The sequence below is a fragment of the Heteronotia binoei genome, chromosome 2, assembly GCF_032191835.1.
Source record: "Heteronotia binoei isolate CCM8104 ecotype False Entrance Well chromosome 2, APGP_CSIRO_Hbin_v1, whole genome shotgun sequence".
Classification (NCBI taxonomy): domain Eukaryota; kingdom Metazoa; phylum Chordata; class Lepidosauria; order Squamata; family Gekkonidae; genus Heteronotia; species Heteronotia binoei.
The window spans coordinates 82,517,738-82,806,095 of record NC_083224.1 but is presented as its reverse complement, the minus strand read 5'-3'; the positions used below and the strand labels follow the sequence as shown (position 1 = coordinate 82,806,095).

At 42.4% G+C, this 288,358-nt stretch overlaps 4 protein-coding genes across 6 annotated transcripts; all 4 read left to right on the top strand.

Moving 5' to 3' along the window:
- Positions 1 to 8,409: 8,409 nt before the first annotated feature.
- ZNF76 (zinc finger protein 76) lies at positions 8,410 to 40,233 on the top strand. Of its 3 annotated transcripts, XM_060231447.1 has the most exons (13): positions 8,410 to 8,479; positions 12,931 to 13,065; positions 13,587 to 13,677; positions 16,137 to 16,226; positions 18,179 to 18,256; positions 18,981 to 19,183; positions 28,753 to 28,869; positions 30,528 to 30,603; positions 33,235 to 33,360; positions 35,207 to 35,386; positions 35,700 to 35,930; positions 36,079 to 36,200; positions 39,586 to 40,233. In XM_060231447.1, exons 2-13 carry the CDS (start codon positions 12,997 to 12,999, stop codon positions 39,688 to 39,690), a joined length of 1,488 nt encoding a protein of 495 aa, XP_060087430.1. In that variant the 5' UTR covers positions 8,410 to 8,479; positions 12,931 to 12,996; the 3' UTR covers positions 39,691 to 40,233. The 3 variants fall into 3 exon arrangements, with proteins under 3 accessions (XP_060087430.1, XP_060087431.1, XP_060087432.1); XM_060231448.1 differs by lacking the exon at positions 8,410 to 8,479 and having other exon boundaries at positions 12,928 to 13,065; positions 16,149 to 16,226; XM_060231449.1 differs by lacking the exons at positions 8,410 to 8,479; positions 16,137 to 16,226 and having other exon boundaries at positions 12,928 to 13,065.
- A 15,406-nt stretch (positions 40,234 to 55,639) lies between these two features.
- On the top strand, positions 55,640 to 147,894 carry DEF6 (DEF6 guanine nucleotide exchange factor). Its single transcript, XM_060231445.1, has 11 exons — positions 55,640 to 55,801; positions 104,282 to 104,422; positions 115,550 to 115,735; positions 128,155 to 128,382; positions 129,805 to 129,951; positions 134,034 to 134,142; positions 135,507 to 135,805; positions 138,218 to 138,384; positions 140,381 to 140,579; positions 145,671 to 145,761; positions 147,196 to 147,894. Exons 1-11 carry the CDS (start codon positions 55,706 to 55,708, stop codon positions 147,402 to 147,404), a joined length of 1,872 nt encoding a protein of 623 aa, XP_060087428.1. The 5' UTR covers positions 55,640 to 55,705; the 3' UTR covers positions 147,405 to 147,894.
- A 7,387-nt stretch (positions 147,895 to 155,281) lies between these two features.
- PPARD (peroxisome proliferator activated receptor delta) lies at positions 155,282 to 244,541 on the top strand. The gene is made up of 7 exons (XM_060231444.1): positions 155,282 to 155,402; positions 202,586 to 202,825; positions 208,813 to 208,964; positions 223,298 to 223,436; positions 238,479 to 238,681; positions 241,022 to 241,472; positions 242,820 to 244,541. The coding sequence occupies exons 2-7, from the start codon at positions 202,690 to 202,692 to the stop codon at positions 243,065 to 243,067; spliced, it is 1,329 nt and encodes a 442-aa protein (XP_060087427.1). The 5' UTR covers positions 155,282 to 155,402; positions 202,586 to 202,689; the 3' UTR covers positions 243,068 to 244,541.
- A 25,584-nt stretch (positions 244,542 to 270,125) lies between these two features.
- LOC132566424 (E3 ubiquitin-protein ligase makorin-2-like) lies at positions 270,126 to 287,103 on the top strand. Its single transcript, XM_060231443.1, has 8 exons — positions 270,126 to 270,415; positions 277,870 to 277,989; positions 279,544 to 279,866; positions 281,201 to 281,301; positions 282,568 to 282,767; positions 285,360 to 285,470; positions 285,637 to 285,781; positions 286,198 to 287,103. Exons 1-8 carry the CDS (start codon positions 270,339 to 270,341, stop codon positions 286,339 to 286,341), a joined length of 1,221 nt encoding a protein of 406 aa, XP_060087426.1. The 5' UTR covers positions 270,126 to 270,338; the 3' UTR covers positions 286,342 to 287,103.
- The last annotated feature ends 1,255 nt before the right edge of the window (positions 287,104 to 288,358 follow it).

The following is a 288,358-nucleotide window of genomic DNA, read 5'->3' as shown; positions in this document are numbered from 1 at the left end:
ATGCTAATTAGCCTGCAGCAGCTTCCTCTTTTCTATTTGTATGAGAGGGTGGCAGTTGCTGAAAGAAGCAGGCAGACTCAGCTACTTGATTCCAAGTCAAAACAATTTTGCAACTCAGAAACTGGTCTTGGTTCTGACCCAGTTCTGGTTTGGTTCTGATCAAGTCCAATATGCTGGGCCCATAACCTGTTGGGAAGAGTACTGGTTCTGGTAGTCCTTTAGTTAACATAGTGCACAAAGCTTTAATGCAGCAGTGCTTGTATTAGACCTGACCACATACTTGCAAAGTTACAGAGTAACACAGAGCCACTTTTCAAGTTGAAACAACGTAACATCTACTTTATTCTAGGAATACATGTGTCACGGGCTGGGGCCAGGCCAGGCGAAGTCCAGGGGCAGTCCAAGGTCTGCAGCTGGGTAGCAAGGAGGGTCCAAAGCGCCAAAACCGAATCACAGTCCAGGTATCGTAGGTCAGAGGTTCAGAAGCCGAAGTCAGGGGGTCCAGAAGTCAATGCCAGAGTCAGGGGGTCCAGAAGCCGAAGTGGATGCTAGAATGTCAGTTAAGTGACTAGTTGCTTCCACAAAGCCTTCTCTCAAAGCCCACAGCTATATAGCCCTCTGCTGTCTGTTGCCCATTTGGGCTAATTGCTGACTCAGAGGGCAGCCAGGATCCTGCTGAGACTCAAGCACCCTCACTCCTAGAAGGGCCAGAATCCTTTCAAAACTCAGGGCTCAGGGAGCGTCTTGCTCGTGAGCGTGCCGCCCTCCGATCCCTGAGGTCCTGATGAAGGCGGTCACGCACACGAGCCACCCGAGAGGGCGAGGCAGGGGGGCTTGGATCTTCTCCAGCAGGAGGCAGGGGCACTGGTGCAGGTGGCAGGGGCACAGTTTCTTCTGCAGGCTCGGCTTCTTCTGCAGGGCCCCCAGCACCCATGACAACATGTTTGTTCGATAGTTCCTATGCGATCTAGCTAAGATATCTGAATGAGAGTGGATGCTGAGAAAGGCATTCTGAACCCTCGTATTGTGAGCATGGAAGAGAAAGTGAGAAGATGGAAGGCAGCTGCTTTTCCCTAAGGAGTATTCCATCTGCACCTCAAAGGGAGTCTGTGACAGTAGAAAGTAAACAGGAAGATGCTTAGTGTTTGCCTAACTACCTGCTACTCTATAGTCACTTGCTTCTGGAGTGCTGAGGCACAGGGACATTGCACCAGGCACTTCCAACAAGAACCACAAAGGGAAGAAAGCACATGTAAAGCACAGGTACAGGCATTTGTTGATTTTGCCCGTTTGCAGGTCCCACGAATAAGAGGGGCCAAGGCAGTGAAGGGCTTTGTATGTGTTAGCCAATACTTTAAAATGAGCCCGGTAACAGATAGACAGCCAATGCAGTGTCTGAAGAATGGGAGTAATATGCAAAGGTGCCTGACCATTCAGCTAATTTTATGTGCATGTGTAAAAATCAAGGTGATTGCCAACCATCAGGAGGGCCTGGAGATCTACCAGAATTGCAATGGGTGTCCAGATGACAGAGTAGTTCCCTTGGAGAAAATGGCAACTTTGGAGGGTGGACTCTATACCCTGCAGAAGTCCTTCCTCTCTCAGGCTCCATCCCCCAAATTTTCAAGCATTTCCCAACCTGTAGTTGGCAACCCTAGTGGTGCCCTTGTCCTTCCCACCTGGAAGAATCATGAGAAGAGTTTCATGAACTAGCAGATGTTTTTTTTAATAATAATAATAAGTTTGATTTATATCCCGCCCTCCCCGCCGAAGCAGGCTCAGGGCGGCTAACAGGACATGGTATATACCATGATCAGTTATACAATTCATGGTTTTCTACAACCTACTAGAGGGTTCAAGTTAGCCTGCTTGTCTCCATGATGCATTCATTGAACAAAGCAGATGACACAGACATACAAACAAGGAAGAATTTTGTTTTACCATCCCATCCTTCAAAGATCTCTGCATCCTCTTCCCTCCTTTTCCCAAAGCTTCCAATTGCCCCATCTGAAGAAAACTGGAAGCAGCCAGGCATTCTGTCTGGATTTCACTCCCATGAATTTGGCTTCTCTTGCTTCTAACTGGTATTACTACCTCCATGAGGGAGGGTGGGAAGCAGTTTAGCATCATGCTAAAGGGAATGCTCAGACTTTCACTTCAGTTTCCTTTTAGCTGCTTTAGGAAGCCATGCATGCCTTACAAAACAGAATAAAAATATGATTATTTTTCTGTGTCCCAGAAAACCAATAGCTGTTGGTTTAATAACAAATGGGATATATTTGGCTACTTAATTATTTGTTATCATATTCCTCTACAGTTACAAAACTGGAATTGATGGAGCATGTGTCCTGTAAGCATCACTGCGCTTTCCTCCATTGGCTGCAAACGTAGCTGGAACCAGTTGCTGCAGAGATTACATTACTCACTAGTGCTTTCAACTGCAGCAAGATCAAAATGATCATCTATGGTTTTGTCAGGTGCACAGTTAGTAGACAAAGTCAAACAGAGGTAGATTTGGAGGTGGGGAGAGGAAGAGAACCTAGTTTTCTAAGAAGTGCATTCTCCTGTGTGCAAGTTCAGAAAGTGCTGCTTTGTTTTCTCAATCAAGAGCATAGTCTTCAGAAACATCTCTCTCTGTCTAGGTCTCCTTGCCAGTTCAAGCTTGGTTTTTGATAAATCTGGTCTCCTTGGATAATGTGAGAATGAGTGTTTCTGCTTTTCTTCAGGGCTGGCTGGCTGGGGAAATGTGGGGGCCAAGGTGGCTTCCTGGCCCCGCTGGACGGATGCTTTCCAAGCCCCTCAGGGAAGATCAGTGTGGGGGGGTACTGTAGAGGGAGCAACCACCAGAGGCAGAAACCTGGAAAACACTACTCTTTCTGCTCCTGCTGCTTATATACAGAAATGTACACACATGTCGCCCCCTCCAACACACATATATGAAAAAGTTTTCTTAATATGTGTGTTGGGGGGGCAACATGTGTTGCAACTTCCCCTTTTCTGCATTAATACTGTTTTCTGGTTCTTATAGAACAAGAATTCTCTCTTTGGAAATAGTTCCACTTCTAAACTGATTATATTTTGGGTGTGGGGTGACGGAACTGCTTGCAAAATAACTCAGCACTATTTTACCAAAATACAATAATCTAACATTAAGAGCATCTTACATTCTATTTTTTGTGTTTATATAAGTTTTGCTGAGCCAACAAACATTATTTGGTAGCTGCCTGGAATGTAAAGTCAAATCCAAATGTGCCACTGAACCTCCCCACTTTGTGACCTGCCCGCAAGGGCAGGAGGCACCTTTGACCTCCAATCTAGCAGCAGGCAGCTACAGCAGAGGAATGTACCACCCTTTTAGGATTTTGCAAACCAAAAGAAGGCAGAATGTAGATTTGATAAATAAGCAACAAATGAATAAATTCTCACTCTTTGGAAATAGTTCCACTTCTAAACTGATTGTATTTTGGGTGTGGGGTGGTGGAACAGCTTGCAAAATAACTTAGCACTATTTTACAGGGAAGTAAAGCAATGCCTTGAAAACTCATGGAGTAACTTTGGCAAGTGCTGTAGAACAGCAGGCCTCTCTGCCTGCAGCGTCCCTAGTGTTGGAACGACTTGAGTGGTGTGGAGAATTAAGCACCATGGTATGATTCAGTGTAGCCTCCAAATGTCAGTTTGCTTTGACGGGGACACATTCTTTTCCCAAGGGATCCCAAGTTTGGTGTGTATTAAAGGAAGTCCCTGGTGATGGTTTGTGGTCTCGAATTGAACAGTGTCTAGTATACCATTCAGGGGAAGTATTAGTTGTTCCATGTTCAGGATGGCATTGAAGCTTCCAAATAAAGTAGGCTTTCCCTTGCCTTACTGGTTATTATTCCCAAAGTGCCTGTTACCTTACTGGTTGCTGCTGGTTCTTAATAGTTGCCCTGAGGCCAAGCTTAAAGCTGTCTTCTTGGATTGGCAGAGCAGTTGCCTGAGAGCTAGCCAGAGTCAAGGCAGTGTTGCACCTAGATTTGCATTGAGCAAAGTATGTTAGTGGCAGAAGATGGAGGATCTTATTTTCTTCATGAAATCCTTCTCTTTATTTCCATTCATGAGTCTAGGTAAAAGGATATTAATAGACTTCTGAAGCCCTGGCTAAACTGGGAGAAATATCCATGCATTAGATGTTGCCAGAGTGGTTTTTCTGAAAACCTGACAGCCTTTCTCATTGAAAGCAGAACATTCCTGGCCACTTGTTTTCCAGGGTTTAAGGAAAGAGCTGCTTGCCTGTGCATGACTAGGTATAGTTTGTATTCCACAAAAATCAACTGTAAATTCACACATCATGTGAATGCCCATGAACTAAACCATGGATTCTTTGTTCTGTGGCACAGCAATGGTGAAAACACATGGATCCAAGATGCAAACCCTCTTGCACTTTCATGATTTCTTCATTGAACATTCCAATATAGACCACAAAATCACACATGATATCAACATTAATGGAGTACATCATCCCCCCTCCCCCCCAAAATGTGCTATCATGGTGAGCCAGGGCTTTTTTTGAGCAGAAAAACACAGGAACGCAGTTTTGGCTGGCTTGGCATCGGGGTGTGTGGCCTAATATGCCAACGAGTTTCTACTGGGCTTTTTGTACAAAGCAAGCCCTGGTGCCAGCACATGGCATGAAACATAGATGCCTACTAATTTTATGTACAGTTCCTGAAAAATATCACTGTCTAATCACAGATCATATTCATTTCCCCAGATTTTAACCATTTTTTAAAATCCAGAACATTATGGTACCACCATGGCACAGAAATTTGCAGGAAAATTGTTGGTCCTCACAATTTCTACCTAGAATATTCCAAAATATGGTGCAAAATGAGAAGTCCATATAACAATAATAAGGATCCAAGTATTTGATGCAGTGTTTGCACCATGCAAAAGCCACAAAGACTAGGATGTATGTTTTTTCTTATTTGTTCTGTGATTTCCTAATGAGTTTTGGATCAGCTCACATAGAATTCCTGAGGATTCATTAAGATCTGGTGTTTTGGATCTATGTTTCTGAGCCTTGTTTGCAGGGGTTATTTCATTGAAAAAGAGGTGCTGGAGCTCATTAGCACAACTCATTTGCATATGCCACACACCCCTGACATCACCGGAAGGTGTACCAAATTATATCAGCTCAGCATCTACCTTAAAATGCTTCTTGAATTAAAATTGCCATAATAAAACCTTACTTCCATCAGACTCTTTAAATTACTTTCTCCTATGTGGCCTCAGTGGCATAATGATTTCCATCTGTCTGCTTTATATGTTTTGTTTATTTTCCCATTTTTTGTTAGTAAAAATATTAGAAAGGTTATCAAATCTTAGAGTTCAGCAAAATTTTCACATGGGGTTGAACAATGGAGCCCAGAAGCAAGTATTGGGGGGGGGGGGGGCGGTGTAGAAAGAGCACAATAAAATCTAGAGGTTCTGGAGTTATGCTTCTGTGAGCTCCTGCCCAAAATGAGGTCTGCTTGGTTGCACCATGAAAAGATGGACCCATGCTTTTTGTGGTGCAATAGGTCATCATTGATGTGTGATATGTGATTTATTGGTGACCCAACATACAACTTGTGAGGATCCATAATTTTGGATCCATGTTTTTTGTGCTGTGGTGGCACCATGAAGCAATGGATTTGTGGTGCAGCCTGTGGCCATGGGCATGTGATTGGATGGCGTGACCAAATGTAAATATTCTGAGGATCCATGAGGATCTGTGCTTTGGATCCATCTTTTTGTGCCATGGCCATTCCACAAAGCAATGGATATGTGGTTTTTATCATGCAATCTGTGCTCATGAACATGATGTGTGATTGGATAGTGAGTTTTGGGCAACCCAGTGTAAAAATCCTGAGTATCCATGAGTTTCAGTGCTTTGGAATGACAATTTTGCCCCATAGCAGCACCATTAAGCAGTGGATCTGTGATTTTTCCGGTGTAATGTTTGTCTATGGCAAATATTCAAAGCAAAAATCATGCGGATTCATGATTTGGAACTATGCTTTTATACCACAAAATAGCAGCTACATGATATCTATATATCTAATTCCCAACTGTGACCCCATGTGCAGATACTTATTTCTGCAGATAAGGGAACACATGGATGGTAAAGAAATTTTTCTGCAGTTGGGGCACTCTCCAGGGCTGCAGAAAAATGCAAAAAGTTAAAAAATACACTGGGGGTTAAATTTCCTCAAATTAACAAAATGAGCGATCTGCGCATGCTCAGAAAAGCTGGCACATGTACAGTTGAACTGGTGACAGAGGTGGCTGCTGCAGATGGGAACTCCAGACCAGTTGCCATTGTGGAGGGTGCCAGGAGCAGCTACAGGGAGCCGATTCCTGCCAGGCTACCACGCTCTGGGAGCCAGTCCAAGCCTAGCTGCATGGCAGAAGACTCCAGGAGAGCTTCTAGGGCCAACCATGGAGGTGGATGATGCCAGGAGCCAGTCTGGGCTTGGGGTGGTTCCCAAATACTGATGGTGGGGCCTGGAGTTGTGATAAGGGGGAAGAGATGGCTCTCTTCCCCCCCCCCCCCCACACACACAAGTTTTGCAGGCTTCCCACAGGCACCACTGCTGGTAGGGAAAAAGAAGGGAGGGAGATTGGTTCAGTGGGGTGAAAGAGAAAGAACTGGGATTGTCTGAGGGAGGGGGAGAGAAAGAGAAAGAAGGGGGGATTGGCTTAGGGGGAAGAAAAACAGAAACAAGAGGGGACTGTCTGAGAGAAACAGAAATAAGGGGTGTTGTCTGAGAGGGGAGAGAAAGATAAAGAATAGGGGATTGAATGTTGGGTGAAAGAAATAGGAGCGAAAGAGAGGGGCAGACTGAGAAGGCTTGGCGGAAAGAAGACAGAGAAGGGCTGTGAGAATTCTGCTGAGAGGGGTGAGACATTCAATGAGTGAGTGGAGAAAGTGAGTAAGAAAGGGTTGCTAGCGAAGGGGTTGGGATGAAAGTTCACATAGAATGAGTGCTACATAAGGAGTGGGTGCAGAAGGACAGAGGGAACTTTGACAGAGAAGGGAGAGAGGGAAGCAAAGGTGGGGAAATTGTTTTCCCCACAAGTTTCTTGCAGGTCTCCCCTTGTTTATTATTATCAGATGGCAGAATTACACACAGGAAGTATATAATATAAAGCAGGCATCCATGTTGATATAATAGGTTGTATGCAGGTTGAACAATCCCACTAAATACTACAATCTAAACTTTCAATCCATTCATTTGCAGCTAGGGAGTGATCAGAGAGCTCTATCTGTCTATCATATATCCCTGGAAAGCACGATGCTCACATTCCTGTGACAGATGGAAAAACAGTTTGGCAGGGTACACTACAATTGCATTTTGGTCCATGTAAGCAACAGATCTTTGCATCTGTCAAAGCCTGTTTGTTTTCTATTAGCTGTCTTCCATGCTTTACATGACAACTAAAATCCTGTGGGCCTCTCACTGGTGTTTCAGGTTATGGATAATGGGTGGAACTAATTGCATCCATGTTTGCGACCATTCATTCCTTAGATCTTATTGCTGGGAGTCAAGAGGGCCTTAGTCTGGACAGGCCTGTGTCAGCCATGTCTTTGCGAAAGGGCAGCTCTCCATTTTCGATGATCTTTCTATCTTCACAATAAAATGATCTTGTCTTCAGAGATGCAACGAAGCAGTGTAGCACATCATAGGTAGCCAATAGGTTGAATTGGGTTTAACACATCCAGTGATGGTTGTCATGATACCTGTGGTGTTGACTATAGACTAAGTCGTAATTTACAATATGAAGGTAGTTTTACTTTGTTTCAATGCAAAAAATTATATGAATTCATGAGGATCCATGTTTTGAATCATTCCTGCGCCATAGTGTTAGATCCATGTTTTTAAAGGTTCAGTCTGCGGTCTTGATATGTAATTTGATATTGTATTTGGGGGACTTCGGTGGGAAAAAAACCTAGAGGATCCATGAAGATCCAGCTTTTACTTTTCCCTTAGCAATGCCATTCCTGCATATTAACTGATTCTGGGTTCTCAAACTGTCAGGAGACAGGCGGTCACATAAATATTTTAAAAACATAAATCTGTCCGTATAGCTTCTAAACCATAATGTCTCTCCAATGTGCCCAGAAGAGGGAGCTCACCGGTTTTGCTCGTCTTTGTGTGAAGTAGGGGTGAGAGCCGGCGGCAATTTCATCCCACCTGTAAAGTTTAAACGGAAGACCCCGCAAGCCCTTCGCTGGGCTCCCTGCGCATGTCAAAAATGAAGGGCATGCGTGCAAAGAACGACCTGAGTTTTCCTGTTCCGGGATTCTGAGAGCAACTTCATGGAGCCCCGGAATCTGAATGGAAATTGGCGAGCAGCCAAGGAACCTGGATAAGAAGCTTGTTATGCAGAGGGGAGGGGGAAGCTGTGGGTGAGGCCCGGTGCATGGCGGTCAGGCGGCGGACTTGGTCCTCCACAGGTCTGTGCCCAGGTGGCGGTGGGTGAGGGGGAGCGGCGTTGCTTGGTTTGTGAGGGTCAGCATCTTCTCTGGGATCCGCTGCGGTCGACGTTGTTTTTGCTACTTTGGTGGAAAAAGAGACTTCTCCAAGGGAGCGCTTATTTCTTTTTTTTATTTCCCAAGTGCTTTCCCTATTGTGTATGTTCTCCCACTTCCTTCCTCGCATCTCATATCTCTCTCTTACAATTAGGATTGCTGCTCTTTTTGCTACTGCGAGAGCTCCTGTGTCACAGCTAACAGGGAGAAACTCCAGATTGTTTCGGATGGTGGTGACGAGGAGCTGCACTGTACCTGTTGAATTTCTGTCTGGCATGCAGTTGTTTAAAGCATAGGAACTATGCTAGTTGGAAAAGATGGCTGGCAACCAGCGTTGCTAACTCTCACCCCACCCCCGCCCGCGCTGGGTCAGGGCTCCTAAAAGCAAAGAACCAGCAGTTTAATGTTTTTCCCATCAGTGCACTGGTATGCCGGGGGAAAGTTCACCTTTTGCCTATTGTGTAGCTGTAAGTACAGCAGTTGTGCCAGGAAGTTAAAAGTTCCTAAAGAAGTTTTAATGGAAAGCTACCTGGTTCTTTTCTTTGCTGAGCTCCTACAAATGGCCTCCACCTAGTTTTTGTCTTCATCGCCTCACCCAAACAGAGCCTCCAGTATCTGGAATTTGCTATAAATTCTACCTCATCATCCTTTATTCTAGATTGATTTTTGTACCTTCAGTCACTACCATCACTACATACCATTCATTTTGCATTGTATCTACCAGTGAATCAGAGTTTGTCCTCAGGCACATCAGGTGTCCTCAGTGCTGTCACTTCACTCTTTCTTCATTAAAGCTTTTCTCATAAATTAAAACTTCGATTGTGTTTCAGATAAATTCCTGATCTTTAAAAAAAGAAACCTAAAATGGAATTATACTAGTATGAGGTTTATTCTGTTCACCATGGTAGATAATGTAGAGTGCTGGTCTGTGTATACTTAGAGCAAATTACTGAAAGTGATCCTGTTTCCCATTCCTTATTATCCAAAGAAGCCCCATGTTCTACAATATAAGGAAAACTGCAGAAGATGCAAGCCAGTCACATTCCTTACATTCACTCCTGCAATGGTATATTTTTCTAACAGCTGGCCTAGCTTGTCTTCCTAATGAACATCCTGGTTTTGTGCCCATGCATATAGAAATGCCCAGGTTCTGTCTGTGGCATCTGCTGTTAATCCAATCCCCATTACCAGGGATAAGGAATTTTTTTTTATCATTAAGATTTTCTTTGGCTCTAGGAATCAACTCCAAAATTTAGAGGCCAGATATTTTTCAGCCTTCAGTGTCTCAAAAGCTACACTACTAACTTCTCCCCAATTTTTTATAATTCTGTTATTGCTTTTAAAATCTCACTGGTGCTAGTATAGAAAGCAAATGACAATAAAATGAATTCATCCACCATTTGTGTTTTCCCTGAGAATGTGAGATGCTATAATAAAATAATTGCTGGAAATCCTTGTGTTAAGTGCTGTTAACTCACTTCTAACTTATGTCAAGGAAATTCTAGGTGCCACAATAAAATTTCTAGGTGCCATGGTGACCTGGCACCTGGGGCTTTTTGAGCCCTGGCCAAGATATCAGAGAACAGTTGATCAGACTGCTCTGAGCAAGACAGAACAATTGTCCAATGCCATGGAAGACACTTTTTATGTGAGATTGCCAGTCCGGTCTATTTTTAATTAAAGGGAGCATTTATACATTTGAAGAGTATAGTGTTTCTTAGTTCTAAATCTTTAAAATGATGATGAATACCTGCCATTTTCTTCATTATCTGTTGGAGATTCACATATATACAAATAGTTTTCTTGTTATGATATATAATTAAAATTACATGGGAGACAGTTGCTGGTGTTTTGAAATGATGCTCAACTGCTTAGATAGCTATTGGTATATCAAGCAAGTTCTTTGATATTTTTTTAACTATCAAAAAACCCTCCAATTTTATTATTATTATTATCATTTTTGCTGTCAAGTCACAGCTGACTTACAGTAACCTTGTAGGGGTTTCAAGGCAAGGGATGTTCAGAGGTGGTTTTCCATTGCTTGCCTCCACATCATTACCCTTATATTTCTTGGTAGTCTCCCTTGCAAATACTGACCAGGGTCAACCCTTATTAGCTTCCAAGTTCTGATGAGATTGGGCAAGCCTGGGCTATCCAATATCCCTTGCTTTGCCAGGCTTGCTCAATCACACAGGAGCTTCAGTGTAAAACCTCTATTTTTTCCATTGGCTGACCAGCACATGAAGCAACTTTAAGTACAAAAACTCACAATGTTCAGCCATTTCATGTTTTTCCCTGCATCTTAGGCTCAAAGCATTGACCATGAGATTTCTGTAATGAATGTCAGTAAATCAAAAATAGGTTTTCAATTTATAGACACACACCTGAACAGCATACTCAAGATTGCTACAGCACAGACATTATCTCCAGATTTTGCTGCAATAATTCAGTGCAAGAGGGGTCAGTTATCAGAAACTGTTAAACAAAATATTGCAAGTGTTTTAATCTTTTAAGCATATTTTAAGTTTTTAAAAAAACATTTAATTGTATTTGTGTTCTTTATAAACTTTATATCTCTGCTACCTGCCATTACATGTTATGACACACATAGCCTGCCCAACAAAGTCATTTTTATGTCAGATCTGGCCCTCATTAACAACTAAGTTCAACACCCCTGCTCTAATTCCTTTGAGTTTTGCTATTTTATTAAATTTTTCTGATTGTTCTCTCAAGTTTCACTCTTGAAGATCTCCAAGATGGTTATGTGGTTTATAGGTTTATCAAGGAATTCCTTTAACTTTGTATGTTTATTTGTATCCATTTTGTAATGGCTAGGTAAATTGGCTTCTAATCAATGCAAATCAAGTTGCAATCTGAAGGTAGTGTTGCCTCACCATTTTAGTTAAACTAATTTTATTTTATTTTGATATTTATACCCCAGCCTTCTCCCCAGTGAAGGCTCACAGCAGCTTACAACATAATTTCCCGCTCCTCCATTTTATTCTCACAACTGTGAGGTAGGTAAGGCTGAGTGCATCGGTGCATTCACACTACATTAAATAGTGTTTTATATCCAGATTTTTACTGTGTAAGGATAGTAAAAGTCCGGATGTAAAATGCATTATTTAATGTAGTGTGAATTCACCACATGATTGGCCTGAGGTTTACCCATTTTTTTTAAAAAAAGGAAAGCCCAAGTGGCCTTGAACACACTGTAGGCAAAAACAGGACTCTTGCATTCCCTCCCAAACAGTTATTTTGCAGACAAACCACACAAGGAAGGGGAATTATTTCACTGATTTCGCTGCTATTGGCAAAATAACATCCTCCCTCAGTGCAGTTTTTATGTGAAAAAACAGCTGGAGGGGAGTAGGAGCCCTTGCAGGACCATTCTGAGCCCATTTGGCTTCTCCCTTTTTGAAAAAAGCAGCTTCCTGGAGCTGCTGTGTGGCAACAGATGTAAAGAGTTCTCCTGTCCAGGCTAACGATTTATTCATTATTATTTAAAGGACATCTATGACACGGAGCATGGGAAAATGAGTATAAACAAGTGAAGAAAGGTAATGTGTAGCTGACCCCACAACAAGGATTTGAACCCAGGTTGAGTAACTAGCTCTCAGGAGAACAAAATTAGCAAATCAGATCAATGACAGATTCTGGGCAGGAGCAGCTGTTGAGGAAAAAAGGTGTGACTTTGGGGAGGGGGGGAATAATGCTGCTGGTAGCAGAGCCTTGTGCTGCTGCAAAAAGGCAGAAGTCTCTTTGCAATAGCGCTGTTTATATACCAGGCAGCATATCTTCTTGCTGATGAAATGTGTACCAGCCTGACTTCTTGCTTGGTTCATACCTTGTCCCCACCCCCCCACCCCAGAAAATTCCATCTCACACAGAACAGAAAATTAACTCTGGTGGTTGCCCACAACTTGCAAATGCAGCTATGTGACTTAACCAAAGTTAATTCCTCCCCCTTCCCCAGTAGAAACCAGAATTCTAAGTCTGGATGAATCCTGGTTTTAGATTCCTGGCCTGAGGGCAAAGGGGCTAATTCCAGTTAAGCTGTATCTGTATGTCAGAGGTAACCAGGGTTACAGTTAAAGCAAGGTTTCTTCATCATGCTCCATGTGAGAAGGGAGGAGAGAGGTATGAAATGTGTATTCAAGCCTGGAAACAAACTGGGTTTGTGTACATTCAAGTTTAATGTTGGCTTGCGGTGATACCTGAATATTGTCTTAATAGTTGTTAACTGGAACCCTTTGATAACTTAAACCAACCAGAAAACAAAATTTGAGCTTTAGTCATGACTCCATCTTGCATTGCAGAAGTAACTTCTTGTCTCAACAGAACAGTCACAGCATATGGACTGTTTTTCTTTTCAGGTAAAATGAAGCACAGAGTAGTTTTGGGATCACCTGCTGATCCATTCTTGTTCCCTACTTTTTGAAATGCTGATCTCCAATGTGAAACTTATGTTCTTACCAGAAAAGAATGGAAACTCTCAGCGATCAAATACGGTAAGTTATTCTAGCTGGAGTAGTCAAAGAATCATAGCTGGCTGGATCCTTAATTGGGGAGATTAGGCGTAGTTAAATAAAAGGCACTTTTGCAGAGTACACATCACTTGCTTTTTTTTTAACTATTCCAAAAGCTAGCAAATGTGACTATGGCTGTAATCCTAAGAATGCTTTCCTGGGAGTAAGCTCCACTGAATTCCAAATACACCTTATTATTGTGTGTGTGGAGGGAGGTATTTGTGAATTTCCTGCATTGTGCACGGGGTTGGACTAGATGACCCTGGAGATTCCTTCCAACTCTATGATTCTAAGTGGAACTTCATGGGGTTGCTGGGAGTCAATCACAACCCTTAGATCTATCTTCCATGAATGGTTCTGATTCTTTCCAATAAATTCTAGTTGGCCTACTTCCTGTTTTATATTCATGGTAAGAAGTGGGAAGGAGATAAATATAAACTGGTATATGTATTTTAGTTTTATAACAGAAAAGGAAAGCCTTTTGTGCTGAATTCATGTCTGAGGAGCAACATCAGAGCAAAATGGAGAATTTGGGACTGCAGACAATGACTCTTTCTGATGGGACAACAGCTTATGTTCAGCAAGATGCTCATGGTAAGTCACTTTCAGGCTGTGGTGCCTCTTAAACATTAAGGTGATTGAATCAAATTAGAGATCATATATATAATACTCAATGCATTGCATATATATGATGGGAACATAGCCAAAGTATATTATTGGGCTAATTTATTCTAGAGAAATTATTCATTTATTAGGCTTAAAGTCTTCCTTGGTTAAAAAGAGACAAAGAAAACTGACACACAGCAATAATTGGTTTGAGAGAACTGGGGAACTTGGAAAGGGTTTATCTGTTGGTTAGAGATAAGTAGTAAAAATAACAAGTTTCATTTCACACAATTGTTCATGCTTTTATCTATTTGGAGCCCTTCACTACTAGTCATTTTGTGCTGGTAGTTTATATGTTAGATTCTTGCTGGCCCACTATATTTCTGAGTTAATGGCTGATCAGCCTGGTAATTCAGGCCCCTTAAGCAGGAGGCCTTTGTTTCTACAGGCTTCTATCATCAGAGTGATAGAAATTCATGCTCACTTAGAAAGCTGCCACAGCTGATGTGAATCCTATGGAAATAGCATTTCATGAGCTTCCAAATTAGATAGCAGAGCCTGATAGTTTTATTTCCCACGCTGTATATTTGAGGGTAAGGCTTGATTTAGGTAGTTATCTAGACAGTAGCATGCCTTGCATGGGAAAGGAGCAGGGATGTACTACATTAATGACTCAGAGTGTGGCATAGGTACTCTGCATGGAGGGCTATACATATGGCCAAACAGCTTATGCTGTTATCTGCCCTTCCCCCCCACCCCCATCAAGGGAGAGATACTGTCTGAATCATTTATTATTTATTTATTTATTACGTTAAGCTTATAACCCGCCCTCTCTGCAAGCGGACTCAGGGTGGCTCACAACATCACATCACTTCCATTAAAAACCAATAAAACAAAATTCACTTCCATTAAAAACCAATAAAACAAAATTCAATGAATCAGTCTTTTACATTCACTGCTTTGCATCTCAAATGATCATGTCATGTCGTATTTGGGGTGAGTGATGGAGGAGGAGAACATATCTGCTTATAAACTGTTTAAGGACTCTGTCCAGGTCAGTGCAAACTATGTGGGGGCTCTCCTAGTTCATTACATTTCTGTTAGTAGCAGCTGGTTGGGGAGGGGGATTGGGTCAAAATCGTAGTACTGGGGCTGGGTTTTCTTAACTTTTCCCCCTGCATCATCATCTTTGATGTAAATGCCACTTTTGCAAGCAGCTATTTCCCCCTTATTGTGGAAGTGGAGGCATAATTATTTACATTGGGAGACGTGTGTGGAGAAATGGTTAATAAACACTTTCACAGTGGTACATAATCACACTTGCAGCTATTGTTAGTAGAAATGTAACAGGCCACTTGATTTACCTTCAGTGTTTGTATTGGGCCTCAGTTTTGCCTTTCCATTTGATGTTGTACCAGCAAGTAGCAAAATTCAGCATAAAACCGTACAGCATTGCTCAGCAGTCAATTGTGAAAAACAGAAACACAGTTCCACCAGTCTTCCATATGACAAAGCTCCTGTAAACCACATCTTTCTTATTGTCTTTTAAAATCTGTGTGATTGTTTGAGGTATTGCTAAAATACTGGATTGTGTGCTGGGGGAAACAACAAAAGGCAAAAGTGATCCATGAGTTTTGTTTAATCACTAGATTATTTTTGAATCACCAGCATGGTGCAACTGCAAGCATATGTTGATAGGCAGTAGTTTCACAACAAACAAAATTCAATGAGTAAATAACTTGTGGAATTCTGTGTCCCAGGTATAGTGATGGCCACTAGTTTAGGTAGTTGGTTTTAAAGGTGGATTAGATCAGTTAATATGTCCATCAGCCATTATGACTTATTTAAGCTGATGGTTGGTGAAAGTGATCCATGTTGGATCAGGATCAGGCCAGTGGCCCATCCAGTCCAACACTCTGTCACACAGTGGCCAAAACCTAGGTGCCATCAGTAGGTCCACCAGCAGGGCCAGACATCCAGAAGCCCTCCCACTGTTGCCCCCCCAAGCTCCAAGAATACAGAGCATCACTGTCCCAGATATAGTGTTCCATCCATACCTTGTGTCTAATAGCCACTGATGGACCTCTGCTCTGTATGTTATCCCCTCTTGAAGCTGTCTGTGTTTGTAGCCATCACCACTTCCTGTGGCAGTGATTTCCTTTTTGGGTGAAGCAGTACTTCCTCCTTTCCTTTCTCCCATGCATAATTTTGTAAACCTATGTCATGTCACTCCTCAACTGTCATTTCTCCAGGCTAAAGAACCTTCACCTCTTTAACCTTTCTTCATAGGGAAAGTGTTCCATCAATCATTTTAATTGCCCTTTTCTGCACTTTTCCTAATGCTGTAATATTTCTTTTGAAGTATGGTGACCAGAACTGTACACAGTATTCCAAATGAGGCTGTACTTTGGAAGGCTTTTCAATATTGTATTTAGTTCCTTTTTCAGCTTTTTCAGAAGAAAAGTTAATTGAAGGACAAGTGATTGAACTTGAGGATGGATCTACAGCTTTTATCCAGCAAGTAAATTTGCCAAGAGGTAAATTAGGAGGAGAAATTTCTGCAGGGGTAGATGGGGAAGTTTAAATGCCATAGGAATGAACCAAGCTGAGCAGCCCCAGTGGGGGTGTAAACCAGCAGTGCAGGGGCTGCTCAGATAAGACTTCTGTCAACAGTGCTAACAGTAACCATCAGCTCATCCATTGCCTTTGGTGGTGATGCCACATGATATCTCATGTGCCATTAATCTGAACGTACAATCTGTAGCCCAATTTGAAGTAGTTGTTGATGACAACAAAATGACAAAGCTTGGTAAGGAAGGTTTGTGATATTATCAGGGGTAATACATCTGATGAAGTGAGCTCTGACTCATGGAATCTTAAACTGGAATAAATTAACAAGGCTGCCTCTTTGGAATTATCTACATTCCCTTCAACTTTTACTGAAAGCTGTATATCTATAACAGTACGCACCAAGAGACTGTAGTGGCATGGCAAAGTTTCTAGTTGTAAACTATTACAGTTTAGTCTGATAAATTAGTCTGGGCATGTTTAGCTTGGAGAGGAGGCAGCTGAGAGGTGATATGATCACCATCTTCAAGTACTTGAAGGGCTGTCATAAAGAGGATGGTGCAGAATTGTTTTATGTGGCCCCAGAAGGTAAGACCAGAACCAACGGGTTGAAATTAAAAGAGTTTCCAGCTCAACATTAGGAAGAACTTCCTGGCAATTAGAGCAATTCCTCAGTGAAACAGGCTTCCTCCGGAGGTGGTGGGCTCTCCTCCTTTGGAGGTTTTTAAACAGAGCCTGGATGGCCATCTGACAGCAATGCAGATCCAGTATTTGTAAGGGGGAGGTATTTGTGAATGTTCTGCATGGTGCAGGGGGTTGGACTAGTTAACCCTGGATGTCCCTTCCAACTCTGTGATTCTAAATTCCATAGCCCAACTTCAGTTACCTAAATACCTGATCTGATGACCATTTTCTAGTCTTTGCAAATTGAGGTGGTAGTATTCTGAACTGCATTACTTCTAACTGCAGGTGGCTTGTAATATATGTTATAAATGTCATCCTTCCCAATGTAAAGTCTTCCTTTCATGTAGTAAATTAAGATATTAAGGATATGCCGGATCAGTTATGTAGAGTTCTCTTTAACATGGCAAAGCATTCAAATATTTGACCTTATCATCAGTCAAAAGTTGCACAGTTTAGAATTCTAACGTTTTATTCTGCCAAATGGAAACAAAATAGTTTTAGTGGGAAATTGTATTTAACAAAATATAGTGATTCTAAAAAATGAATAAATTATCTTTCATTGAGCTGACATGGTCACCGACTCTTTAAGGATTACAAAGTGAGGGCAGGGATGAGTAGGGATGAGCACCAACTGTCTCACAAATTGAACTTTGTTACATATTTTGGCCATGAACTTCAACAAATTTTAAGGCAGTTTGTGGTGGTTTGTGAAGAGCAATAAGAAGGGGTTTAAATGGCTGTGAGACATTTAAATCCCTGCTTCCTTCTTTTCAGAAAAAACAGCTGAACAGTGGGGAGCAGAAAGCTGGGATGTAAATCGTTCCAAACCATTTAAACTCCTGCTTTCTTCTCCCCACCACTTAGCTGTTTGGTCTAATTGGCTCTGAGCCATTTAACTCCCTGCTTTCTGCTTGCAGCAGCTTTTGGTAAGGAGCAGAAAGCAGGGGATAAAATGGCTTGGAGCCACTTAAACCCCTGATTTCTGCTCCCCATGAAAAGCAGCAGGGAGCAGAAAGCAGGGGTCACAAACTAATATGAGCCAATGTATTGGTTCATGGTTCAACCATGAATCAAACTGTAAAAATGCAGTTCATGCCCATCCCTAGGTATGATAAGTCAGCTGAAAGTTGTTGTCTTGTTCACTATCCACTGCATAACCAAATGAACATATTGACTAGGCATTGGCACTGGGGTTAATTTTGTTTATTGTGTTTATGTGTTCTGATTTGCCCTGTAGAGTCTATCACATTTGAAGATGGTCAACCAGTTGCATTGGAAGATGGCACCATGGCTTTTATACACCATCCATCCAAAGGTAGCTGTCAGTCTCCCCCCTCCCCTCTTCCTTTGAACAATTTGCATTAGGTGAAGTAATACAGAGGCTGGCCTCTAAGAAATGTGATCAAAGAGATGCGATCATAGCAATGTGTATGTGTGTGTTGGGGGGGGGGGGGTGTTCCGCCCTGGCACATTACATCTGCTTACCTAGATGCTTATTTACATTATTTTACATGATCCAAGCATCACATTTCTCATGCAGGATTCCATTTGTGCGAAAATATTAACTGATTTCATTATATCTGTGGTTGGTGTTTAGGTATTTAGCTTATCCTAGCTTTAACAGTGGTCTGCAGGCCTACGAAGGGGGTTGACATACGTGTCACCTCTGGGCTCTGTTCTGACTGCTGTCACCTGACTGGTGGGGGCTGATACCTCAGTCCTGGTTGTTGTACTGTGTCTTCAGGGATGGGGAAGCTGAGGCTCTGTTTTAGCTGCTCATTACTATCAGTGCATGAGCTTTCTACCTTGCTGCCTCTGTATATATAGAGAGGGAATGATGTGCTTCATGATGAAATCTATAGCTGTAAATTAGAAATGAGGGTCCAGTAGTATACAGAGGTTGAATTTTGAACCGCAGTTAAGATTCTGCATTGATGCTCATAACTCTTCATCTCTTACCAGCGCTTAAATGGTCAAGAGGTAGGTAAGTAGCAGTTAGAGCTGACATGTGCTACTACAGTGTTTGTGGTCCCCTCCAGAGGGTTATGACCCCAACACCCTGGAAGCAATCCAGCTGGAAGATGGCTCCACAGCCTTTGTACACCGTCCTATTTCCTTGCCCACAAGTAGCACCATTCTTACAGTGCAAGCAGATGTGCAGCTGGATGGATTGGCTGTGGAGGAGAAAAATGCTGCCTTTGATCTAGATACCATTACTGTCCTCAAGGAGTATGCCACTCAGGTAAGGCTTCACTGCTTCTTCCTTGTCTTCTGGCTCCTGAGAACAGTCTTACCTCTAAATCAGTGTGGTATAGTGGTTAGAGTGTCAGACTAGAATGTGGGCAACCCAGGTTCCACAATATAAGGTGTAGACAGAGTGCTGTTTGTTGTCACCACAAGTTGAAGTAGGACCACCTTTACCAGTGTAACTTTACTCAGGCAAAGTCTTAACTGGTCTGCAGCTGCATACTGCATCATGCATGTGGCAAATGGCAGTTTGCAAAAGGATGCCAGGTTTGTTGTTTGCAACCTGCATAGAAGTCTTTATTTAGGTTAATTGTCCACTGAACCTATAAAAAGTCTGTGTTTGCAGAGATATGTGGAAGAAACAATGACTAGCACTTGCCATTTTCAGACCCATATTTCCTGCAGTGTGCTTTCACAGGTTTATGCTTCACAATGATACATTTCCAGTTCCGTAGCTCTTGAAAATAGGTAAAGTGGCATAGTATAGCCTGATCTTAGAAGCTAAGCAGAGTCAGTACTTGGAAAGGAGACCACCAATTAAGACTCTGCAGAGGAAGGCAATGGCAAACAACATCTGCTTCTCACTTGCCTTGGAAGCCCCTTGCTGGGGCTGCCATGAGTTGGGTGGGGCTTGATGGCACTTTACAACACACACAACTCTTAAGAAATTTGAGTTGTTTGTCATGAATTAAATTTGGGATTATATAAACAAAGAGAATCCTTGTTTGCATTGTTTATAATCTTCTGTAGCCAGAAATTTGGAGAGACCATTAAATATTTTAGCATTGTGTACTATGCATAATTCAATTAGTCTAAGATTCGCCTTATTGGTTAAAATATCTTTAGAACAACGGGGCAAACATAATTGTAGTGGGAGGGATTCAGCTGCTTCAGAGCCAAAATGAGAGATCTATTTCTGATTATTACTGCCTATCCGAGCATTAAAATCACCAAAAATCATAATCTGAGCAGTATGGAATTTCCTAGACAAAGACATCACATATTCAGAAAATTTCTCCCAGACAGCAACAAACTCCAACTCTCCATTAGAAGGGACTAGATAAACATTAATCATAATTAGAGTCAGTGCTGGAGAGGACAGCAATAAAGCCTGGGCAAATGGCGGGCAAGGATCCGAGAGGACCACCTTAAATGGTAAATTGGATTTCACCAAAGCAGCCAGGCCTGCTTTACTGCGACCTTTAAGGGTTTTTAAAAAGTTTTATTGGTTTAAACTACTACAGGACAGCAGCATTGCAGATTATACATAAAAGAAACGGAAAAGCAAGAAAAGGGAACATACAGAATGGGAAAAAACAGAAACCAGTACAAATATATCAATTATAACTCCACCTCTTGATATAATACTCTAATGTTTCTACCTACAAGTATAAAAATCTCTGTTAGGTATTACCTTCCTTTCTTCTTTTACCAGGACAAAAAAAAAGAATATTTCTTTTAGTAAACTAGTAAAGCATTGTACAACTAAACAGTTCTTAAACACAAATCAAACTGTTTCATCCTCCAATTTTACTAACTTAACTTGCAGCTATGACAAGCACAAATCAGATTATTAATTTAACCAAAAGCCTGATCAAAAAGGCACATGAATATTTTTTTTCTTTATTCATAAGAAATTGCATAACATATCTCAAATATAATCAAATACTTTATCAAACTCTAACTAAAACATTTCTCCTACAACCATGTTAAATCAAATCTACCAAACTGATCTCTCTAAATGGGCAGATTGTCAATATTTACCTATTCGCCAGGAAAAAAAGAAAGAAAAAGAGAACCAAACATAAAAAAGACGCAAATTCCAAAATCCTTCTTCCCCAGAATTAAAAACTTTTAAGTTCCTTTAGTTTCTACATCCAAGTTATATCCAAGGCAGCCCATTTGACCACAACTTGTCTTCTAACGGCATCATACATTTCTTAATCAAAGTTCCTTATTCAGCCGTTCACCAAAACGGAAGAAAAGATCCAAAATCCTTTTTACGGATTGTTTTCCAGCACCAGATTAGACAATTGAAGTGCAGTTTGCCTCTTCTTGACATGGCCCGCCTCCTCAACCACCAGAAAAAAAGTTCTTCACCATATCCCCTTCTCCAGTTGATCTTGTTGACAGTCAGCATCCAGTGAAGATTTAAAACTGCATCAGACGGGGCCATTTTCTTTTCTCTTCGTTTGTTTCGCATAACCACCGTTTCCCCTTGTTTTCACTGCCACTGATTCACTCTTTGTAATACAAGGCTCCTGTAGATTTGCCCTTTCGTTAGCTGTTAAATCCTCTTCACTGAAATAGTTACCTGTAAACATGAAGTAATCTTTACGATGCTGCTTAAGTGAAATAAAATCCTCCTTTAAAGATCTGAAAATTGCACTGATATCTTTTCCATGTGCCATTTCAGTAAATGATACCATTTTAAAACTAAACTTGTGCATAAGTTCAGTCTCTCAAATCAGGTTGTTTTTCACTTTGTAAGCCGCCCTGAGCCTGCCTCGGCGGGGAGGGCGGGGTATAAATAAAATTTTATTATTATATTATTATTACTTCTCTCTTGTAAATTCTTGTTCTACAGCAACTTTAACAGAACTTATTAAGAGACATTCTTTCAGTTACAGACAGATAAAGGAGACAGAGCTTTCTGTATTTCCCTTTTATAGTCAGATCATTTTGCAGATTCTTGATAATCTTTGTGCTATATGTCCAATTAAAGTCCGGGTCAGTTTTGTTGTTTATATTCAAGCCAGTTTGAGTAATTAAGACTGCTCATCATGTTGCAGGACCTTTTGAAGTAATCCATGAGCTAGTCTGTTGATGGAATATTAAGTGGCCCATCGAGGGGTAAAGTTGAAGAAGAAAAAACACCTACTTGTTAGGCAGAACTGTTGCTTTTGATGTGGAGAAATGTTGCTTTAAAGAGCGTACTGTAGAAAGAGAAAGCTGAAGCGTTCAGGAGTCTTTCTTTCTCTGCTGATTTCAGCGTTCAAAGCCGTGGAGCTTCGGGAAGCACGACAGGTCTTGGGGGTCATTGCCTTTGGCCCCCTCGACCTACCCGTGGAACTCCCATGCCGAAGAGAAGGCTCAACAAGCCCCCACTTTGGGGGTATCACTTGTGTGATACCCCTCCAACAACCAGAATCAGAATTGCTGCGGAGAGCATCCGCAAGCAACTCTGAAGCCAAGATGACGGATTCCGGAAGTCTTTACTGCGACTTTTAGAGTGAGTTCTATAAGCAGGGAGATTAAAAACTTTTAAATCTGTCAGTCTAAAACTCTCTTCCACCCATGTTTCCTGAAGGAAGACACAGTCAAAGGATTTCAAAAAGTCCAAAAAATCTGAGTCATTCACTTTACTCTTCCACCCAGCTATGTTCCAGGAGACAATATGGATATTCCTTGTGGCTTCCCTAGCTGGTAATCGATCGATATTGGATATCCTTTCTAGCACCCTGGCATCATCAATGAAAATACAGCCATTATGTTGGGGCGCCCTTAAGCCAGTTAGAGAGACTTCCATAGTCAGATCGATTAAGTCAGCCGATGGAGGACAAGGAAACAGGGGATTGCCTGCAGAATCCAGGTTGTTTGAAGGAACTGATTTCCCCAGGTCTGAAGACCTTTGCAGCTGCCGCTTAGTACATTCAAGTATAACGAGGATTGCCTGTTGTTCTCCCAAATGACTGCAGAAGGTCATCTTCTGTTGAAACAATGAGGGGACTATGCATCACATCCATAGAGGGCTGCACTGATGACTCATTATCCAACTCAAGGTTTGATTGGGACTGACCAGAGCATGCTCTGGATTCCTTAAAACACATCAAAACCTGATGTTTTGCCACTGAAGTTGATGCCTTCTTCAAAAGATGAGGATTACTTCGTGTACTGTCCCTTGAGGACAGGTTAGGCAGCAGAGCATTAGTTTGAGAGTTAATAAATGAGTGCATAGGGAAAACCCCCTTCGACCACAAGTAATTCTTTCACCTCAGAATTAGAGAAGGAATGTTGGGGGACTGAAAGGTAAGCACAATCTTCTGCATTTGAGACCAATCGTTAAGTGATTCAATGGTAATCAAGTCAATTTTGTGATAGTTCAGATGAAAAAGTTCACAGAGATGAGATTTAACTAAAAGTTTACTTCTCCAGCATGGGGTCTTCATGCCATAGGAACAAACTGTGATGCATACCTTATTGGGCTGTAGAACCAATTGTTGCACATTCCTTTCATGGCCCACACTGACTTTAGATTCCATATTGGAGCCCCGGGGATCCACATCCTGTGTTGCAGACGGACACTGCTTTAAAGGGGCTAAAGCTCCAATAGAGGTATCATCCAGCTGGACTAAGTGAACTTTATCCATTGACACTGATAGTCGCTTTATTTCCAAAAAAAGGTCAAGAATTTGATCTTCTATTCCCTTTAACTTTTTAAAGCTACATTCCACTGTGCTTGCAATCAGGGTAATTGGGGAGAGCTTGTCAGAAGACATGGATCTTTCTTCATTATCACAGCATATTTGTGACTCATGCTGTCTCTGCTGCGCCTTTAAAGCCCCCACCCAAGACTGGAGTTTGTTTATTTATTTATTACTTTAAAATTCTATCCCGCCCTCTCTGCAAGCGGACTCAGGGCGGCTGACAACATTCATTTTTACAGATTAAAAACCAATAAAAAATAGCTACAGTTAAAAATTATTTAAAAACATTTCATTTCATGGTGCTGTATCACTACAATATAATATAAGAGGTGATCATATGGTACTCTATAATGATGTAGGGTGGCAGCTCTCTCCCGGTTAGATCGCAAGGGTCTGTTGAAACAGTTCGGTCTTACAGGCCCTGCGGAAAGTAGAGAGATCCCACAGGGCTCTTATGGCCTCCGGGAGAGCATTCTACAATTCTGGTGCTGCCACCGAGAAGGTCCTAGCTCGCGTCAGCCGCAACCTAGCCTCCTTTGGTCCAGGTTGAGAGAGAGTTGAGAGTCTACGACATCTTCGTAGTCAGACTCATTAGTCAGTTCCTCCTTTTCTGTTGGCTCTAACTTGTCTTCTAGAGGGGAGAAGCGATTTGTTGTTTTAATAGCAAATGACGGCAGAGCAGATTTGGACTTCTTGTTTAAGGTAAAAAAGTCCTCTATCCTAAACTATTTGCAAACTGGCAAAGAAGCAGATTCCTCCTCCACTTGTCTTGGCCGCTTGCCCGAAGCCATTAGGAGGGTTCTGTTGGATGGCAATTGGCACTGTTCTGATAAAAAAATATAAATAAAATAAATACCAGACAACTAAGGTCTTAAAACTTACAGATAAAAGCCACGACATCTGCTAAGAATATCTTAAAATGTCTTTAAAAGCCAAATTTGTCAGAGCCAACATAAGAACATAAAAGAAGCCATGTTAGATCAGGCCAATGGCCCATCCATTCCAACACTCTGTGTCACACAGTGGCAAAAAAATTTATACACACACACACATTATGGCTAATAGCCACTGATGGACCTCTGCTCCATATTTTTATCTAAACCCCTCTTGAAGGTGGCTATGCTTGTGGCCGCCACCACCTCCTGTAGCAGTGAATACCACATATTAATCACCCTTTGGGTGAAGAAGTACTTCCTTTTATCCGTTTTAACCTGTCTGCTCAGCAATTTCATCGAATGCCCACAAGTTCTTGTATTGTGAGAACGGGAGAAAAGTACTTCTTTCTCTACTTTCTCCATCCCATGCATTATCTTGTAAACCTCTATCATGTCACCCCACAGTCGACATTTCTCCAAGCTAAAGAGTCCCAGTGTTTCAGCCTTTCTTCATAGGGAAAGTGTTCCCGCGCTTTAATCATTCTAGTTGCCCTTTTCTGGACTTTCTCCAATGCTATAATATCCTTTTAGAGGTGCAGCGACCAGAACTGCACACAGTACTCCAAATGAGACCGCACAGTACTCCAAATGAGTCGGCAACGCTGTAGCCGACTGCACTCCACCATGCTGCAACTGATTTTACTTTTTTTTCCACACGGGGTTGCAGTGTGATAGACTTTTGTTTGGGTTCACCCAACTTTCTGTCATCTATTGATAACATTTACATTGATTCGTGCACGGAAAGTGACCACTTGCCCCTAATTCTATCTTTAAGATTGGATGAGGAGGTTAATATGGTATCATCTTCCCAATCTGTGAAGGCCTCTGAGAATGTTCTAAAAAAAAAATCAAGTGGTCCCCGGCCCTAGAAAGGGAGTTTTCTTCCCTCTTTGGCTCTGAAGCACTATGCAGATTAAGGGATTCAATCATAAATGCCAATTCAGATGATACAATCCTTTCAGGATTCTCATTATTAATTGATTACTGTAGTGCTAAAGCTAAACCTGTGATTTTGTCTAGGTCCAGTTTCTCTAGCTGGTTCGATACAGACTGTTTAGCTTGGAAACAAGAACTGAGAGCACTATTTAAAGAATCCTGTCGCTCCAAATTAAGGCCTATATTGCTTGTAAGACAGCCTACCTGGAGCTTATTATATCCAAAAAGAAAGTTTTCTTTCAGAATAAATGGGACCAACTTTACCACTCAATAAAATCTAATGATAATAAGGCTTTCTGGAGAATCATTTCGGGTAATCAAAAAAACAATTCTGTTACTGACCCAACTATTTCTGCACAAACATGGGTTGATTACTTCTCTAACATTTTTGCTTCTCCTTGTGTATCTCCTCCCATCTTAGTAAACCCCATAGTTACTGATATGTCGGTCTGGCCTCCAGTAACTCTAGAGAAAACCAGTGATTTATTGAAGGATTTAAAAGCGGGTAAAGCACCAGGCCCCGATGGCCTTCCCGCTGAGGTATTCACAAAATTTGCCGACTGGTGGCTTTTGCCCCTTGCAAAATTGTTCTCTTTCATTGATCTGCATGGTTCCATCCCAGACTCTTGGCTTGATTCTATAATTATCCCATTTTACAAAAAGGAGGTGTTGGAGTTACCAGAAAATTTCCACCCCATTAGTTTATTATCTATAGTGGGCAAATTGTATGCCAAACATTTAGAACTCCAATTAACTGACTGGATGTGCCTAGATAACGTCATAGGTCTTGAACAGATTGTCCAAAGGCAAATCTGCTATGGACCATTGCTGTACTCTGGCCTTCCTTGCTGAAAAATATATGCATACCGAGACAAAAAAATTATATGCTGCCTTCATTGACCTGAAGGGCACATTTGATTCAATAGATAGAGCCCAAGTATGGATTAAGCTAGGAGACCCTCGTTTGCTATTTCTCTTGAGGAAACTTCATTCCAATACTTTTTGCCAAGTGAAATTTTCTTCAAGTGGTGACCTGACTAGTAGAATCCCAGTGTTAAAGGGGGTTAAACAAGGTTGCGTGCTGGCCCCGCATCTTTTAAATCTATTTTTAACTGACCTGGCACAATTTTTGAACCCTGTTAATGGTCATCCGCCTAAACTAACAGGCCAAGCGGTCCCCTTATTACTTTATGCTGATGATACTACCATCCTCTCTTGCACAAGTGTGGGCCTGGAAAGGTATTTGAATGCCTTCTATGACTACTGTAATTGTAATTCACTCTCTATCAATTATGCCAAATCTAAAGTATTTAAAAAGTTTTCAGATTGCTGGCGCCCACAGAGATGGTTTATTGGCAACTCAACAACTGAGCAAACAAAAATTTTTAAATACTTGGGGATCACTTTTAATCACAAGTTAAGCTGGGTTTCACATCATAACAACACCATCAACTTTACTAAATGTTCAGTTGCTCAAATTAAACAATTTTTCTTTGCAAGGGGCAACCAGTTAGTTTCAGAAGCAATTAAAGTGTTCAAAGCTAAAATGCTTGCCCAGATTCTCTATGGTATCCCTATATGGATCTCAACATTTACCAGGAAAGTGGAGGGCATTCAAGCCTCATTCTTTATCATAACCTCTGTAAAGATTTATTTTGCAAGCTTTCTTTCTCTCCAGATTTGTCTATTCTGCCACCCTGTTGTTATTTATTGAACGATACTGAGTGGGAGGTTAGTGAGACTGTGGCAAATTTTTTGGCTGACATCCTTAAATTTAAGTCTGACCATGTATGAATGCATCTGTAATCTCGGTTTCATTTTGATTTTATCTCCAGTGTTTAAATTTTATATTCTGTGTATTTTTATTCACAACTGTTATGCCATTAAAGGTTTGGTGTGGTATGATAATCTTCTGTAATTTTTATTTGCTAACATCTCAGCTTCTTAATTATCTGAATATTCTATCTCATCCTCATAGTATTTTTTTATTTTGTTGAAATTTTTATCTTTTCAACAGCGTGCAGCGGTAGGCCACTGTTATTCCCATTTTACTGATCAGTAGTTTGAGATCAGAATTTGCACTGAGCAGATATTGAACTTAGTTCCCTACTGATATCCTTTCCACTAGCTTACGTTGTTTAATGTGTTTACTTTTTTATGGCCTTTTGCTGTTTGTAGACTTTGGCTTTGGATAACCTGAGGCATGCTAATGCATTCTTAAAGTAAGTTGATTGGATTGTTAATTGTCAGCCTGCTGAGGAGAGGCCATGCCTCACTAGTAGGGAGTCTACACGGCATGCGAAAGATCCCAGGTTCAATCACCAGCAATGTTCCCTCTAAGCTGAGATAGTGTGAGCTAGCTCACGGATTTTTAGCCTCCAACTCACATGTTTTTGTCTTAACTCTGGAAAAATGGACACAGAGCAAACTAATGTATGCAGTAGCTCACAACTTTATTACCTGTTGCTTGTGAAATAGAATTTTTGCTCACAAGATTCTACAGCTTAGAGGGAGTGTTGATCTCCAGGAGCTCCAGTTGAAAGGATCTGGTAGTAGGTGATGTGAAAGATTTCTGCATTAGACCCTGAAGAGCCTCTGCCAATCTGAGTAGAGAAAGCTGATTTTGATGGCCCAGTTCAGTATAAGGCAGCTTCATATGCGTCTCTGTGTTGATGAGGTTGAAACTTGTAAGATTTCAGTAGCTTGTCAAAGATGAGTTGCATTATGTATGACTGAAATGAAATTCCATGTGTTAGACTGTTACATAGCAGTCCGTTAAAGAACACTTCAAAAAAAGTTTACCCAGAGGAACTCAGTGTGTCTTCAAAGTGAAATACCAAAATTCTTAGCTGAAGTGGACAAATGCAGTCAATTCATCTTGAGTTTTTTTGCTGAATAAGTTACTTTTAGGTAGAAATACAACTGTTTTCCTAGGACTGTTCAGGAGACTGATGCATAAATAGATGTTCATGAACCCAAGAGGCTCCCACCAACTAATAACGGCCTTAGGCAAGTCATTGTGCCACGTTTCCCATCAGGGACTTACATCACATGGTGGTTATGAAAATGAGCCAGGCAAATATAGTAAAGCAATAGGCACATTATACATGGACAATCCCAGCCTCCTGACTTCAGTTCTTTGTTAGCAGTATCACTTCCTTGCTGGTGGTATAGGTTGTGGGTTATCAGGCAATTTATTTTTCGTGAAAGGTTTTCTGAATTTTGCAGGATTCCTTCAAGTTTAATTTCCTTGTGCTACTTAACAGGGCTTCCAGGAGAAAGAAGTGCAAACCAATGGGAAGGGACCACTGGTTGTCAGCAGAGGCTATCGTTGTGGTCACAAAGGTTGTGGCCGCCTCTATAGTACAGCTCACCATTTGAGGGTATGTTCTCGTGACTCCCAACAGTTTGTTTCAGGCTCCTAATATTGCCATTCAGAAGGCTGAAGGCTCATGAATGCTACAGAAAAGAGTTGCCCTTTCACAGAAGTGCTAGGATTTTTCTCACCTCAGAGAAAAGGCAGCTTGGGAAGAAGAATAATTGTATTTATACCTTGCCCTTCACTTGGAGTCTCAGAGCAGCTTACAATCTCCTTCTCTTCCTCCCCCCACAACAGACACCCTGTGAGGTAGTGGGGCTGAGAGAGAGCTCTGAGAGAACTGTGATTGACCCAAGGTCACCCAGCATGGCTGCATGTGGAGGACTTGGGAATCAAACCTGGTTCTCCAGATTAGAGTCCTCTGCTCTTAACCACTACACCAAACTTGGTCTCTGAACCTTACACAGAGCTATAGAAGTATAGAGGGTTCCCTGAAGTTACCACTGTTTTCTTAAGTGGTGTGTGTTAGAAAGAAGATAGAGGCATTCAAACTGAGCAGCAAGGTTAATTTATTTACTTAATTTATAGACCACTTTGCTTGTTTAAGGCACATTACAAAATATAAAAAAGAATGTAATCAGATGGCATAATGTAATAATATAGCATGATTTTTAAATTATCATACTAAGTTGAACTTTGCATTATTTAAAACTTTTTGAACTTTTTCAGCATATTGAAGAAAAACCGGATTGCACATTTCTCTGTAGTCATTAGAAATTGATTGTACATCCTGCAAAGATTTGGCAACTGGCTTAATTAAAACATATGAGGCAGAATGAAATAGCCAAACAAAACTGGCTTAGAGCAAAGCAAAATATTTTAAAATCTGAAATGATATCTGTAAGCTACAGCCTCCCACCAACTCTTTTTTCACCGTATACATAAATCCTCATGTATCTGTGGCAGCTTATTTTATCTCTTTGTGATGGCTTTAAGTGATTGTAAACCATTTGGAGACCGACTTTTGATTGCAAAGTAGGGTATAAATATCATTATTGTCTTCTCTGAGTTCATAGTAATACAGAGGAGCTCAGTGAGGGCTATCTTTAATAAATATACTAAAGAATAAAGCTTAGGATGGAACTTCATGTGACAGAGAACATATGTCTGCAACTCCATATAGCAGTCCTGTATTGGGTTACCCCCTCTTCCCTGGTAGTGTTTAGTTTCATTTTCCCATATCATGTTGTCATAATAATTTGCATTTTCCTACACATAGCAGTGATAACCATGATGATGAGTAGAAGCAAGAAAATGCTCATCAGAATGGTGTCAGAAGATGGGATACATTAAACTAAATGTTTCACTGTATATGGAAATGAGTCAGCAACTGTCAAAACCATAGCCCTTTTGTCATTTGTAATATGTAGTTCTGCTCTTAGACAGTGAAGGTATACATCAGATATATAAAAATAAGTCATGCTGAAGTACAGTGCACCTCTTAAGTCTTGTTCTGTACAAACCTTAAAGGCACATGGTCTTGTTAGATAGTAATGCACCTCAGCAAGTTGAAATAATAGAACCAAAGAACACCTTATTGAGCTGAGACAGTGAAGATGTGGGAGATTTTGGTTTTTAACATCTCCCCTCTCCATTGGATTCCAAAATGGAGCTGCCTCTGTCTGGTTATCTGAGTTTTCGCTTCATCTTTGTTCCTTATAGGTTCATGAGCGAGTTCATACAGGTATTCGGCCATACAGATGTGACTTCTCCAGCTGTGGGAAAGCTTTTGCTACAGGTAACTTTTACAGGTTGTTTGATGTGACAGTGTAACACATTAAGAAAGAGGAAAGGATTGAATCCACAGGTGGCTTTCTGCCAGCAGGAGGAAAGGATTTTTGGCAGTTTTCTCCCTCTGATTACAGACCACACTGTTCACAAGGGTTCTATTTCCAAACAGCAGCATTTAGGGTTACTTAGTGGGCTACTGCAGGAGGGTCAAAGTGCACATGCCCTTTCTATTGGCAGAAATGAGTGATAACTTAGATATGAAGGCTTGGGATGAGGGGAAGGAAAAGTTGGAGGGGAAACACTTCTTTTTCTCCAAATACTGTTTTTCAATTTTTCCAGTGGAAATTTTTGGGAACACTGAAAAAAACCTCTAAAGAAATATTTTCTCATTTAGAAAGAGTAAAGCCTTGTCTGACAAAGCATTTACAGCATGAGAAGAGTCTCGGAGCTTTCTCAGTTTTCCCAGTGGAAAAGTTGGAAAGTTTGGGGAACCACAGGAAGAAAGACTTATATTTTCAAGATTTTTGTTTAAATGTAAGTAATTTTGGCAACAATTTATGTGGTATAATGTGCTTAATGGTAATATATTATTAAAGAATTCAGTATTTTCAGTGTTAAGCAGTTTAGATTAATATCCAGATACACAGATAGTCCTACCTACTGTGACTCTGAGTTTCTGACCAAACAGTATGCTTTATTTTCTTTACTACATAATTTGTTTTTCTATCTTCCACTTCTATTTTTTCTGCCTCTCAGATGGCAAAAATTAATGATACATGTAGCAAAGGATGCAAGTCTGCAACTCACTCTCTGGTATGGTGTATACTTGGAAGTTTCCATATAGAAAATGAAGATATTTATACTTTTAAATTCCATAAACATGACAAATAGTACATTTAAAGTATAAATGATCTGTTTTGTCTTGCTAAATCAGAAAAAGTTTAGTTTAGCTAGGAAAATAAGCATTGCATATATTTACATTTTCCCCCAAATTTCTGTTTCTCCCCCCCCCCCTTAAATATTATTATTACATATAATTTATTTTACATTTAATTTACAGGTCTCAATGAGCTAAACAAGGTTACATGTTCTGTAATATAGTGAGATTTAGGTGGGTAGCTGTGTTGGTCTGAAGCAGCAGAACAAAGTTTGAGTCCAGGGGCACCTTTAAATAGATTTGAATGTGTTTCTCTGGTCTGGGGATGGGAGATAACACAGCCAATCACCCCACTTCAAAAAGATGCTTCCATATAGTTGCCTCCATGCTTAACAGGGTAACAAGAGTCTCAGTTAATTATTCTCAGTATTCCACAATTAAGAATAATCTGCTCATCACTGTCCAATTTTGACATATTTATTTCCTTCACGATGTTCCCCCCCAGAATTGAACCCAAATAAATGGTAACCATATAAACTAAGCTTGTTATTCCTGTTTGATCCTTGAATTTGTTAAATATCTTCATTAAGCTGTATGCTAATTTATTGCTCATCCTCTACCTAAATGTATGAACTAGTAATTCCCATTTCATTGTATCTGAAGAAGTGTGTGCACGTGCACACAAAATAAAACTTTGTTGATCTTAAAGGTACCACTGGAATTAGACTTTCTTCTGTAATATAGTAAGGTAGGCAAAGGTCTATAAATTAATGAGTATATTATCATGAATCAATGAGATAAGCAGACTATAAAATAATAATAATAATAAATTTTTATTTATACCCCGCCCTCCCTGCCGAAGCAGGCTCATGGTCATAATTACTTAACAATTACTTTTATCTTTCAATCATTAATTCTTTAAGCTAAATTAGTGGATACAGTCTTGTCGGGACATACCAGGCTCACTACTTCCTGCTCACTCAGCACCTCTAAAATATTTTGCATGCAGCATTCCATTAAAAATTTCAAACCCTGTAAGAAGCTTGCATAGTAAATTATATTAACATCAAAATGTTTCTTATCCCCCAAACAAAAAAGGGTTTCCAGTTCTCGAAAAATAGGCCAAATAAATAAATAAATGGTAACCATATAAACTAAGCTTATTATTCCTGTTTGATCCTTGAATCTGTTAAACATCTTCATTAAGCTGTATGCTAATTTATTGCTCACCCTCTACCTAAATGCCCTTCATTTCTTAGCTTAACCTATTTGGTTACTTTAGATAACTTGGTTATTTCCCAAACAGTATTTATCCAAGATATAATAATAAAAGTCTCCAATTTGGGGGGAGGGTCTTTTTTCTTTTGGCTTCAGACTTTTTGGAAAGTTTACATCCTTAGCTATGCTTCCAGAAAATTATCTTTGGATTCAACTCCTTTTATGGAATTACACAGACATGAAATTATTTAACTTGGAAATAACTGATGGTTATTTAACTTAGAAAGACGATAAAATATGTAGTCTTAGAGATGGGGCTTCAGGTGACCTAAGCATCCCAAGCTTTCTGGTTTGCAGGAAATCTTATAATAATCAGTGTGCTGCATTCTATCATTAAAAAGATAAAGGTAGTCCCCTGTGCAAGCACCAGTAATTTCCAACTCTAAGGTGACATCGCATCACAATGTTTTAATGGCAGACTTTATACATTATACAACTGTAAAGTGATATGGTTCTGAGTTCATGTGCCCTTTTCTCTTGCAGGATATAGCCTGAAGAACCATTTGAGAATCCATACAGGTGAAAAGCCGTACAAATGCCCAGAGGATGTTTGCAACAAAGCCTTCAAGACTTCTGGGGACCTGCAAAAACATATCAGAACACACACAGGTGTGTCCTCCAGGGCTGATTGCTTTAGTTCAGGGCTAGCCAGAAACTGCAATGGTAAAAAACAACAACATAGTAAAATACTACACAAAAGGCAATGGGATGGAGAAAGTAGAGAAAGAAGTACTTTTCTCCCTTTCTCACAATACAAGAACTCATGGGTATTCAACGAAATTGCTGAGCAGTCAGATTAAAACGGATAAAAGGAAGTACTTCTTCACCCAAAGGGTGATTGACATGTGGAATTCACTGCCACACGAGGTGGTGGCGGCTACAAGCATAGCCAGCTTTAAGAGGGGATTGGATAAAAATACGGAGCAGAGGTCCATCAGTGGCTATTAGCCACGGTGTATATTTATGTGTGTGTGTGTGCTTGTATATATACACACACACACACATATATTGGCCACTGTGTGACACAGAGTGTTGGACTGGATGGGGGCCATTGGCCTGATCCAACATGGCTTCTCTTATGTTCTTAACCATACAATTTTTCAGCTTTTGAATCATATAATTATTATTTAGAATAAATTGTGCAAATGTATATAAAAGTAATTTAATACAGTATTTGTGTTTTTATATGGTTTGACAGAAACATGTTTGCTTCAGATCAAAGGAGGCGGGGTGGTCAGGGAACAGGCAGTTAGAAGTAATGTGGATGGGCTTCTGTTGGTACAGAAGTCTTTGCTGTGTTCTGCCCAAAGCCATAAGTTGTTGAGCAACACTCACTTTAAAAACAAACAAAAAGCTTCCTCTGTAACCAGGAGGGTTAGAGAGTTGGCTTTGTTTTTTCAAAGAAAATATGTGGCAAAGTTGCTGGTAGTTGGTGATGTGTGGTATCTGAAGGGATGAATGCAATCATAATATTGTTGTTATCGTCTGTACAGGTATCATAGACAATTTCAGTCATGTGGTCAATGAAAGTTAATAAGGGTTTTCAGATATTGTTACAGTCTATTTGTTAGTCATTATTTCACCTTACATTTTTTGACATAATGAGAAAATTGCCAATCTCTAATATCAGTCAAAACGGAGACTTTCAGCTTCATGAGCCAGATGTCTACTTCTATATACCGGGGGGGGGGGGGGGAATTAACAACTACAGTGTAACCAAAACAAAGAATGCCAAAGCACACTCTGAAAGCTACTCCACACAGGTTCAGACTGAGATTGTACTGATGGAAGAGTCTACCAATCCCTGTGAGGAAGGTGTAGGTTTTTGGATGAGGTCTGCTGATAACTTTTTAAAAAAATATGACCCTGATGGATGAATACTTTCTGACCCTTCCTTTAAAATATTGAAGCTGAGGATTTTGTAAATCCTATCAGAATTGAAAATGGGGTAATGTTCAGGTTGAAATCATCTGATAAAAATATTAGTCTTCTAAACTGCCATGCTAACATTAGGTTCATTTATATAATGCTGTTGTATTTTATCTTCATTGGCCTTGTGAAATTATGTAGTTGCTGTAATAGAGATGGAAAGCAATTGCCTAATAATTAATAATTGTGTGACAGTGTGTGTAGTATAGCCAGGAGATCCTAAGATTGTCAGGCAAGCAGTTATGCACCACTAGGTGGCAAGCTAGACTCGTTTATTTAAGGCAAGAGATGTTTTAGAGGTGGTTTGCCATTACCTGCCTCTGCATATTCCTTGGTATTCTGGTATTCATTGGAGGTTGGCCATTCAGATACTAGCCAGGGACAACCCTGCTTAGCTTCTGAGTTCTGACAAGGTCTTATGGCATTCATACACCTTTTGTCACTCTGGTTAGTGAAAACTGTCCTGAACTTTCAATACACTTATTAGCTATTTAAGGGTGACTTCTGTCTGTTTCCTGCTTTGAAGGTGAGCGTCCCTTCAGCTGTCCTTTTGAAGGCTGTGGCCGCTCTTTCACCACCTCCAACATACGCAAGGTCCACATCAGGACACACACTGGTGAGAGGCCATATATGTGTCCAGAGCCCAACTGTGGGAGAGGGTTCACTAGTGCCACCAACTACAAAAACCACATGAGGATCCATACAGGTAAATATGGGCAAGCAGACACCTACTTTTCTTGAACACTAGCTTCTGACTGTCATATACTTCATTGATTGCTCTTGGCTGGTCACCTTTGTAGACAGCTTGTAGCCAGGTTTTCTGAATCAGTTTGGAAGTGAAGTGTGCTGGGCTTGCTCAATTGAAGCAGCCTTAGGAAGAGTGAAGATGGAACAAAGTTGGATAGATGAAATTGTAGTGTAACTGTTGAAGAACTAGAAATTTCTTTCCTTGACTTCTTACTCTTAGTTTAAGCTGTGAAGCAAGCCTCTTGTTCTGCATGCATCTTGTTCCGTCGCAGGAGAGAAGCCATATGCGTGCATGGTTCCGAGCTGCGGAAAACGCTTCACAGAATATTCTAGCCTCTACAAGCATCATGTGGTTCACACACATTGCAAGCCATACACTTGCAGTACTTGTGGCAAAACCTACCGGCAGACCTCTACACTGGCCATGCACAAGCGCACCACTCATGGGGAACTGGAAGCTACAGAGGAGAGTGAGCAGGCCCTCTATGAGCAACAGATGAAAGGTGAGCCGACAGTAAACTCAAGCATGAAGAGAAGCCTCACAGTCAGGTGTCTGCAGATTCCCAACTCTTTCAGCACTGCCTCATCCTTCTGTTCTCCATTTTGCTTGTCTGGCTTACCTTACTGAATCTCTTTTTCTTGTTTACCCAGATACTGCTCTTATGAATCCACTGAAATTTCAGCATGTTACTCTTGTGAAGGTAAAAACTGAAAAGGATGAAGATAGCAAGCCTGTAGCAGTGGAGACTGTGTCTCAAGATGGAACAGAGCAGGTATAAAGAACTACTACGGGGTCTTCAGAGCTTGGGAAACAATCTAGAGAGGTGGCAATTGGGAGGGGAGGCTGTTGTTACTCAGAGCAATTCTAATAAAATGACTTTAATTGTAATATTTACTCTAAAGGCATCGTAGCCTTTAAACTGCACCACTCATCATTTTGTAATGATGCTGGCACAGCAACTCCTAAATATTGGGGCACTGGCACAAATCAAAGTATCAGGATCTGTGGCATTTGAAGCTTGAATGTGCAGGCTTTTGCACCACTTTTCTATGAACGAGATGTTCACTGAAAGGTTCAGACATTTTATAATCCCTTCTGATTGTATCAGTTTGGTTACGCAAGTGAGTGTTGCCGTTGCTGGAGTGTGCAGCATCAAGAGCTGTTACTGGGACCAGAACCTGGGATTGTGCTCTCCCTCTCCCCTGCCCTGCATCTGGTTCACTCGTGCATGTATACCAAAGATTGCATGATGATAAGTAGCTGAATTTGAAGACGTTTATGGTGATGTGAAGAAGTTTGAAGGGTCTTTGCATATGCATGTACATTCAAGTGAAGAACATACCTGTGTGAACCAGCAAGTACTGCTGTCACATTACTTTATTCCCCATGCTCAAAACTGAAACAACACCTGGCATTAATCTTATACTCCATGCTCAAAACTTTAGCACATGACCTGGCATTAATCTTTTAATTATAGCTCATTAATGATGGGCTTGCATTTAAGAAGGGAGTAAGAAATGACTTGCCCTGTTTGTCTATTGCCTGCTCTTCTCAGGTCAGTCTGTCCTACAAAGACTTACAGGCATTTGGCAGTGGTATCACCATGATAACAGAAGCTGGCACTATGAGGCTGAGATACATCCAGTATAGGTTGCTTTAAAACATCTCTGTGGAATGTATTCTGGGGAAGCGCCCTTTTCAGTATAGCTAATTACAGTGCTGCGATATTTTCAGATGCCTTTCAGTTCTCCCCTTGGCCACACCCTGGCTTTAAATACCTGCAACAGGAGAGAAAGAAATCTCAGACTAGATGTTCTAGGTTAGAAGACTTCCCTCAGTTTTTATGATATTACTTTTATTGTATTATTTTAGAACTGTGCAGTCTGCCTTGAGTCTCAGCAAAAAGGTGGACTATAAACAAAGTTAAATAAATATTCTTTTAAGACTTCCCAATTTGAAGTACTGCTTGATCACTGAGTAAGAAGCAGCCTCTTTGCTGGTAAATGAGTCATAGAACCAGTGCACATCTGCACTGAAGTTGCTGGATTGTGACTTGGGAAGCCACCAAGAAGTGAGACCAAAGATAACCTCACAACATTATTGTGAGAATAAGGGGGGAAGAATTACGTTCACATCCCATGATCCTCGAAGAAACAATGTGATAAAGATGGATGGATACAAATATAAGAAGAGCCCTGCTGATCAAACCAGTGACCTATATAGTTACCATAAGTCTCCTGTTTCACACAGTGGCCAACCAGCTGCCTTAAGCCATTGTTCCTAGTAAGCATAACTGGAGTAATGTTGTTTTGATGCTATTTCTAGCTATTGATTTTCCGTAAGTGCACCTTCTTTTGGCTATCTATTTTTTCCTACCAGAAAATTGTTTCATTTCTACATCACTTTAGTAGACTGTCTTTACTTTCTCCTTGAGTTACTAATACTACTACTACTTCTTCCTCTTCTTGTCAGTAACCATTGCCCCCTAAAAAAAAAAAGTGTGTTCACGACCAGGGGTCGTTTTGTAGAAAAATAGGTGGTGGGGCTCATCCAGGGATTGTTATGCAGCTGCACATACTATTCAATAGACAAGGAGGTGGAACTCTCAGAAAGGTTGAGGAGCTGTGCTCCTGTGAACTCCCACTGAATCTGAGGCCTGTTCACGACCAAGCCAATGATTGCTAACTTTGCATCTAAAGTCTGGTTTAAAACAGTTTTTCCTGGAAAATGATATGATGTGTTTTCTCTCTACCAGAATTCAAATGGTTCAGATTTTACCACGCTTAAAAATCTTTCAGCTTGTTCACACACCATCAACAGGTTTTCCTTAAGCATAAGCCGAATGTTTGACATTTAGTATATTAAGTATGAAAGGAGGTATTCCAGGAGGGCTGCAGAGTACTCCAGTACTTACCCACTTTGCACATAACCCTAGCACTGTTATCTGTTTTAAAATTGCTGTTATACAGCCAATAAAACCTGCTTGCAAACTGACACCAGTTGAGGCAAATGGAACCAAGGTGAAGCAAGGGCTTTCAGTGATGTTAGCACATAGCCAGATCTTGTTGGCATTTTTGGCAGGGGCAAAAGGGAAAGTTTTAAAAGAGATAACTACATTTTGTGACAGTGAGTTCCATAAGTTGATTTGTGTCCGAAGCAGTACTTCTTTGTCTGTCCTTAATCTATTCCACATCAGCTTTGTTGGGTGCCCTCCCTTGATTTCTAGCATTGTGTGAGGGAATTTTTTTTTGTCCAGTTCTCCATACCAGTCATATTTTCATAATCCACTGTTGTGTCTTCTTAGTTGTTTTCCTGTAAACTGAGATGTCTCAAACTCCCTAGTCTTTCCTTGTAAGAAAGATGCAACACCTCCCCCAGCACACCCCAGGGTTTAGTTGAGCTCTAGATGTCAGAGGAGAATATTATGGCAATATCCTAGAGCTCACCAGTGTTTTAATTACTTGAATGTTTTAATGTTTTTATTGTCACTGCTTTATGGATCCTGATTGGGTGGCATAAAAATGTTTTAAATACTTGCCTCCATCCCCACCTAGTATAATCAACAGAAAGGGATCACAGTTGATAAGACAGGCAATGAAAGAAACAATTACTGTGATGTGCTGGCTAACAATGTTTAATAAAACCATTTAAAAACCTTAAGTGTTATTGAGTGGTAAGTTTTTTACAACTATATATAAAATTAAGAATTATCTATTTCCATTCAGTTTTGTGGTATGTCTTGCTATTGTTACCTTGGTTTATTCCAGTATGAGAAAACTTGAGGTAGAAGATGTTGCAGAAGAGCATTAACATTGGGTTGTTACAAGAGGCTGGTAACCCTGGAAGAAATATAGGAAGGATTACTCCTGAGGATGTCCGTTGATGAAATGAGCCTATATCCAGGTGCTCATAGGAACTTTCTTGTAATATTGGAATGTGTGAATGGACCTCTGTTATAACATTATGTGATTGGATATTTCTAGTAAAGTATTAAAAAATATTTTAAATGGTTTTTTTAAATGTTTTTATTAAACATTGTTAGCCAGCATATCACAGTATTTGTGTCCATCCCCATCTAGGCTGTTAGTCTTTCCCAAAGCTGCCAAATTTTAGCTTCTCTGCAAGTGTGTGGGAGTGATGTCCTGTTTCTCTTTCAGCTGGAAGAACAGCCAAGTTTGGAAGATGCCATCAGTATGGCAGCTACTGCAACTCAGCAGGAGTCCACCATGCTTATGACAGCCATGTTGAACAATGGATGCTGAGATCTCATTTGAAGCATGAGAGAATAGCTCTGTGCAGGGACGATAGCAGCAATATAGATATTTGGAGGCTACAACACTTCTGTTTTGGAATCCAGATGTTGGGTTACTCCATCAGCACCTGGACAGGGCCCTTGATAATTGCTGAAGTCTGTCTATCCAGTGTGTGCAGTAGACAGCAAGAACCAGGTGATGAAACAGCATGGACTGTTGAAGAGACCTTGTTTTTCAGTTGGCCTCCTCTCACTGCAATAACATACAATAAAACATGGTGTCACAGGGCTGACCTCTCCTCCCATCAGGTTGCATGTGGCAGTTCCAAGATCCTGGGGGATGGCTGAATCTTAGTATGATGGCTGCATTTTACTCATCTCCCCTCATCAAGATTGCTTCCCAGCAATAGTGGTTCAGATGGAATGATCCCTCATGGACAAAGGAATATCTTAAAAAATAATGGCTTTTATAACATGTTGTTTGATTCCTCCACTCTCTGGCACAGATGGTAGAATACTCCAAGGTGTATTTAATAAAGGTTTGAGCTTGGAATATGTTTTCTGTTTCTGGCATCTTGGTTGGGAAACCATTGTGACCTGTGTTGACTTCTGTTGTAATGTTCCTCAGCAAGAAGTTGTGCAACTGTATACAGTCAGGCATAATCCAGCATCCTTACTGATATTACCATGCTGGAGTTTGTGATTCTTTTGGGGCCCTATTGGAATTGAAGCGCCTTTGCTAGCTTAGGTTGGTTTCCCACCTGTTCTCTTTCCTTGGGGAACCACAACTTGGCCGCAATAATCACGCTTCAGTGACATCCCAGTTAGACTACTATAACATGCTGTACCTTGGGTTGCCTTTGAAGATTATCCAAAGACTATCATTTGTTCAGAATGCAACTGTCCAGAGGCAGACAGTTTTGCACATACAAAACCAATATTACATTTGTGGGGTCTTAGTACCTCAAATTCTTCCTGCTCCTATGTAGGGAAATTAGTTTGGTGGGCAAAATGACTAACTTCAGCAGGACCAAAAACCTATGTATACAGAAGGCAGTCTTCTCCAAATTTCCCTTAAAGGATGAGGAGATTGTTGGTAAACTAGAAGTATATTTTATTAAGAAAATTCACTCAAGCACACAAAACAATACATTCATCAATCATATAGCTCCTAAGAAAATAGAGATGATATACAGATAGGCAGGGGTTGTTTTGAAGAAAAATAGGTGGTGGAGCTCATCCAGGGATTGTTATGCAGCTGCACATACTATTCAATGGACAAGGAGGTGGAACTCTCAGAAGGAGGAGGAGGGACTCTCAGAAAGGTTCAGGAGCTGTGTTCCTGTAGCTCCCACTGAATCTGAGGCCTGCAGATAGGGGTAACACAAGGGTGAAACGCACACAAGGGTGAAACACAAGGGTGAAACGGTGATACTTTACCTTCTCATAGTCTTCAGGCAAAATGTCCAATAGCGATGAAAAAGGGAAAAGGGGAGCAAGACATGGCCAGCATATCTTACTATAAAAACCCTAAACTAACCAGGTTTGGGGGGTTAATCTAAGCAGCAAGGTAGGGGTACTGTCAGATGCACACCTGGGAGACCATGTGTCAGACCTTTTAAGGATGACCATATACCCTCAGGAGGTGAGGTCAGATGAGCTGTGATACTGGGGTCAGGTGGGCTGTGACCTCAGAAAAGGGGAGGCTCCATGGTGATGTTTGGAAAGGATTAAGGGTTGATGAACTTAACATATCTAAATAATGCTATCTAGAGGGATGCTTTGGGGCCGAATTGTTATCTATGGTGACACCCAGAACTACACAAAGGTGGCAGGTTCCACGTTGATCACAGCTCCGGATGATCCATTCAACTAGTCTAGCACAGTCTTTCTCTTGTCTGGTTTCTGATGGCTGGCCGGATTAGTTCCGAGATAACACAGATAGTCCATTCAGTGCACCTTAGTCACACCCAGCATATGTGGTGCTCTCATTTTGATTCCATGGCTTTGAAGAAGCCCAAAGACAATGCCAGAGAATGATGGCTTCCATTGAGGCGAATGGCATTAAAGCGGGGCTTTTGGGTAGCTCATGGTTGCGGCTGAGTCTTGTCGTTTCATCACACAAGGGAAGCTGCGTGGCTGCAATAGCGGCTTCGAGTCCTTGCTTTCAGGGTGTGCTTTGTTGTTGGGTGCTTCTGAGGTGGCACAGCCTTGGCCTATGAGTTTGGACCTTCTTGTAGACCTACCAGGGAACGACTATTGCTGAGGTATGGAGTCTATTGCCAACTTACAGAGTCTGACACTGAGGTTGCACTTAGCAATGTCCAGAAAAGATGGTTTTAGGGGGCTTAGTCCTACAGATACACTCAATATGATAGTCATCAATATACTAGGGTGGCAGAAATCTATACAAGCAATGGGCATAACATATTTGACATGATAGGACATGCAGATAAAATGCAGAAAAATGTTATGTCACCAGTAGGGGGGAAATAGAGTACAGCAGGAGGAGAGAAGCCAGCAGGGTTATCCAAGACAGCCTAACTTTGACATTGCCATGAGAAGTCCTAGCCTGGCAATCGATTTTTCTCTGTTTTGCAGGGACAGGGATCTGTTTCCCCAAATACAGCAGTGACAAGAACCAATTCAGCTACTCTGCAGTTAAAGGAGAGTTTGTGGCTGTGGGAGCAAGCTTTTGAATTCTCCAGAACTCTTAATGAGTGGGAATATAAGGGGGCAAAAAGATGCTTCAGTTTTTAAAACAATTTATAATAATGTAATATATTGTGATAACGTGTCATCATTTGTCATTAAATGTTAATACATATATAACATTTTCTCCACCCCACCCCCCTCCTTTGTGACCCCCAGCAGTGCATGCCCCCTTAGCAAATGTCTCCATATTACTATTTAATCTAATTTGTTATAAGGTAATAAATTCTATCTATTAAAGAATCTTTCTCCAAAAACCCAGAGGTTATAATTATAATCCATCTTCATGATATTTCTTCTTAGTCATTGGGAAAAAAAGAAAAAGTTATAACCCAATAATCGTATTTTTTAAACTGTAATCCATATATCGTTTTATTAAAAATTAACCATTGTCAAAGATCACCAAATGTCCTTTAACGTTCCATTGTTTTTCAATGTATTTTTGAAACTTTCCCCAGTCATTTTTAAACTTCTCTAAATCTTGTTCTTTTAAGATTCTTGTAAGTTTGTCCATTTCACTTCAATGCATAACTTTCATAGTCCATTCGCATACTTCTGGTATTTTGTCTTGTTTCCACATTTGCGCATATAATGTCTATGTAGCTGAAAGCATGTACCAAATTATTGTTCTATCTTGCTTTCAAAATTTTTCCATTTGTAATCCCAACAGGAAAATATCTGGTGCCTTCTTAATATTATATCCCAAGACATTTGAAATCTCCTGCTGAATCATTTGCCAGAATTGTTTCGCCTTTTCACATGTCCACCACATATGATAATAAGAACATAAGAGAAGCCATGTTAGATCAGGCCAATGGCCCATCCACTCCAACACTCTGTGTCACACAGTGGCCCAAAAAAATTATATATATACACACACACATAAACACACTGTGGCTAATAGCCACTGATGGACCTCTGCTCCATATTTTTATCTAACCCCCTCTTGAAGGTGGCTATGCTTGTGGCCGCCATCACCTCCTGTGGCAGTGAATTCCACATGTTAATCACCCTTTGGGTGAAGAAGTACTTCCTTTTATCTGTTTTAACCTGTCTGCTCAGCAATTTCATTGAATGCCCACGAGTTCTTGTATTGTGAGAAAGGGAGAAAAGTACTTCTTTCTCTGCTTTCTCCATCCCATGCATTATCTTGTAAACCTCTATCATGTCACCCCACAGTTGACGTTTCTCCAAGCTAAAGAGTCCCAAGCGTTTCAACCTTTCTTCATAGGGAAAGTGTTCCAGCCCTTTAATCATTCTAATTGCCCTTTTCTGGACTTTCTCCAATGCTATAATATCCTTTTTGAGGTGCGGCGACCAGAACTGCACACAGTACTCCAAATGAGACCGCACCATCGATTTATACAGGGGGATTATGATACTGGCTGATTTGTTTTCAGTTCCCTTCCTAATAATTCGCAGCATGGCGTTGGCCTTTTTTATTGCAAACGCACACTGTCTTGACATTTTCAGTGAGTTATCTACCACGACCCCAAGATCTCTCTCTTGGTCAGTCTCTGCCAGTTCACACCCCATCAACTTGTATTTGTAGCTGGGATTCTTGGCCCCAATGTGCATTACTTTGCACTTAGCCACATTGAACCGCATCTGCCACATTGACGCCCACTCACCCAGCCTCAACAGATCCCTTTGGAGTTCCTCACAATCCTCTCTGTTTCTCACCACCCTGAACAATTTAGTGTCATCCGCAAATTTGGCCACTTCACTGCTCACTCCCAACTCTAAATCATTTATGAACAAGTTAAAGAGCATGGGACCCAGTACCGAGCCCTGCGGTACCCCACTGCTTACCGTCCTCCACTGCGAAGACTGCCCATTTATACTCACTCTCTGCTTCCTATTACTCAGCCAGTTTTTGATCCACAAGAGAACCTGTCCTTTTACTCCATGACTCTCAAGCTTTCTAAGGAGTCTTTGATGAGGAACTTTATCAAAAGCTTTCTGGAAGTCAAGGTAAACAACATCTATCGGGTCTCCTTTGTCCACATGTTTGTTCACCCCCTCAAAGAAATGTAACAGGTTAGTGAGGCAAGATCTTCCCTTACAGAATCCATGCTCATCAATGTGCCTACTCATTCTGTCCTTGATAGAAAGATCCTTCATGAAATTTACATTTTCAACATCTATCCGACAACTGATTATTCATTTTTGCCAATTTCTTAGGTGTCATGTACCAATATAGCATTTTAAAACAATTTTCTTTAATGTTATAACATGTAGAAATTTTCATAGAGTTCTTCCATAAATATTCCCATGACTCCATCTGTATTTCCTTATTTATATTTATCACCCATTTTATCATTTGTGACTTGACTACTTCATCTTCCGTAGACAATTTCAATAATAGTTTATATGTCCTTGAGATCAGCTTTTCATTTTCTCCAAACAGCATTTTCTCCAGTTGTGTTTGTTCTTGTCTTATTCCATAGTTCTTAATGTCTTGTTCAAGCAAGCTCTTTATTTGTTGCAGTTGAAACCAATTATATTTATATTGTATTTCTTCAGCTGTTTTTAATTCCACCTTTTTTTCCTTGGATCTTTAAAAATTGTTTATATGTTAACCACTTCTCTTCTTTAATATCTGAATACAATTTTATTACTTCTGTTGGTATGATCCAAAGTGGTTTCCTCTCATCACCATATCTTTTATATTTTGACCAAGTATTTAACAGATTGCTTCTGATATAGTGATGTGAGAATAAACCATCTATCTGGACCAGGTGCTTTTCCTAATTTAATTGAGTTGATCGCCTCCTCTATTTCTCCCCTCTCAATTGGCTTATTCAACAAATTCTCCATATTTTTTGTTAATGAGTTAACCTTAATTTTCTGTAGGTATTCATCAATTCTTTTTCTATCTACACTTTGGCTTTAAATAGCTTGGCATAATATTTGTAAAATTCCCTTTTAATGCCTTCATGGTCAACAATGTCTTTTTCACCAGATACAATTTTGTTAATTACTTTATTCTCCCTTCTTTTTTTCATTTGCCATGAAGATATTTTCCAGGCTTATTCGCACCTTCAAAAGATTTCTGCTGTAGTCTCTTTAAATGCCATTCCAATTCTTTATTCAGCAAATGGCTCAGTTGGCTTTGTAATATTGTAATTTCTCTTATGATCTTCTTTTTCCCAGGTCGTTTTTTCAGCTCTTTCTCTTTTTTTACCAATTTCTTTCTGAATGTCTATCATTTGTTTATTTTTGGCTCTTTTGTCTTTGTTGTTCAATGTAATCAAAATGCCTCTCATTACTGCTTTGTATGCATCTCACACTATTCAAAACTGGGTATCTTCTTTTTCATTTATTTGGAAGAAACATTTAGTTTCCTTTTCCAGAGACACCACTATTTCCTGTTTCTGTAGCAAATCCTCATTTATCTGCCACCTTAGAGTCTTTTCCCCTGATTTTGCAGAACACAATACTGGATTGTGATCTGCTCTTATTTTAGGAAGTATCTCTATTTTCTTCGTTAAAAGTCCAAGATCTTTTGTGGTCCAAATCATATCAATTCTCAAAAAAGTGTTGTGACTTGCCGAAAAGTAAGTATAATCACGTTCTTTGGGGTTTAATTCCCTCCATATAGCCACTAAACTCTCTTGTTCTACCAATTCAAAGAATGATTTGGGTAGTTTCCCGTCGTTATTTTTTCCCCCAGTTCTGTCCAAAGTATTTTTCACTGTTCCATTAAAGTCTCCCATTATCATAATTTGATCATACACCACTTGGTCTAATTGTTGCATTATATCTTTTTAAAAAGTCTTTTGCTCCATTTGGAGCATATACTCCCAGCAACAAAGTTCTTTTATAATTCAGTGTCACTTCTACCGCAATATATCTGCCATCATCATCTTTAAAAATTAATTTTGGATCTAGTTCTTGTTTGATATAGAAAACTACCCCCCTTTTTTCTCTTTAGCCAATGAAAAAAATTCCACACCCAGTTGTTTATTCCATAAAAATTTATAATCCGTTTGTTTGATGCGTACTTCTTGTAGACAGATTATGTTACATTTTTGTTTCCCAATCCAGTGAAAAGTTGCCCTTTTTTTGTGGTGAATTAAGTCCATTTATATTCCAAGATATTAATTTGTAATCCATAATGGTTTTTATTCTTTATCTGATTTCCCAAAGTCTTTATACTCACTCAGAAAGCTTGTCATTTACCATCTCCATCTTTTGAATTCAAAACTCAAACCCTCTAGAAGTTCCCATCTGTATCTTATTTCTTTTTCTCTCAGTTTTTCTGTCAACCTTTTGTAAAGTCTCCTGTCACTGATGACTTTCCTTGGCAGTTCTTTCATAATTCTTTCTTTACTGCCATCCACCTCCAGTGGGCGCTTGAATTGTTTACTAAGAATCCTTCCCACCATGTTTCTTGTCACCAATCTTACCACCACATCTCTTGGTAACTTATTTTTTTTTGGCATATTCCGAATTTACCCTGTAAATATAATCATAATAATGATAAGTTCCTTCTGGGTCTTCTCCTAAGAAATTAGCAATAATTTCAATTATATATGACCTTAAATCAGTAGTGATAGATTTAGGCACACCTCTTAACCGTATTTGGTTCTCCATTAATTTACAATCAGCTAATAATGCTTTTTCCTGAATTTTTTGCATAGTGGAATCTGCATGATCCATTTTTGTATCTAGGTCTTTCACCTTTTCTTCTACCTTCTGCACTTTCTGTAGAGCTGCTTGTGAGTCTTTTCTGAGATCTTCAATGTCTTTTTTAATTTCTTCTGCACTGGTCTCAATATCTTTTTTTAGTTCTATTTTTAGTTCTCTTTTTGTTTCTCTAATTATCTTTGCCAGTCTGGCTTCCGTAGCATCTATTGCTTCTTGCCATCCTCCTTTATCAGTCTTATCAGTTTTAAATTTAGCTATTTTCTCCTCTTCAAGTGACCCAGCCCTCATTTGTATCTGCTTTGCTGCTAATCTTTGCTCTGACATCACTGTTTGTCTATTGCTTTAAATAGGTTCAAAAATTGACCTCTCACATTCAAATTTTAAGTACACAGTCCTGTAGATTAGATCATGCCCTGTTGCATAAGCCCAAAATCACCGTTCTCTGATGTCCCTAAGTCAAGATATTAATTTTTTTAAAAAAAATTGTACAAAAATGGCCGCCGTGATTTTCCTGTCTGTTTAAAAATTTTTTCCTTCTTTCTCCAAAACAACACCAAAGTTAATTCTAAGTATATAGTCCAATACATTTTACCCTTTAATGATGATATCTGCCGGCTCTGCTATTTTTCAATGTCCAGATTTCTTTTATTGACTTTTAAAATTTTGACCTTCTTTTAATGGCGTCTGATACTTCTCTGTGGTTTTGAGCCCTAGAGATGGCTGGAAGACTTGTTATTATTCCCTTCTCATAATGGCGCCGTCCTTTACCTTCCTTCCTTTCTTGACACGAAGTCTCATTTTCTATGGTTGTGAAGTCTCACGTTGTTTCAATTATGACATTTCCTGTGTTATAATCTCCAGCTCAGCCAATCTTCAGGGAGGAGCTTTCTTTTCCAGCCACAATATCTATTTTTCCTCTTTTAAACTTGTTTCTCACAATTTTAAAGTCCCAATTTCAGCCCCTCCTTTACACTCCTAGATATCCTGTTGCTTTTCTGGCTCCAGACCTTTGCTTTTAGTTTTAATTAGTCTCTTATTTGCCCCGGAGTGATAGATATAAATCTTTTACCTTCAATTCATTTATCCTTCTTGGCACTGCTCTCTTAGTTCTCAGTTGTTAATCAGTCTCATAGAAGCTTTGTATCTTGGTGGATTTAAGCCAATTTAATGGCCTCAGAGATCCTCTGTAGACGAGGGGCAAAAAGATGCTTCAGATCAAGATGCCTTGGCTTGCTTTAGTGGGGTTTTAAAATTGGTATGTATTGATTATTGATTTGAGTTATAGTGTTGATTTGTGTTGTTTGCTTGGTTTTGTTTATTGCAGCATGCCACCTTGAGCGAGTCTGGAGAGACAACATACAGATTAGTTAATCTGTATCGGTAATCTGTAATCAGACCGGAAAACCTACAACAACCAATGGTTAATAATGATTTCAGTGCCCCATGTCTGCATCCTGTAAATAATAGGATGTGGAGAAGGGCCATTTGCATCGTGGCCTGAAGTGTCTTTTTTCTTCATATCTTCCCTTTTTGGTTTTTAAATTTCAGACTAAAGAGGAGCAGCTGATGGAACAAACAAGACCCCAGGGTTTTCTGCCAGGAGAGAGAAGGAGGAATAGAAGTGGTGCAGCCTCATCACCCAATTTTCCAAACTAGTGGCCTGTATGAACCTCATGATGGCACCTGGGTTTTGGCCACTGGGTGACACACAGGGGCGTAGACTTTTCAATTTCTGAGGGGGGTGGGGCTGGGACCCAGCCAGAGGCATTTGATCCAGAGACATCATAGGGAGGAGCCAGTAACATCGCAGGGAGGAGCCTCCATTATCACTACCTATGAATTTATGGAGAAGCTCCCTCCCCATAAATTTAGGGTGCACCCCCCAACAATGCCCATGGACCAGGCCAAACCCAAGAAAAGGTGGGAGTTGGCCAGTGGTTATAGTAGTATCTCAGAGGTCTCTTGCTGTGTCCTGTTTTTGAAATTCACTTTTACAATAGTCACTTTAAGATCTGCAAATATACATATCGTGCATAGGACAAACCAATGGTCACAAATTTGACAGTAAAAGGCAATACAAAAAAACTTTAGGGGGGCATTTTATAAGTTTCCCTGGATGTTCACTTACAGGTGTCTTGTTTTTGCCTCACTAATAAAGTATGATTGTACTGAAATTGACAAAACTATGGCATCACAGATGCCTTTGTTTGATAAATTCATGGGTCTCTGACGCAGGGCAGAATACAAAACAGTTTCTGGGCACTCAATTTCTGAGCAATGTACAAAGTTCAGAGTTAGTGGCAATGTTCTCACTTCAAACTCATATCCTACAGAGTGCGTTATTTTGAGGCAATTCAGAAAAGTTCCCATGGCCCCATACCACCTAGGATTTTATATACCTTGCCCTCTTAGAACACTGCTTAGAAATTCCACCTTAAAAACAGATATTCAGAACAAATCATTAATGGAAATCACATCATTCAATGTATTGGAAATGACTGCATTCCTGTGCATGGTAAATTTCTGCTCTTTAGGTTCAACTTGCAAAACACATTTGGCTTCAACAAATGATCTTCAGACAGCTAAAATACTTTAACTTTTAATTAACAATGCAAACTATTTCTTTAGAAATTACTTTTAGAGATTACAGTACATTGAAATATTCTCCCAATCCCCTGTTACCCCTTCTGCTCCCACAAGCATCCTCTCCTGCCATATCCCACCTCCCCACCCCAGTAGTTGCCATGTGCTGCATGATTTGTGTCAAACCTTAAAGATTGCTTCATTCGTTACAAGTTGCTGGTTATTACCTTTAAAGCCCTATATGGCCCTGTCTACTTGAGGGACCGTCTCTCCCCGCATGAACCCCAGAGAGCGCTGAGGTCAGCTGGAAAGAACCAGCTGAATATCCCTGGGCCAAGGGAGGCCAGATTGAAGTCCACCCGGGATCAGGCCTTCTCTGTAGCGGCCCCCCTACTGTGGAACCAACTCCCGGAGGAGATACGGGCCCTGCGATGCTTAGATCAATTCCGCAGGGCCTGTAAGACCCACCTCTTTAAAACAGCCTTCACATAAAACCGAGCCAAGAAAGTCTTGTTGGATATGTTCTATGTTTTATGTTTTAATCACTGGATTTTATGAAAGATCTTGATTATAGCACCATAATCTTAAGTCTAATGTAATTTTAAAAATTTTAAGGATGATTTTATAACTGAAATGTATATGAATTTATAATTGATTGCACATGGTTTTATTGTATACTGTATGTACATGTTGTGAGCCGCCCTGAGCCTGCTTGCGGGGAGGGCGGGATACAAATAAAAAGTTATTATTATTATTATTATCTAAGCACAACACATCTGTTAAGGTACAGCTATTCAGAAACCCCTGTACTTAACTGACACTGAATGTGTTTTTTCTAATAGATGCTCTTTGAATGAACTCATTTGCTACAATATTAAGATCAATTTCCTGAGAAATATGTTTATGTCCATGAAGAAGAGCCAAGTGATTGAGCTTATCCTGTCTCATGCTTCACCATAGAAAACTTTATTCTACAAAGGCATGAGAATGATCTTTCTGAGGTGCAGGAAGAAAAAGGTATAGTAAGGCCTATTCAAAAAAGCTTTTCCCAGATACAGTCTTCCTGGGAGGGGAGAGAAGGGGAATGTTTATTTATTTATGCATTGTCTGTAATCTGTAGCTCAATTAGCATTTGTAAGAAGGTGAAAAACACACACCTCTGACTCCTTGGCAGCACAGAGGGGAGCGCTCTGCCACTTCACATGCCTTTGAAGAAGATAATTTCAAAGGAGTAGTGGGGGGGCGCTTAACCCCCAATGAAAAAAACCCATAGTTTATACCTATGGTGACACACAGTGTTGGACTAGACAGGCTATTGCCTGATCCAACATGGCTTTTCTTATGTTTTCTTATATTCTTACATTCTCCAATTGTATTATTTTACTTTGAAAGCTATAGAATTAGTTTACAATCAACATACCCTGCTCAAATACTGTAGTTTCCTTGGAGCTGTGTTTACAGATTTGACTTGTGTGCCACTAGCTCTTTCTGCTGGGTACTATCAAATGAAATTACACCACCTACCCAGATTAATTTTGTTCTCTAACTGTTCCAATAGCAAGAATTTACTCACTCCCTTTTGTTTTTACATTTTGCTCTGGGGACATTTGCCAGAATCACTCCGTTGGACAGCCAGCTGTGGTATAGTGGCTAAAGAGCAGTGGACTCTAATCTGGAGAACCAGGTTTGATTCTCTACTCCTCCCATGCAGCTGGTTGGGTAGCCTTTGGGCAGTCACAGTTCTCTCAACCCCACCTACCTCACAGGATGTGGGGAGACTAAGGGAGGGTGATTGTAAGACTCCTTTAGGTAGTGAAGGGCAGTGTATAAAGCCAACTCTTCTTGACTGTTTAAACTTTAGCCACTTAACTAAAAGCTGAATATGTATAATAAATATTGAGGAAATATTTTATCTGCTTGTATGCCAGTGCTAACAGATTCTTTAAGGAAAGACCCTGAAGCTAGGCAGTATGTGTAGTGGTTAGAGTGCTGGACTAGGATCTGTAAGATCTAGATGTGAATCCCCACTGTACCATGGAAGCTTGCTGCTTGACCTAATGCCAGTCAGATATACTCAGCCTGGCCTACCTCACAGAATAAAATGGAGTAGAGAAAAATGATGTAAATTTCTTTGGTTCCTTGCTGAGGGAAAGGACAGGTTTTTACAGCCATGAAAACGTTGTGATGTGACGTCATCCTATGGAAGGAAGTCAAATCAATAAAAAGGCAGTGTGAAGATGGGTGCAATGGTAATTGATAGGTTTTCCACCTTCTTTCCTAATACATCCTTTCCCTAAACATTGTTCTTTAGTCCACTGGACAGTTTCTGTTTATGTCTCCAGAGCCATGACTCTCAGAGGGAAAAATGACAACTAGAAAGGTTTAAACTGTTCCCTGGCTCTTCTCCACCTCCCCGTGGTTGCCTTGCTTCCTTTGCTCGGAGGAACGGAAATGACACAGGACTTCCTGTTGTGGTCACAGTTAGGTTACTACTGTTGGATTGGCCCTGCTTGCTTCTGTTCCTTTAATGGCCATCTGATATGTAGGAGTGGCAGGTCGTCAACCTGGGAAACTCTTTCCCCCTTTAAAGTTTTTCATGTGATTGCTAAAGAATAGAATGAGAAGCAGTTCAAGGCTGCCACTGCAAAGTGACAGCCAAAGTGTAGGGATGCCCCTCTCTTTGCCAGAGGGAGATTTGAGGCAGAGGGCAGTTTTATCAACACTTCGCATGCCTGAGGCTGATGAATAGCCAATGGCACCTTATACACCATGGTGATGTGCAGAATTTGATCTGCTAAAGGTTTTCCTAGCATGCAGATAAATGCAATGTGGAAAGCTTCAGATGCTAAATTGTTTAGATTTTTTTCTGCTAGTAAAAGACATTGGAGTGGGACCAATGGGGCCTGGTAAACTTAAGCTGTAATCATTTGTAGATGAGAAACAAATATCTTTGGAAGACACTGTTACATTAAGTATCATGTGTTATTATTCCCTTAATACAGCAGCTGCAAACAAAGCATGAGCCAAAATATTTGAGTTAATGTTTTTTTATAGTGTGTGTGTTGTGTATTTGGTTCAAGTTATAATTTTTTAAAAGTTCTATGAACTAATATTTAACAATAACTAGGGAAAATAAACTTCTTTATGAGGGTATCCCCATAATAATTAATAAGTGATTTTTCCTTAGCTAGGTTAGTTTCTCAATTGCACAGCCTTCTGAAAACATCTATAACTTTCCTAGATGTCAGTAAAAAGCACCACTCTGGGCCCCCATCACTGGAAGTTTTTTCTGCACTGAGTTTGCTTTTATTCTTTTAAAAAATCTATCTGCATTATCTAATATATCATGATATACAAAATTTATTTCTGCTTTAAGTAGGCTCAGTGTAGGTCACAACATTCTTAAAACATACAAAATTTAAAACAAAATGCAATAGTAAAACAGTTATAAACAATTTATACCCAATAGTAAATGATATTTCCTAAAGTCAGTGGCATGTATGGCTGCAAGCTTTAATTAGTGTATAATCACACTCAGGCTGCAATCTTATCAGAATTAGAAATGCCTAAACCCATTCATTTTCAGCAGTGGCGCAGAGTGGTAAGCTGCAGTACTGCAGGCCAAGTTCTACTTGCGACCTGAGTTCGATTCTGACAGAAGCTGGGTTCAGGTAACCAGCTCAAGATTGACTCAGGCTTCCATCCTTCTGAGGTTGGTAAAATGAGTACTCAGCTTGCTGGGGGTAAACTGTAGATGACTGGGGAAGGTGATGGCAAACCACCCCATAAAAAGTCTGCCATGAAAACGTTGTGATGTGACGTCATCCTATGGGCCAGTAAGGACTCAGTGCTTGCACCAGGGATTACCTTTACCTTTTTACAAAAAAAGAGTCAATTGCACCTTTAAGACCAACTTAGCTTTATTCGGAATGAGCATGTTTACTCAGAAATAAAATTCATTTTATTATATTTTAATTAAAATTCTGTATATAGTGTTTTGTCTAAAGCCCTGAGTTATGCAGACACACCTGTTGTTTCTATTAATACATACAAGGTTATGCATGCCTAAATGCTGAAAATGAATGGTAAAGGTAAAAAGGTAAATAGATCCAAATAGGCAGCCGTGTTGGACTGAAGTAGTGGAACAAAATAGGAGTCAAGTGCACCTTTAAGACCAACTTAGTTTTATTTAGAACGTAAGCTTTTGTGTGCTCTAAGCACACTTCATCAGATGAGGAATCTGGCACAGTGAGTAGAGCCACACATAGCTGGTAGGCAGTGGCTCAGAATGCAAAATGGTACAGATTTAAGATCTTAAATCTGTACCATTTTGCATTCTGAGCCACTGCCTACCAGCTATGTGTGGTTCTGCTCACTGTGCCGGATTCCTCATCTGATGAAGTGTGCTTACAGCACACGAAAGCTTAGGCTCTGAATAAAACTAAGTTGGTCTTAAAGGTGCAATTCACTCCTATTTTGTTCTACTACTTCGGGCCAACACAGCTGCCTACTTGGATTATTTACCTTTACCATTCATTTTCAGCATTTAGGCATGCATAATCTTGTATGTATTAATAGAAACAACAGGTGTGTCTGTATAACTCAGGCCTTTAGACAAAACACTATATACAGAATTTTAATTAAAATATAATAAAATGAATTTTATTTGAGTAAACATGCTCAGGGTAATCAGCCTGGCTTCAAATGCAGCATCAGATTTGCTACCACAATAAGAATGTAAACTGGGATTTTTGAAGGGCTGCATAGATGAGCTGGTTGCCTGCACCACATTTTTGTGGAGGTGAATTTTAAAAGGTTGGTTTTCCTTTCAGCTTGTAACTGTAGATAACAGTTTGTCTTGCATTTAACCCGAGTATGTTTTTTCCCTTGTAATGTGCAACTGAAATTAACATACTTCACTGGAAACCAGTGTCAAATGTGCATATTTCATGATAGTGAGTCTCGAGCATCTTCCTTTCTGTAGACTGATTAAAAATAAATTTTTGGATTGAAACTGATTTAAAATGTTAGTGTATTCATTGACCAATAGTTGTTTATGACAAAAATCAATGTCAGAAGGAATACAATTAAAATTATATTAAACTTCAGTAAAAGTCAATGTGTGTGTGTGTGTGTGTGTGTGTTTTAGGTTTGTAGGTTTAAATTTATTGGATTTATATTCTGCCCTCCCCGCCGAAGCAGGCTCAGTAAAATTTTTAGTAAAATTAGTGTTCCCCAAAATATCTCTCTCCTTTGCTAACATAACCTTTGATTCAATTGGTGTTGGGCTTAATATAAATTGTTTAGGTTTTGAAGTGTAGTCACTTGTGTTTTTTTTCTCATGGTCCTTCAAGGTACTCAATAGGGCCAGATTAAGACATGCTGAAGCCCTAAATGAAGTCAAGTTTAAGTAATATTAAGTAACATTTAGCAATGTTATAGAGGCCCCTCAGACCTGTAGCCACAGGGGGGTCTGTGGGAGCACTGCCCCCTGACATCCAGGCTGGCCCCCTTACTTACATTTTTTTTTTTTTTGCATGAGTGGCAGCTGAAGCAGGGAGAGCTGAGCAGGGCACAGTGCACTGAAGCAGCAAAAGCAGCAGGCAGAGAGGAGGGAAGCAGCAGAAGCCATATGGAATGGGCTGGGGGAGAGGGAAATGGAAGGAACCCCTCTGCTTGCATGCAAGGTGCAGTCCTTTCTTGACTCCAAAGTTTTAGGGCTCACTTGGCCACTTTCAGAGCCTCCAACTTTTGCCCATACCCTAGAAAGGTTCTGAGAAGTGGCAAGCCCCGCAGTGGATGAGAAAAGGTGCCCCCTGACTTTTAAAATCCTGGCTACAGCCCTGAGGCCCCTCCTGATCTGAGGTCCACCTAACTAGTTCACTTTGCTAGTGAGTAACTTCCATTTTTAAAACGGAACCGCGGAGCTGCTCAGCGTTGGGCCGAGAGGTGGCGCAGTGACTCCGGGGCGCTCTCCGTCTCCCCCGGCTGCTGCAAAGGCGAGCCACAACGAGTTGCTTGAGCTGGAGGATCCTCCCAGCACCGCGAGCAGACCTTGTCATCGGTGCCCTCGAATCATGGAGCTGAGAGCCGAGCTTTTGAAATCCATCTGGTACGCCTTCACGGCCCTGGACGCGGAGAAAAGCGGCAAAGTGTCCAAATCTCAGCTAAAAGTAAGTAAGGAGGGTGGGAAGAGGAGGCTGGAGGCAAAAGGGGGGCAGCGACAGTTCTGATGACTCTTCCTTTATGCCCAGAAATCGCGGGTGCAAAGTTTGCAGGCAAAAAATCTCACAGCAAGTTGGAGCAGTTGCAGTGATGGTAGACTGGTTTCCTCTCATGTATTGGCTAAAAGGATGCAAAGCCCGAAAGACCTATCCCCCCCCCCCTCTCGTGTAGAAGCAACACTTTGGAATTAAGTCTTCTGATACTTTGATGTTTCTGCCCCTACTGTTCATTGCATAAACACCTAGGGGGTTGGGGGAAGTGACTAGACACGAGCTCTCTTTCCTGTTGTATTTCCTCTCCCCTTCCAAAGGGGCAGCAATTTATAAGTATACTGGTTGCAAATCTGTTAGTGTTTTGCCCAAACTAATTCATATTGGTTTTAGAAGCTGCCTTTCCGGACATTTGGTTGGGGGAATATTTTGTTTCTTTCCACCTCCCTTCCTTCCCCCCTGATCTGTTCTTTGGGTCTGAAAGATCTGGTGTTGATAAGACTTGAAATAAACCGTCTTACATTGTTCCTTTTAAAATATTAACAAAGGTTGTGAATGGAAGTACAGTTGAGATCCTGGTGTGATCATAGTGGGTGGTAAAAGATGAGATGCAAATGTGTGCTAGGAAAGCAAGGCAGAAATGCTTGGCATTGATGTGAGCAAATGATGTGACAGGTTATAAAATCCACATGGGCACATGTATGAAAGTCACAGATGTGAAGGTTGTGCTCCTTCATGACTTTTGTAGAAGGCAGCAGGTGAACTGAATAAAAGGTGGTTGTAACCCTCTGGACCACCATCCACTGCTTTTGAATGATGTCAGATGAATGCAAAGGCAGCTGTCCTGCTTGGAGAACTCCCACGCTACTGCAGCAGGTCTTGGATTTTGTAAAATGTTCTTGCTAAATTTTACACCCTAATGACGTTATGCAAATATCCTGTTTTATAACTTCTTTGGAAATCTTCCCTGGCCTTGCATTAACGTTTGAGGATGTGTTGCATATGAGCAAAAATTAAAATAGTTAATTTGGATGCAAACTTGATTTTGTACTCCAGAATGTCTGCAGTCATCTCTTGAGTATGACATGTTGTCCCTGGACTCCAGGGCTGGGGAAATAAAAGATCAGGCCTGAGAACAGAATTTTTAAACTTGTGTTTAGCAGTCCTAGGCTGCACTTGGCATAACTCTTGAATAATTAACTTTAAACAGGCAATATGAAAAAAATATTGTTCTGAGGGCCAAAGTCTGTTTATTTCTGCAGGCTGGCCTTGCAGAGACATAGCAGGGAGAGAAGGGAAAAGAGGAAAACAAACAACATTGAGCTATCCTAGCAATTACATCATTGTTTCTTTGTGGAATCTTGCTGACAGCAAACATAGCAAAAGTTTCATGTGCTTGTGTTAGCAACTTCTACTTCTTGGTCTCAGAGACTGTTAATCATATCTGAAAGCAGGGGTGCCATTTTAGTACAAGTGGGTAAAGTTTTCTTGCCAGTTTCATAGATCTATTCTTACTTTCTTAATCCAGGAAATAATAAAAATCTACATGCCATGAATGACTATTTAAACCCATCCAGTCCATCTGTGAAGATCCTTTTCTCAAGTCCTTCTCTCTGTGCTCACTTCTGCAGAGGTGTGTGGTAAGGGACAGGGCTTTTTCACTGTTGGCACCTTGCCTTTGGAATACCTTCTCTTCGAGGCTCTCCTGGCACCTATCTTACTTTCCTTCCTCACTAGGCCAGAACATCTCTTTTTACCCAGACTTTTAAAGTTGTATCTTTCTTAGTTCTTCTTTAGTCTTCCTCTAATCTAGCCTGAGGACTATTCTATGAATATGGGTTTTAGGTGGCTCAGGGTTTTTTTAATGCTGTTTGTAACGGCTTGTTTGATTTGTTGTTTTAGTTATGAGCAGCCTTGGGCAGGTCTCTCTGGAAGGTGGCATATACGGTAAATGTTCTGGATGTATAAATAAATTAGGAATAAAATGACATCTGACAGCTGTAAGGCAACAGTATAGCCCCATATTTATTAAGCCACAGGGCCTTAATTGCCGCTGGTGCTATTAGTACCTCTAATTGTAGAGTAGCTGTTTTCAGCAGTGGAAGGAAAGAATTGTCACATGATGGTGAATGAGAAAAAACCCCCACTTCCTTAACCACTAATCCTTTTTTCGAGATTGCTAGCTTTTGCTGATAAACATCCAGCCCATTTTACAGATGAGCAAAAGTGATGAGAGGGCTTGCCCAGTTGGATTTATTTTCACCATGCATCTGCAGCCCTGGCTGCGGGGAGGGGAAATAACAGTTCTAAGCATTTTCTCACGTCTGTACATGTATGTAGTGCCCCTGTGGTGGGTTTGTTCTGAATTATGGTTGTAAAGCTGCAGTGTGTCTTCCAGATAAGCTTCCTGTGGGTATGCAGAAATGCGTTGTTCTGGTGTCGGCAGGCAGACTTGTCTTCCTGTTGGCTGTGCACAGCTCTTGCCTCTCTGGAAATTTCTGGTGTTAGGTTTTAAGATCTGGTTTTAAGATCAGTGCTAACAGTCTAATTGTTTACCCTCTTGGCTGAAGAGCTTAGAAGTCAAGGGATGGAGACATCTTGTATATCCTGCAAAGTGAATGTGATTTGGGAGGTCAGAATCGAAACCTCTTTTTCACATGGGTTCCTATAAAACTGTTTACATTGATGGTGTAAATGAATGGGTTGTGCTGCTACAGTTAAAACAGCACCCTTTACTTGACCATTGCTGGATAACATGGAACTGATTGCCACAATATGTGATTATGGCTAGAAGTTTAGGCAACTTTTTGTTATTGTTGTTTTACTTTGCCTTAAAGATGCCTTAAAGATGGCTCACATAGGATAACAAAGGCTGTTGGCCACATCAGCTGTAATGTAACTTTCGTGTTAAGCAGCAGTGTATGTCACAGGACAAGACAGAGGAGTAATAGTTATGTGCACTGCTTGTGAGCTTTGCAGAAATATCTGACTGGCTGCTGCTGGAGGCCAGTTTCTGGACTAAGGAATCCTTGATCTGATCCAAACAACATTTTTTCACATTCTTATGGCTAATGTGACAGGGGTGGTAGTGGTGATCCCTAGGGCAGTCTTGTGAATAAAGCCAACTGAAGGATTCTTGCCTTTATCAGTGCATTCTGGTTAGGTAGTAAGCCTATCTCAAGCACTTCTTAGCTGGACTTCATTGTCAAAGCTCAGCCCAAGAACATGTTTGTGTGTTTAAGGGCCATCAAGTCACTTCTGACTTATGGCTACCCAATGAATTAACATCCTCCACAACATTCTACCATTAGCAGCCTTGCTCAGACCTTGCAAACTGAGGGTTCCTTTATTGAGTCAGTCGATCTTATGCTGAGTCTTCCTCTTTTTTTGCTACCTTCAGCTTTTCCTAGCATTAGTTTCTTTTCCAGTAAGACTTGTCTTCTCATAATTCAACCAAAGTATGATAGCCTCAGTTTAGTCATTTTAGTTTCTAGGGAGAATTCAGGGTGTTTTCATCTGGAACCCACCTGGTTTGCCTTTTTGACGGTCGATGGTATCCTTAAAACTCTCATCCAACACCACATTTCAAATGAATTAACCTTCTTCCTATCAACTTTCAAGAACATAGGATATAATGGAATATAATGGCCTCTGTGTGTGTAAAGAATGCCTTGCCCTACATCACAGCCAGATAAAAAGTTGGTGAGCAGAGTTTCCATATCGAAGCACCTGGCTTCCAGGCAGGCTAGAGTTCCAGGTTTTAATTTTACAAATGATGGCTTGTTAAGCCTGAGCTTCACCCCCTTCATTGCAGATTCAAAGCATTTGAAACTGAGATTTGAACTATATGTTTAAACAGATGGAGCACCTTCATCTGTGTTTTCCAGTACTCTTAAGTAAGGGGAATTTTTATAGGTGTGGAGTCCCCCCCCCCCTTCTCTGGTCCCTCCTTATACTTTGCATGTTGCATCAAGACACTGCTCTTAAGATTCCTGTTTTCTCTCAAATCCAGCAGTTTTTACAAGTTGTAGGTGGAAGGCTCCTGGTATAACCCTCATAATGCCATTTGTCTTCAAAACTTGTCTGTAAAGTCTTTGGCACATCTCCCTTAGGCCTCATCTTGTACCGAAAGTAGGCCTAAGTTCAGGTTACTGAAATTCATGCATATTCTTCCCTCAGTCTCTCCATCCACCTGCTTCCCTGTGCCTATATGCCAAATATCAGACTGTAAGGTCCTTGGGGTAGGGACTTGTCATCTTGTGTGCTGTAAAGTGCCATGCATGTTGATGCTGTTGCATAAGTGGAGTACTAACCTGTCAGTGATAATAAGAAGTATTTGAACTAACAGCAAAAGTATGGTAGAAGAGCTCAGTATGGAATAGGGCTTTCAACTCTCTTGAACTGTTTGCATTTAGATGCAGATTTGTGTCTAGTTCCCTGCAATCCTAAGCATATCTATTCAGAAGTAAATTTCATTGAGCTGACTGGGATTTACTTCTCTAGTAAGTACATTTAGGATTGCAGCATCAAGCAACAATTGCCTGTCAAGTTTCTTGCCCTTGCGAATATGCTGTACTGCAAAGCAAAGTATGTAGAGAAAAGAATGGTCTACGACGGGGTGGCCAAACTTGCTTAATGTAAGAGCCACATAAAATAAATGTCAGATGTTTAAGAGCTGCAAGACATGAGTGTCAAATGTTTGAGGGAAGGAAGGAAATAAATAGAGGTAGAAAGAAAGCAATTTTAACTTTACATGCATTTTCCAAGCTGCCGGCTTGCTTGATTTGGAGAAGTGATTTAAAGAGACAAGTGCCTTCTCCAAACCAACTAACAGGGCAGTGGGACTTCGAGAGCCACACAATATGTGTGAAAGAGCCAACCTGTGGCTCCTTAGCTGAAGTTTGGCTACCCCTAGTCTAAGAACTCATAGACTCTAGCCAGTAGTGTGACACATTGGGAGTTAGCAAGGAATCACAGAGAGGATAAAGAATTGGAAAATTCTCTGTACTGTAAATGTAATAGCATAAGACTATTGAAGTCCGAGGCTAGATGAGGAACTAACGTCCTGCTCACCTAGTCTTGAACCTATTATAGCACAATTGGCTATACTCTTGTTGCTGAGATTGTAGATGGTAATTTATCCCCAAAATCTGTTAATGTGATACATGAAAAAGTGATACATGTTTTTTTTTTTTTTTTATCTCCCTTGCCTATGCTGGATGAGGCACATCCATTATTCTGTTTTCACACCCCATTCCATTGATTTTTTAAGGGTTTTTTTAGGGGCTCCATAGCTTAAGAGGCCTTTGGTGTGTGCAATTAATGTGGGTGTTGGGAAGCTCTTTTTCTTCAGTACTAATTAAGACTCTTGTTTTTACCATTGAACTTGTAGATTTTTGACATTTTAAAAGTAGTAAATTCTAATCCTCTCCTTCCAGGGTACTAAATGCTCTTAGGGACTCAAGCAGGCCTGTTTCCCTGCATCTCTATCCTTCTGTTTGTTTGTTTGTTTTTCTTAGCTGATCATAGCTGGTCTCAACATTCCATGCTGCCTGTCAGGCAATAAGGATGAACTGGTTTCATCAGGATGGACATGTGTGTCTTTTTAAAATTAACACATTAAGATTTTCTGACTATCTAGGAAGTACCGTGAATATGCAGAAACTCTTGTCTTTGGGTGGCCTCATTCTGCTGTCCTACACAGTTAATATTTCACTATTCAATATTTTAAAAACTCTTGAAGCTTGAGCAGATCTGTTTCCCCATCTTCATCTGTCTTGCCTCTCCTTGCCTCTCCTCTGAGTTATTCTATACCTTCTTAGTACATTATCTTAAATTTTTTGTTTTTGCGGTTGACATTAAATATAGAAGAATAGATGCTTTTGAGCTGTGGTACTGGAGAAGAATCTTGAGAGTCTCTTGGATTGCAAGAAGATCAAATCAGTCAGTCCTAAGGGAAATCAACCCTGACTGTTCCCTGGAAAGTCAGATGCTGAAGCTCAAATACTTTGGCCACCAAATGAGAAGGGAGCACTCACTGGAGAAGATCTTGATGTTGGGAAAGACAAAAGGCAAAAGAAGGAGACGGCAAAAGATGAGATGGCTGGACAGCATTCCTGATGTAACTTACACAAATTTCAGCAGACTTTGGAGGATGGTAGAAGACAGGAGGGTCTGGTGTAACTTTGTCCATGGGGTCGCAAAGAGTCAGACTCGACTTTAATCATTCTGGTTGCCCTTTTCTGGACTTTTTCCAATGCTATAATACCCTTTTTGAGGTGCGACCAGAATTGTACACAGTATTCCAAATGAGACCGCACCATCGATTTATACAGGGGCATTATGATACTGGCTGATAAGTTTTCAATTCCTTTCCTAATAATTCCCAGCATGGCATTGGCCTTTTTTATTGCAATCGCACACCGTCTTGACATTTTCAGTGACTTATCTACCACGACCCCAAGATCTCTTCTCTTGGTCAGTCTCTGCCAGTTCGCACCCCATCAACTTGTATTTGTAGCTGGGATTTTTGGCCCCAGTGTGCATTACTTTGCACTTGGCCACATTGAACCTCATCTGCCACGTTGATGCCCACTCACCCAGCCTCAACAGATCCCTTTGGAGTGCCTCACAATCATCTCTGGTTTTCACCACCCTGAACAATTTAGTGTCATCTGCAGACTTGGCCACGTCACTGCTTACTTCCAACTCCAAATCATTTATGAACAAGTTAAAGAGCATGGGACCCAGTACCAAGCCCTGAAAGTCCCACTGGCGTGCATATCAGAAGTAATAAACATCCCATCAAGAAATGATGTAAATCTTTTCATCCAGGTCTTCAAGGATCGTTGGTTTCACAAGCAACTGACCCATCACTGTAAACATTCGTGAAAGCCCTGCGGTACCTCACTGCTTACTGTCCTCCACTGCGAAGACTGCCCATTTATACTCACTCTCTGCTTCCTATTAATTAGCCAGTTTTTGATCCACAAGAGGACTTGTCCTTTTACTCCATGACTCTCGAGCTTACTAAGGAGCCTTTGATAAGGAACTTTATCAAAAGCTTTCTGGAAAGCAAGGTAAACAACATCTATTGGGTCTCCTTTGTCCACATGTTTGTTCACCCCCTCAAAAAAATGTAACAGGTTAGCGAGGCAAGATCTTCCCTTACAGAACCCATGCTGAGTCTTCCTCAATAACTCGTGTTCTTCAACATGCCTACTCATTCTGTCCTTAATAATGGTTTCTACCAACTTTCCTGGTATTGAAGTCAGACTGAGTGGCCTGTAATTTCCCGGATCTCCTCTGGAACCCTTTTTAAAGATGGGGGTGACATTTGCTACCTTCCAGTCCTCAGGAACGGAGGCAGATTTCAATGAAAGATTACGTATTTTTTCAGAAGATCCACAAGTTCAACTTTGAGTTCTTTCAGAACTCTTGGATGTATGCCATCCAGACCTGGTGACTTATTAGTTTTTAATTCGTCTATCAGTTGTAGAACCTCCTCTTTTGTCACCTCAATCTGACTCAGGTCTTTCAATACCACTTCCAAAATTAGTGGTTCTGGAGCAGACAAACACTTTTCGTCTTCCACAGTAAAGACAGAGGCAAAAAATGCATTCAGCTTCTTAGCCATTTCCTTATCTTCCTTCAGTAATCCTTTTACCCCTTGATCATCCAAGGGCCCCATTGCCTCCCTGGCTGGTTTCCTGCTTCTAATATACTTGAAGAAATTTTTATTGTTGATCTTTATGTTTTTTGCAATATGCTCTTCATAGTCCCTTTTTGCCTGCCTGATCACAGTGTTGCATTTGATTTGCCACAGCCTGTGTTCCCTTTTATTAATCTCACTTGGACTAGCTTTCCACCGCTTAAAGGAGTCCTTCTTACTTTTTACAGCTTCCATTACTTTGTTTGTTAACCATGCAGGCCTTTTGTTTGTGCTTTTCCTAACTTGTGGTATATATTTTATCTGAGATTCTTCTCTAGCACCACAGCTCAAAAGCATTTATTCTTCTGCGCTCGGCCTTCCTTATGGTCCAAGTCTCACAGGCATACGATACTATTGGAGATACCATAGCTTTGACTACAAGGACTTTTGTTGGCAGGGTGATGTCTCTACTTTTTATTAGACTGCCTAGGTTTGCAATAGCTGTCCTCCCAAGGAGCAAACGTCTTTTAATTTTATGGCTACAGTCACCATCTGCAGTGATCTTGGATCCCAGAAATGGGAAATCTGTCACTTCTTCCATGTCTTCCCCTTTTATTTGCCAAGGTGTGATGGGGCCAGATGCCATGATCTTAATTTTTTTTTATGTTGAGCTTCAAGCCCACTTTTGTGCTCTCCTCTTTCACCCTCAACAAGAGGTTCTTTAGGTCCTCTTCACTTTCTGCCATTAAAGTGGTGTCATCTGCATATCTGAGGTTGTTGATGTTTTTCCCGGCCATCTTAATTCCGGCTTGTGTTTCATCCAGGCCAGCATTCCGCATGATGTACTTTGCATATAAATTAAATAAGCAGGGTGATAATATACATCCTTGTCGAACTCCTTTTCCTTTTCTAAACCAATCAGTTGTTCCATATCCCATTCTGACAGTTGCTTCTTGACCCTTATACAGGTTTCTCAGGAGTCATGTGAGGTGGTCTGGTACTCCCATCTCTTTAAGGATTTGCCACAGTTTGTTGTGATCCACACAATCGAAGGCTTTAGTGTAGTCAATGAAGCAGAAATAGATGTTTTTCTGATACTCCCGTGCTTTCTCCATAATCCAGCGAATGTTGGCCATTTGATCTCTAGTTTACCTCTCCGAAACCCAGCTTGAACTTCTGGTAGTTCCCGATCTACATACTGCTGAAGCTTAGCTTGTGGGATCTTTAACATGACCTTGCTGGCATGTGAAATGAGTGCAATGGTGCGATAGTTTGAACATTCCTTGGCATTACTCTTCTTTGGGATTCGAATATAAACTGACCGTTTCCAATCATTCGGCCACTGTTGCGTTTTCCAAATTTTCTCACATAATGTGTGCAGCATATTAACAGCATCATCTTTTAGGACTTTGAATAGCTCAACTGGGATACCATCATCTCTGCTCGCTTTGTTGTTAGTAATGCTTTCTAAGGCCCATTTGACTTCACACTCCAGGATGTCTGGCTCAGGGTCAGCGATTTCACCGTCATCATTGTCAAGGACATGGGGATCTTTCTTGTATAATTCTTCTGTGTATTCTTGCCACCTCTTCCTAATCTCTTCTACTTCTGTTAGGTCCCTAACGTTTTTGTCCTTTATCATGGCCATCTTTGCATGAAACATTCCCTTGATTTCTCCAATTTTCTTTAAGAGATCTCTTGTCCTTCCCATTCTATTATTTTCCGCGATTGTTTTGCATTGTTCCTTCAGGAAGGCCTCCTTATCTCTCCTTGCTGTTCTCTGGAAATCTGCATTCAGTTGGGTGAATTTTTCCTTTTCACCTTTGCGTTTCGCTTTCCTTCTTTCCTCAGCTATTTGTAAACCCTCATGAGACAGCCACTTTGCTTTCTTGCATTTCTTTTTCTTTGGGATGGTGCTGATTGCTGCCTTCTGTACCATGTCACGAACCTCTGTCCATAGTTCTTCAGGCACTCTGTCTATCAACTCTAGTTCCTTAAACCTATTCTTCACCTCCATTGTATATTCATAAGGAATGTGATCAAGGTCAAACCTGAATGGCCTAATGACTTCCTAGTTTTCTTCAGTTTAAGCCTGAATTTTGCAATGAGTAGCTCATGATCTGAGCCGCAGTCAGCTGCAGGTCTTGTTTTTGCTGACTGTAAGGAACTTCTCCATCTTTGACTGCAGAGCATATAATCAGTCTGATTTCTGTGTTGCCCATCAGGTGATGTTCATGTGTTGAATCGCCTTTTAGGTTGTTGGAAGAGGGTGTTTGCTATGACCAGCTTGTTCTCTTGACAAAACTCTGTTAGCCTTTGCCTGGCTTCATTTTGTTCTCCAAGGCCAAACTTGTCAGTTTTTCTGGTTACCTTTTGACTTCCTACTTTGGCATTCCAGTCTCCTATGATGAGGAGGACATCTTTTTTTGGTGTTAATTCTAGAAGGTGTTGTAGATCTTCATAGAACTGGTCCACTTCAGCCTCTTCTGAGTAAGTGGTTGGGGCATAGACTTGGATTTCTGTGATATTGAATGGTTTGCCTTGGATATGGATTGAGATAATTCTGTCATTTTTGAGATTGTATCCCATTATTGCCTTCTTCATTCTCTTGTTAACTATAAAGGCCACACCATTTCTTCTACGGGACTCTTGCCCACAGTAATAGATGTAGTGATCCTCTGAGTTAAATTCGCCCATTTTAGTTCACTGATTCCCAAGATGTCGATATTCAGTCTTGCCATCTCTTTTGACCACATCCAGCTTACCTTTATTCATTCCATGTTCCAATGCAGTATTGTTCTTTGCAGCATTGAACTTTCCTTTCACCATCAGACACATCCACAGCTGAGCGTCCTTTCGGCTTTGGCCCAGCGGCTTCACTCTTTCTGTGGCTACTTGTACTTGCCCTCTGCTCTTTCCCGGTAGCATATTGGGCACCTTCTGACCTGAGGGGCTCATCTTCCAGTGCGGTATCTTTTAGCCTTTTGCTACTGTCCATGGGGTTTTCTTGGCAAGGATACTAGAGTGGGTTGCCATTTCCTTCTCCAATGGAACCCATTTTGTCTGAGTTCTCAGCTGTGGCCATCTTGGGTGGCCCTGCATGGCATAGCCCACAGCTTCACTGAACTGCGCAAGCCCTCTTGCCACATCAAGGCAGCAATCCATGAGAGTGGTCATTAGCTGTATACAAATGCTAGGGAAGATGATTTCACTGATTAGTGTCCCCTCTGACTATGCTAGCTTTGAATGATTCTAGGATTGCAACCTACACAGGTTAACCTTTGTAAAGAGTTTGTTGATGTTACTGCAAATCATGCAAGGTGGCTTCTGAATCCTGTCAGACAAATCTAAAAGCCCTCTGGCATCTTCCCCACAAAGTTTTAAGATTTCATTTTGGAACATTTTGCATCTCTCAGCAGTGCTCCTTATTATCATTTCTTTATTTATCATGATAAACTGGGAAATATTTTGTTACAATTCATGTAGTGAATCCTATAAAAAATCTAGCTGGGGAAATATTTTGTGGAACTTGCTTTGTTATGATGTGCAAGTGCCTGCGCACACACACACAATGTTTTATATTTTTATCGAAGGAGAAAGTTGCGGGTGGCGGTTTGCATTGCTTCAACTAAACAGTCTTAAGCAATTTCTCCACAGAATTCTCTCAAGTCTGCTTCCTTTTAAGAGAAAATGAAGACAGCATGAGGTGGCACAGTTGGGTTATGATTCACAGACTGTTCCAAATATGTGTTGAATATAATATTAGTATTGTCCCTCTATTAAACTAAGATCAAGTCTAGTTGCTGATGCAAGGAGAAGGGCTCTTGACACTTGATCCTCTGAGCCACCATTTCATAGGATTGGGCCATGACTGCAGTAAACATACAGAACCCAATTGAGGTGATGGAGCTAAGGTTCATCATTGTGGTACCTGTGCTGTCTTATATGGGTTCCGCACATGCACTGGCAGGCCATGGAAAGTTTTAGAAAGCTCCTAGTACATGGAGGGTGCACCTTTTCCCAACCCCTAACACCATTTCCTTACCCTTTTTGATGTGAGAAGGAGGGAAGAAGAGTACACTTCCTTCTGGTATCTCTTTGTCACCACTGAGAGAGGTTGTCTTTGACAAAGCTCCATTATCCCGCTAAGAGAAAAGTTAACAAACATTTTTCTTGCACTGTTTTTTTTTTTGTTTTCCCCTCAGCATGAGCCCCGTGGCGCAGAGTGTTAAAGCTGCAGTACTGCAGTCCTAAGCTCTGCTCACAACCTGAGTTCGATCCCTGGCAGAAGCTGGGTTTTCAGGTAGCAAGTTCGAGGTTGACTCAGCCTTCCATCCTTCTGAGGTCGGTAAAATGAGTACATTGTGAAAGCAGCATCACCCCAGAGTCGGAAACGACTGGTACTTGCACAGGGGACCTTTCCTTTTCCATCATGCTTCTTCCTCTAATGAGGGAGCCCTTATTTTCAATTTTTTTTAAAAATTACAATGCAAGCAAGTTGACAAATACACTTGGAAAACTGCCAGAAGAGGAGAACAACTCAGCTTTGAGCCTTTATAATATGTCCCATAAAGCCCTTTTAAAAAATTCATGCGTATATGGCCAAAATCACCCACTCTGATGACCACCTGCTGTGCTTTTTTGCCTCAGAGAGGAGTGTGACTTTTGAGGTCTTCTGTCTGCAAACAGTTTGCATCAAAGGTGAGTCATGACAAGGCTTCTTGCCTTAAGGTAGCCTTGTGGGGAAAGGGCCTCTCTGACTTGGTTTCTGAAGGCCACATCAATCCTCATCCTTCAGACTCCCAGAAAAGATGAGCCCACTTGCTCTCTGTTTTGGTGGCTCTGAGATTGGAATCATCAGTTTCAAACCTGACTTCGATTCTGACCAAGACAACAGTTCTTCCTCCATCAAGACCTACCCAAATCCATCACATCCCCAGCTCTAAGAGCCCTAATTGGATTAATCAGCCCTTGAACTGTGATATAAATGGTGCCGCTTTCTACAACACTTTTTCCTATGAATTGCTGTCTGTTTTTGGCATGTTCCATGCCTGACTGTGAGCTTTTTCAACCTGAGCCTATGATTGCAGTTCCAGATCCCTTGCCAACTACTTAATCTTCACAATCTCCTGACCACTCAAACATTCATCCCAGAGCACACATGACCACCAGTCTCCCTCAAGGTTCCTGCTCATGACCATGAGTGACATTATGACTAACTTTATCCTATTTATGATTCACTAGCTGATGACCCTTACACAGATTACCAGCCATGGGGTTCTATGGTTCTCATCACTTGAATCCATATGGCTTCAGACATCACAATTCTGCTAGACAATCACCCTCAGCTTCCTTGAGATACAACCCTGATATTCCCTTGGATCCAGACCCGCCTTATTTTCACAATACTGACTTTGGCTAAAAGCATCCTTACTTCTGCAGAGCTGGAACCAGAATATTCTTCAGAACCATCCTCAGAAGATTCAATGGGTGAACGTATGACTTTACTTCCCTAGTGATAATTACCATCTCTGTAGTGAACAATTGATCTGTATAGCTCACTCCTTGGAGACAGAGGTCTCCTGTGTTCCTCCATTGGTACTGACCCTGTCTTCAAAGCTATATACCTGGTCTCCACTAGACCAGTAGCTTCCTCATTATGTGTGGCCTTCTAGATATAACTACTGGCCCTTGGCTTGGGCCAGCTTCCATTCCTGCTTCCCCTCCAAAAAGACTGAAAACTTGGATAAATCAAATAGCAAAGATGCCCCTTTCTTTTTCACCACCCCATGGCTAACTCCCCGGTGGTAGAGTCTATTCCAGGGAGAAAAAAGGGTACCCAGAACTTGGTCCCTATTGTCAGAGACAGCCAGAAGGAGCGGGCTGCAAAATCTATGCTTCCTCTGCCCTTGGCTTTAAGTTCACCACTACCAGGCCATTATGACAAAGTACCAATGATTCCTCTGGGAAAAAAATTCCCCCTATCTGGATTTCCACCCAGAAAATAAATACAAGTTGATTGCACGCTCCAGATGGAACATAAGAACATAAGAGAAGCCATGTTAGATCAAGCCAATGGCCCATCCAGTCCAACATTCTGTGTCACACAGCGGCCAAATATATATATATATATACACACACACACACACACGCTGTGGCTAATAGCCACTGATGGACCTCTGCTCCATATTTTTATCTAAAACCCTCTTGAAGCTGGCCATGCTTGTGGCCACCACCACCTCCTGTGGCAGTGAATTCCACATGTTAATCACCCTTTGGGTGAAGAAGTACTTCCTTTTATCCGTTTTAACCTGTCTGCTCAGCAATTTCATCGAATGCCCACGAGTTCTTGTATTGTGAGAAAGAGAGAAAAGTACTTCTTTCTCTACTTTCTCCATCCCATGCATTATCTTGTAAACCTCTTATCATGTCACCCCTCAGTCGACGTTTCTCCAAGCTAAAGAGCCCTAGGCGTTTCAACCTTTCTTCATAGGGAAGGTGTTCCAGCCCTTTAATCATTCTAGTTGCCCTTTTCTGAACTTTCTCCGATGCTATAATATCCTTTTTGAGGTGCGGCGACCAGAACTGCACACAGTACTCCAAATGAGACCACACCATCGATTTATAGAGGGGCATAATGATACTGGCTGATTTGTTTTCAATTCCCTTCCTAATAATAACTAGCATGGCGTTGGCCTTCTTTATTGCAATCGCACACTGACGTGACATTTTCAGTGAGTTATCTACCACGACCCCAAGATCTCTCTCTTGGTCTGTCTCTGCCAGTTCACACCCCATCAACTTGTATTTGTAGCTGGGATTCTTGGCCCCAATGTGCATTACTTTGCACTTGGCCACATTGAACCGCATCTGCCACGTTGACGCCCACTCACCCAACCTCAACAGATCCCTTTGGAGTTCCTCACAATCCTCTCTGGTTCTCACCACCCTGAACAATTTAGTGTCATCCGCAAATTTGGCCACTTCACTGCTCACTCCCAACTCTAAATCATTTATGAACAAGTTAAAGAGCATGGGACCCAGTACCGAGCCCTGCGGCACCCCACTGCTTACCGTCCTCCACTGCGAAGACTGCCCATTTATACTCACTCTCTGCTTCCTATTACTCAGCCAGTTTTTGATCCACAAGAGGACCTGTCCTTTTACTCCATGACTTTCTACCACTACCACTATCTCCTTGAGTTGCTATTCCTGGTTACACTGTACAGACTTATCCCAGGAGACTCATGCTAGGATTGAACATTTTACCTTAAGGAGTACTGATCTCTTTAGTTCAAGTACTGATCTCTTTAGTTGCTAGATGAATGATGCAAAGAACAAATTTACAGCCAAGGCCCTGAGAATTATTTCCACACCCTGGTCCTCCTTCTTAAAAACCAGGCCTTATTACAGGCCCCATCAACCCCCTCATCCTCCTGCCTCTTAACAATCTCCATACCCTTCACACAATCAACTCCATTCCCAGTCATGAAGGAATTTCTCATAGGGTTTCTGTTGGGTTTCTATTGCAATTTCACTTTCTGTTGTCATGAGTTAATTAAATGAATGTATATGCATGCTGATGTTTAGCCATTGAGAGGTATAGCCAATGAGAATGTTTGCACGTATTTCCCGCTCAGGCTAGGTGTCACTTATGTATAGTGACCATTGAAGCAAAGCCCTAATAGGCTAATCCATATATTTGGGAGGTGGTCTGGGGGAAACCATTTGGTCAGTTTTTATTGCCCTTTGTGTAAAGCCCTCAGATCTCCATGCAGTTAGAGTTTGGACTCAAGAGAGTCGAGATGTAGTCCAGAGACTAGATAGGATAATGAATCGTTCTTTTGTTTTCTAGTAATCCCAGTCTACCCTTTCCTCATAGTAAAAGTAAACTACTTTATTCTTAAGCTAAAACATCTGCCTGGTTGTTTATGTGTGGTTCTCTCCACATAACTCTGCTAAAGGTATCTCTAAACCCTAACAGTTTCCAGGTTTCCCCTATAGAGTCCTTCTGTTTTACAACAGAGTTTTCATTAAATCTTATTTTGGCATGATGTCACTTTCAGGTTTGCTCTGGAAATTACATAATAACTTCAATGCAATGAAGCTTTCCATGTCCACACTCCCAGGCTCCTGCCAGGTTCAGATACATTGGCAACATTTAGTTCCCTGTCCCAAAAGAAAAGCTGAGGACTCAGGCTGTGGTCAGATGACAGGCTTGGTGCAGTCTGGCCATGCCTCTGATTTCTCCAAACTATTCCTTCTGGAGAGTTTTGACCAGACATGTCATCCTAATCCTGCCTCATCCCATGGTTGACTGATCAGACTGCTGCTATGCTGTCATCATGGAGTGGCGAGCAGCTTCTTTTTAAAGTCTACTTTGTGCATGCACAGGACCATTTATTCACCAGGGGCAAATATGTGGTTATGTGCATATTACTAGCTGTGGGGGGAAATGGTGGTCATAGAGCAGAAGCCTCTGATCTCCCAAATGGCTTGACTGTGCAACAGAGATCAAACGTCAAGAAAAGTGTGGTGAAAACTCCATCAGTAAATACCAGGCATTCTTTGGTGTCAGGAAAGTTGGAGGTGAGGACAGGGGGGCTAACATCTGGGGAATGGAGGACAGATGTTGCTGTCTGGATGCGCACATTAAATCTGGAAGGGAGAAGTGACAATATCAGATCAAACAGCTCATCTGATCACACTCTCAGTCTCCTAAACCTCTTCATTGAGCCAAAAGGTGATATTAATAACCCCACTCCAGATCCAGAGCAGCCATCATATTAGGAGATCCAGTCTCTTCTCAGGACATTACTGAAGGCTGATGGGTCCTTAAAATAGCCTTAGAGGGCCATGCCATAGAATTCATTGCTCCTTCAGGAAACTTGCCTCTCTTGCACAATCAGCTATCACTCTCTACTCAGTTCGTGGCAGGAGTTCAGATTCTAGGGTAATTAGGAGGTACAGAAAAGGTGCTTGTGACACAGCAGCACCTAGACTTCTAGTCCAGATATTTCCAGGCCCATTCTCAACTTAAGAAAGTCAAACCATTCCCTACTGATAAAGAGATTTAAATTATTACCAGTCTACAGTGTTCTTCCTCTTCTGTGCCCTGGCAACCTTAGAGTAATTGAGGGCTAGGCTACTTCCATGTCAACGTCAGATACAACTCCAGAAAGTACCTCCGTTTTCAGTGCAGCATACTATTCCTTCCTACAATACAGGGTCCTGCTCTTCAGGTTGGTAATAGCCCCCAGAGTATTTAGCTAGACTATAGAAATTGTTGCTTACTTCTGCAGACTGGGATGCAAGATTTTTCTGTACCTTGGTGATGGTGACTGGCTAGTGATTAGGCTTGCCAGTCCCCAGGTCCCAGTGGCAGATCCCCCAGTTTTGCAGGCTCCTCCTCACTGCCAGCCAGCTGGCTGACGGGGAAAACCCCACCCCAACAGCCACTATGCGCTTTTAAATTCTGTCAGGCTTAGAAGAAGCTTGCAAAGAACTGCTTGTTTTTTGTTTAAACCAATTTTATTATTCTCCAATATATTGTAATAATACTCATCATCTAGTATTAAAAAGTTAATACAAATACATTACATTTTTCTCCTCCCTCCCCCCCTTTTCATGACCCCCGACCGTGTATTTTAATTACATTGCTAAAAATAAAAGGTAATTTTATCAATTTAAGAATCTTCATTAAAAAAAATCTCAAAACCAGAAGAAAAAGAAAAGAAGAAACCATATGTTATAGTTATAATCCATTATAATCCTTTAGTCCTTATAAAAAAAAGTTGAAAAAAATATTCACATAGTCTTGCTTTTTGACTGTAGTCCATTTGTTATCCTCTAAAGTTCTACAATTGTCAAAAATCGCCAAGTATCCTTTTACCTTCCCTGTTTTTCAACATATTTTTGAAATTTTCCCCACTCATTTTTAAACTTCTCTAGATCACATTCTTTTAAGATTCTTGTAAACTTGACCATTTCACTCCAATGCATAACTTTTAAAGTCCAGTCCCACTTTTCTGGTATTTTATCTTGCTTCCACATCTGCGCATATAATGTCCGTTCAGCTGAAAGCATGTACCAAATATCGTTCTATCTTGTTTCAGAAATTTTTCCATTTGTAATCCCAACAAAAAGGTGTCTGGTGCCTTCTTAATGTTATAATCCAAAATTTTTGAAATTTTGCTGAATCATTTGCCAAAATTGCTGAATCATTTGCCAAAATTGCCTTGCCTTTTCACAAGTCCACCACATATGGTAGAAAGATCCTTCATGTTTTTTACATTTCTTTTTTTTTTAAATGTTTTAAGCATGTTTTATTTTAAGTTTTTTTTTTAAAAAACCCCTTTAATTATGTTTGTCTGTGTCCTTTAAAAAGTTTATATCTCTGCTACCTAATCTTTTTTTTCACATTTAAACATTTTATTGAGGCATAAAAGTAGCTTACAATCCATAACGCAAGAAGTTTACCGTGAAGATTAACAGAGATAACATCGTAAGCTTAATAGACAGAATACAGAGCAAAAACAACATTTAAAAACAAAATAAACAAAATACAAACTGAAGGTAATAATAATTATAGTTATTATAACACAGTATTTAAAAATAAAATAAGATCAGGGAAAGGAAAAAGGAAGATATAATACACTTTAAATAACTTGAAATTAACTTGTTAAAACAATTTTATAGCAAAAGGAAATCCTTATACATTTTATTTTTAGAATAAGAGTTAGCATAAAATGGATCGGTGTCAAGCTTTTCTAGAATGGGAAGCCAAGTTGCCAGATATTTAGCGTAGGCTTGGTATGGGTCTTTGTGGTCTATGGCTGCCTGAATTTTATCCATTACAATGTGTTCCCAGACTTTAAGTAGCCAGTTGTCAAGTGTCAAATTCAATTAGTTTTTCCAGGACTGCGTGATCGTGGTTTTAGCAGCTGTCAGGAGTTTAACTATCAAGGATTTTTTAGAAGATGAGAGACGGGTATCAGACCAATGATTGAGAAGTATCCTTGTTGGGTCATCTGGGATCAAGACCCCAGTTAGGGAGGAGAGATGGGCACAAATTGAGGTCCAGAATGGTCTGATTTTGGGGCAGTCCCACCAGCAGTGAAAATAAGAGGCTTTGAGCCCACAGTTTCTCCAGCAATCTGAAGAGCCTAACTGGGTCATATGGGAGAACTGGTTAGGAGTAAGGTACCAACGTGCAATCAATTTAAAGTTTTGTTGAGAGATATTTATAATAGTAGATTGTAGGGCATCGCTAGCCCATATAGAGTCCCATTGGTCGGGGGAAAGGATGATGCCACAGTCTTTATGCCATTGAGTGGTGTAAGAGGGTAAGGTTGCTTCGAGTTTAGACAATAGGATTCGATACAGCGGTGAAATGAGACTTTTAGGCATTCTCTCTTTGTGAAAATGAAGAACCAGGTGTTCGTAGTCAGATGAAAGGCGAGAAAATGAAGAGATCACTTTAGGGTCCTGAAGAAAGTGCCTGATTTGAAAGTATTCAAACCAAGGTGCTGGCTTAGTCAAAACTTGGTCTAGATCATTTTTAGGTAGAAGTTGTTTAGAAGATGAAAGAAGATTAAAGAAAAAAACTTTTGAGGAGTCTCTCCAGACCTTGAAAGAAAAGGGTAGTTGGGCAGGGAGGAAATATTTTTGTCCTATAAAAGATGAGATAGTAGAGAGTCCTGGAGCCAGAAAATGACGCTCCGAATCCCATACTGACAAGAGCACCCTGAGGAATGGGTTCATGAATTGCCACGGTGGGCGTTCATTTTTCTTGAGCCATAGTAGTTCGTAGTATTTCAGTGGGGTAAAGTGAGCTTCCTCTATGGGCGTCCACGGTGGCGGGGGATGTTGGTACAGTATTTTGGTCATCTGGGATAAAATAGTAGCTTTATAATACTTTGCAATGTCGGGAACTGCTAGGCCACCTTTTTGTCTTGATCGACATAAAGTTGAAACTTTGATTCTAGGCTTTTTATATTTCCAGATAAAGGAGGTCAGTATTTGTTGCCAGGATTTTAAGATAGGCTGAGAGATCTCAATAGGAAGAGCCCGAAAAAGATATAAAAACCTGGGGAAAATGAAGGATTTAATTACATGGATTCTTTCCATCCAGGATAGTTGCAACTTATCCCATTGCTTTAGCGTGGTAGTAATCTCAGAAGCCGTGGCCGTGTAGTTAGTTTTTAATAGGCCAGCTATATTTAAGGGGATTTTCAGCCCCAAATAGGACCAGGAATCAGAGACCCAATGGAAGGGGTAGTTTGCAATTATGTCTTTTTTAGAAGTATCGGAAATTTTAATCGGGTAGAGAATTGATTTCGAGTGGTTAACTGTAAGACCTGAAAGTTTACTGTAATCAGACAGGAGAGAGGAAACGGCTTTAATAGACTGTAGTGGATTTGTAATATATAAGACTATATCGTCGGCAAATAAACTTATTTTAAAAGTAGAATTTTGGACAGAGATACCAGAAATCTCTGAAGAAAGCCGTATCAAATTTGCAAAGGGCTCTATGACAATGGCGAATAGCAGTGGTGATAGGGGGCACCCTTGATGAGTTCCTCTTTCTAGGATAAGTGAAGGGGACTGTTGACCATTGATTTGTATAAACGCGAATGGACAGGAATACAAAGAATCTATAACCGTTCTGAACCTAGGTCTGAAACCCATATGATGTAAGACTTTTTTAAGGAAGAGAGGTTCTACACTATCGAAGGCCTTCTCTATATCTAAGGCAAGAATGCAGGAGTCGTATGGCTGAAAAGTGCAATATTGAATTAAGTTAATTGTTTGTCTAGTATTGTCTGTGATATCGCGATTCGGAATAAATCCTGATTGGTTGGTGTGAATATAGAGCCCTATGATTGTGTTCAATCTAGCAGTCAAAATGGAAGTAAATATTTTATAATCATTATTTAGTAAATAAATGGGGCAGTAAGATTTAACATTTAATGGGTCTTTGTCTTTTTTGGAAATCATAACTATTTTCGCCTGGGACCAGGAGGGAGGCATACAGCCGGAGTCCAGAACAAGATTGCAAACAGTGGTAAGGTGAGGTACCAGGGAAAGATTGAATTTTTTATAAAATTCTGAAGGTAGTCCATCTCTACCTGGGGTTTTATTGATTTTGGAGGCCTTAATGGCGTCAACGACTTCAAGAGAAGAAATCGGAGAATCTAAAAAGGCTTGGTGTTCGTGGGAGAGTTGGGTAAGGATCTTCTGGTTTTGAAAAAAGTGGTCTATTAGGTGAGAAGGAGGATTGGACGAGATATATAGCTGTTGGAAAAACTGATGGAAGGTGTCCAAGATTTTTTTGTTTGATGAGTGTATTTTGCCAGAGTTGTCTCTAAGACATTTAATCTGTCTCTCACCTAGCTCTTTCCTGAGTTTCCATGAAAGTAGTTTCAACGAACGGGGGTGGTTATACCAGTATTTTTGTTTCACGAATAGTAGATTTTTTCGAATATTAGATGTTTCCAATAAGTCTAGTTTCTGTCTTTCAAGAACAAGTTTTTGGTAAACTTTATTAGAGCAGGTTTGCTTGTGTTTTTGTTCCAAGTGTTTAATATTGTCTAAAATGAGTTGTTTCAGTTCTAATTTTCTTTTTTTGTAGGCCGAATGCAGGGAGATACACTTGCCTCGCAGAACAGCTTTCATTGCGTCCCACACAATTTCTTTGGAAACCCCACAATCCAGATTGTTTTTGAAATAAAGATTGATCTCTTGCTCTAATTGTGTACAAAATTCTTGGTTCAGAAGGAGTGATTTATTTAATGTCCAATTAAATGAAGGCCTGTCCTGAGAACCAACATGCAGTGTGCACTCCAACCAAGCATGGTCGGAAAGTGTCCTAAGGCCAATATTGGTGTGAGAAACTTGGTTCAATAAGGAGGGAGAAATAAGAAAATAATCAATCCTTGTAAAGGTATTGTGTAATGCCGAAAAGTAGGTGTAGTCCTTAACCCCCGGGTTATGCAATCTCCAAACGTCACATAGGTTAAAATTATGAAGGACAGATTGCATAGGTGCTGGGGGAGAAGTCGGGGGAGAGTGTGGCTTAAATGATCTGTCCCACTTGGGGTCTATGATTTGGTTGAAGTCCCCCCCCCCCCTATAATGACTGCCCCTTCTTGGAAAAGGGCAAGTTTAGAAAACGTGTCTTTTATAAAGGTAATTTGTGAGGAATTGGGAGCATATAGAGAAACCAGAGTGAAAGGAGAGTCATTAAGTGTACCTTTTATAAAGATACAACGTCCTTGGGGATCGACTTCTTGAGCCGACAAAACAAACCGGGTATTTTTTGAAAGTAGGATGGCGACTCCGCGTGATTTAGAAGAACCAGGAGCTACATACTGTGTATGGAACCACTTAGATCGAAGTATGGTGGAGCTTGCCGACTTAATGTGGGTTTCTTGTAGGAAAAGAAGATCAGGTTGTAATTTGGTCAAAGCAGAAGAAAGCCGCTTGGCTTTAATAATGTTGTTAAGGCCTCTGCAGTTGAGAGAAATTAACTTTAAGTCAGACATAATTTAGATACATTAAAGTAGAAAAAAACATTGTTAAGATCCATATAACGCCTGTAGAACCCGGCCTGGGACTCTGTATAACAATGATGAGAAGAAGTAGAAGAAACAGGTAACAATGACCAGATTTCCCTTGTTCTCACAACACAGAATAAACAAAGAGAGAACATTGGGGTGGGAGTACCAGGATTGGTGACCTGACTGCAAAAGTCTAGGTTCACAACAACAACCATATTTGTCTGAACCAAATTGAACAAACACAAACCACTTTTCAGTATAAATGTAAAAATTTCCAAAAACCCAAACACCGCTAAAGGGATCCACTGAGTTCGAGGGTCATGGCCAGAGTATACCAGAACATACCAGTGCTGGTCAAAAAGCACCGTCTGAAAAGGGCCATAAATAAACACCAGTAAAAGGTACCTTTTCCCCTTGAAAAAACAAACCAACAATATTAACAACATAAATCTTACTAAACTGTTCATTGTTTCCAACCAGGAAACAATGCAACTTTACTCAGTATATAAGAAATATACAATCTAATATGGAGGGAGCAAAAAGAAGGAACATCCCGGCTGTTCCCTTAACAATGTGACATAATAAGAGGAAAGAAAAACCCCGCTCCCTTAAACCAGAACAAGATGGCATGGGTAGTGCAAATACAACTGTTCAGTAGCAGGAGATGGAAGTAACAGGAGGTGAACTGAACATTCATGAAGAAGTCAGCGTCGTCTTCTTGGCTTGAAAGAAAACGGTGGGTTGGTTGAACGAGATGAAGTAGCCCCACTTGAGTCAGGAGATGAAGGAGAGTCAATGTTTAGTTGTTTAAGAAGATCACAGCCAGAGGTGAAATCAGAAGCTGTTAGCCGAAGGCCCTGGCGAACAACCAGTATCTGGATAGGAGAAGCCCAGCGGAAGCGTATTTTGTGTTCAAATAGTGAATTTAGAATCGGCTTCATTTCTTTCCTATGCTGCGGGGTTTCTGGTGAAAGATCAGCTAGAACCAGGATCTTTTTGCCCTTGTAGAGTAGACCCTCTTCAGATCGGGCTCTCTGTAAAATCAGGGTTCTGGTCCTGGAGTCTGGAACCGTGGCAAGTATGTCTCTTGAAAAGTCTTTTGACTTGGGCTGTAATGCCCCCAGACGGTAGGCAGAATCAATGAGAGGGGCGACTCCATCTTGGAGGTGGAGGGCTGAAGCAAGCCATGAGGCAATGAAGATTTTTACCTCCTGGTTCTCTTCCACCTGTTCTGGCAGGCCTCTAAATTTCAGGTTAGCAGCCCTTAATCTGTTATCCAGGTAAAGCACCTTCTCATGGAGCCATAGGTCTGAGCTTTGCAGGGCTTGTACAGCCTTGTGGGCCACCGTAGCCATTTCCAGCGCTGAGTCTGCAGTTTGAGTGACTGCTGAAAGCGTTTCATTAATTTTTTTTAGTTCTAATTGCAAGGGGGTAATAGCTTTGCTGATCTTCTCCTCTATTGTGACCCCTATTGAGTCCTCCAAGCGTGAAATCGCCGCTTGAAATGTTTGGGTCGTTAATAAAGAGCCCTCTTCCTGAGCGGGGCCGGGGGAAGGGCTGGACACCATTTCAGAGAGAGGTAAGGGCCCGGGGCTCGTTGGAAGAAAGTTTAGTACCTGCTGCGTCGGTGTGGCTTTCACGGGAGTTTTCTTGGCTGCCTTGGTGTTCCCTGCAGTTCGTTTGCCCATGCCAGGTGAAAGAAATGGTTGGGAGCGGGAGAAGCGGGAAGGGACTGTGAGCCGGGAGCCGCCGCTTCAAGCGTCCGCCATCTTCCGCGTCGCCGCGCGCCCCCTCGTTTTTTACATTTCTAACATCTTTCCGACACCAGATTGTTCATTTTTGCCAATTTCTTAGGTGTCATATACCACCTATATAGCATTTTGAAACAGTTTTCTTTAATATTGTAACATGTCGATATCTTCATAGAGTTCTTCCTTAAGTACTCCCATGACTCCATCTGTATTTCTTTATTTATATGTATCACCCATTTTATCATTTGAGATTTAACTACTCCATCATCCGTAGACCATTTCAATAATAATAATTTATAAATTCTTGAAATCAATTTTTCGTTATCGCCAAACAGCATTCTCTCCAATTCTGTTTGTTCTTGTCTTATTCCGTCATTTTTAATGTCCTGTTCAAGCAGACTCTTAATTTGTTGCAATTGAAACCAGTTATATTTATATTGTAGTTCTTCCTCTGATTTTAATTCCACCTTTCCTCCATGTATCTTTAACAATTGTTTATATGATAACCACTTCTCTTCATTAATATCTGAATATAACTTTATTACTTCTGTTGGCACAATCCAGAGCAGTTTCCTCTCTTCCCCATATCTTTTGTATTTTGACCAGGTATTTAACAAATTGCTTCTTATATAATGATGTAAAACCATCCCTCTTGGTTTTCCCATAACACATATAAGCATGCCAACGAAAAACATTTCCATGACCTTCTAGTACTAATAGTTTTCTGGTTAGTAATGTCATCCATTCCTTGATCCACACCAGACATACTGCATCATGGTACAACTTTAAATCAGGCAGTTGGAAACCTCCCCTTTCTTTTGCATCAGTCAAAATTTTTGTTTTAATTCTTGGGGTTTTTTTCCCAGCCCATACAAATTCTGAAATTTTCCTTTGCCATTTATTAAATTGTTTATTATCCTTCACTATTGGAATTGTTTGAAACAGGAACATAATTCTTGGTAAAATATTCATTTTAATTGCGGAAATTCTGCCCAGTATAGACAAGTTCAACTTATTCCATTTTATCAGATCTCCTTCAGTCCTATGCCAAAGCTTCTCATAATTATTTTTATACAAATCAATATTTTTGTTGTGATTTCCACACCTAAATATTTTACTTTGGAGGTAACTTCACACTCTGTTAAGCTTCGTAGTTCTTTCTGTTTGCTCTTTGAGATATTTTTGCACAAAATTTTTGATTTTTCTTTGTTTATATAAAAGCCTGCCAGTTCTTCATATTCTTGTATCTTACGAAGCAACAATGGTGTTACATGAGTGGGGTTTTCATTTATAAGCATTACATCATCTGCAAACGCTCTGTATTTATAAGAAAAACCTTTCAATTTCAGTCCCTCTATCTCTTTATCTTCTTGAATTTGCATAAGCAAAACCTCTAAAGTCATTATAATATCAATGGAGATAGAGGGCAGCCTTGTCTTGTTCCTTTACTAATTATCATTTTTTCTGTCAAATCTGCATTTATACAGAGTCTTGCTTGTTGTTCAGTATATATCGCCTTCACCATTCTTATAAAATTTTCTCCCAATCTCAGTTTCTCTATGGCTGCAAACATAAAGTCCAAATGCACATTGTCGAATGCTTTCTCTGCGTCTGCAAAGAATAATGCTACTTCCTTTTCAGGATGTTTCTCATAATGTTCAGTAATGTCTATGACTGTTCTGATATTATCTCTAATTTGCCTCCTGGGAAAAACATAAGAACATAAGAGAAGCCATGTTGGATCAGGCCAACGGCCCATCCAGTCCAACACTCTGTGTCACATAGTGGCAAAAAAAATTATATATACACACACACTGTGGCTAATAGCCCCTGATGGACCTGCTTGGCTAATAGCCACTGAAATCCTGCTTGCTCTTCTTTAATAAAATTATTCAAATGCTGTTTAAGGCGTTCTGCTAAAATTCTAGCATATATTTTATAGTCATTGTTAAGTAATGAAATTGGTCTGTAGTTTTTTGCATTCGTGGCGTCTCTGTCTTCTTTCGGTATCAACGAAATTACTGTTTCTTTCCAAGTATAAGGTATTTCCCCATCTATTCTTATAATATTCATCAATTTCTGAAGTTTTGGTAGTAGCACCTCCACGAAGACTTTGTAAAATTTTGCTGTAAAACCATCTGGACCGGGTGCCTTCCCTAATTTCCTTGAATTAATTGCTGCCTCTATTTCTTCTTTTCCATTTGGTTCATTTAATAATAATGTCTTTAAAGAAAGAGTCTTTTGCTCCATTTGGGGCATACAATCCCACTAGCAAAGTTGTTTTATGATTCAGTATCACTTCCACTGCAATATATATCTCAGAAGTGAGAACTGCTTGTGTTTTGGAAGGTGTGTGTTCCTTTCAGTCGCAGCAGGCCAAAGCTGCAGGGAGTTGGGGTGAATGAGGATGCCAGCACGATCCCTCTGTTTGTTTGGCATTCATTTCAGAAGCTGTTAATAAAGAGTTAACCAGGACCTGATTACTTGTATTGATAGTAAAAAGTTAATCAGAACCAGATTGCTACATCCAGCAATTCCCATGAGTAAATTGCCCCACCGAGATCACAAAAGTGTGGGGTTGCAAACTGTTCATCTTGGCTGCTTTGTGAGTATGTGTTCATTTTCATTTAGTAGAAGTGCAGCTGCTTGGGGGGGACCCTTTGAAGACAGAAAAGAGGAGGAGAAAATGAAGACTGTATTCAAGGGAACTGCTGTTTTATTTGTTTGTTTTAGGAAATAGGAAAGTCTCCAGGCTCCACCCTCAAAGTTCCCAGGTATTTCCTGAGATGGACCTGGCAACCCTATTAGTGATAGCAGACTCGAGAGATGCCCTGTCACACATTCTTTCAATTCTGCATATCCTAGAAGCTCCCCATTTAAAAGTGAATCTTGACAAGTCTCACATCTCTCCCTCTGACCCTTCTGTAAGCTCTCTTATAGTTATACATTTTTACAAATCCTCTCTAGTGGCAGTTTTAAGAAACTGAGGAAAGGTTACTGCTCCCCCTCCTATTCACACCAAAAGGGTGTGAAACTGGCATGTGGGGGGGGGGAGAGAAGGAGCACCCTGCATTTGCTAGAGCTTTCTAAAACTCTGCAGCTAGTCTGCCTATGAACAGAACCCATCTGTGATTGTGCAGGGAATAATTCGATGAACAACAGTTGGAGGCAAATGCAACCATGTTTTAGTCTACAGAAACCCATGAATAATTTTCACTTATGTAATTAACTTTGCTTTAAAATCCGTTTAAAGGAGTCAAATAGAAATGCCAGGCCCCAGGTGGGGCCCAGGGATCCCCCAAAATTACAGCTCATTTCCAGACTAAAGAGATCAGTTCCCCCGGGGTTTCCCACCATGGATCTGGCAACTCTACAGCTGCCAGTGGCTTGGGGGGTCAATTGACCTATTAAAACCTTTGTGATTTTATTTTTATTCCCAGGCCATGTTTCCTCTTGCTGTTAATCACAACCCTTTAAGCTACAAAGTGTATGTGTGTAAAAATGTGGATGAAACATTGTCGTGGCTTTGTAGTTCTTAGAGACTTTTTCAGGAGCAAGAGTCCCCATGTTTAAATTTAGCTCAGTAGCCACCCATTATTTAGGCTTGTCACTGCTCCTTCTTTTCCCCATGTCCATTATGTTTGCTTAAATATTTGGGAGGGGAAGTACTATTCTAAGCTTTGGGACAGGCACGGTTAGTGCCAATATCTTCTGTGGCTTCTGCTTGCTCAGTAGCTTATCATAACAGAGAGAAGTATACAATCCCTCCATCTCACTGGGGAGAAAAGATAGGGAGGCCTTATATACAACTTTACTTTTAGAGAAGTTTAAGGCACATAAGTGATCTCTCCCCTGAATGGTCTGCAGTATTTGAAGAGAGAAAATCTGATAGGCGAATCTATGGGGATCAGATTTCTGTTTGTTTTGTAAAATATATGCAGGGCTTTTTTTGAGCAGGAACGCACAGGAACACAGTTCCAGCTGGCTTGGTGTCAGGGTGTGTGACCTAATATGCAAATGAATTCCTGCTGGGCTTTTTCTACAGAAAAGAAGAATTGCAGATTTATACCCCACCCTTCTCTCTGAATCAGAGACTCAGAGCGACTTACAATCTCCTTTATCTTCTTCCCCCACAACAGACACCCTGTGAGGTGGGTGGGGCTGAGAGGACTCTCACAGCAGCTGCCCTTTCAATGACAACCTCTGCCAAAGCCGTGGCTGACCCAAGGCCATTCCAGCAGGTGCAAGTGGAGGAGTGGGGAATCAAACCCAGTTCTCCCAGATAAGAGTCCACACACTTAACCACTACACCAAACTGACTCTCTTAGTGTCTAAGACTAAGAAACAATGGTGACATCAGGAGTGTGGCCTAATATGCAAATGAGTTCCTGCTGGACTTTTTCTGCCAAGAAAGCCCTGAATATATGTATTTGTTTACTTTATTTATAGCCTACCTTTCTCCTTGAGACTCAAGGCATATTACACAGTATGTAACACAATGCAGTCGAATTGCATGATATGTCATAAGCAATGCAAAGAAATGGAATTACAAAAATATAAACAATGCAGTAAAAGCAAAATAAATAAAGTGGTATACATTACAGTTCTGTACAGTAGTTTAATTTTATTTATAGCCTGCTTTTTTCACTGAAACTAAAGGCAGATTTCAGTATTTAAACACAGAATATAGAAGAAAGTATATATTTTTTTTAATTTTATCAAATTTATATCCCGCCCTCCCCTAACGGGCTCAGGGCGGCTGACAACAGTTAAAAACCACATAGAATACTAAAAACAATATACAATAAAATCAATTCTACACATTTTAACCATAAAATCCAAGATGCATGTTGGTGTTTCTCAATATCTATATTTGTCCAGTGGGACTGTCAGTGCTGTGGGACATTTGCTACCTCCCCTTAACTACTGAAGGTAAGCTTAAATAGTTCAGTCTTACAGGCCTGGTGGAACTGTGGCAGGTCCCGCATGCAGGGTCCTGATGTTTTCGGGGAGGGCATTCCACAGAGCAGGGGCTATTGTTGAGAATGCTCTGGCTCTAGTGGTGGACAATCGAGCTTCTTTCAGTCCGGGAATCTGGAGGAGATTTTGGGACCCTGAATGTAGTGCTCTCTGGGGCACATATGGGGAAAGGCAGTCCTGAAGGTAGACAGGTCCCAGGCCATATAGGGCTTTAAAGGTTATAACCAGCGCCTTGAAATGAATCCAGAATGCCACAGGCAGCCAGTGTAACATTTCCAGTGCAAGTTGGATGTGCTCCCATACAGGTAGCTCCAACAACAACCTGGCTGTTGCGTTTTGCACCAGTTGCAGCCTCCAGAGCTGAGTCAAGGGCAGCCCCATGTAGAGGGTGTTACAATAGTCTGTTCTCAAGGTGACTGTCGCATGGATCACTGGAACCAACTGCCTTATCTGCCTAAGATGAAAAAATGCAGTTTTGGCAGTGGCTGCTACCTGGGCCTCCATTGTTAATGAAGGCTCCAGGAGCACCCCTAAGCTCTTGATGCTGGCACCAGTGGCATCCCATCAAAGGTTGGCAAAGGGATCTCTCTACCCAGGCTGCCGCGACTAAGGCACAGGACCTCTGTTTTAGCTGGATTCAATTTCAGTCGACTCTGCCTGAGCCATTTCACTATGGCTTGCAATGCCAGGTCCAGATTTTCTGGGGCACAGCTGGACCGGGCCCCCATCAATAGATGGAGCTGGGTGTCATCTGCATACTGGTGGCAACCCAGCCCATATCTCTGGGCAAGAGGGCACATATAGATGTTAAACTGCCCCCTGAGGCACCCCACATACAAGTGGGTGTCTCTGGGACGATTGCTCCCCCATTGCCACCCTTTGTCCCCGGCCTTGGAGAAAAGAGGTAAGCCATTGAAAGGCAGACCCCTGAATCCCCACGTCTGTGAGGCAGCGGGACAGTAACTGATATTCTACTGTGTCAAATGCAGCCGACAGGTCTAACAACAGCAGCACTGCCAAGCCGCCCCGATCCAGATGTCTCAAAAGATCATCCATGAGGGTGACCAGTACCGTCTCTGTCCCATGACCTGGATGGAAACCAGATTGAAATGGGTCTAGCATGGAATCGTCATCCAAAAACCCCTGTAACTGTGCCGCCACTGCCCTCTCAATGACTTTGCCCAAAAAGGGCAAGTTCGACACCAGCCGTTAAAAACACCGGCTGGTAAAAAGCACCTCTCCAGAAAACCTGGTCAGGGTGGCTTACAAAAACCAAATATGATAAAATCATAAAACTTGAAAATCATTAAAAATAATCAACCATTATTAGCACAGTCAATCAGGATTAACAGGAGCATTAAAAAGGAGAATAGAAAATGAGAAAAGATTAATGTGCACATTCTAACCATAGTGTTATTGATTACAACTGGTGGTGAAGGAGGATTTACTTGTTACCTCCTGCAGAAGCATTGAAAACCATATAATCCTTTCAGCAGAACTTGACAGGGAAACTGCATTTTCATTAAATTAAAGGTGTTGAGACAAGGTGTCCTGGAAAGTGCAGAAATCAGAAACAGCACTGAAAAATATAAATAGAAACTGAGACTGTTAAGGTGCAAGGTGGAGGGAGTAAATTAAGAGCAGTTCTGATATGGAGGCAGCAGGAGAATAGATCATCATAAAAGTATTTTTCACTGTGCAGGACCACGAGGCTTGACAGGCTGACCAACATGACTCAGGAACATCTGAGGAACATCTCTGGTCTTGTAAATTATCTCGAGTGATGATTAGGTGTCCTGTCCTGTGACACTAATGTCCAGTTAAGTAGAGCACAAAGGAGATTATTTTGTGGGCTTCTCAGTAATCCAGATCCTCAATAGAGGACCTGGCTATGTCTCCTTCATCCTATGATTTCTCCTGCAGGGAGGATCATAGTACCAATTTCTTTCTGAAATCTGTTTTCTGACAAGCTGTGATATCTGCTGCTGGCAAATTGTGCTTATTGGAAGTTACAGCAGTGTGAGAGATTTAGATAGCCATGTGCTCAAGCTGTGGCTCAAATTCGCAAATAATGGGTTACCTGTGGGTTTTTTTCCCCAGGTGAGGGAACAGTTTATGATATGACTAAGATGCACATTTTAAAGAAATCTGGTAGAAAAACTGCAACTCTGTTGATAAATTCCATTTGTGGTTAGAGTATAAGAAAAGGGCAAGAGGCATCTATCTAACCTGCAGCATGCAAGACTGATTTTGTTTTGTGATCCAGCACAGTTGCATATGCTGGTGACAGCACATTTCCTCCATGCTCAAAGATCTTCCAGGCCTTTCCATTCATTTCCAGGAATAATATGAAGTGCTGGTCTTAACTTATAATGCCTTAAGGACTACTTTTTCTCAGAAGAGACTGCTTGTTATTTGAGACAGCCATCAGAGGTTCTTTTCCAGCTTCCAGAGGCTAAGCAGGTGATTACTGGAAATGCCGCAGAGTGATAAAGCTGCAGTACTGCAGCCCTAAACTCTGCTCATGACCTGAGTTCAACCCTGGCGGAAGCTGGGGCCAGGTAGCCAGCTCGAGGTTGACTCAGCCTTCCGTCCTTCTGAGGTCAGTAAAATGAGTACCAGTTTGCTTGGGGGAAAGTGTAGATGACTGGGGAAGGCAATGGCAAACCACCCCGTAAAAAGTCTGCCGCCAAAACGTTGTGAAAGCAACATCACCCCAGAGACGGAAATGACTGGTGCTTGCACAGGGGACTACCTGCCTAGACTAACAAACATCATCATAAATATAATTGAATGTAATGACAATCTGTAGTAAACCTAGTTTATTATTATTATATTGGATTTCACTGACCAGTCTCCAGTTGCCCTCTGAACATGGAGATGTGGTTGCCAATTCTGGGTTGGGAAATTCCTAAAAATATAGGGATAGAGCATGGAGATTATTGGGGAGAGACCTCAACGGAGTATAATGCCATAAATACTATAAAGTCTACCCTCCAAAGCAGCTATTTTCTCTAGGAGAACTTGATCTGTATACTGGAGATCAGATTTAATTTCAGATCTCCAGGCCCTACCTGCAGGTTAGTAACCCTGTATGAAGGACCAAAAACCACCAAGTTGCAGGTAGAAATAGATAAGCTAGCTTTTTCAGTTTTTCTTCATTTTCCAAGAAATAGAGAGGGGGGGAGATAAACACCCTCCCCCCACAATTTCTATATTTTCATTACATTTTCACATTTCCTGCTGAGAAGAATTTCAAAGGCCCTGCAAGGAATTTGCATGAAATGCTCTTGGACCAGGCCAACTGTGCTTGGAAAAATGATGAAAGAGGAGTGAAAATGTGGATGTGGCTAATTACTAAGCTAGGCCAGTAATCAACATGTCTCCTATGCCCGCCACCCCCCCCAGTGGATTAGCACAGCTGCTGCAGTGAATTAGAGTAAAGAACATTGTTTGCTAGCCCATCAAGTGATCTCATTCAGAGGAGATGCTGCTGCAGCCCAGTTTATAACTCTCTGTCTGGGGTTAGGGATGCCAGATGAAGCTGAGAAGTGTATGTGTTTACAGAAAGTACGTTACTCAGATTTACAGTTACTATGCATATCCCCCTCTGGAGACATCCACTGTGCAAACTTGGATACTTATTGAACATTTGCCTTCATTAAGGAAGAATGTAAATGTATAAGTGAGGAAGAAGCTAAAAGTATTGTATTGCTAGGTATGCAACCAATCAAGAAAAAGGCTGAAAGTGGCAAGTCTTCAAGATCATGAAATTTATAGCAGAATTTCAGCTGTGGAAACTTATCTAGTATTAAGATTGGTCATCATGAATACAAGATCTTGCATGCAAATGATGTGATGTCACTGACAAATGCTTCTACATCTACATTGACTCTTATGGAAACTTGCCAGGATAAAATTAATATAAATAATACTGATTTAATTGGTTTAATGGTTACAAATATGATAAGAAATGGTATTGCTTAAATGTTTCTAGAATATTAAATATGTTTCAAATTTATACCAATAATTGTATTCTGTTGGTGAAGAATGTTACAGTAGATCTAAAAATATGGACCACATTAAAAACCTTGTGGTAAAAATAAGTGAAATAATAAATTTCTTCCTAGTTTCCTTTTCTTATTTGAAAAGCTTCCTATAACAGTTTCTTGTAACATCTTGAATCTATCTAATTCTCAACTTGGCCTCAATCTGTAGACATTTTAGAAACCGAAGTTATGAACAGACAGAAATCTTTCTATAACCCTGAAACCTTTAAGAAAAATCTGAAATGTAAAAAGAAAAAAGGGAAGATTACCCCGCCCCCCAATAATAGAAGTAGTACCTGTACCGTTAAGAAAGGAATGTCCTTTCAGTGGTTGCTCAGTGGTCATTGTGGACATTGCCAGGCAGCTACAACAGTATTGCCAGCATTGGTTTCTCAGTAAAAAGCAATGGGGAGGGCCCTTTTCAGGACTGTTTTGGCCTTTGAGGGAGGACTCATCAGGACCATGCTCCCCCCCCCCCCCCCCCGCAGCAACTACCCTCTACTTACTGCCACACAACTCACATGACTCACCCAGGATGGTTTGCTTGCTGTTGTTCAATGGCAGCCACCTAGGAAAAGTCGAAGGTATAATATAAAAGCCAGTGTTGTTTGGTGGTTAGACTGTAGCTGGGAAAACTCATGTTCAAATCCCACTCTGCTGTGGAAGCTTATTGGATGACCTTCAGCCAGTCTCACACATTCAGCCTAACCTACCTCACGGTATAAAGTTAGAGTCCAGCAGCACCTTTAAGACCAACAAAGTTTTATTCAAGGCATAAGCTTTTGTGTGTACGCACACACTTCTTCTGTGTATGTACACATGAAAGCTTATACCTTGAATAAAACTTCATTGGTCTTAAAAGTGCTGCTGGATTCTAACTTTATTATATTGGTTCAGACCAACATGGCTACCCATCTGGATCTCCCTCACAGTGTTGTTGTAAAGATAAAATGGCAGTCAGGAGAATGATATAAGCTACACAGGTCCACATTGTACAAGTTGCTTGAAATGTGCTGGCTTTTGGATTTTGCTGACTAAAGATGCCCCATGGGGTATCATTTATTTGTCAGTTATCTGGAACTAGGGCTGAGTAGTGTAGTAGCTAAGTCCGCAGATGACACAAAATTATTCAGAATGGTGAGAACCAAGGCTAATCGTGAAGAGCTCCAAGAGGACCTCCACAAACTGTTATGCTGTTTTGTATTGATTTACAATAGCTTTCCTGACAGAATTTCTGGTTAATACTTGTACCTGCCCAACGTTTAGATTAGGGGGCTCTTCATCTGTGTGAGGAAATTAATTGCCACATCTCTTACCTGTGTTTTATGTAGAACTGATGCTAGATTTGCATTAATATTTTAAATAGCAGAAACGCTAAGTCATCAGTCCATAGTTATATGGCTTGGCTACTCCTAAAGTATTTATTTCATATCTTTATTTGTTGCTTGCCTTTAAGAGTGGGTGAAGAATCTAGATTGGTAAGTCTAACTTTGGTAAGTCTGCTTTGTGTCCTTTTCCCACTTTTAAGGGTCTTATGCTGGACCCCATGAAAACTTATGCCATAATCAAATTAATGGTTTTTAAAATATAATGAAACAGTTCATTTTTTTTGTGCATTTAATTTTTAATAAATATTTTATTGAGATTTAACAATAACACCTCAATAGACCTCTACAATAGTAGAGATCATTATATAGGACCAGTTCAAAGTATATTGTTACCCTAACTAGGTACAACTTTGCCTCCCCACCCCCCATTCACTTCTGAACCATGCAGCATGGATTCCTGGAAAATAATTATATTCCTTGGATATTATTTAACAGTAAATGTAATCATTATTCATTTACAGGAATCATAGCTCAATGGCAGAATGCATTTTAGTGGATGTTTAGTGGAGCTTTGTGGCACTTTAAAATCTAACTAATTTATTATAGCAGAATAGTTTCTAAATTAGAATTTATAAATAAATTTATTTATATTAAGTAGGCCTTAAATGGACACATAGCATTTTTCACCTATTACTGATATTAATTTAGTTTAATGTATAATAATTAGGGAGATAATGCTGTCTTCCATGACATCTGCTGTGAATGGTCACAGTGCTCGTCTTGTACTTTGCCTTTAATGGCCTCTTTTGTTCACAGTCATCTTGCTCATATCAATGTGTGTTGCTACATCTGTTGGCTGAGGAGTCATTTAATGCATCTGATGAAACAGGCTTTAGCTATGAAAGCTTATGCCAGGGGTGACCAGCGGTAGCTCTCCAGATGTTTTTTGCCTACAGCTCCCATCAGCCCCAGCCATTAGCCATGCTGGCTGTGACTAATGGGAGTTGTAGGCAAAAAAACATCTGGAGAGCTACCGTTGTCCACCCCTGGCTTATGCTACAACAGATCTGTTCATCTTTCAGGTAGCAAAAGACTCACTTTTGTTTTGTTAGAACAGACTAACATGACCACCATTCTGAAAATTGTCTCTGAAATTAATGACTTCCTTTGCTAAGATCTCATCAAAACTTAGCCAAAGAGTTTGTTTTAAATACTAGGTCTGAGACCTAGAAGTGAAATTACCTCTGTACACAGAATGGATTTTGCAGTGTAAAAATCATTGTGATTTTCTCCTTGCCCCCCTTTTCAACTTCCAGCTGCTTATAAACAAATTATATATTTTAAAAAATAGTTTAGTCTGGAAGTTAATTTCTTAAATGTTGATTTTGAAGCTTTATTAATAAAGACAGAAGTTTGATAAAGGCCCTTTCCTTACCCAAACTCCTGTTCACCATCTTTTCCCCAACCCTAAAAGCTTCCATTGCAGCCCAAAACTGTTTCCTCATCTAACTCAGTTGGAGAAGTAGCTAGTAGGAAATATATTCAATTTGCATTGAACATGAAAGCATCTGGGAGGAAACCTTGGGAAAGGATAAGTAAATCCAATCCAAAATTTTGATTTTATGCCAATTTCTTTGCATGCCTAATTTACATAGATATGTACGTAATCAACAGTTATCAAGAAGAAAGGGGTTGTGTCATCCAAGTGAGAAAGAACTATAATGTTAATACATTTTAAAAATAAAAATCTCAATTTGTAAAGGCTTCAGATTAGAGGATATTTATAAGCTAAAGCAAGACAACTATTTGTGGAGGCTTGCTGTGGAACATTAGTTTTAGTTGTCCAACACCAAAGAGAAAGGGGGGAGGGATTATTGCTTTTTAATCAGGATGACTGAAGGTTGGGATTTCCCTGAAATAGCTGAAGGATAACCACAAAGGAGTCCTCCAGAACTAGTCAGGTGGGTACTTCCCAGTGATAGGAGGAAAGTAGATAAAGGCATGATGGAAAGGACTGCAGAGCCTACAGGGCTTGCTCCAAGCAATGCCTGTATCAACATGCTGCTCCAAGCAACTTCTTGTTGCTCCTGCCAAATAAGCCAAATAAAGGTATCATAAACCAATGGCAGCTCCTTTCCAGTGTGTATCCAATAACAGACTATAAATATGTAAAATGTGGGGAGGACAAAAAGACAATAAGGAAATAAAGCAATTTACATAAAGCAATAAGGAAATAAAGCAATCTTTACATTTTAAAAGAGTAGGCCTTTTCGTTGGAGAGCTGATGTATCACATTTTTCTAATAGAAGTTTCCCATTAATAGCCAGGTTATCAATCTCTTAAGTCCAGCTACATATAGATTCAAAGGGGAAATCTTAAGATTCCCGTGTTGTGATGCAATATAGATTGTTTAAAGCCACGTTTGTTGAAGTTTATGGAGTGCCCACAAAATTGAGAATTGTCATAAGCCCACACAGACAAAAAAAAGGCACAAACAGTACCAAAACCTGTTACGTATGAACATATGAAGCTGCCTTATACTGAATCAGACCCTCAGTCCATCGAAGTCAGTATTGTCTACTCAGGGTGTTTTCGCACTCACGTTTTACTGGCGCCACGACCCTCCTGACGCCGGCGAATCTGCATGGATTTCGCAACAGAAGCGCCGGCGCTCCCAGAAGCGCCGGCGCTTTCCGTCGCTAAGCCAGCGCAAACGTTTTCCTGCATCTTTGCGATTTCCGTTTGCGCTGGCTTAGCGACGGAAGTAGCCGGCACTTCTGGGAGCGCCGGAGCTTCTGGTGCGAAAGCCATGCAGATTCGCCGGCGTCAGGATGGTCGTGGCGCCAGTAAAACGTGAGTGCGAAAACGGCCTCAGACTGGCAGTGGCTCTCCAGGGTCTCAAGCTGAGGTTTTTCATGCCTACTTGCCTGGACCCTTTTTAGTTGGAGATGCTGGGGATTGAACCTGGGACCTTCTGTTTACCAAGTAGATGCTCTACCACTGAGCCACGGTCCCTCCCCTGTTACTATATTTAGAGGGTCAATCTTTATTCTGAGTAGAACTGGACCAAATTTTTGTGGACTTAAATTTTCCTGTTGAAAGTGGTATTTTTGATGAGGGAGTACAATAACAAGGGAGTAATTTCATTAACCAGCTTAAGGAGATAAACAAGAGTTTCTCAAGTCCTGGACACTTATGACATCTCAGACACACAGCTACCTAAACGCCCCAAACAGCAGAAGAAACACCAGGGAACTGTGTAGTTAGTGAGCTTGCATGCAGGTTGTGGCTTTAGAGAAGACTGTGTGATGGACATAATGTCTCTACTTGAAAAGCCTGCCAACTTTTTACCCCCAAGGCTAGGAGAACTCAGACTTCAAAGCTCAAAGCAGCACTTTGGCAGGATGCTCTTGAAGTTGTGGACTCTCCATCAAAATAAATGCTGGCTCTGGAAAAATTGTTGAATTTGTTGTCTTTGGAATCAACTAATTTGATTCTGCCTACCAGATCTGTGTCACAATTGATCTGTTTTAGATCATGATCACCACCCTCACTGCTTCTCTTCAGGAACTCTGGTTAAGAAGCCTAAAATCAAACCTACGAATAAGGAAAAGTGCAAGTCTGAATCACAGCAGTGTGTTCTTATCAATACTCAGGCATTCCAAGACACTTCTCCCAAGACTCTGTCTCTGAGTCCAAGATACCCTCCAGCTTCAATTTTGAAAGGAGATACAGACACTGATCTTACAGCTGGCCAGGTTTTGTGCTACTCTGAACCCAAACAGATGGCTACGGTCCCATGGTCCCAATTGTATCCTCCTATGCACTGGCCCTTACAGCCTTACTTAAAGTAAGCTGAATGGAGTGACAACTTAGCTCCCGATCTTGGAGATATGGGCTTATATAATTACTCTCATTGGGTTTCTTCTGACCTGCTATCAGCCATAGTTTCTCAAAGACCTTGCTCCTCTGTATGTCGGGGAAAGGGGGATGGACTCTAATGGATCTGATATTGCATCTGATCCTAGTTGAGGTGAAAGAATAGGTGAACTTTCACCTCCATCCTCTACTGAGAATCTCCACGTTTGGAGAACAAATGCTTTGTAAGGCTCGGAAACAGAAGTTGTCACTTTGGAATATAAACCAAAGAACAAGATCCTGAGCCACCTTTATTCAGAATCCCTGAGCATAATTGCTTTTCCTGTTCTGGAGAGCCTTGAGGATATAACCCAGGAATTGTGGTAGAAACCTGTCTCGTCCTTTGAGGGCTGGACTCTCTTCTCAGCCAGCAGAGAGAAGACTTTGTCCTTAATAAAGAACAGGTAGACTGCCAAATTCTTGGGAGTGTTGCACTCAGTCCCATCTCAATTTAAGCAGAGGCCTTTCATGTGCCAACTTTGGCAGTCCCATTTGAGGGATTACCATTATTCAAGCCCATCTCAGGCACCGTATTCTCCCCCCAGGCAGTATACCCCACAAACAGGGTTATGCCAAGCATAAGGGCTCTAATAGGTCTAGGCAGACTCACCAACTACCCCCTGCTAGGGAGGCTACTAAGTCTCAGAGGGCTTCCTTCTGACTAGAGATAAATTCTACTCCTGTCAAATTTGGTTGACAGGCTAGTACAGTTTTATTCTATCTGGGAGGCAATTCTGTCCAGAAAAGGGCAACTAGAATGATTAAAGGGCTGGAACACTTTCCCTATGAAGAAAGGTTGAAACGCTTGGGACTCTTTAGCTTGGAGAAACGTCGACTGCGGGGTGACATGATAGAGGTTTACAAGATAATGCATGGGATTGAGAAAGTAGAGAAAGAGGTACTTTTCTCCCTTTCTCACAATACAAGAACTCGTGGGCATTCGATGAAATTGCTGAGCAGACAGGTTAAAACGGATAAAAGGAAGTACTTCTTCACCCAAAGGGTGATTAACATGTGGAATTCAGTGCCACAGGAGGTGGTGGTGGCCACAAGCATGGCCACCTTCAAGAGGGTTTTAGATAAAAATATGGAGCAGAGGTCCATCAGTGGCTATTAGCCACAGTGTGTGTGTGTGTATATATATAAAAAATTTTTGGCCACTGTGTGACACAGAGTGTTGGACTGGATGGGCCATTGGCCTGATCCAACATGGCTTCTCTTATGTTCTTATGTTCAATTACCTCTGATGAATGGGTGCTTTCTATTATTAAACCGGGTTACAGGTTAGCGTTTAAGGATACTCATGCTTGGTTTTTGCCTCAAAGGTGACTGAGAATGCAGCACTGGGTCTATCCCAAGCTTTGGCTGCCTTACTTGATAAAGGGACTGTTGGAAGTATCAGGGGCTCAGGCTCCAGAAGACTTCTTTTCATGTATGTTTTTAGTAGGTAAGAAAGATGGGGGATTCAGGCCCATTTTGGATCTCAGAAATCTAAATGTTTTCCTATACGTTTCAAAGCTCTGGATGCTAACTCTCCTGTCAGTTTTACAGTTATTAAAGATTAACTTCTGGTTCATTGTTATTGATTTGATTTCACATTTCTGTTGATGTGCAGCATTATAAATTTCTTCATTCTCCCTAAGAGGCGGAGGACATCTTGGGTGTTTTCCCACCGTCCAATCAGGGAGGCAGGAATCTAAAAGATCTTCCCCTCCCTGTGGCTGTGGGAACCACCCTTCAGTTCTGTTCCTGCCTCAACAGGGAGAGCAAGTGTTTAGAATAGGCTCCTATTCTTTTTCTTGGAGAGAGACTAATTTCTTAAAAAAAAAAAAAAAACTTTCCTCAGATCCTTTTCTTCTCCTTCCTATCCTAATCTAATTATTCTACTTTACCCTTTGTCTAAATACTGCAGCCCTTTGTTCACTCACCAGTTCTTCTTCCTTTCACTACTCCTCCCCCCCCCTTTCCATTTTCCTTCGGAGAGAGGAGCGGCGCCGCGGAAACCGCGAGCGAAACGCAAGCCGCGGCGCGAATAGAGGCCAGATGGCACGTCGGGGGAGAGATCCTTTTTTAGATGACGACTCGGCGCCCGACGCATCGCGCGGGGCCGAAAGGCCGCTTCCCGGAGCCGGCATGACCTTGGGGCTTGCCTCGGCTGCCGGCAACGTGCCCTGTAGGGGCAGAAGAAAAGACGAAAGGAAGCGGCGCTGGTCTTTTTCTGCAGCGGAGGAGGCCTCCTCAGAGCTGCATTCCGGCCGCGACGGCCATTTTGAGCGCCACAAAAAGGCGCGAAAGGAAGCGGGCCTGCAGGCCGACAGCCTCCAGTGGCGGGGGACGATGGATGCCAATCTCCAGGCGGGAGACCCCAGCGCCTTCAGTGACCAGCCAACTCAGGAAGCTCCGCAGACCTACCAGCCCCAGAGGGGCTCTGGTAACGTACCCACCATGGGGCCCTCTTTGTTTGCAGAATTTTTAGACTCCATAAAACAGACCGTGGGTGCGGCAGTTATGGCAGCCACCCACAAGAGACCAAGGTCCCCTAGCCATGCTTCCTCCTCCAGATCCCCATCTCCCAAGAGATCCAGGGGGCATTCTAAGGCTCCAAGGGGTCCCTCAGCCAGTGATTTCCGGGAGGGTGAGAGGCTCCCATATGAAGCTCTATCGGAGGAGTCTTATGGGGAAGAACGGGAGGAGGGTGAATTCCTCTCAGATGAAGAAATAGAGAGCACTACTGTGCCAGAACCCTCCTCACGCCTTTTCAAACCAGAGGAGTTTCAATCTCTTCTTCCCAAAGTGCTAGCTGCACTGGACCTTCAGGGGTCACCTGAGGAACAGGAAACTACAAGTTCCCTGACTAACCCCAAAAATAAGCCCAAGGGAAACGCAGAGTTCTTCCCAAGGCACCGTGCTTCGGACAACGTCTTCCCCTTCCCAGAGTTCTTTGAACGTCATTTAAAAGCTGAATGGGCCAAACCAAGTGTCAGCAAGCAGGTTCCCAATTCTGTCAAAAAATTGTATGAGCTTCCCTCTTTTGCTAACGATATGTTACAGGTTCCCCTGGTCGATGCTCCCGTGGCAGCCCTACAGTCCCAGGGGTTGCTAGCTGAGGACGGTCAGGGTTCAGTCCGCGACAGTTGGGACAGGAAAATCGACCTGGCCTTGAGGAGGAGCCACGAGGCCACAGCCCTGGCCATCAAGGCAACTACTGCTACTTCTATTGTGGCTAGAGCAGCAATAGTGTGGGTCAGACGCTTAGCACAACTCGTACCAGACACGGATAAGAGGATTCTGGAGGGCACCAGCAGACTCATGCGGGCAGCAGAGTTCTCAGCGGACGCCTCACTGGACTCCCTTTCGTTCTCAGCCAGGGCGATGGCAGCTAACACCGTCGCGAGAAGGGGCTTATGGCTGAGAGCGTGGCCAGCCGACAATCACTCAAAATCCATCGTGTCAGGCTATCCCTTTCAAGGAGAGAAGCTATTCGGGGACTCACTGGAGAAGATCCTGGTGGAGACGCGAGACAAGAAGAAAGCAATGCCAAAGTTTCTGAGACGCCCCGACAGACGGGGGTTCGGTTCTAGTTCCTTTCGTAACACAGCCAACTTCTCCAAGCCTAAACAAGAATACAGAAGACAATCCTGGAGTCAATCCAAACAAACTTTCCGCAAGAACTTCTCCAACCCCCGATTCCAGAGGAACCAGCCCAACCGATCGGACAAGTTTGAGAAGGGCCCCAAGCCCAGTAAGGCATGACTGGGATCTCATCCCAGTAGGGGGCCGCCTGCTTCACTTCCATCAAGCCTGGAGGGAGTCACAGGCGGACTCATGGACTCTGGACATTGTTACTCGGGGCTACCCGATAGAATTCAAGCGCTCACCCCCAGACCGCTTTATCGTTTCTACTCTTCGCTCGAACCCGGGTCGGAGGAATGTTACCCTCAGGGCTATAGACCACCTCCTAGAGATCGCAGCTATAGAACAAGTTCCCTTGAACCAGAGATGTCAAGGTGTCTATTCGATCTTCTTCACAGTGCCCAAAAGGAACGGGGACTGGAGGGCGATCCTGGACTTAAAATTCCTGAACAAGAACATCAAACTTCGACACTTCAGAATGGAGTCCATCAGGTCCATTACAGAAGCCCTACATCACCAAGATTACATGGCATCACTGGATCTAACGGAGGCTTATTTGCACATTCCGATCCTACCCGCGCATCGCAGATTTCTTCGTTTTTGCGTGAACAGATCGCACTACCAATTCAGGGCCCTTCCATTCGGCCTGGCGACGGCACCGCGGGTGTTCACCAAGGTCCTGGTGAATCCGATAGCACACCTCAGACAGAGGGGAATCCACGTGCACCTCTATCTCGACGACCTGTTGATAAGATCTTCGTCGAGGAGGGAAGCGGAATTGGACGTCCAGCGCACTGTCAATTGCCTGCAACAGCACGGGTTCTTAATAAACCTATCCAAAAGCCAGTTACATCCGACCCAGAAACTGGAACATCTGGGCATGATAATCGACACCAACTTGAACTCCATATTCCTTCCGGAGGACAAGATCTCAAAGACCAAGACACTGGTACAGCAGGTGATTCAGGGGTCATCATCAACGCTCCTGACACTAGCAAGGCTCATGGGTCTCCTGATCTCGAATCTCGAGGCATTACAGTGGGGTCGCCATCACACCAGACAGTTGCAAATGTTTCTACGACCCTATCAACTCCGCATCATGGAGAGATGTGCCATCTCACTGACGGTACCGATGAAGGTCAAGGAGAGTCTTCTGTGGTGGACCAAGACCACCAACCTTCGGCAGGGAAGAGTCTACGCCGCAGAGAGAGAACTACAACTGTTCTCAGACGCCAGCCTCTCAGGTTGGGGGGCTACTCTCAACGAGGTTCCCACACAGGGTCTGTGGTCAGCCAAGGAGTCGACTCTTCCAATCAACCTTCTGGAGCTCCGGGCCATACGATTGGCACTACTCTACTTTCAGGTCCAGGTATCGGGACAGCACGTGCTAGTGCGAACGGACAATATAGCGGCGAAAGCCTACTTAAACAATCAAGGGGGGTCCAGGTCCAGTTCCCTTTACAAGGAGGCTGCGAAGTTATTCGAATGGGCGGAACTCCATTTAAAATCAATAAGAGCGGAGCACATCAAGGGGGCCTGCAATGTCCAAGCAGACTGGCTCAGTCGGGAGAGCATTCAAGCAGGGGAGTGGTCGCTCAACAGGGCCTTGTTTCTGAAGATAGTGAACCATTTCGGCCCACCTTCACTGGATCTCTTTGCGTCTCACCAGAATCACCAGCTCCCTCGGTTCTTCACGAGGTACTACCACAGTCGGGCGGAGGCCACAGACGCCTTAACATCTCCATGGCCGCAGGATCTCCTATACGCCTTTCCCCCAATACCGGTCATTCCCAAGTTGCTCAGGAAGATCAGCCGGCTGGGGGCCGAGGTCATACTAGTTGCACCCTGGTGGCCTCGTCGTCCTTGGTTTTCTTCAATTCAGCAGATGTCGGTAGAAGAACCTCTCCACCTACCAGTTCAACCAGACATGCTATTGCAGGGACCAGTATGGCACCCCCATCCCGAATGGCTGAGTCTGACCGCGTGGAGGTTGAGAGGAGATCACTACTAGACCTAGGCTATTCTAGTGATGTGACCAATACAATTCTAGCTTCCAGAAGAGAATCCACTACACGGATCTATAACGCGTCTTGGAAGGCCTTCCACAGGTGGTGTAGGAGAAAACAGGTGGACCCGCTACAGCCTACGATCCCTAGGATCCTACAATTTCTTCAAGACGGCCTCCGATCCGGACTGAAACCTGCTACTCTCAGACGACAGGTCGCGGCCCTGGCATCAGTTCTCCAGCAGGTAGACGGCGTACATCTGTCATCCCATCCACACCTTCGGCGGTTCCTTAGAGGGGCTTCCTTGAGCTCTCCACCACAAACGCATCGCTTTCCAACTTGGCGACTGAACACGGTGCTCTCGGCTCTAACCAATCCACCCTTCGAACCATTAATGTCCGTACCATTAAGGATAATGCGCATGAAGACGATTTTCCTGGTGGCAATAACCTCGGCCAGGAGGATCTCGGAAATCGGTGCGCTGTCGGTCAGGAAGGAGCTTTGCGTATTTCATAAGGACAAGGTCGTTCTGTACCCGGATCCCACTTTCCGCCCGAAGATTTCCTCTAGATTCCACCAGAGCCAGGAGATCAACCTACCATCGTTTTGTCCAGATCCCAAGCACCCGAAGGAGCGCACGTGGCATACCTTGGACGTGCGCAGGGCACTCAAGATCTACTTGATTAGGACTGAGACATTTCGTAAATCTGACGCCATGTTTGTCAATGTGGCAGAACCCAGAATGGGACAGAAGATGTCCAAGTCTGCCATCAGTTATGCAATCAAGCAGTGCATAACGGAGGCATACAAGGTGTTGCACCTCAAAGTTCCACAAGGAATCCCGGCACATTCGACCAGGAGTTCAGCGGCCAACGCGGCCTTCAATAAGAACTCCTCTGTCGAGGAGGTGTGCAAGGCAGCTACGTGGTCTTCAATATCCACCTTTATCCGGCACTATAAACTGAATGGCTACGCATCAGCAGACGCCGCCTTCGGCAGGCGAATCCTTCAACACGTCCTGCCCGAGTAGGGCGACCCCACCCTGCTTAACAATACTGCTCTGGGAGCACCCAAGATGTCCTCCGCCTCTTAGGGAGAACGACCCTTGGCACTTACCGTGAGGGGTCCTTCTCCTAAGAGGACAGGAGGACATCTTGCCCTCCCATCTATCGCCCTACCTTGGGCAGCCTGTTCCTACTCCTTTATTCTACACCTGTTGCTGGTACTTTCTACTGATTATGTCCATTGTCATGGGCCTGTTTTTTCTCTCTTACGTTCCTTTTTTAGGGTTTACCTTGAATTTCAATCTGCCGCGTTTAGGCAGTTGTACCTGACGTACCGTTATCTGTTTGCATGAGAAGTTCCTTTTTTTTACTAGATATAGGTTTTTTGTACTGCTTCTCGGAGTCACCCGAACTGAAGGGTGGTTCCCACAGCCACAGGAAGGGGAAGATCTTTTAGATTCCTGCCTCCCTGATTGGACGGTGGGAAAACACCCAAGATGTCCTCCTGTCCTCTTAGGAGAAGGACCCCTCACGGTAAGTGCCAAGGGTCGTTTTGTTCATGTGGGAAACAAGTTTTCCAGTATATGGCTTTGTCCTTTGGTTTGGCCACAGCATCAAGGGTATTTACAAAGTGTTTGGCCCCTGTTGCCATTTTTTCCCATATTTAGATAATTGGCGGTTAGTAGCTGATTCTAGGGAGAAGTTGCTAGACCATTGCTCTTTAGTGTTAAAAACCTATATGAATTTAGGACTCCTTGTATATTGGGAGAAAGCCCATTTGATCCCTTCTTAGAGGGCACAGTTTATCAGATCCACACTTGATTCCACAGCAGGTAAGGGCTTTTTACCACCTGACAGGGTACATGCTATTTTTCACCCTGGTTAGGCAATTCAGGGTAAATAGTTGTCAGCCAGTCAGCAGAATCCTCCATGTTTTGGGACTGATGGCCTTGATGACAACTGTATTACCACTGAGCAGGCTGCACATGAGATCCTTGCTACTCTGGTTGGCATAAGTTTTCCATTCCAAGGCCTGTCATCCACTTATTGCTAAATGGGCCATTGTCCCACAATCTTTCACAAGGTGCTCCCTTTGGTGTTCCTTATGACAGATGCCTCCCTGTATGGCTGGGGTGCCCAGCATGAGGGTTGCCCATGCTTTATGGGGTAAACTGCTACTTATAAATTTGTTAGAGTTGCAGGCAGTTTGTCATGCCCTTAGCTGTTTTGCAGATATCATTTGGAACTGATCCATCTGTCATCGAATAGCCAGGCTCTGGAGACAAGTCTGACTCCTCTAATGAAGAACAGCTGGATTCCGTGCCTGTCAACCACCAGCCAGTTACAGCTAAGCAATCAGATGAGGAATCACAGCTAGGAAGCAATGATGTGCATGTTTCATTCCCCAGCCAGAAACTGACAGTTTGGGGTCAGCCAGCTGCCCTATCTCCTCCAGGATCCCCAGATCCGCAAGAGCAACATCAGCACAAGTGTAGAGGGGATTTACAGTCCTAACGCAGGTCAGCCCACCTCAGAGCTCAGCATCGGCAATCAGTTGCAGAGGAAGGAGGAATGTCACCAGAAGAGAAGTGAAGCAGCTGGTGCAGGTGTGACATAGGGTTTGGAGCGTGTAAAAGTATAGGGGAGGATCTCTTCAGCATGGTTTTAACATATTTCCTTAGGCACTGACCTGCTGCTGCTGTATCTGTCTTGCTTCTTGGAAAACTGATCTTGGCCTGCTCAGACAACTCTTGTATAATTTATGGACTCTGTTTATTAAACTCTGTTCTGCCTCTGATAACTGGTTCCTGTTATCTGCCTGCATATGCTGGCACCTGCCTGAAGCAGAACATGCAGTGAGGATGTGATGCCATAGAATCCACCGTGTGAAGCTTCCAGTTTAATTCTGGGTGATCTCTAAGTCCTACCTGAACACTTGTGCTTCTTCTGACTTTCTGGTGAGGCTGCAAATTAGAATTATTCTGCAGAACTTTTGATGCAGTCTGAGTCTTGGCTAAAGGGAATACTTACCAGGTGTGTCCAGGGGTTGTTTTTAGAATGGCATTTTAATGTAGTCTTTAATAAGTTGTGTGTATTGTTTTAATATTTAAAGTTATATGATTTTATATACCTTTATTGTATTTTATATTACTTACTTTTCTTGAGTCCTGGGTTGATCCAGAGAAAAGCATACATATAAATACTGTTAAAATAAATACAGCACCTGTCGTACAACAGCACATCTATGCTCTCTGGAACTATTGCATAGGGAGAGAATTTTCCCCTTGTTTGCAGTTCTTTGGTGGAGATTATTTACCCCTCCAACAGTTGAGCACTCAATAACACCATTATTCTTGGTTGGATGTGAAAGCTGAATAGGGTGAGTTTGAGATGATGCCAGCTAATTGCAGCTTGACTCTTCTGTTTTTCTCTTTCCCCTTGTTTTTATACATTGTGCTTTTGGCTATGATGGTAGAAAACCAGGGCTGGCATATACAATAAACAGCAAAACTTTTACACTGAAAGGTAGAATGTCATGAAAGTGCTGCTGCAAAGTTGCCAGATATCCTCCTCCCTACAGACCTTGTAGTGCGCCTATGACTGAAACAGCTGTATGGCAAGCAAAAATTCAGTGTGGAGATAGTGATGGTAAAAGCCTCCATTTCTGCTATCACAAGGTTGATAGAGCATGAGACCTTTTTTTTTGGGGGGGGGGGGATAAAGCTGGCAATGATATATAGCAGTAGAAGATTCTGCACCTGCCAGAAATCTTACTAGGTAGTTGTGAGGATGAGTTTGAGAAAGAGAAAATTATGTTGTGAGCTTCTTAGGTTTCTCATTGGGAAGAAAAAGTGATATATAAATTAACAAATCTATGAAAATTAAAGGCACAATACCCTCTCTCCTGTCGTGGTTGAAAATAAATTTACTTGACAACTGTGGGACTTAACTTCTGGTTAAAATGTGCCTATGATAGTGGTTTACATTTAAGTGAGAGACCTAGATCCTTCCATCTTTACTTTCCTGCTTTTTGTAGATATGCTTGAGGGGAATTACAGGGCATGTAGAAGGAGGGTGCAGAGTGGTAAAGCTGCAGTACTGCAGTCGGAGCCCTCTGCTCATTACCTGAGTTTGATCCCAGCGGAAGCTGGTTCAGGTAGCCGGCTCGAGGTCAACTCAGCCTTCCATCCTTCTGAGGTTGGTAAAATGAGTACCCGGCTTGCTGGGGGGGAAAGTGTAGATGACTGGGAAGGCAATGGCAAACCACCCCGTAAAAAGTCTGCTGTGAAAACATGAAGGCAACATCACCCCAGAGTCGAAAATGACTGGTGCTTGCACAGGGTCTGCCTTTACCTTTACCTTGGAAGGAGGGTATATTGAAATGACATTAAAGTACTCAAAATCCTCCTTGTTTGTATGCTGCTAAAAGTCATATATTCAGTACAAGGATACTGCAAGATCTGTGTGTCATAATGCACCTTCTGTTTGAAGTATCAGAGGCTGTTATTTTGGGTTGCTGTATAATCCTAAATGCTTTTCCCTCCTCCCTTTCCCAGGTGCTCTCTCATAACTTGTACACTGTTCTGTGTATTCCCCATGATCCAGTGGCACTGGAGGAGCATTTCAGGGATGATGATGATGGCCCAGTATCAAGCCAAGGGTATATGCCATATCTCAACAAATACATTTTGGACAAGGTAAGCTAATTTCCTCAGTGTCTCTATCCTCTTAGATGCTTCAAGTATGCTGAGGGCCAAATGAACATATGAAGCTGCCTTATACTGAATCAGACCCTTGGTCCATCAAAGTCAGTATTGTCTTCTCAGACTGGCAGCGGCTCTCCAGGGTCTCAAGCTGAGGTTTTTCACACCTATTTGCCTGGACCCTTTTTGGAGATGCCAGGGATTGAACCTGGGACCTTCTGCTTACCAAGCAGATGCTCTACCACTGAGCCACCATCCCTCCCCATGACATGGCTTGTTTCTGGGTGGGCCACAATTATGCTGTTTTGTGAGTCACCTCTACTGTGAGGTGTTTGGGACCCAATTTGCAACAGGTTCACAGCATTTGGAGAGAGGAAGCTTAAATTTCTTCCCCGGGCTATTTTCCCAACCACAGACCTGGTGAATCACTATTTATCTTATTGGGGACTGCATATAACCCCACAACAGGGCAAATAGAAGTGGCTTGGGGCCCTTTTCAGGTTAGGAAAATGGTATAGGAAAAAACTTAAGACTCTTCCCCCCCCCCCCCACATACGCATACTATGGTTCTGCTCCCTGCAGAATGGACTTTTTCCTTTACAGAAAGGAAAAAGTCCATTCTTATCAACTACCTTATCATTCTTATCAATGACCTTATCAACTTGGCCACTTCACTGCAACATCCAAAGGCCCACCTAGATGCACCATTGGGAGATCTCATGAACAGATCTCCCATTTTTAAATAGGAAAAACAGTTGCAAGAGGGAGGGGGGATTTCAATTGGCACTGTAGTACGGTGGGAAGGTGAAGAAAGAGGGGGTTAACCTTTTCCCTCTGCATCATTTTCCTAACCTAATTCAGTCCCCCAGAGTAGCTCTTCTTGTTGTACACTGGTATAAGTACTACACAGTAATACAGTAGCCCTGTTCATAAGTTATAGCATTCCAATACCAGCACACATCCATTTGTAAGAAAGAACCAACATGTATTCACTTTACAATTGACACCAGAGCAGGGACCAGTACCCAGATAAATTGAAAGTTTAAATCGCCCTTTGAACTGTACATGCACTGAACACAGCACATAGCATGGAACATGGGATGAGAATTACATGCTTCTAAATTAAAATCAAGTGTAAACTGTTCACTGTAACTTGTGGACATGGCTAGTGCACAAGCAACTCACAATATTTCAGGTACTTATTCTTATATCACTGCTTTGGAGGGTGGAGGAGTTGTTTATCTTATTTTAATAATTCATGTTGACTTTGCACAGGCAAGAATGACTATGGCTTCTCTCACATGGTGAGAGCTCTCCATGTTTTCTTCAGTGCTGTGAATGTCTAGGCAGGTGTGTTGGTAATGGAGTTTCTACATGTTGGGCTTTTCTGCACACTTTGTCTTTTTTTTCTGATTTTTCCTCTCTTCCTGTGCTCTGCAGCAGTTCTGCATTGGCTTTTGGGGCTCAGTCAACATGATGAAAAGGGCCTCATGGTGCAGAGTGTTAAAGCTGCAGTACTGCAGTCCTAAGCTCTGCTCATGACGTGAGTTTCATCCCCGGTGGAAGCTGGGTTTTCAGGTAGCTGGCTCAAGGTTGCCTCAGCCTTCCATCCTTCCGAGGTCGGTAAAATGAGTACCCAGCTTGTTGTGGGGAAAGTGTAGATGACTGGGAAAGGCAATGGCAAACCACCCCGTAAAAAGTCTGCCGTGAAAACGTTGTGAAAGCTGTGTCACCCCAGAGTCGGAAACAACTGGTGCTTGCACAGGGGACCTTTCCTTTTCCAACATGATGACTTGCTAACTCTTTTTTATTTGTTCTAACACTCTCCAATAACACTAATAAATATGAAATGCTATGAATAAGTGACAATGAATTATTATAGTTCTATAGCACATCATCAGCATTCAAATAATAAGCCAGCAATTATCTTGCTGCTCCCCCACCTCATTCCTTTCCAGAGAATCTGGACAAAAGCTGCATACATATATATCTCCTTCTATATCCACAACAAAATGAGCTGAAAACTTCATTTAAAGAATAGAAAGTGGAACTGCAAAGGAGTTGATCTCCTTAGCACAATAGTATTTACCAGTTTTTTAAAAGCTCTCTGATTGCACAGCAGGAAAAAAATGTTAGGAAAATGGCATCTGTGAGGAGCAGACTACAGGCAAATAACATCAGAGGACCTTTGCAGCAGGATAATTTGCGCATGACACACTAATGCGTTTAGATTTCATTCTTTCCCCAAAGATCAGAGTAAAGCAGTATGGAAAAGAGTATGATTAAAGAACGGTGTTGTGTGAATAGCACCCCCCTCCAAAAGTTACTCCAGTATGGGAGCTGAGGCAGAAAATAATAAGGTTTCTCACATTGGGGACCAAAACAGAAATGCACTGGGCTTTGGAGTTCTGTGTTCAAAGCTCCCAGCAATTTTTAAAGCTCAAATTCAGGGTGTGTGAGGGAACAATTCAGAAAGGGACATTAGGGTGGGGAGTAAGCCTTCTCCCTCTGTCTTTTCCTGACTTAAAATAGTCTTGGCGTGGAGGAGTTCAAACTCTCTTCTATGCCAGATTCCTAATATGAACATGGAACTCATAACATATGTCTGGTTCAGTGAGTAGGGAAATTCAAAGTGATATTGTGAAAGCCTCTTCAATGTAGTGGTTAGTGTGTTGTGTTGTGGCTAGAGAACCCTAGGTTCACATCCCACATACCTTCTTCACAGGGTTGTTATGAGGATAAAATGGGGAAGCTGTAGGGGCTTATCTGAGTTTTATTGTGGTAGGATAAAAATGTGATACTTCCAATACAAGATAAATCTTATTTCATATTGGGGAACTGTGTTAGCAAATGGTAATAGCTTGCCTTCCCATATGACCACTTACTTGGGGAATTTGTAAATCTGTCAAGATGTTTAAAAAAATCAAATAGATTTTAAAAGTCAACTGGCAAAAAAAATTTCACTTTATATAACCTGCTTCATTATGTGTCACAAAGAGGGGAAATAAAAAGCTGGATTCACAAAGTTTGGCTTCTTTTTGGGTTTTCCATTTTTCAAAGACATCTTTGTTTCTCAAGGGGGAATGATGTGATGTGTGGGCTGTCTCATCCAAGCTTTTGGAGAGAGGAAAAAGCCATGGCAATTTCAGCCTCTCTGGTCAATCTTCCAACAGCAAGTAGTCTTTGGAGCATTTTTTCCCTCCCAGGATAGCAAAGTGAAACTTTTATATAGCCTGAACACCACTTTACTTTGTGTGAGCACAACATTATCCTTTGTAAGAGAATTAACAAAATCATGACTCAAGAGATTTTGCCCAGTTAAGGCCTGGTTTATATTGTCACTGTCAACCCAACAGAATTAATCTGACTTAAACTGGGAAAGCAGTATAATAGTGTTCGTTAATTTGACCATCCAATTAGCAGTATGCAGAAAAGGTGCTTCCTCTCCAGTGACTCAGCATCCAGCAATAGTCCCATGTGGAGCAAACCCAACAACACAGGTGTGAAACAATTAAGGGAACATGCACATCAAAAATGTTGCTTTAAAAACATGACCTGTTTTGGAGAGAGGAAGGACAGTAATTGAGAGGAAGGAAAGAGGAAGGACAGTAATTGCTTGGAGACTCCTTAAGGTAGAGAAAAGTGGGGTATAAAAATCCATTGTTTTCTTCTTGGTTTCAGCAGAAAACATATTTCCACAAACAAAGTAATGGAAGCTGTAAAAGGTAAGAAGGACTCCTTTAAGCGGTGGAAAACCAGTCCAAGTGAGATTACTAAAAGGGAACACAGGCTGTGGCAAGTCAAATGCAAGACTGTGATCAGGCAGGCAAAAAGGGACTATGAGGAACATATTGCAAAAAACATAAAGACCAACAATAAAAATTTCTTCAAATATATTAGAAGTAGGAAACCAGCTAGGGAGGCAGTGGGGCCCTTGGATGACCATGGGGTAAAAGGATTACTGAAGGAGGATAGGGAAATGGCTGAGAAGCTGAATGATTTTTTTGCCTCCGTCTTCACTGTGGAAGATGAGAACTTTTTGTCCACCCCAGAACCACTAATTTTGGAAGGGGTGTTGAAAGACCTGAGTCAGATTGAGGTGACAAAAGAGGAGGTCCTCCAACTGATGGACGAATTAAAAACTAATAAGTCACCGGGTCCGGATGGCATACATCCGAGAGTTCTGAAAGAACTCAAAGTTGAACTTGTGGATTTTCTAACAAAAATCTGTAATCTTTCATTGAAATCTGCCTCCGTTCCTGAGGACTGGAAGATAGCAAATGTCACCCCCATCTTTAAAAAGGGTTCCAGAGGAGATCCGGGAAATTACAGGCCAGTCAGTCTGACTTCAATACCGGGAAAGTTGGTAGAAAGCATTACCAAGGACAGAATGAGTAGGCACATTGATGAACATAAGTTATTGAGGAAGACTCAGCATGGGTTCTGTAAGGGAAGATCTTGCCTCACTAACCTGTTACATTTCTTTGAGGGGGTGAACAAACATGTGGACAAAGGAGGCCCAATAGATGTTGTTTATCTTGACTTCCAAAAGCTTTTGCTAAAGTTCCTCATCAAAGGCTCCTTAGAAAGCTTGAGAGTCATGGAGTAAAAGGACAGGTCCTCTTGTGGATCAAAAACTGGCTGAGTAATAGGAAGCAGAGAGTGAGTATAAATGGGCAGTCTTCACAGTGGAGGACGGTAAGCAGTGGGGTGCCGCAGGGCTCGGTACTGGGTCCCATGCTCTTTAACTTGTTCATAAATGATTTATAGTTGGGAGTGAGCAGTGAAGTGGCCAAGTTTGCGGATGACATTAAATTGTTCAGGGTGGTGAGAAGCAGAGAGGATTGTGAGGAACTCCAAAGGGATCTGTTGAGGCTGGGTGAGTGGGTGTCAACGTGGCAGATGCGGTTCAATGTGGCCAAGTGCAAAGTAATGCACATTGGGGCCAAGAATCCCAGCTACAAATACAAGTTGATGGGGTGTGAACTGGCAGAGACTGACCAAGAGAGAGATCTTGGGGTCGTGGTAGATAACTCACTGAAAATGTCAATACAGTGTGCGTTTGCAATAAGAAAGGCCAACGCCATGCTGGGAATTATTAGGAAGGGAATTGAAAACAAATCAGCCAGTATCATAATGCCCCTGTATAAATCGATGGTGCGGTCTCATTTGGAGTTCTGTGTGCAGTTCTGGTCGCCACACCTCAAAAAGGATATTATAGCATTGGAAACAGTCCAGAAAAGGGCAACTAGAATGATTAAAGGGCTGGAACACTTTCCCTATGAAGAAAGGTTGAAACGCTTGGGGCTCTTTAGCTTGGAGAAACGTCGACTGCAGGGTGACATGATAGAGGTTTACAAGATAATGCATGGGATGGAGAAAGTAGAGAAATAAGTACTTTTCTCCCTTTCTCACAATACAAGAACTCGTGGGCATTCGATGAAATTGCTGAGCAGACAGGTTAAAACGGATAAAAGGAAGTACTTCTTCACCTAAAGGGTGATTAACATGTGGAATTCACTGCCACAGGAGGTGGTGGCGGCCACAAGCATAGCCACCTTCAAGAGGGGTTTAGATAAAAATATGGAGCAGAGGTCCATCAGTGGCTATTAGCCCCAGTGTGTGGGGGTGTGTGTATATATATATGTATATAAAAATTTGCCACTGTGTGACACAGAGTGTTGGACTGGATGGGCCATTGGCCTGATCTAACATGGCTTCTCTTATGTTCACCTGTAACCTTTTTTAATCTCTCAGCCAACTGGGATTGAAATTCCAAGTGTTATATCCCTCAACCAAGAGTCGTCCTCTCTTCCAAGTTTCAGCCAGATAGTAGGTAACAAAAGCACTAACTTTTCTGCCTCTTAAACTTTCTTTCCCATTGAACTGGGATGGAATTTTACATCTCATAGCTCTTACATAGTCTCCTCCTTGAAAATTTTAGGCAAAGTGGGGCAAGCATCCCCATTATATAGGCAATGAAAGGCACAACATATCAAGATCTTACTTTTATCTCTCCCCAACTAATTGGGGTGAAATTCTCTGCAATTGTGCCCTCAATCAACGGATTCTTCTTGCCAAACTGCTGAAAGGGTCCCTAGTTCATGGACCATTGAAATCCCGTGCAGGCAAAGGGATTGAGATGCATTTTTCCTTCATCCTTTCCAGTTGCTGGGATCCTGATGTGAGTGAAGGGTGGGAGGCCTGAAGTGAACGGAGAATGGGAGTTCTGGGAACCACTGCTTCTTTACACATGAATGGACAGATCTGAGCTTAATTGGGTTCTTGCCACTGATGCTTTTAGAAGAGAAAAGATCGCAAACTAGGGATTTTCACATAGAAAGATCTGATCCTTCATCATAGATCCCTTATCCCTCATCTTGCCTTCTCTGTGTAGCTTTTTACTTTTGAGATGCTGAAATCCTTATCTCCTGGTGAAATCCTAATCTCCAGGCAGTCTGATGCAGAGCAAGGAGGAGATCAAGCACATGAGGATCAGCCTCTGGATCTTCATTTGCCCTCATGGAGTCCTTTACATAACACAGAACACACAAAAAATGCTTTGTCTTTTTCCCCAAAGGTATCAAGTGGGCAGGCTTAGGTTGTAGAAGGGAAATTGGCCATGACCAAAATTTCTGCCCTTTTTTTTCCACACATGTACATCAGAAGGTGAACGCAATGCATTTGATCTTGCCTGCTATTAGGCTAATGTATCTGGAATGACAAGCAAAGAGTGGCCTGGATTATATAGAATGAGAATCTGCCTCAGGTCACTGAGCCATGAATGTGACTGAAAAAAACATGGAACACAGAAAAGCCAGTTAGAGATAGCCCTGTGCTGTGTAAGCATAGACTAAGTGTTCATTTTTGTTCAGGAGAGTTGTAAGGAAGAGATCAGCTTAGAGCCAGCTGATAAGTTAAAGTAAATTACTGACCTAAGTTTTGCCAGAGCTGCTGAGTCACTCTAAGTAGCAGCTGAGCTGGAGGAGGCAAAGGGAGCCAGTGGATCAACTTTTTTTCTCTGCTTCCAAGATAAAGCTAAGCAGGAGGGAAAAGCTTTCTTATAGCACTCGTCTTATGGGGGGCAGGGAATACTCCTGCCCTTGGAGTCTGGATTTATTTGGTTTTTAACTGATTTGTTATTGTTTGTAAACCTCCAAAGGCACTCCAATTTTCTTTGCCTGGCTAGCACAGACTGTAGAGCACTTCTTGCCTTCTCTGCATTAATAAAGAGCCTTTCACCTGATTTGTGAGAGTGAAGCATGCACCTCTGAATTGGAACTTAAAGCAAGAGACCTACATCCTGGAATCATACAAGAGTGTTTTCATTAAAGTCTGAGGCCCAGGTAGAATGGAAAGATGCCTGGCTGCTATCTTTTTTCTCCTGATGGATTTGCTTATATTGGCTAACAGCTGAAAGGAAGGAGGGGGCTCTCAGCAAGAGCTAGATCCAAGCATGATGGCTCCACCCTTACAGACCTTCAGACTAAAATACAGTCTTGATAGGATGACAAAATGTGGGTAAGACTTAATAGATAATCTTAGACTTTAGTAAAGTCACCACCATAAAAAATGTAAGGCTTTAGAGGGAACTTTGCTACCATTCCTATTTCCAGAACAATCTGGCATAGAGAGTTTTGGATTGTTTCATGTCTTTGGATAAAGCGCATAGAGCTGGGTCAGGGGCCTTGTGCTTGATTCCTGGCTGGCTGCCAGGCACTGCCCACTCTGAAAGATCTGAATGCCAGTTATATGCAGACTAGTTGGAAAGTAGCACCCTGCTACAAACCACAAAGATATTGATAGGGGTTCTTTTTAATGGTGCTTGTTGTTTCTGTCAGCTAGTTGGAAAGCTGGCATATCTGTTTGGTATGTTACCCCGGTTTAAACATTAAGACTGGCAAAAATTTTATACCATTTTGCTTGCTTCAGAGTGCTTTTCCAGGCTTGATATTAGTGGACAGGGGAATTACCTTGTACATGGGGTTTTTCTCACTTTATATGGTTTAAAGAAATGGTACCTTCTTGCCAATAAAGATGTTATTTGCTAATTGTGCTTTCATTATTCCCCATTGGGGCCTGCCAAGATGCCTTATAAAAGTAAAAAAAAAAAATGAAAGCCAGTGTGATAGAGTAGTTCGGGTGCTGGACTAGGTTCTGGGATGCCCAGTTTCAAACCCCACTCTGATATGGAAGCTTGTTTGGTGGTGACCTTGGGCCAACCACACACACTCAGCCTAACCTACTTCATAGGTTTTTGTGAAGATAAAATAGGGGAGAAGAGAACTGTCATGACCTACTCTGACCACTTAGCAACTCTGACTCAGAATCCCTAGAGGAAGAACCAAGGTTGGTGACTAAGGTTGCCCCCTCCACTCTCTGGCAGGGGACTTTCACACACGCACGAAGCGCTCTCCGACACAATGATGTCACTCAGAAGTGACGTCACTCGGCAGTGATGACACAATGACGTCACTCGGAAGTGACATCATCACACCACTGCTGGCAATCGCGGCTGCTCTAGGCATTTCCGGGGAAACTCTATGGTTTTTCTGGACGTTCTAGCCATTTGGGAAGGAAAAACTCTATGGTACCTATTGTACCATAGAGTTTTGCCTCCCAAATGGCTACAGCGTCCGGGAAAACCATAGAGTTTCCCTGGAAATGCCTAGAGCGGCGGCCATGCACTGGCACAATGACATCACTTCCAAGTGACGTCATAGCACTGACAATGTTGTGAGAGGTTTCCCCTGCCCAGCCCACTGTGGGTCGGTGGGTTGGGAACCTCCTGGGCAGGAGAATCCCTGCCCAGACCGGGGGCTTGGCAGCCCTATTGGTGACTGAGTAGGACCAGAGGAACCAGGAAGGGCCTAGCACTGCAGAGTCACCTGTGGAAAATGTCACAGATCCAGACCTTAACTACTTCTGCACTCCTGACCCTTCTCAGTGATCATCTGTATGGTAATCCTGGCTTGTTGAGGAGATCAGCGGAAGCCTGAGGCCAGAACAAGAACAATGTAAAACAGTTTGGGTCCCAAAGAGGAGAAAGGAAAGGAAAGGTCCCCTGTGCAAGCACCAGTCGTTTCCTACTGGGGTAATGTTGCTTTCACAACGTTTTCACAGCAGACTTTTTATGGGGTGGTTTGACATTGGCTTCCCCAGTCCTTTACACTTTTTCCCCAGCAAGACCTCGGAAGGATGGAAGGCTGAGTCAACCTTGGGCCGGCTACCTGAATCCATCTTCTGCCGGAATTTAACTCAGGTCGTGAGCAGAGAGTTCAGACCTCAGTACTGCAGTACTGCTGCTTTACCACTCTGCACTATGGGGCCGCTTCAAAGAGAAAGGCAGGGTATAAATGATGTAAAATACAATAAATCAGATATTAATTCACAATGTGCTATCACTAATCAGATATCCTGAAGTAATTAAAACATCATAGAATAAGCAGAGCATAGCAGACACTATTTGTAAAAAGCCAAAATTTCACTCAGGTGGTTCTTCATTAGAATAGCTTACAACAGGTATTCTAAAAAAAAAAAAAACTTGCCAAAAAGTTCGGTTCAGAGCTTTCTAAATGCCAGGAGTATTGGAGTCTATCTAGCATAATGTTCCATAACGACTGGGCAGCCACTGGCAATAGCAAGATTAGCATTAGCTGCACATTGGAAAAGCAGTACACTATGTTCCATACAAGCCTGGAGATCATGACTATGGGATTATTTCCTTTTGGGTAAGCTTTATGCATTTATTTCTAATATACAGACAGAATGCAGTCAAGAGAAGTTTATTGTCCTTTGGTTCCCAATAATTTCATATCAAACTAAAAATGATGTTTTCCCAAAAAACAATTTTATCATGATCTTATTTACTTTCGATATGACTGATGTATATGAGCACTGAGTAGTTACGTCTTTCTGGCGATGCCTGCTCTTTGCATTTAAAAACAATGTAAGATGGTTTAAATATGGACTGTTTGTACATATCTGCTTTACAATTACCACACTGTGTTTCTAATTCATCTTGTATTTGTTATGATTCTGGAGAGATTTTGCTGACCTCTATATGGAACTATAGCTCTATTTTTTGTTGGTTTTGTTTTGTCAATTGAAAATTGGTAATAATATATATATTAAGAAATAAAGACTGGGCAGTCACTGAAAAGGCCTTAGCTTGTTTGAGGAACAACAAGAAGGCTGTGCTCTCATGAAGGAAGGGGTTCCATAGATACATGGGGGGTTGTTCCTTTAGATATGGTTTCCAAGGTCATTAAGGTCTTTTAAAGATTAAAATCAGCACCTTGAATGAACCCAGAAACACATCAGTAATCAGCATAAACCTTTAGAACTGGTGAGTTGTTTGTTCAGATAAAAGATGGGGTGCTACATGTTGTGGACCAATTGTGGCTTCTTGGTTGCCTTCAAGGGCATCCCTGTGTATAGATATAGGTTTGAACTGGAGAAAAGTATTTCAGTGTTTATATCAGGGAAATGGCCATTAAAATTCTTGGGGTTTGTCTAAACACTGTCAGTAACTGAGTGATTGCATCACCATATAGGTGACCACATGCAGCCCTCCCCCAAATGATATGGCTTTAGTATCATTAATATTTGTGTAGATCAAGACTTCAGCAGAAGCAGCTTTTCTTACTCCTTTGTTGACACAAAAGCAAAATCAGAATTGTGCCACAACATGCACCCAGAGTTTAGACAACACTGAAACTCGGGATGCTGTGAGAATAACTGTTGCCTATTACCAGGTGATAAACCCATCTTTTCAGTTGCCATGGAGGTGAACCATCATGAAATCAATAGAGTGGAACAATATGATGACAGTGTTTCAAATAAATTCTTTTCATTTATTATGGGAAAAAGAGTCTGCTCCTCCTTTGCATATGAACATTTATCTCCCCTTCTCAGCTTCTTCATTGATTAAACGGAAATGGGAATGCTTATCAGTCTTACGTCTATACATAAAAGTATTATCTAAAAATGCAAGATGGTGGCATGAAAATATTGTTACCAAGACTTTCCTTCTGCAGCATCTCTTAAACAATGTTCCTGATATTGTGCCAAAGGAAACAAAATCCTGAAACAGGAGTGATTTGTGCCCTTTGTTTGCAGGTAGAAGAAGGTTCTTTTGTCAAGGAGAATTTTGATGAATTGTGCTGGACATTGACAGCAAAGAAGAATTACAAGGCAAACCGGAATGGGAACAGTGTTATATCCCATGAAGATGCATTCAAGCTTTGGTGCTTGTTTAATTTCTTATCTGAAGACAAGTACCCTCTTGTTATGGTTCCAGATGAGGTAGGATCATTTCTGAGTAATTTTTTTTGTTGCATTTGTGATAAAGGGTGAGTCACAGGAAACATGTTTTGCATTGTTATTGGATCATCCAAAATAACTATGTGGTAATCATAGTAGCATGAAGCCCAGTTATATGGGCATCATGACTATCTGAAACTAGCTATTACTGATTTCTGCACATGCACACAATTCTACAGATCCATATTACAAGATTGTTACATTCTCATCTGACTACTCTAACCATGACACTATACCACATTTACTGGTAGTGCAGCTGTTCAAATAAACTGATAAAAACACTCAAAATTGCACTCTGTGTGTCAAGATGTTATACCTTGTAATCAAGAAATCCTCCCCTTTTGGGCATTATGTTAGTGAAGATGCACATTCCTGAGCAAGCAGTTATGGTAATTATTTCATATATAGAGCCTACAAAAGGCACTAAACATCCTGTGAGTACTATTTGATAGTTCTACTTCAGGGGATGCAGACAGTATGTCTGTGCTGGTGCCATTGCATACAGTTCTGCTTGCTGTCATCTTTGAAGGAAGTAGGTCCTGCCTGTCATGTACACTGGAACATAATGCCCCTCTCCTATAGCTCCGCCTTGCTGTGGAAGCACTTGATCCTCTACCATGCACTGCTCTCTCTGGAATATGCTGCTACATTGTGATCTTTACCTGACCACCTCACTTCAGATAGTGTGTTCATTGTGTAGTAGGAAAACTCTGTTGCTCCTTAATAATCTTCACTTTCAAACTTTGCATTAAATTCTTGCAACAACTGCAGTTTTTGCTGAATAATATTAGTGCAGTAACATTGTCCCTGCTAGTTTGGACTAGGAGGTGTCTTCAGATTTACTTGCACTGCTTCATGTTGAGACAACTCTAGAACAATACCAGAAGTTGTATATTGAATATTGTTTAGCCCATGTAGCTTAAACAGCAGTTTATACTGAAGGTTCCAAGGCCTGTATGGGAGCAGTATTAATTCACAAGCACCAAAACAGTACAAGAAAGCTTCTTATTCAATCATCTGTGTTTATCACTGAATGTCTTGCAAACTAATTACCATTATGTCAAGTTTCTGTGCTTTAAGTTAGTCTGTGTACTGACTCCCACAGCTCAATGCCAGCTCTGAATCCATTTGAGTTCAGCTTGCACACACTGCTTCCTGTCACCAGCTCCCAGTTAGAGACACTTGTTTCCCTGAAATATACTGTTGTTTGTTTTGTTGGGCTCCTTGGCATATGAGAATTAGAGGCAATGAATTGGCTGACCAGCCTGTCAGGATTGCAACCAAATCTGCAGTTCAATGTCTAAGGTTCCCATCTCTAAAATGTATGTAGGGCGCATTTCCTGGCAGTCTGAATGGCCAGGTGCATGATGCACCCACCCCACACTTGCATGAGCAGTCTGAATGCTCCTCTTGCACGAGTGTGGTTGGTGCCTCTCCCGGCAGGAGGGAGGCTGTGTGAATGCTGTGGCACGGATCAAAGAGAGCCGGCTTTTTCAGAGCTGGGATACTGCTGAGCCAAATCTCTTGTGTGATCCCACTCTGAAGCCTTCTGGTTGGTTAAACTCTTTAAAGGACATGGAAATTGTTATGACCTAGTCACCTCTGAAACATGAGTTTTTAAGAAGTATAAACTGCAGTGCCTCATTGCATAATGTAACATATGATGCCATGCGGCCTAGAAGCAGTTGTGCCAAAAAACCCCTTTCAGATACCTACCTCTTTATAGTTCCAGTTATGTATACCCTGCCAGTGATTCAGTAGAGATTAGCTGAATTCTTTTCGTATTTTCCATATGTATTACCATAAAAACAAATAAGCCTTGTTCTCACACCTCTGTAAGGAGAACTGCCTCATACTTTTGAGAAACAGTGATTTTGAGTGCATCCCAACTCCTATTCTTGTCACATTTCATTTATCCCCCTCACTGTCTGAATACTAATTATCTGTGCATTCATGTTCCTGTTGTATGTATGAACTAAAGTGGTAAAGTATCAATGGTGTTCCTGCCTAGCTCATTGGAGCCTTTAGGGTAGAGCTTGGGGACTCAGGAACAATGGGCAGTAGGGTCCAAATCCCTACTGCCCCGCTCCAGTCATGGGCTCCTTGCTGGTTTGAATGATCCAATGAAGTGTATATCTTTGGCCCAGTTCTTCAGTCAGAGTGCAGCCCTATACTATGCTGTACCGCAGCGGTCCCCAACCTTTTCGGCACCGGGGATCGGTTTTATGGAAGACAATTTTTCCACAGACCAGGGGGCAGGGTGATGGTTTCAGGATGATACAATTGTGCACTTTATTTCTAAAGCGTTTGGTGTGGTGGTTAAGTGTGCAGACTCTTATCTGGGAAACAGGAAGTGACGTCACTTCCGGTGACGTCACTTCCGGCGATGTCATGCCACCGCCGGAAACAGGAAGTGACATCACTTCCTGTGACATCATTTCCCCCGCGCCACCTGCCGGAAGCAGGAAGTGACATCACTTCCTGTGACATCATTTCCCCCAAAATGACATCATTTCCCCCAAATGCCACTGCCGGAAACAGGAAGTGACTTCACAGCACTTCCTGTGACGTCCCCAAAAATCCCCCAAATATCACCGCCGGAAACAATTTTGTTCTCAAATCCTGTATATACTTCATCAGTATATGGGATAAGGCACTTTCTCAACTGTGCTGCATAATGCAGCCTATTTATTTTGTCCTGTTTGCTCTGTTGGCTCTATCTGCGCCACCTTCATCACTTTCGGGGTGTGGATCCCCCAGTGGGGTGGGCTCCCGACACCCTCCGCCGGCTGTTTCTGATAGCCCTGCGCCCCCTCTTTCATTTGATATGTGTCCCGTGTGGGTGCCACCCTCCCGCCGGGAGATGCCACAAAATGAGCTCCCTTGAGGCTTATGGCGGCAGGGCTCGGGGGAAGCGAGCTAGACTGCTGTTCTTTTGAGGGGTTATAGAGTGTTTCGAGCCCATCCCTGTGGCATTGGTCCCATCGTTATGGGACCCAGGTGGCCGGCACAGCGGCCCGCCGAAGCAGCCTGTTACTAATAACACAGGTCGAGATGCGGAAGTGATCGACAGGCCCCCTGGGTCCCACAACGATGGCGCAGCTGAAGCAGCCTGTCGGTCACTTCCAGGTTCCTGTCCTGCATCTCGACCTGTGTTATTAGTGACAGGCTGCTTCGGCGTGCCGCTGCGCCGGCCCCCTGGGTCCCACAACGATGGGACTGATGCCACAGGGACGGGCTCGAAACACTCTATAACCCCTCAAAAGAACAGCAGTCTAGCTCGCTTCCCCCGAGCCCTGCCGCCATAAGCCTCAAGGGGGCTCATTTTGCGGCATCTCCCGGCGGGAGGGTGGCACCCGCATGGGACACATATCAAATGAAAGAGGGAGCGCAGGGCTATCAGAAACAGTCAGCGGAGGGAGTCGGGAGACCACCCCACTGGGGGATCCACACCCCGAAAGTGATGAAGGTGGTGCAGATAGAGCCAACAGAGCCAACAGGACAAAATAAATAGGCTGCATTATGCAGCACAGTTGAGAAAGTGCCTTATCCCATATACTGATGAAGTATATACAGGATTTGAGAACAAAATTGTTTCCGGCGGTGATATTTGGGGGATTTTTGGGGACGTCACAGGAAGTGCTGTGAAGTCACTTCCTGTTTCCGGCAGTGGCATTTGGGGAAAATGATGTCATTTGGGGGAAATGATGTCACAGGAAGTGATGTCACTTCCCGTTTCCGGCAGGTGACGCGGGGAAAATGATGTCACAGGAAGTGATGCCACTTCCTGTTTCCGGTGGTGGCATGACGTCACCGGAAGTGACGTCACTTCCTGTTTCCGGCGGCGCGCGCGCTCTCCGCGCACCCCTGCCTCCCCCCCCCCCCGTTGTCCCTGGCTGGCCTTCAGACATTATGGTCACCCTATTGTGAGCTGCTCTGAGACTCTAAAATTCAGAGTGGAGGGCAGGATATAAATTCAATGTCATCTTCTTATTACTACTACATTGTAATATATAATGAAATAATTATACAACTCATGACCCAGTTGCTAACAGGCTACGGACCAGTACTGGTCCACGGACCAGGGATTGGGGACCTCTGCTGTACCAAATAAAGAGCTATGATCACTACTACCTCATCTCTTCCTGGTGTTGAACCCACTATATCAGGGGTGCCAAACTGTGGCCCACTGGCCGGATGTGGCCCACAGAGTGTTCTAATCAGGCCCTCCAGCAACTGGCCGTTGTCTGCTTCATTCTCCCTTCCCTGCTGTGTTCAGTCGCCATTTTGTATTTCTCCCCAGCAGTCAGCCTGCCAGCAAAGCAGCCTTTATTTGCTCCTTCTCCCCCCCCCCGCCTTTTCCTAAAGGGAGGAGGAGAGAGGAGGAGCCTTAGCAAATGAAAGAGCCTGGTTCTATAACTCTGCTGGGTGATTAAGTTTGCCAGACCCAACTAATCAACCTGCAGAGTTACTGAGCCCAGTCTTTCTTCCTTCCTGGCTGAGGCTCCTCCCTCTCCTTGTGCCCTGGGGGAAGGAAGGAAAGAGCTCCAGCTTCCTTTGCCCAGTCCTCACCTGTCACGGCTGGGGCCGGGTCAGGCAAAGTCCAGAGGCAGTCCAAGGTCTGTAACCAACAAGCAGGAGTGTCCAAGGTGCCAAGTCCAAATCGCTGTGCAAGTATCGCAGGTCCGAGGTCCAGAAGCCGAGGTCAGGGAGTCCAGAAGTCAAAAGCCAAAGTCAGGGAGTCAGGAACCAAAGTCAAGCCGGAGTGGATGCTAGAACGTCAGGGAGATGACTAGTTGCTTCCACAAAGCCTCCTCCCAAAGCCCACAGCTATATAGCCCTCTGCTGGCTGTTGCCCATTTGGGCTAATTGCTGGCTCTGGGAGGCAGCCAGGATCCTGTTACAACTCAAGCATCCTTGCTCTTAGGAGGGCCAGAATCCTCTCAAAACTCAGGACTCAGGGAGCGTCTTGCTTGTGAGCGTGCCGCCCTCCTCCGATCCCTGAGGTCCTGACGGAGGCGGTCACACACACGAGCCACCCGAGAGGGCGAGGCAGGGGGGCTGGGATCTTCTTCAGCAGGAGGCAGGGGTACTGGTGCAGGTGGCAGGGGTACAGTTTCCTCGGCAGACTCGTCTTCCTCTGCAGGGTCCCCAGCACCCATGACATCACCATCGGAAGAAATACAAACAGCACTTTTAAGACTAGCAATGTTTTATTGAAGGTATGAGCTTTTTGTCTTGCTACAGAGAGAAAAAGAGGGAGGGAGATTTGTTGGGCTTGTTATGGGTGCAGCTGGGTTCCCCTCATCTTTTTCATTGTATTCATGGCCTCCAGTCTTGCTCAATAGGAAAGTATGTGAACTATTTAGAAGAGAAATAACAACAAGCTAGCATTAGGCTGAGTGTGTGTGTGTCTAGCCCAGGTTTACCCAGGAAATTTCCATTGCTTTCTCTTTCACATTTTCCTTTGATTGGGGATCTTGAATTTAGACTTCCCAGATAGTAGGCTGATACTAATCATTGTACATGTACTAATGTTTTAAGTAAAAAAAAATGTGTTTGCACCCCCTTTATACAGTTTATATGTCCGCTACCTGGCATTACATTTTATGACACCCATGGCCCGGCCCGACAAGGTCTCATTTATGTCAAATCCAGCCCTCATAACTAACGAGTTCGACACCCCTGCACTATATTATAGTTCCTTTCCCTAAAAATGCAAGCTGTTTTTGGTTAATGAATGGTCAAGTTGCACAACTGGCATAATACACTCCCTGATATGTTTGAATGGTACATTTGCTAGAAAGGGTGCCAGCATTGTGTAGTGGTTAAAGTGCTGGACTAGGATCTGGGAAACTTGGGTGTGAATTCCCACCCCGCCATGGAAGCTTGCTGAGTGATGTTGGGCCAGTTACATACCCTCAGCCTAACCTACCTCACAAGGTTGTTATGAAGATAAAATAGAACAGAGGAGAATGTTGTAAACCACTTTGGGTCCCCATTGGGAAGAAAGATAGGATATATATGAAGTAAATAAAATAAAAAATAAAGTGTTGGGATGGCAGATATTGAGACAGGACTGGTAATGTAGGTGAATTTTAAGATCATAATGTGGACAGGTTTACTTTCTATTGAAAGATGTTAGCAGACAAATTGATATCTACATGAATCAATATACAAGTGATGTAGATTCACTATTTTCAAAAGAAAAGAATAATAAAAGAGGAAGAAAACAGTGCTCAAGAAGGTGGTTAACACAAGGCTTTAATCTAGACTGGTAATACAAAAGTATATACTTGGACACATGAAACTACTTCAAACTGAGCCATCATCTACTTAGACAGGTAGTGGTTCTCTGGGATCCAAGCAGAGGTCTTTCATGTCATCTCTACCTGATCCTTTAAACACGATATGCTGCAGATTGAACCTGGGACTTTTGTATGCCAAGCAAATATTCTATTACTGAACCATGGTCCCTATTTCTGTAATGAAGTGCATGGTTTTGCTTTTTTGGGAGGCATAAGCTTGCTGTATGCCCACTGAAAGAAGGAAACCGGTTCTTGACCCCCATTGGCATTTCCTGCCAGCACTCTAGCAGCTAGCAGGAGAAAAACTATTTTTTAAAATAACCCTGTTGACATGATGTTGCTTCCTGGGAAATATAGCCCTGTGGTTTTACCATAGAGTTTTTGATGTTTTCTAGAGAGGTGATGCTACTTCCAGAAGTGATGTCACACCATTGCTGACAAGCAGCCACCCCCACCTCCCATGTTCCCACTCATCCCAGTCTCCCTCTAGTTGCTTGACCAACCTGGGTCTCCCCCTCCCCCCCATTTTTTTTTTTATTTAACTGTACATAGTCATTCAGTTTGGGAAAGTAGAAGATTATGGGGTAAAACATTGCAGGACAACAAATAGTAATTGGATTTGAGCATTATTCTTACCATGAGCTTGAAGCATAAAGAATGAGTGAACCTGAAATACAACATGCACCAAGTTATTTATTTGACTTTTTGTTTCAGAGTGCTATACATCTGAAATGGACATATCCATTCTAAGTTCCTTCATGTATGAATATGCAATATATTTTTTCTACCCGAATGGTTAATTACTGTAAAAAATGCCATTCAGTCACGCAGAGCTTCTAATTACAGTAATAATCTCTAAATGCCACAAGGCATGTTAGAAGGAGGGAAATTTCTCTGTTTCTCAGTGCAAAGGCAAAGTCTCTATCAGGTGATTTATAAATCCAGAGAGCAGAGACTTGTTTACATTGTGCCCGAAGCCAGCAGAGACCTAGTCTGTAAGAAGTGCTTTTGGAGGATTCCTGCAGTTTCCATTGCATTCAGTCATTGGCGGACTTCAGATGGGGGTGGCAGCAGTCTACTTTTCCTATCCCCCTTGCAGATCAGCAGAAAAGATTCTGAGTGTGCACATACTCACCAGCTCTGCTTCCTGTTTCCCACCAAGACATTTCCTGTTCTTCAGATCTTGAAAACTTGAGCAGAGGTTTTTTTGTTTTGTTTTTTTACTGAAAACCCTTTTATTTGGAACTGAGCACCAAATGCCATGTTCAATAGTACAATATAATAAACTGTATAAGCTTTCTATGCCCCCCCCCCCCCGTGGTGGTGCTGCAAAAAAAAGCTGGTACGTACTGTCTTTCCCCCAGTACATATTCATGTCTGCAGCTGGAAGCTAGCCATATAAGAAGCATAACCTGTCCTAGTTGCATGCTGCCTTCTCCCTGCAATATAAACCAGTGGGCCAGAACAGGATGAAGACCTTCACAGGTCTGAACTTCAGGGACTAGGAAAAGCTGAGAAAAAACCTTCCAGTCCCTTCACTTCATTTGATATGTTTGTATGCTGCCTTTTGGTCTCCAAACTGGCTAACAATCTATTTTAAAGACTTAGAATTATTGTGTTGTGCTCCTGATTGTATTTTCCCAGGCACCTAACTTAAATTTCACAAAAGTAGCAAGAACTGTTCTGACTTGCTGGGCAGGAAGAAAACATTACTGTTCAGATAGCACTGGCAAGCTGTGGTGGCAGGAAGGTAGATCAAGAACAGGCTGCACCAGTGGGTAGGGAAATTATCCTCCCACTTACTGCAGTACAGAATGGGAGTATCATAGGCCAGGTAAAGGAACACACATGCAGCCAGTGTAGTCAGTAAAATACATTAATTCTCCTTTTACAATCATTTGGAAAATAATTCATTTTCAAGAATTAATTGATTGTTAAAGAAAAAACATGGACAGATTTTTGTCCCATGTATTATGTCCATTTCTGTCCCTTCCCTCCCTCAGATCTCATGTTGACTTAATCTTCTTATCCTGAACATAAAATCCAGAAGGAACCCCCTTTACCTCCAACCTAATACCAGTGATACTGACACATATTAAGACAGATTAAGGGAACTGAAGTCTTTGCCCAGCACGGATTCAGAATCATTTAAAATGCCCTTCTATTGGTGGTTAAAAGGATTTATTTGTAAATTATTTGTCTAATTACATTAATTATTATTTAATAATTATAACTAGTTTAACTAAACCCATTCAAATGTGATTAGGTTGTCATTCCTTTCCTTTCCTTTCTGAGCCACAGGGCTCAGTACTGGGTCTCATGCTCTTTAACTTGTTCATAAATGATTTGGAGTTGGGAGTAAGCAGTGAAGTGGCCAAGTTTGCAGATGACACTAAATTGTTCAGGGTGGTGAGAACCAGAGAGGATTGTGAGGCACTCCAAAGGGATCTGTTGAGGCTGGGTGAGTGGGCGTCAACGTGGCAGATGAGGTTTAATGTGGCCAAGTGCAAAGTAATGCACATTGGGGCCAAGAATCCCAGCTACAAATACAAGTTGATGGGATGTGAACTGGCAGAAATGGACCAAGAGAGAGATCTTGGGGTCGTGGTAGATAACTCACTGACAATGTCAAGACAGTGTGTGTTTGCAATAAAAAAGGCCAACACCATGCTGGGAATTATCAGGAAAGGAACTGAGAATAAAATCAGCCAGTATCATAATGCCCCCGTATAAATCGATGGTGCAGTCTCATTTGGAATACTGTGTGCAATTCTGGTCACCGCACCTCAAAAAGGATATTATAGCATTGGAAAAAGTCCAGAAAAGGGCAACTAGAATGATTAAAGGGTTGGAACACTTTCTCTATGAAGAAAGGTTGAAATGCTTGGGGCTCTTTAGCTTTGGGAAACGTTGACTGCGGGGTGACATGATAGAGGTTTACAAGATTATGCATGGGATGGAGAAAGTAGAGAAAGAAGTTCTTTTCTCCCTTTCTCACAATACAAGAACTCGTGGGCATTCGATGAAATTGCTAAGCAGTCAGGTAAAAACCGATAAAAGGAAGTACTTCTTTACCCAAAGGGTGATTAACATGTGGAATTCACTGCCACAGGAGGTAGGGGTGGCTACAAGCATTGCCAGCTTCAAGAGGGGGTTAGATAAAAATATGGAGCAGAGGTCCATCAGTGGCTATTAGCCACAGTGTGTATATGTGTGTGTGTGTGCATATAATTTTTTTGGCCACTGTGTGACACAGAGTGTTGGACTGGATGGGCCATTGGCCTGATCCACCATGGCTTCTCTTATGTTCTCACATAGGAGTAGCCAGATTAGGTAACTAAAGTTCTGATGCTAACACATTATCAAATTTAAATCAAATGTTGTTTAACCAAAAGGCTCATTACAGTTGCATATATATTTATTAAACATGGCTGAATATTTTCAACAAAAGTTCTCAAGTTAGACATAAAAGACTTGAAGGGGAAACCCAAAGGAGAGGGAGCAGGAGTACATTTTCCCTGGAAATAAAGTTCTGTATTAAAAATGAAAGCAACTGTAGCAGGAAGTGCTTCCAAAATGAAATGCTAGATTCCTTGAAGAGAAAGGAAATGCATGTGAATGCAAAGGACAATCTAGATAACAGCTGATGATTACCTAGGGTTGCCAAGTCCAATTCAAGAAATATCTGGGGACTTTGGGGGTGGAGCCAGGAGACTTTGGGGGTGGAGCCAGGAGACACTGGGGTGGAGCCAGGAGCAAGGGTGTGACAAGCATCACTGAACCCCAACGGGAGTTTTGGCCATTGTATTTCAAGGGACGGCACACCTTTTTAAATGTCTTCCTTTCCTCCATCCTCCCCTTCTCTCATTTTACTTCAGAGGCGGAGCGGGTGATGCCGCTGCGCTGCTGCCGCCTCTTCTCCGCTTCACCGTAGCTGCTCCTCCGAGATGGGCTCAGGCTGAGCTTCAGTTGGTGGGGGGGCTTGTTTTAATAATAAAGAAATACTAGAAGTGTGGATTCTGATCCAGGGAAGTTCAAATTCTAAAAAAAAAGCAGAAATACGGGGCAAACCCGCAGCCAGCTAACATTGGAAATACAGTTACTTAACACTTAAATGTGCCAGAACACGTTCTTCAGTGACAGAGCAAGCCAGTCTTCACATGCCCAGGAACCCTTTTTTTCAGGCATCGCTTCACACATTTCTGAGACTTATGATCTTCAAAAAAGAATTCCTAGAATTTAAATTAAGCCCTGGGTAAGAGCCCTGTGATGCAGAGTGGTAAAGCTGCAGTACTGCAGTCAGAGCCCTCAGCTCATGACCTGAGTTCGATCCCAGCGGAAGCTGGTTCAGGTAGCCAGCTCCAGGTTGACTCAGCCTTCCATCCTTCTGAGGTTGGTAAAATGAGTATCAGCTTGCTGGGGGGAAAGCGTAGATGACTGGGGAAGGCAATGGCAAACCACCTGTAAAAAGTCTGCCGTGAAAACGCTGTGAAAGCAACGTCACCCCAGAGTCGAAAACGACCAGTGCTTGCACAGGGGACTACCTTTACCTTTACCACCACAGAACTGTGGAATTTCAAATAACCAGTGCTGCCCTTTACACACAGAGAACAGCAACAAATCTCTTTTGGTGTCTGGGATGAAGAGGTTTAGAAACGGAAACCGACAGTGCAATGGGTTTAGAAATGTGCAACTCTTTAGGATTGCCTTGCAAAATGAGAAAGAGCTTACCTAGACTGGAGTCACTCTGTAGATAGCTGGACTGGTGAGTTTTCCCTCACCACTTTCCCCCCCCCCATAAGCAGTGTTCCCTCTAAGCTGAGTTAGCGTGAGCTAGCTCAGTTTTTTAGCCTCCAGCTCACATATTTTTGTCTTTGCTCAGGAAAAATGGCCCCAGAGCAAACTAATTTATTTGAAGTAGCTCACCACTTTAATGCCAGTAGCTCACAAAGTAGAATTTTTGCTCACAAGACTCTTGCAGCTTCAAGGGAACAGAGAGGCCATAAGAGATGTTTACTTGATGCACCTCCATAGAACAATTATTTAATTTCAGTATGTTAAACAACCTGGAAGCACCAAAGGCAATAACTAGATGCAAATTTTTTTAGAGCCAAACCCAGGATGCTGGTGGTGGATGGGAAATCCCAAGGACTTGGGGGGGGGGGCACGAAGGCCTCGGAGGCAGCAAGGAACAAGCCTGGGAGATGCAGCGGCAACCGGCCCAGCATTGCCCAAGGGGGCGAGGGTTTCCCTTTCTGCAAAGATTCCCCTTTTGCAAACTACCGCCCCCCCTCCAAGACTTTGAAGAAACCTCATCCCCACCCACCCTGTACCAAGCAGTTGCTGGCAAAGGGCAGAATAGGCGGCGGGCAGCAGTGAGGCCGGCAGCAGAGAAGGCATCGCTGTGGGGAAAAGAAGCCCGCTGGGGTCCACACTGTCTGGCAGAGCGCGAGGCAACTCAGCTCTTGGCTGCCCTCACGGCCTTCTTCCACCCCGTCCTGCAGGCCGGGCGTGGTCCCCTCAGAGCTCCTCCTCTGCCACTCGCTGCCTGCCTCTCTCCAGCAGCCAACCCACCAAGGCTGAGGGGGGCAGGCTGCGGAGCTGCTTGTTTCTTCCCCCCCGCCCCAGCACCCAATCTCTGATTTTACCTCAGAGGCGGAGCGGGCGATGCCGCTACGCTGCTGCCGCCTCTTCTCCGCTTCACTGTAGCTGCTCCTCCGAGATGGGCTCAGCCTGAGCCCATCTCGGAGGAGCAGCTACGGTGAAGCAGAGAAGAGACAGCAGCGCAGCGGCATCGCCCGCTCCGCCCCGCCTCTGAGGAAAATCAGAGAAGGGGAGTGTGGAGGCAGGCCAGGAGCATGGCGAGCCGCAAGTCCGGGTCCTTCTGAGGCGCAGAAGGACCCGGACTCGCGGCTCACCACGCTCCTTGGTGCCGTTTCCCCCCCTTCCCCCCACTTCCGTTTCTTTTACAGTGGGGGAAGAGGCTGTAAATTCTGGGGTCCCCTGCCAGGGCGGGAGGGTTGGGAAGCCTATGATTACCAGTGAGAAGGTATGCTTGATTTCTTCCCAGTTAACTTCCACCACATATTTTAGGTAGAGTATCTCCTGAAGAAGATCTACATGGCAATGAATATTGAACTCAACTGTGGGGAGCTAGATGACTACCTTTCCCAAGAAACCCAACAACAGAGTGGCTTGACAGTCTGGCAATTTTTGGATTTGGTTAATTCAGGCCGGTTCCTGCGTGGGATTGAGCAAGAGGCCATCAGTATGGCTGTTGAAGAGGTCTACCAGGAAGTCATTGGGGATATGCTCAAACAGGTAAAGACCTCCCTCCTGGTCAGGAAGTGGGACAAATACTGTGCCTGGTTTTGTAGAATCAGCCTAGAATGAACAACAAGTAAAGGGTCTGCTGTAGCAACCAGAGACATAGCTGAGAACTCTCTTTCCCTCTGGAGATATCCTTATTGGTTTGGTGAGTATTGTCCACTGCATATTTCAGTTACCTTTTCGGCAAATAAAGCACTAAATATTTGGAAAACATAATCTAACTTGTATTGAGTAAACCAGTAGCATACAATATATTTGCAAACCTTAAAAAGAAGGATGCAATAGCCAGCTGAGGAGAGGCCAGAGGGTTTGCATTGAAGCTGTATATCAATTCCATAGTATTTTGCTGGAGTGATAACTCCAGCTTTTGGTAACTACAGCTACAGCTTGCACAATCATTTTATACCATAGTTCTCATTTTGGAATCTGCAAGACTGACACAACATTCTTAAGGTGTCAAGTATGCTAAATCAACATGCTTGACAAACGAAAATCCCCATCTCTTTGGAAGAGCCCCGAAGGAATAAATAGTATGTGGGAAATGCTAGCATTTAATGAGAAAATAAGACTTTAAGAGTTGAACCAGATGAGATATTAAGATGTACATAACCAGATATCCTGAGCATTTTTAAAAGGCTAATTATAGCTGTGGGAGGTGATTCTGATCAAGATCATATTAAATCCTTTTCCTCTAGTCCTGTGGTACCTTGATTAAAGCTGATCCAGGGCTGTTAGCATTGTCTGAGAGAGTCAGTTCTGATCAGTGAGATCATATGTGGGGTAGGGGAATGAAACCTGTTTTCTCCTACACCACATGCTGCCATAATATACCTTTAAAAGGCAGGTCTGGTTTGATCCTAAATCCACTGATCAGTGAAGAAAGATAAGCAAATGCGTATGTTGGGAGTGCTGGTTGTTTGAGTATGGCACTGACTCTAGATGGGAGACCAGGGTCTGTCAGGATCAATGTGTGGCACACTCTAAAAAGATGGTGCTCATACACTGCTTTACTATACAGTTAACTTTACATTGATCAAATCATCCTATCAGGGCTTTTTTGAGCAGGAACGCACAGGAAGTTCCAGCTGGCTTGGTGTCAGGGGGTGTGGCCTAATAAGCAAATGAGTTCCTGCTGGGCCTTTTCTACAAAAAAAAGCCCTTTATCCTATACTGTAACATTGCATTCCTAAGCAGAGTTAACGCCTGATTTCATTGAAGTCAAAGTGTTTAGAAGGATATAACTCAGTTTAGGATAGCACTGTAAATGTACCTGTTCAGTAATTGAGTTGACTCTTTGTGGCATGACTCCTTTTTATGATTGCAGTGTAGGCATAGTCTTGCAAATTTCTTTGGAACAATTCTTTGTTTTACAGTATGTCTGTGTGCCTCTTTCTCTTTCCTTACTCAACACAGGGCTATCTGTGGAAGAAAGGTAATCTGAGGAGAAACTGGTCTGAACGATGGTTTACCTTGAAACCAAGTGATCTTTCATACTATGTGAGCGAGGAACGGAAGGAGAAAAAGGGGAGCATTTCTTTGGACAGAAATTCATGTGTCGAGGTAACTGGGAATTCTCTAGAGCAAAAGAAGCACATAGTAAGGGCCAAACTAGACATGACATTTAACTTGTGCCCACCATGGGGTTTGTGGTCAGGCAGCCATTCTAAATTCCTGTGGGAACTTGCTTCAGCAGCAGCACAGGAACCTGATTCAGACTGGCAGTACAGGGGAGGAGGGGCTTCAGAATTCCTCCCCTCAGTGTTTTCACACCCTGAAGCAGCCCAGAAGCAGGAGGCATTATTTTCCTCATCAAAGGTCTGCATGTGCATAACTGAAGACCCTCCTTCCACACACTATAGTCCCAGTCTAAATCAGGCTCCTGCAGGAGTGAGTTCCTATGGGAGACTTGCAGCTGCTGTCTTACTGCAAATCCTTGGGATGGCCATTAATTAAACGTAACATCTAATTTGGCTCCAAGGCTAGCCTGTTTGTAAGTGTCAGTATGTAAATCTTGTGCCAATTTTAAGAGGTGATTTTTGCTGGGAAAGGTACTGATTTTGGTAGGTTCAGATTCTTCTTTAGTTAGCAGAGCACACAAAACTTTAATGCAACTGTATTAAGTCTGTTACAAACATGTGGTTACAAACTTACACAGAGCCACTATTTCTAGTTGAAACTAAACAATAACTACTTTAATCCAGAAATACATGTCTGATAGTGCAGATTAAGAAAAACAGACAGATCCTAAACTATCTATCTGGCAAATGGGGATGGATGCAGAGAGGAACATCCTGCAGCCCCATCTTGTGTGCATGGAAGAAGGAAGAGAGAAGGGTAGAGAGGCAGGAAGGAAGTTGCTTTTCCCTTTAAATGTTCATATGCACTTCAAAGGGAGACTGTGACAATATAGAGTAGATAGGAAGGAGTTTAGTGCGTGCCTCCTATCCTGCCTACTCTGTGGTCACTTGCTTCCGGAGGTCTGAGATGGGGCATCACACCTGGTACTTCCAGCAATTTTTGAGGAAAGGCTCTTGTCTTGTGTACCCTAAGGCTAAGTGGGGAATGTAGCACTAAGTGGGGGATGTAGCACATGAGGCATTCTAATGCCAGTGAGGGGGATGTGTGAAGTTCAAACCAGTGTTAAAAAGTGTGCATTTTCACTGGTCTGCACCTCTATGGGAACTGCTGAGCAACATGCAGCTACTTTTTCTTTCAAGGGTCATGAGTTTGTCTGCACTTAGTATATTTGTTAATGGACAGATCTCCCTACTACTGCCATGACTAATTTTAAGTGGTATATCTAATGACAAGTCTCTTCTCAGATGTTTAAAAATATAATTGTTCTCTTGACCACATTAGATGAGAAGTGTATAATTCACATTGTGAAGGTTCCATGCTATAGTAGAGAGACATAGGATAGAAAAGACTTGTGAGGAATTGTACCCTATTCCCACCAGCAGTAGTTTGGAGAAGGTTTCTGGGAGGGAACTTGGAGTTTAAGAGATGGCTTGACCTATGTCCAGTTTTACCTAAAACTGGATTGACGTACATTTTCAAGTAGTTTCTTTTTTTTATATATATATAATTTTTATTGATTTTAACTACAAAGAGAAGAGGCACAAGCGTAGATACATTAAAGAGGGGAAGGGGTGGATACAAAGTGGGAAAAACAGAAACAAAGAGGAATACAAATATTTCAGTTACAATTCTACCTCCAAGTGAAATACCCAGTTCTTTCTACCTGCAAGTATGAGGTTCTCCCCATATATTTTACCATCTTTATCTTTCATTATAGATTTTTTACTAAACTATTACTTAAAATACAAGTCTAAACAATTCTTATTCAGCACATATGAGTATAAAAGAGTCAGAACAGTCTCAACACAGAACTGGCTGGCTAAGCTTAACCATATTGAAAAATGTCATAGAACACAGGGAGAAAAAAAATAAGCTAAAGTTAGGACATAATAGTTTATCTCTCTCAATATAGCCAGTTTCTCCAAACAAACATACTAAGAGCAGATCTGCCAGACTAAATAATTGTGCCGTCTGCCTTCTTAACAATTGATCCAAATTAACTTTATTTATACAACATTTTTGCAAAACTTTTCAATCCTTAAGATCTCACTTGACTTTTAAAACCACATATCAGTTCTTATTAAAAATTCCATATCTAATTACCCACAGAGAGAACAACAGTTCAAAGACCCTCCTTCCTGAAAGATTTCCATGTCTTGATTTTTTGCTGCTTAACTCAACCATATTAAAAATACAGACTAACAATATCGTTATTAAAATGAGCCTAAGAAACAATTATCTTTATCTGTTAAGAGCAAATCTACCAAATTACAAGATAATTACGTTGTCTACCTTCTTAAAAGTTAATCTAAGTTAACTATTTATTTACATAAAAATTCTTTTCGAAACTTTTCAGTCCTTTAGCTCTTATATCCATATTACTCTAGAAGAGACAGCTTAATATAACCCAGAAATCTCACTTAGCCTTTTAAGATTGCATATCCGTTCTTATTGAGAGTTCCATATCCGACTACCCACAAAGAGAGAGACAATTCAAAAACCCTTCTTCCTGAAAAATTTCCACATCTTGATTTTTTGGCTGAGATGCACCTTCTCTCTCCTTAATGCAGTCATCCCTCTCAGTAAAAGTAGGAAGAATTCCACGCCATTTGTTCCTCTCGAAAAAACTTAAATCAGTCTCGATTTCCGGTCTTTCTTTTTAACTGCGCCATAAGGTTCCATTTTGGTTTTCTTTTGTTCATTTCCCAGCGGATCACTCTCCCTTTCCAGTTCAACAAACGTCACCAGGATCTCTTTAACACTCTGCTCATGTAGATTTGAGATTTCGCTAGCTTTCAGCATAAAAGCTCCCATTTGTTTTTTTAATCAACTCTGTTAATGAACCAAGATCCTGCTTCAGAGAAATTATGCTACGTAATATGTCTTTTTTATAAAACATTTGGCTTGGTAATGCCATTTTTCTCTGTCAACAAACTCAGTCTATTAATCCAAGTTGAAAAGTAGCTCAGAGTCCCAGCTAATCTGCCTCTCCAAATCTCCTTCAGCTGTGTTTTTGGATGTTACCATTTCAGTTGCAATCAGACGACAAAGACAGATCTCTCTAGAATATATCTCGTTTTTGTTCAGACCATATTGCAGCCAGATAATAGCCTCTTTAACACATATCCAATTATAATCCGGGTCAATTTAGGTATCTGTATTCAGTCTAATTCAGATTGTTGCGAATGCTCAAAGTTGTTCTTTTAACTTTTCAAAGCTTCATTCACAGGGAAAGTGGGGGTGGAATCCACTTCTTTCCCTTCCTTTGAACCTACCCGTTTGTTGATATGTAAAATGACCCGTTAGCTAGTGGTATTGAAAGCACACTTACTTGCCAAGTAGAATTGCCATGCTTGAGGTAGGAAAGCGATACATCAGGAGCTTATTGAGAGAAAAGAAAGCAAGTGGTTGGGCATTCACCTCTTTCTGCCGTGTTAGCTATCATGGCGGTGGAGCTTTGGGGCATACAAGAAAGACAGGAACAGCCGCCGCTATGCCCTTGGCTTCTTGCAAAAGTCCCATGCCGAAAGAAAACCCCTTCAGGGTCTCCTTGGGGGTGCCACATCTGTGGCTTCCCTCCAACCGCCTGATTCAGAGGAGCCGCTGGAGAGACGATCCATGGACCCCTGCTGAGCTCAAGGCGACATAACCCAGAAGATCCCATTTTCAAGTAGTTTCATGATCACTTTTTAATCTTCCTTCACTTTTCAGTTGATGTGCTTTATCACAGTTATTAAATTATGGTTTTGCTGTTTAAATGCCACCATCACCCCTCCAGTTATCGGTAACAATTGCATTATTTGTGATAGCTACTCCCTTTCTCACACTTTTCTGATTTATTTCCATTATCAGATGATAACCATGGTAATGTGAATAAGCCCTTAACTGCTGTACTCTGAAGAAAAGAACAAGAGTGACCTTTCCCCCAGGATAATTTGCAAAGACCAGAAAGGAGTGCTGTTATTTCAGTGCACAAAGGGGACGTTGTCATCCTAGGTTGTGAAAAAATGATGCATTTTATGTCTTGCATTGTTTTGACTTTTTTCTTCTTTCATGACTCAAAGATCTTGCCAGACAGGGATGGAAAACGGTGTATGTTCTGTGTGAAAACAGCTTCTCGGACATATGAAATGAGTGCTTCAGACACTAGACAAAGGCAAGAGTGGACACTTGGTGAGTACTAAGGTGTTTCTGTACTGTTGCTTTTTGGGGTGTGAACTGGCAGAGACTGACCAAGAGAGAGATCTTGGGGTCGTGGTAGATAACTCACTGAAAATGTCAAGACAGTGTCAAGACAAAAGGCCAACGCCATGCTGGGAATTATTAGGAAGGGAATTGAAAACAAATCAGCCAGTATCATAATGCCCCTGTATAAATCGATGGTGCGGTCTCATTTGGAATACTGTGTGCAATTCTAATCACCGCACCTCAAAAAGGATATTATAGCATTGGAAAAAGTGCAGAAAAGGGCAACTAGAATGATTAAAGGTTTCGAACACTTTCCCTATGAGGAAAGGTTAAAACGCTTGGGGCTCCTTAGCTTGGAGAAACGTTGACTGTGGGGTGACATGATAGAGGTTTACAAGATTATGCATGGGATGGAGAAGGTAGAGAAAGAAGTACTTTTCTCCCTTTCTCACAATACGAGAACTCGCGGGCATTCAATTAAATTGCTGAGCAGTCGGTTAGAACGGATAAAAGGAGGTACTTCTTCACACAAAGGGTGATTAACATGTGGAATTCACTGCCACAAGAGGTGGTGGCGACTACAAGCATAGCCAGCTTCAAGAGGGGGTTAGATAAAAATATGGAGCAGAGGTCCATCAGTGGCTATTAGCCACAGTGTGTGTGTGTGTGTATAAATAAAAAGTTTGGCCACTGTGTGACACAGAGTGTTGGATTGATTGGGCATTTACCTGATCCAACATGGCTTCTCTTATGTACTTATGGAGGTCAAGATTCTCTTCTCCAGCTTTGGAGATTTGCTGAAATGAAGTTAAACAGCAAGGACAGGAGAAGAGATCTTTATCTCCTTAACTTTCTCATCATTCATCAATTTGCAATCACCCTTTTTTAACCTGAACAGCCTAAACTAACTGAAGCTGCTGAAGAGAGAGATACAAGCACTCATGCATCTGCGTAAATAATAGTCTTATGTCTATTAAGGATTTGGTCCAAGTTTATAAAAGCAAATTATGTTATCTTTGTTTCCTGCATTGATCTTGGACCACACGCTAGTTAAGATACTTGTGACAGAGAGGATAAGGTGATGCTGCAGAGTAGTGCCAGTCTGACTTTTCATCAGTGTACATACATGTCATTCTTTTCTCCCACACCACAAACCTTTTCAGCTAGGAAGTGTGTCTTTCACCTCAGGACACCCCTGTTTAGTTATTCATATATCAGTAAAAAAAGCAGACATCCCAAATGTCAGGGAAGTTAAGCTGCTGCTGTAATGCAGCTCTTGTCAGAGAATTGACCCAGACAGAAAAACATTTGGTCCCTCCTGATTTCTCTGTCCCGTCTTCTCCCTACAGCCATCCAAATGGCAATCCGCCTACAGGCAGAAGGCAAGAAGTCTCTACATAAGGATTTAAAACAGAAAAGGCGAGAACAACGAGAGCAGCGAGAACGGAAAAAGGCTGCCAAGGAAGAAGAGATGCAGCGTCTGAAGCAATTGCAAGAGGAGAAGGAGCGCAAGCTGCAGGAGCTAGAATTGTTGAAGGAAGCCCAACGGCAGGCAGAGCTTCTGCTCCAGGAGGAAGAACAGCGGCGCAAGGAGCAGCATGAGGAAATGCAGAGGACACTAGAGATACAACTGCAGGAAGCTGAACAGGTAAGTGCAAGATGGGCAGATGCTGGTGGTTTCCAGGATCCATTTCCAGAGCTGAGAGAAGACAGCAGATGCATAAATGAAAGAGAATCTCACAGGTGTTTTGTACAGGCTCATTCCACAATGTAGATTCACTTCTGGTGCAGCAACAGTTGTTGACCATCCAGGCCAGACCTTCTGGTTGAGCTAGAGGGAACCTTTAGAAATGCATAAACTGATAGGAAGTCTGCTTTCTCTTAATTAAGCAATACATGAGGGTTTCTAATTGGCATGGACATGATTCAAATGTGTCAAGACAAAAACAAAACTACTATTCATGCATGCACTGGGGAACTTTCAGCATTGTGATTCCCCTCTTGGGGAACCTCCCATGGTTGTAGTTACCATCCTGCTATCATTGGCATCTTTTCCCCTGAGTATGGCCAGTATATATTTTTATCTTCTTGCTGGCCAGAAGTTCTAAGTGTATACAGAGCCGTTTATTGACTTGCTTCATTGCAGAGAACGGTTTAATTTAATTTAATTTAATTTTTATATTTATATCCTGCCCTATCTCGCAAGTGGGCCCAGGGCGGCTTACAACAATAAAACAACAGAGTTAAAAAATACCATAAAAACAGACATTACAAAACAGGAGCAGTACAGTAAACAATCTTACAGACATAGACGGTAAACAGCATGTGGCCGATAGTTAACAGCATAACATAACACCATAATGGTGAAATGCTGGGGGAAGTGATGATTTTCAAAGGATGCCTGCTGGATTAATTAAAAGCCTGGCAGAAGAGCTCCGTCTTACAGGCCCTGCAAAACCTTGATAAGTCCCGCTGGGCCCAGATCTCCAACGGGAGCTTATTCTACCAGGTAGGGGCTCGGAGTGAAAAGACCCTGGCTCTCGTTGAAGCCAGGCAGGCATCCTTAGGACCAGGGACTATGAGAAGATGTTTCAGAGAAAAACTATGTGACACTGTACAGGGTTATAGCTACAGGCTGGGGAATGTTGAAATTGCCTTGCTTTCTTGTAGTGCCAACAGGCTAAAAATATATATATGAGACAATTGGTGACAAATAAGGAGATAGGAAGTCATCCGCAAATAATTTTTGGCTCTCTGAACAGGACATACAGTAAGGTCTCTCTCTGTGTATAGACCTTGCTTGGGTAGATGTTTGCACTACAGAGATATTCAGTGTTGGTGAACTTAAATGGGAACCTGCTACATACAAAGTACCGTAACATCAGACAAACTTGCCTTTTTTGGGTGTGGGGGGGGGGATGGCGGCTGCAGTATTTTGGAGTTTTTGTGTGTGTGTGTGTACTTGGAAGTCATAGCAACCTCTGGTGACTGACCCCTACTAAGGGCCTGGCGGATATTCGGAGAGGTGGCTGAATAACCTGTCTCTGTCCTGCCGACTGCTGGTATTTCAAGGAGGTCTCCCATTCAAGTACTGTCAGAGTTGACCCTGCTTAGCTTTTGAGATCTGATGAGATCAGGCTTTCCTGGGCTATCCGGGTCAGGACAAACTTGCTTTTATATTGAGCTAGATCATCAGTCTATTAGGGTCAGTAATGTCTATTCTGACTGGCATCTAATCTCCAGGGTACAAGGTGAAGGTTCTTCTTATCTGCTGCCTGATTCTAAGTGGGTTTTCCAGGAATTGAATCTGGAACATTCTGCATGCAAAGCATGTGCTCTACCAATGTTCCATAGCCCCTCCCTTGTTTCAGCTTTGTTCATGGACTATGCATTTGTTATTATATGTGCTGGAAATGATATATCTAGTGCAAGTATCTGTAAGTGGACACTATTTGTATCAAAAATTAATCTCTCTTAATTCAAAAGAATAGCATGGTAATAGAAAAATACCTCGGCGGGGAGGGCGGGGTATAAATAAATTTATTATTATTATTATTATTATTATTATTATTATTATTATTATTATTATTATTATTATTATTATTATTATTATTATTATTATTATTATTATTATTATTTCCTTTGAGTTGAACCATGAACCAATAAAGACAGTACATAGTACATACTCTCCAGTTTAACATGGTCATGGTCCTAGTTGCTGGTCCTTCTATTGGTTGGTCATTAAGTGAACATACAGAAATCTCATATAGACTGAAATGCCCTCAACCTGTAGTATTCCATTAACGTTTGTCCCCAAAGCAGGTTAGGATCAAGGACTACGTGTGATCAGTTTTATTTCTTCATATACTTTTATTCTTATACATTTTTCTTTATACGCATACTGATCAATTACTGTGTACTGAAAGCGATAAAACTGTTGATGAACCAAACAAAAAACCCTTGCCAAAATCTCTGCTTGAAGGATTTTGGTGTCTGAGTCTGCCACCTGCTGTTGACTATGTTTTCTACATGCTAACTGCCTTCTGTTATGAATCTGTAGGCACGTGCTTCCATGCAAGCTGAAATGGTTCTGAAAGAGGTGGAGGCAGAACGTCAGCGAAAGCGCATCATAGAACTGGAGGAGATGCAGCAACGACTCCAAGATGCCCTGCAGCAAGAGGTCAAAGCACGTCAAGATGAAAAGTCTGTGCGATATGCACAAGCCAGGTAGAGTCAGTGATCGCCCTACTTCCTTCTAATTCTATGTTGAATAGCACACTTCTTCAAAATCGACCATGACAGTTTGAATCTTGGAGCCCGCAGAGTATGCTCACCCCTATTTTTTGGTCTTTCTTTTACCCAAAATCTTTACACCCTCATGGGTGATTCCCCAATAGGACCTAAACCCAAGTTATTTCATTTATCCCTGATTATTTATTTTTTCCTACACCACTATTTGTTCCAGTTCAAATTGCCTGCCTGTTCCGGGTTATTAATTCTACATTCGAGCTCCTAGTGATCAACAAAGGGGAAGGGGGGGGGGGGAGAGAAACAGCTTGTCCTTTAGGGGATCTGGAGGTTAAGTGAGGGGTCACCTTTTCAGTTTGGTAGAGGGCCCTCCAGACTACCAGGGGGCAGCCAGACAAAGCACCCCAAAACCCTGGGGATCACAGAGGAGAAAGTGAGGCAGGAGAGCTTCATGAGGGAAGGCATCCTCCTCTCAATGGGAGAAAAAGAATCTCCTGGCAGTTTGACATATGCTGCCCACTCAGCTTTCTTCTCCACAATTAAGAAGGTGGGGGGGGGCACCTGTACCACATTTGAGTCCCTCAAATCCATTGGATGTGGTGGGGGGAGAAGATGGGTTGTTGGTAGCAACTGCATGGTGCACAACCCCAAATGGATGACAAAGAAAAGAAGGGGAAAATATACTGAAATAAGAGATTACATGCACAGAGAGATGTTGGATCAGTGAGATTGCAGGTGAAGGGGCTACACTAATCTGCCCCAGAATTGTCCCTGAATGTGCAAGAATACCCTGGGGCAAACAGCGTTGTGATAACCCAGAACAACAGTGGGATGACCCCAGGGTGACATCAATTGAACATAGAAACAAAAAATAACCCAAGATAAAATTAGGAGTGAACCTGAGTTCAGTGCAGAATGTCTGTTTGGGGACAGGGCTGAATGAGGATTAATGGTCTAGTGGGAAATCACCCTATATGTACTATTTTACCATCCCATGTTATTGCAGAGCTTTTTTGTTTTCAAGACTGAACATTATACCTACAATGGTTTTGCAAGGGAGATTTTTGAATAGGCCCTACACTAATAGAATTTGCCCTTGTGGCCTTAACAGGATTGATACATCCTATCACGCTCTGCTAGAATGAAGATTTTTTGAGGTTATGAGGGATTACTATATTAAGCCTTTATTCAACCTGTCATTTCCCCATCCTCCAGAAACCCTGGCTCTTTTGCTCAGTGATAAGCCCTTGCATCAAAAAAATAAGAAATAAGTGTCTTCTGCTGCTCAAGATTTGTGAATCAAAGAGCTTCTAAGGGTACAAAAGGAAAAAGGAATAGCACTCTGAAAATAATGGGTTGGATCCAGCTGAATTCTCCCCAGTTCCCCTCCTTGCTACAGCCCCCTTCCCACATGACTTTTTCCAAGGCAGACCTGTGATTCCCAGCATAACCTTTTTTGGGGATTAACACCCCCCCCCCCCTTTCACCAGCAGAAACCCTGAAAGTTTTTGCAGCTCTCAAAGGTTAGACTAGGGTGCATATCTTCTCCCTCACAGACAGTGAACATTTACTCTTCCATGCTGAAAAAGCAGTGGGTTTTCTGGGGCCAAGGTCTGTGCACTACTTCATGAGTTAGATTTGTCCATAAATAATTGAGCCCTCTTCAAGCGCCCTCAGCCCCCACCCCACAATTAATGCATCTCTTACTCAGAAAAGCTGGAACTGTAATAATCACACCAAAGTCAGCACAGACACCTTTTACTGCATCTCCCATTGGAAAAAATCAAGAATTTTCACTCTTTTCTATTTGCACATGAAGATTCAAGCTGGGACAAAAGCTATTTCCAAGAAAAATCCTTTCCCCATCACTTCACTATGGTATAAGCTAGATTTCTGGAGTGGAGCCAGTTATCTGTGCTTCCTGTAAAACCTATAGTTTATTTTTGCTATGATTTGCTATGTACAACTGTCTTAGGCTACTGGCTGAAGAGGAAGAAAAGATGAAGCAGCTGATGAAACTGAAGGAGGAGCAGGAGGAGTATATCATCAAAGCCCAGCATGAAAAGCTAGTCCTCAAGCAAGAGATGGAAAACAAGAGCAAGTTTTTGGAAGAGGCCCAAAAGCAGCTGGAAGAAGTGAGAGAGAATAGAGAGAGGATGGACCAGGATGTCATGGTGAGTGTGAAGATGTCTCTGTTAGGAATGAGCACAAACCTCATAATGAATCTAAATTCAACACGAAAATTGCCTGGTTTGTGATTCATGAGTTGAGGTTTGTGTGATCACATCTCCCAGGAACCTCCCACAAACTGCCATGTTTTTAAATGAAGGTTTGTGCAGTTTGTGTTGGTGGTTCATGTGGCAGACATGCTATGCTGATTAATTAATTTTCAAAGCAATGGGGGGTGGAATGGACTTCTGCAGCCCTAGAAACACCAATAGTGGCTCTCCAAAGCTCAACAGGAATGGGAGCAAGAGAGCTCCCATTCTGCTCTGTGGGAGCAGAATGAATATATACCCCAGCTTATGCACAGCCATTTTTACTTGGCAGCAGTAAGAAAGCCAGAGAGGGAATTAGAGGCAAAGAGGGAAGGGAACTGGAAGAAATTCCTCAGTATGAATAGTGGAGTTGGGAGTGTTTGGTGCTTACTCTGGGCTCCAAGGCACCTGCCCTTCTGCTCAAGCCGAGCCGAGGGTCTCAGCTACTGGGTGCCTTGGCTGAGGACCCACACTCCCCCTCGGGTATTTTTGAACACCTGTCCCCAGATGAGGGCATGTCTGGTGGGTTCTGGACTCTGAACCACTACTTGTCTTTCTGCTCAAACAAGAAGAGGGACTCAGTCAGTGGATTTCTCAGTTGAGGACTCACAAACTGGGATGTTTGAACACCACCTTCTCACAACAATAAAAACTTCCCAAGATGATAAACAAAGGATGCTTAACTTAGTAAAATAATTATATTTGCATAGTGAAAAGTATTTCCTCTTGAAGTATGACTGTATCCATGAAAATACAGAATGATTTTTTCCCCAAAACCCCTGAAATTGCTAAGAGAAAGGACAGATCTTCATCGTGGTCTCTGTGCAGTCCCACACATGGGTTATCCGCCTGGATCGAACCCGACCTTGGGGAATTCAAAGCAATCTTATACGTTAATTTTGGGGTGCACTCCCTCTCGGTCTGGGGAGGAGCCATCCACTGCGCATGCCTAGAATGAGGGGAGGGCGCTCCACCCACCCAGTTTCTTCTTTACCGCTGTCCGGGATACACCTACCTCGCTGAGTCTCCTTACTTCTCTGCAAGCTCATCATCTACTTCTACATTTCACCGTTTTTTCTTCGTCTTTCTCCACTTCACCAGTTCCGGTATCATTATATATATTATTATATATATTAAAGGGAAAGATACCAAAATTACCTTTAAAAAGTGTGTCCGGTGCGGGGCCAAGATCCCGTTGACAGACGGACATTCTTTGTGCCTTTTCTGTCTGGGGGAGACCCATAGAACAGATACTTGTCTTCACTGCAGCCAATTTGGGAGACAGGCTAGGAAGAAGAAGAACAACAACAACAACAACAAAATTTTATTTGTATCCCGCCCTCCCCACCGGAGCAGGCTCAGGGCGGCTAACAGCAATTTTTTTAAGAAGGGTCGGCGCTTGTTTCCCGCCTTTCGCCGCCGATAGGAGCCTCAAAGCGGGTCACAACCACCTCCCCCTCCTCTCCCCACAACAAGCACCCTGTGAGGTAGGTGGGGCTGAGAGAACGTGACTGGCCCGTGGTCACCCAGCAGATTTCGTGGAGTAGGAGACGGGGATTCGAACCCGGTTGATCACGCCAGATCTGAAGCCGCCGCTTTTCCCCACTACGCCACGCCGGCTCTCTGCGTGGCTGCGTGGCTAGGCTCAAAAGCCACCTCTTGGAGTCATCCCTATGGCCTATGATGTCCCAAACTTCGCCATCCTCCCTAACTGTACAAGGGAACGTGGCTCGATCGGCAGCTTCCGTGGCATCGGCTCCCAGCAAGCATAAGCCCGGAAAACACTCAAAGAAGTCTGACAATTCCAGGAAAAAACACCACATGGAATCAACTTCTAGAAATCTCTCAGATTCGAGACCTTCGAGATCGAAGCTGAAGAAGGATCACCAGTCCTCAGATTCTAAGTTGTCTGCCATGACTGTTTCCACTTCGACTTGGATGCCGACAACACCGGCTCCACCAGAGCTGTCTACACCCATCGACATCGTACCTGCTGAAATCATCCATATCCAGTCTCAATCTCCATCGGTTCACGTGTCCCTACCAGAACGCCATTGGGGTCAGCGAGCTAACCTGCTGGGAGCACACTCCTTTCGTGAAGTTTCCATGCCTCACAAGCAGCAGACAGTCTCCCCAGTGTCTCCACTCTGAAGAGAGCCTCCACTCCAAAGAGAGCCTTCGATTCCCAAAGAACCATCCACTCAAGAACCATCCACTCTGCGACTAAGGCCTTCCTAAAAAGGATCCTGCATCTTCAACCTCCAATCCGTCAGTTACATCCCACTTGGAGCTTATCTCTTGTGCTAAGCCAACTTATGAAACCGCCCTTTGAGCTGATGGCATCTATCCCCTTGCACCTTTTGTCTTGGAAGATGGCATTGTTGGTGGCACTCACATCTGGCAGAAGAGTCAGTGACATTTGTGCTTTCAGAGCAGATCCTCCTTATACTATCTTCCATCATGATAGAGTAATATTACGCCCTGACCCTTCTTTTCTACCTAAAGTCATCTCACCATTTTACCTAGGAAAACCGTCCACATTACCTTCCTTTTTTCAAAGTCCTGCCGACACTGGTCAACGGACCCTACACAACCTAGACGTACGCAGGGCCCTCGCTTTCTACATTGAACAGACACATTCCTTCTGCAATGACAATAGACTTTTTGTAGCGTATGGTGCCCACAACCAAGGTCATAAAATCTCAACTCAGAGTTTTTCAAAATGGATTGTGGCTGCCATTACCTTATGCTACTGACTGGTTAAGCAGCCTGGACCCGTACAATTACGAGCTCATTCCACTCGAGCCGTTTCTACATCATCAGCCTTCTGCAAGGGCATCCCAATGGAAGACATCTGTGCCGCTGTGGTCTGGTCTTCTCCATCTACATTTGCCACGCACTACGCATTAGACGTTCATGCTCGGCATGACATGTCCTTCGGACAGGTTGTACTGCGTTCCATTTTTGACTGACGCCCCCAATCTTCTATTCTGTGAGTACAGTATTTCATAATTAATTTCTGACTTTTATTACAGATCCAGCACCCGCCTCCAGGCAGATCTGCTTGCCAGTCACCCATGTGTGGGACTGCACAGAGACCACGATGAAGATAAACAGATTTCTTACCTGTAACTGATGATCTTCGAGTGGTCATCTGTGCAGTCACACATGCCCGCCCAGCCTTCCCTGCTACAGGTTCTGTTGCTCGCCTTATTTACAAAATTTCTCTATACAGCAGCTAGAAGAAACTGGGTGGGTGGAGCACCCTCCCCTCATTCTAGGAATGCGCAATGGATGCCTCCTCCCCAGATCAAGAGGGAGTGCGTGCCAAAATTAATGCATAAGATTGCTTTGAATTCTTTGAGGTCAGGTTCGATCCAGGCGGATAACCCATGTGTGTGACTGCACAGATGACCACTCGAAGATCATCAGTTAGAAACAGGTAAGAAACCTGGGGGTTTTTTTTGTCTATTTCCTGAATGACACCAGGCTAGAGCTAAGGTAGGTTTCTTTTGGGAGGACATTCCATATCATTGGAACCATGACAGAAAAGTCTTGAATTGTACTCTTGCTAATTTGATCCCATGAATGGACCCAGAAGCTTAACAGCAGTATAATATTACTATTGAAATCAACACTTCCATTTTAGGATCAAATGTTTACTTTTAGACTGTAATTTTGTCAAAGAAAATGTGGTTGCTTTTAATGTTGTCCTGTACTACCATAATAAGAGTAGGCTCCTTGACATTAGTAGAATTGTACTTACGAAGGACTATCTAAGCAAATACGACTGGTCAGGTATTCCTGCAGAAAATCTTTTTATAAGTAAGCATACAGAAATGTATTTATCACTGCAGCATTTGCTCTTGCTGCTTTTCCTTTTGATCATACTACTGGAAAGCCCAAAGGCCATCTTCAATAACAAGATGACCCCTTGTCACATACACATGATAACTTTATACAAAGTAAGCCACTAGGAGAGAATGGGTTTTCTAACTAAAGATCTATCCAGAGACACAATTCCAAGGATACATGGAATCTGAGTGTTGCATCCCCAATATTCTCAGTGAAATTACAAAGGGGCCTGGGTTATTCCTCATGGGCTGAACCCTGCTTCAGTGGCACTTCTTTAAAAACTGTGGTGTCCTAGGGAACTGATTGGGCTGATTGCACAGTTGTGCCAGATGTTGATTGTAGTGAGCCAGAAAACAGTTTGAAACATCTGTCCCATGAGAAGCTGGCAATTGTGATAGCTAACATCTCCTCTCTAGGAAACAAGAGTTGTCAGATCTGCAGTTCTACAGTTCCTTCAGTAAACCCAAACAAAACCCCTTATTTGTGTACTTGAGATATTGTGGCTAGTTAGCCTCAGTTCCCACCCTGTGCCTTTTATTATTAATATATATTTATTCAGTGTGTTTATGTTCTCTTTCTATATACAGTGGTGTACTATTTTCTTTGAGAAACCTCTTGAACAAGTGACTGCTCTAAAGCTTCAGGGCTGAGTCTGTAGCTTTAATCAGTAATCTTCACCCAGAGAACATTTGGGTGAAGGGGCATCATCAAACCTACCAGATCTTTGAACGGCTTTTGATACTGTTAGCCCTTGTTGATTTCAGCATGCGTCTTTGTTATACAGTCTTTGTGCAGTGGGCATGATGACAACTCTTTGCAATTAGTTCATGGTTTGCAATTCTCCACTGCATGTGTTCTTCTCTTTGGTCTTTTATTATCTGATTATTATTATTTATGTGGTGTAGTGGTTAAAGTGTTGGACTAGGATCTGGGTAAGCCCAGGTTCAAATCCTTCCTCTGCCACGGAAGATCGCTGAGTGACATTGGGCCAGTCACACACTCTCAGCCTACTGTACCTCACAAGGTCATTGTGAGGATAAAATGTAGGAGAGGAGAACAATGTAAGCAGCTTTGGGTTGCCATTGGGGAGAAAGGCAGGGTATAAGTAAAGTGAACGAATGAATGAATTACTTATTCAGCATTCTGTTACAGTTGGCCCATCGGAAGCTCCAACAAGCTAGCACCAATGTAAAGCATTGGAATGTCCAGATGAATCGACTGATGCACCCCATTGCACCAGGAGGTCAGTGACTGCAGCATATTTTGGTATTTGGAGCAAATATATATCGGCTATAGCCAATACAGTTGCACTCTTTTTGTTGCTTAAAATTTGAAGCCTGAGTACGCAGTGGCATCTTATAGTTATATGACTGAGAATCTTCCAAGAAGCAACCTTCTGTCTAGAAAATAATAAGAATTACTCTTTTGATAAGCCCCATAATTTTTGAATCATTTTTTAAAAAAATCTTTCTTCCTACCTCCAGGTTTGTCAGCATTATTGTAGCCTTAAAAAGCATTATTGTAGCTTTGTTCTTTAACACAAGTAAGAGAATGCAAATCTCCTTATTGAATTTCAGTAACTGGGCTCAGGGGTGTCGAACTCATGAGGGCTGGATCTGACATAAATGAGACCTTGTAAGGCCAGGCCATATGTGTCATAAAATGTACTGCCAGGTAGCAGAGATATAAACTTTATAAAGGCCACAGGCAAACAAAATGATTTTTTTAAACACTTAAAATAAAACATGCTTAAAACAGTATTAAGACCAACTAAGTTTTATTCAGAATGTAAGCTTTCATATGCTCTAAGCAGACTTCATATGCTTTCATATGTTCTAATCAGTCTGATGAAGTCTGCTTAGAGCATACGAAAGTTTACATTCTGAATAAAACTTAGTTGGTCTTAAATATGCACTTGTCTACTGCTTTTTTCTATTACTTCAGACCAACATGGCTGCCCACTTGGATCTATCTACATGCTTAAAACATTAGCACTTGTTGGTCCTAAAGTTGCTTTCTTTGTATTTCTCCCATGCAATCCAGGGAAATGGGCAAAGGAAGCTCTAGCTCTTTCCTTCCTTCCCAGGGAACCAGGAGGGGGAGGAGCCTCAACCGATGGAAGAAAGGCTTGGCTCAGTAGCTCCGCTGCACAATTGAGAGAACCTGGCAAAGCAAGCTATTCTTCCTCTCTCTCTAAGGGAGGAGCCTCAGCCAATGGAGAAAACAGAGGCTTTGCTCTGTAGCTCCTGGGCAATTTAGCAAACCTAGCAAAACAAGCTGTGATACAGAAGGAAGCAAAAGAGAGGGAGAAGGAAGCAGATGGCAGCCAGTTGCTTGGGGGCCTGATAAGAGCTCTCCAGGGGCCTGATTCGGCCCCCAGGTGCCATGTTTGACACCCCTGTTCTAGATTATTCCTACTACTGTTTGCTGCCACTGCTAGATTCCAGTTCAGAGGTGGCTGCATTTTGTGTTAGTGAGATATATGTATACATTAGATATGTGTTAGTGAGATATATGTATACATTTTGTGTTAGTGAGATATATGTATACATTAGATATGTGTGTGTGCATATAAATGTGGAAGTAGCTTGATGCAGTGAAAGCAATTAACTTGTGTGGCAATTCTTTTAAAAAACAAACCACCCATTGAATGCCATGTACTTGTATCTACTTCCAGAGAAGCGTACGGTGCTGAGTAGTGGATTCTGTGGTTTCCAGCCAGCACTTTTGTCTAGGAGAGATTCCTCCCTCAGACTGAAGCAGAATCTGGAAAAGAAGAAATCTGATCCTGTGAAAAATGGAAGCAAGGAAAATGTAAATGGAGAGACTGAGAAACAGCTGCAGACTCCTGATAAGGATAATCCTAGCCCAACAACCCTTGGCTAGTCACAGCACACAGACAGCCCCAAGTTGAAATTTAAAGACTAGAAACCAAACCTAATGACAGCTTAAACATTATTATAGAGTATACAAATGAATACTGGACAGATGTAAAATTAAGTAGAGAAGTATGGTGATTATTCTACTTTATTCTACTCTGGAAACATGCTTAGAGTACTAGAGCTGCACCTGATGTATATAAGATGGACAACATGGAAGCTTCTTTCCCCAAAATATGGAAGTGTGGTTCTTTGGTATTGCAGTTCCCATGCAGTGCACTCTGTTTGGCCTCAGCCAATTAAGAAAACTGCTGATCACACTATCATGCTATGCTAAGGATTTCCTAACAGCTGTCGTTGCTGGTAGCCACTGCTGCAATGTGCCAAGAAGTTTGTCATTATCTTTTTTTTAAGGTAAAATGTACATTGTGCACTATTTTGGTCTGCAAAATATATATAAAAGACTAGATCCTGTTCTGTCAGGACAATCTTGTTAATTTTCTGCTTGAGTCAAATTATTATTATTATTTAATTTATTGATTGCAGTTGCTGAATGGTGGTAGCCAGGCAGTTTGTGTATTAAATTTTGAAACCAACCAGGAAATCATACAGAATTAGAAATGTGATGGATGATTGGTTTCATACTGGTAGAAATGCACTGTGAAATATTATACTGCTTTTCTTTCCAAATATGCATTTCTTAAGGAGCCAGCTATGTATTAATTAGGTAGGGAATGGGCTGTGAAGGAGCCAGCATAATTTCTAGAAGACAGGCAGTCTCTGTGATTGGGTTACAGAAGTGGTGGTAATATCCTAAGAAGAATTTCCTATGAAGCCAATTGTAAATAATACTGTCCAGCTCCATTATCAGCAAAAAAGGACCAAACTTTTATAAAATTACAAAATGACAACCACCTAATAATCTGAGAACCAAATACCTAGTTCACACATTAGAGAGTAAAAATGTGCCTGAATTGAACCACTTCAGATAGCAGGTGAAGGAATACATGGTTGAATGCTTCTCTATGGATAACACCCCCCCCGCACATTAAAAGCAGTCATGTAGAGGTTCCATTCTTCCATCTCAGGTGCTTTGTGTGAACTAAACCATAGATACAAATTAGTAAGCCATAGATATAGACAAACCTGACTCCACAGTTCCTTGCATGTAGTAAGAGACTGAAGAAAAAACTGCATGTGACATATCTACCAATGTGTCATTTAGCCCCCAAAAGTAGCTTTTGATAGGGATATGGATGGGGACTGCCCTGCTGAGGAAAGGAGGGTTAACTCTTCCCACCCATGCCATTCATGTGATAAAAAATGCTTCCCATAGTTACTTTTAAATCCAATAGGTGAGAAAGGCAGATACCTATATTATGCGTGATTTTCTTTTCCTAGCTAAGAGTATCCTAGGATGGCTTTTTTCAACTAGGGGAGAAATAGTATCGGAGAGGGACAACTAAATCCCACCCCAATATCACAGCCCTGATCTATTTCAGCTCCTTTCCACCTCTTCTTGCCATGTCTACTTTCTGCAATTTTATTCATCCCATTACATTCTTTATTAGATGTCACTTCATCAGATCCTATTGATTGCACTGACTTACATTACATAATTTGCCTTGAGTCTTAGTGAGAAAGGCAGACTATGTACATAATATAAATAAATCAAAATGTCAGACAATCTGATAATGGGTACCAATATCACACACAGTTTCATCCTCAAGGTAAATGTGAGCTATTGTACTTGACAATACCGATTAGCTGTCAAAGGATAGGGAAAAGGCAGCGGAGTGCCAGAGTCTGTTCTCTGCATTTTCCAAGTGACAGGTGGCACCACAAAGCTGATCATATGGACCATCTGTTTGCTGGGTGCAGCGTGTCCTGCACATGTAGGCTACATTATTTTTACCAGTATTTCTATTACATGCATGGAACTTGATCTAACACGTAACAGATACATGGAACCTGGTTGTAGCAAGCTGGTCACAGGGGTGCAGTTAATAGGTGGAGGATGATATTCTTTTAGACCTGATTTCATGGTGTGAGAATTTAAATGTGCTCTCTAGTATATAAATGGATTGTTGGACATTGTTATAACCTCAGCATACAATATCATTCTGGCCACATCCAGGTGGGTAGTCATGTTGGTCTGAAGCAGGAGAACAAAATTTGAGTTCAGAGGCATCTTTAAGACCAGCAAAGTTTTATTCGAAGTATAAGCTTTCATGTATTTACTGCCCATTTACTATATGCATGACCGTTATTTCTTTTTCCATTTCATTGTATCTGAAGAACTGTGCTTGTACATGAAAGCTCATACCTTAAATAATGCTTTGTTGGGCTTAAAGGTGCCGCTGAACTCAAACTTGGTTCTGTCCTTCTGGCTATTCAAGATGAATTCCTCAGTTCTGCATTTTCTGCCTTAATGGAGGAATGGATGTTTGTTTATCATGGAACTATATGATACCATCTTCAGTAACAAGATCTGCTGGAGGGAGTTATGGTCAGAGTGGAAAGCTAGGGATCCACTTTCCATTGCTAAGAGTCATCTGGAGAAGCTCTCCATGCTCCTTGTTGCCATTGAGTTGTCAACTGGGGTGGGTCACATACCTCAAGGGCCAGAATTTGGCCCAGGGACTTCCAGTTGCTGACCCTCTAATATCAAAACTTGCCTCTACTATATTCACTTGTGTGGAAAGGGATACATATATGTTGTCAAATTGCTACAAAGCTTTTCATGGTCCTTTGCCGAATGTAGAAAACAGTCATTACTGAATATCTCAGCCTTTATTTAATCCTCAAGAAAAATACACAGCTTGCTTTCTGCTTGGTATTTCTTGGGGGAAATTGCTCTTCTAAAACAGTATTTCTGTTTTCAGTTAAAATGACATAAAGCTATATGCTGTTCCTCTTTGTTTCTGGCTCTTCTAAGCATAGAAAAACAGCTTTGCAAGCAGCTTTTTGCTGAGCAAGGGTTATACTATTTGCTGTCTTTCAAATCAAACCAGGATGGATGTGTGATTCAAGACTGGAAAATGACAAACAGTATTGTGGTAGGAGTCTGCTGCAGACCTCTTGACCAGGATGAAGAGGTGGGTGCTGCCCTCCTTGAACAGTTTGACAGGGTATCTAAACAACATGACGCGCTAGTTATGGGTGACTTCAACTTCTCTGATGTATGCTGTGAGACAAACTCTGCAAAGTGTCCACAGTCATGTGCAGGGGTCGTTTTGTAGAAAAATAGATGGTGGAGCTCATTAGCATAACTCATTAGCATATGCCATCTCCCCCAGCCAAAAGCAACCCAATGCAAGAAAGGAGAGCCCTGGGCGAGTGAGGCCTGCTTGGGCTGGCTAGAAATCCAGCCAGTCCAAGCAGGTTGTAAGAAAAAGCCCCCTACTTTTCATACACATGGACATCGTGATCACCAGTATGGTTGCCAGGGTGCCTGGAGTTTTGACTCGCACACATCTGCTCTATGAAGTGGACTTTGCCCACGGTTTCTAAGGCTTATGTGGATATTATAAACCTCAGCTTTGCAGCAGTATTCTACATCTCTGGATGGGTGTTAGCCAGAACTACAGACGAGCTTCCAGCTGCTCCTTGCGTGCCCAGTCTTGGCCACTGCAGTGGAAGAAGCCACGCCACCATGAACTGTACAGGCAAACGGTGTCCAGCCTGTTTCCATGAACCAAAGGCTAACACCACCAGAATCCATCTTGTTTTCCTGACTCCATTACAGCAAAGCAAGAGACGTATCCAACAGCTGCTTCAACTTCTGCATAAGGCAATCAAGCTTATCTTATGTGTGGATTCTGCCAGACAGCCTAAGCCTTTGTCTAACGGAACTCAAGACAAAGACTGGTGCCAGGAGAAGACTGAAGAAGAGGAAGACCATCTTCAGCCAGAGCCAAGTTCCTTTGTGTAAACTGGGTGTTACCTTAGGTAGCAATTTGGCCATCTATTGTCACCTTTTTAGATAAGTTTAATAGTCTTAAGCACACCTCCACCCAGTAATTTCCCCCATTCTTTTCCCCAACAGTCATCCTGGAGCCTCCTCCTTGGCCCATTGCTACCTGGACAGCCAATCAGGTAACTAAGGCAAAGTCCACTCATTGGCTAGCTATGAGCGTCCAATCAGGGGTTGCCCAATTAACTGGCTATTGGCTACTGCACTATTCCAGCCCTTATGGTCACTGCAGAGCCTCCCCTTTTCTGAGGTCATGTACCAGCTGACCACCTGTCATCCACCCCTGTACCTCCCATCCCCTGAGGGTCCAAGGTAGTCTATTTAACCTCTGACCCAGCTCCACTCATATGTGCATCTAGCAGTACCCCAGTTCCACTGTCTAGATCCTTCCCCGATTCTGGTCACAGTTGAGGGTCCCATTTCCCCCGTCCTCTTTCGTTGCCATTGGAGCCTTCCTTGAAGACTACGATCGGTAATTATTACCCTGTTTGTCTACCCATGTGTTGTCTCTATCTCTCTCTCTATTTTTCTTAGGACTGTATGTGTGTTTCGTGAATTACTTGTCTTGTATGTAAACCTAAATTTTTCTGGAATAAATTTTAATTGTTTTTACTTAGAGTCCCTAATATTTTTAAGCATTAATTTCTGGACGTGGATCCTGTATACATAGGTTAAAAGATCCTGATTAAGCCAGGTGCCCACCTGACAATTCCCCAACCTCAGTTTTGAGGGCATTTTGGCTTACAAGGTCTCGCTCACCTGGGACTCTCCTTGGCCACCACCCCCCCACATTCAAAAGGCCAGTAAGCCACTTGCTGCCCAAAATCACATAAGAAGTGGAGAAAGGATGGTGTGGGTTTCTCCAGGGGTTAATGAGGACTGCTGGTGGCTGGCTAACTGCCTGATCTCCTAATCCAGAGACTGTTATGTAGCTGCACCTGCTATTCAATGGACAAGGTAGGTAAGTGGGGAGGAGGAGGGGGAACCCTCAGAAAGGTTCAGGAGCTGTGCTTCTCTGAGCTCCTGCTGAATCTGAGGCCTGGTCATGTGCATTCCTGATGTATTTGGCCAACAACTTCCTTCATCAAATTGTGGAGGAAGCTCAAAGGGCTCAGCCATACTGACCAACAGGCAAGAGATGGTAGATAGGATGAAGGTGGTGGGAACCTTAAGGGGAAGTGACCATGTCTTGCTAAAATTCCTTTTGCTGTGGGGGACCAAGAAAGTCTGTAGCCATATGCGTATGATAGATTTCAATAGGGCAGACTTTAATAAATTCAGAGGCAAGTATGGCATTTGTCTCAGTCTTGCACTTCCATCTGCCTGTGGTCTTATTCAACAAAAGCCACTGCTTACATAGAATCAAATCCCTCTCCAAGCAGTGACCCAGCAAACAGTGTAGCCAGGATTTTAAAAGTTGGGAGGCACCCTTTCCCTTCCACTGCAAGGCTTGCTACGTGTCAGAAGCTTTCTGGGGTAGGGGCAAAAGCTGGATGCTCTGAAAGTGACCAAGTTAAGGCAGCCAACCCTAAAACTTTGTAGTCAAGAAGGAACTGCTTGTTGAGTGCAAGCAAGGGTTTTTCCTTCCACCTCCCTCTCCCCCATCCTGGCATTTTGCAGCCAGCAGCTCCATCTGTCCCCACCTCCCCAGCCCATTCCATGCAGCTTCTCCCACCTCCCAATCCTCTGCTTGCTGCTGCAGTGCAATGCGCCCTGCCCAGCTCTCCCAGCTCCAGTTGCCACTGATGACTCTTTGCTGGCTCAGCCATGGCAAAAAGAAGGGAAGGAAGGAGGCTGTGCCCTGGAGGTCCCCCTGGAAGTTGGGGCAGCCCTGCCTTGAAGTTGGGGGGCAGTGATCCCACAGGTCCTTCATGGCTACAAGCCTGCCAGCAAGCAACTGAAAACATTGAAAAATGTCTTTATTGTGTACTTTGATTTGTTATTATTCAAATGCATATCCCTAAAAGTTTGTGTGCTTAGAAAGTAGCTGAAAATGATAGGACTGTGAGTTAAAAGGAGGAAAGAAGCCTGTTCTCATTCACATGCTTTAATTTCACCTTCCCAGGGGTCCTGGGGTCTCCAAGTTCAGACTCTTGCCTTCCAGCTTCCCTGTGGTGCTCAGAATGCTGATAAGCAAAGAAGGGGATAAGCAAGTGTGTGTGTGTTAAGGTGAAGAGATTGCAGTTGGCTCACTTGCCTTCCTAATCCCAGAAGCAACAAAGGTCAAGAATAGTCTCTACAGTCTAGTAGCCATTGATGGATCTGTCCTCCATGAATCTGTCTAATCCTTTTAAAACCATTGTGCTAGCAGCCTTCACTACATCCACCATGCAATGAAGGCAGACAACTAGCAATGAATGCCATAATCTACTAATTGAGTAAAGATGTACTTCCTTTGGTCCAGCCTGAAACTTGCCCATCAATTTCATTGTGTGCCCTTGAGACCTGCAGCAGAGGAGGCGGGGGAAGGGATTTTTCAGCCAGGTAAAGACAAAAGAAATCATCCTTAATTGCTAAGCCTTATAGGAGCCTACAAGATACATTCCACACTGATGGTTCCAGATGGCCAATAGCAACCATCTGAATATGGTAAAAAATTAATTAAAAATTAATTAATTTTCAGATATTTTAACCAAATTGCATAGTCAACCATGTCAAATAAATCAAGGAACAAAATTAAGCACACACAACCCTATTCATAGGACAGTCTCCATCCAGTATCCAGACTTGAAGCTTGGTTGAAAAGGATCAAGGCATGGTCTCATTGTGCAAATTTGTTTGTTTGCATTTTAAAAAGGTAAAGGTAGTCCCCTGTGCAAGCACCAGTCATTTCCAATTCTGGGGTGACGTCGCATCATGATGTTTTCATGGCAGACTTTTTACGGGGTGGTTTGCCATTGCCTTCCCCAGTCATCTACACTTTCCCCCATCAAGCTGGGTACTCATTTTACTGATCTCGGAAGAATGGAAGGCTGAGTCAACCTTGAGCCAGTTAGCTGAAACGCAGCTTCTGCCAGGATTGTACTCAAGGTCATGAGCAGAGAATTCGGACTGCAGTATTGCAGCTTTACTTTCTGCTAGCCCTTGAGGTTACTGTTTAGCTAGCCCCTTTTTTCTTTTTCTCCATCTGCCAAAGTACTAGAATTTGGGGCACTCAATGAAGGACATGCAATAACACACTTTCTCACTGCTACTCATATTTAACAGTCCTTATGATGTTGTGAGGTCAGTAGCTGAGATAGCTTTAAAACAGCCAAAAATCACGAAGGGCAGGTAATGGCTATTAGCCCTGACGGCTATATGAAACCTCCATGTATATTTCTTTATGCATTAGTATGAAGCAAGGATGACTGTGGCCTCTGTGCCCTAGATATTTGTAGAGGATCTAGTTAGCCACCCCAGAAAACAGGATAGTAGGTGGGCTGGGTGCACCACTTGTCTGGTCCAGCAGGATTATTCTTATGTTCTCAAGAATAATCCCTCCTCTTGCGTGCAGATGGTTTTTCCTGAAGCTAGATGATCCTTTATATTATTCGAACGATGCATACTATCTATATTGGAAACGTAAACATAATTTAGTCGGAAACAGCCTGCTGGCTGCACTTCTGCTCGCAGTTTGTTCGCTCATTCTCGCACTGGCCCAACATCTGTCGAGAAACTGTTTATACTCCGGCCGGGACCCCCGTATCTTTCACCCCAACTTGACTATTCACCCTACCCCACAATCAGCAAAACAACCTGCACTCGCCAAAGGGCCACCAGAGGGGGTTGTCGCCGGCGAGACAAACCTCATCCAAGAGACGGGGAAGGAGGCGGGTTTGGATCGTCGTCGAAGCGATATGGTAAAACCTCCCTCACGTTGAGGGTTGGCCAATGGTGCTGAAGTGCGCGGTGACGTAATAGTAAGCGCGCATGACGTACTGGAGAGGTAGCTGTGGCTACTGCTGATGGGGCCGGGTGGGGGCTTTTCAATGATAAAAGTTCTGTGCCGAGCGTGGCGGGGGAGTGCGCGCGCTTCATCGACAGCAGGTGAGGTGCAGAGTGTGCCGATGGGGCGTTGCCAAAGGTAACCCCCCCTTGGAGGGGGCAGTGTAGCGTCTCTGGTGGCGGGGAGGTTGAGGCGAGAATTCGCTCTTCCTCTTCCCGAAGCTTGGGGGATGTGGGAAGGGGGGGGGGCGGGTCTGTCCGGTGTCAGGAAGACGCCGTATGTAGACGGAAAGTCAACCGCATAAGACCCAAGTGCAGCTGCTGTCAACGAAGTGTTATGAGAAAGCGAAATGTTTGGGTCAGCGATAGGCGTTCTTCCCATCTTTAATTCTGATACGGTGTTCTGACACCTTAAGAGAGATAATTTACTTGTTCCTTTAAGAAGTTATTTCAGTTTTTCTCATAAAGGTTCAACCGATAAACTGTGAAGCTTTTCGTATCTTACTGTTGGTGATTCTGGTAGTCGATTCGTTTCCTTATAGTATGAGACTGAGTGTCTCCAGAGAGTCTGATTTCAGTCTTACCAGCCTCATTAATGATACTCACTGAGCTTTTGACTGTTTTTGGTGTTACTCCCAGGCTAGAGTGTACTACAAAGTCAAAGAAGTGAAAACAATTATTTCAACTGAATATAGAAACACATAATACAATTATGTAATAATACAATTTTGTAAGATTTTTTTCTTTAAAAAAAGAAAATATTCAGGATTCAGAATATTTTTGTTCTTCCAAGTCAGCCTCTTTTGTGAAGCTTTTTAACAATAGCTGATTGTTGGAGTTGAGTTTGGTCAGGGCATGGGTTGTTTGAGAACTTTCTAGTGATTTTCTGTGAGTGAGGCTGTCCTAGTGTTAGATAAAGGGTTAAGTGGGAATAACTGGTGTTACTCTCGTGATGTAGTTGGGGTATCTCTTCCCTGACTGTGGGAGATGCTTCCTATTGAAACTCCACAGTCACTGGAAAACTTTATTTTTATTTATTTTATTTTATTCGATTTATATCCCGCCCTACCCCACCGAGGTGGGCTCAACTTTGAAAAAGACATATGTATTCTCTCTCATTAATGTACCAGGGGAAGTACTGCAACCTCATTTGTGTTCCAAAGATGTCATGGGCATCTGTAAAAAGCTGCTTATTCTCTAAATCAGGTTTTTCTAGTGTGATGGACTTTTGTGTGTCTGCAAAATTGCTCTGCTTTTTGAAAAACTAGAGCTGATTCACATTGTATAGGGGGTCTGTTCAGTCTGTGTCAGCTTCTTTTTGACTGTGCTCCTCCAGCACCTGATTTTATTCTTATTTATTTTACCAGATTCATATCTGGTTGTAATCTATATGTTCTGAGTATATCACAGTAGCTCCTAAGGCAGGGTGTTGAATTCATTTGTTAGGAAAGCCAGATCTGATGCAAATGGGACTTTGGGGGGGCCGGGGTATGTGTGTCTAAAAATAATATGAGGTAGCAGAGATATAAATTTTATAAAGGACACAAACACACTTAAAGATATTGTGTTTTAACAAAATACAAACATGCTTAACTCTTACAATATTTTGTTTACAATGGAAAGGTGGGGTAATAGTGGGATTTGGCAATGCAATTTTTAAAATAAAACATCAAGGAAAAGCACAAGGATCACAGCAGAAAATAAAAACATAAAGTGCTCTGAGCCTGGGAAAACAATGAAATGGCATTGCAAGCTTCTCTCCCCACTCCTGGGGTCTACTCAGATTGGTAATTGATCTCCAGTATAATGTCCCCCTTTGGCTATAGGTTCTCAGGCTACTCACATGGTCAGGTACATTGAGCAAAGACAAGCTGGCTCAAAGCATCAACTCTTTGTTTGCAAGGACACAACTCCAGGAAGTGTGAGCTTCAGCTGTCTGTATAGGAATTTGAAACACATTGCAGCACAGACAAAGCTGCAAGGAAAATGTGGAATGGATCTTCCATCAAGGTCCCTGGGCCCTTTCTGTCTAGGCACAGAGACCTTAATGGAAAATCCACTCCATGTACTCCCCACAGCTTTGATGGAGGGTCTGTTTCACATTTTCTTTGCAGCTGTGTCTGTGCTGCAGCCTGCAAAGACAAGGCAGAAAAGGCAGGGAACTGATGAGAGCAGGGAACTTCCTCAGTCTCAGGGAGGACAGGAGGGGGGAGAAAAGAGCCCCAGGGGCCTGATTAAAGCATGGGATGGGCTGGTTCTGACCATGGGCCAGACATTTGACACCCCTGTTCTAAGGAGCTTAAAGTCTAACAGCATAAACTGAAGAACACTTTTCTGAGGCTGTATAAACCCCGTTAACTAGAACTTACATTAGGATTCTGAATTGCAAAGTTAAGTAATTCTATTGATTTAACAATGAGACCAAAGCAATTAAAACCTTGTAGGGAAATAAATGAATAAGTAGCTTAATTCCAGTTAAATTATATTTTTTCATAATAGTTGAGTTATTCCACAGCATAGTTTTGTATATTACTCTGGGGACCCTGATCGGGTGGAAAGGCAGCATTAATTTTTTTAAAATAAATAGTAGCTCTCATTACTTTTACCCAGGTTTCAGAAGTCCTATTGGAAATTCTTCAAACATTTTATTTTCAGTCAGATGTTTGTGCTTAAATTATAAACATAAGCTTGAAAAATGAAAAGTTGACCCAAATGGAGAGTACTTGGAGGTTGTTCATGGGGAGAATTAATTGGGACAACTTTAGTTGCTCTTTTGAATCATTTACAGCAGGGTGTCAAACATGTGGCCTGGGGGCGAATTCAGGCCTCCGGGAGGCCCCTATCAGGCCCCCGAGCAACTGGCTGTCATCTGCTTTCTTTTCCCTCTCTCTTGCTTCCTTCTGCATCACAGCTTGCTTTGTAAGGCTTGCTCAATTGCACAGGAGGCTCTGTACAAAACCTCTATTTTCTGCATTGGCTGAGGCTACTCCCTTGAGGAGGGGGGAGGGATAGCTTGCTTTGCCAGGCTCCAGGCCTGTAGCTACTGGGGCCTGTGGGGGCCCTATCCCCTGACTTCCTGTTGGGTGCTCCAACTCAGGTGCCCCTTATTTTCCCTCCTACCCCGCTTCCATTGCCATGGGACTGAAAGCTGAGAGACTCGGGACTGCCCCCTCTCTTCCCCATGATTTAAATTGCATGGGAGGGGTATCTAGGAGCAGCGACTGTTCCTCCTGGCCCTTTAAATGGTGTGGGAGAGGCAGTGTCTACTCCTGGGTAGCCCTTCCATTCAATTTAAATTACGGTGGAGGGAGGGGGTGGTCCCCAGTTCTTAGCTTTCATCCCTGAAGCCCCTCAAGCAATGGGGGGGGCAGGAGGGAAGGTCAGACACCCTAAGTTGGGTGCGCTGAGTCATGGGATGTGTGGGATGGAGAAAGCAGAGAAAGAGGTACTTTTCTCCCTTTCTCACAATACAAGAACTCATGGGCCTTCGATGAAATTGCTGAGCAGACAGGTTAAAACTGATAAAAGGAAGTACTTCTTCACCCAAAGGGTGATTAACATGTGGAATTCACTGCCACGGGAGGTGGTGGTGGCCATAAGCATGGCCATCTTCAAGAGGGGTTTAGATAAAAATATGGAGCAGAGGTCCATCAGTGGCTATTAGCCACTGTGTGTATGTGTGTGTGTGTGTGTATATATATATAAAATTTTTGGCCACTGTGTGACACAGAGTGTTGGACTGGATGGGCCATTGGCCTGATCCAACATGGCTTCCTTTATGTTCTTATGTATGGTGGTGGCAGTCAAGGGAGGGGAGTCATTAAGTGCCCCCTGACTTTTTTACATGCTCCTCAATTTTTAAAATCCTGGCTTCAGGCTTTCCAGGCTCTCTCAATCGCACAGCAGAGCTACTGAGCCAAGCCTCTCTTCCTTTTATTGGCTGTGGCTCCTCCCCCTCTTGATCCCCTTGGGAAGGAAGGAAAGCGTTAGAGCGTCCCAGTTCCCTGGATCCCATGGGTGAAATACAAAGAACCAACAAGTGCTAATGTTTTAAGCATGTTGTGTTTTAAAGGTGTTTTTTTTAAAAAAAAAATATTTGTGTCTGTCTGTATCCTTTATAAAGTTTATATCTCTGCTAGCTAATCTTAAATAGATGCACACATGGCCTGGCCTGACAAAACCTGGCCCAACAAGGTCTCATTTATGTTTGATCTGGCCCTCATGAGTTCAACACCCCTGATTTACAGAATCAGTTTTCTTGTGAAGTAAGTAAACTGAAGACTTAGTGTATTTGTAATATCTGTATAGATACAAATATACAACTTGAGTGGGGGGCTGAAGTTATTAAACAGCGCTAGAGCATGGTGGCGACGTGGAAGATGGCGGACGCTTGAAGCGGTGGCTCCCGGCTCACAGTCCCTTCCTGCTTCTCCCGCTCCCGCTTCCAACTATTTCTTTCACCTGGCATGGGCAAACGAACTGCAGGGAACACCAAGGCAGCCAAGAAAACTCCTGCGAAAGCCGCACCGACGCAGCAGGTACTAAACTTTCTTCCAACAAGCCCCGGGCCCTTACCTCACTCTGAAATGGCTTCCAGCTCTTCCCCAGGCCCTGCTCAGGAAGAGGGCTCTTTATTAACAACCCAGACATTTCAAGCGGCGATTTCACGCTTGGAGGACTCAATAGGGGTCACAATGGGGGAGAAGATCAGCAAAGCTATTACCCCCTTGCAATTAGAACTAAAAAAAATTAATGAAACGCTTTCAGCAGTCACTCAAACTGCAGATTCAGCGCTGGAAATGGCTACGGTGGCCCACGAGGCTGTACAAGCCCTGCAAAGCTCAGACCTATGGCTCCATGAGAAGGTGCTTTACCTGGATAACAGATTAAGGGCTGCTAACCTGAAATTTAGAGGCCTGCCAGAACAGGCGGAAGAGAACCAGGAGGTAAAAACCTTCATTGCCTCATGGCTTGCTTCAGCCCTCCACCTCCAAGATGGCGTCGCCTCTCTCATTGATTCTGCCTACCGTCTGGGGGCATTACAGCCCAAGTCAAAAGACTTTTCAAGAGACATACTTGCCACGGTTCCAGACTCCAGGACCAGAACCCTGATTTTACAGAGAGCCCGATCTGAAGAGGGTCTACTCTACAAGGGCAAAAAGATCCTGGTTCTAGCTGATCTTTCACCGGAAACCTTGCAGCATAGGAAAGAAATGAAGCCGATTCTAAACTCACTATTTGAACACAAAATACGCTTCCGCTGGGCTTCTCCTATCCAGATACTGGTTGTTCACCAGGGCCTTCGGCTAACAGCTTCTGATTTCACCTCTGGCTGTGATCTTCTTAAACAACTAAACATTGACTCTCCTTCATCTCCTGACTCAAGTGGGGCTACTTCATCTCGTTCAACCAACCCACCGTTTTCTTTCAAGCCAAGAAGACGACGCTGACTTCTCCATGGACTTTCAGTTCACCTCCTGCTACTTCCATCTCCTGCTACTGAACATTTGTATTTGCACTACCCATGCCATCTTGTTCTGGTTCAAGGGAGCGGGGTTTTTTCTTTCCTCCTATTATGTCACATTGTTAAGGGAACAGCCGGGATGTTCCTTCTTTTTGCTCCCTCCATATTAGATTGTATATTTCTTATATACTGAGTAAAGTTGCATTGTTTCCTGGTTGGAAACAATGAACAGTTTAGTAAGATTTATGTTGTTAATATTGTTGATTTGTTTTTTCAAGGGGAAAAGGTACCTTTTACTGGTGTTTATCTATGGCCTTTTTCAGACGGTGCTTTTTGACCAGCACTGGTATGTTTTGGTATACTCTGGCCATGGCCCTCGAACTCAGTGGATTCCTTTAGCAGTGTTTGGGTTTTCGGAAATTTTTACATTTATATTGAAATGTGGTTTGTGTTTGTTCAATTTGGTTCAGACAAATATGGTTGCTGTTGTGAACCTAGATTTTTGCAGTCAGGTCACTAATCCTGGTACTTCCACCCCAATGTTCTCTCTTTGTTTATTCTGTGTTGTGAGAACAAGGGAAACCTGGCCATTGTTACCTGTTTCTTCTACTTTTTCTCATCATTGTTATACAGAGCCCCAGTCCGGGTTTTACAGGCGTTATATGGATCTTAATTTTTTTTTTTTACTTTAATGTATCTAAATTATGTCTGACTTAAAGTTAATTTCTCTCAACTGCAGAGGCCTTAACAACATTATTAAAGCCAAGCGGCTTTCTTCTGCCTTGACCAAACTACAACCTGATCTTCTTTTCCTACAAGAAACCCATATTAAGTCGGCAAGCTCCACCATACTTCGATCTAAGTGGTTCCATACACAGTATGTAGCTCCTGGTTCTTCTAAATCACGTGGAGTCGCCATCCTACTTTCAAAAAATACCCGGTTTGTTTTGTCGGCTCAAGAAGTCGATCCCCAAGGACGCTATATCTTCATAAAAGGTACACTTAATGACTCTCCTTTCACTCTGGTTTCTCTATATGCTCCTAATTCCTCACAAATTACCTTTATAAAAGATACGCTCTCTAAACTTGCCCTTTTCCAAGAAGGGGCAGTCATTATAGGGGGGGACTTCAACCAAATCATAGACCCCAAGTGGGACAGATCATTTAAGCCATACTCTCCCCCGACTTCTTTCCCAGCACCTATGCAATCTGTCCTTCATAATTTTAACCTATGTGATGTTTGGAGACTGCATAACTCGGGGGTTAAGGACTACACCTACTTTTCGGCATTACACAATACCTTTACAAGGATTGATTATTTTCTTATTTCTCCCTCCTTATTGAACCAAGTTTCACACACCAACATTGGCCTCAGGACACTTTCCGACCACGCTTGGTTGGAGTGCACACTGCATATTGGTTCTCAGGACAGGCCTTCATTCAATTGGACATTAAATACATCACTCCTTCTGAACCAAGAATTTTGTACACAATTAGAGCAAGAGATCAATCTTTATTTCAAAAACAATTTGGATTGTGGGGTTTCCCAAGAAATTGTGTGGGACGCAATGAAAGCTGTTCTGCGAGGCAAGTGTATCTCCCTGCATTCGGCCTACAAAAAAAGAAAATTAGAACTGAAACAGCTTATTTTAGACAATATTAAACACTTGGAACAAAAACACAAGCAAACTTGCTCTAATAAAGTTTACCAAAAACTTGTTCTCGAAAGACAGAAACTAGATTTATTGGAAACATCCAGTATTCGAAAAAATCTACTATTCGTGAAACAAAAATACTGGTATAACCACCCCCGTTCATTGAAGCTACTTTCATGGAAACTCAGGAAAGAGCTAGGTGAGAGACAGATTAAATGTCTTAGAGACAACTCTGGCAAAATACACTCATCAAATAAAAAAATCTTGGACACCTTCCATCAGTTTTTCCAACAGCTATATACCTCGTCCAACCCTCCTTCTCACCTAATAGACCACTTTTTTCAAAACCAGAAGATCATTACCCAACTCTCCCACGAACACCAAGCCTTTTTAGATTCTCCGATTTCTTCTCTTGAAGTCGCTGACGCCATTAAGGCCTCCAAAATCAATAAAACCCCAGGTAGAGATGGACTACCTTCAGAATTTTATAAAAAATTCAATCTTTCCCTGGTACCTCACCTTACCACTGTTTGCAATCTTGTTCTGGACTCCGGCTGCATGCCTCCCTCCTGGTCCCAGGCGAAAATAGTTATGATTCCCAAAAAAGACAAAGACCCATTAAATGTTAAATCTTACCGCCCCATTTCTTTACTAAATAATGATTATAAAATATTTACTTCTATTTTGACTGCTAGATTGAACACAATCATAGGGCTCTATATTCACACCAACCAATCAGGTTTTATTCCGAATCGTGATATCACGGACAATACTAGACAAACAATTAACTTAATTCAATATTGCACTTTTCAGCCATACGACTCCTGCATTCTTGCCTTAGATATAGAGAAGGCCTTCGACAGTGTAGAACCTCTCTTCCTTAAAAAAGTCTTACATCACATGGGTTTCGGACCTAGGTTCAGAACGGTTATAGATTCTTTGTATTCCTGTCCATCCGCGTTTATACAAATCAATGGTCAACAGTCCCCTTCACTTGTCCTGGAAAGAGGGACTCGTCAAGGGTGCCCCCTATCACCATTGCTATTCGCCATTGTCATAGAGCCCTTTGCAAATTTGATACGGCTTTCTTCAGAGATTTCTGGCATCTCTGTCCAAAATTCTACTTTTAAAATAAGTTTATTTGCCGACGATATAGTCTTATATATTACAAATCCACTACAGTCTATTAAAGCCGTCTCCTCTCTTCTGTCTGATTATAGCAAACTTTCAGGTCTTATAGTTAACCACTCGAAATCAATTCTCTATCCGATTAAAATTTCCGATACTTCTAAAAAAGACATAGTTGCAAACTACCCCTTTCATTGGGTCTCTGATTCCTGGCCCTATTTGGGGCTGAAAATCCCCTTAAATATAGCTGGCCTATTAAAAACTAACTACACGGCCACGGCTTCTGAGATTACTACCACGCTAAAGCAATGGGATAAGTTGCAACTATCCTGGATGGAAAGAATCCATGTAATTAAATCCTTTATTTTTCCCAAGTTTTTATATCTTTTTCGGGCTCTTCCTATTGAGATCTCTCAGCCTATCTTAAAATCCTGGCAACAAATACTGACCTCCTTTATCTGGAAATATAAAAAGCCTAGAATCAAAGTTTCAACTTTATGTCGATCAAGGCAAAAAGGTGGCCTAGCAGTTCCTGACATTGCAAAGTACTACAAAGCTACCATTTTATCCCAGATGACCAAAATATTGTACCAACATCCCCCGCCACCATGGACGCCCATAGAGGAAGCTCACTTTACCCCACTGAAATACTACGAACTACTATGGCTCAAGAAAAATGAACGCCCACCGTGGCAATTCATAAACCCATTCCTCAGGGCGCTCTTGTCAGTATGGGATTCGGAGCGTCATTTTCTGGCTCCAGGACTCTCTAATATCTCATCTTTTATAGGACAAAAACATTTCCTCCCCGCCCAATTACCCTTTTCTTTCAAGGTCTGGAGAGACTCCTCAAAAGTTTTTTTCTTTAATCTTCTTTCATCCTCTAAACAACTTCTACCCAAAAATGACCTAGACCAAGTTTTGACTAAGCCAGCACCTTGGTTTGAATACTTTCAAATCAGGCACTTTCTTCAGGACCCTAAAGTGATCTCTTCATTTTCTCGCCCTTCATCTGACTACGAACATCTAGTTCTTCATTTTCACGAAGAAAGAACGCCTAAAAGTCTCATTTCACGGCTGTATCGAATCCTATTGTCTAAACTCGAAGCAACCTTACCCTCTTACACTACTCAATGGCATAAAGACTGTGGCATCATCCTTTCTCCCGACCAATGGGACTCTATATGGGCTAGTGATGCCCTACAATCTACTATTATAAATATATCTCAACAAAACTTTAAATTGATAGCACGTTGGTACCTTACTCCTAACCAGTTCTCCCATATGACCCAATTAGGTTCTTCAGACTGCTGGAGAAACTGTGGGCTCAAAGCCTCTTACTTTCACTGCTGGTGGGACTGCCCCAAAATCATACCATTCTGGACCTCAATTTGTGCCCATCTCTCCTCCCTAACTGGGGTCTTGATCCCAGATGACCCAACAAGGATACTTCTCAATCATTGGTCTGATACCCGTCTTTCATCTTCTAAAAAATCCTTGATAGTTAAACTCCTGACAGCTGCTAAAACCACGATTGCGCAGTCCTGGAAGAACTCATTGAATTTGACACTTGACAACTGGCTACTTAAAGTCTGGGAACACATTGTAATGGATAAAATTCAGGCAGCCATAGACCACAAAGACCCATACCAAGCCTACGCTAAATATCTGGCAACTTGGCTTCCCATTCTAGAAAAGCTCGACACCGACCCATTTTATGCTAACTCTTATTCTAAAAACAAAATGTATAAGGATTTCCTTTTGCTATAAAATTCTTTTAACAAGTTAATTTCAAGTTATTTAAAGTGTATTATATCCCCCTTTTTCCTTTCCCTGATCTTATTTTATTTTAAAATACTGTGTTATAATAACTATAATTACTATTACTTTCAGTTTGTATTTTGTTTTTAATGTTCTTGTTCTATATTTTGTTTATTAAGCTTACGAGGTTATTTCTGTTAATATTGACGGTAAACTCCTTGTGTTATGGATTGTAAGCTACTTTTATGCCTCAATAAAATGTTTAAATGGAAAAAAACAACAACAAAACAGCGCTAGTCCTGATGTATCGCCCGAGCAAGAAAAATATGGCCTCAATACTATTTCTTGTTAGCCAGCTGCAGAAACTCTTTTTTCTTCTTTTGCTGGCTTGACTGAATCAAGGAAGCCACAGCCCTCAGTTTGTAAGACCTGAGCAAGGCTATTAGTGATAGAATGTTTTGGAGGGCATTAATTTATAGGGTCGCCATAAGTCAGAAGTGACTTGATGGCCCTTAACACGCATACACACACACACGCACTCTTCTAATCCTGCTCAGCAACACATTCTTAACAAGAATTCTGTAATTTCAAACAAAAATTAAATTGAATGAAGACTGAATACCAACTAATGTTGCCCATGACTTGACTCAAAAAAATGTGAGTCAGTGGGAAGTGCCAAAGAGGTCTTACTCCACAACTTGATCTGAAATAGCAGTTTTAGCAGAGCTTTCCCTTTTATTATGTTCTCAACCTCTCATTTTGTCTATGTACCAATCAAATAGTAAGTTATTTATTTAGAAAAGTTATGAACACTGAAATGTGTAACAGAATTCTGATGGATTCTCCAGTGCATTTTGCAGTTGGTGGGATACAAGGGCACTGCTTGTGCAGGAGAAAGTTCAGTTGCACAATACAAGATTCCTCAGATTGAGGGCTAATTCTCTTATTATTCTGAGCCACCCTGAGTATCAGAAAGGTGGAATATAAATATATTATCTGGGACCAAGTGGGAAGACCTTGGCCCAGCAGTTCTGCCCTGCAAAGGGCAAACCTTGTTCTGGGTTATCTTGTTCTGGGTTATCCCTATTGAGTAGCTGAATTGTCTATTCTAATTCCACATAAAGCAGCTGAAAGTATAGGCTTTATTTTAACTCAGTCTGGTGATGTCTTAATGATGTTTGTCTCTTTCCAATATATCTGTTAGATTGAAGCGAACTTACTACAGATGAATAGAGTCTGCACTGATTCATAAAATGTATTTTGTTTAGCTGTATAGAATGTACATAATTGCAAGCAGGCTTAGTTATAATGGTATGTCATAGAGTCATATTCACTATTAGAAGGGACTACAATGCTCATCTAGTTGAACCTCCTGCTCAGTGAGGGAAAAAAGCCACTACCAATTTCTGCTTAAAAGCCCCCAATGAAAGAGTCCACTGCTTTCTGAAGCAGTCTGTCCCACTCTTCCAACTTACTGTTAGGAAACGTCTCCTAATATTTAGCCAAATTCTACTTCGCTTTAGTTTCTACTCAAGAGCCCCATGGCGCAGAGTGTTAAAGCTGCAGTACTGCAGTCCTAAGCTCTGCTGGGTTTTCAGATAACCGGCTCGAGGTTGACTCAACCTTCCATCCTTCCAAGGTCGGTAAAATGAGTACCCAGCTCGCTGGGGGGAAAGTGTAGATGATTGGGGAAGGCAATGGCAAACCATCCCGTAAAAAGTCTGCCATGAAAACATGAAAGCAATGTCACCCCAGAGTCAGAAACGACTGGTGCTTGCACAGGGGATCTTTCCTTTCCTATCTTTAGTTTCTACTCACTATTTCTAGTCCTGCCATCTGGCACAAGACAGAACAAGTCTGCTACATTCTCTACAAAATAGAATGTGAAACGAATTCACTTGGTAAGATGTGTTCAGTCCTGGTTTCTGCTGGTAACATCAGAGTGATTTTTGTTTCGTAGATCCTGTTTTGAAACTGGACTGAAAGTTTGTAACATCCCACTTGAAGTTCCTATTAACTTTAGGACAGTTGGTCAGTTATGGTCACCTCATTCTGGATCTGGCCTTTGAACATATATCTGTGAAGAGAGAGGATCCATGCAAGTATTTTCTCAGTCTCCCTTATTAGAATGAAGACAAATGGCCCAGTTTTGGGCATTAGTGAGTGTCTTTGGAAATCTCAGTTGATCTTTCTGTTCTATCATCATCCTTTTGTATGGTTTAGTCATCCATGTACACTTCTATGCTTTTCAGAATTCTGTAAGAATTAAAACAGAACCTTAAAATTGATGAGACAAGAACTTCTCTGCCTTATCCCTTAAATATTTCCTTTCTTGGTTAAGAGATTATGCTTTTAATTGGAAGTTTTCTTTTTTTTTTTAAACAATGGAGGAACATAGGGCAGATGGTCACAGGTGGTCAGGGGATTCTGAGTAGGCCTCACAATTTTGTGGTCATGATAGCACTTAACGGAAAAGAGAGCAAAATGATTTGATAACTTAATTATTCTTTTCACTCCTAAATCTCTCCCAGTTGGTAGACTAAACCCAGGCTGTAACTTTTATGTCCTTGACAATATCAGCAGTTGCTTTTTCACTGTTAAGTGATTGGGGGGATAGATTCCCTCAATACCACTCTGTATCAATGAACAGTTATGTGTAATAGCGGCATTCACTTTCTAATACAAGTTTAGGCTGCATGTCATTGTAGCTTTTTTGTGTCTGTGGCCTGGACAGAAGAAGGTGTGGTTCTAGAAAAGTCTTAATTTAGTGCTGACAAGTGTGTTATAGTGCTGTCTTCTACTGGACAAAGACCTGTATGATGCTTTGCTTTGAAGCAAGGTGAACTTGGGAGACACGAGTTCTGAAAATATCACAAGGTGCTGAATATTGAATTCAGTACTATGGAAACTGATGTTTTACCTAAGTACCCATCTGTAAGAATGTAATATATCCAAAGACCCTTTAAAGTTAACGATTTGTTAGCTTTTCCTCTGATGCAGAAGATAACAGAAGTTTTGATTATTTATACATAGTGGCTGTTTAGTTATTCTCCTGAAGGTGAAAGGGTTTATATGTTTGTAACATACAGTACAAATTAATAATATTGGGTAGGGCTCAGGATGATCCATGTGTCTGTGGTATCAGCAACTCCATTAACTTCATATTGCACCAGTGAAATAGAAAAAAGTTATTGCTAGTGCTGCCAAACAGGTTTTTAGTTAGGCTTGTAAATAACCATTCTTCTGTTTGTAATTTGTAAGCAATAATTCCCTCTAGATCAGGGGTGGCCAACAGTAGCTCTCCAGATGTTTTTTTGCCTACAACTCCCATCAGCCCCAACCAGCATGACCAATGGCTGGGGCTGATGGGAGTTGTAGGCAAAAAACATCTGGAGAGCTACCGTTGGCCATCCCTGCTCTAGATTACTTGCTAGCTTCTCATGTTCTTATGATGATTATACAAATAAGTCTTTTCTCCTTGTGAATCATATACTATAGTGATTGTTCCTGCTGGTTAACATTCATCTCCTATTCTGTTCTCTACAGTTTAGAAAAACCTTGAGAATCCTTGTGAGTTTTAAAAAGGGCAGCATTCTCTATCTCTGATTTTTGGTGATGGTTCGTTCCCTTAAAAAAAATCTGTATCACTTTCCCCCAATTAATAAATACAATTATGAAAGGTCGGAGGAGCTATGTTGGTGGAACAGATTATAAACTCTGACAACTGATGCACTCATCAGAGTTAGCAGTAATTTAATGTGCTGTCTTGTAAATGTTGTGCAGTTAAACTGCAAACCAAACACTAAAACATAATTCCTGCTTGTCCTTGGAAAGCTTAAATGGATATACAAAACACATCCTGGTAACCTTGATTGAGGTAAATATGTTGTTTCTTAGTACAGAATAGGAGTTGTCAAGTGCATGTATCTCTCTGGCTTTAGCAGATTTATGATATTACACACAAAAAGAGTTTATCTTATGTTGCTTTGTAAACTTGTTTACTGATAATGGCAGTGTTATACTGTCATTTCAGCACATCAGTGTTAAACCAGAAGTGGATGAAATGATACTGGAATGATGGTGGCAGTTCCTATGTTTCATTATGTTTTGTGAAGTGCATGTGTCATCTGTGCTTATGTGGTGCTTTTCCAGATTTGTGGTGTATGCTACCATGTAACAGCTTTATTTTTCTGTTTTCCAATATATATATATATATATATATATATATATATATATATATATATATATATATATATATATATATATATATATATATATATATATATATATATATATGTGTGTGTGTGTGTGTGTGTGCGCCATCTTTCTGCCCCAGAAAGGATGATGACAGCACATTTTAAAACATATAGGCACAACCACCTTAAAGATGTAAATCTAACCTAGGAGTAATAACCAGCAACTGTGTCAATCAGTGTTTTTTAAAGCTGTTCTGAAATTTAGGGTGATTGAATAGGATAAATCAGTGCATGTGAATACCAACATAAATCCTTTGTAGATGTACCTTTGTCATCCTGCTTCTGTAGTAGGATTTATTAGTTGCATATTCCCAATTTAATAGCTGCGGAACTCTAATTACCGCTTTTTACACTCTTGGAGGATTCAGGTTTCTCAAATATTGGCACGATGGGCTTTTTAATTCATTGTATGCTTGTTTTTTAACTCGTATCCTTATGGAAAACATAGTGGTATTTTGTACTTCATTTGAAAAGGAGATAAAATCAATGTAATTAATTCATTTTAGGAGTGTTGGGGAATTTTTCCAGTATGAAGATTGACCTCCACTTTTGAAATAGTGCATGTCTTAAAATGTCTGAATAGTAACATAAGTTTCTCTTATGTAAGCTACATTTATATATAATCAATCATGAATACACTAGCCCATAAGTAGACAGAAAAAAAGTACAGTGTAAAGTGCATTTTAAATCATCTGGGTCTGTCTCATTAATAAGAACCAGTTTTAGAACTGCTGGAGCCTCCTGACTGCCCTGATGTTCAGCTTCTTAGGGGACAGGGAACCCTTCTATATTAGCACGCAGGGCTTTATTTTTAGTAGGAACGCACAGGAACGCAGTTCCGGCTGGCTTGGCACCAGGGGTATGTGGCCTAATATGCAAATGAGCCCCTGCTGTGCTTTTTCTACAAAAAAAGCCCCGTGTGAAACAATGGTGATGTCAGGGAGTGTGGCCTAAGGTGCAAATGAGTTCCTGCTGGGCTTTTTCCACAAAAGAAGCCCTGGTAGTATTGAAACAGAATGGGAGGCCAAAATGTGTGAAAATTACTCCCTTCTTCTGCTGCGAGAAATGCTTAACACCAACAAAAAGCTATTTTTAGATTCAACCTGGAAAAAAGGAGTTTGGATTCCTAATTCTTTGTTCTTGTTTTTAAATTTCATGGACTTTTGCACATCTGAATCATACTTACTTGGAAGTAAGTCCTGATGAAATCAAGGGGAAAGCATTAATTTGTTTTCTGCTCCAAAGTATTCTTTTAAATAATTTAGTCTATTGTGCCAATCTTCAGAATGAGTTCGAAGAATGTAATAGCTGTATATAAAATACTGTACGAAATCCTATTATATCACCTTAAGCAGAGATTAATTGCAGTGATTTCTAGGAACTGTGAATGCCAATACCAGCAGACTATCCCTATGTGCTATAGTAATTTCTGTTATGTCATGTCCTCACTAGTTGGTGCATGTTGATATATCTGTGTTAAAATATTTATATTCAGCACAGAGAGCCAGGATAGAGAGCCAGTTTGGTGTAGTGGTTAAGTGTGCAGATTCTTATCTGCGAGAACTGGGTTTGATTCCCCAATTTTCTACTTGCAACTGCTGGGTCAGTCATAACTGCTCTCTCATAGCTGTTCTGCTCAAGAGCAGTTATTGGAGATCTTTTTCAGCCCCACTTACCTCACAGGGTGTCTGTTGTGAAGAGGGGAAAAGAAAGGAGATTGTAAGCCGCTCTGAGACTCCTTTGGGTAGTGAAGGATGGGTATAAATCCAATCTCCTCCTCCTCATCTTCTTCCTCTAGTGTCTAATGTAGCTATTACTTTGTCTTATGCTAGGTAGGCATGCTCTGGGAGCCAGAGACCTTTGACTGTCATCCTTTTTCCCTGTGGAAAGTCATTTCAGGTCTTGATGTATAATGAAAACTGGCTCACTCTTGAAATATGCTATTTATAGTTAGTGGCATTATTATGATGATGTACTGTGAGGGGTCACCTGCTCTTATCTGTGTTATTTCTGTGTTGCCTGTGGGCCTCACATTATGGAATGCTTGCACATAAAAATACTTAAGTGTAGGCTCTCTGTCTTCTTTTTGAAGTTAGTATTCTTTTATCTTTTGGGGGGCATCTATCTTCTTTGTATTGTTTTTAATGGGAGAGCATACTGCCATATAAGAACATGGCTGTAATCGGAAGTGGTACAGTCCAGGCACAGGTGATGACCACCTTAGCTTCTGACTGTGAAAATCAAGCCTTAGGGTTAATGATGCAGTGTGAAAAAGTCATCAGAGCAGGAGAATCAGTGCTTTTATGTGGAGGCTTTATTTTGCTGTGTCTGTGATTTTACTGTTCTCGTGAGTTAGCTTAATTTTGTAATGCAACTGGCTGCAGAATAATTAGGGGCAAATTGGACATTGCACATTAGTCTATATAATCCCAGTATTTTAGAATGAACAGCAGCATTTTTGGGAAGCTGCAATTTTGAGTTTAGAAGAGGTAGTAAGTGTATTTTGAAAGTTGCTCTAACTCAGGGGTGTTAAACATGCAGCCCGAGGGCCGAATCAGGCCCCCAGAGCGCTCCTGTCAGGCCCGTGAGCAACTCACTGTTGTCTGCTTCCTTCTCCCTCTCTTGCTTCCTTCTGCATCACAACTTGTTTTGCCAGGCTTGCTCAATCGCGCAGGAGCTACAGAGCAAAGCTCTTCCCTTAGGGAGGAAGTAGGGGAAGGAAAGTTAGCTTTTCCAGGCTCTCTCAGTTGCACAGCAGAACTACTGAGCCAAACTTCTCTTCCTTCTGTTGGCTGAGGTTCAACAAGCCAGTGAGGTGGATTAGTGAGTGTGCGTGTTTGTGTACTTTATAAAGTTTATATCTCCCCTACCTGGCATTAGATTTTATGACACATATGGCTCGGCCAGACAGGGCCGAGCCATATGTCAGTCCAGTCCTCATAACAAATTAGTTTGACACCTCTGCTCTAACTAGTTATCTGTTTCATTTCAAAGTTACAGTTCCATGACTACTGATAGACTTTTTTTTCATCCCTGCTTCACTTTTTGTCTAATGAGAAAATGCTACAGATTCTTCCCCTGGCTTACTGCCTCCGTGGCTCTAATATTTATTTTCTGTTAACAGTGCAGTACTTTCTTGCTGTAAGTTATCTGAGAAATCTTGAACCTTATTGCAAATGTAAGGTGGAGAGGAGAGTAAATAAAATTCATCTTAATTCTCATGAATGACTAGATTATGTGGCATCAGAATTTCCAGTTGTAGAGGCTTCCATATAAATGAAAAGCACAAAGCCAGGCATAAACACTACCCTGCTCACACCAACATCCAGTGTACTGAGACTTGTTTATACTCCCCTCAAAACTATACCTGTCCCAGGTTGGTTTCGCCTATGGAGCAGCAATAAGAAGCTTTTGTGTCCATCCCTGCTTCCTCTCCAAAAGAACATCTACCCTTGCAAGTTCTAGCCACCTGAATTGCCCTGCTTGATGGAAACAAACCTGTGGTGATGGAAGGAAGTTTACTTCAGGGCTCTTCTTACCATATTTGTGCTTGCATGGAAGAGGAAGAACTTGGCTTCTGCAGCATTCTTTGCTTCTGGGAATAGCTGGTAACAAAATGGCCAGTGATTCCCAGTCTGTGACTGGTGCCATCTCTGTTCCATGTGGTAAGTCAAAGAGGATGGGTTAGGTCCATAGAGATCCTTTCCTCCGTAGATGCAGGGTGGATCTGTTCTGGGTTGAGGCCACAATAATGTAACAAGAATGTCAGACTCTGGCATCTATCTGGAGTCCCGGGGTGTCTCTTCCTCCAGCGTTCCTTTAGTACAGCTTGCCCTGGGGAAAGAATCTCAGAAGGGGGGTAAGGTTTACAGCACCCTCTTCTTGCTTCTGATAGTAACCTCTCCCTGCTTACCTTAGGTGAACAATGACCCTTTCTCCCTGGCCCTTCTAGGGTGCATCTGGGGGTGTGACAATTCCAGCCCCACCCACTCCCTCTATCCTAGGGGATGGGCCTATGGGAGTGACAGGTCTTAGGCCCAATGGACAGCTGCCTGCCTGGCATCCTGTTTCCTCTCCCCCCTAAGAAACCTTATAGAACTTTTCCTCTGGCCCCTCCTGGCCTAAGGAGGCCACTGCAGCCAGTTCCCTGCCCCTCCCTTCCAAAGAAGCCTTCCTGGCTCTCACAGCAAGAACAGGTTATTGTGTGTGGTGGGTTCTGCTGTTCCTCTGCCACTTTTATTGTCTCCTGCCTCTGCTTATGACCTTTGGGGGTTGGCTGCTGGCTAGCCTCCAGCCTGCCCAGCATCTCTGGGCATCATGGTGAGCTGGGAAGCTGTTCCTGCAGCATCAAGTCAGGCTTCTGTGGTCCTCTCTGAATGGCTCCCTTGGCACAAACTGGAGGCTTCCTTTTCCTTGAAGGTAAGTGTGGGGTGGGAGCTCTGACCCTGGACAAAAAGCCATGATGAAATAACCCTCTTATCCTGAGTGACTCAATCTGGTATATAAACAGAGGCACAGTGAAGAGGTCGGTTGAGTTGCTCATAGCCTGCAGGATGCTTGATAAGATCTTTTAAAGTAAGATTGTGAAGTTCAGAAGATTTGAATAGATTCCTTCCCTCCAATGATATACATGGCTATCGTCCAGAATTTGCTGGAGAAGCAACGTTAGAAAAGAGCATATAGTTGAATCCTGAAATCTCCCAAATACTCAGAACCCTTTTATAGTTGAAGTATGTTTGGCTAGAAGCCTCAGGGAACTCCTTCAGTGAAGGTGGCAGGAACAAATTCTGTTCATACAATGCAAGCTGGTTTCTGACTGATTGCTGGTTTTGTTCAGAGTTAGGTACATTTTCTTATTGCTGGTTCATATGGGTAGATGTGGGAAGGTTACAAGCCTTACAGTGCATCTGAATGAAAGGGGACCAAAAGGCTTGTTTTGAAACCTCCCTGCTTATCTTTGTGGCCTTGCTGAGGTTTTGGTGTATCTGCAAGCAGTGGTGCAATGTCCGTGTGACTTCTTAGTGAGAAAGCAATGTCAGCCAGTTTTACTTCTGTGATTTTTATTTCAAAGGCTGTTCTTGGGAAGTATGTAAACTTTAAAACCCAAATATGCATGCAAACTCTGAGTCATGATGGGAAGGCTGTTTCTTCCAGTCAGAAGAGGAAGACTTCTGCAGCCCATCATCACATGTCTGAATAATTGTTAGTAACCCAATCACTGGCTATTCATTGGTGCTGTTTTCACTCCTGGGTGGTGCAGCACTTCATGCGTAATGCTGTTCTAAAAGTGTACTGAGAGAAGGAAAAGCATTTGAGTGCAGTCGTAAGAGGTGTCTCTGTTTTCTTGGCCAGCAGTTCTATAAACATTTGGAGCAGATGGTGCTTGCAGGGGTGGAGCAATAGAATATTGCACAGCCCAACCTCATATGTTGTCTTCTGATGTTATCAGTATATGTTTGGTGAGCAAAAGAACCCTGAGGCTGCTTGTCTGTTGATTTTTTCTGTGGGTGAGTTGCTATTTTCCATAGTTTTATATATAGTACCTGAAGGGTATGGTCAAGAGGGTATCTAAAGCACAGTATTGTGGAGCAAATCTACTACTTAGAAGTAATAAAATCTTAATTGTTTTTGCTTAATGGTTGGTGCAAAAGGCTGTGTATTAGGGTCTCATTCCAGCTCCCTTCACATGATCTGTACTGACAACAGGTAGGAATGGCCCTGATCTAATCCCAGTTCACTGTTGGAGTTACGGGACTTCGAGTAAGTCCTCTGTTAAATGTATTTTATTTTGAAGGTTGTAAAAACATTCATGAATGTGATTCAGTATGATATAGTTTCAGGGTTTTTTGGGAACCCAATATATATGTCGCAGAGCAGATTTATTTCCTCCTCCCCCCACTGTGTTTCATAAAAATACCTATTTCACTTTATGTTTGGGTTCTGCGGCAAAAATATGATATAGTTCTAAAGAATAATTAGTCTTGATTACAGTTAATGAATATCTAATAGGCTGTCAGGGATAAAATGAAGTAACACTAGCTAGACATCTCTGATGCCTTGAAAAACTGACTGTTCAGCTACTTTGTGGTACAAGGAGTTTACATTTGGACACAAAGCTGAAGAGCAGCAAGCTTAATTTATTTATTTAAAATGTTTCTATTCTGCCTTTCCCATGAATGGTAGCAAAATGTCAAAACAACATACAAAATAACACCCCAGCTATCATTTAATTACTCCTCCTCCCTGCAATAAATCAAGGCATCTGCAACAAAAACAGAGAATCCTATAAATTCGGTGGTTCCCTGAGAACTATCAAAAACAGAAGCTAATCTCTGGCAGGCTGTTTCAAAGGATGCACTGATGACTTTAAAAGCATGAGACTAGACTAGAGAGGTTCCCAGAATGAAGCACAGAAAGCAAGAGCTACTGAGAGAAGCATAATTGGTTCATATGGACAGAAATTGTTCCCCTTGTGCAGTTTTGCAGGCCAAACAGGTTTGGGATAGTAAAGTAAAAATGCTGATGAAACATCAGGTGTGATACTTAGAGGCATTGTTATGGAGGATGCTGTGTATTATAGTGACTGGGCGAAAGACATCCTGAGTATTCATTAGAGTACAAATGCTAACTACTTATAAAAAGTAATTATTGCGGGGGGGAGATAGTACTTTCATTCTCTAAGTTTTAACTATGTAGATTTAATTTTATATTTCATGTGAGATGGTCTAAGGGTGGGATAAATATAAAACAGAGTTACATCTTGTAATTAGATTCAGGTGGGGTAGCCATGTTGGTCTGAAGCAAGGCCAACAAAGTTTTATTCACAGTGTAAGCTTTGGTGTGCAAGTACTTTTTGTCAAATATCATCAGCTACTCTGATGAAGTGTGCTTGCCCACAAAAGTTTAATACTGTGAATAAAACTTTGTTGGCTTTAAAGGTGCCACTGGACTCAAACTTTGTTCCACTTCTTCTAATTAGTTTTCAAGGGACTCTCTGTGATTTCATGTATGGAATATGCCCAACAGCAGAGTATTTCAAAATATGCCAGTGTGCAAGGTGCTAATCTTCCTCTATTCAGCTGATGTTTTTGGTAATGATTTCTTCAGTAAGTGGGTAGAGAGTGCTCACTCACTCAGGATTTATTTATTTTTGCTGCCAGGGAGTTTAATCTTCTTTCTTTAGAACTAAACTTTTTGTGAAATTGAATAATGTGTATAAGAATCATTTTCTTCTGCCTCATCCTCTTTGGGAAAGGATCAATTTTCTGGATTCAAAAAACTTCATGGCACAGCATGGAGACTTCACAAAGCTTTTAGACCATGGAGGCAAAGTCCAATCAGATTATCATCCACTTTGCTTACTTAAAGACCATAACCTAGAGGTCTGTTCTAGAAGTTCACCATGGGGACCTGCCCATAAATTCAAATCAAAAGCTGCACTCTAAAGAATAATTTTGGTAGTCATCAAAGTGGCTTCACAGGGTCTTCCTGTGCAGACAGCTATCTTGGAACCAACACTGTGAGTGAGAAGGGAAGGAGGAACAGGAGCATCCTTCTTCCCCATCCAGTGAGGCTGCTGTGTTGGAGGTGGACTGATAGGTTGATGGAAGCAGCTGATACCCCCATGCACCCCAACTGTTCTTGACTCACCACTCGTCATTGCTGTAGGTGGTGGATGTGGAAGAGTGGAGCCTCTGCCATGCCATCCAATGTCCCTGTTCTGTCACTGGCTAGCTACCACAACATGAGCTGAATGGGGGGGGGGGGGGATGGCTGGGCAGGCAGGCTTAATGGGGGGGGGAGTGAGTGAGACAACCCCCCACGTGTTGCAGGGAGGGAAAAGGAGTGTCAAAGAAGGACTGGGGGAGGGACAAAGAGTGACAGAAGGGTGGGAGAGGAGTGGAAGCAAAGTTTCTTGTGGGCTTTTGCTTGTCAATGTTTCTTATTCTCAATGTAGCCAAATCCCTGGATACTTAAATCCAAAGACTGGAGTCAGGAACAGACAACTTTTTCTACAAATAAGAAAAACACCCATGTTTGCAGGAAAAAACCTGAAACAAAAATAAAATAAAAAAATGTGTCAAGTCTGCAGATTCAATAACGAGTCGATGTAGATACAAAGAAACTAGTTTATTGATACTGGATACTTGTGGCCTAAGCCAAGGCTTGAAGAGACTGAAACCATACAGTAAATACATTGCATATAAACAGTACTTCAAAAGCATTCCTACGGGCAGGGAAATTGTGCAGGGGACATTCACACATAGATGTTACTAATACATTCTCATGTTGATTAGGCATATTGGCCTTGATGTTTTACTAGGCTCCTAGGACTCCCCCGGGCCTGAGCTGAGAATAGGGTTGCCAAGTCCAATTCAAGAAATCTCTGGGGACTTTGGGGGTGGAGCCAGGAGACACTGGGGTGGAGCTAGGAGCAAGGGTGTGACAAGCATCACTGAACCCCAACGGGAGTTTTGGCCATCGCATTTCAAGGGACGGCACACCTTTTTAAATGTCTTCCTTCCTCCCCTCCACCCTCCCCTTCTCTGATTTCACCTCAGAAGCGGGGCGGAGCAGAGCGGGCGATGCCGCTGCGCGGCTGCCGCCTCTTCTCCGCTTCACCGTAACTGCTCCTCCGAGATGGGCTCAGGCTGAGTGAATCTGGGTCCGCGAATCTGGGTCCTTAGCTGCTCCTCAGAGATGGGGCGGCTTGCCACGCTCCTTGGCGCTGTTTCCCCCCCTCCCCCCGCTTCCGTTTTTTTGGAGAGCGGGGGAAGAGGCTGTAAATCCTGGGGTCCCCCGCCAGGGCGGGAGGGTTGGGAAGCCTAGCTGAGAAGGTTCAGATAAGACTTTTCACACATCACCATTTCAAAGCAGGGAGAGTTTCTAAGAAAGGGAGGGGGAACAGTGGAGAGGCACTAGCAACATTTGGTTCTACCCAGTATGCTCTTTGGTTGAGCCAAAGTTATATTCAGACTTGACATACTGCCCCCCCCCCCCCAAGCTGCTGCTACTGCCCTGTTAGAGCATTTCTGATGGAACCTTCTTATTGGGTCTGGTGCTGATATATCATTTTCTGCTACCCATTCATTCTCGCTGGAGGGAAAATGTTTCCATTTTATTAGGTAATGTAGGACCCCTCTTTTGACTTTAGAGTCCAGGATTTCTTGGACCTCGTGATGGTTCTGATTCCCAACCAGGATAGGTTGTGGGGCGGGTTCTCGAGGGTGCCAAACTGAAGCCCCTGGGTCCCGACGGAGTAAGCTGCAATGAAATACCGGATGCACTTTACTAAACATTATTGGCAGCTCTAATTCTACCGTCACCAAATTGATCACTTTCGAGATTCTGAAGGGTCCCAAGAATTTGTATGCCAGTTTCTTAGAGGGTTGACTGAGAGGCAAGTTCTTAGTAGACACGAATACCGAGTCCCCAATTTTGAAATCCCATGTGAGAACATGGGACTTGTCATATTGCTTTTTATAGGCTTCTTGGGCCGCCTCTAAGTTTTCCTGGATTGATTTCCAGCTCCCGCTCAGCCCTTGCCACCATTGCTCAAAAGGTGTCGATTCAGGGGAAGGGGCAATAGTGGCATCAGCTTCCCTTCATACCCATGGACAGTTGAAAACGGGGAAGCCTTGGTGGAGCTATGTATGCTGTTGTTATAACCATACTCAGCAAAGGGGAGCAGGTCTACCCAGTCGGACTGTCAGTGGTTAATGAAACAACGTAAATATTGTTCTAGAAGTCCATTCACACGTTCCATCTGTCCGTCCGTCTGCGGGTGGTAGGCGGAACTCAACCCCTGCTCTATTCCGGTCAGTCTGCAAAACTCCCGCCAGAAGTTGGCAACGAACTGCGGGCCGCGGTCGCTAATGACCTTATCGGGGAATGAGTGAAGCCGGACCACATGGTGAAGAACAGGAGGGCCAGTTTCTTGGCTCTAGGCAATTGGGCACACGGGATGAAATGTGCTTGTTTGGAAAACGTGTCTACTACTACCAAGATCACCGTTTTCCCATGGGAAGGTGGCAGTTCTCCGTTTCCACAGCCAGTTTCTCGGCTCCCAGTTCCCCCAAGTCCCTCTTCTTCTGCGACCGCGTAGTTACTGTGGCGGCCACCTGCGAGGGGGGAACTAAGGAGTCGACCACTTCCTCCCTCTGGCTCTCATGTTGTGGGAGGCGGAACAACGCATCCGCTAGGAAGTTCTTCGCCCCCAGAATGTGCCTTAGCATGAAGTCAAATTTGGAGAAGAATTCCGCCCACCGAATTTGCTTCTCGCTCAGCTTCCTCTTGCCTGTAAGGGCTTCGAGGTTTTTGTGGTCAGTCCATATCTCAAACGGCATTTTGGCTCCTTCCAGCCAGGATCGCCACGTTTTCAGACCGAACGTCACTGCAATAGCCTCCTTGTCCCACACTGACCAGTTCCTCTGTTTGCCTGAGAATTTTCTAGAGATATAGGCGCAAGGCCTCAGCCGCCCCTCCCCATCTTTCTGCATTAGTATTGCTCCGACGGCCACATCGGAAGCGTTGCATTGCACAATGAAGGGCCGTTGTTCATCGGGGTGGCTCAGGACTGGCTCACTAGTGAACAAGTGTTTCAGTTTATCGAAGGCCGTTTGGCACTTCGGGGTCCAATTAAGTCGGGCCCCCGGTCGCTTCACCTCTGGCCCCTTCCCCTTGGTTTTCAGCAACTCGGTCAGGGGGAGGGCGATCTGGGCGAACCCTTCTATGAAGGTCCTATAGAAATTTGCGAACCTGAGAAATGATTGGAGCTGTCTACGTGTTCTCGGGGGAGCCCATTCCAATACTGCCTGCACTTTGGCCGGGTCCAGTGCTAACCCCTTCTCCAATACCCGGAAACCTAAATAATCCAATTCGGTCTTATGGGATTTGCATTTAGACAATTTGGCATACAACTGATGCTTCAACAGAGTGCTTAGCACCTCTCTCACTAACTTCACATGAGACGGTTCTTCCTGTGAATAAATAATGATGTCATCCAGGTACACCACCACCCCCTTGAATAAAAACTTCCTTAGTACATCGTTTATAAAGTTCATGAACACTCCTGGGGCCCCCTGCAGTCCGAAAGGCATGACTAGGTACTCAAATTGTTCCATGGGCGTGTTAAACGCTGTCTTCCACTCGTCCCCCTCCTTATTGTGCACTCGGAAGTACGTGTCTCTCAAGTCCAACTTGGTGAAGATTTTGCCCTCAGACACCGTGCTTAACAAGTCCTGGATGAGGGGGATGGGGGTAGGCGTTGGTCGTGGAAATCATGTTAATCCCGCGAAAGTCTGTGCAAAGCCTAAGCGAGCCATCCTTCTTCCTAAATAGTACCGGGGCCGCGTGGGGGGGTGGTTGCCGGCCTGATAAATCCTCTTTCCAAGTTCTGGTCTAAGAATTTGCGGAGCTCCTTCTCCGCCCAGCCCACAGGGTATAATTTGGCTCTGGGCAGAGTTTCCCCTGGGATTAGTTCTATGGCAAAGTCTGTGTTCCGGTGGGGGGGGGGCAGCTGGTTCGCCCCTTGTTCGCTAAATACCCCCATCAGGTCCCAGTAGGCCTTCGGGATGGTGTGGGTCTCTTCTACTGACATACAAGCCCTCTCCTTGGCCACCGGAGCCTGCGGGCCCCAAGCAGGATCCCATAGATGCGTCTTGCAAAGGGGGTCTATGAACCTAATTGTCTGTGCCCCCCACCTTATGCGGGGTTCATGCTTCTCTAACCAACCCACCCCCAGGACTACCAGGTAGGAGCACGAGAGGGCAATGACGAAGGACTCTTGGTCCCAGTGTTCCTCGATTCCCATCGGCAAAATCTGGGTCTCTAGTCTGCACGGCTCCCCTCACATCACCGACTCATCCATTTGCTCAAACTGCATCGGGCAGGGTATCGGAGAGCTTTCGAGACCCAGAGCTTCCACTAGGTTGGGGGTGATCAGTTCCCGATTATACCCTGAGTCTATTAGGGCCCGCACCTGCATGAACCTTTTCAGTTTAGGGTTCAGCAGTTTCACTACCACAAAATATAACCATCCCGTTACACTCACCCTCAGCGGTGCCAGCTCCTCCTCGACCTGCTGGTAGGCACCCTTTAAAGCAGGTTGTTCTCATTTCCCGCTGGCTCGGACGCCCAAGCTAGGTCGCTCAGCTCCGCCGACAGTAGCACGTCCTCCTCTGGTTCCTCGACCACCGCGAGGCTGCTCTTCACCGCTTCCTTAGGGCGGCTGGTTGGTTTCTTGGGGGTCGGGGTGCCGGTCTTGTGGGACCTTGGGGGGGGGGCAGGCAGCTGGAAGCGATGTGATTTGGGTCGCCGCAGCGGAAGCACTGCGAGGCCCCGCAGGCGCCCCCCTGTTTTTTTTTTGTTTGGAACCTCGGGGGGGGGGGTGTTTTCTGCGGTCCCTTCCCGGATTGGTGTTGACGTTGCATCGCCCCCCGCTTCATGTTGGTCTCGACCTCTCCTGCCAGGGTGGTAGGTCTAGCCTGGGTGAGGGCCCGATCCAGGATGCCGGCGTTCAGCCCCCTGGTAAAGTGTTCGATTTTCATCAGCTCACTCCACCCCCTTACCTTGGCCGCGTTGGTTCAGAACTCCGTGGCGTACTCGCAAATGGTCCGGGAACCCTGTTGCATGTCCCGCAGGGCGGCTAGGGCTCGCATCTCCTGAAGCGGGTCCTCGTACTGGGCCAACAGAGCCTGAAAGAAAGTTTGTACATAGTCCAGTTCCGGGCTCATGGCTTCGTAGAGGCTCACATACCATCTCTTGGCGGCTCCCTTCAGCTTTGACCCCAGATAGTCCACTTGGCTGAATTCATCAGGGAAGGTAGTACATGTAGTACATGTAGCTGTTGGCTTGGATGGCAAAGTATTCCACCTCGTCTGGGTCTCCGTCAAAGGTGGCATCCAACTCCTGCCTTGCCCTCCATCTCTTGGGCCCGCTGGTGCTCCCGGCCGTGGCGCTTGCCCTGCTGTCGGCGGCGCCGGGGCTTGTAGTGGGGCCGGGAGGGGGCGATCCGATGGAGGCTGAGAAGGTCTCCATGGCCCTGGTAGTCCTAGGGCATGGGAGATCTGGGCAGTCATAGCCTGCATCTCGTCATTCAGGCCCTTGATCGCTCCATCCACTTCTTTTAGGACCATGGCCTGAAACATGTGGGGATCGTCCTCGTGCATGTCCTTCGGCAGTGGTTCCTCTCCCCCTTTCTCCTCACCCTTGTGGTTTTCCTCCTGCTCTTGGACATCGAGGGCGGCTTCTCCTTCGCCTGACTCCACGGAACCCGGGATGGCAGATTCTGTCTCGGTCAACCACACCCTCCTCATGTGGCAGGTCAGGATCGCGTCCCTCCGGGCAGGGGCCTCGTCCATTGTGGTGGTTGAGGTCCGTGGCTGGTACTGCTGGGGCATGATCACGAGTTGGAAGTGTGGAGGGGAAACCGCGGCTCACCTGGCGTTTAGTACGTGCCAAGGTGCCGCCGGCTCTTCCTCCAGGTAGGGGAGTTCTCTGTCTTCTGGAACCTTTTCGGCCATCAGGTTACAAAGTTGCCAGGGTGGATGAATTCCAAAGACAGTCTCTTCACAGTGTCAAGTCTGCAGATTCAATAACGAGTCGATGTAGATACAAAGAAACTAGTTTATTGATACTGGATACTTGTGGCCTAAGCCAAGGCTTGAAGAGACTGAAATCATATAGTAGATACATTGCATGCAAGGAGCACTTCAAAGGCATTCCTACGGGCAGGGGAATTGTGCAAGGGACATTCACACATAGATGTTACCAATACATTCTCATGTTGATTAGGCGTGCTGGCCTTGATGTTTTCCAGGCTCCTAGGACTCCCCCGGGCCTGAGCTGAGAAGGTTCAGATAAGACTTTTCACACATAACCATTTCAAAGCAGGGAGATTCTCTAGGGAAGGGAGGGGGGAACAGGAGAGGAGTGGTAGCAGAATTTGGTTCTGCTTTGGTTCTACCCAGCATGCTCTTTGGCTGAGCCAGAGTTGAAGCCAGACTTGACACCCAGGACCTGACACTGGGAAGAGAAAACAGAGCCAATAGTTTAAATGAAATGAATTACCTGAATTATGAAGACTCAGCCTAGATAAATACATGAATGAAATGTGTGAGCAAATGAGAGAGAATGAGTGAACAAATGAGCAAGATGTTAAAAACATAATACATAGACCATGGGAGGGGGGGATCATAAGAACAAATATCCAATGATTACATGGCAATAAGATGTTGCTCAAGCCCAATAGGGTTATATCTTCTTACTCTCCTCATGCCCAGATAATTAAGAAACTAAGTAAAGCCCTGTGGATTCAAGTGATTTATAGCTCCCTGTCCATGAGGTATGTGGCTTTTGGAAAGAGAAACCAAAGAAAGAAAAATGCCAGAAGCATAAAGAAGGGCCACGGTTGAAAAGAAGGAAAGTTGTGTTGAGAAGATATGAGAGATTGGTCTTAAAGAAGAGAAGAAAGGGACTGTCCATCTGTGCTCTGCTCAGAATATTTTGTAATAGTTTTTTGTTTGCCTGAAGGTGTTTGTTTGTTTATTATTTTCGATTTATAGCCTGCCTATTCCCAAATGGGCTCTGGGTGGGTAACAACAATCAATTATACAAGTTTAAAATCAAAAGCAATACAACAATCTAAAAATAAACTCAAATACTGCATTGGTAAAATCAATTGGTAATATAATGTGACCAAGTAGGGATAAATTCTTCCAGTTTCACTCAGTCACTTACCCTGGGGACAATGTAACCAGTGTCTTCTAACAGAACTCTATCTAATTATTCATGTTTTGTATTAACAGCAGCCAGGTGCACAAGGTAATTTGGGTCTTGATAATTAATGCCCATTCAGGAAGTTTCTTGGTCCTAGCAAATACACGTTCCCTTCTGTTATTACACATCTTCATATATTTTTAGTTGACTTCCTTTCTAAGCAGCTCATTCTCGATAGCTTTTACGTGTATCTCAGCTATCAAGATCACATAGGCTGCTACTTTCACATAACACAGCTATTGGACTGTATAGGGTAGGTCCCTGCATGGCAAAGAGATGAGAACTCACCTCATTTCCCTGGAGATACAGGGTACTGTGCTTCGGTGGTTTTCCTCAGTCCTACAGGGTTTTCTGCAGAAGGTTGTTGCCGGTAGAAGGAGTTCAAATAGTATGGCACTTGTTTGTGGTGTTCCTCAGGGTGCAATCCTGTTGCCAATGTTGTTCAACATCTGTATGTGCCCTCTGGCCAGTCTCATCTGGAGTTGTGTGGTGGAGTGCCATCAGTATGCAGATGAAGGCCAGCTCTATCGCTTGCTTGATGATCAGCTGAAGTTTGCTCTCCCTGTCTAGACACTGTAGAGGACTGATTGATGGAAAACTGGCTGAAGCTAAATCGTTCTAAGACTGATGTCATATGACTGGGTCAAAGAATCATAGAGTTGGAAGGTACCCCCAGGGTCATCTAATCCAACCCCACACACAGTGCAGGAAATTCACAGATATCCCCCCCACACACACACACACAGTGACAGCTGCTCCATGCTCAGAAGGTGGCAGAAACCTCCAGGATCCCTTGCCAAACTGGCCTGGAGAAAAATTGCTGCCTGGCCCCAAAGTGGTGATCAGCATTTCCCTGGGCGTGTAAGAAAGGACCACAAGAGCTATGATATAACCTTTCCTGCCCTCCTCATGATCTGCCTAAGTTCACAGAATCAGCATTGCTGTCAGATGGCCATCTAGCCTTTGTTTAAAACCTCCAAGGAGAGCCCACCACCTCCCACTGTGGACCTGCTCTGTCGGGAATTTTTTCCTAATGCTTAGCAGGAAACTCTTTTGATTTAATTTCAACCCATCAGTTCTGGTCCATTCTTCTGGGGCAACAGAAAACAACTCCACACCATCCTTTATATGATGGCTTTTCAAGTACTAGAAGATGGTAAGCAAGGATCTGCTGGCAATATACAACTCCTGGCTTTTGATGAAATTCTGCTTTTGTTGCTGGACTCCATCAGGAGTGTTGGGGTATGGTTGGATACCTTATTCTCATTTGAGAAACAGGTGGTCAGCATTGCATGGACTGCCTTTTACCATCCATGGTGAGCTTGCCAATTAGTTCCCTACCTGTCTTGTTCTGACCTTATCACCGTGATTCATGCCATGGTCACCTCTTGCTTAGATTACTGTAATTTGCTCTTTGCAGGTTGTTCAGAATGCAGCCGCCAGATTGTTGACTGGTGTAACCTGGGATGCATGTATTCATCCTGTGCTGCGGCAGCTGCAATGGCTACCTCTCTATTTCTGGATCAAGTTCAAGGTGCTGGTATTCACCTTTAAAGCCCTAAATATTCTGAGATGCTCTTATTATAATCCCTTTTGTACACTGTGCTCAACATTGCACAACTTGTTGGTGGTGCTGTTCTCCTGAGAGGTTCACTTGGCTACCACCAGGACAGGGGAGAAGCTTGCAATGACCAGCCATTTAATGTTTTCCTAGACTGAGAGCATTTTATATTTTTCATTTCTGCAGTAATCTGTGTGCTTTTTCTTGTTTTATTTTAAAAAATTGTATTGCCACTATTCCCCCATTTTTCCATTTTAAACAAAATATTGCAAAAGCTTTAAGCATGTTTATATTTTAAGTTAAAAAAATTTAATTGTGTTTGTCTGTATCCTTTATGAAGTTTATATATCTCTGCTATGGTAACCAGAAAAAAGCACGAAGGAAAAATGCCCAAAGAAAAAACCCCACTGACTTAAATGCTCACAGGAAAAAAGCCCCCCATGGAAACATGCCCCCATGGAAATAAACCCACATGGTTAGTAATCTTTTGTCATGGTCACTGGGTGTACCACAATGTATTAACATTAAAAGTTTGACAAATTGTAAATTAATAGTTATTTAATAGTTATTTAATTTTATTTAATATATATTTCTATGTAGAGTTTAATTTTTGTTATTATTGTTTTTCCTTCTTAATAAAGTTCATTGATAACAAAGTAGTCACTTTTTGTTGCATGTGAATATGACATAATTTAATTCAAAAATAACAACAAAATATTAATGGTTGTCCACAATTATAAAAACCTATGGTGCTTTACATATTTTTCCATGGGGGCTTCTTGCCATGTGGGTTTATTTCCATGTGGGCATGTTTCCATGGGGACTTTTTCCCCATGAGCTTTATGTCAGTGAGGTTTTTTCTTTGGACATTTTTCCTTTGTGCTTTTTTCCTAGAACCCTCCGCTACCTGGCATTACGTTTTATGACTTATGTGACCTGGCCCCACAAAGTCCCATTTATGTCAGATCCAACCTTTGTAACAAACAAAACAAAAAACAACTCCTGTTATATACTATGTAATTTTATATGCAATTGTTGTAATCCGCCCTGAGCATTCAGGAAAGGACGGAATAGAAATATAACAAATAAAATGTTCAGTATTGAACCTGTAGGCCAAATTCAGGATCTTTAGGGTAACAAGTAGGGCTTAGCTTTGCTAAACCCACATGTTTTGCAGTGTGCGTGTGTCTGTGTGGGGGGAACCTTTTAGTACAGAACTGTACTAAAACCTGTTCCAAACATCTAACTTCAGTCACCTGATGAGACTATTTCTGAAGCAGCCCAAGTAATGAAAAGTGTTTCCCCCTTTGTTCTTATGTGAAGACAGTTGGGTGTTAAAAAGAGGTTCAGGGTACTATAAGTGTGCTTTGAACTCTCTTTAGTGTGCATGTTCTCATAGCATATCAGTGAATAAAACGGCCAGGGCCAGTGTGTGGGAGTCAGCGAGGTAGGCGGCCACCTGGGGCGCCACTGTGTCGTGGGGCGGGGGCAGGCACCTCCTCCCTGTCTCCACTGATCCCAAGGGAACTGGCTAGGAAGCAGTCATGTGTGTCTTCCTTTGTTCCGATTCGGAAGAAGGATGCGAGCGGCCGCTGCCCACCCATCTCCTTCTGAGGAGACAGGACTGGGCGAAGGGCAGGCTGAGCATTCTCACTCAGCTTGCCCCTCACCCAGACCTCTTTCCTCCTTCAGAGGGAGCTGACTGGACAGTGGTTGCGTGCTTCTTCCTTTGTTCCGATTTGGAACGAAGGAAGAAGCACACAGGCGGTCGCTGCCCTGCCAGCTTCTTCTGAAGCGGGGGAAAGGGCTGGGAGAGGGACAGCCTAAGCAAGAACGCTCGGCCCGCCCCTTGCCCAGCCCTCTTCCCCCCTTCAGAGGGAGCTGGCTTGGCCAGCAGAGGTGACATCATTGTGCTGTGCATGCTTTGCGCGCGTGATTACAGTCCTGGGGGAGTGGGGTTCTGCCTGGGGCAGCAGAACCCTTAACGCTGGGCCTGTATGCATACAAAAGCTTACATTCTGAATAAAATTTTGTTGGTCTTAAAGGTGTTACTTGACTCCTACTTGTTCTAATTTTCTATAAAAGAAACTTGATACTAACTAGGCAAATGTGACATTTTAAAAAAATGATTTGGCAGAAAGATGCTTTGATGGCAGTCCATCTTCCAATATTTAGTTTGGTACTTCCTTTGTGATGTAATGTTAGACTGGATTCCTCAGTGTAGTGCCTGTGGGCAACATGGTGCTTGTGAACACCTTCCCTGGGGTCTGACAAGTATTAGAAAGTGGGTGCAGCCATGTGGGGCTTTTTGTCCAGCTGGGTTTCTAATTAGCCTTTGGAGATCTGATTTGGTGTGCAGATTTGTAAAAGTTGTTTCAGCAGCAGCTGCTACCACAGCACAAAGATCTTGTATTTAGTCATGCAGTGAAGTTGTGTGTATGCAAGAAAATATACTTAGACAGCATGTATATTTTAAAAGACATCCTTTAAAAAAGTGCTTCTGCCTAAAATGATGAAAAGTTTCTATTAGAGTTAGACATGACTTCACTCCCTGAGATTTTCCTACAGCAGCCATTTTGTGACTGCCCTACAACCCTGTGCCAGAATTCCAGCAGTATCCATAGGCTTAAAAAAGGTGGGAACCTTTGTGTTAGACACTCATCGTAGTCTGACTGATTCATAGTAGCCTTCTGCTTTCATGTTTGTATTTTTCCCCATCTTTTTGTATCCTCATTCACTCTAGGCCAGGGTTGCCAAACTGCAGCTTGGGAGACACATGTGGCTCTTTCACACATATTGGGTGGCTCTCAAAGCCCCCATCAGCTGGCTTGGAGAAGGCATTTCTCCCTTTAAATCACTTCTCCAAGCCAAACCAGCTTGCAGTTTGGAGAATGCATTTAAAGTTCCTTCCTTCCTTCCTCCCTCCCACCCACCCACCCACCCACCTACCTACCTATACCTGATGTTCATGTCTTGCATCTCTCAAACATCTGACACTTATTCTATGTGGCTCTTATGTTAAGCAAGTTTGGCTACCTTCTCTCTAGGCTGATAATCTTAAAGTTGCAGGACCAAAGGAAAGTTGTTGCTGCTGCTGGTATAACTTTGCTACTAGCCTAGAGATGGATGTCTAAAACGAATACCTGCTCATTTTGCTTCTCTTTGTGGTTTAAATTCTCGACTTTAGTTGTGATTTTGTTTGGTTAAGAACATAAGAGAAGCCATGTTGGATCAGGCCAACGGCCCATCCAGTCCAACACTCTGTGTCACACAGTGGCAAAAAATTTTATATATACACACACACTGTGGCTAATAGCCACTGATGGACCTGTGCTCCATATTTTTATCTAAACCCCTCTTGAAGGTTGCTATGCTTGTGGCCGCCACCACCTCCTGTGGCAGTGAATTCCACATGTTAATCACCCTTTGGGTGAAGAAGTACTTCCTTTTATCCATTTTAACCTGTCTGCTCTGCAATTTCATCGAATGCCCACGAGTTCTTGTATTGTGAGAAAGGGAGAAAAGTACTTCTTTCTCTACTTTCTCCATCCCATGCATTATCTTGTAAACCTCTATCATGTCACCCCGCAGTCGACGTTTCTCCAAGCTAAAGAGTCCCAAGCGTTTCAACCTTTCTTCATAGGGAAAGTGCTCCAGCCCTTTAATCATTCTAGTTGCCCTTTTCTGGACCTTCTCCAATGCTATAATATCCTTTTAGAGGTGCGGCGACCACACAGTACTCCAAATGAGACCGCACCATCGAGTTATACAGGGGCATTATGATACTGGCTGATTTGTTTTCAATTCCCTTCCTAATAATTCCCAGCATGGCGTTGGCCTTTTTTATTGCAAACGCACACTGTCTTGACATTTTCAGTGAGTTATCTACCATGACCCCAAGATCTCTCTCTTGGTCAGTCTCTGCCAGTTTCACACCCCATCAACTTGTATTTGTAGCTGGGATTCTTGGCCCCAAGAATCTGAATCTGGTTCTGATTTTGTCTTTGGCTATTTTGTTGTACATTGCTTTAATGTTCTCTTCTCTCCCCTCCCCTTACTCTACCTTGCGGTGTTCTCTATTCTAGCCCTTCAGAGATTTTAAGTAAATTTAGATATTACCAGTCTTTCGATTTTTCAGATATACTCTGCAAGTGAAATGTTTGGCTATTGGTTTGGGGTAAAAAAACGTAAACTTGAATCCCTGCACATGGCTTTATGTTAAACGATAGTATATAGACACAAATATTGTACCTTCATTTTGAAGACAATACTACAGTTTAATTTGAGACTATTCAGGCCTGCCGTGTGAGAACAAGACAGTGGGTCTCCTAAGATGCTGGACAAGTTAATCAGTCTTTCTTTTTAAACTTTACCAGTTTTGAGTCACTTGGCTTCTGTTTTAGCACGTTATAGCTGCATACAATTGTGGAAACTAATAATAGCTTCAGTTTATCATTTCCCTGGGGGCTTTTAAATCTAAAAAGAGTTGATCTTGGAGGCTAATCAGTTTCTTCCGATTTTGCTTAGTGCTGTACAGAAATACATTCCTTGAACAAAGGTTTATCATGTGTAAATTGAGACTCTAACAGGGACTCAAGGCTCTATAAACATCATTGTTTTCACCAGTTGGTAATTTGCTCCTTCTCTAGAGATATTAATGGGAAGCTTTCCAGACTTCCTGACTATCTCTTGCAGAAGCATTCACTTGGCAGTGCCCCCTTTTTTATGATCTGTTTTCAGTCACTCTGATGGGCTGCTGGCCAAGAAATACACTTTGTCATCTGTGAAGGAACTGTAACTAAAGAGCATAGAGGCAGCTAGTCCTCATGTATTAACATGAAATACAAAAATGAGAACTTTGCTTCATTCTTTGGTTTCTTTTAAGAAAAAAGGATATAGTCATCATGCTGGTTCATTGTAATCAGTTTTTTAATAGATTGTGGATTCATATCTGTGTATACAAAGATACTAAATTTAGCATGTGAACTAATTTTCAGTAGCAGTAAGATGTTCTTCTTGAGTTGTGGTTGCTACACTAGAGTCCTTGGAAGTCTAGCTCAGTTCTTGGAATTCTTATGCACAGATGCTGTTCCAGCCTTACCCATCATATTATGTAGTCTGTCATGTCTTTGTTGTGGCTCTACCTAGCTTCAGGAATATATGTCATAAAATTTCAGAATATGGAAAGTCATACTGTGATGCAGTGGTTGTGAGCTGAGAAATCACTAGTTATACATTTCTGTGAGCCGCTGACCAACTGTTCTTCACCTACAATCCCTCTACCTGCAATATCAGGGAAATACTAGACTTAAATAGCAATTTGAAGGAATCCTGAGATTATACATGGGTAAAATGCTTTGAGTGCTTGAAAATATGCTGTATTAATGCTGAGCAGTAATAATGACGTTCTGTTATCTGACTTGAGAGCTGTAACAAAATACAGAATTTACTAGAAAGAAGTGCATGAGTGCAGATCCCTGAACAGAACTGTTCCATTGGCACAACAGTAAAGCATGCAGTAATCACCATACTATCACACAGTTCAGTAGTCACCAGTGTTCCCTCTAAGCTGAGTTAGCATGAGCTAGCTCACAGATTTTTAGCCTCCAGCTCACACATTTTTGTCTTAGCTCAGGAAAAATGGCCCCAGAGCACAATAATTTATGCAGTAGCTCACAACAATAAGGCCAGTAGCTCACAAAGTAGAATTTTTGCTCACAAGACTCTGCTGCTTAGAGGGAACATTGGTAGCCACATATTAAAATTTTCAATGGATAGGCCTAAAGTTCATTCCATAATTAGAGGAGCAAGTGTGCAGCATGGTAGCATGTATATATGTAACAGCAGGAAACACAGGCATGTCAGATCATTCAAAAATCTTTGAAGAGCTGAATAAGTAGCTAAAGATAGTATGGAATGAAGAGAGATGAAAATTAATAGTAACATATTCCTTCATTTGCTTGCACAGAATATGTAAAGCATTATTGTGGGGAAAATGATGCCTTTATTATCTTTAATTTTTAGAGACACTCCTTGAGGTTTACCCAATCACAAGACTTACCAATTCTTACAAGTATTTGTTCCCAGCAGCTAAATTCATGAGATTCAGACCCAGCTCACTGTATTCCTTAAACATATGATAAGCTTTTATTTCTCTATGTACCCAAAATACAGTGGAGGGAAAAACAATGTCCACTTCTCAGATTATACAGTTTATAAGCTATACTTATAACCTATACTTATACATTATACCTACTAAATTCTAAGTCTGTTAAGCATTGCAGATTCTAAGTACCCAAAAGTTTTCTTAAAAGATATCTACAAGAGATCTCTAAAGAGAAATGGCTAGCACCCCAGAGAGTCTTCAGCTCTCTGACATGGCAGCAAGGAATAGTGTGAAATGCAGTCCTTTATATACTGTCTGGACGTGTGAACCCCTTACCTTCAAAGACTTTTTAAATATAAACATTTTGCTTATAAAATTGTTATTTTGACATATCAACAATTAGAGAACAGAAGCACTTAAGTGTTGGATGGCATCTGGACTTCTGATAATGTCCAGAGAGAAAATCTTGATAAACTTAATTTCCCAGCTCTGGTAAATCTAAACAGTAGTCATGCTAATGGTGCTTTTTTCTGTCCTCCCTCCCATCTAAGTGTTTTAAGCAGTAAAGTGTTTCATAAAGGGCCAACCTAGAGTTTTTCCAGCACATCTATATGTCAATTGAGCGGAGGGGTGCTGGAGCATTCATTGGTGCATTAGGAAGTCAAAAAGCTACTAAGTGTCTAAATAAATGAGCAAGGTTGGATTCACCAGAGTATTTCCATGGCCAGAGGGATTTCCATCTGCTGAGAGCAACTGTGATGCTTCCTCTTCCTGGCACAGTAAAAGCCTCTGTTCTAGCATGGGGGAGGTTGGGCCGCAATGGAAGGGGGAGGTGAGAAAGTCACACTTCACAGATGAAAGTTTTTCTGTTTATGGAAACATTCCAATAGAGCAAAGCCAAGCATAGTATAGCATATTTAGCTCTTAGTTCTAAAGGGTTGAAGAACAAGTATTTACTGAGTTACATTTTATGTGCTTTATAGAATGTAACTGATTCATCATACTACATAACGGGGAGGGGCTGTGAATCAGCGGTAGAGCATCTGCTTAGCATGTAGAAGGTCCCAGCTTCAGTCCCTGGCATCTCGTTAAAAAGGATCTGGAAGTAGGTAATGTGAAGGACCTCTGCCTGAGACCCTGGTAAGTAAGTAAGTAAAATTTTATTTGTATCCCGCCCTCCCCCGCCGAAGCAGGCTCAGGGCAGCTAACAACATCCACAAGCTAACAATACAATAGATAAAAACATTAAATTACATTATTTAAAAACCAGTCAATACTTAATTAAAACATTACTAAATCTAACATAACATTATTGTTTGACGCTATCCCTGTCAGTTGACATAATAATAACAGGGTCCCTGAACCAGATCATTTTGGCGTTTTCCTTGTTACAACTATAATTCAGCAATTCATGAACGCCAGCTTGAAGAGGTTGGTCTTGCAGGCCCTGCGGAACTGATCAAGGCTCCGCAGGGCCTGCACCTCCTCTGGGAGCTGATTCCAAAGGTATGGGGCCGCGGTAGAAAAGGCCCGAGCACGGGTATTCTGAAGTTTAACTTCTTTTGGCCCAGGGATGGTCAGTTTGTTTTTCCCTACTGACCTCAGTGCTCTCTGGGGCTCGTACGGGGATAGACGGTCCCTTAGGTAGGTCGGTCCTCGGCCATATAGGGCTTTAAAGGTAATGACCAGCACTTTGTACTGGACCCAGTATACAATCGGCAGCCAGTGCAGTCCGCGTAGCCCCGGCCGTATATGCTCCCACCTTGGGAGACCTAGCATCAGCCTGGCCGCCGCATTCTGCACTAGCTGCAATCTCCGGGTCCGGCACAAAGGCAGCCCCATGTAGAGGGCGTTACAGTAGTCCAGTCTTGAGGTGACCGTCGCATGGATCACCGTTGCTAGGTCCCGACGCTCTAGGAAAGGGGCCAACTGCCTCGCCCTCCTCAGATGAAAAAATGCTGACTTGGCAGTGGCTGTTATCTGGGCCTCCATTGATAGTGAAGGCTCCAGTAAAACACCCAAGCTCTTTACCTGTTGCGCCGCCTTCAGCGGCGCACCATCAAAGGCCGGGAGAAGTATTTCCTTCCCCAGAGCGCCACAACCCACACAGAGAACCTCTGTCTTTGCCGGGTTCAACTTCAGCCCACTCAGCCTAAGCCACGTAGCAACAGCCTGTAAAGCCCGGTCCAGATTCCCTGGGATGGAGGCGGGCCGGCCGTCCATTAGCAGATAGAGCTGGGTGTCATCTGCATATTGATGGCAACCCAGCCCAAACCTCCGGGCAATCTGGGCAAGGGGGCGCATATAGATGTTAAATAACATCGGGAAGAGAACTGCTCCCTGAGGCACCCCACAATCTAGTGTACGCCTCTGGGACCGCTCATCCCCAATCGCTACCCTTTGTCCCCGACCCATGAGGAAGGAGGAAAGCCATTGTAAGGCCAACCCCCTAACCCCTTTGTCGGCGAGGCGGTGGATCAGCAGCTGATGGTCGACTGTATCAAATCGACTGGTGAGTAGCTGACAGTCTGTAGACGGTATGGACCAAGGGTCAGTATAAGGCAGAGTCATGTGTTCATAATGATAGTAAACGATGTAATAAAGAAGCAACATGTGAATTTTTTTTGTAAGAACAGTTGCTTCAATCCTACGAATCATAGTTAAATCTCTCCTGCCTCTGCCATACTTCCTAAACCAGAAGAATAGGGAGTTATGTACTTGCAGCACCTGATGCGGACTGGAGTTTTGTCCATGAGGCTTTTCCAAATTCTGGCATCAACTTCTGTGGTGTCACTGGTGAAGGTGGAGATTTACTGATGCAAATGTTCAATCTGGACACCATTTAAAAATACTGATTTGCTTTGTATACCTGCAAAAGGAGGGTAGCAGGTGTACAATGATTGGGGCTGATGTGCCTTGTTCGGGGCTCAAAAGTGTCTTTCTCTCTCTAATGGCAACCTGACACACTTTGCTACTTTAGTGCTTCAATCTTCAAACTGTTGCATCAGTCAGTTTCAATGGTGTCTATAGGCATACCCTACAGCATTCGCAGATGGAAATGGGTGGTTCTGCATATTTGTAACATTTCCTTTCTCAAACCAAAGGTCGCTGCCTGAGGACTTCTCTGTCCCTTATACCTTGCCAAAGGCTTCTCTCTGCCTACTGTATGGTGTGTTCATTTACTCTGTTTTACACCCTGACTTGGATAGCCCAGGCTAACCCAATCTTGTCAAATCGCAGAAGCTAAGCAGGGTCAGCCTTGGTTAATATTTGGGTGGGAGACCAGACCACCAAGGAAGTTCAGGGTTGTGATGCAAGGGCAAGCAATGGCAAACCACCTCTGAATGTCTCCCACCTTGAAGACTCCATGGGATCGCCATAAGTTGGCTGTGACTTGACAGCAAAAAAATAAATCAAAATGTTGCACTAAAAAAGCTACATGTTCTTCCATGAGTGCAAGATGTGATACAATGCACAGCAGCCTCTCTGAGCCAGCCTCCTGTTCCTCCAGTAGAATTTAAATGTACTTGGTGGTACTTGGCTTCACCAGAGCCTGAGCAAATTGAAGCCCTCCCCTGTGACTGAAAATGTTGACTTTTTATTCCCTCCCATACAGGGAGAAACTGCACCTTCTTGCCAGCCATGATAAATTCAGAGAGATTGTGGATGTGCAGCAGGAGAACAGCCACTGCTAGGGCTAGCAGGGTGAGAGCCTGTAGTGATTTCAGCTTCTTTAAGCTCCTGTCAAGGCTGGTGAGATTCTAGGGGCTTCCCTTCAGACTGCACCTTCCCACCCAAAGCCAGTCACAGGGTGCCATGCTAAAAATGGAGAGCCCAACTTCACGGTATAATAAATCCCACTCCAGTTTCTTTAATGTGGTGACCATTTCTCCAGAGACTCATCTCCTATGGGAATGGTGATTAAAAACTGTACACTGAAAGAACTTCGAATAGGACTTCAAACCCCAAGTTGTCTGTGTATTCTGTGTCTGCCTAACCAGATGTAAGGGAAGGAACTATGTGGCTTAATGCAGAAATCATGGAAAAGAAATTCTTAATTTGTTGTCCACAATATCTACAATGGAGACTTTGAACATGATCAGCCTCATTAACCGCTTTCATTTTTTTCTTCACATAAGGACACTCAGGCACAGAAAAAGCAAAAACACAGGCAGCATTAATTTTCTTTATCTGTATAATGCAGTGAACTAATTGAAAGACAGGCCATATACATGTTTATGCTAAAGCTGCATATTTATCAGTCAAATCTGCAGGCCTGGTTTTTTAAAAGAGTTATAGTAGAAGCAAAACTCCACTCGAGGTTTGGTAAAGTTGAGGCAGGCAGGGAGAAGACAAGGACAGGCAGATAATATCTTAAACAGAATAAAGGAGGAGAATGTTTTCAATGCCAGTGCTTTTAAATTAGATCTTATTCTGATTGCAGTGATGTTGGTGTGGGCACAGTCTTCTGAGAACTTGAATGAGTTGTACTGGTGCATTTTAGCAACTGTCATCTCAACGCTGCTAGCTGACAGAAGCAGAAAGCTTTCTTTCCCCACTCTTTATAGTCAATTAAAAAGAACTTCTTTCATGTTGTCCCTTTGGAGCCAACCACTAATGTGTCTTGCAGCACAGTGTTCCTTTGTGTTTGTGCTCCTCTGTGCTTCCTTCACTCTGTTTTGATTACTTACTACTGTTAACAGCTGCTTTCCTGCTTGCTGTGTTAGCTTTGCTTAGGTTGATGGCTAGGCTTGCTTTCATCTGCTGATTTGGGTGCGGCTTTTAAATGAGTACTAATTCCACAGGAAACAAATCCCCCTGCCATCTTTGGAATTTAAGGATGTTACAAGAAAAACACAGTTGTATGAATTTGGAATTTCTACTCATCTGGATAAAATAATATCTTGGTTTAGGATATAGCAATGATGGAACATGATACCCTGCTCTGAAACGTCTTACAAGTATCCAGGTGGGCAGCTGTGTTGGTGTGAAGTAATAGAAAAACGTAGGAATCCAGTAGCATCTTTAAGACCAACAGAGTTTTATTCAGAATGTAAGCTTTCGTATGCATGCATACTTCTTTAGACAAGGAATGAGGTACAGTGAGCAGAGCTACATATAGCTGGCAGGCAGTGGTTTAGAATGCAAAGTGGTACAAAATTAAAATCCAGGGGCAGAATAGTGAAATTAACAAATTGAGAGGACATTTGGTCTGGATAGCATTTGCATGGGAAGCCAATAAAACGGTAATATGTCAGAATGTGAGAATTCTTACAAGTATGTTTCACTATAATGGAGGATTGTAGGGTAAGAATTCAGTGGGGCATACTTATAAAAGTATGGTTATTTATGGATGGTGTCTTTGTTGCTTTGTCTTGTGGCTTCTTTGCTGGGTGTCAAGCCTTCAGTTGAATAGACCAAAATGATGGGTGGATTCTCTGAGCTTAAAGTGGTTCCTGGGGATTCTACTCAGGCACCTTGTCATTATCATCCTAATACTCACACTAAATGTCAGTGGAATGCTTGATTTATGATTTATGTTGTGTTGCATAATCAAAATTCAACTATGTAACTTTGTGTATATGGATGCAACCTTTGCCTCAAACTTTGAGGCTCAAAGTGGTTTAGTTAAGAGCAGGTAGCAACCTTTAATACTGATTTGAGCTTGCCCAAAATTACAAATCCAATCTCCAGTTAGTCTTCTCTCATCTCTAAAACCCATCAAAGCAATGACGCTCAATTAAAAAAAAAATTGATGCGATTTTTCTTTCTTTCTTTACAGTTCAATGGCACTTTGGATAATAATCTGTCAGTGTCAAAGTGCCATTGAACTGTAAAGAAAGAAAAAACTGCACTGATTCTTTTTTTAAAAAATTGAGCATCATTGCTTTGATGGGTTTTAGAGATAAGACTAATTGGAGATTGAGCATATTGCCTTTGGAAAAAACTTGCTAAGTGTGCATCTTAGTTTGTCTTAGTATAGCCTTTGCATTGCTAGCTTCATCTCAGCTTTCCTAAATCTTCTCCAGATGCCTTCCAAAAGGACTTGTATTCACTTATATGTAGGTATTTTAAAAAACGATTCAGCTCATTACTCTAAAAACTACTACTGTGAATCGTTTTTGCTCTGTGCATGCCATTTCCTATGGTGCAAAGTGTGTGGAAATGAGCCAAGGAAAACACTGCATGTGAATGGGGTCTCAGTGTCCTTTTTGAGGCACTAAAGGGAAGCTCTTTCCATTTTTAAAAAAATATATATTATTTTCCTTATTTTTTTTAAAAAAAAGAAAACATAAATCCACTGTAAATTAAAACTAAGGTGATAGTTTGAGCTGGAGGCTAGGGAGGTACCCTTCTGTTTTATGAAAAAGGTTAGTGCTTAGAAGTATAGCAGTAAAGAGAAAGGAAAATATACATTGCTCTTCCAGTCACACACAGGCCTTCTTGGAAATGATTTGAGCCTGCATGTGTAGCATTCTCTGTACCTGCATGTGGTTTGTGGTGTTTTTTTTACCAACCTATTGCTTCCTTAAATTGTCTCAACCAGTAATTAGATTTGAGCCCACTAACATCTTAGAGACCCAACAGGACTTTCAGGGTATAACCTTCCAAGAGTCAAAGCTTTCTTTGTCAGAGCTTTTACTCCTGAAAGCTTATATGTTGATGCTCTTGTTGCTCTCTAAAGTGCCTCCAATCTAGCTATTCTACTGCAGACCAACCTGGCTACTCTCTGAAACTATCAACCAATAATGTGATATTTTTTCCAGCACGGTTGCGTAGGATATAGTGCAGTTTTTCCTCATAGGCTTCTAATGTAGTCTTCAAAACCTACATTTTGTTCAAGTATACATGGACAAGAAACACTGGAACAGTTGCAGAGGAAAGATGTGGAAAGTGCTACCTAATGAAATGTATTGGCACCTAAGAATCTTTTTCATTCAATCATGCAGTGGATAAATCAGTTTTTTGTTTCTCTGTTGTTCTGTGAATTTCTTTATGGAGACTGTTCTCTAGTTTCACACAAATAACTGTATGCACTGTTGCAGTATTGTATGAGGGTGTGGCAGAAGCTTTTGCTTCTAGAAAGTCAAGGCATGCGAGTTTTCCCCTTTGTATCTTATTTCATACTATAAAGAGAGTCTACTAATTATTATATACACATTACTTTCTCTTTTTTCAGGAAGTACCATTTTATTGAAAAGAACTTGGAGCATCTTTACTCTAGTTTGCTTCAGATACCTATACCACATTCTTTTAAGATTTATATTCTTAAAGGAACAAATTTGTGCATTAGGTATGCTTGTTAAGGCATCATGACATGGTTACAGAGCAACATGACTTGTAAAGTCTATAGCTTAATTCAGTAAAAGCCATGGGTTTTATTTATATAATAAATCTCTCTATGAAGGAGATTCATTAAAACATGGAAATTCAAACTCCTTCTCCACCTCCCACCAACTTCCTTGCTGGTTGAGCACTGTATCATAGGAGCAGGAAGTGATGGAAAGGCCAGTTTAACAGTGCTGTTGAAAACAATTAAACTGACTTTGCAGATTGAATTCCTGTCACACCGTGTTGTTCAGTCCCTGGAATGTCATTGGCTGAATTCTTATGAAATGGACAGCTTGTCAGCTGAGGTATTTGTCCAAGAGCATAGAGTGTGATGCAAAGCAAAAGGTCTTGTGCACTGTGGTAAACTGAGTTTCTGTAGGGCATGTTATGAGAAGAGAGGTTTTCTCTTTTCTAATCAAGCAATATTGTGATGTATTTGGTATCGACTCTCATCTTTGAGAAATTCCATTTCTGTACTGTAGTTTCTTAGCTAGGAGGTACCTCAGAAGGAGTTTAGTTATCAGGTGCAAGAGATGGCATACTGTGATACAGACACCCGTAGTGCCACCAATTCATTTTGTATAGCCAGGTATAGTCCCCCGTCGTCGTCCCCCCCCCCCCCCCCCGGCCATCAACTTTATTTTTTTTTTTTGCTTTTACTGCAGACTGGATGCTAGGCTAGATACACTATTGGCACATAAATGGTGTTTTTTAAAATGCAGATACTGCCATTAAATCTGATAGGCATATTGTATTTTTTGGTGCAAAGACAGAATTTGCAAGTCAGTTGAGGAATGAGCAGCTTTTAAGTTGCATGGATTAGTGTATGGCATACTAAAGTAGATATGAAGGAGCAAAGCACAACGTGACAAATAATCAAAAAATATACCAAATATGTACTTGAAAATGAAACTGCATTAAATGGTATGTTGTGCTATATTCCGTGGTGTATGGAGTTTGACTGTATAACTGCTATGTGGGTGGCCTTGTTGGTCTGAAGCAGCAGAACAAAGTGTGAGTCCTATGGCGCCTTTAAGACCAACATTTTATTCAAGGTATAAGTTCTTGTGTGCATGCACACTTTTTCAGAAGAGTATATGAAGAAGTGTGCTTGCACACGAAAACTATAACTTGAATAATATTTTGTTGATTTTAAAGGTGCCAGTGGGCTCACACTTTGTTCTGCTATGTGCTTTGCATAAGGAATGCAGAAGAATTTGGTGGGCAAGGTAAATCTTGAAAAAGTGAAGACAGTACCAGGAATGCACACTGTAACCTAATTCTGTTGATCCTTATGTCTGGAGGAAGTGTAACATCAATTTATAGTGGTTAGAAAATATTCAAAACAAATTATTTTGGCAGCAAGAGGGAAAACTGGTTATGACATGTTGAGTAAAAATACACACGAGTTTGAATTATGCCTGGAGACTTCCATCATTTTTAAAGTGGCGTGATCTCGGCTGATCTTGGAGAAGTTGTCACTTATCAAGTCATGAGTCAGACTGTCTGCTTTTTGCCCAGCCTATTGTATGATTTAGTTTGATTTCTTTCTTACATCAAGTATAATGTATGCTTTGTAATGACACCCTTGGTAATATTGTTGCAGTATTTATGCATTCCATGTTGGCTTGCTTCCTTGGCACTTTTGAATGAAATAAGGTGTGGACTGAAGGGTGGTTGGGCTAGTAATCAGGGTGTCTTTTCTAGAGACCTGATGATGCTTGTGCTCTCCCAGAATCAACCTCCCTAGCTGTAAAAATATACAGGTTTTAATTTTAAGCATGTTGCTTGCACCCACACACACCTGCTTTGGAAGCAAAAAGATAGCAGCATTTATTTATACCCTAACTTTCTCTCCAAAGCGACTTACAATATTCCATGTCAATGTAATATACTGTCTGCTTCTCAGTACTCACACCACTACAAGCCTCCAACTGATGATTCCATGGTTTTTCTGTGTATCTATGGTCTAAACTGGCAAAGATGGCATTCCAAAGAAAGTTTAAGTTACTTAGCACATTATTTGAATGTAGGGACCTTTTTGCAATTATCATGTTTTTATGAAGTAATTATAGCTCTCCCCCCCCCCTTTGGGATCCAGGTCTTTTCTTAAGGAAGAGTTGTTTTTTTAAGTGGCATTGTGCTTTTAAAAAGGCTATTTTATTTGGGAAATATGGTTGCCCTGCTGCCCCACTCCAAGCTGACATGGCTGCTGTAATAGCTATGACTGTACTTGTTACTTCTTACCAATGTGGCATTCCTCTATGCTATATTGCAAAACTAGAGTGGGAGCCTTTCTCCTGCCTTGGAGCTCATTTTGCATTTGTGCAGAGTGAAGTTTGAAAATAAGAACTTGTGGTCTTACAGTTCAGAGATTCCAATAGTCAAGTGGTAGTACATTCTTACCTACATAACCTTTTGTCATTGTTTCCCAAACTGCTTCCCTGTGGAGTTTTATCTCCACTTTGGTTTCCAGACTGCAGCAAGTTTGAGAAACATCCACTAGTCATCCACTTTCCAGGCTTTCCCCATCCTCAGTACATTCTTAAACCTGGTTTGGTATGACCTTTCCAGAAAAAAATGCAGTCCAAGCATGTTTGCAAGCTGTCTGGATGGAAGGATGCACATTCTTGAAGGTTCTGTCCACATACTACCATTCTCCTATCTTCATTCCCCCGCCCACAATTCACCCATGGTTTTCCCAGGTTAATGTCATTTGACCATTTATTAACCTGATCTACAAGCTTCTCCAAATTTACAGGTTTCATTTAAAGAAGAATTCTGAGGGATTAGTACATTGTGGCAATATATCGTTATAGCATTCTTGCACTAGAGTTCAGTAGCAATTACTGTTTTGTTTGAAACCTGGAAAGTCCCATGGATGGTCTGGAATGGAAAATGGTGGCTGGAAAGTGTACAGAAAACTTTTGTGTGGTTGCTCAGTTTCCAGTGCAAATGGCTCTGCATTCATGATGGCATTGTTACAAAAGTAGAAAATCTTAGTCATGTGGATTCAGTCCCAGTTGTTTTTGCTTCTTCACCTTCCTTAACTGTGAAAAGCTGTATATTGCCATTGAAATAAACTTGCTTTGAGTGCAGAGTTTGAGATTTCCCTGGCACAGATTATACCAAGTCCTGTGTACGTAATAGTTTAACTGACCTTGTAATAAGAACACTCTGAAGCATAAACTGGTTCTGTTGTTACTGCCAATGCCTATTAACATTTCCTTCTCTTTCCTTGAAGGCTACAAGGAACAGCCTGATAGAGGCCCATTTCCAGACAGACGTGGATGATGCCAGAGCTATGACAGGGGCTGCAGTCTTGGCACTGAAGGGTGGTGATCAGTTATGGAACAGCCAAAGGAGGAAATACCTGAGGTCAGGGAAGAGGAGGAGGAAGAGGAAGAGGTACTGACAGCAGTAAGTGGAGCCACAGACGCAACTGGTGGACCAGATAATTCAGCACCTTCTATCAGCTATACAGGTAGGTAGGAAAGAGAAAAGAAGCCTAGCTTGACCAAATAGCAATTAAAGAAATTTTATTGTATTTTTATAATTAATTTCACTAACAGTGTTCAGTGTTCAAGGTGCTGAGCAATTTCTTTTGTTATTTACCAGAATTCAAGGGAAAGTTGGGGATGCCTTTTCTGAGTCAATACAGTAGTTACAAATATGATGTTGGGAAGATGTACAGTTGTTTTGGAGGGAAATTATTCCAGCATTAATATTGGACAGATGTGCTCAGGTATAGTTGTACATATGCAAATTGATACGTTTATATTATATATCCGTTGTTTTCAAAACCAAAATGAAAGATGTGAAAAAGTCTGGAATATGTTTTTCTTACAACGTGTAGATATTTTTGTTATGAATGAGGCAGTTGTCTGATACTTTGTGATATTGTCCTCAAAATTTACAAGGTAGCATAGACGATGAATTTGGGGTTAAAATTACCACTACAGATTTTCCATGTTGGTTCTCCTGCTTGGTTAGCATCATTTATTTGCTTATGACCACTACTCATTATAATGCAAACTTTAGGCCTGCATTACAGCAAACCTAAAACCAATTTTATTATGTAGAATTAACAAATAATAAAATCAACAAGTGACTAGATGTCTCATTAAACAGATTCTGTAACATATAATCACATTTGATGCAACTACCTTGTAAGTTGCATATTTGCCCCTATCTGGAAGAAGAGTGTTTCACAGCTCCCATCTAGGAATGTTGGTAAAAATGTATGGTGGACAACACAGTAAATAATGGACAAGGATATCTACCCCCTTAAGGTAACAAATACAACTGCTTACTAGGAACTTTACATACCTTCTCTACAGATAAGCAGATGACATGAACAGAAAATGGAGGTCCCTCTTCAGCAAAGAGTCAGGCAGTTCAGATCGGTTATGCTGCAATATGATGTAATTTTTAGAATATAATGCCACTGAATCTCATGTTGAGATAATCATGATTTTTCAGAACAGCTAAGTTCTGTAATCCTGAGCCGTACTTAATTATTTGCAACAGTAAAAGTGTAGTCTTTCTCCTCTGCCAGGGTTAATCCATTTGCAACTATTGAGCCCTCATGGGAAAAGGTGGAATATAAATTAACCAAATAAATAAATAAATACTAATTCCATTTTTGACTAAAATATGTAAATATTATTGGACATCTCCAAATAAAGGTATTCAGGTAACATAGTGTTTTCAAAGCAATTGGATTTCAGTTTCCTATAAAAGCCTCAAGCAGCTTACACATTCCTACCACGATGGTTGAAATAACCCATGTCATCCACATACAGAGCACCCCCACTAAGGTTATTGCTGTGGCTCTCACCTGTTGTCTTGCATGTCTGTGTATGTTATTCTTTACATCTAAGGCTAGGGCTTTAGCTGTCTTTTTTCCTTCATACTTGCTCTTTCTTCTGCTGTGTACTAAAGCTCCTTCTTCAGATTAGCCTATTTTTGCTTAATAAGCTGTGGTGGCATCCCTCATGCATGTCCTTATGCCTGAAACAGCTTATCCCACAGTGAAGATCTAAGACTAGTGTGTGGTGTAAATTTAAAAAAAAAAAAATTCCCCCAAACCATGAAATAATTATGAATTGTGCTGTTAATTGAACCTTCAGATGCTTCCTTTTATGTTGCCATTTTTTAGTTAAAAACTTTACTGTATCTTTTAATGTAATTTTGGTGGTTTTCATTTGTTTTTATCACTTTTATCATTTTTTTTACCCAACTCTCATGGATTGCCGCCTTGTAGTGGCGAGAGGGCTTGCGCAGTTCAATGAGGCTGTGGGCTATGCCATGCAGGGCCACGCAAGATGAACAGGCCACAGTTGAGAACCCAGACTAAATGTGATCCACTGGAGAAGAAAATGGCAAACCACTCCAGTATCCTTGCCAAGAAAACCCCATGAACAGAAACAAAAGGCTAAAAGATAAGGCGCTGGAAGATGAGCCCCTCAGGTCAGAAGGTGCCCAATATGCTACTGGGGAAGAGTGTTCAAGTAACCACAGAAAGAGTGAAGTGGCGGGGCCAAAACTGAAAGGACACTCAGCTGTGGATGTGTCTGATGGTGAAAGAACAGTCGGATGCTGGAAAGAACAATACTGCATCGGAACGTGGAATGTAAGATCTATGAAGGTAAGCTAGATGTGGTCAAACAAGAGATGGCAAGACTGAACATCAACATCTTGGGAATCAGTGAACTAAAATGGACGGGAATGGGTGAATTTAACTCAGAGGATCACTATATCTATTATTGTGGGCAAGAGTCTCGTAGAAGAAATGGTGTTGCCTTTATAGTTAACAAGAGAGTGAGGAGGCAGTAATGGGATACAGTCTCAAAAATGACAGAATAATTCCGGTCCGTATCCAAGGCAAATCATTCAGTATCACAGTAATCCAAGTCTATTCCCCAACCACTGGTGCAGAAGAGGCTGAAGTGGACCAGCTCTATGAAGATCTACAACACCTTCTAGAATTAACACCAAAAAAAGATGTCCTCCTCATCATAGGGGACTGGAATGCCAAAGTAGGAAGTCAAAAGGCAACCGGAACAACTGACAAGTTTGGCCGTGGAGAGCAAAATGAAGCCGAGCAAAGGCTAATAGAGTTTTGTCAAGAGAACAAGCTGGTCATAGCAAACACCCTCTTCCAACAACCTAAAAGTTGATTCTACACATGGACATCACCTGATGGGCAACACAGAAATCAGATTGATTATATACTCTGCAGTCAAAGATGGAGAAGCTCCTAACAGTCAGCAAAAACAAGACCTGTAGCTGACTGCAGTTCAGATCATGAGCTACTCATTGCAAAATTTAGGCTTAAACTGAAGAAAACTGGGGAAGCCATTAGGCCATTCAGGTTTGACCTTGATCACATCCCTTATGAATATACAGTGGAAGTGAAGAATAGGTTTAAGGAACTAGAGTTGATAGACAGAGTGCCTGAAGAACCATGGTTCGTGACATTGTACAGAAGGCAGCAATCAGCACCATCCCAAAGAAAAAGAAATGCAAGAAAGCAAAGTGGCTGTCTGATGAGGCTTTACAAATAGCTGAGGAAAGAAGGAAAGCAAAAGGCAAAGGTGAAAAGGAAAGATTCACCAACTGAATGCAGATTTCCAGAGAACAGCAAGGAGAGATAAGGAGGCCTTCCTGAAGAAACAATGCAAAGCAATAGAGGGAAATAATAGAATGCGAAGGACAAGAGATCTATTCGAAAACTGGAGAAATCAAGGGAACGTTTTGTGCAAAGTTGGCCATGATAAAGGACAAAAATGGTAGGGACCTAACAGAAGCAGAAGAGGTGGCAAGAATATGCAGAAGAATTATACAAGAAGGATCTCAATGTCCCGGACAACCATGACAGTTAAATCGATGACCTTGAGCAAGACATCCTGGAGTGAGAAGTCAAATGGGCCTTAGAATCATTACTAACAACAAAGCGAGCAGAGATGATGGTATCCCAGGTGAGCTATTCAAAGTCCTAAAAGATGATGCTTTTAAAGTGATGCACACATTATGTCCACAAATTTGGAAAACACAGAAGTGGCCACAGGATTGGAAAAGGTCAGTTTATATTCCAATCCCAAAGAAGGGTAATGCCAAAGAATGTTCAAACTATCGCACCATTACACTCATTTCACATGCCACCAAGGTCATGTTAAAGATCCTACAAGCTAGGCTTCAGCAGTATGTAGATCGGGAACTACCAGAAGTTCAAGCTTGGTTTCAGAGAGGTCGAGGAACTAGAGATCAAATTGCCAACATTCACTGGATTATGGAGAAATCACGGGAGTATCAGAAAAACGTCTATTTCTGCTTCATTGACTACACTAAAGCCTTTGATTGTGTGAGTCACAACAAACTGTGGCAAGTCCTTAAAGAGATGGGATTACCAGACCACCTCACATGTCTCCTGTAAACCTGTATAAGGGTCAAGAAGCCACTGTCAGAACGGGATATGGAACAACTGATTGGTTTAGAATAGGAAAAAAAGTTTGACAAGGTTGTATATTGTCACCCTGCTTATTTAATTTAGATGCAGAGTACATAATGCGGAATGCTGGTCTAGATGAAGCACAAGCCGGAATTAAGATTGCCGGGAAAAACTTCAATAACCTCAGATATGCAGATGACACTACTCTAATGGCAGAAAGTGAGGAGGGCCTAAAGAACCTCTTGTTGAGAGTGAAAGAGGAGAGCACAAAAGTAGGCTTGAAACTCAACATCAAAAAAACTAAGATTATGGCATCCGGCCCCATCACACCTTGGCAAATGGAAGGGGAAGACATGGAAGTAGTGACAGACTTCACATTTCTGGGATCCCAGATCACTGCAGATGGTGACTGTAGCCATGAAATTAAAATACATTTGCTCCTTGGGAGGATATCTACGGCGAACCTGAGCAGTATAATAAGAAGTAGAGACATCACCCTGCAAACAAAAGTCCGTGTAGTCAAAGCTATGGTATTCGCAGTAGTAATGTATGGCTGTGAGAGTTGGACCATAAGGAAGGCCGAGCACAGAAGAATAGATGCTTTTGAGATATGGTGCTGGAGAAGACTCTTGAGAGTCCCTTGGACTGCAAGAAGATCCAGCCAGTCAGTCCTAAGGGAAATCAACCCAGACTGTTCACTGGAAGGTCAGATGCTGAAGCTGAAGCTCAAATATTTTGGCCACCAAATGAGAAGGGAGCACTCCCTGGAGATGATCCTGAAGCTAGGAAATATAATAATAATAATAATAAATTTATTCTTATATCCCGCCCTCCCCCGCCAAAGGCGGGCTCAGGGCGGCTCACAGGCATGGAATTCCATGGTTCAATAAAACAATACAGTACAACAACAATTTTAAATAATCAATTGCATAATAAATTAGTTAAAATAGATAAAATAGGTGCTAAATTACTATGAGTCATAATATCCACAAGATGGCTGGGTGGCTACACATCAGTTTAGGAAAAATTATTCAAGTAGCACTAATGTTTGAAACATTTCTCAACTACAGCCTTGGTATAAATTGCTGTTCTGGTTCATGTTATAGACCGTGGAGAAAGTGGTCTTCCTCTGAAGCTTCAGGTTTGTCATTTTCAGGCCTTATGCCATAGCCTTTGCCTTTATAGCTGAACTGTAGGGTAGCCTTACCTACATTCACATTCAACTGAATTATTCAGAACTGCAATTCACTGAAAGTGAAGGCCCCCAGAAATGTGATGGCGGAGGAGGAGGAAGAGATTAAATGTATACTCTGCCCTTAACTCAGAGCAGTTTACAATCTCCTTTCCCTTCCCCTCCCCACAACAGGCACCCTGTGAAGTAGGTGGGGCTGAGAGAGCTCTCCCAGAACTGCTTTTAACAGCTCTTTTGAGAACAGTGACTGACCCAAGGTCACAGCAGGTGCACGTGGAGAAGTGGGAAATCCAACCCAGTTCTCCCAGATTAGAGTCCACTCACTTAACCACTACACTAAACTGGTTCTCAAGAAGAAGAGATTTTAGTATGAACAAGGATGAAAAAGAAAGTCACTGTCATTTGAAGATATTTTGACACCCATTTGAAGAGAGAGGCATTGACTTGGTTGCAGTGGCAAGCTCTATTCTGAATACTGACTCATATTTTACTACATTTAGGAATGTTGGGGTTAGTTGCTTAAACTTTCTGTGCTAATCAGAGCACCTGAAATAGTTGTGTTGAAGTAATAGTTATTTTTACATGCGAGCTCTCGATATGAACACCAAAACAAAGAAACCCTGTACATGTCACAAACTGATCCATTTTAATAGCCATATTATAATCAGTAATGCAAGATGCAGACTGTAAGTGGTGGTTTCTATAAATCCAGTAAGTATTTGGTTATACAAAAAAAAGAGAAGGTTATAATGTAGAATTCCTATGTGACTGTTTCATATTATTCCAACTCAGAAATGTAATGAAATACCATTTTGTTTCCCTGTAGATCTTTCTCAGAGTTCTTCTCCTTCTCTGTCAGACCAACTCCAGATGGGCTGTGATGAGGCAACATCAGGAAGTCTAAATGTGGAGTGCAGGGTCTGTGGTGACAAAGCATCAGGGTTTCACTATGGAGTGCATGCATGTGAAGGTTGTAAGGTATGGGCAACATAACAACATACATATTGTGTAAAGGCTGAAGGTTGAATATTGCAGGTCAGTGGGCTTCAATGAGTAAACAGTAGGAAGAAAACAGAATCTTTTTGTCCTGGGATCAAACTACACCCAGTGCTGTTAGATCCAAGGCTGGCGTGTGGGAGTAGGCAATGTAGACAGCTGCCTAGGGCACCACATGACTTACTGGATGCTGCTTGGCACCCCCTCCCCACAGGCCAGCTGGCCTGTGCGTCTTTCCCCCACCCGAGACAGGGGCAGAGGAAAGAGGCAGCTTGGCCTTGCTCCAAGGCTGTCTTCCCTTGCAGGGGAGGCAGCCTGGGAGCAAAATGGAGGCTCCATGACACCCCTTTTCCCTGCCCAAGACTTTCTTGTGCCGCAGGAAAGTCAAAAAGGGTGCTAAAAGAGCCATCTGTGCAAAAAGGGCCATCTGGCACTACGAGGAGGTTGAGCAGGGAAGGGTGTTTGCATGGAGGTTCATGCAAACAGGGCCATCCGGCCCCAATCGGCTTCCCTGAGCTATGGGGAGGTCGAGTGGGGGGTATGGGCATTTGAATGCAAATGGAGCCATCCGGTCCTTCTTGACTTCCCCGCACTGTGGGGAGGTCGAGGGGGGGGCGTTTGCATGGAAGGCTTCTCAAGAGTCTCCTCCTGCGTGCAAACAGGCCTGCGCTTGCGCTGGCACCACACTGGGGCCCTCCCCCACTGGAGGGGGGGGTGGAACCTTGCCAGGGGTAACAAAAGCCCCAGCACCAACCCTGGTTAGATCCATGACTGATTTCCTAGCTTTTTGTTCCTTATTAATCTTCTTCGTGGTCTCTGTGCATCACACTGATGGGCGTAGGCGCCAGCGCCGATCTCGATCAGTAAACTTAAAAGCTGCAGATTTCCGCGCCGACGTCCCAGTGCACATGCCCAGAAGCCCCACTGCGCATGCCCACTGAGACGGGCATGGACATCCCGCCAGTTCTCTTCTGACCGCCGTGCTGATCAGTCGATCTTTCGTCGCTTCGGTCGGTGAACTGCTTTTTTCAAAAATATTTATAGATATAGTTGTAGTTACAGTTGTTATAGTTAGTTAGTTACCGTATTTTTTGGACCATAAGACTCACTTTTTCCTCCCAAAAAAGTGGGGGGGAAAGTGTGTGCGTCTTATGGAGTGAAGGTACCATACGTACCTTCCTCGGGGGGGGGGGGGGGTGATCCGCTGCCTCCGTCCCAGCGCTTCCCGCCCCTGCCTGCCTGGCTCCAGCTCTGACGCTTACAGCAAGCGCCAGGATCGCTCCCACCGCCCTCCGATCCCAGCGCTTGCTTTAAGCATCAGCGCTGAAGCCAGGCAGGCAAGCAGGGAGAAAGCACGCCGCCCCCTCCACAGCCAGGGCTTGCGAAGTGCTGGGTTTGCGGAGGGGGTGGGTGCTTCCTCTGTCCCTGTCTGCGTGGCTTCAGCTTGTGCTGATAGCAAGGGCTGGGTTCGGAGGCAGCCAAGCCTCGGATCCCAGCCCTTGCTATCAGCAGAAGCTGAAGCAAGGCAAAGAGGAAGCCCCCCCCTCCGCAAACGCAGCGCTTTGCGAAGCACTGGGTTTGTGGAGGGGGGGGCTTCCTCTGTGCCTGTCTGCCAGGCTTCTGCTGCTGCTTCTAGCAAGGGCTGGGATTGGAGGCAGGATTGAGAGGGGGAAGGTGCCCAGATCTGGGTGCACAGCTTCAAAAATTTTTTTCCTGTTTTCCTCCTCTAAAAACTAGATGCGTCTTATGGTCCGGTGCATCTAATGGTCCGAAAAATACGGTAGTTATAGTGATAGGCTTTTTGGGGAGCGTGGGTGCGAAGACCTCTATTTTTTCTCCCGCTCTTCCACCCCTCCTCCCCTCTCTTCCCCCCAATCAGTCCTTCCTTCTATTTTTGTATGGAAAGACGTTGGGAATTCTTCCGGAGGTGTTCTAAGTGTGGGAGTAAGATCGCCCCACCTGACAGACATTCGTTGTGTCTTCTGTGCCTTGGGGAGCTCCATAGAACAGACTCTTGTGCGCACTGCGCAAAGTTCTCTAAACAGACCAAAAAGAACAGAATTGCCCGCCTTGCAGCAGCCCTTATGGAGCAGGCGCTATCCCCTCGGAAACTGCCCTCAGCAGAACAGGTCGAGCAGCCGACCACATCGGCCGACCCATTTATATTGACATCGCTTGAGACAGATCGTCCCCTTTCCAAAGCCGACCGCCCTCACAAATGCTCGGGCTCGGCTGCTATGTTGGATTCCTCTACGCCTGCTAAGAGGCATAAGGAGGATAAGGGCGCTCATGAGAAGAAGAAGGCTAAGAGATCGGATAAGCCAAAGCATACCAAATCCGTCTCTCCAGCTCTTCCGGTCTCTCCATCGGACCCAACGGCACCGATCGTTCCTCCACTGAAGCTATTCGCCTCACCGGGTTGTCAGCTAAGCCCTCTGATCCTTGCCTCGATGTCGACGGAGCTCGTCATATCCTCTGACTCCGATTGGGAGATTGAACCGGCACAGCGTTTCAGTACCGAGAAGAGCCCGCCTGATCGATCCCGAAGGGTAGCTGGGGTGTCTAGATCCCGGAGCCCACTTCCTCGAGGTTGACTGCATGATTCACGAAGGGACCACTCTTCGAGAAGCCGTTCCCCTCGGTACCGAGAGATCGATCGCTCTCCTCTGCGCCGCTTGCCTTCACAAATCCCATGGGATCAGCGTCAGTGGCAGTATTTATACGGGGCATATCCCATGCAACCTTCGTTTCCTTGGCTTCCACCTCACCAGATGGACTGGGATCAGCTTTCCGAAGCTTCTCATCGATTCCGAACCTCTTATCAACCATCTAAAAGAGCACCTTCTGCGTTGGTGTTGAAGCCGCCTGATGCCCAGCCTGTTCGACCCCGTCGGGACCCCACTTTGGAGCAGTCTAAGGGCGGAATAACGGAGCCTGTGTCATCTCCACATTTATCGGAGCGCTCTGATTCTCCTGATGCGTCACCCAGGTCCATTGAAGGGTCGACGCCGGAGGAACAGGAAACAACGTCTTCACCTGGGGAGCCCTCTCCACCACAAAAGATAGCGGAGGAGCAACCCATTTCGCCCTTAGACGACCTAAAGTCATACGGCAATCTTATCAAGCGTATGGCTCAGTCTTTGTTCCTTGCTACAGTCCAACCTCAACCAGTGGTTACAGATACTGTATTTGACATTGTTCAAATGGACACTTCTATTGCAATAGCTCTACCACTCACTACTGTCATGCTGCATACTGCAAAATCTTCTTGGGAGAAATCAGCTTCCACACCCATCTCATCTTGGAGACTGGACCACATGTATCGCATTCAAGAGTCCAGTGCAGACTTCCTCTGCACCCATCCCAAGCCAAATTCCGTAGTTGTGTCCTCATCTTCCAAGGCGAAGAAGACACACTCTGCTCCACCAGACAAGGAGGGGGAAAAACTGGACAACCTAGGAAGAAGGCTGTACTCTGCTGGCTCCCTGGGTGTGAAAATTGCCAGTTACTCCGCCTGCATGGGTCGATATCAATACGCTCTCTGGGAGCAGGTTTCCAACATTTTGCCCAGCCTCCCGGAACAGAGCAGGTCTGCTCTGCAGAAGATTCAAAAGGAGGGAATGACTCTGGCTAAGCAGCAACTCAACTCGGCCAAGCACTCGGGTGACACCTGTGCCAAGACCCTGACAATGGCCATCACTTTACAACGCCATTCCTGGTTACGGTCCACGGCTTTACAACCAGACACCCAAGCCTACATTGAGGATCTACCCTTCAATGGCAATGGCCTCTTCAGCTCCAATACCGACTCGGTGCTGCAGGAGTTTCTGAACCTCCAGAAACCTGGGAGTCTCCATGCCGCGTTCCCAAGCTAAATGACTTTGGCCCAAACCGTGGAATAAGAAACCTTACTCAAAATCTCCTTCAGAGCAATCTTGGCGCCCGAAATCGACACCGCCATCCACCAAGCCTTCATATGGAACCAAATCTAAATACTCTCCTTCTTCTGCTCAATCTTCTTGTCAGAAGGGCCCTAAACAGCCCAAGCAGGGGCTTTGACTGCCTTTTGTCCTTCCTCCCTTCCCACCCATCTTCCTTAGGCCATACCTGCCTCTTCCCCTATCTCCTGGCATAGACCTACATCACTTCAGACCAATGGGTCCTATCCATAATCTGAAGGGGTTACATGATCGAATTCCATCAGAATCCAACCACCCTGACATTCGTTTCCACCAGCCCTTCAGACACCTTGCGAGAGGAAGTTCAGTCTCTGCTTCTCAAACAAACCATCGAACAAGTTCCATTAGATCAAAGGGGACTCAGTTTTTACTTTCGCTATTTCATGGTCCCAAAACGAGACGGAGGTCTTCAGCCCATCATGGACCTTCGAGCCTTGAACTTGTTCATCACCTACCACAAATTCAGAATGACCTCATTACCCAACATACTCCCTCTTCTCAATCACAGAGATTGGACGGCCACGCTGGACTTACAGGACGCGTACTTCCATATCTCCATTCACCCCTCTCACAGGCAGTACCTCAGATTCACCATTGGAGCAGCCCATTTCCAGTATTGAGCGTTGCCCTTCGGCCTTTCTACAGCCCCCAGGATTTTCACCAAGACTATGGTGGTTATTGCAGCCCATCTGAGATTGCAGGGGATAACCCTGTTCCCGTACATAGACGATTGGCTCCTCGTGGCAGAATCCAAGGTTCGTCTTCTGCAGCACATCGCCATTACTCTTTCTCTGCTTCGGGAGCTGGGACTGCAGGTCAACCAAAAGAAGTCACACCTTCAACCCTCCCAGAGGGTGCAGTTTATAGGAGCCATAATAGACACCAATGCTTGCAAGGCCTTCCTGCCTCCAAATCAAGCGGACGACATAATCTTGTTCGGGCTGTTCAGTGCAGACCTACGGGCACAGCATGTCAGGTACAGCGTCTTTTGGGCCTCATGGCGGCCACTACTTCAGTTCTGGTCTTCGCCAGGCTGCATATGAGGACTCTGCAACTATGGTTCCTCAAACACTTCAAATGCAACCGCGATTCTCCATCTCGGCTGATGACCATCCCTCCAGAAGTTCTATCCTCTCTAACCTGGTGGCAACAGCGGCAGCACCTGATGAAGGGGGCTCCCTTCCACAGACCATCCCCGTCAGTCGCAATAACGTCAGATGCGTCCCTGTGGGGTTGGGGAGTGCATATGAACGGCTTATGCATGGGGGACAGGTGGCCCATTCATTACGCGCATCACTATATAAATTTCTTGGAACTGTTGGCAATCTTCCATGCTATCCAGTCCTTTCAGTCGCTTCTCATAGGCAAGACGGTGGCCATTCTGACAGACAATACGACGGCCATGTCTTACATAAACAGACAGGGGGGTACGGTCTCCCGCAGACTCTGTGTACTTGCTCTGAACATATGGGAGATGTGCATATCAATGGGTGTGTCCTTGGTGGCGACATATCTTCTGGGGGACTTGAATGTGTGTGCAGACTTCCTCAGTCGAGGGGGAGCTTCGCTGCACGAATGGGAGCTCAACTGGGACTTCCTTCAACCTGTCTTTCAGAGGTGGGGAACTCCGGAGATAGATGTTTTTGCCACACGCAACAACAGGAAATGCAAACTATTCTGTTGCGGGGGGGGGGGCAGATCCCCTGTCCTTGGGGGACAGCCTCCTTTTTCCATGGAATCAACAGCATGTGTACCTGTTTCCTCCCATTCCTCTGATCAACAAGGTAGTGCAGAAGATTTCGAGGGAAAGACCTGTGGGCATTCTCGTGATGCCCTGGTGGCCCAGACAGCATTGGTTCTCCCTGGTCCATCTAGCCAAGGGAAAGTTTCACCATTTTCCTCAGGCCTCAAATCTTCTTCTCACGCACCAAGGCCGTGTGGTGCACCACGATGTGCCGCATCTGAAATTAACAGCGTGGCGTCTACAGTGACTCTACTATCAGACAGAGCTCAATTCATCACATTGAACAGTAGGAAGCCGTCTACGCACAAGTCATATGCCTATAAATGGTCAAGATTTGTTCAGTTTTCTTCTAATCTTTCCTTAGAACCGTCAACAGCAGGTTTATCTACAATTTTTGATTTTCTTCTTTCCCTTTTGCATAAGGGATTAGCAGTTTCGTCGTTACGCGTGTATTTGGCTGCCATCTCTGCTAATCATTACCAGAATGATGGACATACTGTTTTCACACATTCTGATACTAAGAAGTCCCTTGAAGGTCTCTCTAGACTGTGTCCTGCTGTGCGACAGCCTACTCCTACTTGGGACCTCTCCTTGGTTTTACGTGCTCTAGCGGGGAAACCCTTTGAGCCGATGGCTACTTGCTCTCTGCAATTATTGGCGTGGAAAACGGCCTTTTTGGTGGCAATTACTTCTGCGGGACAGGTGGGTGAACTGGCAGCGCTCAGATGCGACACCCGCTACTTGTGTTTTCACCAATGATGGCGTAGTGCTTCTTCTGGACGTCACCTTCCTTCCCAAGGTGATTTCTCCCTTTCACTTGGACTCTGAAATCTCCCTGCCAGTGTATTTTCCTAATCCGGCCAATGATGCTGAAAGGAGACTTCACGCTTTGGATGTGAAGCGAGTGTTATCGTTCTATCTCCATTGTGTAAATCCTTCAAGGAAAGACTCCAGACTTTTTGTTTCCTATGCCACTGTGTCTTTAGGGCAACGGATCTCGTCCCAAAGACTTTCTAAATGGATAACTGAGACCATAAAACTCTGTTATCTATTGAGCAAGAGGCCCCTGCCAGGGCCCATACGGGCCAATTCCACTCAAGCTATGGCGACTTCGGCAGCTTTCCTGAGGGGGCGTTTCGATCCCAGACATTTGCAAGGCTGCCACCTGGTCCTCACCGCATACCTTTGTGAGTCACTATGCGCTGGACCTACGTTTTCGCCAAGACTCGTCGGTGGGCTGTGCTGTTCTGCAGTCTCTTTCCTGCTGATGGACCATTGCACCCTCCTCCAGGTAGGAATTTGGCTTGCTAATCTCCCATCAGTGTGATGCACAGAGACCACGAAGAAGATAAACAGGTTGCTTACCTGTAACTGATGATCTTCGAGTGGTCATCTGTGCAATCACACTACCCGCCCTCCTTCCCCTCTGCTGCCGGTCCATCTTGGGCTTATGCAGTGGTCAGAAGGAACTGGCGGGATGTCCACGCCCGTCTCAGTGGGCTTGCGCAGTGGGGCTTCTGGGCATGCGCACTGGGACGTCGGCGCGGAAATCCGCAGCTTTTAAGTTTACCAATTGAGAACTGCACTGGCGCCTAATCCCATCAGTGTGACTGCACAGATGACCACTCGAAGATCATCAGTTACAGGTAAGCAACCTGTTTTTCTTCCCCTCCCCAAATTCTGCTTTTAAAATCTAAATTATCTTCCTCCTTGTTGCTGTTTTTGGAGAGGAAAGAGAGAGAAAATGAATCATGGATATAAGGCAAAGCATATGAAGAAAAAGTTAAATGAAAATAACTAAACTATGAACAAACCTAATATAAATTTATATTATAGTAATTATTAAACCTAATGTGTTAGGAAAAACTTTTAGTTCTATGTTTTACTCTTCAGTCTGCAGTCTGTTTTGAATTCCAGCCTAGCCTTTACACCTTTAGTCAGGTGATCAATTTAGCCTCCTGCTTTGGATTTCAGCTTCGCCTTATGAACTTGCTGGATTCCATTTTTGTTTTGCATTCATTTCCTCAGAAGTGGAAAGCTATTGCGACAAACATTCAAAATCAATAATAACATTCACATAATGTTTACAACACTGTTAAAACTAAGGAATTCCAACAGAAAGAACAGTTTTAGGCAGACCATTGTTTACCCTAAAAAGTTTTTTTCATTAAAGAGCGATACTTCTAAGAAAGTGGCTGTTTATTAGTATTAAGTCCCTTTAAAAATTGTGTTAGATACTTTTAAAATAGTCTCTGTTAACAGCTGTAGGGTTTTTCAAGGAATGTGTATTTGAACTGTAGTATTTGTTAGTGGATTGTTAGTGGATTGCTGCAATGACGTGGCGAGAGGGCTTACACAGTTCACTGAGACTGTGGGCTATGCCATGCAGGGCCACCCAAGATGGACAGGCCACAGCTGAGAACCCAGACTAAATGTGATCCACTGGAGAAGGAAATGGCAAACCACTCCAGTATCCTTGCCAAGAAAACCCCATGGACAGTAACAAAAGGCTAAAAGATATGCCATAGGAAGATGATCCCCTCAGGTCAGAAGATGCCCAATATGCTGCTGGGGAAGAGCAGAGGGCAAGTCCAAGTAACCACAGAAAGAGTGAAGCGGCTGGGCCAAAGCCGAAAGGACGCTCAGCTGTGGATGTGTCCGATGGTGAAAGAACAGTCCGATGCTGGAAAGAACAAAACTGCATTGGAATGTGGAATGTAAGATGTATGAATCAAGGTAAGCTGGATGTAGTCAAACAAGAGATGGCAAGACTGAACATCGACGTCTTGGGAATCAGTGAACTAAAATGGACAGGAATGGGTGAATTTAACTCACAGGATCCCTACATCTATTATTGTGGGTAAGAGTCCCGTAGAAGAAATGGTGTGTGGTCTTTATAGTTAACAAGAGAGTGAGGAGGCAGTAATGGGATACAATCTCAAAAATGACAGAATGATCTCCGTCCGTATCGAAGGCAAACCATTCAATATTACAGTAATCCAAGTCTATTCCCCAACCACTGGTGCAGAAGAGGCTGAAGTGGACCAGCTCTATGAAGATCTACAACACCTTCTAGAATTAACACCAAAAAAAGATGTCCTCCTCATCATAGGGGACTGGAATGCCAAAGTAGGAAGTCAAAAGGTAACCGGAACAACTGACAAGTTTGGCCGTGGAGAGCAAAATGAAGCCGAGCAAAGGCTAATAGAGTTTTGTCAAGAGAACAAGCTGGTCATAGCGAACACCCTCTTCCAACAACCTAAAAGATGACTTTACACATGGACATCACCTGATGGGCAACACAGAAATCAGATTGATTATATATTCTTCAGTCAAAGATGGAGAAGCTCCTGACAGTCAGCAGAAACAGGACCTGTAGCTGACTGCAGTTCAGATCATGAGCTACTCATTGCAAAATTCAGGCTTAAACTGAAGAAAACTGGAGAAGGCATTAGGCCATTCAGGTTTGACCTTGATCACATCCCTTATGAATATACAGTGGAAGTGAAGAATAGGCTTAAGGAACTAGAGTTGATAGACAGAGTGCCTGAAGAACCATGGACGGAGGTTCGTGACATTGTACAGAAGGCAGCAATCAGCACCATCCCAAAGAAAAAGAAATGCAAGAAAGCAAGGTGGCTGTCTGATGAGGCTTTACAAATAGCTGAGGAAAGAAGGAAAGCAAAAGGCAAAGGTGAAAAGGAAAGATTCACCCAACTGAATGCAGATTTCCAGAGAAAAGCAAGGAGAGATAAGGAGGCCTTCCTGAAGGAACAATGCAAAGCAATAGAGGGAAATAATAGAATGGGAAGGATAAGAGATCTCTTCAAGAAAATTGGAGAAATCAAGGGAATATTTCATGCAAAGATGGCCAAGATAAAGGACAAAAATGGTAGGGACCTATCAGAAGCAGAAGAGATCAGGAAGAGGTGGCAAGAATACACAGAAGAATTTTACAAGAAGGATATCAGTGTCCTTGACAACCATGACAGTGAAATTGCTGTCCTTGAGCCAGGCATTCTGGAGTGAGAAGTCAAATGGGCCTTAGAAAGCATTACTAACATCAAAGCGAGCGGAGATGATGGTATCCCAGTTGAGCTATTCAAAGTCCTAAAAGATGATGCTTTTAAAGTGATGCACACATTATGTCAACAAATTTGGGAAACACAACAGTGGCCACAGGATTGGAAAAGATCAGTTTATATTCCAATCCCAAAGAAGGGTAATGCCAAAGAATGTTCAAACTATCGCACCATTACACTCATTTCACATGCCACCAAGGTCATGTTAAAGATCCTACAAGCTAGGCTTCAGCAGTATGTAGATCGGGAACTACCAGAAGTTCAAGCTGGGTTTCGGAAAGGTCAAGGAACTAGAGATCAAATTGCCAACATTCGCTGGATTATGGAGAAAGCACGGGAGTATCAGAAAAACGTCTATTTCTGCTTCATTAACTACGTTAAAGCCTTTGATTGTGTGAATCACAACAAACTGTGGCAAATCCTTAAAGAGATGGGAGTACTAGACCACCTCACATGTCTCCTGTAAACCTGTATAAGAGTCAAGAAGCCACTGTCAGAACGGGATATGGAACAACTTATTGGTTTAGAATAGGAAAAAAGAGTTTGACAAGGTTGTATATTGTCACCCTGCTTATTTAATTTATATGCCAAATACATCATGCAAAATGCTGGCCTGGATGAAGCAAAAGCCAGAATTAAGATTGTCGGGAAAAATTTCAACAACCTCATATGCAGATGACACCACTTTAATGGTAGAAAGTGAGGAGGACCTAAAGAACCTCTTGTTGAGAGTGAAAGAGGAGAGCACAAAAATAGGCTTGAACTCAACATCAAAAAAACTAAGATCATGGCATCCGGCCCCATCACACCTTGGCAAATAGAAGGGGAAGACATGGAAGTAGTGACAGACTTCACATTTCTGGGATCCCAGATCACTGCAGATGGTGACTGTAGCCATGAAATTAAAATACATTTGCTCCTTGGGAGGATAGCTATGGCGAACCTGGGCAGTATAATAAAAAGTAGAGACATCACCCTGCCAACACAAATCTGTATAGTCAAGGTGATGGACCATAAGGAAGGCTGAGCGCAGAAGAATAGATGCTTTTGAGCTGTGGTGCTGGAGAAGAATCTTGAGAGTCCCTTGGACTGCAAGAAGATCAAATCAGTCAGTCCTAAGTGAAATCAACCCAGACTGTTCCCTGGAAGGTCAGATGCTGAAGCTCAAATACTTTGGCCACCAATTGAGAAGGAAGCACTCACTGGAGAAGATCCTGATGCTGGGAAAGACAGACGGCAAAAAAAGAAGGGGACAGCAAAAGATGAGATGGCTGGACAGCATTACTGATGTAACTAATATGAATTTGAGCAGACTTCGGAGGATGGTTGAAGACAGGAGGGCCTGGCGTGACTTTGTCTATGGGGTTGCAAAGAGTTGACCGTGCGACTGAACAACAACAACAACAACATTTGTTAGTGGCTATTAAGCAGCTATCTTAATGAATTGGGGTATTGTGCATTTAAGTACTATCTATTGTCTGAGATTTTAACATTTGAAATGGGTCCCTGCGGTTTTCGGAAAGTGACAATTCTCCAGTCTATGTCAAGCTGTTCTTTCTGTTGGAATGGTAAAATATGGTAATGATAAGTTTTAACAATGTTGTAAACACATTATAACTAACATGAACTTGAGCGGACTTCAGTGGAAGACAGGAGGGCCTGGCATGACTAGGTCTATGGGATCACAAAGAGTCGGACTTGGCTGTGCGACTGAACAACAAGAAAACACATTATATGAATGTTAATACTGATTTTGAATGTTTGTGGCTATAGCCTTCTACTTCTGAGGAAGTGAATGCGTGACGCTGGCAAGTTCGTAAAGCTAAGCTGAAGTCCAAACCAGGTAAGAGCTTAAAGGCTAAAGCTGTAAGAGCAGACTGAAGAGTAAAACATCCAGCTGAAGGCTACATATGCTAAAGGCTGTACAAATATTCTGTGGACCTCTAAATTATAATGTGAGCTGTGAAGACTAGTACCTTCCATTTAAAGGAACTTCATTGGACTGTGTCTTATAAAAACTGTGCATATTTGATAATTTGTGTATAGAGACCTTTGTGTTCCATTATGACATACTATCTATGACTCAGTGAGGGTTTGAGGATATAAATTATAGATGTAGTTTCTTAATAAGCACTTGGGTACTTTTGTGGTAGCACTTTAGAATTTTTCATAAGATATTAGGTTTAATAATAATCAGAGCTTTTTTTGTAGAAGGTAGTCCTTTGCATATTAGGCCACACACCCCTGATGTAACCAATCCTCTAAGATCTTACAGGGCCTACTAAGAACATAAGAACATAAGAGAAGCCATGTTAGATCAGGCCAATGGCCCATCCAGTCCAACACTCTGTGTCACATATATATACACACACACACACACACACTGTGGCTAATAGCCACTGATGGACCTTTGCTCCATATTTTTATCTAAACCCCTCTTGAAGGTGGCTATGCTTGTGGCCGCCACCACCTCCTGTGGCAGTGAATTCCACATGTTAATCACACTTTGGGTGAAGAAGTACTTCCTTTTATCCGTTTTAACCTGTCTGCTCAGCAATTTCATCGAATGCCCACGAGTTCTTGTATTGTGAGAAAGGGAGAAAAGTACTTCTTTCTCTACTTTCTCCATCCAATGCATTATCTTGTAAACCTCTATCATGTCACCCCGCAGTCGACATTTCTCCAAGCTAAAGAGTCCTAAGCGTTTCAACCTTTCTTCATAGGGAAAGTGTTCCAGCCCTTTAATCATTTTAGTTGCCCTTTTCTGGACTTTCTCCAATGCTATAATATCCTTTTTGAGGTGCGGCGACCAGAACTGCACACAGTACTCCAAATGAGACCACACCATCGATTTATACAGGGGCATTATGATACTGGCTGATTTGTTTTCAATACTGTAAGCTCCAGGAGGATTGGCTACATCAGGGGCGTGTGACCTAATATGCAAAGGAGTTCCTGATACAAAAAAAGCCCTGATAATAATAATAAATTTATATTATGTTTGATTGACCATAGTTTTTGGAGAGAAGGCAGTCATAGTGTATAGATTGTGGGTCCCATTCCAATGGAACAATGGGGAAGATTTAGTTTGGGCAAGTAGTATGTGGTTTAGTGTCTTAGTCCTTGTGCTGCTTACCTGCCAAATTAACAGTTCCCATCCCATCCCCTCTCCCTGCAGCTGCCTTCAATAAAAATTGGTCAGGTGATCAATCACAGGTCTCCTAGTGTAACATGTAGTCTTGCTGTTAGGCTAAAGATTAGAGGGTGTGTCTGCCACATTCAGAATAGAGGCCTAGGAAGGACCTGTATTCTTGCAGCATTGTAAGCCACTGTTATTAAGAAAGTATTCAGAGGACATGAGCTAATGAGATCCTCTGGAAACATGCTGGTAGTAAGATTGTCTAAGCTATGTGTACCAACAGAGCTACCTTTTTTTTTGCATAAGCTGCTTAAAATTTTGTGCCACAAATATATATTTTATTACTGTGCAACTGCTGTAAAAAGGTAAAGGTAGTCCGCTGTGCAAGTACCAGTCATTTCTGACTCTGGGGTGACGTTGCATCGTGACGTTTTCATGGCAGACTTTTTACAGGGTGGTTTGCCATTGCCTTCCCCAGTCATCTACACTTTCCCCCCAGGAAGCTGGGTACTCATTTTACCGACCTTGGAAGGATGGAAGGCTGAGTCAACCTCAAGCTGACTACCTGAACCCAGCTTCCGATGGGATTGAACTCAGGTCATGAGCAGAGAGTTTGACTGCAGTACTGCAGCTTTACCACTGTGCCACGCAGCTGCTGTACATTGTCATAATTCTGCAATGAATCTGTGGGTAATCAGGGATTACTTTGAGTAGCTATAAAAGGTAAGGATAGTCCCCCGTGCAACCACCAGTCGTTTCCAACTCTGGGGTGACATCACATCATGACGTCACGGCAGACTTTTTTACGGGGTGGTTTGCCATTGTCTTCCCCAGTCATCTACACTTTACCCCCAGGAAGCTGGGTACTCATTTTACCGGCCTTGAAAGGATGGAAGGCTGAGTCAACCTTGAGCCAGCTACCTGAACCCAGCTTCCGCTGGGATCGAAATCAGGTTGTGAGCAGAGAGTTTGAACTGCAGTACTGCATCTTCCCCACTCTACCATATTCTGCCCCTTGGTTGTTTGGCTGGCTGTGGTTGTAAAATTCGATCCTCTACTACAAATGATGAAGGAGCAGCTCTTATTCAGTGTTGAAGTGATGCCACAATTTTTCATGGCCAAATAAATAAATTAATGTACTGCTGAGAAGGGTCAAAGGATTGGAAGTTGGAGTCTGTTAGTTCATATCCCTCTGCTTGCCGCTTTTGACATTACAAGACCTCAGTTTCTTTTCCTCCTTTGAATATAGGGCAAACGTTTTTGAGTTTCCCTTCCTTCTCTTGATGTATTTTTCTCTCAGTCTCTTGTGATTCAGAGAATCCTCTGTTACCCACTGAACCATTTATGTGTTTTCTTCTCTCAGTCTCATCCTCCTGCTTGCTTACCCACAGGGCTTCTTTCGTCGCACAATTCGTATGAAGCTGGAGTACGAGAAATGTGAACGGAGCTGCAAGATTCAAAAGAAGAACCGGAACAAGTGCCAGTATTGCCGCTTTCAGAAATGCCTGTCGCTGGGCATGTCACATAATGGTGAGGCCCCTATCCCATAGCTCTGGGTGAAGGTTGGAGCTGGAAAAGGAACAAATTCATTCATTCATTCATTCATTCATTTAGATTTCTATCCCGCCCTCTCTGGCCAACATACTGAACATTCTATAGGCCAACATACTGAACAAGAGCTTGGCATTTTTTTATTGCTTGACTTGGATTGTTGTAAATGTATTTGACACTCTCCACTCTGATTGTGGAGCAATTCCTTTACAAAACCAGCATATATAAGAGTGTCTTAAGCTTGCCAAACTATCAATTTTGTTTTGGAGTGCCAGTACCATGATAGCTTTTTCACATTAAAAGTAAAATTTTAATTGCACTGGCAAGCACCTACTCTCTGAAGTAGCATGGGATCAAGACAGCCTGTCTACAAGCAAAGCCAAGTATTTTATCATATAATATTCCATTAAACTGAGAACGAAAGTGTTGGATACTTTGCATTTTATGGACTGCTTCTTTTCAAGAAATGTGGATAAGTAGTATTGCAGAGTATTCTTTTCTAATGTGGTGAGTACTGGCTGTATTCTCACCATGTTGCATGAAGGGGCAAAGGAGGTGTTCTAAATCTTATCCAGAGATGCTGTTGTAAACCCTTTCCTTTTATGAACCACTTTCATGGGACCAGAGGTTGACTGACTGAATTATTCTTTGAATCTGATAATGTTAATAACTTGCTGCCATATTTTCTGTAAATTCTGCTGGATATAGAAACAGTAAAGTGCTGGTTGTAGTTCTTACTAAAACTTTGTATGGTATGGGAACATCTGTACTACTATGGACTGAAAAAAGGTTGTCTGAATATGGAATTAAGTTGCTCAGGGGTTTTTGGCTTTAGAATACAGAGATACTTACACTAACTTTGCTTTTTAATGAGAAATGAGATTGCATTAAAACAACATCTCAAAATTTTAACATCTATTTTAAACTAAATTATATTGTACTTCCTGTTTAATCCTTTATTCACTACAAATCAGTATTGTATTTCTACAGTATTCTCCACAAGGTAAAATACATTATTGCAAGATGAAATACATTGCAGCCCATAATATCAATATGTGTACCTGGTACTGCAGTTAAGCATTCGTTTGTTAGATGCAGCGGACCATATTCGGTAATGTTTCTGGCACAGGACCCCTATCAATTCCTGGCTAGAATTCTCCATTCATCCTTCTCCAAATCCAGACTTGTCATAATAGGAATATTGCCGTTGACAGTCTTCCGACCAATGCACTGCAAGTATGCAATAACATTTTAGATTTGCAGAGATGTCAAAGCTGTCAATTAACACATACCAAGCAAAGCACTAGTGCTGTCAAATTCAGTTGAAGTGTGCAGAGATAATCTTGCATGTTCTTTTGCCTGTAGAAGATCTTTGTGTGGATTTAATGTTAGTTGTTCACTGTATGGTACAGATTGTAGTAATGTTTGTTTGAGAAAATTTAGAAGCAGAATTTTAAGACAGCTGTAATATTATATCTTCAGTGAGTTTTAATTTCTTGGTTTGCATTTACTGTGTGAATTTTTCCTTGCTAGCAGTTCCCTAGTATGTCTCAGAAATGTAGCTTCTTTTTGTTGTTGGAAAGTGGAGAGACTTCAAAGAAACTGAGCATTCTTATGAATTGTTATTATCACTGATTGCTGTTTTGTGCACCCTGGATAGCATAGACCAGCCTAATCTCATTAGATCTCAAAAGCTAAAAAGGGTTGACCTTGATCAGTATTTGGATGAGAGACCACCAAGAAATACTAGGGTCCTGACACACAGAACCAGGCAATGGCAAACCATCTCTGAACATCTCTTGCCTTGAAAACCCATCCGGGGTCTCCATAAATCAGCTGTGACTTGATGACAAAACAAACAACTGATATTAAAGTGCAGAAAAGGGAAACGAGAATGATTGAAGGGTTGGAACACTTTCACTATGGAGAAAGATTAAAGCGCATGGGGCTCTTTAACTTGGAGAAATGTCGACTGAGGGGGTGACATGATAGAGGTTTGCAAGATTATGCATGGGATAGAGAAGGAAGAGAAAGAAGTACTTTTCTCCCTTTCTCACAATACAGGAACTCATGGACATGCAATGAAATTGCTGAGCAGTTGGGTTAGAACGGATAAAAGGAAGTACTTCTTCAACCATAGGGTGATTAACATATGGAATTCACTGCCACAGGAGGTAGTGGCAGCTGCAAGCATAGACAGCTTCTGGATTGGATAAACATATGGAGCGCTGTTTTTTTTTTAAAAAAAAAACAATTTTTATTATTCTGCAACATTTTATAATATTCAACTGTTATTAAATGTTTAATTCCAATACATTGCATTATATTTTCTACCTCCCTCCCCCCTTTTCGTGACCTCCTCCGGTGCGTTTTACTTAAAGTACTAAATATATATATATATATATATATATATATATATAAATAAAAGGTAACTTGACATTAAAAAAGACCTTATAATTATAGTAAATTAATAATAAGGTAAAGACCATTAACTATGATTATTATCTATCTTTGTTATTGTCCTTATAAGAAAGGTTATATTCCCATATTCACATTTTTTCACTGAAGTCCATTTACTTTTTCTCTAGCATTTAACTATTGTCAAAAATCACTAAATGTCCTTTCACCTTCCGTTGTTTTTCAACATACTTCTGAAATTTTCCCCACTCACTTTTAAACTTTTCTAAATCATATTCTTTTAAGATTCTAGTCAGCTTGTCCATTTCACTCCAATGCATAGTTTTCATAATCCAGTCCCATTTTTCTGGTATTTTGTCTTGCTTCCACATCTGCGCATATAATGTCCGTGCAGCTGAAAGCATGTACCAAAGCATTGTTCTGTCTTGTTTCGGAAAACTTTCAATTTGTAATCCCAACAAAAAAGATCTCTGGTGCCTTTTTTATATTATAACCCAAAATCTTTGAAATCTCTTGCTGAATCATTTGCCAAAATTGTTTTGCCATTTCACAAGTCCACAACATGTGGTAGAAAGATCCTTCATGTTTTTTACATTTCCAACATCTATTCGACACCTGATTATTCATTTTCGACAGTTTCTTAGGTGTCATATACCATCTGTAAAGCATTTTAAAACAGTTTTCTTTAGCATTATTACATGTTGATATCTTCATTATTACATGTTGAGTTCTTCCATAAGTACTCCCATTGTCCCATGTGTATTTCTTTATTTATATTTATCGCCCATTTTATCATTTGAGACTTGACCACTTCATTTTCTGTAGACCATTTCAATAGTAGTTTATAAATTCTCAAAATCAATTTTTCATTAACGCCAAACAGCATTCTCTCCAGTTCTGTTTGATCTTGTCTTTCTCCATCATTTCTAACATCTTGTTCAAGCAAACTTTTAATTTGTTGCAATTGAAACCAATTATACTTATATTCCAGTTCTTCTACCGATTTTAACTCCACCTTACTGCCGTGTATTTTTAACAATTGTTTATATGATAACCATTTCTCTTCATTTATATCTGAATATAACTTTATTACTTCTGTTGGCACAATCCAAAGTGGTTTCCTCTCATCCCCAAATCTTTTGTATTTCAACCAGGTTTTTAACAAATTACTTCTTATGTACTGATGTAAGAAAAAGCCATCCATCTTGCTCTTCCCATAACACAGATATGCATGCCAACCAAAAACATTTCCATGGCCTTCCAATGCTAATAATTTTCTATTTAATAACATTATCCATTCCTTAATCCATACCAAGCATACTGCATCCTGGTATAATTTTAGATCTGGCACTTGGAAGCCTCCTCTCTCTTTTGCATCAGTTAAAATTTTCATTTTAATTCTTGGTTTCTTGCCGGCCCATATAAATTCTGAAAATTTCCTTTGCCACTTGTTAAATTGTTTGTCATCCTTCACTATTGGAATTGTTTGAAACAAAAACATAATTCTTGGTAATAGATTCATTTTAATTGCAGAGATTCTGCCCAGTATAGACAAATTCAGCTTATTCCATTTTAATAAATCTCCATCAATTTTCCACCAGAGCTTCTCATAGTTGTTTTTATATAAGTCAATGTTTTTTGTTGTTATTTCTACACCTAGATATTTTACTTCTAGTCACTTTGCATTCTGTTAAATTTTGTAATTTTTCCTGTTTATTCTTTGACATGTTTTTACACAAAATTTTTGACTTTTCTTTATTTATATAGAAGCCTGCCAACTCACCATATTCTTTTATTTTACGAAGCAGCAATGGTGTAACTTGGGTTGGGTTTTCATTTATAAACATTACATCATCAGCAAACGCTCTGTACTTATAGGAAAAACCTTTCAGTTTCAGTCCCTCTATCTCCTTATCTTTTTGAATCCTCATAAGCAATACGGTCATTATAAATATAAATGGAGATAGAGGGCAACCTTGTCTTGTTCCTTTGCTGATTATGATTTTTTCTGTCAAGTCTGCATTTATACAGAGTCTTGCTTGTTGTTCAGTATAAATCGCCTTCACCATTCTTATAAAATCTTCACCCAATCTCAGTCTTTCCATCACTGCAAATATAAAGTCCCAATGAACATTATCAAATGCTTTCTCTGCATCCGCAAAAAATAATGCTACTTCTTTTTCAGGATGTTTCTCATAATATTCAATAATATCTATCACTGTTCTGATGTAGGGTTGCCAATCCCCAGGTGAGGGCAGGGGATCCCCCAGTTTGGAGGCCCTCCCCCCGCTTCAGGGTCGTCAGAAAGCGGGGGGAGGGGAGGGAAATGTCTGCTGGGGACTCTATTATTCCCTATGGAGATTTATTCCCATAGAAAATCATGGAGTATTGATACGTGGGTATCTGGGGCTCTGGAGGGGCTGTTTTGGGGGTAGAGGCACCAAATTTTCAGTATAGCATCTAGTGCCTCTCCCCAAAGTTTCAAAAAGATTGGATCAGGGGGTCTAATTCTATGAGCCCCAAAAGAAGGTGCCCCTATCCTTCATGATTTCCTATGGAAGAAAGGCATTGAAAAGGTGTGCCGTCCCTTTAAATGTGAGGGCCAGAACTCCCTTTGGAGTTCAATTATACTTGTCACAGCGTTGATCTTTGCTCCACCTCTAATGTCTCCTGGCTCCACCCCCAAAGTCCCCAGGTATTTCTTGAATTGGATTTGGGAACCCTATTCTGATGTTATCTCTAATTTGCCTCCTGGGAAGAAATCCTGCTTGCTCTTCTTTAATAAAATTATTTTATTTATTTATTTATTATTTATTATTTATTATTTATTATTTATTTATTTATTTATTATTTATTTAACAAATCAGCCAGTATCATAATGCCCCTGTATAAATCGATGGTGCGGTCTCATTTGGAGTACTGTGTGCAGTTCTGGTCGCCGCACCTCAAAAAGGATATTATAGCTTTAGAGAAGGTGCAGAGAAGGGCAACTAGAATGATTAAAGGGCTGGAGCACTTTCCCTATGAAGAAAGGTTGAAACGCTTGGGACTCTTTAGCTTGGAGAAACGTCGACTGCGGGGTGACATGATAGAGGTTTACAAGATAATGCATGGAATGGAGAAAGTAGAGAAAGAAGTACTTTTCTCCCTTTCTCACAATACAAGAACTCGTGGGCATTCGATGAAATTGCTGAGCAGACAGGTTAAAACGGATAAAAGGAAGTACTTCTTCACCCAAAGGGTGATTAACATGTGGAATTCACTGCCACAGGAGGTGGTGGCGGCCACAAGTATAGCCACCTTCAAGAGGGGTTTAGATAAAAATATGGAGCAGAGGTCCATCAGTGGCTATTAGCCACAGTGTATGTGTGTATATAACATTTTTTGCCACTGTGTGACACAGAGTGTTGGACTTGATGGGCCGTTGGCCTGATCCAACATGGCTTCTCTTATGTTCTTATGTTCTTATTTAAATGCTGCTTCAGGTGTTCTGCTAATATTCTAGCATATATTTTGTAGTCATTGTTAAGTAATGAAATTGGTCTATAATTTTTTACGTTCATGATGTCTCCGTCTTCCTTCGGTATCAACAAAATTACTGCTTCTTTCCAAGTATTAGGTATTTTCCCATCTTTTCTTATAGTATTCATCAACTTCTGAAGTTTTGGTAGTAGAGCCTCCATGAGAACTTTATAAAATTTTGCTATAAAACCATTTGGACCGGGTGCCTTCCCTAATTTAATTGAGTTAATTGCCGCCTCTATTTCTTCCTTTCCAATTAGTTCATTTAATACCTTCTTCATATTATCAGTTAAGGGATTTACATTACCGTAATTTTCTGTAGATATACATCAATTTTTCCCTTATCCATCACATGACTTTTAAACAACTTGGCATAATATTTATAACATTCTCTTTTGATTCCTTCCTGGTCAACTATTTCTTTATCTCCCAAAATAATTTTATTATTTATTTATTATTTTCCCTTTTTCTTTTCATTTGCCAGGCCAGGTATTTCCAAGGTTTATTCGCACCTTCAAAAGACTTTTGTTGAAGCCGTTTTAGATTCCATTCCACTTTTTTGCTTAACAAATGTCTCATTTGACTTTGTAATATTGTAATCTCCCTTATAATTTTCTTTTTCCCAGGTCTCTTTTTAAGCTCTTTCTCCTTCTTTCCAATCTCTTTTTGCAAATCTATCATTTGTTTATCTTTGGCTTTTTTATCTTTGTTATTCAGTGTAATTAGGATGCCCTTCATTACTGTTTATATGTCTCCCACACCGTTTGAAATTGAATGTCCTCATCATTTATTTGAAAGAAAGATTTAGTCTCCTTTTCCAGAGACTCTACTACCACCTTTTCCTTCAGCAAATCTTCATTAATCCGCCATCTTAAAGTCTTTTTAATGGGTTTAGCAGACCACATTAATGGATTGTGGTCTGCCCCAATTTTAGGAAGAATCTCTATTTTTTTTGTTCTAAGTCCCAGATTTTTTTGTAATCCATAACATATCAATCCTTGAGAATGAATTATGTCTTGCTGAAAAGAAAGTATAGTCCCTTACTTTAAGATTAAACTCCCTCCATATATCCACCAAACTTTCTTGTTTAACTAGTTCAAAAAATGACTTTGGTAGTTTTCCTTCATTATTTTTTTCCCAGATCTGTCCAAAACATTTTTGACCGCTCCATTAAAGTCTCCTATTAGCATAATTTGCTCATATGTCATTTGATCTAGTTGTTGCATAATGTCCTTAAAGAAAGAGTCTTTTGCTCCATTTGGGGCATATAGTCCCAATAACAAAGTTCTTTTATTGTTTAACATCACTTCCACCGCAATAAATCTGCCATTTTCATCTTTAAAAATCAGCTTTGGGTCCAATTCTTGCTTCACATAAAAAAACCACACTCTTTTTTTCCCTCCTTAGCCAATGAACAAAATTCCACTCCTAGTTGCTTATTCCATAAAAATTTGTAATCCATTTGTTTAATATGTACTTCTTGTAGACAAATTATGTTACATTTTTGTTTCCCAATCCAATGAAAAGTTGTCCTTTTTGTGGTGAGTTAAGTCCATTTAAATTCCAAGATATTAATTTGTAATCCATCATGGTTTTCTATTTTTAATCTGTACCCTCAAATTCTTTATGCTCCTGCAAAAACTCCACCATGTCTTGAGTGGTTGTGATGGTAAACCTCTTCCCCTTGTATTCACAACCCAGACCTTCAGGAAGTATCCATCTGTATCTTATTTCACTTTCTCTCAGCCTGACACTCTTCTGTCATTTATGTTTCCTTGGCAATTCTTTCATAATTCTTACACTACTGCCGCCCACCTTCAATTTACTCTCAAATTGTTTACTTAAAATCCTACTAACCAAGTCTCTTGTCACAATTCTCACTACCACATCCCTTGGTAGTTTATTTCTCTTTGCATAGACTGAATTGACCCTGTAAATGTAGTCATAAAAATAACTGGTCTCATCAGGATCATCTCCCAAAAATTCAGCAATGATTTTTATTATGTATGTCTTTAAGTCAGTCTCATCAGTTTCTGGCACCCCTCTCAGACGTATCTGGTTTTCTATTAACTTGCAATCTTGTAGTACTGTTTTCTCCTGTATTTTTTTTAATTGTGGAGTCCACTGTATTAATTCTTAAATCATGATCTTTCATTCTTACACCATAGTCTTTCATTTTCTCTTCAACCTCCAGCATTTTTTTTCACTGCTTGAAACTCCTTAGTGAGAACTTCTATGTCTTTTTTTAGTTCCTTCTTACATAAGAACATAAGAGAAGCCATGTTAGATCAGGCCAATGGCCCATCCAGTCCAACATTCTGTGTCACACAGCGGCCAAATATATATATATATATATATATATATATATATATATATATATATATATATATATATATATATATATATATATATATACACACACACACACACACACACACACACACACACACACACACACACACTGTGGCTAATAGCCACTGATGGACCTCTGCTCCATATTTTTATCTAACCCCTTCTTGAAGGTGGCTATGCTTGTGGACGCCACCACCTCCTGTGGCAGTGAATTCCACATGTTAATCACCCTTTGGGTGAAAAAGTACTTCCTTTTATCCGTTTTAACCTGTCTGCTCAGCAATTTCATCGAATGCCCACGAGTTCTTGTATTGTGAGAAAGGGAGAAAAGTACTTCTTTCTCTACTTTCTCCATCCCATGCATTATCTTGTAAACTTCTATCATGTCACCCCTCAGTCGACGTTTCTCCAAGCTAAAGAGCCCTAAGCGTTTCAACCTTTCTTCATAGGGAAGGTGTTCCAGCCCTTTAATCATTTTAGTTGCCCTTTTCTGAACTTTCTCCAATGCTATAATATCCTTTTTGAGGTGCGGCGACCAGAACTGCACACAGTACTCCAAATGAGACCGCACCATCGATTTATACAGAGGCATTATGATACTGGCTGATTTGTTTTCAATTCCCTTCCTAATAATTCCCAGCATGGCGTTGGCCTTTTTTATTGCAAACGCACACTGTCTTGACATTTTCAGTGAATTATCTACCATGACCCCAAGATCTCTCTCTTGGTCTGTCTCTGCCAGTTCACACCCCATCAACTTGTATTTGTAGCTGGGATTCTTGGCCCCAATGTGCATTACTTTGCACTTGGCCACATTGAACCGCATCTGCCACGTTGATGCCCACTCACCCAGCCTCAACAGATCCCTTTGGAGTTCCTCACAATCCTCTCTGGTTCTCACCACCCTGAACAATTTAGTGTCATCCGCAAATTTGGCCACTTCACTGCTCACTCCCAACTCTAAATCATTTATGAACAAGTTAAAGAGGATGGGACCCAGTACCGAGCATGCCCTTTCAAATGAGCCCAAAATCGCTGTTCTCCGAGGCTCCAAAGCCAAGATATTAATTTTCTAAACTCTTGACCTTCTTTCTAAACTCTTGACCACCGATGTTTCTCTATGATTGTAGTCCTAGAGAAGGCTCGTTTTATATGGTTGAGAAGTCTCGCGATACTCCTATGACGCCACTTCCTGTGACGTCCTGTTGATCTGCAGTTCTGTTCTGTTTTGGAGGGGGTTGCCCAACCGCAGGTATGCAAAACAATTTTCTGTTTCTTTTTTTTAGCCTTATTCTCTAAGTCCCAAATTTACCCCCCCTCCTTCTTTACTTTAATATAATATAAATGTATCCAGACCTTTGTTTTTTCTCCAAATAAATCTTATTTTAGTCCCAGAGTGATAAAGATCTTTACCTTTAAAGATCATGATCCTTTCAAGCACCGTCTCCTTTCAAAGTAGCTATTAATTAATCCCAAAGAAGCTTTGGCTCATGGTGAATTTATGTCGATTTAACGACCCCAGATGTCCTCTGAAGATGTTGGAACGCAATTCTTCCCCGGGGACTCTTCAAAGCCAAAAAGGAATCCCACTGGGATACCTCATCAGCCAAAGTAAATCCCCTCAGAATTTCAAAAGCATGTCTTGGCCATCTCCTTGTCTAGAAGATGTAGGCAGCAGGCGTTAAAAAACCCTTCTCTGCCCAGAACAGAGGTCTTGGTCTGCTCCTCAATGAGAAGCACTTCAATCCTCCATGACACCAAGCAGGAAGTCCAGATTCCAAGCGCTGTTGATTGGGGCTGGAAAATATAAATCCAGACCCTCTTTCATACCAGTGGACCATGCTTAACCACTAAGAAAATGGGCGGAATAGTTTAATTGAAATTAATTCAATGGTTTATTAATGCTTCCTCAATAACAGATAAACTAAATGACTAAGCAAATAAGAGATATTTAAAAGGAAATAATAGAATCATAGAGTTGGAAAAGACATCCAGGGTCACCTAGTTCAACCCCCTGCACAATACAGGAAATAAATGCCTCCCCCACACAAACACACCAGTTACCCCATTCCACGCTCAGAAGACAGCAAAAAACAAACAAACACAAAAACCCTCCAGGATCCCTGGCCAAAGTGGTTTGGAAAAAATGGCTTCCTGGCCCCAAAAGTGGTGATCAGCATTTCTCTGGCATGTAAGAAAGGGCCATGAGAACTAAGCACCGATTCCTGTCCTCCTTCTCATGATCTGACTAAGTTCACAGATTCAATATTGCTGTCAGATGACCATCTAGCCACTGTTCGAAAACCTCCAAAGGAGGAGAGCCCACCACCTCCTAAGGAAGCCTGTTCTACTGAGGAACTACTCTAACTTGTTAGGAAGTTCTTCCTAATGTTTAGTGGAAAACTCTTTTGATTTAATTTCAACCCATCCATTCTGATCTAGTCTTCTGGGGAACAGAAAACAACTCTGCCCCATCTTCTATATGACAGCCCTTCAAGTACTTGAAGATGACAATCATATCACCTCTCAGTTGTCTCCTTTCCAGGCTAAACATACTGAGCTCCTTCAACACATGAGTACATGGATAGTTGGAAAATAATAAGGATAGACATAAAGTTATTGGGGAGGGAGTGGGGCTCAGCGACAGAGCCTCTGCTTTGCATACAGAAAGTCCCCAGGTTCAATCCCCAGCATCTCCAGTTAAAAAGACCAGGTGACTGTGACTTAGACTTTGGAGAGCATCTGCCAGTCAGAGTAGACGAAACTGACCTTGAAGGAGCTGATTCATGTGTGATTACATGGCAATAAGATGTAGTGCCATCCTTACAATATTCTACTCTCCTTGTTATCTCTAGCCTATCTCATTAAAAAAACTAAGCAAAACCTTTTGTTTTAAGTGATTCATACCTATCTGTCCAGGAAATTAGTGGCTTTCAATTAAACAGGTCAGAAAGTGAATGAAGAAAGAGGACAGAAACATAGTTTAAGAGGAACCAGGGTTGAAAAAAAGAAAAGGGGTGCAGAGGGGCTGCTGCAGCACTTCCTACTAGTTTGGCACTAGGCCTGACTGCTTTTGCCAGATGGTCTGACAGGTTTTATTGAATCTCTTCACAAAAATTGAAGTGGGCTGGTAAAAGGAATACAAGTTTGGACTAACCACTCTGAACCAGGAGAGAAGGGCTGGCTCATCAGAGAAGCTGTGCAAGACCTTTAGAAAAGAACTAGGAGGCAGACCCAACTCAGCACACCCAAGGCACCAAATCTATTATAATTAGTGGGGGGCCTGTGAAACTCTTTCCCCACATCGCTAAGCCCAGCATAGCTCCACTCACCTTTGAGCCTGGCAGCAGCAGTGGCATTGTCTGGGAGCTGCTGCCGGGCCTGGAATAGCTCCCAGAGTCTTGCCACCAGCTCTGCAGAACCAAGGTAAGTGTGTTGTCTGTGCATGTACAGACAAAGCTCTTTTGTTTGAGGGGGAATTTAACCCCCCCCCCAGTGTATATTTATTCAAGAATTTCTCTGCAAACCTCAGGGGCCTCCAAGTTTGCAGGAAAATCTGGTTAATGTCAATGTGGCTCCAATCCGCAGATTTAGATATCCACAGTTGGAGGCCTCACATCACTATTAGATATATAGGTATTTTATTTTGTCATAATCAAGGCTGTAGTCCAAGTAACAATGGCTTTTATTCCCCTCCTACTAAAGAATGAGATTACCCACTCCATTCAAACAGAACAGATTCTTGTCAGCCAGGGGTCATTCAATAGTGATCAAGCCTCTCTCACATTTTCAATCTCTCCCCTCCTCTGATTGTAGGAACAGGAGGCCTCTAATTGGTCTTGCCCTCCCTCCTATGCTAATTCTGTCATTTTCCCTTCTCCTGGCAAGGCTGCTGAAGTCATTTTTTCTATTTTGCTTTTTCCTTACAACTGAGCTGTATTGATTTGCAGGCTCTGGGTATCAGGTTACAGTGTCTTGTTCAGCTTCCCAAAATAACAAAGCCACAGGAAGCTTCCAGAGTCCAGTGCCCTATAGACTAAGGCCAGAGTTTCAGAGTTCAATCAAATCAGTGTCTTTCAGTCCAAGGTCAGAGTTTCAGAGTTCAATCAAATCAGTGTCTTTCAGTCCAAGGTCAGAGTTTCAAGAATCAATCATCAGTGTCCGGTCCATGCCACAGAAGCCTTTCTTGGAAATGCCCAAGTGGCAGGGCTCCAGCCAACTGCTCAGGAATAGTCCTGCAAAAGACTCATCTTCATTATCAGCAGGCAGCTGACAGTGAGCCAGGAGCTGTGCACTTCAAAATCTGACCCTGTAGCTCAGCTTTCAGCCTTCATCTGCAGTATTCCAAAGGTGCAGGTGATCCCAGTTGGACTGAGAGTGATCAACTGACTTACACCTGCTGAATCAGGGTTGGAGGGTAAATGTGGTTCTGCACCAACTGTTGGCTGTAAGTCTTGGTGTGCCAGCTCATTTTCCTGCTGGTCGGCTTCTGTCAACTCCAGGCTGGCAACACAGGATTCCTCTTTCTCTGAAGTGACCAAACTATTGCTGAGCCCTGGCAGATCCATGACATGAGCCATTTTGTTATAGCCAGTGCAGTGTCAGCTTGTACATGTGCTTGCTTACCTGCATTTCTCCTGCCTGTATGCCTTGGGTTCCAACATGCTGATCAGACCCAGCCTTGCTCCTGTTTGAGATTTATTGCTCGGAGTTGCTACTGGATTATCTATTTGGTTGCCATGCCAAATGCCATTTTGTGGACCTTCCCCTCCCCCCATGCCATAGACGGTGTGCTGGTCTAAGGATCAACAGAATTAAATAACCCTAAATGATTCTCCAGTGCAGGAAAGAATAATGCCCCCCACTGCTGTATTTTCCATTTCTGCTTATCTCCACCACCATCACCACTCCTGCCATTCTCTGAGATATGCACAGCTCTGTGAGGGTAACTGCTGGGTGAGTGCCAGAATTGAGTATTGATGAGCAGTGTGCTATTGTGTGCTGATATGTACTAAAATTATTGGTCTAACTTCTTGCCTGTAACCCTGGTTCTCTTCAAAGTATCTATGCTTATTCTAGTTTATTACAGCCTCTGTTTCCTTTCTCAGGCTTCTTTGGAGCAATGTTACTTTTCATTTTGATCCTAAACCTCTGTGCAAGCAAGATTCATTCCCCTGTGTCTGAGCCTGAACCCAAGTCCTGTTTACGTGGACAGGGAAGCCTACATATGTTGCCCTGAGTGCATTTGGTAACAAAGAGATTGAGAACAGTTGTCCATATGTACCCTTCTTAGAACTCTTTTTAAATACCTTTTCCTTTGATCAGACATGATGTGACATACATAGGAGCAAAATTCTTCCACAGTGATTTTACAGAATCACTTTATCCAGGAACAACACAAACAGTGTCTCCCAATGACAGGGGGAAAACTCTATTTATTTTTTTTAATAAGCCACCAAGTGCACAAGGTCATTTTGTTCCTGATAATGCCCATTAAGCATTTTCTTTGATTCTAGCAAATGAACTTTTTCTACTTTTGGGGCCGGGATAACACCTGATCTGATAGCTGCTGCTCCAGTTCCATGGTCAGATCGTTATGCCCTGAAAGTATGATTTCACTTGCAGCCCTCCTCCTGTTTAGGCAGCAGGCAGACTTATGCTTGCCTGCGGAGCCAATTGGACCCAGAGCATCTTCAAGAAGCTCTGTGGGATCCGATGCCCCTTGGATGAGCTAGTAGAGGATTGGTATTCCCAGTTCTCAGAGGCCATTGACAACATCGTCCCCCGGGTGCCCTCTTCGTCGCCGTACCAAATCAGCTCCATGGTACAGCCTGGAGCTGAAGAGGATGAAATGGCAACTTGGATGACTAGAGTGAGTGTGGTGGAGATCTTATGACGAGGAGTCCAGAACTTCTTATAGAGCGTTTATGAAGGCCTATGAGAAAGCAGTGAAGTCTGCTAAGAAGGAATTCTGTGCAGCCTCCATTGCATCAGTGAAGTTTCGCCCCGCCCAATTATTTAGGACAATTCGATCATTGATTACAGTGCCAACAGGCAATCGAAAAGCTAGAGAATTGGATATTGGCTGTGAGGCTTTTGCAAGTATTTTTCTCCCTTTCTCACAATACAAGAACTTGTGGGCATTCAATGAAATTGCTGAGCAGTCAGGTTAAAACAGATAAAAGGAAGTACTTCTTCACCCAAAGTGTGATTAACATGTGGAATTCACTGCCACAGGAGGTGGTGGCAGCTACAAGCATAGCCAGCTTTAAGAGGGGATTGGATAAAAATATGGAGCAGAGGTCCATCAGTGGCTATTAGCCACAGTGTGTATATATACGTGTGTGTGTGTGTGTGTGTGTGTGTGTATATATATATATATATATATATATAATTTTTTTGGCCACTGTGTGACACAGAGTGTTGGACTGGATGGGTCATTGGCCTGATCCAACATAGCTTCTCTTACGTTCTTATGTTCTTACACACACACACACACACACACACATATATATATATATACACCACACATACATATATATACACCAACTTTCCCGGTATTGAAGTCAGACTGACTGGCCTGTAATTTCCCGGATCTCCTCTGGAACCCTGAGTCTGTCTGGGAAAGGGAGGAATATGAATTTACCAGAATAAATAAGTAAATATTAAAACTGCATCCAGACTTTTTAGCTCACTAATTTCTAACTTTGCCTGCTTTGTTTGGTACAGCCATTCGTTTTGGCCGCATGCCAGAAGCTGAGAAAAGGAAGCTGGTAGCAGGACTGACAGCAAGTGAAATCAGTTGCCAGAACCAGCAAGTGGCTGACCTGAAACTCTTTTCCAAGCACATCTACAATGCCTACCTGAAAAACTTCAACATGACCAAAAAGAAAGCACGAGGCATCCTGACTGGGAAAGCCAGCAGCACACCAGTGAGTGTTTTCAGTCTCTGAGGATTAAAAATCAGGGAGAGCTTACCAGAACTCTGCTGTTTGTGCAGGACAGTCACTGCTGCTGTGCAGGAACAGTTACAAAAGAACTTGGCTATATTCAAAGGACTTTAACTTGTCAGTTGATGCCACATACCAGCAGTTTGACATCCTGGTGGGATCAGGCATAATCAGGTGTAAAAAGACTTTACAACCTAACATGCTAAAAATCTTTTATTTGCAGATCATAAGGGTCAGTTCTGAATGCAGAAACAGGTTAATATCCCATGTAAATATCTCATTTATTACCAGTGCAGGAGCATCTCCCATGATCAGATATTCCTCTTGCCTTCCAAGGCTGTATCCTGTTTCTCAAAAGAAAGGATCCTTTCTTTTGAGAAATAGGATACAGCCTTGGAAGGCAAGAGGAATATCTGATCATGGGAGATGCTCCTGCACTGGTAATAAATGAGATATTTACATGGGATATTGGAGGGCAGTGGGTGATAAACAAGCTATCACTTTCCAACCATGTCCTATCTATAAAAAACAACTGGAGCTAAATTTCAAGAATAGGGCACCAGGGTTGCTAATTATGGATGGTGGCTGCAGACTTTTAGTCAGCCATTGGATTTGATTGTAAGAGCAGTGAATGGAGAAGAGTTTGTATTTGCTACTGTCCCTTGAGCCCCCTAAAAAGATGTTCTTGTGGGTCAGGAGGCCTTTGAAAATGGCTTGTAATGTGGTAGTAAAGTTGCAGTTAAAGGGTATAATGGGCAGGACTCCTTTTCTCCTTGCATTGTTGTGTAAATAGTGAAAGATCTTACACAGTTGGGGAAGTGGATGAATGAGATTTCCCTTTCCAACTGCAGCCTCCACATGCTGTGTTTCATGCCATATGCATCAGTGGCCACATCCTCAGGAACAGCTTGGGGCGTGGAGCTCAGGAGTTCCGCTGGAAAAGGGGAGGTGGTAAAGAAGATGCTTCTGTGAACTCTATCCTGTAGTTCTTAGGATCAAGTTTGGGTGTGATATATATAAAGAGAAATATAAACTTGCAGAATTTTTGGATCTGTTCTTTCTTTTTTTAAAAGAAAAATGAGGGGAGACATTTAAATGTATTAAATGTTTTCTTTTATCATATTTTTAAAAAAAATTGTCATGCGTTTCAGTTAGAAAGGTGGGCTATAAATGAAGTTTTTATTATTCAGCCTAAACTTTTCTTTTTAAGAACAACTTTTTAAGAACACAAAGAGAACTTTCTGCATACTCAGTGGGCTTCTAAATATGCAGAATATTACTTTCTAAATTATTTGTAAAAGTTCCATGCCAGAGCAAGCTGCTGTAGACTAAGCATGCTTATTACCTTCACTAGGAAGTATTGAATGTTGCAAGTACATGTGTATCAATTTTAAAAGGAAAGAAAAAAACAGAGGAGAGGGGAACCCATAAATGCTCATTGTGAAGGGGAAGACTATGGTAGGGGGCATATTCCCTAATTTGTTTCTTTTTCCATCAAAATGAAAAAAGATTATGAGGGTTTCCCCTCCTCCCCTTTTCAGATTCCCTTCTTTCAGATCTTTGGGGAAAGAAGGAAGGCTTTTTTTCCTCTCTCATCTCCAGATTCAGGAATAAGTAGATTGCCTTGCCATTCTTATGGTTACCGAGTCCTGACACTCTGTCTTCTGTGCTGCTAAACATCTTGAGTGTTTTTTCTCTCTCTCTGTTCTGAGTTGTGCATAGCATTATCTGTCACCACCACTGTTTTTGATGCTTAGATGTACCAAAATATTCAGCAGAATTGCCAGCATTGTTTTTCCTCTGTTTTTGTGTTAGTAGCACTGCTTATCCTTCAGTAGCAAATAATTTTAGAGTGTATTACTTGGATGCTGCTGCCTCAGTAGTTGCTTTCATTGGGGCAAAGTCCATAATGGAACCATCCCATTGGAAAGAGAAGAATATACTTAAAAGATACCAAACAGCATTGGGGTTTGGAATTAGAGAATAATTTTTAGACTGCTTGCTGACTGTTTGGAGAAGGAGCAAATGGTACAGATATCTGCACAAGCATCCATGTGGGTTCCATGTATCAGGTGTGCTGTATCAATACATCAAGCACCATAACAACTCATTGTGTATAAATGCCATACTTGTGGCGGGTATGTCTTGAATTAACAAAACTCCTGTAGCTGCAGTTTTTATTTCATACCATTATATTAGTGGAAAGGCAGAGCTGTTGATTGACTAGAAGTACCAGAGACATGATAAAAATAGTCACTGTGTAATCAGTGGCTTGAATCTTCACTACCATTCATAACTTTATGCTCTCTCTTCTTTATATAGCCATTTGTGATTCATGATATGGATACCCTGTGGCAAGCAGAAAAGGGCCTGGTATGGAAGCAGCTGGTAAATGGGATACCCCCATACAAGGAGATTGGTGTCCATGTCTTCTACCGCTGCCAGTGTACAACAGTGGAAACTGTGCGAGAGCTTACAGAATTTGCCAAGAGCATTCCTAGCTTCATCAGCCTTTATCTTAATGACCAAGTGACTCTGCTGAAATATGGAGTGCATGAGGCCATTTTTGCCATGCTTGCCTCCATCATGAACAAGGATGGACTCCTGGTAGCCAATGGGAATGGCTTTGTGACACGCGAATTCCTTCGCAGCTTGCGCAAACCCTTCAATGAAATAATGGAACCCAAATTTGAGTTTGCTGTGAAGTTCAATGCCTTGGAGCTAGATGACAGTGACCTGTCTCTATTTGTAGCAGCCATCATCCTGTGTGGAGGTGAGACTGGGGAGTCATTGAACTGGTGGTGGGACAAGGGAGATGGTTGCTGCATTGGGACTCTGGAGCACTGCTTGAATATACTCCATCCAGTGCTTCTGAGCAGTACTCAAATACCATAAAGAACATGCAACAGCATTTGAGGCTTGAGGTTACTGAGATACTGAAAGGAAAAAGCTTGCAGCATTTGCACCAATCAGAGAGGCAAATGTATTTGGATCATTTTGTTCCCATGATTCTGTAACTTGCCTTAAGAAATTACCATTAGCTGATATAGTCTTAGAACAAAGTTTATTTCCAGTGGCACCTTTGTTTGTTCTATTTTGTTCTTTGTTCTGCTGCTTCAGACCAACATGGCTACTTACCTGAATCTGGTATAGTCCTGTTCCCTTTCACTTAGGCTCTGCCTTTAACCTGATTAGGAGCATACTTTTCCCCACTGCTGTTTTAACTACCTAATCTGCCTCTGCTCCCTAGAGCTCCCCATCAACTGCTGCTCCTACAGGCATCTACATCTGAAAACACACATAGCATGATATAATTTCTTTTTCCAGTTAAACCGGTTATTATTTTCCTCATTTTCATCTCCTGCTTCTCTGGCTTCCTACAACTGTTTGGTTCCCAGTAAAAGTAAGATTTTGTACTTCAAGGTTGCTTCTTTCTCAAGGCCAAACTTCTTGATAATTGGATGATCCCAGTAGTATTTTTCCCTATGATAACGGGGGAGGGGAGGAGTTGGTGCAGGAAGACAGAACTTGTAGGGGAAACTATTAGACATCTAGAAAAGCATTTTTTTTAATTATCTGTCTCTCACAAATGTACACCAACAGTGTGGGAGACCCAGTTTGGTGTAGTGGTTAAGAGCGGCGGATTCTAATCTGGAGAATCAGGTTTGATTCCCCACTCTTCTGCATGCAGCTAGTGAACCATGTAGCCTTGGTAAGTCACAGTTCTCTGAGAGTTCTCTCAGCCTGAAACTCTTGAGTGAAGGGTGGGGTATAAATCCAATGCTTCTTCAAATAAGCTTTATGCTGCATGCATTTTTGTCATATCCTGCTAGCTGGTTGCTGATTTCCATCTTCAAGCCCTGATCATGCAGTCAGCAATAACTAGGGTAATTTTTTTTTTCTAGACCGTATTAGCTCAGGCTGGTTGTGGGTGTTGAAGGAAGCATTGCTTATCTGAATACTCCCTTGTATGAAAAACTTTCTGAAGGGCAAGCATGTTCAGGAGAAAACTAGGGTGACATTTTGGAAAAATGAAGAATTTTAAACAGAGGAACAAAAGTCTGAAAAATAATTTTTTTGAAAGTCCCATTTGATCTTTCATTCTCTCTCTTTCTCCAAGACCGTCCTGGCTTGATGAACGTTAAACAGGTAGAGGAGATTCAAGACAATATCCTCCAGGCTCTTGAGTTCCACCTGCAAGCCAATCACCCAGACACTCAATATCTCTTCCCTAAGCTGCTGCAGAAGATGGCTGACTTGCGGCAGCTAGTGACTGAACATGCACAGCTTGTGCAGAAGATCAAAAAGACAGAAACAGAGACTTCCCTGCATCCACTCTTGCAGGAAATCTACAAAGACATGTACTGAGGAGCCTATATTTATGAAATAGGTTAAAGCCATGAAGTCCAGCAAAATGCTTTGTAACATTGGCCAACAAATCCCCTGTGTCTTCCATTTCTTCTACTGAAAATGCTTTTCCTATATGATGGCTGTATATACTGTATATAGGGGTGTACAGCATCAGATCTGGTATCACCACATAGTGGTAGGTTAGGGCTTCCGTTAACATACATACACTAAGTGAAACTTAAAAGGCACATCATAAGCTAAATATATATTTCAACAGTTTGACTAATACACTGTCTCTAGGCAGCTGTTGTGTTTACACATACCTTGCAGATGTGGTTGAACTGTGGGTTGCATAGTTCTCATGGACAACATGGGTCATGTCCAGGCAATTGTCTGACAGGTACAGGAACAGCGCTTGTATTATATATCCTCTGTATATTATTTTTGTATTGCACTCTGAACTCTAGCTTGGCTGTAAGTGACAAATTCTAAGGTGTGCAAAGAACAGGTGTGCGTCTGCTTGTATATGTACAAATTTCTCAAAGAAATTTCCAAGTGTTTAAGGGTACGAACACTCCTTATGGGGACAGCTTTGAGGGGGGAGGCCTTTTCTCATCTCCCTCAGTGCACAAAACCAGATATGCTTTCTTCAGGAAAGGCCACACCTCCTGTCTTCAGCATTGGGAACACTCTCTCTTCCTATGGGTTGTTTTACAACAACATTTTGTTGAAGCTAATCATGAGCATCTATGATGCTTGGTCTATTTAAATTTAGTAAAAAGAGGAGGCTCCCCCCCCCCCCCCCCCCCCCGTTCCTTGTTTACCAGATAATGGAACTTGGCTTGAAACAAAATGAGGATGAAGATCTTGCTCTTGGATGGTCGCTGACAAAATTCCATTTGCTTCCTTCATCTGAGCAAAACTAGATGTAATACTCCCTGCAGTCTGGTAATGCAAAGCCTTGAAAGCACTTGAGTCTCTACTCCCCCTCAGCAGGGAATACAATGCTGATTCTGCTTCTAAGAGGGCAGCACAAAGGCTGCTCTTAAGTCAAAGTGACTGAAGGATATTGGAGAAGACAGTGGTGTGTTTTTCTGTTTTGATATCCCTTTGTAATACTTCCCATTTTGTTCCTGAAAGATCTGAAGAATAATTATTGATATGTGAATTGCAACTGTGCCTTTCCCATGAACTTGTACTGCATCATGTACTGGCTTTATCCATTCTTCATCTCCAGTGCTGGCAAGAACCATTGCATAAGCAAATAGCATTTCAATATTGCCCACTCAGCATTTCCTCTCAAAATTGCCATGACCTTCATTTTTATATTTCTCAAAGGCCTACAGAAAATTATAGTATAATTTTAACCCCTCATATTTCTGGATTGATCCTACTTCAGTCTTTTAACTCTGTTACCTTTTGCCATTGTTAAGACTTAAGCTCCAAAAGAATTTATTTACCATTAATATATAAAGAGCTACTTTTGCTGGAAGATCGTTGCTTCTTGAATATGTGGACCATGTGAGACCATCCTGTTTGAACTGTGGGCATATTAACATATTATGACGTTCATGTTGCAGATAAATGCAGTGTCAAATGATGGCACATTGTTCTGTGCTGGGAACACTAGTTCCCAAGTATGTAGAGAGAAGGGGCTCAGAGAACTGCCATTTCCACTTGAGAAGCTTATAGTTCTTCAGGGCCATTTCAGGTCAAAAAAAGGGGGGGGGGTTAAATCGATTTTCCCTATGTTCTGCAGTCCTGATCTGAGTTAGTCATCCATGCACTTGGGAACTCCAACTGTATGTTTGTTCTGAAGTCCTATTGGTGACCATTTACCCATCATGTTAACTTTTTTCAGAGCCAGTTTGGTATAGTGATTAAGTGCATGGACTCTTATCTGGGAGAACTGGGTTTGATTCCCCACTCCTCCACCTGCAGCTGCTGGAATGGCCTTGGGTTAGCCATAGCTCTCGCAGAGCTGTCCTTGAAAGGGCAGCTCCTGTGAGAGATCTCTCAGCCCCACCCACCTCAGGGTGCCTGTTGTGGGGGTGGGAGGTAAAGGAGATTGTAAGTCACTCTGAGATTCAGGGTGGAGGGCGAGGTATAAATCCAATATTTTTTTCTTAATGTGTAAATTGGCCTGTATCTGGCTTTCCTGGTTTCTTCCATCTGTGACTTCTTTCTGGCATTAATTGTCACCATATTAGATGGCATGATGCTGGGAAGTAGGACAAGAGTACTGGGGTCTTCATTCTGATATTATTTTTTTATATGTGAAGCCTTAAGATGTTTTATTTCAATAGTTTCTCAAATGAATTGCATGCCATTGAAGAAGAGAAATCAGTGTCAAAAAAGAACTTCAAAAGAATAAGGAGAATGTAATGACATTACCTGCCCTGCCCTGGATAGCCCAGGCTAGCCTGATCTCATAAGATCTTGGAAGCTAAGCATGGTTGGCCCTGGTTATTACTTGGATACGCAACCACCAAGGAAGTTCAGGGTTGTTATGCAGAGGCCTGCAATGGCAAACCACCTCTGTTCATCTCTTGCCTCAGAAAACCAGCTGTGTTGCCATAAGTTGACTGAGACTTGATGGCATTTTCTGACACCAGTGACATCACAGGTACATCATGACAGATTTTGCAGTGTGCAAACTTGGACTGAACTCAGTTGTGACATCACTTCTTTCCAAATCATGTATGCTTCTCTCTCCCCTCCCCTCCTCGGTTGTCAAAACAACAATTTTTTCATTCAGTTTATGGTATAGGTTTTTTTGCGGGGGGGGGGGCGTGATTATAATGCGCTTTCAGTAAATTAATTACTTTAGTAGGTAGAAATATATTTATAAAATATGCCTCTTGGAGATTAGAGTTGTGCACATCCTCATCTAGGGCCTGCTCATAATCTCATAGCATTCATGTGCTGTCCCTAGACTACACTTGTGGCTCAGCCCTTGTGACATGTCACACTGCAGATACAAAATTGCCAAGGTGAGACCTATTTATGCATCTTGATGGGTTGAGAGACAACTGAGCAGAGAAAAACCTTTATGCCACTGAATTGCTCTACATCAGGGGTCACCAGAGTGGTGCTTGTGGGCATCATGGTGTCTGCCAACGCCTTTTCTGGTGTCCATCAAGTGATTTTCGAAAGTGGGTGTGGTTAGGTGGGGCTTTCCCCCATCAAGGTTTCTGATTTCTTTGGCAGCAGCTACCAGCACCACACAAGGATCTTCACTGTGTGACTGAAGGTAAGCTGCAGCAGCCATTTTGTGGCTGTACCCACTACATTCTGTCAGTATTCTAAAAGTGCCCACAGCCTCAAAAAAGTTGGGGTCCCCTACTCTATATTTTTGCATATCTTTGATTCTCTTCCTCCTTTCAAGCTGATTTTCTTAGGATTGAACTGAATATTGTTGTTAACAGTAAAAAATAGCCATGAGGTGCAGTTTGGAATGGAGGCATAGAGTGTGTGTTGTGGGGGGTGGGAATGGGAAAATGATTTTTCCCCCTATATTACTCGCATTATCTCTGTATCCTATCCCCCTCACTTTTTGTCTTGTGTCCCTCCTCCCTGGAGTAAATGTCCTGGGGAGGACAGAGTGAATGCAGTGAAAACACACAGGTGAAAAGCTGTACTGCTTTCCTCTCCCTGTGCCATAGCCCAAATCTGTGTCTACTTACAGATTTTTTTTTTTAAGTGTAAGATTGAACATTGGATCTTCTATTGTCATGCTTAGTTTGACCCTTTGTACAAGAATTTCTGGCCCTGCAATAAATCTGAACCATTTTATATCCTACCTTTCTCAAATACAAAGATGAACCACAATTGGAATTTTTATACTTTCTCCTTACAAATAACACACGTAGTCCCTAAAGTTATTGGTAGAAAAATTGGCAGATTGTTTCCCTGCCAGTTCCATTCTGGAAAGCTGCCAATGCAAATCCCATTACATGCTGCCCAAGGTCCATAAAGGTCATGATATCCTTTACTGTCTTTAAACCAAAATAACAGGATTGTGATGTTCCATGTCTACCACACAGAGATGACATGATTCAGGTGGAATGGCTGTTAGTCGGGCTCTTTGAAGACTGTGTAGCAGGAACCACAGTGGGCATATATCACTGAAAAGACTGATTTTGCATTGTTTACCTTTGAGTACCTTCCCTGTATCTTCAATTCACTAGCACCTGGCTATCCCTCAAAAGATGAATTTCCAGTACTTAAGGAATGTGTGCATTGTGTATGTGTGGGAGGGAGGTATGTAACAATCTTCAAACTGAAATGTATATTTTTGCTAGAAATACGAATTCCAAGTGTTTTTAATAATATAAATAGTGACTGACAACTTTAAATAAAATGGAAGTATTTAAGAAGCAATTGCAATATAGCATTTCTTACACCCATTTTAGACTCTTATAGGGCTGCCTTGGGGACAGTAAATTGGTTGGAAAGATGGCATAGAAATGTTTTAAATATGAATACAGTTTTTATTTACTTCATTTATAGTCTGCATTACCCCTCAGTGAGGACCCATGTGGCTTACATAATTCTCCTCTCTTCCATTTTATCCTCACAATAACTCTATGAGGCAGGTTAAACAGCGTGTGTGATAAGCCCAAAGTCACCCAGCATGCTTTCATGGCAGAATGGGAATTTTAACCTGGATTTATCAGATCCTAGTCTGGCACTCTAACCACTATCTCACATGGGATTTTAAATATCAGACAGTAAAATAACTAATGCTGTATTTAGGGATGGACGCAAACAGAGAAAATGTGACTCAGTTTATAATTTATGGCGGACCCACAAACCGTCATGAACTAAAAAGGCTTCAGTTTGTGAAATTTGTAATGCTGTAGCCCCCTCCAGTATGCTAGAGACACCAAACTCTCAGGGGATCTCCAGCTGACTCTCCTCCACGTGCCCTCCATATTTTGTAAGTACTGCCCCCCCCAAGAACATGCCCCCATCCTCCATTGTTTCCAATGGAAGGGGAAAACTGCACAGAGCAAGGGCAATAGAAGCCCAGCAGAACAAAGTCCCACAAATCTCTGCAGTAGAAACTAAAAGTGGGGGGCATTTTTGCCAGCCCAGCAGAACCAGTGCAATATGCCCTGAGACTGCCAGGGACCCAAACCAGTGGGCAACTGTATATACAGTATGTCACAAAAGTGAGTATACCCCCTCACATTTTGTAAATATTTAAGTGTATCTTTTCATGTGACAACACTGAAGAAATGACACTTGGCTACAATGTCAAGTAGTGAGTCTACAGCTTGCATAACTAAATGTGCTGTCCCCTCAAAATTACGAACACACAGCCATTAATATCTAAACTGCTGGCAACAAACGTGAGTACAATGTAGTACTCACAGAACTTTTAAATATAACTATGGGGAAGTTGGAAACTCAATTAAGGACACATTAGAAGACTGGAGAAAAATAAATCCATCACTACTGGAGAAAACAACTAATTAAAACCATATTTTCCCCTACATTTTTATTTCAAAACTTACTGATACCCAGGAAAGATTTTAGGTACTGGCAGAACTTAAAGAGGCTTTTTTTCTGGGTACAAAAACCTTCTAGATTTAGCTATAATCTGTTAACAAGACACCCAACACAGGGAAGACTAGCTCTCCCCGATCTTAGTACTTAGCTGCCCAATTGAAAAAAATATTTTGTTACACAGCACCAGAAGTGACAAAACAATGGGTACAAATTAAAAAAGAATGCATGTATCCAAGCCATTTGTTTGAGGCAATGTGGAATACTTCAAAAGAAAGAAAATCAAACCTACATTCAAATCGCTTTTTAAAATTTACACTAGAGCTATGGGACAAATACTATAGAGTTGCCAGGTCTGACTTGAGAAATATCTTGGGACTTTGGGAATGGAGTCAGGAGCAAGGGTGTGACAAGTATGATTGAACTCCAAAGAGAGTTCTGGCCATCACATTTAAAGGGGTTGCACACCTTTTAAATTCCTTCCCCCCATTTGGAAATAATCCAGGATTAATCAAGGAAATAATCAAGGATTTTGGGGGGCTCATAGAAATGGACCCCCTGGTCCAATCTTTTTGAAACATTGTGGAACAAGTGAGGAGAGGCACCAGATGCTATGCTGAAAATTTGGTGCCTCTACCTCAAAAACAGCCCCCCAGATACCCATGGATCAATTCTCTATTATACCCTATGGGAACCAGTCTCCATAGGGTATAATGAAGTGCCTAGCAGACATTTCCCTCCCTCCACCTACTTTCTGATAACCCTGAGGTGGGGGAGGGCCTCCAAACCAGGGGATCCTCTGCCCCCCCCAACTGTGGATTGGCAATCCTAAAATACTGTAGCAGTATTGGTGTAGTGGTTAAGTGTGCAGACTCTTAGCTGGGAGAACCGGGTTTTATTCCCCACTCCTCCACTTGCAGCTGCTGGAAAGGCCTTAGGTCAACCATAGCTCTCGCAAGAGTTGTCCTTGAAGGTGCAGCTTCTGAGAGAGCTCTCTCAGCCCCACCCACCTTACAGGGTGTCTGTTGTGGGGGAAGAAGATAAAAGAGATTAAACCGCTCTGAGGCTCTGATTCAGATAGAAGGGCGGGGTATAAATCTGCGGTCATCTTCTTCTATCTTGCCTGTGAATGCGTTTTTGGGACAGGAATGGTTTCAACCAGGTTATGAAATTGTATGAAGTTTCCAAGCTGTATAAAATATTGATTGTGCCAGATAGTAGCCAACCACTGAGTTTTCAAATTGCCTGGAACAAGGATCTTCACAAGGACATTCCTCTTCCCTCATGGTTGAAGATATGGAATTCTGTCAATTCCACCTCTGTTTCCAACATCCAAACACAGTTGTTTAAAAACCATGTCACATTGGTATCTCTCTTCTAGGTGGCTTCATCAAATGAATCATTGTATAAGTCCATTATGCTGGAAAAATTGCAGATTTGTGGGTACATATTTGCATTGTTGGGGGGAATGCCCACTTATATCACAATTCAGGCATGATGTTATCGAACAAATCTCCACAATCACCTCAGAGTTGCTTCCAAGGACACCTGAATTAGTGCTCTTGAATCTTTGGGATGATGCCCTCCAAGACATCTTGCATAAGGAATTGATCATCATACTTATAGCTGCAGTGCATCTTGCCATAGCATCAGCATGGAAATCTTTATCGCCTCCCTCTAAATAAGTCTGGTATGATAAAATTCAGGATCAATTTATTATGCATAAAATTTCAACATTCATGAATCATAACTTCATTAATTCAGAGAGGATTTACAATAAATTTGTCTCTGTTTGGGCCCTGGTACTAAAAAAGTTGGAACATAATCTCCTCCCTTCTAATTGCTCCTATCACTCTTGATTACTTTTTAAATCTCTATACAACCTGAAAAACTCATTTCTGAGAATTATACACAGTAGACTTATATAGATACGCCTCCTCCCCAAAGTATCATTTGCAATGTATCTATTAAGTACTTTAAACTCTGTAATGATATAACTTTGCAAATTGTATTTTGCTCTTTTTTATTGTATCTATCAATTTTCTATAATAAAGACTGTTGTTGGTTTAAAAAAACCCAGTTAGTAGCTAGGGATGTGCAAAAAAAAAAAATTGGTAGTACACGGATTCGGAAGTATACGGGGGGGGGGGGAATATGGAATCCTGTATATTTCTGAATTCCGTAGTCAGAATAGCCGCATATGCGGTAGATGCGCGGCTATTCCCGAATATATGGCCCCATTATACCCTATGGGCCATTGAAATCAATGGCAAATAGGGTATATTTGAAGCTGCCAGGAGGGGAGGGGGTTTGCGGGAGAGCCCCCAAATTTGCAGGGGACCTGCAGGGGATTCTCCCCTACAAACCCCCAAGTCCAAAAAAGATTGGGCCAGGGTGTCCCATTCCGGGGCACCCAAAGAGGGTGCCCCTATTCCACTATTATACCCTATGGGCCATTGAAATCAATGGCAACATAGGACATAATTAGAGGCTACTGGGGGGGGCAGGGGGTTTGAGGGAGAGCTCAAAAAACTGCAGGGAACCTGCAGGAGACTCCCCTACAAAACCCCCAAGTCCCAAAAAGATTGGGCCAGGAGGTCCCTGTCTTTGGGCTCCCCAAAAGGCCCATTGCCAACAATGATGGGGAAAGCCCCATTAGCCATTTCCTCCACTATAATTGCTATGGGGAAAGTGGCTCTGGCCAGAGGGGGAGTTGAGGGAGAGGCCCCAAAACTGCAGGGCAGCTTCAGGGGACTCCCAGCATGAAACCCCCCTGGCCCAAAAAGACTGCACCCATCTGTGGGCACCCCAAAAGGAACACTGCTCTCAATGGTGAGAAAAAACCAATTAGAGCCATTTCCTCGCTGTAATTGTCATGGGAAAAGTGGCTCTGGGGAGTAGGTGGTTTTGAGGAGAGCCCCCCAAACTGCTGTGCAGCTTCAGGGCACTGTTCCACACAAAACCCACAAGGCCAAAAAAAAAATTGGACCAGGGGGTCCAATTCCTGGGGCACCCAAAGCCAAACCTAACTTCACCAGAGAATCTCTATAGGACCCAAATGCACTACATCCCTCTATCTGTTCTATGAACCCTGCAGGCCTGGAACCAATATAAACCCAGTTGCCAACATCACTGCCACACAAAACACAATCTGCTCAAGAGCAGACCTGGCTGCAGCAAACCCAGATGCCAGCTGTCCAGCCCTGCCCCAAACAACACGGGGAGAGCTGGCCAAGCACAACAAGAATGCTGGCTCTGGGTCTCTCACCCAAGTGCCAGCTTCCCTGCCACAGAACACACAATCTACAGATGCCAGCTCTCCAGCCCTGCCCCAAAAAACATGAGGAGAGCTGGCCAAGCACAACAAGCATGCTGGCTCTGGGTCTCTCACCCAGGTGCCAGCTTCCCTGCCACAGAACATACAATCTACAGATGCCAGTTCTCCAGCCCTGCCCCAAACAACACAACTCTCAAACAAGAGAAGTGGTGGACCACCACACCTAGCTCCACATCATCATGGGTTGGGGTAGTAGTAGTATGGTAAAGTTTAAGAGACTAGGTGATCCTGCCTCTACCTGGCTACAGTTTTTAAAAGGCTTGAGATGAAGGCAATCCTTGTTATATCCTCCTAGTTAAACTTCTCCTAACTAGATCCTGGGACAAACCTGATTTCCTTGCAAACTAGAAATCAGGTGTCCCCTATAACTTGAGAGAAGCTGTGGTTTACCCTATGGAAATCTAAGGATGCACCAGCTTTCAGTGATTGAAAGCAAGATGCACTGCAACCCTAGTCTCTTTAAAAGGAAGCCTGATGTGGCCCAGTAGTCACGCTGCCTTTTATGAGAAACCTAAAATCTTTTTAAATCACCCCATCTGGCCTACTTGAATTTTGAAAGGAGATAAAGCCCTAAAACAGAATTAATTTTTTCTTTTTAATTTCAAAAAGCACAATCCCAAAAAACACCCTTATTAGTGGGGCAGCCTATTTAGTGGCCCTAGCCAAACTGAAAGCACACTCAGACTCCAAAAATAATTCTATAAAAACGTGAAAGTGACCCAGCCCACACACACCCTCACCAACCCCCACACCAACCAGAGGTAATTTAAAAAAACCAAAACGTGACAGAAAGAAACTTAACTTTTCACCCACCCCCCCAAAAAACCAGCACAATCAGAAAAGGCCAAGCAACTCAACTGTTTAAAAAGTGGCCTTTTCACCAATAAGAAGCCTCAGGCCAAATCAGTCAACAACACCACCACCCCCGCCCCAAAACCAGAACCAGGAAAAGGGACAACAGGAGAAGGCCAAGAAACTCAACTGTTAAAAAAGTGTCCTTTTCACCAATAAGAAACCTCAGGCCAAATCAGTCAACAACAACACTCCCCTAGAACCAGAACCAAGAAAAGGGGGACAACAGGATAGGAGGATGCAAAACCTGCAGCAATAGAGAATAGATCCAAACAGAAGGCCAACACAAACTCAACTGTTTAAAAAGTGGCCGTTTAAACAATGAAAATTAGGCCAAGCATCACCCCCCAAGAACCAGAACCTGAAGAGAAATGGAACAGCAGCAACAAATCAAACACAGAATCCTTTTAAAACAGTAAAAAACTTAACTTTTAACAATACAGGAACTTTCCCAACCCCTCCCCCCCCCAAAAACCCTTCACCCTAACCCCAAGAAATCCAAGCGACCCAAATCAGGAAAAGTAAAAGGACACTGCACTTTTAAAAGTCCTCTCACTAAAGTAAGATATGGAAAAATTGGCAAACCCCACCCCTACCCCAGGCCCCCTTCCCCAGCAGAACCCCTTAACCCCAAATAAGCTAGTACCCACCATCCAAATCTGGATAAGTAAAGGGAGTCTTAAAAAGTCCTTTTACCAACTAAAATAAAAACAAAAACCCCAAGACTGTCTTACCTTAGACGTCTTCTCTACTCCAGGCAAGTCTGGTAAGGCTGAGAGAGAGCAGCAGCAGCTGAGGCCAAGGGCCAGCACAGCACAATCTCTCTCTCACACCAACACACGCCAACACAGCAGCAATGGAATGGAGTCCAGCCAGGCAGACTCCTTAAAAAGGTTCTCTGGCCCTACAGAGAGCAGTTTCAAAAAATAGCACTGCTCTGTGATTGGCCAGACAACAGTGCTTACTTGAATACTCAAGTAAGCAAAAGATCAAAGAACAACAATGTTGCTGATGGCTGGGGGATCAGCTACACAACAGCCCTGCAAATCATGCATTTGCAATGCATTTTGCAAATGCATGCTTTGGATTGGCTGCTGGGGCTCCTCTTCCCCCTCCCCCCTCCCTGATCCCAGGGAGGCTATGGGAGAGGTGGGAAAAGGCTACCAAAGGCGGGAAAGGAGGGAAGCAGCTCCCCTGAGGCTGCAGAAGCCCCTTTCCCGCCTTTTGCATTGAATTCCGTATACTTCCGAATATTTATACGGAAGTATACGGGGAGCCATACTCGGCTCCCACATAATGGGCCCCAATTGGATTCGGCTGTATGTGATTCCGTATACAGCCGAATCAGGGGTGATTCGGTGATTGATTCAGTTCGGATGAACTGAATGCACACCCCTATTAGCAGCCTACAGAGTCTGAGAAGCAGTCTTCTGATTAAAATACCATAGTAGTGCTGTGAAAGGCACTACTAGAATTCTAGGGAAGAAAAGTAGAATACTTTCAAGGAGATATTAGATATGAGAGCCAAAACCTAATATCAGAGTATTATACTAATGTGAGAGACAGAAGTTATCAGAAAGTTGAGTTAGGAAGAGAAAGGAGGATTTGAGAGTGAGTGTGTGAAATTAAAGAGTGACACATCAAGAAATTATTATTCACTGAAGAATTAAGCTATAAACATCTTGAAACCAATATGCTTAGTGTACAAATAAAGTTTTATTTTGTTTTATATTAACTTGAAGTTCTATGATCAGGGCCACATTGTCCAACAAAAAAGCCTCACAGCTTGGGCATAATTCAGTTGGGAACATTAAATAAAGTACTTGGAATTAAATTGCTGGGGGCAGCATTACATACATTAAGAGGGAAGTTATGATAGTGCTCCTTTTAAGTTAATTCTCTCCATTGCAAATAATGGAGGATAGGAGCACCTTCTTCTGGGGCTCATAGAATTGGACCTCTAATTCAATCTTTTTGAAACTTGGGGAGAGGGGGATGAGGAGAGGCATCAGATGCTATGCTGAAAATTTGGTGCCTCTATCTTAACCCCACCCCCTCACCCTGCCACGCCTCCTTGAGCACCATATATGCACAGATCAATTCTCCATTATACTTTATGGGGACTGACTGGTTAAAAAAAACCCAGTAAGTTAGCAGTCTACAGAGTCTTTATACTCTATGGGGACTGGTCTCCGTAGGGTATAAGGGAGTGCCCAGCAGACATTTCACCCACACACACCTTCTGCTAACCCTGCAGGGGGAGAGGGCCTCCAAATCAAGCAATATAAAGACAATTTAAGGTGGATAGTAGAGAAACACTGAAATATTATTGCTCCTTTGCAGTCTGCGTTTGCTAAGACACTTGGATGCTTATTGGGCCATATTAGCCTTCCATGCAAGGTGGAGCTGTCACATTTCCAAGTGGACTTCAAAACATGGGCAGAGATTGTCTTGTAATCAACACAGGGCTTTTTTTGAGCAGGAATGCAGTCCTGGCTCGCTTGGCACTAGGGGGTGTGCCTAATATGCAAATAAGTTCCTGCTGGGGTTTTTCTACAAAAAAGCCCAATGTGAAACAATGGTAACATCAGGAGGTGTGGCCTAATATGCAAATGAGTTCCTGCTGGGCTTTTTTTTTTTTACAACCAAAGCCCTGAATCAACACAGATATCCACTACCTTGTTATTAAGTCCAAATATCTCATATGTATATTAATATCCATGAATTATGAGTGGCAGGAACATACAAATTGAAAAAGAACAGTTATTTTAATATTCAGCAATATTTTTGTGTTGTGTGTGTTAATTAGCTTCAAGTCGTATTCAACTTATGGTGACCGTATAAATTACTGGCCTTCAAAACATTCTATCGTTAAGAGTCTTGCTTAGGTCTTGCAAACTGAGGGCTGTGGCTTCCTTGATTGACTCAATCCATCTCATGTTGGATCTTCCTCTTTTCCTGCTGCCTTCCACTTTTCCTAGCATTATTGTTTTTTCTGGAGACCCTTGTCATCACATAACGTGACCAAAGTATGATAGTGATTCTCTTAGCGCCCACTTTATAGGGAATCAGTGTGATGAGATTATTATTCTGTTGTTTGATAAAATTTCTGGTTTTACTGAAAAAGTTAGAGTTTTATCTTCTCTCAGATAAGAGTGGTAAGATTACTCATAAAGTAGCCAGATTCTATTTGGTGATTTTTAGGTCTTGGAAATTGTATTGTAATTAGATCTTAATTCTAAATTGTTTTATTTGGTTTGGTGATTGTTTTTTAAAGTTGCTTTATCTGGAGAGCCAATTTGGTGTCGTGGTTAAGTGTGCAGACTCTTTATCTGGGAGAAGTGGGTTTGATTCCCCACTCATCCACATGCAACTGCTGAAGTGACCTTGGGTTAGTCATATCCAAGGGTTCTAAAAGAGCATGCAGATGTAATTTCTGAGCCTCTGGCTATTATTTTTGAGAACTGAGGAGAGGTGCTGAAAGACTGGAGGCGGGCGAATGTTGTCCCTATCTTCAAGAAGGGGGAAAAGGAGGATCTGGGTAACTACCAACCCATCAACTTGATGTCTATACCTGGAAAAGTTTTAGGGCAAATCATCAGTCAGTCCTGGAACATTTAGAAAGGATGTCTGTGATTACTAAGAGCCAGCATGGGTTTCTCAAGAACAAGTTATGTCAGACTAACCTGATCTCTTTTTTTGAGAAAGTGACTCCCTTGCTGGATCAGGGGAATGCTGTAGCCATTGTTTATCTTGATTTCAGTAGGGCTTTTGATAAGGTTCCATATACTATCCTTGTTGACAAGTTGGTAAAATGTGGTTTAGATCCTGTTACCATTAAGTGGATCTGTAACTGGCTGACAGATTGCAACCAAAGAGTGCTTGTGAATGGTTCCTCATCCTCTTGGAGACAGGTGGAGTGCCTCAAGAATCTGTCCTGAGACCTGTTTTGTTCAACGTCTTTATAAATGATTTGGAAGAAGGAATAGAGGGAATGCTTATTAAATTTGCAGATGATACTAAATTGGGAGGGGTTGCAAACACTGAAGAAGACAGAAACAGGATACAGAAACAGGATACAGAAACGTGACCAAAGTATTTTAGAAAATCCCCCTGAGAATGAACAAGAAAAATCAAATTTTAAATGGCTAGATAGTTTTGCAAAAACTCTCATTTTAGAATCTATTGAGGCATATGAAATTCCTGAATTGCACACTCTTAAAACTGCAAAACAAATGCTTGAATGCAGGAAATGACCAGAGCAATGCTCATAAATATAACAAAACTCCCATAAGCACTATTCATGATTTAAAGGGCAAAATATTTGGTTTTCAAGTGCAAGAAGGGGAGAATGTGACAGGCTGGAAAACTGGGCTAAAATCAATAAAATGAATTTTAATAGTTCACATCACGTGAAGTGATGGTATTGCTTTACTCTGCTCTCTGGAGTATTGTGTTCAATTTTGGGCAGCACACTTTAAGAAGGATATAGACAAGCTGGAACGGGTCCAGAGAGCTGGAAATATGTATCTGTTTTGTATGTCCTTTGCAATGTTCTAAAGTTCCAGTCATTATAGAGTTAACACTGTGCCTGATTCCCTATTGTCTGCATGACCTGGGAAGAAGATACTGACTTCTGTCAATCAAGGTCTAGAAGCAGGAAAACCTGTTTTGTCTGTTTGGTCAGTTAGGTGACTTCCTTTGTTCAAGCAGAGAGGTCAAAAAGGAGGAGGAAGTAGCCTCCATTAAGCACATGATCTTCTAGTGTAAGCATGTAGTTCTATAGTGCTTGTTATTTTCACTTCCCAGTACCTTTCCCTGTAGAAATAAATATGTTTTTGCTTTCATGTTAAATGCCTCTCAATTATTATTTGATCCAGTGATCCATCGCAGTGTTTGAGATAAAAAAAAATAGAATTTCAAACAGAATTCCCTAACAAAAGTGGTAGCAGAAGATGGTTCTTGGTTTTTGCCATCAAGCTGGTAGCTTATAGCATGGACTGTTTTTTGAACTCTAAATGATTTTTTTCTAATCTGGATCGCCTTTGAGAGCATTTAGAACGCAATAGGCAAAAAGCTGCTATGCTGTGCAGACAAGCCTCAATTTTAAAATGACGCCTTTTTTTCTCTGACCATTACTGAGAGCAGTCTAACTTAAATGAGCTTTGAATTCAAATTGTCTTGATCTGGAAATGCTGCTACTTTTGTCTAAAAGCCTCAGATGTGCTAGAAAGAGAATTTTTGGAGCTTTTTAACCCTTTTTCTGTGGATTCTGTCAGAGACCTTGGAAGAGCCTTGCTGCAACCATGCGTGCACATTCAGCTGCCTTTTCTCTCCAGTGAGGATGAAAGAATCTTTAACCCTGCCCTGCCTGATTGCTGTGAAAAATGTTGAACCCAGAGAGATGAGCCACTGGATCTTCTGTTTCCACATCTTCAGGGACACCCACTGCAAATCTTGGTTTTGGTACTGTGAGTAATTTACCAGCGATAGGATTTAGTACCCTGAAGTTAACTAAGAATAATTTCTTATTCTGGCTCTTGCTCCTAACACAAAGACTTGAAATTTATGGAGCTGAATGAGTTTTGTCTGAAAATCCCCCTGAGAATGAACAAGAAAAATCAAATTTTAAATGGCTAGATAGTTTTGCAAAAACTCTCATTTTAGAATCTATTGAGGCATATGAAATTCCTGAATTGCACACTCTTAAAACTGCAAAACAAATGCTTGAATGCAGGAAATGACCAGAGCAATGCTCATAAATATAACAAAACTCCCATAAGCACTATTCATGATTTAAAGGGCAAAATATTTGGTTTTCAAGTGCAAGAAGGGGAGAATGTGACTAAATGTCTGAAGGAATTTATGTGCATGCAATCCAGACTATAGGAGCTTGGTGAGGCTATTGCAGAACGAGACTTAATTTCAGCTATATTAAAAGCTCTACCAAACAGCTACAAGCCAATTAAGATGATTTTGAGACTGCAAAAGGATTTGAGTCTGGAAGGCCTGTTAAATGCTATCGAGGAGGAAGCAGCCTCCAGATCTGAGGACAAGGACAGTGAACAAAGGAATAGCCATTTTCAAGCACATGTTTCAAATTTAGGAACAAGGGCGCCATCTTGTGGTCATAGAAATAATAGGAGCCAGAAATTTTCCAAGCCGCATGGCCCAGATGGGAACAAAGAAAAGAACTGAGAAAGTATCGTCCATGTTAATAATGTGAATTTTATTGGTGAAAGAGGAAAAGTTTTGATTGATAGTGGATCTTCTATGCATATTTGTTGATATAAGGGCATGTTTTCAGAGCTGGATGAAAGTCAGAGACCTGAAATGATAGGTGCCAACCAGAAACCCTTACAAGTTTGTGGTGTGGGTGTGATCAAAATGAAATTGCTTACCACTGATGGAGATTTAATGCCAGTAAGACTGAAAAATGTAGCTTATGCACCTGAATCAATTGAGAATTTATTTTCAAGCCAAGTGCTTATAAGAAATAATTATGCTGTATATTTTTATAAAGGAGATGAAGGTGAAATTATTCAGAAGAATTCTAGAATTAGTTTTAAACTGGATGACAGGAATGAAGCTCATTATATTATGGACTTAAGTGAAAGGTCAGATGCTGTTGATGTTGTGGAAAAGACTGTTTGCCAGACTGAAGGCAGAAAGTCTGACCATAGGAGATGTGTTTATGCTTGGCATGTAAAGCTAGCACACAGAAGCATGCAAAGTGTTGAGAAGTCGCTAAAGGATTGTGAACTTGATGTTGTACATTGTGACAAATCCAAGGAAAGATGTGATGTTTGTCTGAGAGCAAAGGGAACTGCACCTTGCTTCAGTGGAAAAAGCAGTGTGCATAATGAAAGGTTTTTGGAAACAATATTCAGTGATGTTATTGGCCCTATAAAAGCCTTGATTGGGACAAATAAATTTTTCTCAGTTTTCACAGAAGCAAAGACAAAATATAGCACCGTCTATATGCTTAAATCAAAGGATGGGACTCTAGATAAATTTAAAGAATATGTTGCCATGGTTAAAAACAGATTTGGGCATGCACCTCCAAACTTGCTGACAGATGGAGGTGGTGAATATTGCAATAATGAGTTTAAGAAGTTTCTGAAAGCAGAAGGGATTGAACACAAAGTGACTGTCCCATACACTCCACAGCAGAATGGGAGTGCAGAAAGACTTAATTATGTGTTACAGGAAATGACCAGAACAATGCTCATGCATTCTGGATTACCTAAAGGCCTGTGGGTTGAAGCTGTAAATACAGCAGTGTATATTCACAATAGAATACCTTCAAAAGTAACAGGAATTACTCCATTCCAAGCTTGGTTTGGCAAGAAGCCAGGACTTAAGCATATTACAACTTTTGGAGCAAAAGCCTATGCATATGTTCTTAGAGAAAATAGAGGGAAGCTTGATGCAAGGACTGAGATTGGATTCATAGTCGGATATCCCTGTAGGAAAAGGCTACAGAGTCTATGATCCAAAGCTGAATAAGACCAAACATTGTAATGTTGTGTTTGTGGATGACAGTAATTTGCCTAGAGCACCCTGTGTACCTGACTCTGATCTTGAGGTTACTGATGATGCTTCTGAAGATTGGTATAGTTGGTTACCTGTAGTGATCACTGGTGAACTGGCAGGTCTACCTTCTGAAGACTCTACTGAACCAGAAGGGGAGATGGGGACCGCACCACAGGGAGCGACAGAACCTCCACTCATTTTAAGACGATCAGAAAGGAGCACAAAAGGGCAACTACCACAGAAATATGGATACTGTGACACTGTGAAATCTATAGAGACTGTGAAACCTAAAGAGGAACCCAAGAGCTGGAAACAAGTGTGTGATTTACCTAATGAAGAAAAGGAGAAATGGATTCAAGCAATGGAACAAGAGATACTATCCATTTATGAAAAAGATGTATGGACTTACAAAGCTACCTGCAGGAAGAAAGCCTGTTGGATGCAAATGGGTCTACAAAATAAAGTACAAAGATGATGGAACTATAGACTTGTACAAAGCAAGGCTATTAGCCAAAGGCTATGCACAAGGATTTGGAACTGATTATTCTGAGACTTTTGCACCAGTTATCAATAGTGTCACACTTAAAACACTGCTGAGAGTGGCATCATTTAGAAATATGCTTGTAGAGCACCTAGACATTAAGACAGCATTTCTTAATGGTGAGTTATCAGAGGAAATCTATGTGGAAATACCTGAAGGTTTTCAAGTCCCTGGCAAAGAGAACTATGTTTTCAAACTCAACAAAGCACTGTATGGTTTGAAACAGGCAGCAAAAAGTTGGTATGACAAAATAACTGGACTACTACAGCAACAAGGATTTGAGCAAGGGAAAGCAGAACCCTGCATGTACACTAGATTCAAAGATGGAGAATATCAATACATTCTGGTTTACGATGACGATTTGGTCGTGAGCTGCAAGAACAAAGAAGACATTAAATACATTGTTGAAAAGCTGAACAAAGAGGTTGAAGTCAAAAGACTTGGAGATATTAAACACTATCTAGGAATACAGATTGAGAGACTTGAGAATGGAACTTTTCAACTGTGCCAAAGACGAAAGATTATGGACTTTATAGAATCTCTTGGCATGCGAGACTGTAAAGAATCTAAGATACCTCTTGAACCTGCATACCTGAGAGCTCAGGGTGGTCAACCACTCAAAGACATTGGAAAGTACAGAGAAGCTATAGGAAAACTCCTGTACCTAAAACTACCAGACCTGATATTGCAGCTGCTGTTGGAATACTGAGCAGAAAAGTAAGTTTGCCTAATCACCACGATTGGAATGCAGTAAAGAAACTTGCCAGATACTTAAAAGGGACTATGGACTTAAGACTGATCATTGAACCTTCTGAGAATCCGAGACTAGTTGGATACATGGATGCCAACTATGCAGAAGAATCGTGCAATTACAGATCAACCAGCGGATACTTGTTCTTCTATGGAAATGGACTTGTAGAATGGACTAGCAGAAAACAGACTATAGTGGCACAATCTACAGCAGAAGCTGAGTGCGTGTCAGCAGCCAGTACCTGCAGTGAACTTGAATGGATTTTTCATCTGCTGAAAGACTTCAAGATAAAAGAACCTGTACCTACTGTAATGTTTGAAGATAACCAAGCGTGTATTGCTATATGTAAAGGGGAAAGTAGAACAGTCAGAAGTAGATCTATTGGTATTAAATGTGAGCTAGTGAAAGATTTACACCAGAAGGGCTGATTAAGATAGAATATTGTTGTACAGAAGCTATGTTAGCTAATATACTTACTAAGCCATTACCTTGTGCTAGATTTGAATGTTTACATGAAATGATTCATCTAGTTGATGTGAATGTGACAGTGAACAATGAGTAATGATTATTGAATGTATAATGACTTGCACATTAGGCACTGAGAAGGAGTGTTGGAAATATGTATATTTTGTATGTCCTTTGCAATGTTCTAAAGTTCCAGTCATTATAGGGTTAACGCTGTGCCTGATTCCCAGTTGTCTGCATGACCTGGGAAGAAGATACTGACTGCTGTCAATCAAGGTCTAGAAGTGGGAGAACCTGTTTTGTCTGTTTGGTCAGTTAGGTGACTTCCTTTGTTCAGGCAGAGAGGTCAAGAAGAAGGAGGAAGTAGCCTCCATTAAGCACATGATCTTCTAGTGTGAGGATGTAGTTCGATAGTGTTTGTTATTTTCACCTCCCAGTACCCTTTCCCTGTAGAAATAAATATGTTTTTGCTTTTTCATGTTAAATGCCTGTCAATGATTATTTGATCCAGTGATCCATCGCAGTGTTTGAGATAAAGAAATAGAATTTGAAACAGAATTCCCTAACACAGAGGAGGGCAACAAAGATGGTGAGGGGTCGGGAGACCAAGTCCTATGAAGAAAAGTTGAGGAGCTGGGCATGCATAGTTTGGAGAAGAGGTGGCTGAGAGGTGATATGATCACCATCTTCAAGTACTTGAAGGGCTGTCATCTAGAGGATGGTTTTCTGGTAGAATTGTTTTCTGTGGCCCCAGAAAACATGTCATCTAGAGGATAGTAGAATTGTTTTCTGTGGCCCCAGAAGATAGGATCAGAACCAATGAATTGAAATTAAATTAAAAGCGTTTCTGGCTCAACATTAGGAAGAACTTCCTGACTGTTAGAGCAATTCCTCAGTGGAACAGGCTTTCTTAGGAGGTGGTGGGCTCTCCTTCCTTGAGGGTTTTTAAACAGAGGCTAGATGGCCATCTGACAGCAATGAAGATCCTGTGAATTTAGGGAGAGCTATTTGTGAGTTCTCCAGTGCTCCCAGTAGTGGGTCAGTCCTGACCTATGGGAATGTAGCTCCTCCTCTCCATAGGCAGGACCAGCAAAACAAGTTCCTTCCAGGAAGGGGTGCTATTCCCCTTAAGTTTCAGTTTTGCTTGGCCCTGCCTCCAGAGCAGGATGTGCCAGCTGAGCTTTGGCTCAACTTTGCAAAAAAAAAAGAGAAAGAGAGCGAGAAAGACCACAACAAAAGCGACGAGGAAAGGGACAGAGCAGCTTACTCTCCCCCTTTCCCTTGGCACCTGAGGCTTCCTGGAGTCTGGCAGAAGCTGGGAGATCCAGGAATGTGGCTGCAGTTTCCCCACGCCTCCCTGAGCACAGCAGCAAAGCTGGCTCCAGTCCGTTTCCCGACAGCACAGCTGAGCCACAGGTAAACGAAGCACAGGGGAGCGAAGAACGTGGCGGTGAGTGGTGGAGACCGCAGACGACCGGGGTGGAGACAGCAGCACATGCATCAGCGTGTCCAGACCCAGCAAGTGCACACAGGGCAGACAGGATGGCGACAAACTCCTCCTCCCTCCTGAGGAACAGGTAGGGTCCCAGAGACCCACGGATGGGGGGTATTGGTGGAGGAGGAAGTTCAGCAATGGGGGAAAGTAGGGTGGCCTGTGTAAGGTTGCCTGGGGGAGGACTTAATGAATGCTGGGCACCCCCCCTCCAACCCTTCCTCTTGCTGGCATAACTGAGCCTCAGGGCCCCTAGTGCCATGTTTTTCCAGATGGTACTACAGCACTAGTCCAGAGGCTGATTACTTCCATAAAGGAAGACTAGGCGGAGAGGAGGTCCAGAGAAAGAAAGGGAGTGCCACAGCCCAGTAAAAAGGGATGAACAGAGTCTACAGGGTGTGGAAGGAGAAGGAAAATTTAGTTGGGAAAAGCGGCCATTTTGTGTCTTCTCTCTTTACAGTATCCTAGGCATTTCAAAATGGCTACCCCATCTGAATTCCCCAAGGCCAAGGACACAGCTATGTATGATTTGGACTTGTCTGACTCTCCCTCTCAAGAGCACCAGACGGAAAGCCCAGTAGTGGATTTATCTGGAACAGAGGCCAAGGCAAATCTCTTGCCTGGATCCAACAGATAGTAAAACAGGAAGTACAGTCTAGCAAGGAGGATCCTAGTCAGACCCCCAAGCTGAAGTCTAAAAAATGCACAAAAAAGACTAAGCATCTGGTGGAGGAGGAAGTTGAGACTGCCCCTTCACAGAGAAAGAAGACACGCATAGATATGAAAAGTTTTCAAGCTTCTGAGCTAGGGGAAGACTCAGGACTCAGAACTATCTTCCTCAAAGGAAGAAGGGGAGCTTTCTGAGGAAGAGGTGGAGATAATTCAATCATCTCAGAATAGGTTGTTTCCCCCTGACATTTATTCACGGCTCTTCCCAAAAATTGTCAGAGCCTTGAAACTGAATTATGACCCTAAACTTAAAGAGGAAGATGAAACAGATTTCCCAATGGGGTCAGAGAAAACTATTCCTAAGGTCAGATCCAAGCCACAACTGGTACCACTGCCAGCAGGGTTTTTCTCCATTATGAAGGCAGAATGGGAACACCCAGCCAAACCAAAGGCAACCCATTCAGTTTTTTCCAAGTTTTACACTCTTATTCCAAAGGCCATGAAATGGCTCAAGCTGCCCAGAGTGGATGACCCAGTTAACAGCCTCGCCTCCTCTTCCATTCTGCCATTGGATGCCGATGGCACATGGATAAAAGGATTGAACAAGCCCTACAAAGGGATTTTGAAGCTTCAGCCACCTCCTTGCAGGCGTCAGTGTTGGCTTCTTTGGCTGTCAGAGCCATTTATTCGTGGGCTTCAGAATTGGCCAAGGCGGAACAAGACTTACCCAAGGAAGTTAAAGATGAGCTAAAGAAGATAGCCTTGTCTGCTGCCTTTGCAGCAGACACTACTCTGGACGCTATGCAACAATCTGCGAGAGCCATAGCCTCGAGTTTGATGGCCTGATGGAACACTTGGCTGCGAAACTGGGACACAGATCCATCTGCAAGAGCCAAAGTAGCAGCGGTCCCTTTTAAAGGCGATTTACTCTTCAGCCAAGGCCTAGAGCGCTACCTGGTGGAGGACAAGGATAAGAAGAAGGTTCTTCCATCCAAAAAGTGGGACAGAGTTAAGAGATGGTTCCAGCCCTTTTGGGATCAAAGGAGGGACTCCAAGTCAAATTACTCCAAATCCTATATGGGAAGATGGCAACAGAAGCCCCGCAGATCTTCATCTTTCAATACCAAAGGGCAGTCCTCCAAAGGCCCGAGGAAAGGCAATGCCAGCTGACTATGCCCAGAACAGTCCCCCAGGGGCTTTAGGGGGCCGTCTCCAACGCTTTGCCGAAGTGTGGAGCCAGACAGTAACAGACAGATGGGTGGTGGATACAGTGTCCAAAGGCTACAATATAGAACTCAAGACAGTTCCATGAGACAGATTCCTGGAAGTTCTCAGGAACAAGTCTCCTCAAAAACATCAGCTTCTGCTATCAGCCATCCTCCATCTCCTCGATATAGGGGCTATACAACTGGTGCCGGAGGAGGAGAGGACCCAGGGTGTCTACTCGATCTTCTTCATCGTCTCAAAAAAGAATGGGGATGTGAGAGCAATCTTAGACCTGAAATGGCTCAACAGAAAGGTGGAGACGAAGAAGTTTCGGATGAAAACCTTCCGTTCGATCCTCCTAGCCCTACAAAAAGGGGACTTTCTGGCATCGATAGATCTATCCGAGGCCTATTTACACATACCAATTCGGCAGGGGCACCGCCATTTTCTGAGATTCTCTTACGACGGCAGCCACTACCGATACAAGGCATTGCCATTCAGCTTAAAGTCCTCACCCAGAGTCTTCAGAAAGATACTGGTGACTCTAGTGGCAGCCTTGCGTCTCAGGGGAGTGTCATTGTTTCCATACCTGGACAACTTCCTAGTCAAGGCACCATTGTTTGCGCAGACGAAGGCGGCCCTGAAGGAGACAATGAATGTTCTATCATCCCACGGGTTTGTCATAAATCGGGAGAAGAGTTCCCTCACACTGGCTCAATCCATCCTTCACCTGGGGGTACAGATCAATACCAGGGAAGACAGAGTCTTCCTCACCCAGGAAAGACAAGCGAAACTGGCACAACTGATCCATTCAGTGTTACAGGCCAAAACCATGCAAATGAGGACTCTAGCGAAATTGGTGGGACTCTTAGTCTCGTGCCAGGACCTTGTGCAATGGGCACGTTCCCATACACGACCCATCCAGTCCTTCCTACGTCCCTTCCAGACAGCCATTGCTCAGAGGAAGCCGCTCCAGGTAGGAGTGCCAAAATGGGTGAAAGTGGCTTTGCAATGGTGGTTGTCGCCATGGCAGTTCCTAGCCAGACAGGCTCTGCGAGAACCAATTTGAACAGTCGTGACGACAGATGCCAGCTTGTTTGGCTGGGGGGCACATGCGAAAGGACAGATGGTTCAAGGGTGCTGGTCCGGTCAGGAGACCTCCAACAGTATAAATGTCCTGGAACTGAGGGCAATCAGACTAGCTCTGCTCCACCTTCCGGACATAGTGAAAGGCCAACATGTTCTCGTCCAAATGGACAATATGACAGCGAAAGCCTTCGTGACCAAGCAAGGGGGGACATGATCGAAACTCTTGCAGCAAGAGACAACTCTGCTGATGGACTGGGTGGAGCCAAATCTTCTGTCCCTGAAGGCGACACACGTTGCGGGGAAGGACGTGTTAGCGGACTGGCTCAGCCGTCAGACCCTGGATCCAGCGGAGCGGTCGCTGAACAAGATGGTCTTCCGTCAAGTTTGCCACAGGTTCGGGTTTCCAAAGGTGGACGTGTTCGCGTCGGAACTAAACCATCAAGTTCCAAACTTCCTGTCAAGAACAAAAACTCAAATGGCCATGGGCACAGATGCGTTGCACGCCTTTCCCCCAGTGGAGATGTTGCAGAGGTTCTTGCTCAGGGTACAGGACTTGGGGGCGGAGGTAATAGTAATAGCACCTTTTTGGCCAAGAAAGGTCTGATTCCAGGAGTTGATGCGTCTCAGGATACTTCCGCTATGGAAGGATCTCCTGCTACAGGGAGAGGCACTATGTCCACAACTGGAGATGCTAAGACTCACAGCGTGGAAGTTGAACGGAGGCAACTGACTGAGTTGGGGTACCAAAAAGGGGCCGTAGATACCATGCTGGCCTCTAGACGAATGTCTACTAATACAGTGTACAATGCCACTTGGCAGATCTTTGCATCCTGGTGTCAGGAGAACAGTGCAGACCCAATGTCTGCTAAGGTAGCAGACGTGCTTGCCTTTTTTAGGCGGGTTTGGAGAAGGGACTTAGTACCAATATCCTCTGAAGACAGGTAGTGGCAATTTCAGCGGTGAGAGGTGATAGGAAGGGCAAGTTGCTGCCCAAACATTCACATATCAAACACTTTTTAAGAGGGGTGCCTCTCCTTAATCCACCATAGGCACGCAGGTTCCCTTCTTGGAATTTGAATGTAGTGCTTGAGGCCTTAAGTCAGGACTGACTCACTACTGGGACCACTGGAGAACGGAAGATTCTGTTCACTTACCGTGAAGTCTTCCTTCTCGGTGGTTCCAGAGTGGGTCAGTCCTCCCCGCCCAGTTTGGGATTGACTCAGTCTTTGCATCAATACACTGGGAGGCCTGGGAGTTTGGGCATTTGTCTTTTTGCTGAGTTTGCTGTGGATCATGTAATTGCACATGGCGAGTTATTGGTTAAAGGCGTTCTGGTTTGGTTGTACCAAACTGTCCAGTTACACCGTTATGAATAAAGGAAGTTGGATGATTCTGTGTATGCTTCCTTGAGTCCGGGTCTGGGAGGGGAAGACAGGTATTACTGTGGTGTTTCTTCCTTCGGTTGCAGTTTGTTTTCTAGTTTCTAGATGGGAGTCGACTGGCTTGAAGACGAACTGAAAGTTAAGGGAAATAGCACCCCCTCCTGGAAGGAACTTGTTTTGCTGGCCCTGCCTACAGAGAGGAGGAGCTACATTCTCATAGGTCAGAACTGGCCTGCTCTGGGACCACCGAGAAGGAAGACTTCATGGTAAGTGAACAGAACCTTCCGTTTCGTGCATTGTGCAGGGGGTTGGACTAGATGACCCTGGATGTCCCTTCCAACTCTATGATTCCTCTGTCAGAGGCTGTTCTGGAAAGAGCAGTTTCTGTCAGAGTTCTCTCAGCACCCCCTACCTCACAGGACTTCTGTTCTGGGGAGGGGAAGGGAAAGGAGATTGTAAGCCACCCTGAGCCTCCTTCAGGTAGTGAAAGCCGGGGTAGAAATCCAATATCTTATTACAGGTAAATGTGTTATATGATTGGTCAAATAATAAAGAACGACTGACTGACTGATCTTCGCTTCTTAGCTTAGTCATCTTATCTTCTAGGGAGAATTCAGGCCTGATTTGATTTAGAACCCATTTGTGTGTCTTTTTGACAGTTCACAGTATCCATAAAACTATTCTGCAACACCACATCATTTCAAATGAAATATTTAGCTTCTTATAATGAATATCTTCCTTAAAAAACAACATTAAAGTTTCCTAAAGTTATGCATACCCACTTTAAGCATTCTGCACTGCTCACAATCAGGTCACAGGAGAGAAAAGATTACTTAAGCCTGACAAAGGGGGACATAGCTCCTGAAAAAAAACCTAACCAGAGGACTTGCTGAAGGGCAGACCTCAAAGGGGCAGATGAGAGGAATTTGGTGCACTATCATTTAGGGAGCATTAGCAGCATCTGGGTTTTTAAAAAGTTCTCATATTAAAAAAAAAATAAGAAGAAAGTTGTCACTTCAAGCCTTGTTGAAAAAAAACCAAGAACACTCACCCCACTCCACCTGGCCAGAAACCCTAGAACTGAAACATGCTGTTATTCCTGGGGAATGCAATCTGCAACCCTTTGATTGGGGATTATGAATTTAATTTGGTTCTGTCCTGAGGAGGATCACAGCAGTAGTCAGGGGAACCTGCCATGCTCTTGCTATTGCACAGGACTGTCCCTATTCAGGAGAGTTTCAGGCTGTAGCCCTTGCAGCAAAAATCGTGCCATTTGAAAAGCTAACCAATGAATTGGTCTCTATGCAGATTCTCATTTAATTAAAAACCCAAGCCAGGTATTCTTAACTGGAATTTCCACTTCCCACCTTACTTGACCTATTTAGACTAATGAGATTACAAGTGACAGGAAGTGATGCTTTCAGCCAGTTGTCCATTTACCATCGCTTCTTCTGAGGCACTAACCAAGGGGGCACTTTTATTGTTCTAGGCTGTTGTTGCTCTCCCTCCTCCAGGGAAAGTCCCATTCAAGTTTTCGAGGGTTTTTTTTTTTTTTTTTTTTGACTGGCTGGCTAATGAAAAGTGCAACAGAACTTCTGAAGCTGCACATTGTTTTGTGATAGTTCGGTCAGTCCCAAATAAAAGCTGCCATAGGTTTATTGTTTACAATCGGAAACAAACATCAGTGCGATTTTTGAGCTAAGGGTGAGCCACTGACTGCTTCTTTGCTTGTTTATTGCTTATTTTACTTAATTACATTTTTTGTTCATCTGCATTCATCATGTGTAATGACCTAATTCCAGCCTCTTACCAACAAAACTACACCTGAAATATGACGAGAGCCAAGCTCTTTTGTCCCACCTCCTCCCCTTTATCCACCTGTAATTTCCCTTACAAAAAACATGAAACATGTTTTCTTCTACACTAGCATCTGAAGAAGCTCTGACTCAGGAAAGATTACGCTGGATTTGTTAGTCTGTAGAGTGTCGCCGTACTTCTGGGTTACGTTGCTGTCCTGAACACGCTTCCCAGGGCAAGGATAAATCCGTCAGAACTTGGTCGGCCTCTATCAGCATAAATAGGAATGATCTGAAGATGTGCAAATCCAATCCCCCCTCCTCTACACTGCATTAACTTTTCTAGTTTAGCCTTCCGCGGGCGGGATCAGCCGAAGGCTCTTCAAGCTGTCCGAGGAACACCGGAAGCTAAGGAATTAACGTTACACTCTTTGCTCCTCACCCCCGCCGCAGTCCAGCGAGGAGCCGGGGAGAGGGGAGCCCCTCTCATTTCAAATCCCAACCTCTCCATTCGACGGCCTGATAGGGAGCTGGGTGCGTCCGCCTTCCCCTCGCCAATAGGCTCCGCGGTACAAAGCCACTCCCCTTCCATAAATATTTCTGGAGGGAGGGAAGTCCAACTACTTTTGTTCGAATCCGAGGCTGGAGCTGCTAGTAGGATGGAGTCGGGAGTGTTCGTAGGAGAAAGTGGTCGCCAGGCCGCCCGGGGGTCCGGCTCCAGCAGGGTCCCGTGCAGGTATGCCACTTGGCTGCCAGGGGGTGGGGTGGGGTGGCTGGTTTCAGAGGCCTTTGGTTTCGCGGCTCCCCGGCTCAGATAGTCTGGACTGAGCCTTTGCATGAGGCCCATGTGTGCTCTGATAAAAGTGCAACCCGAGAGTCGAAGATTATTTCTTTGCTCTTTCCTCTCTTCCACTTTGGCGGTGACTTAAGAGCTACTAAATAACTAGCCTGGGCTGGGAGGTGGAAGTCGGGGTGAAGTGGTGCTTTACTTCTTCGGTGAAGAATCGGTTGCCAGTCGCGGGCAAAGTTTTGTGACGTCTTTTTGGGTTGATCGTTCGGCCTAGAGCTTGTTGCGCGCTAGCGGTGTTTGATAGCAATAAAAGTTCTGGAGGGCCTTGAGCTCAGGTTTTAAGAGAATAAAGTACGGTCGAGCAACCCTTACTTCTCCCTTGTCCTCGGAAGAAGTGGATTTTTCTAGCCAATTTACTTATGCAGTGTTCAGGAGGCCCGGAATTCGAATGCGTTGCAGAGAGGCGGGGCGATAAATTGTGGGCCAGTTGGGTGTGTTCTTTTGCCAGGCTCCAGGCAAATACTTCCAGATCGTCTCCTTTCTCTCCTCCCACGTGTAAAAGGCCAGGAAAAGCTATTAACAGCTGTTAAAAGCTATTCACTTTTAAATGAAACCAAAATGTGAAGTTAGAGAATCGGGTCCTGTAACATATTAGAAACCAACAAGTTTCTTGGGGTATGAGCTAGAGTCGAAACTCCCTTTCTCAGAATGAGAAGTGTGACTTGACTGTGGCTAAACATTTTTTGGAGGGCGCGGTGGCCTGTAGCTGTTGTGCAAGTAACTTCTCACTGTTCTTCCACTCTCTTCGGAAAGAGACAGACTTTGTAGTTGAGTCTCCGACGGGAGAAACGCAGCCCCTTGAGACAGGCTTGTATCAGCACAAGACTGGCTGGTAACAGTAGCCTATAGAAAAGAAGAAACTCTTCAAAGAAATGTAAACGATCTCAAGTGCTGCTGCTGGATAGCTTCTGTATGTAAATTACCACGTTGTTCCATGCAAAATCTATGAATGCAAGAACAAACTCTGTGAAATAGCTTTTAATAGAGAAAATTAAACTGACACAGAACACTATGCAAGCTTCGGAGCAAACTGAAACTCTATATCAGTCTGGTTGTTACAAAATATGAAAAAAAACCAGAAGTGTGGGAAGCAGGTTTTTCAGGTCGTGAAATTATGCCCTGATCTTAGGGAAGGCCTTTTCTACACTTGTATGTGCATTTTCAAGAATCACTTCATGCTCCTTAGTGGTTACATTCTGAATAACTTTGTTGGTCTTAAAGGTGCAACTTGACTCTTACTTGGTTACCATTGTTCATGTACTTTCCCACCCTCCAGCTAATGTGGGAAGAGGTCCATTTCATCCACCCTTTAAAGACTATTTGGCCAAACCCCCTACAACTGTTTCTCTGGGTGTAAAGAAAGCTAGATCTACTTGGGCATTAAATCCCAAAATACAAGGCTAGAGGAGTCTCTATGTGGGAGGGGGATGGTATAAGGGACTACTTCCAAGCCCTGGAGCCAAGATCCATCCTTTGTCTGGAGGATGTAGTCACTTCAGTCATGTGCTGCATTTTAGATCCAAGTTGAAAGGAGGACCCTGGAGAGGCATTCCAGAGAGGCAGGTATTTACAGAGTTATGAGATTTAACTAGGCAGATAGTGTAAAGTTTTCTTTGCCTTTTGGGCAAGATTGGCATAATCTTTACTCAGTTAAAATACCCATTCCAATACCTCTTCCTTGTTTCTCTTATAGCACCTGAATGAATTTATTTTCCCTTTTATTGCACTGGTCTGACCACTGCCCCCCCCCCCCCCCCGCTCTGAAAAAGCCTGGCAAGGCTTGCCTTGAGTTATAAAGCAAGGCTTAACTTGCAGACTCCTCTTCATGCAGTTTGCTCTCCAGGGCTTTGACACAAGTCTACAGCCGGTTTCTATGTTCAACCTGCTCATTTAAAAGTAATGTGTGTGTAAAGTGCCCTCAGGTCACAGCTGATTTATGGCACCCCATAACTAAGACTAAGAAACAAACATAGGTGGTTTGCCATTGCTTGCCTCCGTGTAGAGACCCTGGAATTCCTTAGTGGTTTCCCACTAATACAGATGGTGAAAACACTGAGACACTGATGTATTTCAGAGACTGTTCTCCAATTTACTTTAAGGGAGGAACAAAGAATCCACCCCAGTCACCTCTCACCACTATTGCTGACAGTGGAGGTGGTACTAGACTTGGTAGCTGTCCCATTACTACATGGTTAATGACATTCTGGTAACCTTTCCTGCACTGTCTGTCTACCCTTGCCATCTCCCCACTTCCTTGTCTGTTCCTTAAAATTTGCTATTTCATAAGTGTTGGTGCTCATGCATAGCCTTTAGGGGAGGAAACTTTTCTGCGGAAAATTACTGGAGTTTCACTTGAGCTCAAGGAAGATTGGTGAAGGAAGGGACCAGGCTATAAAGGAGAGGAGACTGAATGAAGGAGCTTCATCATGCCACTGAATGGTGGAAGGAGAAACTTCTATAGAGCAGGCTAATTTGACTTCTTCAGACCTTGGAAGCTAAGCAGAATTGGCCATGGATAGTATTTGGATGCGAGACTTCCAAGGAATAGCAGGGTCATGACACAGAGGCAGGAAATGGCAAACTGCCTCTGTTCATCTCTTGCCTTGAAGACCCAATGGGGTGGCCATAAGTCATCTGTTATTTATTTTTTTAATTAAAGGTCATCTGTTATTTGACAGCACTGTCCACTACCACTAAAGAAAAGATAGAATACTTCTAAACAGAAGTATTGCTACAAACACAGGAAGGTTGATTTTCAGTAAGCACTCATATCAAATACACTTAACATTACATTTCTTTAATTCAAGGGTGTGCAGTAATAACAGAGGTGCAAAAAGGTCTTATTTATTTTACTTCATTTATACCCCACCGTTTGCCCCAGTGGGGACCTTAAGCAGCTTACATCATTGTCCTCTCTTCCATTTCATCTCACAACAACACTGAGAGGTAGTGAGTGACTGGCCCAAGGTCACCTAGCAAACTTCCATCGAAGAGTGGGGATTCATACCTGGGTTTCTCCAATCCTCATCAGACATTCAGACATGTCAAGCATATGGCCTGGGGGCTGGAACCAGCCTGTCCAGGCTCTCATCCAGCCTCCAAGCAACTGAGGAGAAACCAGTCCAAATGTGGACCAGAAAGGGCTATATTAGGGTATTATATCTCCTGCTGAGGTCCCTCCCTTTCCCAAATGCAAGCCTGCACCAGAGTCTTTCCCCAGATCTCTAGAGATTGCCCAACCCAGAATTGGCAACTCTAAGGGGTGAGGAGGGCTGGTTTAGCCCCAAACTTTGAGCAGCCAGTCCCCTTGGGACCTGCTTGCTGTCCTTGGGTGTGGTGCTGAGCTGGGCCATGCTGCCTTTCACTGCTTCCTCCTTTGGCCAGAGGTCATTAGGCTCTTGCCTCTGCTCCCTGGGCTGTTCATTTGTGGCAGGCAGAATCTCTGGCCCCATCTCCTGAGCCCAGCCAACTTGCAGGCAGCCCAGGAAAGGTGCCCGAGGGCACAGGTGCTTATGGAAAGCCTCTGGCCATCTCTCCAAATGTGCCACTTATGTAAGCATGTCAGTGGAATGGCTGGGCCAGGTGTGTTGTGCTCAGTAGCCCTGGGGTGAGAGAAGAGTCTAGTGCTTATGTAAGTAGTACAACAAATGCAGAACACCAAGGGTTGGGAGCAGAGGAGGCCCACTGAGTTGGGTGAGCTGGAGCCTGCTAACACATTGACTCAAGTGTGCACTGCTCCTCTCCTTCCTTCCTCCCTCAACAGCACAGGAGGATTAAATAAGAGGTGAAACTGAAACACGCAGATGTTCCCCAGGCTCCCTGCAAGCAAGCATGGAACTGGGGAACTGGGGGTTAGGCAAAGTCTGAATGGAAATGGGGAACTGGGTGTTAAGCAAAGGTCAGGGATGGGAGCAGGCATTCAGAAAAAATACATTGGGTTGGCACACGGCAGTGGCAGACACTGGATGTGTATCTGTGCACTTGCACAAGGAGAGTAATATTTTGAGTAGCTGAATAATGTCATGGAGTTGGCAGGAAATAAAAGTCTACAAAAGTAATTAAAGTGGAGCAACCAAGGGGTTATCCAGGAATATTTTAATGGACATATTTAGATACTTGCTCTTAATGTGATTATCTGAATGATTTCTGGACATGTAAGGCTGCTGATATTATTTGGATGTATTACAATAGAGGTAGGAAACAACACAATTATTCCATAAATGATAGTACACTATGGCACAGTGGACATCCACATGTTACTGTCTTTCATTTTTATGGGAAATGACACAGTATATCCAATCCAAGATGCCAGTGTATTCCGTTTCCAATAAACACACCCCTCCTAGTGGTCCCTGTTCTAGGATGGTTATTTTGGTTCTGAAATTATGGTGACTGGATAGGAAATTCAGCTTTTACATAAGAACATAAGAGAAGCCGTGTTGCATCAGGCCAATGACCCATCCAGTCCAACACTCTGTGTCACACAGTGGCCAAAAAACCCAAGTGCCATCAAGAGGTCCACCACTGGGGCTAGAAACCCTTCCTCTGTGCCCCCCACCCCAAGCACAAGAATACAGAGCATCACTGCCCCAGACAGAGAGTTCCAACAATAAACTGTGACTAATAGCCACTGATGGACATAGAATTATAGAGTTGGAAGGGACCTCTAGGGTCATCTAGTCCAACCCCCTGCACAATGCAGGAAACTCACAAACACCTCCCCCTAAATTCACAGGATCTTCACTGTTGTCAGATGGCCATCTAGCCTCTGTTTAAAAACCTCCACGGAAGGAGAGCCTACCGTCTCCTGAGGAAGCCTATTCCACTGAGGAATCACTCTTTACAGTCAGGAAGTTCTTCCTAATGTTGACTGGAAACTCTTTTGATTTAATTTCAACCCACTGGTTCTGGTCCTACCTTCCGGGGCCACAGAAAACAATTCCACAATTCTATATGACAGCCCTTCAAGTACTTGAAGATGATGATCATATCACCTCTCAGCTGCCTTCTCTCCAGGCTAAACATCCCCAGCTCCTTCAACCTTTCCTCAAAGGACTTGGTCTCCAGACCCCTCACCATCTTTGTCGCCCTCCTCTGGACACGTTCCAGCTTGTCTATAGCCTTCTTAAAATGTGGTGCCCGAAACTGAACACAATACTCTAGGTGAGGTCTTACCAAAGCCGAATAAAGCGATACCATCACATCACGTGATCTGGACACTATACTTCTGTTGATACAGACCAAAATTGCATTTGGCTTTTTAGCCACCACATCACACTGTTGAGTCATGTTCAGCGTATGATCCACTAAGACCCCTAGATCCTTTTCGCACATACTACTGCTAAGACAAGTCTCCCCCATCCAATAACCATGCATTGGATTTTTCCTACCTAAATGCAGAACTTTACATTTATCCCTATTAAAATTCATTTTATTGATTTTAGCCCAGTTTTCCAGCCTGTCAAGGTCATCCTGTATCCTGTTTTTGTCTTCTTCTGTGTTTGCAACTCCTCCCAATTTCGTATCATCTGCAGATTTAATAAGCATTCCCTCTATTCCTTCATCCAAATCATTGATAAAGATGTTGAACAAAACAGGTCCCAGGACAGATCCTTGAGGCACTCCACTTGTCACTCCTCTCCAAGAGGATGAGGAACCATTCACAAGAAGAGCCATTTGGGTGCGATCTGTCAACCAGTTACAGATCCATCTAACGGTAACAGAATCCAAACCACATTTTAACAACAAACACATTTTAACAACAAGGATAGTATGTGGAACCTTATCAGAAGTCTTACAGAAATCAAGATAAATGATGTCTACAGCATTCCCCTGATCCAGCAAGGTAGTAACTTTCTCAAAAAAAGAGATCAGGTTAGTCTGACATGACTTGTTCTTGAGAAACCAATGCTGGCTCTTAGTAATCACATCCATTCTTTCTAAATATTCCAGGCATGACTGTTTGATGATTTCTTCTAAAAACTTCCAGGTATAGATGTCAAGCTGATGGGCCGGTAGTTACCCGGATCATCTTTTTCCCCCTTCTTGAAGATGGGGACAACATTTGCCCGCCTCCAATCTTCCGGCAACACTCCCGTTCTCCAAGAATTCTCAAAAATAATAGCCAGAGGTTCCAGAAATTACATCCGCAAGATCTTTTAGAACCCTTGGTTGCAATTTATCTGGCCCTGAGGACTTAGTTTAATTTAAAGAAACTAGGTTTTTATGTACTACTCCTATGGTAATCCTAGGTTGGAACTTCATACCCTCTTTATATGTTCTGTTTTTGCCATGTTGAGCACCATTTCCCTCAGAAGAGAAGACTGAGGAAAAGTAGGAATTGAGCAGTTCTGCCCTCTCTTAATTACCTGTTACAATTTCACTTTCTTGCCCTCTCAATGGGCCTACCATGTTCTTGCTCTTTTTCTTACTCTGAACATAAGAAAAGAACCCTTTTTTGTTCCATACCTCTGCTCCATATGCTTATCCATTCCCCTCTTGAAGCTGTCTGTGCTTGTAGCTGCCACCACCTCCTGTGGCAGTGAATTCCACATGTTAATCACCCTTTGGGTGAAGAAGTACTTCCTTTCATCAGTTCTAACGTGACTGCTCAGCAATTTCATAGAATTCTCACGAGTTCTTATATTGTGAGAAAGGGAGAAAAGTACTTCTTTCTTTACCTTCTCTATCCCATGCATAATCTTGTAAACCTCTATCATGTCACCCTGCAGTCCACATTTCTCCAAGCTAAAGAGCCCCAAACATTTTAACATTTCTTCATAGGGAAAGTGTTCCAAACCTTTAATCATTCTAGTTGCCCTTTTCTGTGCTTTTCTCAATGCTATAATATCCTTTTTGAGGTGCGGTGACCAGACTTGTACACAGTACTCCACATGAGGCCGCAACATCGATTTATACAAGGGCATTATGATACTGGCTGATTTGTTTTCAATTTCCGTCTTAATAATTCCCAGCATGGTGTTGACCTTTTTATTGCAATCGCACACTGTCTTGACATTTTCAGTGAGTTATCTACCACAACCCCAAGATCTTTTTCTTGGTCAGTTTCTGCCAATTTACACCCCATCAACTTGTATTTTTAGCTAGGATTTTTGGCCTCAATGTGCATTACTTTGCACTTAGTCACATTGAACCTCATCTGCCACGTTGACACCCACTCACCCATCCTCAACAGATCCCTTTGGAGTGCCTCACAAACCTCTCTGGTTCTCACCACCCTGAACAATTTAGTGTCATTTGCAAACTTAGCCACTTCACTGCTTACTCCCAACTCCAAATAATTAATGAAAAAGTTAAAGAGCATTTTGCTTTGTATTCAGGAACTTTGCCCGTGGAGCCTGCAGATGGGGACAGAACTGCCGATTTTCCCATGACAGGAAGATGACTCAGATCTGCAGGTATTTCCAGAATGGCTTCTGTGGCTATGGAGACCGCTGCAGGTAAACAAAAAAACCCCTTTCTTTTTCTTTCTTTCCCCTGCTCTTTGTTTGCTAACAATATGTTCAGTTGTTTTAGATATTTGTCTTGTTTCCCCTTTTCTGAAGGAAGACGGGATTCCAAGGAGTCTAACAGGAAAGTAATTCTCAGATTGCCGTTTTATGTGGCTTAAAATCTTCTCATTTTATTGCATGCATAGATCAAGCCTTTGACTTGGATGCATCAGAACATTTCTGCAGACAGATTTCTGACCATAGGATGCAGCTTTACGTTTCTCCTCCCACTGCATCTTGGATGCTGCTTGGGAATGGGTTTTGGATTGCAGTGCTGGGGGTGGGATGTGGAGCAGAGGCAAGAAAGTGGTGCTCTGGTTGGACTTCTTTCCATCTGCAGTAATACTCTGGTGGCTCCAGTCCTACATGTGTGCAACAGCCATGTGTGTTATGTTCATATCAGCCTGATATTATTATGGGCATGAGAACAGTGGCTTGATTTAAAAAACAAACAAACTAGTGGCTTTGTATTTGAGGAACGTGAGGGACTTTCCAGCCTTAAAACACAGTGATGCAGGTGTAAATACTAAATTTTCTTATGGTTCCTCTTTTTGTAGTATAAAGATCATAAGAGAGTCTAATCCTCTTGAAAATGAGGATGGTTTTTTATTTTTAACATTGGATATTATAGTTAACAAGCTGGTTGAATGGGGGAGGTAGTGAGAAATCTTGTCAGGAAGAAGAACCATTGGGAAAATTCACTGCCTATACTACATTCATGGGGCTGCTGAGCTCCAGGGCATAATAAGGAATGTCTTGAGCATCTGTTTCAGAATATTAGCAGTCTGATGCAGTAGCACTGATTTAAGGTCTGAGTATAAAACTGGTGTATTGTGCAGTGTAAGATATGGGTTTTTACCATTTCCTCCCTGTACTATGTACAATTTTTTGTCAGGGGATGCTTGCCTCATCGTATGCATCCCCTAATGCTATCTTTCTTTCCAGCCAGGATTCTTTCAGTCATCAGGGGACTGAGCAGGCCAATCACCTCACCCACAAACTCTGATACTGAGCTTCTAGGAAGCAATGCACATGCTTATTTACTTCATTCATGCCCTGTCTTCCCAATGAGAGCTTGAAGTGGCTTAGTTCATTCTTCTCTCCTCCGTTTTCTCTTCACAATAACCCTGTGAGGTTGGTTAGGCTGAAGTGTGACTGTCCCAAGATCACTCAGCATTTTCCCACTGCAGAGTGCAGATTTAAACCTGGTCTCCCAACTGCTTCACTACAAAAATCCTTTTGCCTTGGGCTGTTCAGGGGCTTCCCCCCCCCTTTAAATATCCTTGAATGCAGGATCTTTTGCTTTGTAGATGACCTATTTCATTGCCCTATTGAGTGGAGGCAATCAGATCTTCCATTTGTGATACTTAGCTCTGAAACTGTGGGTTAGACTGAAAACACTAGCTAGTCACTGATAATCTTGCACTGTGAGGTAATGGAGTGAGATTTTTATGTTTGCTTGCTATGCTTTGAGTGAAATTCTATCAATATTCAATCTCTTAGCTACCAGCATATCTCAGAAGCACCAGCCTCGAGCAGATGCAGTTCAGAGTCTGCCTTCCATGGATTACATGGAGGTGTGATTTCACTGAACCGTCGAGGCTCAGAGCCAGCCATCTTGCCTGAGGCTTCTGTGAGGAGTTGGGGGGGAGCCCGGCGTGGCTCTGAACCAGCTGTCTCAAGTGTGGCACAGCTACAGCGGAACTTTGGAAGTCTGAGCATGTCACTTGATGAGGAAGATGAAGAAAAGGAAAAAGTGATTGCTGCATGGCATCCACCTAACTGGGCTCTCAGCAAAGAATTTGTCCCCAGGCAGACCCCTTCTGGTAAGTTCCTTGTTGTGCTAGTGCTGGTGGACTGGTGTGTGGTGGCTGCACTCTTTTTGTAGTTCTTATTATGGCCTCCCAATGGAAGAAAGCTGGGCAGGGGCAGCATTCACCAAACATGTGGGATGGGAACATGTTTTTCTACTACAGATTAGTTTGAGAACATTAGAGATGGTATTTATTTATTGGATTTATTATCTTGCCTCCCTGCTGAAGCAGGCTCAGTTGAGTTTTTGGTGAGGTTGTTTTTGGTGGGTTTTTTTTTTAAGCACTGGGAGCTGTGGGGTGAGGCAACATGATACAAGACACTGAGGTCCTTGCCATTCTCCCCATGATGTAACTCCTAGTCCCCCTTGATTTAGTCCCCCCCAATTATTTATTTTCCCGTTAAGATTTTAAAAATAATTTTAAATAATAATATAGGATAATAAAACAATAAACTCAGTGTAACCCTACCACCCACACTCTCCCTCTACATAGTTTGTCAACAAGAGAAGAAAGTAAGCTATGCACACTCAGGCACATAGTTTGAGAACATTAGAGATGGTATTTATTGGACTTAACACATTCTGGTTCTCCTGTGGGCTGAGTTAAGCAACTGCTTTGATTAGCCTTCTCCCTCTACCAACTTTCTGTGCTTAATCTAATTTTGATTGGTGAGGCACAGTCCTCATCAAAATATTTTGGTGTGCTAAAACAATAGGATTTTAACTTATCAGTGTATTCTAATAGAGCCAAGGAGTCCATCAGAGAGATCCAGTTTTGTGTAGTCAGGGCCTTTTTTGTAGCAGGAACTCCTTTGCATATTAGGCCACACACCCCTGATGTAGCCAATCCTCCAAGAGCCAACTAAGCTTCAGGAGGATTGGCTACATCAGGAGTGTGTGGCCTAATATGTAAAGTAGTTCCTGCTACAAAGAAAGCCCTGTGTATAGTGGTTAAGAGTGGTGGACTCTGATCTGGAGAACTGGGTTTGAGTCCCCACTCCTCCACATAAAGCCAGCTGGGTGACCCTGGGTCAATCATGGTTCTCTCAGAAATCTCTCAGCCTCACCTATCTCATAGGGTGTCTGTTGTTGAGAGAGGAAGGGAAGGAGATTGTAAGTTGCTTGGAGACTCCTTTGAATAGTGACGGGCGAGGTATAAAACCAACTGTTTTTCTTCAGCCTTCCTCTCATCCATTTTAAGCACATTTGGAGGCCTTTGTAGTCACATGGGAGTGGTCTTTTTGTTGCTATTTTCTGCATGTCTAGAATACAGGCCATTTCTTTGTGCTACGTTGGATAGACTGGTAGCAGTTATCCTTTCTACTTAACTGTCTCTCTGCTGGTCAGGCTCTTGGCCCCATGAACATAGAGTGGATGCCACATCCCTAGAAACAGAAGATGCAGCTACTAAGGAGTCACCTGCTTTTGTGGTTATGCAGGAATCAAAGGTAGGTAGGACATTTCGAGCATATGTTTGTGGCAATTGATACAGTCCTTACTTCGTTATGTTGGTAAATATTTTTGGGCACCCAAACCCCCTGGTGTTAGGATTTGCAAACAAGATGTGAATCTTAGGCTAATGGAGAAGTCAAAAGTCATTTTGCTGAGTTTTTGATGTGTGTGTGTGTTTTTTTAAAGCACTGAGAGCTGTGGGGTAAGGCAACGAATGATAAAAGACACTGAGGTCCTTGCCATTCTCTCCATGATATAACTCCTGGTCCCCCTTGATTTAGTCCCCTTCAATTATTTATTTTCCCATTCAGATTTTAAAAATAATTTCCCCATATAGGATAATAAAACAGCAAACTCCATGTCACCCTACCACCCACACTGTCCCTCTACATAGCTTATCAACAAGAGAAGAAAGTAAGCTATGCACACTCAGGCAGCTTAGAATAGAAATTTGAAAGGGAGGGGAGTGAGAACGGGGAGGAGAGCAGCAATACAGATCCTGCTAAAAAAGGAGTGGACATCATGTCTCAAGGAAATGTAAGCAATTTTGCCAGATAGAAGTGAAGGTTTTAGGAGATTTTCTTCTGTTGTTATGCAGTTCTCTCTGTTATACAAAAATTAAATGTAGACCCAGGTTGTCAGAAATGTATGACAGATTAATGGATTTAAATGCATTTTGCTATTGGGACAAGTGGATTGGGGTATTTAATTCCAAATTCCACTAGGAATAGGTAGAATCTAGATCATACTTTGTTAGGTTTCTTTAAAAGTTGTATTTAATGAGAGAATGTCTGAGGATTGGAGAAAGCAGTGTGTGTGAGTGGGGGGATCCTAAGGATGCAGAAGTCTTAGAACCTAAAGCAGGGATCAAACAGTGTTTTAACTGGACATATTGCCAATTAGCTATGGCTGAGAAATTAGATTCTGTGCACAGATTGTTGAAAACAATGTAATTGGTCCTGTCAACTGAGATAGGAACACTATACCATTAGATACCCCGTGTTTCCAAACCTCCCCCCTCCAAATAACACCTTTGTTCCTACCAAGTTTATGATTTTTCCAGATAATTAAATCTGCGCATGTGAATGGGACTGAGTGCCAACTTAAGCTCTTTGATAAGTTTAAACTATTAATTATCTGTCAAGCTATATATCCTGCTGCATGAAGTACAAATTTGAAGCTGCCCCACTTGTTTTTCCTGAAGGTTTAAACAAAAGACTCAGTGGGGGGCGTACTAAATGGCTGTAATGTTTTGTTTTTAGGCAGCTAGTGGCACAGGAGCTGCAACAGCAATAGAGAAGAGTGAGGATGTGGTATGTGGCATCTGCATGGACAAAGTCTATGAGAAGACTTTACCTGAGGAGCGTTTATTTGGTATTCTTCCTAACTGCAGCCATGCGTATTGTGTGGGTTGCATCCGGAAGTGGCGGAAAAGCCGGGACTTTCAAAATGCAGTGATAAAGTAAGTACATCATGGTAACAACTTGCTTCATGCTATTGTAAACTGGGTGGTTTTGCAAGATGTTGTCTGAATTGTGTGCACCTGCGGGCAGTGGCATCCTGCTAGGAAACTACCTATTCTCTGGGGATTCTGGGTCCCTTGTGACAGTTCTGCTGCAGTATTAAGAACATTTCCTGTGCATTAGCTATATACAGCTTCTGCTTCTGGTGTGCTGAGCTCCTCAGAACTGAGTATGCATGTGATGGTAAAAAGCCGGTTGCTTGGTCCTGTCTGTTGATCTCTGTAGTGATTAGTGACTGGAACCCTGGGCAGGACTGTACAGATAAGAGTAGGCTCAGTTTTCCTATAAATTCTGGGGAACGTGGGTTGCAATCAATAAGGTCGCTGAAAGACAAGCAAAACCTGCCCTGATTTGCAAACAAGATTAGGGGTTATAAGATACAGTTCCCACAGGGATAAATACAAATGATATATTTGAGAATGTTATATATAGTTATAAGCCTCCTTCAAGAAAGAACCCTATGAATAGGTGTGGGTGGAAATAAGTGTCCCTGAAGTACATGACCACCTCTCCACTTGCTTCTTGCTTCTTTTCTGCTTGTAAATGAACATGGCTTTTCACCAGTAAATCCCAGGTTCCAGGTCACTAAGGTGCCGAAATGTCATTGTCAGCAACTTTTATTCTAAACAGAGTTATTTTAAAGCCACAGAAAAAACACATTTTTTCCCATTGGAGGGGGGGGGATTGAAATATATGAAATACTTTCATATCAAAGCTAAAACTTTACTAATTGAACATACATTGCATCATTTATAACTTATTTGGCATATTTATTAAATTTAAAAGTTTAAATTTCTTTACAGAAAATATTGCAAGTGTACCTAGCAGCTGAGAGAAAATTGCCCCCTAGGCTACCATAACATACGTATCTTAATTTTTGCTATCTGAGAGGTAGGGGAAAATATAAATTGAAAGTAGTACATAAAGTAGTATTTGGACAGTCACAACAGGTAGATTACCAGTATATGTTAATACTGTGTAGTATATTAATTGTTGCAAAAATTATTTGTTTAAACAAAAATATTTTTGAAAATGTAAGGTCTACACAGTGCACACCAAAGTTATTTGATGCTATAGATTATCTTGCATTTTCATACTACACATTTGAGTAGAATTTGTCTTTCATTTTACTCATTAAAAAAAATCATGAGTCTTTTCCAGTGCTATTTCCAATTTTCCTCTAGAAAAACTGAGAAATTTCACAGACTGTATAATGGTGTACATTTGGAATGAGTGAAATACTTTAACACAAGGTTTCTGTTGCTTGAAAAGAGTAAATATTTCATAGGAGTTTTTATTGCTCCCTAAAATGTCCCATTTTTTCCACTGGAAAATGTGAAAAAGTCCAAGACCTGCTCTCTAATCCTGAAGAAGGGCCCTCCTATGCATCAAAGCTTAATGTAGTATCTCTGAGAGAGTTGCAAGCAACAGCTTTGTCAAGCCCCCACACTGGCTGTTCTAACAGATTCAGCTTGGATATGATTTGAGCTAGGAGATCAATGATTCTTAAAGCCTGGTCTGTATATTGTACCCGTATGAAAAGTCACATCTGTTACAGCTGTGATTATGAGTTACCAGAACACAGAATGTGCTGAAAAATTGATCCCAATGGGCCCCAAAATATAAGTCAACTTGACAAGTAAAGAAACTGGCCAATTCATGTTGGCTGTAAGACTGCTCATGTCATATTACTGAAATGAGCCCCATCTTCTTGGCTTCTGTTGCAGCATCTGATGTTTAGTACATTGACAATAATAAAAAGTACAGTTGGCCAAAAAAAAAAAAGTAAAGTACAGTGGGCCCACTAAGCCTAGGAACTAGGGCTGTTGGCAACATGATGTTGAGAAGGAAGAAAGCTAAATTATGGTAGGTTGAATCCTATGGATCTGTTTCATTAACAGCAGTGATTTCTGGGTGATGAAAGTGTGCCTTCCTTAGGTGTAAACTCCTTGCATCAGGGAGGAGTATCACAGCACAATGGATCCATGGGATCTAACCCAGTGGCAACAGGTGAGGGAAGGCTTCTCTGTCGCCCACTCATATCAGCAGCCTATTTCTTCAGTTTGAAGCACAGAATACATGTCCTGTGTGCTTCCCTGCCCAAAGGCTCTGCCTGCCAAGAAAGAAGCAGTGATGTAGGAAAAGTGGCAATGCAAGGGCAGGGCCTGAGCAAGGGGAGAGAAAAAGAGGGTTGGGGCAATGGGATGTTGATCCCCTTGCAAGTTCACATGGATTCCCCACTCTTTCATATATAGAATACTAGAGCTCTTTTGAATCTTTGCATACAAGCGATTCATGCCTATCCCTGATTTGTCATGCTGTGAGTGAAGCACTTCTAAGTCTCAGTGTGATGTGTTCCTGCTGATGGCAGCTAGTTCCAACTTGCAACTTTGGAGGCACTGATTCTTATTTAAAATCTTGAAAGTAGAAGGTAGCTAGGAAGTATGGTGACCCCAGAGGTCGCATAAATTGTAGGTTTTATCCCACAGTCAAATGAATTGTGAATTACTCATTCCAATATCTGTTTTTAGGGGCTGTCCAGAGTGCAGAGTCACTTCAAGTTACTTTATTCCTAATAAGTATTGGGTCTCTGATACAGATGAGAAAGAAAAACTGATTGAGACTTTCAAAGCACGGACTGGGTAAGTAGCAGACTCTTCAGAAACTCTTTTTCTGCTATGGTATAGATCCTAATTCTCTGCCATTAAGCTGCTGTAACTAGAGCTTTGGACTAACTCCATAGATCTTGCAAAAACAACACAACTACCAGCTTCCAGACTAATCTAATAATTTTGTTCATTCTTCTAGAAAAATAAGATGCAAATTCTTTGTCAGAGGCAATGGTCACTGCCCCTTTAAGTCAGAATGCATTTATCTTCATGAGCTTCCAGGAGGCCAAGTCCCTATGCCACGCCCACGACAAAGACCTGACCGGCGGAGGCGGCAACCCATCGTATGTAAAACTACCTTTATCTGCATGAACCATATAAATTACCCCCAAAGAACAATGTCATTCTGAAGGATGATCCTGACCTTCCATCATTTAAAGATACTGTATCTCAAGATTTAGTGGAGTCCCACAGAATGTGACATTAAAATGTTGCTGTAGCTAACTGTCATTGTCAGCCTCAATAATTCCTCTGGTTGCAGGACTGGCCCTTCACATTCCTATGCACAAACTTTGCTTTTATCAGCAGCTAGCTCTCTAAACTGTATTTCCCTCTGTAAATTGTGTATGGCAAGTGAGCTTCTGCTACTCGTCTGGCATACATGATTTAATTTGTCTTGCAAAATCGGTACAGACATGCAACTGCTTGACAGAGAATCTGCACTGTGATTACAACTCAAGTATGCTTTGTCATATTCCAGATCTACAACCCATCTCCATCTGAAAGCTCTGACGAAGATGATAATGACATATGCCTTGTCCAGTGGGCTCTCACCATTGCACTGTTAGAGAGAGACTCAGATTTTTCTGACTTTCTGTTTTGGGATTCCAGCGATTCTGACTAGGCGATGATGACCAAATCATTGGAGGCTGCATAGATGATTCTGGGAACAATCTCCATGACCTAAGAAATGGTGCCTGGGGAGAAAGGGTATAGAGATTAAAGATGTTTTGACTGTTTAATAGGCTTAATGTGGTGGGTTTTATAGTATTTTGCTGGAAATCAAGTTGAGAGCATGTAGTGCAAAGACCCATTCCATACTGGGAAGGCCTCCTGATTCACAGGGGGAAAATATTATCACCAGTGTTGGCACATGACCTTCTACATATCACTGCCATTTTTCTATCCCTTGCTTGTCATTATCTTCTCATCTTTCTGTCTCTACACAGTACACATCCTGGATTTCTTATCATGGGATCTATCAAGAGCCTCCCAGTTGTGTTTTCTAGAAAAGTTGCCGGGTTATTGTGCTCAGTCTTGATATATTCTTCAGAGGCAGAGTGTTCAGCTTTGTTCACGCTGCTGCTATTTGTTTCCTCAGGAAGGCAGATTTGTTGAGCAGTGTTGTTGTCTACAGCAGGCAATATATCTTGCTGCTCTATTAGCAGGTGCTGTCTGGTGTCTTTAGTAGGCTTAAGCCAGGGTGTAGTATGGGGTGGTTTAAATGTAATATCTGAATTTTTTATTGATGCAGTGATTAGTATTGGAGGCTTCTAATTATCCTTAATCCCTAGTCCTTAGGAGCTGGGATCTGCAAGCCCCTATATGTATTTTTAACTCTAGAAGTATCTGGAGACCGTGAAATAAAATGAACTTTAAAAATGTAGCCATACCAAGTCTCTTCTTGCTGATGACTAGTTACAACTCATTGTAAGATGCAATACCCTAGTTATGTTTAAGTAACAGTAACAGTTATCTTCCTGTGTTCTGTAGTAGCTTTTAGGGTTGAAATGCTTGTGCCTGTCCTTCTGCCACAAGGAAGTTTGACTTCAGTGACAGTTGTAGGCATGCATTTGCTTCGCTGTAAATATAGTAAGGCATAAAGCTGTAAGGGTAGTTCTAAATAAGAACATTCAAATATTGTGGAATCTTTGAAATGCTTCTAAGGATGTATTTGTAATCTTAAATCACACTGACCTAATTCTATTGGTGGGGGGATTAAATGTTTTTTTCTTCTTCTAAGGGAGCTGTTTCTTCAGTCTGTTGGGTACCTCATTTCTTGTGGTCTGATTGTGCTTCTTGTTGTTACAACCTGTCCTATAAGGATGGTCATGAACAAAGATAAGTAACAACTTAGAAGCTATAAAACATGTCCTTAAATTGATATTTTGAGTGCTTTAAGAACTGTATGTAAGGGAAAAAGAGAAAACTGTACAAGACAAATTTGTATAAATTAAGAAATCACTTTGAGTCTTACTTTCTAATATAAGCTACATATTGTGAATAGCCAAATTAAAGAACATTCCATCACAAATGCAAAATACAATGTTGTGATATAGGACAAACACATATGAAGCTACTCAGTTCAATAGGCATTTGAAGTAGTCCACAGCAACAGAGTACAATCCAAGAAGAGACCCAAAGAACACAGTTCACATAATCAAAGGATACTGTTGTGGAATGTTTGAATAAATTCACATGTTGATATAATTCAAATATGAAGATGCTCTTGAAATTTTGAATTACTTAGAATCTGAAAAGCTTAGAAAATTGAGCAATGCTGATTGCAAACAGAATATGTATCACAATGTGTAATTTTCCTGATCTTGTGAATGAAATGTTGTATTGAATTTTGGAGAATTGTTTCCTGCTTTGAAAAGGCCTATATGAAATGCAGCTATTCTCAGCTGGCACAGCCAGTAGAGAAGAGAGGTTGGGAACGACCTTAATACATTAATCTTGCCTGCTAAAGGCTGGGATAGAAACTTCAAATGCATATTTGAATCAAATCAACATGTGAACTTATTAAAACATTCCAAAGCGATGGTATCCTTCATGGTTACGTGAACTTTGTTCTTTGGGTCTCCTCTTGGACAACTTCAAATGCCTATTGAACTGAGTGGCTTCATATGAATTTGCCT

Coding starts and splice junctions, on each gene's coding strand:
- ZNF76 (XM_060231447.1), top strand. CDS start 12,997: ATGCTGATCTCCAATGTGAAACTTATGTTCTTACCAGAAAAGAATGGA. Junction 13,678..16,136: donor TGTTCAGCAAGATGCTCATG/GTAAGTCACTTT, acceptor TTCCTTTTTCAG/CTTTTTCAGAAGAAAAGTTA. Junction 33,361..35,206: donor ACATATCAGAACACACACAG/GTGTGTCCTCCA, acceptor CCTGCTTTGAAG/GTGAGCGTCCCTTCAGCTGT.
- DEF6 (XM_060231445.1), top strand. CDS start 55,706: ATGGAGCTGAGAGCCGAGCTTTTGAAATCCATCTGGTACGCCTTCACG. Junction 138,385..140,380: donor GTGCGATATGCACAAGCCAG/GTAGAGTCAGTG, acceptor CAACTGTCTTAG/GCTACTGGCTGAAGAGGAAG. Junction 140,580..145,670: donor GGATGGACCAGGATGTCATG/GTGAGTGTGAAG, acceptor ATTCTGTTACAG/TTGGCCCATCGGAAGCTCCA.
- PPARD (XM_060231444.1), top strand. CDS start 202,690: ATGGAACAGCCAAAGGAGGAAATACCTGAGGTCAGGGAAGAGGAGGAG. Junction 208,965..223,297: donor ATGCATGTGAAGGTTGTAAG/GTATGGGCAACA, acceptor GCTTACCCACAG/GGCTTCTTTCGTCGCACAAT. Junction 238,682..241,021: donor GGAAAGCCAGCAGCACACCA/GTGAGTGTTTTC, acceptor TTCTTTATATAG/CCATTTGTGATTCATGATAT.
- LOC132566424 (XM_060231443.1), top strand. CDS start 270,339: ATGGAGTCGGGAGTGTTCGTAGGAGAAAGTGGTCGCCAGGCCGCCCGG. Junction 277,990..279,543: donor GGCTATGGAGACCGCTGCAG/GTAAACAAAAAA, acceptor TCAATCTCTTAG/CTACCAGCATATCTCAGAAG. Junction 281,302..282,567: donor TGGTTATGCAGGAATCAAAG/GTAGGTAGGACA, acceptor TTTTGTTTTTAG/GCAGCTAGTGGCACAGGAGC.